Source organism: Pipistrellus hanaki (assembly GCF_964339955.1).
Source record: "Pipistrellus hanaki genome assembly, chromosome: 5".
NCBI lineage: Eukaryota > Metazoa > Chordata > Mammalia > Chiroptera > Vespertilionidae > Pipistrellus > Pipistrellus hanaki.
Window position 1 is genome coordinate 70,115,270 of NC_140507.1, and position 245,622 is coordinate 70,360,891.

Below are 245,622 nucleotides of genomic sequence, written 5' to 3' on the forward strand. Positions count from 1 at the left end.
TTAACCAGGATTGTTCTGTTCTGATTAGAGAAAGCACATTCTAAGGGGGCTGAGGGTTGAATGCCGGGGGACAGGAATGCAGGGCTGTTCTCCTTCTCCAAGAACTGCCTGTCATCATGGAAAGATTTACAACCTTGTGGCTGAGACAATCTGGACGCGGAGGCACCTGCCCTGGGCGACCCCCTGCCCGCAGGGCCGGTAACCAGTAACCATTACACTGTGTCCACTTTCCCATGCCTGTAATTCCTACTTTCCCACGTAATCTTTGTCCTTCTGTCCAATACAAGCAGTTGGTTGATGGGGTGGGGAGGGCTGTGCAGAACAGATATTTGTGGATGACCGGCAGCTCTCCCATACTGCTGGCATTATTGGAATAAACACTCATGTGTGATTCAACCCTCTATCTGCTTAGGCGGTTCAGTCAGTGACAGGCAGCCGGGACCCAGTGGCTGTCTGGTTTCATAACCGGCATCGGAAACTCTGCTGCCTCCCCCGAGTCCAGGCCTGTGTGTCCACCACCCAGCCTGGTCTGCAATGAGCTGAAATCTCTTCCCACCTCCCTCCTCCCAACGGCTAAGTGTGGGGAGGCACGGACGCCCTGGCTGCAGAGTGGACAGTGTTGATGGGAGTGGCCGTGGACGACCAGCCTGTGGTGCCCAGGGCGTGCGGGCCGGCCACGCACATTCAGACGCAGTCACCCGTGTGGCGTCTCTGCGGGAGGGGGTGCAGCATGGAAGGTGCTAGCATGTCCCAGGGCTTGGCCACTGGTGGTTCCTGGATGAACATGCAAAGTCCCTAAATGCTAGGGGCAGCAGAGAACAAAAGGAAAAAGGCCTTCCTGGGCATCTAATTTAAAACAAGCAAACAAACAAGTGGGGACAAAGGCAGGAATGCTGGGAATGTGGCCAGGTCCCCTTCCGGTGTGGGTGCGGGTGCGGGTGTGGCTGAGGCTGACCGTGTGGGACCTCCAGCCACCCAGGCTCCCTCAGCCTCTGCGCTCTGGGAGGGAACTAAGACAATTATTAACACTAAGGAATTTTGCTGTTTTTTACTGGGGTTGAGATTGCTCCCTCCTGGCGTGCGTTTATTGTAAGGGACATTTTGGGGTCTGAGTGGGGACCCCTCAGAGTTTGAATTCTTGGGCGTGAAAGAACCCTGTGGAAGGTTCCAGAGAGCTTCACGGGGAGAAGCAAGCATGAACGTCGCAGGCTGCTGGAGGAACACCGGCATTTTAAGAGCAGTGTTCCTAAGCCTTGGCCTGGTGTGCTGAGGCCTCTCTCCCCGAACCGTATACAATGTCTGGAAATGACACGACATTCCACACTTCGGAGATAAGCACCAGCGTCTGGTATGTGTGTGTGTTTTATGGTTGGATCTGCTTTATCTTCAGCAAAAAGGAAGGAGCTTGTGCTTGCCTAATTCTAGAATTTTCCTCCAAGATCATGTTGGGAGATTTAAACTCTGCTAGCTGGACAGAGAAGCTGGGGCAGGGGAGGGAAATGTGGCTTTCTTCAAAGAATAAAGATGTAGCCCTGGCCAGTGTGGCTCAGTGGTTGGAGCTCGGGCCAAGCACTGAGGGGTCTGGGGTTCAATTGCCAGTTAAGAGCATATACTTGCGTTGCGATTTGCTCGTGCAGGAGGCAATGGGTCATGTGGCTCTCTCTTACAGGCATGTTTCTCTTTCTCTTTCTCCCTGCCCTCCCTTCCTCCTACATTCTGAAAAAGCAATGGAAAGAATATCCTCAGGTGAGGACTAACAAAACAACAAAAGAAGATGTAGATTTTAGGGAAAGAAGAATTGTTATCATCTCAGTCTTTCTGGGTTTTTTTTGTTGTTGTTTGTTGAACTCTGCTGGGCGTGGGCTGTCGGAGGTTCCGGAGAGGCAGGATTCTGAGGTGAGCTGGGCTGGGGAGGGCTCCCGCTCCTCTGGAATGCGGGTGGGGCAGCCAGGAACGCTGTGCCTGACCCCTGTCCTCAGTGACCCGGCACCCAGATTTAGGGCTGGACATGCCTGTGGGCCCCCAGCACATCCTGAGTTTCAAGAAGCCCAGGGGAGGAGCTGCTGCCCACGGGAGAGGGAGCCCCAGAAACGCTGACCAGGAGGAGGACGCGAGACGGTCAGCGCCGACAGCCCTGCAAACGGTGAAGATGTTTCCGGAATTTCAGTTTGGGAAGATGGGAGAGTTGTGGGGACGGATGGTGGTGTCGGCTGCACTACAATGTGAATGTACTTGATGCCACTGACCCCAGGACCGAAAATGCTGAAAGGGGTAAATGTTACGGTTTGCATAGTTTACAGATTGATTTATTTATTTTACTAATTTTAAAAAAACAACAACATTTTACAATTTAAAAAAATGGTGTTTCAGAGGAAATGTTAATATCAACTGGAAAGTTTCAGGATATAAAATAAGGGGAAAGGAATCTGCTGAACAAGGAAGCAAGTCTCACTTTGGTGAACACAATAAAGCTACGAATAAAGTTCAAAGCCCCTGCTCAACACACCAGCACTTGTTCCCTCTGGGCTCCTGGGGACATTTATTTCCTCCTCTATTCTATTCTATTTTTAAGTCTGTTGCTACACTAACATGAGAAACTGAGTTGGTTGTTAAATGCAAAATGCATCATGGAAAAATGAATGGTGCCCTAGCTAATTTGGATCAATGGATAGAGTGTTGGCCTACGGACCAAAGGGTCCCAGGTTCGATTCCAGCCAAAGGCATATGCCCAGGTTTCAGGCTCTGTCCTGTCCCCAGTAGGGGGGATGTGGGAGGCAGCCATTCGATGATTCTCTCTCATCATTGATGTTTCTATCTCTCTCTCCCTCTCCCTTCCTCTCTGAAATCAATAAAGATATATTAAAAAACCAACAACTCAAAGGATGGAAGATGCATAGGGGTTGGGAGCATGATGTCACTTTCCAAAAAAACACACAAAAACAAGTGTATGTCCTCTCAGGTTCTGTGGTGGGAAATAGGGCCTTGGAAATGCCGGGGAGCAAACAGTGTGAACTTGGAACAGCTGGAATATGCAAGGAACAGGGCAGAGGAGCTTTACATGTTTATTTATTTTATTTTTTTAAATACATTTTATTGATTTCTTATAGGGAGGAAGGGAGAGAAATAGAGAGCTAGAAACATCGATGAGAGAGAAATATCGATCAGCTGCCTCTTGTACACCCCCTACGGGGGATGTGCCCGCAACCAAGGTACATGCCCTTGACCGGAATCGAACCCGGGACCTTTCAGTCCACAGGCCGATGCTCTATCCACTGAGCCAAACCGGTTAGAGCTGCATGTTTATTTTATATTATTTTTGGGGTGCGTGAATTTACTATGATACTTAATTTTTAACCAATTTTTAGAAAGTATTAGCATGATTGGGATTATACTGTATATGTGTATATAGACATTATGTATGTGTATATACATATAGTTGTATCTACATTTATATATCCACTTATTTTCCTTACAACATACACAGACATAGCCCTGGCAGGCATGACTCAGCAGTTGGAGCCTTGATCTCCTTATCAAAGTCTCAGATTCAATTTCCGGTCAAGGGCACGTATCTCGGTTGCAGGCTGGATCCCTGCCCCTGGTTGGGGCACATGTGGGAGGCAACCAATGGATGTATCTCTTTCACATTGATGTTTCTCACTCTCTCCCCCTCCCTTCCACTCTTTCTAAAAATCAATGGATTAACAAACAAACATCAATGGGGAAAATATCATCGGGGGAGGATTAAAAAACAAACGAAAAGGCCCTGGCGGGTTTGGCTCAGTTGATAGAGCGTCTGGACTGCGGACTGAAAGGTCCCAGGTTCGATTCCAGTCAAGGGCATGTACCTTGGTTGCAGGCACATCCCCGGTAGGAGGTGTGCAGGAGGCAGCTGATCAATGTTTCTCTCTCATCGATGTTTCTAATTCTCTCCCTCCCCCTTCCTCTCTGTAAAAAAATCAATAAAATTAAATTTAAAAAAAGGTAAATAGATATAGGAAACCTGAAAGGAAGGCTTATGAGGTTAAAGGTGGTTACTGTTGACTTGAGTAGTGGGAGTGTCAGGTAATTTTTAAAAATATATATTTTATTGATATTTCACGGAGGAGGAAGGGAGGGAGATAGAGAGCTAGAAACGTCGATGAGAGAGAAACATCAACCAGCCGCCTCTTGCACACCCCCCACCGGGGATGTGCCCGCAACCAATGTACATGCCCTTGACCGGAATTGAACCTGGGACCTTTCAGTCCACAGACAGACCCTCTACTGCTGAGCCAAACCGGCTTCGGCGTGTCAGGTAATTTTTAATTTTCTTCTATTTGGTTACCCAATTTTTTAGAGTAAGCTTTTAAAAAAACCTTTTCTTTTCATTTTTATAAAATATTTTTATTGATTTCAGAGAGGAAGGGAGAGGGAGAGAAAGATTGAAACATCAGTGATGAGAGAAAATCATTGATTGGCTACCTCCTGCACGTCCCTGTAGGGGATAGAGCCCACAACCCCGGCATTTGCCCTTGACCCTTCATGAAACCCTGGAACCCTTCAGTTTGCAGGCCACTGCTTTATCCACTGAGCCAAACCGGCTAGGGCTACAACGAGCATTTAGCATAACGTACACACATTTTAAACTCAGTAAGAAAAATAATGCAGAAAAGCCTCAGGAACAAAAGAGAAATCCCACCGCCATCAGCAGTCACTCCCCATCCCCCTTCCTAGCCCCTGACAACTACCAACACACTTCCTGTCTCTGGATCTGCCTGTTCTGGACATTCCACAGAAATCACACACTATGTGACTTTCTGTGTCTGGCTTCTCTCACCGAGCATCATGGTTTTAAGGTCCATCCACATATCTGTGCTTCACTCCTTTTCATGGCTGAGTAATATTCCAGCGTACGGATGGAGCACATTTATCTGTTGATGGACACCCGTTGTTCCCTCTTTATGGCTTTTGTGGATCATGCTGCTGTGTACACTCTTCTGTATTTGTGTACCATTTTATGTGGATGTGTTTTTATTTCTCGTGGGGTGAGATTCCCAGGATGAAATTGCTAGGTCAGACAGTAACTCTGGTCACCCTTTAGGAGAACTGCCAGTTTTCTACAGCAGCTGCCGTTTCACAGCCCAGCAGCTGGGACTAGGGCTCCAACCTCTCCACACCCTCGCCCACCCCTGTGATCGCCATTTGAACAGTGGCCACCCTGTGGGTGTGAGGCACCCTCTCACTGAGTTTGCTTGGCAGCATTTCCTCCATGGCTCGTGCTGTTGAGCATCTTCTCATGGCCTTGTTGGCCATTTGTCCATCTTTTCTACGGAAATGTCTGTTCAGAACTGCAAAGGAGCTTGGAGCCAGTGGCCTTGGCCCCTTCTCCTCCCTCCTCCTTGGACTAGCACCTAAGCAGCCCCCCCTTCAGCCCATCCAAATGGAAACGCATTGGTGACAGTGTCTCCACTCCGGGCAGGGGTGGCTTCTGAGGAACCAGGCACAAACACTTGTGTAGTCAGCCCGAGGTGAGGGGCAGGGTCCGTCTTGACCCTCCGTGGTCGTGAGGAGTCTACTCAGGCAGGTGGCCCCGAGGCCATCCAAGCCGACTGCCCGAGCCTCCAGATCAAGTGTCCGCTCCTGCTATAAACTATTGATGCCGGCGCTGTCACCACTGGAAGGCTGGCTGTCTGGGGTGTCGTATGTTACCTGTTATGAAATGCAAGGGCCACTCTTCCTTGTGTCCTCAGGTTCTATCTGCCTGCCTTGGGGGCAGGTTCTTTCCCGAGCGCCTGGATCCTTCCAGAATTAGCTTTTTACCAGGATTCCGGGTCCCCCCACTGTGCAGCCTGACCTCCTCCGGGGGTCATCTGCAGAGGACTCGGGGCTTTATTTAAACACAGCTGACATTGGGCAGTTACTCTCTGTGGGGGCCACCCTGGGCACTTGTGGGATAGAGAGCAGCGTCCCTGGCCCCCAACTAGATGTCAGGGACACCCCCAGTGTGACAGCCACCAATGTCCTCAGACATGGTCCAGTAACCAAGCGGGGGCAAAAAGAATCTCCTGCTTGCCGAAACCGGTTTGGCTCAGTGGTAGAGCGTCGGTCTGCCATCTGAAAGGTCCCAGGTTTGATTCTGGTCAAGGGCATGTACCTTGGTTGCGGGCACATCCCCGGTGGGGAGTGTGCAGGAGGCAGCTAGTCGATGTTTCTCTCTCATCGACATTTCTAGCTCTCTATCTCTCTCCCTTCCTCTCTGTAAAATATCAATAAAAATATATTTTAAAAAAAAAGAATCTCCTGCTTATGTGCACACATATGAGCCTAACCAGTGGTCAAGGACAATAGGAGGGTGGGGACATGAGTGTGTGTGGGAGGATTGGAATGGGGGGTTGAGGACAAATATGTGATACCTTAATCAATAAAAAATTAATAATAAAAAAAGAAGAATCTCCTGGGTGAGAGAGGCTGCTTTACTGTATGTAGGAAAGGCTCTGCTGCAGTGACCAGGATGGGGCTGGTGTCCTCACCCCCAGTGAGCGAGGACTTGGGTCTGGGCCCTACCCTGGTCAGGACATGCTGGGCAGCCCACAGCCCCTGATCTGCTCCATCCCAGCTGGTGCCCATGGCCCCGTGACCCTGTGGGCAGGCGGGCATCGGAGTGAACAGATGGCCACAGGATCACTTACCGCCCAGCTCACATTCCCTCTCCCTATCAAGACATCCTCCTTTTCATCAATTTTGCAAGGGCCACGGAAGCAAGCCAACTTTCCTGTCACCAGGCAAAGCTGCCAGCCCAGACAGGAGGCCACTGCCCACCCCCCTGGCCACGCTTCTCAAAGGCGTAATGAGTTTCCTGTGCTGTCATGACCAAGAGCCACGAGCTGGGTGACTTAAAACAACACACATTCACTCTCTCCCTTTTCTGGAGGCCAAGTGCCAGCCGGCTGGTTCTTTCTGGAGGCTGTGAGGGGAGATGTTGGTGTTGCCAGCAACCTTGGCATGCCAGGCTGGTGACCTCATTACCCCAGTCTCTGCCTCTCTTGGCACTGTGGCCTCTTCCCTGTTTGTATGCAAATTTCCCTCTTCCTATAAGGACACTAGTCATTGCCTTAGGACTCCTTTGTGACCTCGTCTTAAGGTTTACATCTGCACAGACCCCATTTCCAGGCAAGGTCACATTCGTGGGTGCGGGGCGTCAGGACGTGGACACATCTTTTGGGACCCTGACTCAACCTTTGTGGTTCTGTCCTCCACACTCTTGGCCCAGCAGTCCCGTGCCCACCCTCCCCCCTCAAATTAAATGTGGCTGCTCAGGGAGGCTGCCCTGACCTGTCCCAGCCCCTTCCGGCCTTTCTCTCTGCCATTTCCTGCTGGGCTCACAGCAGCCGCCGGCTGGTGTTTGCTGCCCTCGGTTTTGTGTTTACCGTCCATTTCCCGAGGCCCTGGCTTCCTGCGCAGCCCAGTCCCAGCAGGAGCCCCAACATGACTTTGAGCCATTTGGGCTCCTGACCACTTGACAGAAAGACCCCTGGCCCACCCCCCTCCACGGGCTGCACATGGCGACCCCCTCCTGAGAGGATAGTTGAGAGACAGACTTCCCAGTGGAGAAAAATGACCAGGAGATAAGGGTCAGTGTCAGCCCTGAGGAGCCACAGGTGACAGCAGGGACTCTGATGACGTTTTGGCTTGCCAGTGTTTCCTGCCTTTTCGTGGCTGAGTAGTAATATTCCACTGTGTTTGTGGCTGGATCACGTTTTGTTTGTCTGTTCGTCTGTCAGTGAACACTTTTGGCTGCTGTGAGCACTCTTATCCAAGTGATTGTGTGAATGTGAGTTTCATTTCTCTTGAGCACATACCTAAAAGTGTTGCTGGGTCAGGTGGTCACTCTGTGTGGACTCTGTGTGGACAGGCCTGTTTGCCCCAAGGAAGGCGGAGCAGCCTGCGGGGGAGAGCTATCTTACAGGCTAAGAGGCTCAGGCAGCTGACTCAAAGTCTCTGATCTCTGGGCTGGGGAAAGGAATTGATAATACTTCATACTCAGAGGATTAAAAAGTTATAACTGGCCCTAACTGGTTTGGGACATTGGCCTGTGGACTGAGGGTCCCAGGTTTGATTCTGGTCAAGGGCATGTATGTACCTTGGTTGCAGGCACATCCCCAGTGGGGGGCATGCTGGAGGCAGCTGATCGATGTTTCTCACTGATTGATGTTTCTAACTCCCTTCCTCTCTGTAAAAATCAATAAAATATATTGGGGGGGGGGGAAGGAGTTATAACTGAAAGGCACCCAGCACTAGCTGAGCTCCCAGCCTGGGGGTGGTGTAGTGCTGAAGGCGGAAACCAAGTTCTAGCTCTAAGGCAAGGCCTGGGGAGAAGGTGGGTTCCGGAGGGGAGGGGCAAGCCAGCTGGTTTGGGCAAGGAAGGGCTAGGGAGTTAACCACCTGAGGGCCTGAGGGAAGGGAGTCTGAGCCTTCAATGTGGGATCTATGCTAAGACCCTTGAGATGTGGCCAGGAAATTCAAAGGTAGCACCTCAGAGACTCCCTCCCTACCTTACAGAGACAGTGGGCTGGGCAGGGCCTGGCAGGGGTAGTGGAGGAAGAGCCTGGGGCCTAATTGCAGGAGGGGGCCCGCTGAGGTCTGGTAAGCTGGGGAGTCAGCTATTCCCTGATGGGCCCAGGCAGGAGGCAGATTTTGAATATTCTCAGGCCAGAGAGAGTTCCAGAAGGTCCAGGAGAGGGTTCAGGCCACCCAGCTGGGCTGGGGGAGGAGCTCCAGCTTGGAGGAGCTGGGAGTAGTCTCTTTAATCTCCTTATGCTCTACTTCAGTTCAACAGAAATGTGGAAGAAGGGTCAGAAAGTCTGGGAGGTCGTCTGGGGGGAGAGAAGATGTGAGAGACTTGCCCAAGCACAAACCCAGATCCCCTACAACCACGGCTTTGTAATCTAGGCAATGGATAAACAAACACGGGACTAAATCCAAAACCATTAAGCTATTTCTATTGGAAACAGGGAGGGGAAGAGGGACAGGCCTGGCCATGCCCCTCTATTTTGACAAAGAGATAAACTGAGGCTCCATCCTCCACTGCCATCTGACTTGAGAAGAGAATTAAGGCCCTGGGATACCTGCCCCCACCCCCGTCTGGCTCCCACTCGCCAGCCTTGCTCCTGCCACAGAGTATCGTTTTCAAAATTATCAAACAATTGCAAGGTGAGCGAGCGGCTGCACTCACCCTGAATCATTCATGAGGGAAGCAGCTGGCTGGCAAGATTAGGATGGAAGCACTGAGACGGGAAAGGGAAGACAAAGAGAGGAGGCTGGCTCCCCTAAACAAACCAGGGGCCCAGATCTAATTGTCCGTGCCCTGCCCTAAGCCTTTGCTGCAACCATGAAGGCCCCGCCAGCATCCTTTTGTTGCTGGCCCAAGTTTCAGATGGCATTGTGAACTGTTGGGTTAGGGGGCCATATTAGATTATATTAACATCTAATCCCTGAACCTATGAGCATGACCTTATTTGGGAAAGGGGGTCTTGATGTTAACATTAAAAAAAAATTCAAACCTGTAAAGAATTTTTGTGAGTTTATTTGAGCCAAACTGTTGACAATTGCCAGGAAGCAATATCTCAACGAATTGGGATAGTGCTCCGGAGAATGGTGGGTTTTCCTCTATTTTTATATTTTGCGATCTAAGGAGGCACAGAGGTGGGGTAACATGAAATCCATTGGTGATAAATTAGAGAGACGGGAGAAAGCAAAGAAGAGAAACCTCTGGGATTGGATTAAAAAGTAAAATGATAGACACATACTTAGGTGGGTGCAGGAATAATTAACAATGAAGGAATTTGTGGTATCTGTCCTGGTGCCCACCACATTTGGTTCTGCCCCAAGAGGTCCAGAAAAAGTTACAAGTTACCCAGACATTTCAAGGGTATGTTATCATAGATGGAAAAAGACAGACAGGCTTAGTTAAGGTGTAGGTTGACCTTGTCAGTAAAGATACCGGCCTAGAACGTGACTATCCCCCATAACTGCTTTTAAAGTTTAATTTCAGACCATCCTTTGTGGTTCCTTTAGGTCTCAGAGTTTGCAAGACCGCCATGCAGGCCTTCCCTGAGCTTGTCAGGTCAGCATGTGGCCCCTTTTGTCCGGTTTTGAGGTGAGATCTTCCGGGATTACCCTGACAGGCCCTAAATCCAATGAGAAATGTCTATGTTAGAGAAACAGAGAAGGGACAGAGAAAATAAGGGAGAAAAATGGCCATGTGATCCCAGTCAGAGACTAGAGTGATGTGCCTACAAGTCAAGAGTCTGGAGCCCCATAACCTGAGAGGCATTAAGGCCCCTCCCCTGGAGCCTCCGGAGGGAGCGTGGGCCTGTTGGTACCTTGATTTCAGGCTTCTGGCCTTCAGAAATCGAGAGAATAAAGGAGGGAGTTGTGTAGGTTTAGGGAAGAATCTTCCAGAAGGGAACTGCTGCACAAAGGAGGCCCACAGAAGTGAGGTCAGAAACCAGAAAGGTGGCCAATGGTGTGGGGTGGGGCCTCCTGGGCTGCAAGGTTGATTTGGGCTTGAACTCTGAGCAAGACGCGAGTCCTGGGAGGGTCATGCTCAGAAGTGGGTTATGACACAATCCTGATGGCTTAGGCCCCCACCAATGTCAGCTGCCCCTCCTCTCTCCGGGCTGAGACACTCCTGCCATTTAGGGTTGGGGGTGGGGAGGCAGCCCTGGCACTGGTCACCAAACGATGAGCAACTGGCCCTGGTGGTACCCACGTCCGAGCTTGGGTGGGAGTCTGGGAGGGAGCAAACCCAAGAATCCCCTGGAACGTTCCTCATGATTAGTGATTCTGGGGCTTCAGATATTCTGAGACGGGAGAGAAAGCCGCGGCGCAGGAGGCTCCCTGTAAACCGGAGGCCGCCCCTCGCCCGCGGCAGCCCTCCGGTCCTACCACCCCTGGGCTGCGTCCAGGCCGCCGGCCTTGGCAGTGCTGTTGCCAAGACTACGGGCGCTGGCTGGTGACATGACACCAACCGGAGAGGCAGAGAAAAATGTCATGGCCTCTCCCTCTCGAGGCTGGTGCCATTTAAAAGCCCCCCTTTCCGGGGGGCTATGATCACAACAGCTTCAGCTTCCTCTGTTTATTGAGCTTCTACTTCGCACCGAGAACCTCACCATCGGCTCCGCCGCCTGTGCGACCTGCAGCGCCGGGGGAGCCGACCCGCGCGAGCCTCCCGGCTCGGCCTCGCAGGTCGCACGTGGAACTCCCCCTCCCCACCTCTCTGGCCTTGGTTTCCCGTCATCGCTCCAAAGGGGCAACCCTGTCACAGACAACCCTGTTAAGTCCTGGAATCAGCACTCTTGGGAATATGTTTAGGGTGTTTTTTTCCCCTGCTGCTGGGATGGAGCCGCACCCGGTTCTGAATTTCCCGTGATGGCAGGATTCTGCTTTCTGCAGCCCCGGCTCTGATTCCCCGTGTGCAGGGCAGAGGCTGTTCCCTGTGCGCCGCCCCACCCCACCCCATCCCACCCCCGAGCCTCTATTTCCGCGTGTGCACCGCTGCACTGGGCCTTCGCTGCTCTAAAACAGGCCGGTCCGGGCGATCCCTGTCCACAGGCGCCTGTAGGCTCGGTGGCCAGCAGTGAGAATTGGGGCCTGGTGTCTGGGACGCGTTAAGCTGGCAGCCTCTGCCTCTGCCTCCACTAACCTAGGAACAGCGTCTCAATTTGAATCAGACTTTTCTGCCACGTGCCCACAAGCAAGATGGAGCCTACTAGGTGTCCCGCCCGACCCTAAGATGGCGACAAGCCTCCCTTTGCTCTCCCGCGTGAGAGGGACAACAACCTGCCCGTTTGCAAGATGGTGGCAACCTAAGGGGAGCACGCTTCCCGCCGCCGGACTCGCCACGTACCCACTCTCAAGATGGCTACTCCCGCAAAGCCCTAGGCAGGAGGGATGCTGGCTCATTGGTTCAGGCTTTGTCACGTGCTCCCACCTTTTCTCCCCTCCCCCGATTCCATGGGCCGTTTCCGCCTTGAGTCCTGACGGACGCCTTCACTCTCCAATGGTCGCCTGCCATTCCTCTTAGCTCCACCCCTCAGGCGGCCTCCTAGCCACTGGGCGGCGCTGGTGGGGGTCCGCAGCGCTCGCCCCGCCTCCCTAAGCAGCGGGAGCCAATGGGCAGAGCGCGCGAGGGACGTGTTCAGGCGTCTCCGCCATTTTGTGAGTCTATAACTCGGAGCCGTTGGGTCGGTTCCTGCTATTCCAGCGCCTCCACTCCGTCCCTAGCGGGTCTCTTTTGTGTGCAATGGACGGGTGAGTCATGTTTATCCGCGCTTCCCACCCCTCTTCTCGCGCTCCAGCTTTACTCTTGCGGCCGCCTGGGCCTCCTCGGAGCAAGGGCTGGCCTGCTGGGGCCACAGCGCCTCCGGGATCTTTCCTCTCTCCCGGCCGCGGGCGGGGAGGGAAGCTCCCTGGAGCGAGAGATCTCGGGTATTTCCGGAGCCGGCGGTTGGCCGGCCCAGCCCTTCCCACGGTCGTGCTCGTTTCCGGTCTCTCCGCGGTTTGTCCCGAACACACGCGGCGGCCGCGCGACCCTTTCCGCTGGTCTTCCCCACCCCCGCGCTAACTTTTGCGCTTTCCACGTGCCCCTTCCTGCTATCCGGGCGGCCCTTCCCGGTCCCCGTCCGGTTCTTCCCGCTCCCCGTCCGGCCCCCACGCGCGCGTGCGCAGTTACTCGGACTCCTCTCAGGCCCCGGTGCGCGTGCGCAGCCTTTCCCGCCGCACCGACTTTGCTCTCGGCCTCCCCCGCCCGCGGCGGTCCCGGGCGCGCCGGGGAGACGCCGCCCTTCTGTCCGGAAGGGCGCGGGCCCTCCTCCGCCCCCGCCCGGCCCCTCCCCGGCTTCCCACAAAGAACCGCCGCGCTCCCGGTTCAGCGCCTGGACCGGGGGTGTCGGGGAGGGGCCCTCACGTTCCCTTTGTTCCCGCCGTCCCGGAGCTCCTTGTACGGGAGTCCTTTTAAGCACGAGTTGGCTCACTCCGGCCGCGGAGTTACAGGCCCTCGAGTCCGCGGAACGGCCCACGTGGGCCGGCGCGACCCGACCCCGAGCTTCGGGCAGTGGAGCCGGCTGGCCGGCCAACGGCCTTTCGGCCGCCTTGGGAGAGGGAAGGGGCCTCTCCGGGGCTTGCGTGTGTTCCAGGGACGAGAGAAATGGGGAGGGCGGTGGGTAATTAGATTTTATGTTGTAGATTATCATAACCTTAAGCAGATCTGAGGTTGCAAAAAGGCTTATCTACTTGACGGTTGAGATTTAGAGCCAACGCACAAAGCTGTAAAGTCCTTAAACTGGACATGAGTCTGTCCAGTTTAAGGACACTTCTTTTTTTTCTGATCTGAGGGAAAAAATGATAGGACTTGTTAAAAATGAAACTTAACTTGAAACAGGGCATTTTCTTCTTTCGTGTTAGTGTGATTATTTTCATTTCCCCTTGGGAGGGTTAGGTTCTGGTTTTTAAAAGGGGAGCCAGAAGATTCCCAAGGCAGTTCTTATCTTTAGATCTGGAGGTGTGTGTAGTTAGAATGTCTGGACGGTCACTATCTCCGTGCCTCTGGTTTTAAATGATACGTTTCAGGCTTAATTAAATTCAGCCTTTTAGAGAAACTGCTGGTGCATGAGGAATGTGATCTGGGGTCCACCTTCCGTTCTGGGTGGATCTCCCAGGGAATTGCCAGTCCGGCTGGCCTGGGCTGTGGGTGCACATGAGGGAGAGTTTAAGGGGCCCTGCAGAGAAATCTTGATGGAAAGTGGGGACGGTCTGGTCTGGTTCTGTTTTTCTTCCCTCAAGGACTTTTGAGTGTTTTGTCCCCCAGGTGTGGCTTTGTGGCCCAGTTCCATCTGCAGCTACTTTTGAATTGTGAGGTATTACGAGGCAGCCAGGTTCTCTTTGGAAGGTTTGAAACCCTTTTTAAGAAGAGCCATTTTATGTAAAACTGCCTCAGGCTCCCTCCCAGGGGGCAATGTGTTGCCCTGGGTTAGCAGAGGGGAAGCTGCATGTTTTTCATTCTTTCCGTTTTTCTGAGTTTTTCCTTGACACACTATAAGGCAGTGGTTCTCAATCTTTCTAAAGCCGGCAACCCTGATAGCTGTTCTCAACCTGTGAGTTGCAAACCGCTGCTGTAAAGCCTAAGACCATCGGAAAACACAAATATTTGCATTATAATTCATTAATAGCAGCAAAGTTACAGTTATGAAGTAGCAACGAAAATAATCTTATCGTTGGGGGTCCCCACAACATGAGGAAATGTATTAAAGGTTGATGGCATTAGAAAGGTTGAGAACCACTGCTATAAGGTTTTTAAAACTCTTTTGACACTAGCCCATAATGTTTTTTATACGAAGAGGTGAAGGCCCTACAGTAGAGGCAGTGGGTTAGAATGAGCCAGTGAGATGTGCAGCAAATGGCAGGACTAGGGTGTAGCACTTGGGGGCAGGAGTGTCAGATCTTCTCATTCTGAGACTAGCCTTTCCCTGGCTAGTGAGGGGGGCGTCTTTGTGTGACGTCATGGGAGGCTCTGGTCACACACCACTAAGCCAGGTGACCTGGTGGAGGGTGGAAGTTCCTCTCCTTGAGTCATGAAGGACCTTGTGAGTTTACATTTAGAAGCCGTAGGAGGGTTTTATGTTTGTACTGAGAGCTGGTGTGCAGTTGAGGAATGCAGGGACCTCAGCAGCCATGGTTTTTTCTTACCTTCCCTAGCCGGGCCTGGAGCAGGGAGAAAGTCCAGTCACATGGAGCCAGGTTGATGAGTAACTTGTGTTAATTTTATCTGATTATTTCATCTTTGCTGCCTCCTTCCTCTGAAGGGTGCCATTCTCTGAACAGAGTTCCCTTGTTGAGCCCCTTTCTCATCTCCCTGGAGCTATGACCCCAAAGCCTTGTGAGCTACCTTCTCACTAGTCTCCTCTGCTTGAAACATTCTCCAAGCATTTCCAGTTTTTAGAAAGCAAACAACAGCACTTCAGCTTTTAACAATAAGCATCAAGTGTCCCTCCTGGGGCTTTTGGAGGGGGTGTTTTTGTCTGGTGGCCTGCTGGGAGGGAGGGGAGCTAGAGGACAAAGATGGCTCCTTTTTCAAGTTGAGATTAAAGGGACGGCAGCTCACTTCCCTGCCCTAAGCTTACTAGTTATCTGAGGACTTCATTGGGTGGGCTGTGCAGCCAGAGGAGCCCTTCGCTGGCCGGCCTATCCTGAGAGTCCTAGCAGCAGCTGCTGTAGTACACCTGCTAACATTCTTTTTTTTCTCTCTCTACAGCATTGTCCCAGACATAGCAGTTGGTACAAAGGTAGGCATTGCTGACTCTGCTACCCTTCTAGCTGGCATGGCCTCTGATCTGGTGCTGCCCTGTAGGCCCCTTCCCTCCTGCTGCTGAGCACTGGGGCTTCTAACGGCACTCCCACGGTGTATAGTGTGTGTAGGGCTGACCGTTTGCAGGTTGGGCACTCAGGCACCTTTCCTTTGTCCTGCCTGCATCCAGCTAATTCGAGGCACTGTGTTTCCAACTGTGTGGGTTCCGTGGCCTCTCAGTGGTAAATGCACCTTTGGCCTTAATATGGGACCCCTCCTCCCTGTCCTGTGATTGGGACAGGATATTTGTCAAGTGTTCTAAGTACTGTTGGTTTGATACAGAAAAAGTCGAAGCTTGGTTGTACCCCAAGTAGTTTATTGGTTTATGAGGTGGTTGGTAGGATAGGAGGGTATAGAGGTGCTGCTCTTGAAAAGAAAATAAATAAATAAATAAATTATATATATATATATATATATATATATATATATATATATAATTTTAGAGAGGATGGGAGAGAGAGAAACATCAGTGATTGGACTCATTGATCGGCTGCTTCCTGCATACCCCCAACTGGAGATTGAGCTGACAACCTGGGCATGTGCCCTTGACTGAAATCAAACCTGGGACCCTCAGTCTGCAGGGCAACACTATGCACTGAGCCAAACCAGATAGGGCCAGAGGTGCTACTTTTGATGGCATTGTGATTTGGTCTAAACATCTTATAGCTTCTTGTGAGATGAAAGTGCCGTGTCCCCTTTATATGCCATCCTTGGTACTTGGGACATTTAAGCTGTAGAAAGGGCAGAGCTGGCAGCGGCTGTCTCCACAGGAAGTGGGGCCATGATGGTCCTCAGTTCTCCCCTCAGGTGAAGACCAGACCTGTGTGCACTGCAGTAAGTGGCATCCAGGGATGCCTGGTGCTGACTGAATGCTTCCATAGATTTGGTACGGTGCTGGCAGGAATTGGGGGCTGGGGAATCCACTGCAGGTGGGTTGGTCAGTGAGCCATGCGGCTGGGATGGGTTTTTCCAGGTGGAGTCTTGTCTTCACATGCTGCCTATCCTGATCTTTCTGCAGATAAAACCTGTTTGTTCAGTGGTAGGAGGAGGGAAGAGGGACTTCCATCTGAAGCATTTGTAACCGCCACAGAAAATGTCTGGCCTTCCCATAATCCTGGCTTTGCCTGTTTCCAGCTGGAGCAGCTCTGTCTGGGGTTGTCCTTAAGAGTGGTCCTTCCTGGCCAGCCCCAGGGGACCGCTGCTTTCAGAATCAGACCTGTACATGACAGACTGAGGTTCCAGTGGGTGGGTGGGTGGCTACTTGCCATCAGCAGGGCAGCACAGCCTGTTACCAGGAGGCAGCACAGTTGGGTTCTGGGCACCACTGACCATCACCCCAGCTACAGAACAAGCTGTGCGATAATTTAGAAGTGTCTAGAGATTAACAATGCTTAGCTACTGATTAAAAAGCAAAGGTTCCCCTTAACATACTGTTGGGAGCAGGTGTGCCTTGTTCCCAGCAGGAAGCACACAGCTTGGGGGCTTTTCCAATAGGTGCTTAATTTACTTTGGATAAGGTACCATTGGGTCTCCCCAAATGCCCAGGTCATGATCTCAGTGTCCCTGTGCTCTGGGGATGGGGGAGTTGCTGTTTAGCAGACCTGACCTGTGTCCTGGGGAAGGGGGGCCTAGGAGAATGTGGACAGACAAGTGGTCACAATTTGTCCACAAATGTGGGAGCACCGGGTCATATTGCCATGGGAACACGAAGAGTCAGGAGTGTTGCCATTTAAATGATGGCCCACCTGGCATTGGTCAGAGACAGCAGTCAAGTCCCTTTTTAAGGTTGTGCGGCCAGCACGTTGGAGCCTGGCTCTTGTCCAACTTGGGGGAGGCACCTTTGTGAGCATAAAGGGGGCAGGGATATGGGCCAGAACTCCCAGTCCATAGGCAAGAACCTTCTTGAGGCTTGCCCAGGTGGGACTCATCTGCCCTTGGTGTCACCAGGAGGTTCAGAGGGTGCACTCTGCCTGGTGACTTTGTCCCCACTGAGGCCTATCTGTCTGCAATACTGAGCTTTGAAGCTAGTATTCACTCAGGAAAAGCTCAGTCATGACAGACCTTTTTATAGTAGACCCCAGTGCTCAGAAACCAGCAATTTTAACTTTCTGTTCCTTGGCTGTAAGCACCACTGGGAGTGGGCAGCCCTCACAGCCTTGGGCTATGGGGAGGTAGGGTTGTGGGGCTTCTGGGTGCTTGCCTAGTCAGGGGTCTGGGATGGGGGATATGCCCACATAGCAGGGACCAATGGTGGTGTGGCCATTCCTGATCCTCTTCTTGAAGAAGAGTTTGTAAACTTCGTCTCCCTTCAGAAGGTACTGACATCTGCCTGTAGCGGCAGCCGGTGGTGGTGGTGGGGGGTTTCTGTGGAGATTCTGAGGGCTTCTAGAGCACCTCAGCTCTGCCAGTGGTAGATGGCAGCCCTGGGTGATGGTTATGCTTGTTTGATTAACAACTATATTGGCAGTTTGGAGGAAGGGCAAAGATAAGGTGTCCTTGAGAAAAAGGCAGTTTGAGGGAGAAGGGGCCAGGCTCTTAAGCCCTGAGAGCCAAAGGCCCAGTTGAGCTGGTCTTTCCTGTTCCTGCTTCAGGCCTGAGGGGGCACTGAAGTTCAGGAGGGGGTCGGGGGGAGATACCCTCCCCTGATTGCCACCCTTGGTCCTAGTTCATGCTGATGAAGTCCTGTCACAGCTCTGCCCTTAACCCCAGACAGGTCCTAGAGCCTGCCAGTCCCTAGCACTCCTGTTCTTGTTCCTGGCAGAGCCTGTCCTGGGTGGGGGCTGCATCCTGAGTGTACGGCAGTCTCATACAGTTCACCCCCGAGTAAAAGTCCTGTCCTTGGGCCTCAGTCCACAGGAGGGAGGCCTGTCTGCCTGCTTTCTAGTTAGTGCTCAGGGAGTTGATTTAATTAGATTGAGACTTAAGGAGTAAATAGGTTGTTTCTGAAAAGAAAACAGGCAGGTCAGAAGTCACAGGAGTGCGCCTACAGATGAGCAGTCTAGAGCTGCCCTCACACCCTTTTTTCTGTCATTAGATAGTGTTGCTGGCTCACAGAGAGGTAGTGTTTCTAGTCAGTGAGTGAGGAGGCTGCAGCTCAGGTGTCCTCACACAGCTGGAAAATAGGCCAAGCTCCGGAGGCCACGGGAATAGCTGCAGTGTGACAAGGGGGCTTTGTTCTCAAGTTTGCAAGCAGCTTTGGGATAACTAAAGACAGTCTGACAGTCTCAAGGTGGCTGGCTAGGCCTGTCCACAGACCCTGTAAGGGTTCCCCAGAAAAGCCCCTTGTAGGTGACAGTCCCCCCTCCCCCGCCTTGGAAAAGCAGCCATATCTGGGGCTGTGAGGCCATCTTGAGGTGGGACAGACACAGTGCAGGGCAGTGTCTTCACATCTGAGCAGCAGGGTATTCTGGGAGGAGGGTGTCTGCAGCCATGTGCCAGCCCACCCCCAGCCCCACTTTAGCATACCCTCTCTTCCAGCGGGGATCGGACGAGCTCTTCTCTACCTGTGTCACTAACGGACCCTTTATCATGAGCAGCAACTCGGCCTCTGCAGGTAACTGCTGACCATAACCCTTTGTCCCTGCCACGGGGTGGGGGGAGGGGAGAGCGGGTCTCTCTCTGCCCAAGTGGGCTTCAAGGACGCTGAGGTGAACTGATTTGGGCTGTGACCTTGAGCCCTCGTACATACATGGGCACTTACCGGGGAGCTATGTGTGCACCAGATGTGGAGATCACTCTGCTTGGATCCTGTCCCGTAGGAAGCTGATTCTGAGGAGGTGCGGGGAATGGAATGTTGCTGTGTGAGAGCCTGGGAGGTGCTCTGTGTTAGACTTACCACCTTTCTTCTCAGCAAACGGAAATGACAGCAAAAAGTTCAAAGGTGACAACAGAAGTACAGGTGTGCCCTCCAGAGTGATCCATATCCGGAAGCTTCCCAGTGATGTCACCGAGGGCGAGGTCATTTCCTTGGGACTGCCTTTTGGGAAGGTCACCAACCTCTTGATGCTGAAAGGGAAAAACCAGGTATGTGAGCACATGTCAGGAAGGGCCCTAGGCCTGCTTTAGGAGTGTGGTGCCGGGCTTCCTCAGGAATCTGGGTCTGGCTTACGCCCCCACCCCTACCAGGCCTTCATTGAGATGAACACAGAGGAGGCAGCCAACACTATGGTGAACTACTATACCTCGGTGACACCTGTGCTCCGTGGCCAGCCCATCTACATCCAGTTCTCCAACCATAAGGAACTTAAGACTGACAGCTCGCCCAACCAGGCAGTGCGTCATCCCCTCCCAGGTCTGGGGTGGGACTGGGCTCTTCTTGGTGTGGCCTGGGGGCATTGGGACTCACGGCTTTCCCCCAACAGCGGGCCCAGGCCGCCTTGCAGGCAGTGAACTCAGTTCAGTCTGGGAACCTGTCGCTGGCTGCCTCAGCTGCTGCTGTGGATGCTGGGATGGCGATGGCTGGCCAGAGTCCAGTGCTCAGGATCATTGTGGAAAACCTCTTCTACCCAGTCACCTTGGACGTGCTTCACCAGGTGAGGTGGGGTCCATGTGCCCCATTTTCCATCCAGACCCTGGGCAGAGGCTGACTATTCTTTTCTGACAGATTTTCTCCAAGTTTGGCACAGTTCTGAAGATTATCACTTTCACCAAGAACAATCAGTTCCAGGCACTGCTGCAGTATGCCGAACCCGTGAGCGCTCAGCATGCTAAGCTGGTGAGTGGGTCCCCAGGGCCACCTGCTTGCCCTCTTCAGCTCCAGGGCCCCAGCCACTCACAGCTTTCCCCTCCCCCGCAGTCGCTGGATGGGCAGAACATCTACAATGCTTGCTGTACACTCCGCATCGACTTCTCTAAGCTCACCAGCCTCAATGTGAAGTACAACAACGACAAGAGCCGAGACTACACCCGTCCTGACCTGCCCTCTGGTGACAGCCAACCCTCTCTGGACCAGACCATGGCCGCAGCCTTTGGTAAGATTTCTGGGAAGGTTCCCACTACTGCCGTGTGCCATAGGCAAGGACGCGCAGCTCAGTCTAAGTGGCCAGGCCCCAGGATGCCCGCCCTGCGCCCAGGGAGGTTGGCGCCCATCGCTCCTTTCATGGCCATAGCACCCAGCTTGGGTGGACATTGGACCTGCCTGCTGGGTGTGGGGTGCGCCGGCTTGGCTCACTCGGCTCTGGTGGCGGAGGTTGTGGGTGCAATGATTAGTGTCTCATTTGTTTCTAGGTGCACCTGGTATAATGTCAGCCTCTCCGTATGCAGGAGCTGGTTTCCCTCCCACCTTTGCCATTCCTCAAGCTGCAGGTACTCAAACACTTGGTCTTGGTCCCCATAACTGACTGTGCATGCCCACACACCTTTCAGTAGCTCTGCCGACAAGCGAGCTGACGGGCGCAGTCACGGGGGGAGCCCATCTTCCTGGGCGCGGGCATCTGGGTTCCCTGAGGAGCCTGGACAGGGTAGTTGTAGGACAGGGCCACGCAGAGAATACTCTAACCCCACAGTCTCTGCTCTGATTCCTTCAAGCACCTCCCGGGCAAGGACGTGTACACACAATGGTTGGAGGGCTGTGTCCCTAGTAGGTGAATTAAGTGTCCTGGTAAGAAGTCAGCATGAGCTGGGTGGGCACACCTGAGCGTCCCTCCTGGGGGCTGGGCGCCCGACAATGTAACAACTACCATGTGACAGTCATGAGCCTGCTGTGTCCTGCCCAGTGTGCCATCTGCATGGTGATGGGTACCTGCATGCACACAAGGCCGAGGCTCGATTCTGCATTCATGGAGCTGGAGCTTCTGTGCTGTATGGGCGCATGTAGCCTGGTCCAAACCCAGTACAGTCTGCTGTTAGGAGGATGAAGGAGCCAGCAAGCCATATGGCCAGGACAGGCCGAGTGCAGACACCTCCTGTGTGTCTTTTGCATGAGGATGGGCAGGACTTCGCTCCCCTTTTGGTGGAAAGCAGGCTGTGCTGCTCATCTTACTGCCTTTTCCTGCAGGCCTCTCTGTTCCCAATATGCATGGGGCCCTGGCCCCTCTGGCTATCCCATCAGCGGCAGCAGCAGCAGCGGCAGCTGGCCGGATCGCCATCCCAGGCCTGGGAGGGGCTGGAAATTCTGTTCTGCTGGTCAGCAACCTCAACCCTGAGGTATGTGGCTCTTTCTTTCAGGCTGTTTTTCCTGGAGGCTCAGGCAGGGGAGTTGTGTATCTCGGGTCTTAGTGCAAACTGTCAGCAGGCCACGCTCCAGTAACTCCTGGTGCTCATACACAGGCCAGTCCTTATGCAGGTCCACTCTGCTCGCATCCTCCTCGCCCATCCCACTATGCTGGAAGCTCTGTCCCTGAACATCCTAGTTTAATTTCCAATTTCATAGCGTTTATAGAGTTGAAATAGTTTTTGATACTTTGATGAAAGCAATCAAAATTTCGAGCCAAACACACCTCTGTTTGAGGAGGTCTCTGGGCACCTCTGCTCAGGAGGGCCATGGTCTGCGCTGCCCCCACAACGCTGAGTCATAGTCCTACTATAGCCAACCTACACTTATCTCAGGGCCAAGTTTGGCTCAGAGAGCATGGGTAAGATCAAGGCTCAAAATGTTTAACTATTCAGAGATGGGATTAATGTCCAGTTAGCATTTCAGACTGTTTTCTCATCTGTCTGACCACTCCTATAATCTCTTGGCCTGGGGCAGCCGGTGCCTTGTCTGACTGAGTTATTAGATGCTCTAGAAGCCTCACTAACAGACTCCACCCCTCGTGCTTGTGTGAGCGTTTATACTTTCCCCGCAGCAGTCAGCAGGAGACAGGTTCCGGGGGAGCTGAGCCCAGCCAGGGGCTTGGCAGGAACAGGGCGAGGTTGGAGGGGCAGCAGCGTCTCCTGCTCACTGTGCGGACAGGTGCTTTCCTGCCTGCTCCACGAGGTGGACCTGTGACTAGTAATGTGTGTAGATCTGACTGATGGAACACTGCGGATTTTCTTATGTATTTACTGACCTGTGTTTTTTGCTACTTTTTTTCTTTTCTCCCCTTCCCCTTTCCCAATTTTTTTTCTGATCCGGAATTTCTTTGCCAACTGACTGCACGGTACTTCTGCTTCCTGTTGTTGCTTGAAACAAAACAAAACCATAAATAAATAAAAACAAAATTCCCCCTCAAACCCTGCTCTCCGGAAACCAACCTGCCCTTGAATATTAACATCCTGACAACTTCATCATCCATCAACCTGCACGCCTGCGGGGCTGCCTCCTCGTGGTGGACGATGGCAACTCGCCCCCTGACCTCTCCCTTTCCCTGTCCCTCCGCTGCCTTGCTCTGCTGTCCTCTAAAGAGAGTCACACCCCAAAGCCTCTTTATTCTTTTCGGTATGTTATCATTCACACTTTTATTATCTTGTTTTCATTTAATTGAGGTTATTTTTATGCCCTAAGATATACTATGAGTTTGCAGTTCTGCCTCATTACTTGGTTTGCCTTCGGTTTGTGTATTTATTTGGATTTTTGTAGACACGCATGGTTTATTGCCCTGCATGCTCTCGCAGAGTTAAGCGTGTTGGTAGCATGTAAAGTGATGGCTCTGGCAATTGACTTTCCTGGATTTTATGACTTCTTTGCTGAAGGTAGTCCTCCTGGTAACATCCCTGTGACTAGACGCAGGTTCCCAGAGGCAGAATAGCAAACCTTCAGGAAGAGCCAGTCCTGTGAGGGTGTGCGGGTCGTGGGGGCTGGTGTGGGAGGCGAAACCAGATCCTAGGCTCAGAGCCCTGTCCCCACACTTTTGAAGGCGTGTATGGCGATGTGCAACGGGTGAAGATTTTGTTCAATAAGAAGGAGAATGCCTTGGTACAGATGGCAGACGGGAGCCAGGCCCAGCTGGGTAAGTGGTGATGGCCTGAGATGGGGGTGGGGAACCAGGCCTGTGCCTGGAGCCTTGGGTCATAATGGTCTTACTTTTCCAGCCATAAGCCACCTTAACGGCCATAAGCTGCATGGAAAGCCTGTGCGCATTACCCTCTCCAAACACCAAAACGTACAGCTGCCCCGGGAGGGCCAGGAGGACCAGGGCCTCACCAAAGACTACGGGAACTCACCCCTCCACCGTTTCAAGAAGCCTTTCTCCAAGAACTTCCAGAACATCTTCCCACCCTCAGCCACCCTGCACCTTTCCAACATCCCGTAGGTGGCACATGGTGGGGGGAGCAAAGGGAAGGGGTAGGAGGGCCTTCTGACAGGTTGTCCTGCTATAAGCTGCCTCTGTACTGCCTGAAACACTCCCAAAACAAGGAAGGAGGGGCTGGCATTTTTTGCAAACCTGTTTGGTGTCATTTTTTGAAGCCAAGTGGATTATTTTTTTTGTCTCTTAAGATAAGGTCGTTCTGCAGTATCTATGGGTACCTCTCCCTCACCTCTCTGAGAGAATTATTGTCCTCAAGGTAGTAGATGGTCCGCTCAGGTCTTCCCTCTCCCTACAGGCCCTCCATAACTGAGGACGACCTCAAGATGCTCTTCTCCAGCAACGGCGGAATTGTCAAAGGGTTCAAGTTCTTCCAGTGAGCATGAAACCCTCTCCCCACCTGCCCTCCTTCCCCTCTCTCCCCCCACCCCCTCATGCTGTCTCTATACCCCTTGTCCTGCAGGAAGGATCGCAAGATGGCGCTGATCCAGATGGGCTCAGTGGAGGAGGCCATCCAGGCACTCATCGACCTGCACAACCACGACCTGGGAGAGAACCACCACCTGCGGGTGTCCTTCTCCAAGTCCACTATCTAGGCTCCCCACCCAGGACGAGCCTGCCGGGTAGTCCCGGCAACAACTTCCATCATTCCAGAAAGTAGCCACTTTAAAAAGCAGCTGAAGTGACCTTAAAAAGACCAGAGATTTTATTTTTTTAAAGAGAAAATCAGTTTACCTGTTTTTAAAAAAATTAAATCTAATTCACCTTGCTCACCTTTGGGAGATAGGGTGCCAGCCTCAGGCTCTTGGTGACCCGCGGACAATATGCCTACCCCTCTGCAGCCTGCAGGGTGGGTGTTCCCAAGCCTCCATTCAGCTTTCTTGTGCCTTAAAACCCACTGCTTTGGCAGGGCCTTTTTTTTGCAGTAGCAAATACATAGGGGTTTGGGGACAGGGGACTGCTTTCCCACAGGGATCATGTGCCTGGCATGGCAGGAGGCTGCCAGCTGCAGGGTCTGCAGGCATCCTAATCCTCCATTTAATCAAGAATCTTGATTCTCTCCTTTCCCTGCCCCTGGCTTGAGGTGCCCCTCCTGGGCCAAGACCCTCTAGGGTGCATCCCTGGCACTTCTTCAGCTTGGAGCTTTGTTTTATAATAAGTCTTTGTATTGTGCTTTCATGCAGTTGCAGACATCTGTGCCTAGCAATATTCCAGTTGACCAAATATTCTAATCTTCATTTATATGCAAAAGAAATAGTTTTAAGTAACCTTTTATATAGCAAGATGATAAAAATGGTATGTGTAATCTAAATTTCTTCCTTATATGACCTGTATACTGTACTTTTTATTTTATTCCTTGTAATTAAGTTGCAGGGCAGGATCTAGTTTCAGGGCAGACGCAGTGGGGCCGGCCACTGCGGAGCCTGGGCTCTTCCTAGAAAGCCCCAGGCCTGCGACCTTCAGATGCCTTACACACAGCCTGTCCTCTGTCTGGGAGGACAAGGCTCTCTTAAACTTTCAGGGTTTCTTTTTTCCTGCAAATCATGGACCAAAGTTTTTTTTTTTTCTGCCTCTAACTCTGAGACCCATTAAGGTGGGACAATAGCCCTCGAGTCTTAACTGTCTCCTATGCCTTGTATAGTCCTTACTCATGGGTCCAAGGGGCTTTCCTGTGCACAAACCTTGTGCTGGCTGGCTCCTCTTCCTGGGCCTGGACCCCAAGTGTTCATGTTGGGGTGGGGACAAGGGATTAAATATTTATAATTTTTTATACCTGTTGTAAGACATGAGGGGCAGCAAATACAGTTTTTTATGGTGACACAGATGTATATTTTGATACCAGCAATTACAGGCTCAGTATTGTAATGTGGAGCGTGGCACATTCTGTTGCCTGCCTTACAGCTTGTAATGTTGAGAAAACTGAATTAAAGCGATTTTATAACAACTTTTGCCTTTTCTGCAGGCTTTCTATTCACATTGTAGAAGGCAGTTTGGCTAGTCTGTACTGGACTTTGAATAAACTCTTCTGTATCCTGCACTCATTTCCCTCTTTATTGGGCCTGCTTGTCTTCACTGCTGTTCTCTTTGTGAATTCAGACATTTTGTGCGGCCCCCTCTCCCCCCGTGACTTTGGGATTCCAGGAAATTTTCTGGGCCAGTGGCCCCTGCTTGGGAGTCTCGCCTATCCTGTGCCAGTGCGGGTGGCCTTTCCTGGGAAGCAAGCATGAATCTGAAGTGGGGCAACTCTCCAGATGCTGCAAACCACACTAAAACCTTTTCCATGTTCTTTAGAACCTTGCTCTAGTGCCCTGTTCTTTGTGCTCTGCAGGCCCTGGTCACATGGCACAAGAGCCTGCAGCCAGCCCAGGACCATGGGGCCTGTATGCAGGGCCAGGGCTGCCTACGTGGGGGACGCTCAGATCAGGATGACTTTGCAGCCAGGACTCCAATTCAAATTTTTATTGTCTGATTGCAAAATGCTTCCACTCGGCCCTGTTTCCCCAGTACCCCCATGCTGTTGCACCCCCGCCCCACCCTCACCCCAGCCGGCTGAAGCCTTGGGCGCTCAGTCTTTAAATCTGCGGGCTGCCTGCATCTTATGGTAGTAGCTTTCAGCCTCTGACTCACAAGAGGCAGGATCCCGCTCACCCAGTGCCAGGCCAACCGCTTTGCGCCTCAGCGTTGATTCCCTGCTGGCTGGCCCCAGAGTACTGTCTGTGCCCAGTGGGGGCAGCCCCTCCCCTGTGGCCAGGTTGACTGTAGCCACAGCACCAAACCTTGGCTCCTCCTGGTCTACATCACTGACAGATGAGCCAGGAGACACACCCAGTGGCTTGGGCCCACCGCGGAAGCCATGAGCCAGGTCTCCTAGCTCATAAGTGCCCTCGCCCTCCAGCCCCTTGGTCCCACTGCCAGCAGCCTTCCACTCCCAGGGCCCATTGCCAGCAGACAGGTGGACCACAGGGTGGTGAGGCGCGTGTGCGTCGATGGTGACGATGCTTGCCGAGTCGCGGTCTGATGGCGACCTGTACTGTGAGGAGTCGGAGCTGGAGCTGGAGGACAAGGCTGTTTCAGCCGCCTTGGGGCCAGGTCCACCGGGCGCCTTGGACATGGCGATCACCTGCAGCAGTCGGGGCGGGTTGGCCATGCGGGGCTGGGTGGAGGCTGGGGCCACGGGGGCCCCGCTCTTCTCGGCCATCATGAGCCACTTGGCCCGCACAGCCACGCTGCCCTTGGGCGACAGGCCAGCTGCTGCCTGCGCCCCCTCCTCAGGGATGTGTACCAGTGGCTGTGGCCCGGGCCTCGGTGGGAGGATGACCCGAGGCCCGAGGCCTGGCCTTGCCTGGACTGTGGGGTAGAGTGAGGGTGGAGCTGGGCCCTCCTCCTCTCCTCCTTCCTCCTCCTCTTCCTCCTCCTCTTCCTCCTCTGCCATGGGCTCAGCAGGCACCAGCATATGCCCCAGGCCGGCCTCATCAGGCAGCCCCAGGCCACGGCCTTCCAGTGACTTCTGTTTCCACTCACTAATGAGCTGTTTGGAGCGAGAGGCGTCGAGTGGCACGTGGATGGTCATGTGGCGGCGGGCAGGGTCATCAAGCGAGGGCGTGCTGACACGGGGCAGCGTGTGGCTGAAAGTCACCATGTTCTCCTTGCCCATGGGGCTGCGTGGAGCCAGCAGGTCCACGTCCACGCTGGCCCGCTTCAGGCTGCCCAGGGAGGTCTTCTCACGGGCCACGGGCCCAGGCACACTCTCCAGCCGCCCTGGAGGGCCCAGCTCATCCGTGCTCACAGACTTGTTCTGCTGGTACACCGAGTCGTGGCCCCGCTGGGTCAGCACCCGAAGAGCATCTTTGGCAGGTGTTGGGGCCGTGGGCTTCTCTGTGGGTGGGGCCTGGAAGTTGCCGACTGCATGGCAGGCCTGGAGGTGAGATTTCAGGATGGCTGTGAGGCCAGGTCAGGGACCCCACAGGGCAAAGACTTGGGGGTTTTGAGGGGAAGCAAAGGTCTTATCAAAGTCTCCTCAGAACAGGGCTAGGCCTTGGCACCTGCTCCTCCCCTCCTCTGACCTCCCCCGTGGGGGCTAGCCTGCTCCTTCAGACCTGCCCAGTGGCTGCCGGCCTCCCTAGTCAGTCTCTCACCAGGTAGGCGGCGATGCCAGCACCGATGAGGAAGCCCGCATACACGTCCACGGGGTGGCTTCGATACTGTGTGATCTGGGTGAGACCGCAGACACCCGCTGCGATGGCGAAAGCGAACACCAGGCTGGGCTTGAGCAGCTTGGTCGTGTCGGAGATGACAGAGTTGAAGTACATCTGGGGACGGGGCAGCAGTCAGGGCGTGGGGCAGCAGCGGAGGTGGGGCGGGTCCAGGGGAGCTGGGGCGTAGGTGGGCAGAGTGAAGGAGGGTCGGTGGGTGTGGGCGATCCTAGCAGGGGGAGGGGCGGTAGGATGAGCAGACCCTGGGCCTGGGGACTCACGGACACGTAGACCGCAGCGAAGGCCGACAGCGTGGCGTGCTGGGATGGGAAGGTCTTCCTGTAAGAGTCACCCAGGTAAGCCCTGCTGTATCTGAGACCCCTCTGTGCCTCGGTTTCTCCCTACTGAAGGGCACAGGGGCTGGGCCCGCTCACCTTGCGGACAGGATGGCATGGGTGTCCTGGCCAGAGCAGATGTCCTGCGTGATGTAGGGGTTGGCCTCGCAGGAGGTGCCCAGCAGGGTGTAATTGGGCTTGCAGACGGTCAGGAAGAAGGGTGCATGGTAGCCCGTGGCCAGCTGGATGACGTCTGTCACTAAGGCCGTGGCACACAGGCCGAACACATGGACTCCTGCAGGGGAGAGGGTCAGGGCCGCCGTCCAGGGGGCCGGGACCCGCCCACTCCTGGCTATCGATGGGGGAAGGTCGGGGTGCTTTCCGGGGACTTACCCACAAAGCGCACGGTGCGCCGAAGGAAGGAGTTGAAGTTGCAGCCGCCAGCATTGATGCTGCCCTCAGCCCCACCTGGGCCACCTCCGCGGCCCCAGAGCCGAGACTGCAGACAGTACAGCATGCCCTCGCCCACCATGATCTGCCGACAGGGGGGTGGCTCAGCTGGATCCTGGCCGGGGGTGCCCACAGGCTGGCCGCGACCCCTGGACTCGGGGACTCACCGAGGCTGCAGGGGCAGCGAAAGCCAAGCTGAGCAGCATGAGCAGTGGAATGAGCTCCTCGTTGGTCTCCACGTAGGGCATGGAGAGCGTGCGGTCGTAGCACTGGAAACCCACCTTGGCCGGCTTGAAGAGGTCGGTCAGCTCCAGGAAGTACAGGGACACGATGGAGGAGGCCACAATGGGCAGCTAGGGGAGAAGGCTATTCAGTCACACCCCCTCACTGGCACACCCATCCACTGATCCGCCCACCAATTCACGCCAATTATCCATGCTGCAGTTCACCCATCATGCAGTGGCCCGCCCATCCTTCTGTGTAGCAGCCATAGTCCATCCATTCATCATGGCCATTCCTGCACCCATGAATTCATTCATCAATCCATGGATTTACCCATCTATCATTCATTCATGCTTCTTTCCGTCCATCCATCCACCTACTCACCCACCCACCCATCATCCATCCTTTTATCCACCCATGCCTCCTTCCTTCCACCCACCCACCCCATTCTTCCCTCCAGCCATCCTTGCCATCCTGCCTCTCAGCTTTTTCTCTCAAGGATGGATGGATGCCCTTCGATATCCCTCCTCGGTGGAGCCCTCCCTAGCTACCCATCTCTCTATCCCTTGTACTGCTTTATCTCCTCCGGCCTCATATCCTAAGTGCCAACCTGCCACTCAGCCCCGAGAACATGGCAGGCGCTGGATGAATGAACAACTGAATCCACTGAGTCACTAATTCATGCAACTGTCCTCCACACATCCTGTCTTGTGCCCCGCACAAGCGGGGCAAACAGCATACATGACAGTCCTGCATTGCTCATGCCCCCCGGTGAGGTAGAGAAAGTGAGACTGAGTTTGGGAAAGCTGAGCTGTTCACATCACAGGTGTGGTGCCTGAAGGAAGATCACTCACTCATTTATGTGGGCCACAAACAGCTGTTGGGCATAGATTCTAACAAAATCTTTTTTAAAGATACATATTTTTATTGATTTCAGCGAGGAAGCGAGAGGGAGAGAGAGCAACATCAATGACGAGAGAGAATCATTGATTGGCTCCCGCCTCATAATGGGGATTGAGCCTGAAACCCAGGCAAAATGCCCTGACCAAGAATCGAACCATGACCTCCTAGTTCATAGGTAGACACTCAACCACTGAGCCACACAGGCTGGGCTGGCAGACTCTTTTTGAGGAAGCAAACCCTCCTAGTGTTCTATGCATCCCATCCTGGGCCGAGGGTCTCAAAATCAAACACCACAGGAGACAGAGGGGTGGCACTGTGGGGGCCAGAGAATAGGAAAGAATCTAAGGGGGCCTGGCTGCCTCAGGAAACCCCCCTCTATTTTTAAAAATACATATTTTATTGATTTTTTTACAGAGAGAAAGGGAGAGGGATAGAGAGAAACATCGATGAGAGAGAGAGATCGATCCGCTGTCTCTTGCACACCCCCTACTGGGGATGTGCCCGCAACCAAGGTACATGCCCTTGCCTGGAATCGAACCTGGGACCTTTCAGTCTGCAGGCCGACGCTCTATCCACTGAGCCAAACCGGCTTCGGCAACCCCCCCCCCCTCTATTTTACAGACGGGGAAACTGAGACACAGATAAAGCCAGGAGAGGCTCCCATCTTAACTCCTGCCTTGAATGACGCCTTAAGAGGGGCCTCAGCCATCCATCTAGCCCTGGAGAAGGTACAGGGCAGGGCAGACCACCCAGGCCCGTGGTCAGGGCTGGGATCAGGGTCGGGCTCTCAGAGGGAAAATGCCAAAGGTGGATTTGTAGGAGGTCTCCTCCCCAAGGAGCCTTTATGCACTGCCTGTTGGCATGTCAAGGGGGACTCAAGTCAGCACTGAACCTCAAAGGATGGACAGGGTCACCGGTGCCATCCTCAGCATATGTCAAGCGGCGAACCTACTATCCTTTACGTTTCAAGCACTCACTGAGCCTTCATCATGTGCCTGGACTGTTCTATCGTGTACCAGCCCCTGAGATCAGCTCAAGAGGGATTTGAGCTCAGACCCTCAGGCTTTAGAGCTCAAGTCCTGGAGGAAATCACTGCACCCTCATTACCTGCACCGTACTCATGCCTCCCTACCCCTGTTCCAGCCCCTCAGGTGAGCTCCTGGCCTGAACCCCAGACTGAAGGTCCCCCCCACACACACACACACCCTTTTCCCAGCATTTGACCAGACTGGTTGGGAAGCACAGAACCCCCAACTTCTTCTCATCTTGCAGAGCCCAACCCCTCCGATCCTCACCGCCAGGCACAGCCCCACCCCCAGGCCCTCTCTAAGCTGTGCCCCAACTCGAGGGTGATCCGAGCAGGGCCGCCCCTGTGCCTCAGCATGGGGGTCCCGGTGGGACTGAGGCCTCTGCCCCCCGCCCCCCTCACCTCCACGAAGTAGAAGCAGGGCAGAAGCGTCATGCTGTCCTTCGGGCTTTTATTCTTCTCCTTGGCGGAGAGCATGGTGCTGCGGGAGCCACAGGCTGTGGATGGATGCGCTGGGAGGGAGGCGCAGGCTGAGTCCGGGGACCGGGACCCGGCGATGGCGGGGGAGGGGAGGGCCAGGATGCGAGGGAACCGCCCAGGGACACTGAGGCCAGGGGAGGGAGAGGGGGTCCCCGCAGCCCGCCCCGCGCACTGAGTCCCTCCCGAACAATCGGCCGCGGGCACCCCCACGCTCCGGACGGGGGCCGGCGGAGGGGGCGGGGCCGGCCTGGCTTCGAGGGGGGTTGAGTCCGGGGCGGCCCCGCGTCAGGGCGGGGGTCTCCGGGAGGACGGAGGGTCCCCGCTGCGGCCGGGGCCCCTCACCTGGCGCTGCTGCTCGGAGGGCGGAGCCGGCGGCGCGGCGGCCCCTCCAGGCACCGAGCACAAAGCGCGGCGGCTCCCCGCGCAGGGGGCGGAGGAGGGAGGGAGGGGAGGGGAGGGGGAGGCGGAGGGGCCGCCCGGCCCGGAGACCCCGCACCCGCAGGCCCAGATGCGGCGGCGCGAGGGGCGGGGGCTCTTTGTCTGCGCCGGTGTGCGCCCGCCTCCCTCCCGGCGCCGCCTCCGCCTCCGGCCTCAGGGGTCCGGGTCCGGGAGGAGGGAGCTCGGCTGGGAGCTGCGGTCTCCTCCCTCCCGGAGCAGGCCTCGGAGCCCCCTCTTTCCGGGGCGCGGGGCGCGGGTCTGAGCTCCTGGGTCTCTCCTGGTCTCACACCCCAACCCGCATCTCAGCACCCCTCCTCCTCCTCCTCCTCCGCCCGCGCCCACCGCCCGCACGCCCGCGTTTCCATGGCGAGAGCCTGCCGCGGAGCCTCCGCAGACAAAGGAGCTGGGCGGGGGCTCGCCCTACCCCAACCCAGCCTCGCCCCGCGCCCGCTGTCCACCCTCCGACCTGCAGACCAGCCGCCAGAGTCCAGGCCCCAGCCAGGCACCGCGCTCGCGGTGATTTTTAAAAATATATATATTTTATTGATTTTGTACAGAGAGTAAGGGAGAGAGGGATAGAGAGCCAGAAACATCGATGAGAGAGAAACATCGGCCAGCTGCCTCCTGCACCCCCCACCGGGGATGCGCCCGCAACCAAGGTACATGCCCTTGACCGGAATCGAACCTGGGATCTTTCAGTCCGCAGACCGACGCTCTATCCACTGAGCCAAATCGGCTTCGGCTCACGATGAATTTTTAATGTGGTTCCATTGATTAAATTATATATATATATATATATATATATATATATATATATATATATATATATATATATATATATATATATATATATATATATATATATCATCACCCAGTGATTTTTAGAGAGCGGGAAAGACAGAGAGAAACATCGATGTAAGAGAAACACAGCGAATGGTTGCCTCTTGCCCAGGCCAGGGAGGAGCCTGCAGCCGAGGCATGTCCCCTTGACCGGAATCAAACCTGGGACCCTTCGGTCTGCAGGCCAACACTATATCCACTGAGTCAAACGGGCCAGGGCTCCCAGTGAATTTTTTGACTTACAATTAGGCAGCTCTTACCTGTGTGTAGTCCCTTCCCCCTTAGCACACACAGCCCTGTAGGGTGGACACTGAGCCCTGGGCCCTTATTGACGAATGGGGCAGCTGAGACCCACAGAGCTTAAAAATCACTGACAACAGTCACCAGGCCCCCAAACGGCAGGATATTATTCAGTTCATATATTCACCATCTCTTGAGCAACTACTGTATACATGGCCCTAACAGTCCCTGGGGGCCCCTGGGAACTGGGACAGACCTGGACAGTCAACTCCGTCCTTAAGAGTCGGGGGCACGAGGGCTGCATTGTTGAGCTCACCCCTGGTTTCTACCCCTGGGCAGCCGCCCACACTCCGCCCAGGCTGTCCGAGAAGCTGGGCGGGCCAGGCCGGCGGGGACAGGCCCCAGTATTCCCGGCTGGGAGGGGCTGGGCTGCCATCGACTGAGTGGCACTGGTGTTGGAAGGTGACTACAGCCCACCAGCCTTTGGGAGGCAGGAGGAGGAGGGGAAGATGTGGCAGTCGCTCCTGGGTGACTCCTGGGGGCAGGAGCATGAAGGGGGGTCCTGGAGAAACATGTTTTTTGTTTGTTTGTTTTTTAATATATTTTATTTTTTACAGAGAGAAAGAGAGAGGGATAGAGAGTCAGAAACATCGATGAGAGTATCATCGATCAGCTGCCTCCTGCACAAACCCCACGGGGGATGTGCCCGCAACCAAGGCACATGCCCCCAACCGGAATCGAACCTGGGACCCTTCAGTATGCAGGCTGACGTTCCATCCACTGAGCCAAACCGACTTTGGCAAGAAACGTTTTTTTAAAATATACATTTTTTATTGATTTCAGAGAGGAAGGGAGAGAGAGAGGGAGAGTAAGACAGAAACATCAATGATGAGGGAGAATCACTGACTGGCTGCCCCCTGCATGCCCCCAACTGGGGATCAAGCCCGTAATCCAGGCATGTACACTTGACCAGAATTGAACCTGGGACCCACAGTCTGACGCTCTATCCACTGAGCCAAACCAGCTAGGGCTGGAGAAACTTCTTGTCTGCTTGATAGTCTAGGGCCGTGGTCGGCAAACTTCGGCTCATGAGCCACATGCGGCTCTTTGGCCCCTTGAGTGTGGCTCTTCCACAAAATACCACAGTCTGGGCGAATCTATTTTGAAGAAGTGGCGTTAGAAGAAGTTTAAGTTAAAAAAATTTGGCTCTCAAAAGAAATTTCAATCATTGTACTGTTGATATTTGGTTCTGTTGACTAATGAGTTTGCCGACCAGTAGGGGATTATCAGGATCTGGGGAGAGGGAGGAACATGTCCTTCTTCCCATCCATTCCTGGTGGTGGAGATGGGGCAGGACCAGATGGCGGCGGCACATTGTCCAGCTGAGGGCCTGCCCTGGAGTCGGGGGCATCAGAGAGCCGCCGGAGGTTAGAGCAGGCAAGAGGGGTTGAACATGCTGGGTGCTGCTCAGAGACTCATGCTCGCATTAACTCGATACCATAGCTATACCGAAAGGGTGGGGCTGTTCATACCCCATTGTACCCTTAGGGAAACTGAGGCACGGGGCAGGCAGTTTACTGCAGAGCTCAAGGGGCTCACACTTGGGGTGCTCTATTAAAAATGAGACATGGTCGGCACATGGTAGTTTTATTGACTTACAGCAAGGAAAGGAGCCGGGGATCCTGTCCAAAGCCCTGCCTCCCCGAGGGAGGCTCGGCCATTGCTTAGGTACACTGTTTGGTCCGTCACGTGCGGATGCGGGATTTCTTCTGTGCAGTTGGCTACACTTATGGGTTGGGTTCCTGTCAAGTTTATCCTGTTTACAGCTGGTCCACAAAATACTGTGCCATATATTTTAACATTTACCAAGAACGGCGTTCAATAAGAACGGCTCAGACCTTGAGACCCTTGTCCTATCTAGCAGTTCCCCTAGGGGATATTTTACTTCTCGTTTTCGAGGGAATGGGGACAAGGGTCATACTTCTGTAACTCTTCTGCTGAACATGGACCCAGTGTGTCCTCGAGCCAGAGGAGGGAGACCATCTGGCTGCCCAACTTGAGAAAGTCACGGGGTCCCCTCGGTTTTGAGATTCCCGGGAAGAGGAGTGGATGGAGGCAGCGCGGCTCTGACAGGAGACAGGCGCCATCAGAGGTGAGGCAGAAGGGAGAGGGAAAACTCAAGGGCTCCCAGTGAATTTTTTGACCTACAATTAGGCAGCTCTTAACTGTAGTCCCTTCCTCCTCACCACACACAGCCCTGTAGGGCGGGGACGGACTGAGCCCTGGGCCCTTATTGACGAATGGGGCAGCTGAGACCCACAGAGCTTAAAAATCACTGACAAAAGTCACTCACAAACTCACACTCCGGGGGGATCCGCCAGAGGGAGCAGAGGGACAGCTGCCCTCAGGGAGATGTCCGCACGCCAGGTCGTCTACCCAAGACGCTGGGGGAGGGCAGGATCCGGGCGGGATGAAGCACAGGCGTCCCAGGGGGACGGACCCTGGGTGTGACCGCTGTGCACCATGTCCAGTGGGTGTCCCGTGGTTTTTCAAGCACAGAGATGCTTCTACATGGCCGAGGGGAGAGCTGCATCTCATGAGGCACCTGGGCCCGGGGAGGGGAGACGGTTTGGGAGGAAGTCCTGGCACAGCTTCTGAACCAGCTGTGCATCAGGCAGTGGCCAGGGAAAGCCCCGCCCCCACCCCGTGGTGGCAGGAGGCACTCCGGGGACTGCACACTGTGTGTGTGTGTGTGTGTGTGTGTGTGTGTGTGTGTGTGAGGTCAAACACGTGAGGCACGCTGTTCACCCCCACACAGCACAAGGCCCTCCATAACCAGCCGTCCTGTTGGAGACCATCCCCTAGTTAGCCACACAGCTGCAATTCAGAGACTTAAAGCCCGTCTGAAAATGAGGACACAGGGAGAAAGCACCCGTCACTCGCTGCCTCTTTGTTACCCAAACCTGCTGCCCTGCAGGCACTGGGATGAGCCTCGATTTGAGCAGACCACCCGAGGTCTATAGAACCCACAATTTCCAACTCTTACGGACTGTGGCTCCTCCACCCCTTGTCCCCCGTTTGGAAACATTAGGAGCTCAAGACTAGAGTGAAGGCCGGAAACAGCTGTGGAAACAGGTTGTAATGAAACGAGGGGGCGGTGAGTAAGGGGAGTCAGCAGTGCCATGAGGAGCTGCTCCCAGGAGCACCGGCCGCCCTCCCCTCCTCTCTGGCCGCAGACGCCCACATCAGCGGAGTCTCCACCGCAGTTACCGATCCCGGCCCCTCGCAGTCCTCCGGCGTCTGGGCTGTTAGAGAAGATGAACTGAGCGGGCCTCCCCCGTGTTCCCCACAAATGGGACTGTGAGAGGCAGGACAGGCCCCGGACGCCTGGTTTAAGAGCTGGCTTCTTAAGACCATTCTGAAGTCTTCCTGAAAGCAATTCATTTTCTTGTGTCATTTGCACCGTCCTCCCTCACCATGTGGCTAGAGAGCCCACCCTTTTGGTTTCTGTGACTCAAAATACATGTGGTTGATTCTACTCGCTTCATGTTGCAAGTCCATTAATGCTGACTCAAGCAGCTTCTTTCTTTTAATGTCAATTCCTTTTTTTTTTTTTTTTTTTAATATGTTTTTACTGATTGTTTGGGGAGGAAGGGAGAGAGATAGAGAGAAACTTCAATGTGAAAGAGAAACATTGATTGGCTGCCTCCTGTTCACACCCCAACTAGGATCAAACCACAACCTGGATATGTGCTGACCGGGAATTGTACTGTGACCTCCTGGTGCTTGGGACGGTGCCGAATCCACTGAGCCACACGGCCGGGCGAACATGTCTTTATATCAATGAGACTCTTGAAGAGATGTGGCATGTAATTTTTCCCCTATCCTTCAGAGGAAGAAAAGTAGGGGGAGTCTTTTTTTTTCTTCTTTTTCTTAATTGATTTCGCAGATGAAGTGGGGGAGAGAGGCAGACAGATACATAAATTGGGAGTCTTATTCAAACAGCTCATAGGTAAAACCAGTAATTATTCCCATATAACCCCAAGCATATCTCTGTACATCATGAGCCATAGATTGGCCCCTGAGTCCCACAGCCAAACCTTTGCTTGTCCCGGATCAGAGCCAGGAGCTCACTTGCTTGCCCTCCTCGGAGAAGGAGGTGTGGCCTGGTCTGAGGGAACCTGGAGGCTGTTCAGGGAGCTGCGGGGCGCCACCCCCATTTCCCATCAGCTCCCCCGGCTGCAGGGGCTCCAGAAAGTGCACTCCTTACAAAAAGACTGCACTTAGAAAATCACACCTCCTAAGTCCAAAGTAGAACCCCGGCCTTGAGCAAGGCTGCCTTAAACAGGACGGGCAGTTTCCCCCCATTAGTCCTTGTGTTATATTTCTTCATGGATTTTAAGCACTTAATTTATTTAAGTCAAATCAACCAAACTCTTTAAAAAAAAAAAAGTATTTTATTGCCAAAACCGGTTTGACTCAGTGGATAGAGCATCGGCCTGCAGACTGAAGGGTCCTGGGTTTGATTCCGGTCAAGGTCATGTGCCTTGGTTGCGGGCACATTCCCAGTGGGGAGTGTGCAGGAGGCAGCTGATCGATGTTTCTCTCTCATCGATGTTTCTAACTCTCCTTCCCTCTCTCTCTTCCTCTCTGTAAAAAAAAAAAATCAATAAAATATATATATATTTTTAAATGTATTTTATTGGGAGCATTATCTCAATCCGTTGAGGTCCTGCTTCCCGGCATATGTCAACAGTAAGGCTCAAATAAACTCTTTAAAAAATTTTAAAAAAAATGTATTTTATTGATTTTTTACAGAGAGGAAGGGAGAGGAACAGAGAGCCAGAAACACCAACGAGAGAGAAATATCGATGAGCCGCCGCCTGCACCCCTCTCCCTGGGGATGTGCCCACAACCAAGGCACATGCCCCTGACCGGAATCAAACCTGGGACCTCTCCGTCCGCAGCCAATACTCTATCCACTGAGCCAAACCAGTCAGGGCTAAACCAAGCTCTTTTTATCCAATTCTGAAGAATGCACCCCAAGAGGCTGCAAATTGGGGGATCAAATTTGAGTCTCCCACAGCTGAGACATTTACATAGAAGGCGAACAAGACAAACACCAATGTGCACACGAAGAACAAACTCTCACTCCTGCAGGACAAACGGCCAGACCACCAGACCAGAGATTGCCACCCAGGGATGTGCCTCACAGCGTCCCTCAGCCCTCCAGCGTTAGCCCCAGGTCAGGCCTTGAATCTGGGGTCCCAGAGATAAGTTCCTGCCCAACCAACCAGAAACCAAGCACGTACCAACCGAAACTACCTTTCCGACAGCCGATACCCCAAACAGGAATAGAAACACCAATTCTAGAGACCGCAGGAGCTGGTCTCCGCATCCCTTTCGAAGAGCTGAATGACACAGATCCAGGTGTCCGTTCGGCTTTGCCACCAGGCAGACCAGGCGGCCGGTGCGGTGGGCACCAAGTGGGAGTGTCCAATGGAGCAGGTGCTTCGTCCAGGGGAGATGCAGGCAAATGAGTCCTGGGTGCGAATGCTGCTGCTGACCACTCGGCCGAGTGTCCACACAAGGCCAAGGGGAGATCCTTTTAGAAGGGTCCCATCTGGAGTTGCCAATTTGGCACTGAACTCAAGGGGCTTGCCACTCGGGGTGCTCTATTAAAAAAAATGAGACTTGGCCTGGCTGGGTGGCTCAGCAGTTGAGCATCAACCCAGGAACCAAGAGATCGCTGGTTCAGTTCCTGGTCAGGGTACATGCCTGCGTTGCTGGCTTGATCCCCAGTATAGGGCATGCAGAAAGCAGTTAATCAATTATATATATATATATATATATATATATATATATATATCCTACCTAATAAAAGGGTGATATGCAAATTAGCTGTCACTCAGTCACAAATATGGTGGTGCCCATAGCCATAAGATGGCCACACCCAGTCCTATCATCCCCACCAGAATCCCCCAGTCCTTGGGGAGCAACCGCTGAGAGCAGGTAGCATGAACGGCCCGGCAGAATGCTTGCTTTGTCACCCTGGTGACGAGGCAAGTGTTCCACACCTGGCCGCAGATGGGCCTCTGGGCCTCGGAGAGCCTCTGGGCAGCGGGCACTGAGCGGCCAGGTCTTGCAGAGCTACTGGCACATGGATTGCTCAGGGCTACATATATATATATCAAGAGTTGGGCTGAAACCGGTTTGGCTCAGTGGTAGAGCGTCGGTCTGCGGACTGAAAGGTCCCAGGTTCGATTACGGTCAAGGGCATGTACCTTGGTTGCGGGCACATCCCCAGTAGGGGGCGTGCAAGAGGCAGCTGATCGATGATTCTCTCTCATCGATGTTTCTAACTCTCTATTCCTCTCTTCCTCTCTGTAAAAAATCAATAAAATATATACATAAAAAAAAGAGTTGGCTATCACAAAGTAGTTTTATTTACTTGCAGCAAGTAAAGGAGACAGAGATTCACATCTAAAGCTCTGCCTCCCCAAAGGGAGGCTTAGCCGGTGCTTATATACACCACTTGGTCCATTACATGTTTTCTATTTTGCTGTTGGCTATACTCATGGGGTTGGGCTCCTGTCATGTTTCTGTTTACAGTTGATTTGCAAAATACTGTGCTGCATTCTAACACTTAGTAAGAACGATATTTGATAAGAATGGCTCAGACCTTGAGACCCTTGTCCTATCTAAGAACTTGGCAGGGGCTAGGCAGTCTCCAGGAGCAGCTGGCAGCGGAGGCCTTGGGCAACAGCTTGTTTTTCACCCGGAGAGGCTGACCCCGTGCTGGGGGTACTGCCCATGCCGAGGCCTGAGGTCTGAGGTGGTCCATCCCCAGCCACCCCGGCTGCCCTGCCACGCCAGCACCCAGACTCCCATGCCAGGCCGGCGTGCCCATCCATGCCAGGCGTGCCCACCTCTGCCGGGGGTCCGGCTGCAGAGGGAGGGGCCCCGAGGGGAGGGAGCAGCAGCCTGTTCCTTAATTACTTGGCTCAGGTCACACCCAGGGGACTGCTCGGGCCCTGAACTGTCCTGGAAAGGGACAGCGGGCCTGCGGCCACCTGTCTTTTTAGGGAAGGGGGGAGGGGGGGTGTCTCTCCAGGGGCAGGGATGAGACGAGAAGCTGCACAATGCCCCACCCGTGGTTCAGCTCCCCCTTGTGGACATCCTCGGGGTGGGGGGACAGGAAGGCTAAGGCACTGGAGCGCCTGCTCCTGGCCTCCCTTCTGCAGCAGAATTGGCGCCTCTGCAGGGTGCCCTGGACCACACGCTTTGTGTGGACAGCAGCCAGCTGCTTCCAGAGCCAGGGATGAGGGGGCTACGGGGTGCAGATGGTGCTGCAGGGGTGGGTGCTCAGAGTGGGAAGAGTTCTCAGGGAGGGAGGTACCTCAGGATTCACAGGGGGTGCCTGGTAGATGAGAGGGGAGGCTCAGGGACGGTTAGGGGATTGGAGAGGGAAATGGGGGGTCCCAGAGAGGCTCAGGAGACTCTGGGACAGAGGGGAACACAGTTGTGAAGGAAGGAGGCCTGGCCATCCTGGCTGCTGGGTCCAGGGCCGGTAATTCCCCACCTTCTTTGCAAGCTTGCTCTCAGGCCGTGCCCAGGTCCCAGGGTGGAAGTGGAGGTTGAGTTGGGGCTTTCCCACAAACCTCCAGGGCTGCCCCAGCCGGTGTCTTCCCCTCCTGCGTTCCACCCACTCCCGGGAGCCCCTGAATTGCCACGTGGTGCTGGGGCCGGTGACCTGAGGCTGAGAGAGTGCCCGGCAGACATTCTCCATCAGGGGCGTCAGCAAGGATGGCTGGATCCTCAGGAGAACCCGATGGCCTGCTGGGGCTGCGGTGGGGAAAGGGGTGGCACGGGTGGACGGGCAGAGGCTGAGGGCTCAGGCAGAGAGCCTGCGTTTCACGTGGTCGATCACATCATGTAGCAAAGCGCACAGACATCCCACAACCACCTAGTTAGCCTCCGTTGGTGGCCACTTGAGTTGTTTCCAGATAGAATTACACTGAGCTTCTTTGTATCTGTGTCCTGCAAAAGTTTCTCCCAGGTAGACCAATACTTACCCTCTCCACCAGCAGAATTAAATAAAAACTGCCCCTTTCTCCATAGTGTTACCAACACTGGATATCATGATTTTTTATTTTCAGACATGCCCACATTTTAAAAAATATATTTTTATTGATTTCAGAGAGGAAGGGAGGGGAGAGAGAGAGAGTGAGATAAGAGAGAGAGAGAGAGAGAGAGAGAGAGAGAGAGAGAGAGAGAGAGAAACATTAATGATGAGAGAGGATCATTGATCAGCTGCCTCCTGCACACCCCCTACTGGGGATGAGCCTGCAACCCTGGAATGTGCCCTTAACTGAAATCAAACCCAGGACCTTCCAGTCTGAAGGCTGACACTCTATCCACTGAGCCAAACCAGCTAGGGCTGATTATTCTTTTATTATTATTATTATTATTATTATTATTATTATATTTTTATTTAATAATAAATAAAACTGGCTAGGGCTAGGGCTGATTATTCTTTCTCTATGGTGCAGGGACCAGAGGCCCAGAGAGGTAAAGACACCGGGCCAGGATGCCACAGCAGGTTACTGCCCAAGCTGGGACTTGAACCCAAACCACTTTACAGACCAGAATTTATTTCGCTGCCACTCTGGCTCCCAACGGGGCCCCATGAGGGTCCAGTCCCTCCTGACTTGGTTTCCCTCCCCAGCTGGAGGGTGAAGCCAACCTTACAGCAGTGTGGCGCTGGGACCACTGCCCGGGCAGAGCGCCGCGGTGGAAGCCGACACCAACTTCCGGGTGGCAGGGTGGGGGAGCCAACGGCATAGGGCAGTGGTTGGCAAACTCATTATTAAACCTAGCCAAATACCAACAGCGCAACGATTGAACTTTCTTTTGAGAGCCACATTTTTTAAACTTAAACTTCTTCTAACGCCACCACTTCAAAGGAAGGGAGAGGGATAGAGAGCTAGAAACATCGATGAGAGAGAAACATCTATCAGCTGCCTCCTGCACACTCCCCATTGAATATGTGCCTGCAGCTGAGACCGGTTTGGCTCAGTGGATAGAGCGTCGGCTTGGGGCTGAAAGGTCCCGGGTTCGATTCCGGTCAGGGGCATGTACCTTGGTTGTGGGCATATCCCCAGTGGGGGGTGTGCAAGAGGCAGCTGATTGATGACTCTGTCTCATCGATGTTTCTAACTCTCTATCTCTCTCCCTTCTTCTGTACAAAATCAATAAAATATATTTAAAAAAAAAAAAAAAAAAGAATATGTGCCTGCAACCAAGGTGCATGCCCTTGACCGGAATGGAACCTGGGACCCTAAAGTCCGCAGGTCGATGCTCTATCCACTGAGCCAAACCGCCGAGGGCCATATTTTTCTCCTTTAAGGAGAGGAGAGGAGAGAGAAGCCGGGACGGAGAGGCTGCAGGCTGGACCTCCTGCTCCCTCTCCTTCCCTCCGGTCCGGGTGATGCAACAGGCCTGGTGCCTGCAGCAGCGGTTGCCTGTTGTGCCACCCACGGTTGGAATGGACAGGGGCCAGGGCAACAGCTTCCAGCCCCCACTTCCCCTCCGCCTGCCACGGCCCCCCTGCCAGGGGGTCATTCCTATCGCCCTGCCCCCCCCCCCCCCCCGCTCTCCACAGCCCCCCTGGGAGCTTTCCCACACCCCATCCCCTGGGCCTCCAGGCAGCCCCGCCCTGCACCCCCCCTGCCTGGCCCCCCAGCCATGGTGAGCGTGCACCCGGAGCAGAGCGCTGGGAGAGGAGCACCCCGAGACCCTCCAGGGAGGCTCCCCGGGGTGGGTGAGTTACCCAGCGGGGTTTGTGTGTACGTTTCATTTTGTTGTTGTTAAAGCTTTATTGAGCAGAAACCGGTTTGGCTCAGTGGATAGAGTGACGGCCTGTGGACTGAAAGGTCCCAGGTTCGATTCCGGTCAGGGTCATGTGCCTTGGTTGCGGGCACATCCCCAGTGGGGGTGTGCAGGAGGCAGCTGGTCGATGATTCTCTCTCATTGATGTTTCTGGCTCTCTGTCCCTCTCTCTTCCTCTCTGTGAGAAATCAATAAAATATATATTTAAAAAATAAATAAATAAAAATAAAGCTTTATTGAAATATACTTTAATAAACCGTACGGCTCACCCAGTTAACAATTCAGTGATATTTGATGCATCCACAATATTGTGTAACTGTAACCACCTCCTCTACCCAGTCCCAGAACATTCCATGGCCCCGAAAAGAACTCCCCCTCCCCATCAGCGGTCACTCCCCGGCTCCCCCCCCCAGCCCTGGCAACCACCAGCCAGCCCACTTCCTGCCCCTGGATCTGCGTGTTCTGGACATTTCACATAAACGGAATCGCACAGCATCTGTCCTTTTGGGTCTGGCTTCTCTCACGAGCACGTGTTTGCAGGGTTCATCCACGTTGCAGCAACGGCCAGCGCCCTGTTCCTAACTCCTGGGTCGGGGGACCCCGCGGACCCCAGGAGACTCCCGTTTCGTGACCATCTGACCACTGAGTCCTGGGAGGCTGCCCACGTGTAAATAAACAGCCTGAGTGGGAGGGAGGGGGATGTGGCCACAGATGCTGGGGTCACCCTGGTTTATACCGTCTGAACGTCATGATTTATTCTGGCGGCTACTGTGAGCAGGAAGTGGAATCAAAATGTCCCCAAATAGCCCTGACTGGTTTGGCTCAATGGATAAAGCATCGGCCTGTGGTCTGAATGGTCCCGGGTTCGATTCCGGTCGGGGGCATGTGCCTTGGTTGCGGGCACATTCCCAATGGGGGGTGTGCAGGAGGCAGCTGATCGATGTTTCTAGCTCTCTGTCCCTCTCCCTTCCTCTCTGTAAAAAAATCAATAAAATATATATTTTAAAAATGTCCCCAAATAATTAACTAGGGCTTCTCCACTATTTACACTGGTGTGTGTGTGTGTGTGTGTGTGTGTGTGTGTGTATGCACACGTGCAGATCACCCCTGGAGAGCTGGCTGCCCTAGGCGTTGTGGGGGGTTGAGAATGGTCTCTGGCCCCACATCCTCCATACCCGGAGCATCCCCAGTCAGTCCATCCTGACAGTCACAGTCACTGCCCCAGGCTGTGTCCCCTGGGGATCAACCAGCCGGGAAGAACTCTGCCTTTGAGGGAACAGTGAGCCCTCTGGGTCCCAGGAGGGCACAGGGCTCCGTGGCCCCACGCTGTTTCCTGTCCCAGGAGCCGGCTCACAGCAGCCCCCTCAGGCCACAGGGGCCTGCGGGGAGGCGCGGAGAGCGGAGTGCGCCCTCTGAGCCCGTGCCCGCTGGCCCGCGTCCATGCGCCCGGCCTGGGGTGGGCAGGAGTTCCTCTTACTCACAGGGAGTTGGAACCCGGAGCCCAGTGCTCCCTGTCCCCCTGGAGTGTGGTTTGACCCCCAGCTCCCTGCGGCCCAAGTTGAAAGGAGGAAGGACACGCAGTCCAGGTGTGGGGCAACCCCAACGGCCGCCAGGTCTCGGGCTATAAGAGGGGCTGGGGAGGCAAGGGAGCCCCGACCGACCATGGCCCCGAGCCGCCGGCCCTCCCACCCTGCCCTGGCCCTTGTCTTGCTGGCCACGCTGCTGGGCGGTGAGTGGGGCCACACGTCCGTTCGCCCGTCTGCCCAGGGGAACATCCACCCTCACCAGCCGGCCCAGCACCCTCTCCGCACAGAGGGAGGCTGAGCAGGAGCAGGGCAGGACCCCTGTGCTGCGGGGATGAATGCCTCGAGGGCGGGGCTCTGGGGCACTGGACTCCGTGTCTGGGAGGGGGCGGGAGGGGCGCGGCAGGGGCAGTGACCCCGCTGATGCTCCTCGCTCGCTCGCTCGCAGGTGCAGCATGGGCTTCAGAGATTGTGGGCGGGCGGGCAGCTAAGCCCCACTCGCGGCCCTACATAGCGTCCCTGCAGATGTTGACTTCCCACTTCTGTGGGGGCACCTTGATCCACCCCAGCTTCGTGCTGACCGCTGCTCACTGCCTGCAGAACATGTGAGTGCCCGTGGCCCTGCCGGGTCTGAGGGGGAGGGGGCCCTGCCGGGTCTGAGGGGGAGGGGGCCCTCCCGGGTCTGAGGGGGAGGGGGCCCTGGGTCTGAGGGGGGAGGGGGCCCTGCCGGGTCTGAGGGGGAGGGGGCCCTCCCGGGTCTGAGGGGGAGGGGGCCCTGGGTCTGAGGGGGGAGGGGGCCCTGCCGGGTCTGAGGGGGAGGGGGCCCTCCCGGGTCTGGGGGGGGAGGGGGCCCTGGGTCTGAGGGGGAGGTGCCCTCCTTCGGTCTGAGGGGGAGGGGGCCCTGGGTCTGAGGGGGAGGTGCCCTCCTTCGGTCTGAGGGGGAGGGGGCCCTGGGTCTGAGGGGGAGGTGCCCTCCTTCGGTCTGAGGGGGAGGGGGCCCTGGGTCTGAGGGGGAGGTGCCCTCCTTCGGTCTGAGGGGGAGGGGGCCCTGGGTCTGAGGGGGAGGTGCCCTCCTTCGGTCTGAGGGGGAGGGGGCCCTGGGTCTGAGGGGGAGGTGCCCTCCTTCGGTCTGAGGGGGAGGGGGCCCTGGGTCTGAGGGGGAGGTGCCCTCCTTCGGTCTGAGGGGGAGGGGGCCCTGGGTCTGAGGGGGAGGTGCCCTCCTTCGGTCTGGGGGGAGGGGGCCCTGGGTCTGAGGGGGAGGTGCCCTCCTTTGGTCTGGGGGGAGGGGGCCCTGGGTCTGAGGGGGAGGTGCCCTCCTTCGGTCTGAGGGGGAGGGGGCCCTGGGTCTGAGGGGGAGGTGCCCTCCTTCGGTCTGGGGGGAGGGGGCCCTGGGTCTGAGGGGGAGGTGCCCTCCTTCGGTCTGGGGGGAGGGGGCCCTGGGTCTGAGGGGGAGGGGGCCCTGGGTCTGAGGGGGAGGTGCCCTCCTTCGGTCTGAGGGGGAGGTGCCCTCCTTCGGTCTGAGGGGGGAGGTGGCCCTCCCGGGTCCGAGGGGGGAGGGGGCCCTGGGTCTGAGGGGGGAGGGGCGCTCCCTCTGAGGGAGGCTGTAACTGAGGGAGCTGCCTCTGGTGCTCAGCGTGCCCATGGGGTGAGGAATGGGTGGGTGGGGGCGGCAAACATTAAGCACCCTGACCCCGCAGCCCCGAGGCCCTGGTGAGGGTGGTGCTCGGGGCCCACAACCTGGAGAACGAGGAGCCCAGCCAGCAGCGTCTCTCCGTCGTCCGCGTGTTTTCCAACAACTACGACCCCGAGGGATTCCACAACGACATCCTCCTCCTGCAGGTGGGCGGGCGGCACCCCTCGTCACCTTCAGCAAACACGTACTGAGCCCCGACTGTACGCCAGCCCCGGCCGGTGCCGGGACTCAGCCTGGGACGCAGCGGGCCTGCTGAGCAGAGGGCCGTTCACACCCTCTTCACGGGCAGCAGTTCGAAGCCCCATCTGCCTTTGACCTGGCCGCGCCCCGTGCCAGCACCCACCCACCCAACACCTCAGCCCCAACCTCAGCGCCAGCCTGCCCTCCCTGCGAGAGCTGCCCTCGCCTACACCCGTGGTCGGCAAACTGAGGCTCGCGAGCCACATGCGGCTCTTTGGCCCCCTGAGTGTGGCTCTTCCACAAAATACCACGGCCTGGGAGAGTCTGTTTTGAAGAAGTGGCGTTAGAAGTTTAAGTTTAAAAAATATGGCTCTCAAAGGAAATTTCAATCGTTGTGCTGTTGGTATTTGGCTCTGTTGACTGATGAGTTTGCCGAGCACGGCCCTCGTGGAAAGACGGCCACCCTCCCCTGATTTACGGTTCACCCTCTCGCCGTTCCCCTGCCTCCCCGCCTCCCTGAAAGGCCAGCTCCGAGGGAGGCTGGGGGAAGAGGTGGCCTCACTGAGTGCTGTGAGAGGAGGAAGGCCACAGGGACAAACACTACCTAAGAGAGGCCCATGGAGTCAGAGAAGGGAAAGCAGCCCGGGGCTGGGGTGGGGGTTGGAGGATCAATCCCAACAGGCTCCCTGGAGGAGGTGACCCCTGAGGGAGAACCTGAGAGTGAGTGGGAGGGAAGGAGGCACTTTGGGGCGGTCAGGGCGGACGTGTGTGTGTGTGCGTGTGCATGTGTGTGCCTGCGTGCGTGCGTGCGCGTGCGTATATGTGTGTGTTTGTACGTGTGTGCGTGCGTGTGCGTGTGTGTGAGTGTGTGTATGTGTGTGTGCGTGTGTGTGAGTGTGTGCGTGCGTGTGTGTGCGTGTGTGTGCGTGCGTGCATGCGTGTGTGTGCGCACATGTGCGAGTGCATGTGTGCGTGTGTGTGAGTGTGTGTGTGTGTGTGAGTGAAAAGGGCCGCTCTGGGGCCTGGAGACAGGCTCTCACTGCCCCCGACCCTCCCTCTGCCCCAGCTGGACCGCCCCGCCAACCTCACCGCCCAGGTCGCAGTGGCCCAGCTCCCGGAGCAGGGCCAGCAGCTGCCCCACGGCACCCCGTGCCTGGCCATGGGCTGGGGCCGCCTGGGCACCACGGACCCGCTGCCCCCCATCCTCCAGGAGCTGAACGTCACCGTGGTCACCTTCCTGTGCCGGCAGGAGAACCTGTGCACCTTCGTGCCCCGGCGCAAAGCCGGCATCTGCTTCGTACGTACCTGCCAGCGCCTGGCCCCGGGCCGCTGCGGACGGCAGCGAGGGCTCCGGGCACTGCCCGCGGGAGGCACGTGGGGGGGGGCAGCGCTCAGATCCACCTCCTCCCCACTGAGCAGCCGGTCTCCTGCCGGGAAGAGGGGAGCACCCCTGAGAGGGCGCAGCCAGTGATGGGCACAGCCTCGGCGCCCACGGGCACCCAGGGGTGCTCCTGTCATACCCGGAGGCCTCGCCGGGCGCCTCTCGGACCAGCCCGGCTCGCTCCGGGCCCAGGTCTACAGCAGGGCAGGGAGTGCCCGCCGCCCTCCTGAGCGGCCTCCTCTCTCATGTGACCACTCAGTGGTGACCAGATCGTCCCGCTTCTGGCGGGACAGTCCTGATTTTTAACAATTTTTCCTGCATCCCGAGGCGTTTTAAAAAAAGTCCCGATTTTTGGAAAGATAGGAAAGATCGGAAAGATTCTTTCCCGTGTCCCGAGGTGTTTTCAAAAAGCCGTGGGACGTGGGAGAAAATTGTTGAAAATCAGGACTGTTCCGCTGGAAGCGGGACGGTCTGGTCACCATTGAGTGGTCACCAGCACGGAGAAACATGTGACCCCTAAGTGGCCTCAGGCTGCCACCAGCTACCGTAGCCACACCCTGGCGACTGACCAGCGTCCCCTCCTTCCCAGGGCGACTCTGGCGGCCCCTTGATCTGCGACGGCGTCCTCCAGGGCGTGGACTCCTTCCTGATCCGCGAGTGTGCCAACCGCCAGTACCCCGACTTCTTCGCGCGCGTCTCCCTCTATGTGGACTGGATCCAGTCTGTGCTGAGAGGTGGGGGCGGTGAGGGCAGCCGCTAAGCCCCTTCTTCCAGCCCCTCCCCGCCCCCCACACACACAGGCTGAGGCCAGAGAACAAGCCCTCATGGGGGGAAGGGAGCCGGCGCCCAGCCTCACGCTGACGTCAATAAAACACTGAAACCCTCCTTCGGCTCCTGTCTGTCCTTCCCAAGGGCCCCCCGCACCCAAGCCTCCAGACCCCAGACTTCGGAGGGGGTTTTGGAACAGAAGCCTCGAAGCCAGTGTAGGGCCCAGGTCCCAGGAGTCCCACTGCCCCAGAGCCCAGAGTCGTGGGTTCGAATCCGGCTCCACCCGCGTGGCCCCGGGCAGGCCGATGCCCGTGTCTGTGTCTCCGGTTCCTTGTCTGGAAAAGGGAGCCAAGAGCTCCCCCCCCCCCTCACCCTCAGGAAGGGGGCGCCGTGTCCGCTGTGTCTCCAGCCCGGGGGCTGCTGGAGGACCGGCCAGGCTGTCACAGCATGAGAGCCGGCCAGCTGCCGTGGCTCAGTGATTGAGCATCAACCTATGAACCATGAGGACCTGGTTCAATTCCTGGCCAGGACACAAGCCCAGGTGGCAGGCTCCATCCCCAATGCAGGAGGCAGCAGTGAATGATTCTCTCTCATCACTGATGTTTCTGTCTCTCTCCCTCTCCCTTCCTCTCTGAAGTCAATAAAAATGTGTTTAAAAAATATGCCGGGACCGGTTTGGCTCAATGGATAGAGTGTCTGCTTGGGGACTGAAGGGTCCCGGGTTCGATTCCGGTCAAGGGCATGTACCTTGGTTGCGGGCACATCCCCAGTAGGGGGTGTGCAAGAGGCAGCTGATCGATGACTCTCTCTCATCGATGTTTCTAACTATCTCTCTCCCTTCCTCTCTGTACAAAATCAATAAAATATATTCAATAATAATAATAATAATAATAATAATAATAATGTCGTGGAGTGCCAGGCCTGCAGGCTCCTGACTCAGCCAGGGGCCGGCAGGATGGCTATCAGGGAGGCCTCCTGGAAGAGGCAGCTGTGCCTGAGCAGGAGCAGGGAGGGAGGCTGATCAGGGCAGAGGAACAGGAAGAGCTTCCTGTGGCTGGAATGGAGCCGGCCAAGGGGCTGGGGGAGGAGGGTTCAGGCAGGTGGTGGGGCTGGAGCACGCAGGGCCACAGACATGAATGGGGGCGGGTAGGGGGCTAGAGAAGAGCCCTGGGGCAGGAGGAGGGAGAGCTCATTGTAGGCCAGTAGCCACGGGAATGAGGCTCAGAGGGAGGGCCAACCTGCTCACCAGACAGACGGACAGACGGGACTGGACTGGAAGAGAGCTCTTCCGTATCGATTCCTTCTACCACCACCTGGCGTCAGCATACAGATCCAAGCAAGAGTGAGAATGCCGGGCCTGCCCCCTTTTGCCACTCTGCACACCTTACCCCAGGGTCAGGGCTAGGGCTGGGCTATAGCAGCGGCTCCAGCAGCCAACATGTGTAAGACGGGGGACACAGCTGCATCCTGGGGAATGCACCCTGGTGAGCGGCAGGGGGATGCTGGGATTCCCTGCACTTCCCAGGGCTCAAGGCAAGGAAGTGGTTTCTATAAAAACCCACATCGCCCTAGCCCCGCGGTCGGCAAACTGCGGCTCGAGAGCCACATGCGTGTGGCTCTTTGGCCTCTTGAGTGTCAGCCTACAGACTAAAGGGTCCCAGGTTTGATTACGGCCAAGGGCACATGCCCGGGTTGTGGGCTCCATCCACTTGGGGGGGGGGGGGCTTGCAGGAGGCAGCCAATCGATGTTTCTAGCTCTTTCTCTTCCTCTCTGAAATCAATAGAAATGTATTAAAACACACACACACACACACACACACACACACACACACACACCACAGCATTGGGGGTAAAAGAGGTTTGCTAGAGGGAATGTCGGGAACAGGAAGATCCACAAACGCCTCTTGCTGGATTTTTGTGGGCTTGTGTGTGAACGATGGTTCCAGGGCGCTCTCACAGCCAAGGCCAAACCCAGGGCTAGGAGCTGAGGACCAGGGGGCTGGGGGCCCTAGAGTGGATTCAGGAAATGACGAGCCCATGAGAGTAACGAGCAGGATGATCCGCACATGCAAACTGGGAGGCCTCGGGGAGCAAGGGCTCCCCCAGCAGCCCCAGGGGCGTGTGCGTCTGTGCTGCGAGGGGCCCCAGACCCCAGTGCCAGTCCCTACGCTCAGAGGTCCCCAGTCCGCAGCGGCGGGGAGCGGTGCTCGAACCATGTTTTCTCCCTGCCGGTGACCCGGGTCTCCACCGTGCACCTGTCTCCTTTGGAAGCCGCGTTCCTCGTTGCACAGGAGTGGCCCCTGTGACCACGACTCCGATTGCAAACGAGAAGCCTCGCCGCCTGCCTCCCAGCCTTTGCCCGCCTCACCCTCCCGGAGGTGGTTAATGGTTAAAAGGTCCTCACTTTCTTATCTGAGAACCTGCCACGTGCTCATTCACTCCAGCCTCGGGGATAATCCTATACAATGGAATCTATTATTATAACTTCCCTTTTACAGACAAGGAAACGGGGGCACAGGCGAGTGAAGTCCGTGTCCTGAAGTTACTATGTGGAAGGCAAGTGGCCGAGCCAGGAGAGGAACCCAGAGTCCTGAGGCTTGACCAACTATGAGATGTGTGTACAGAGTATACAGGTGATGCTCAATACATGCAGCTTTGATTACACGGGGTCTCCCTGTCCGAGCCACAGCACCCCTCCCCTCCCCAAAGACATGGCTCCCTACACTCTCCCTCGTCCCCGGACTGGAAACGGGGCTGTGTATACAGTAGGTGCACACTGAATGCTCTGTGGTCTATTTAGCACAATGGGGTGGGGACCCTGCCAAGCAGGGAGGAGGGCAGGGGACAGGCATCTGACGGAGGGAGGGATGAGGGGAGCACCGAGCGCCCGCCGTGTGCCAGGCCCTGGGAAAGCAGGGCCATCTCCTCAGTGGTGAGCTATGGGGTCCGTTTGCCTGCGGCCACAGAGGGCGCGGGAGGCCCAGAGACAGACTCCGGGCGTCATCCACGTCCCCACCCGCCGGCTCCTGCGATGGATCCGTTGGTTCCCTTCCGTGAACCCAGCTCCTGGTCAGGAGAACGTTGCTTCTTGCGACAGCCCTGGCCCCGGCCGTTGCAGCTGGAGCATTCTGGGGGAGTGGGAAGAGGAACAGGGCTGGGGGGGGGGGCCGCGATGGGGGCTGGGCCCTGGGGGCCCCTTCGCCACTGTTTGTCCCGAGTCCTTCACACCCCAGACAGGAGCTCTCAAGCCTCAGTGGACATCCATGGCCCAGCCCCCTCCCCAGGCCGGAGGGGGCTCTGTGAACCCTCGGGAGGTGGGGGTCCGGGGGCAGAGGGGGCTCTTCCCCAGAACCTCCGCTGGGGGCCAGGGGCTAACAGCGCCCCCCGTGGGAATGGGAATGGGAATGAGTTCCCCATTGTGAGCAGCAGCCACGGGGAGGCCGGAAGGCCAGGCCGGGAGAGGGAGACCCAAGACGCAGGGAGGTGAGCAACAAGTCACCATCCGGCCGCGGACTGTGGGGCCTGAGTCAAACCCCAGCCTCTCCCATGTCGCTGGGAAGGCTCACAGGGGAGGCCTCAGGGTGCACCAGCTTCCTCATCTCACATGGAACCTCGCAGCCCCCATCCCCTGTGGAAGGTCAGGGCCGCACTGGGGGCACCCGCTATTACAGCGCTCTGAGCAGACAGACAGAGGCATGCGAGCAGACGACACTCTTTGGCCCAGGGCTGCCAGATTTAGCAAAGATACAGGACGCCCAGTTACGTGCGAATGTCAGATAAATGACGGCCAGCTTTCTAGATAAGGGAGACACCGTCCCTCCCCCACTGCGGCAGAGCTGTGATTCCTCTCGGCCACATGTGGAACATGGTTACACGAAACAAACTGCTTTAAAAAACCACTCACGGCCGAAACCGGTTTGGCTCAGTGGATAGAGCGTCGGCTTGGGGACTGAAGGGTCCCGGGTTCAATTCCGGTCAAGGGCATGTACCTTGGTTGCAGGCACATCCCCAGTGGGAGGTGTACAAGAGGCAGCTGATCGATGACTCTCTCTCATCGGTGTTTCTAACTTTCTATCTCTCTCCCTTCCTCTCTGTACAAAATCAATAAAAATATATTTAAAAAACCACTCACGGACAGACATCGGTACGGTGGTCACCAGAGGCAGGGGCTTGGGGGAAGGAAAGGGTAAAGGGGGTCAGATATAAGGTGACAGAGACTTGACTTTGGGTGGTGGGCACAGACTGCATGTATCAGAACTGCATGCTTGAAACATATCATTTATTAAGCAATGTCACCCCAATACACTTAGTTAAAAAGAAAAAAAATTTTTTTTTTAAGTCTGACTTTCAAATGTGTGTCCTGAGTTTTGTCCGGAGCCAACCCAGGCCCCTGGCACCCATCACCCCCATTCTTCCCGTCACCACCCTCACCCATTCCCGGGGGGGGAGAGAGGAAGTGGGGACACCTGGCCCTGCGTGGGGCAATGCAACGGCCCCGGGCTCGGGCTATAAGAGGGCCAGGTGGGTGCAGGGGGCAGAGACACCGGGGCCCCCGCTCAATCATGGCCCACAGCCGCAGCCCCTCCGGCCCCGCCCTGGCCTCCTTCCTGCTGACCGTGCTGCTGGGCGGTGAGTGGAGCCCCGTGTCCGTCCATCCCTCCGTCCCTGGGCATCCATTCCTGCTTCTCCACGTTCGCCCTCACGGGAAGGGGGCTGGATGGGGAGACCCATTTCCAGAGGAGGAGACGGAGGCTCAGCGTGGTGAGGGGCCCGTGAGCCCGGCGGGGCGGGTCAGTGGGCGCGCCCTGGGCACTCCAAAGCCAGAGGAAGCTCAGACCTCGCTGTGCCCGGGCAGGGGGTGGCGGCAGGCCCCTGTCCTCTCTGCACCTCCGTCTCATCTGGTGGCAAGCACGTGGAGAGTCCCAACCCGGAGGTTCTTGTGGGAGTGAGTTCAAGGCCAGCTGGCCCGTGGGGTGGGCTCCTCCGTGGCACTCACTGCCCCATCCTGGCCGTCTGTGCCCAGGCCCCGTGCTGGCCTCCGAGATCGTGGGCGGCCGGCAGGCCCGGCCCCACGCGTGGCCCTTCATGGTGTCCCTGCAGCAGCGCGGAGGCCACTTCTGTGGGGGGACCCTGGTGGCCCCCAACTTCGTCATGTCGGCTGCGCACTGTGTGAACGGCAGGTGAGTGACTCCTGAGCCTGCCTCCCCTCTTCCCTCCATCCCCACGTCTGTCCAAGCGGGGAGTGGGGGTGGAGGGGGGTGAGACCAGGGTCTGGGCTCCTCCCGGGCGCCCCATCGATGCACCTGCTTCGCCAGGCCTGCGAGGGGGCATTCGGCCCAGGAGCCCGAGGACCAGCCCTGGGTGGGGAGGCATCCGTGGGCATGGGCCTGGGCTCTGGGGTCTCTAAGAGCCACCTCGAATCCCCTCCCGCACCCGCTCTGCCGCAGAAACTTCCGGGCAGTGCAGGTGGTGCTGGGGGCACACAACCTGGGGCGGCGAGAGCGCACGCGGCAGCTGCTCGGCGTCCAGCGCATCTTTGAGAACGGGTTCGATTCCCAGAGTCTGGCGAACGACATCGTGCTCCTGCAGGTGGGGGGTGGCCGGCCGGGCGGGCGGGCGGGCGGGGGGCCCAGGTGGGGCAGGGAGGCCCGGGCAGGCATAAAGTCCTGGGCTGAGGAGTGGGGCGGGCAGAGAAGGGCTACAGACTGGGGGGCACACCTGGCTCTCACTGGGGAGGTCACCTCTGCGCCTCGGTCTCCACCCGCGTCGCCTGGGAAATAAGCCCCACCTGAGGGTTGTTGAGCGCGTGAACAGGAGGACGCAGAGTGCTCTGAGCAGCTGTCCGCCAGCAGAGGGTTGTGATTATTCGTGCCCTGCGGCCGAGGGCGGGGACAGTCCCTGAACCCCCCACATTCCGGCCGGTGGGAGGAGCGTCCCTCCCCCGCGGCTGGCAGAGCTGCTGGTTGTCACGGGTGTTGCCCATAGTTTGGTGCCTGCTGTTTCCTGCGCTCAAGACATGTCCGAGTTCTCCCCGAGCCACTGTGGTTGCTTCCACTTCACAAACGGGGACACTGACCCTCGGGGTGGGGAGCATCCCGCAGGGTGGCCCTCCTGCTCCATAAAACCCCAGGTCCATCGTGGGGCCTCCGAGGGGAAACAGACCCGGGAGGGGCTGCGTCGCCCCCCCCCCCCCCCCCCCCCGCCCCATGCGACTCTTCGATGCCCTGTCCTGCCCCCTGCAGCTCAACGGCTCAGCCACCATCAACGCCAACGTGCAGGTGGCCAGGCTGCCCGAGCAGGGCCAACGTGTGGGCAACGGGGTCCGCTGCCTGGCCATGGGATGGGGCCGGCTGGGCACAAACCAGCCAGCGGCCCGCGTCCTGCAGCAGCTCAACGTGACCGTGGTGACCGCCCTCTGCCCCTCCACCAACGTGTGCACGCTGGTGCCCCGCCGGCGCGCAGGGATCTGCTTCGTGAGTACCGCACCCCTCCACCCGCACCCCCTCTCCGCGCCCACCCCCGCCTGTGGGGGCCACGGCCACCAGGACTGCGAGCCAGAACCCGGGAGGACTTCCCAGCCCCGAAGGGAGGCCTCGCCGCGAGCCCCGAAGGGAGGCCTCGCCTGCTCACCGCCCCCGGCCCCGCACAGGGGGACTCCGGCGGGCCCCTGGTCTGCAACGAGCTGATCCACGGGATCGACTCCTTCATCCGCGGAGGCTGCGGCAACGGCTACTACCCGGACGCCTTCGCCCCCGTGGCGCAGTTCGCAGACTGGATCAACTCCGTCATCCGCCAACACGACGGCCGCCCTCGTCTCCACCCCGGGGACCCTGCGAGCAGGAGCCACTAGGAAGGGCTGCCCAGGCCCCCCGCCTCCCCTGCCCCGGGGCAGGCCCATCCAGGCTGCAGGATGCAGCATCTGACAGAATAAAAGCCTTCTCTTTTGTACAATGTGTCTGGGTGTGTGTTGGTTGTGCCGTTGGAGATGGGAAGTAGTTAGGAGTAGGTTTGGCTCAGTGGATAGAGCTTTGGCCTGTGGACCGAAAGGTCCCAGGTTCGATTCCGGTCGCGGGCACATCCTCCGTAGGGGGTTTGCAGGAGGCAGCTGATCGATGTTCCTCTCTCATCCATGTTTTTAACTCTCTATCCCTCTCCCTTCATCTCTGTAAAAAATCAATAAAAACATATTGTTAAAAAATAAAAAAGTAGTTAGGAGAGTGTTTGGGGCATCGCACGAGAATGCTGCCACCAGGGGGCAGCAAAACCAGGGCTTTGGGGTAAGAAGTTCCTTCCCCTCCTCCTGGCACACAGAGATGCCCCCGGCCGTTCCTGGTTTCCCTCCCGGAAAGCTCACGCACACCCGATGAAGCTCGCCTTGAAGTGGTTATGACACCGGCGCCGGGGCCGGGGTCTGCTGAGCGCTGGCGGGTGCGGAAATCATTCTCCGTCTGAGCCGTGCTGGCTCACCTCCAGCCCCTGAGGTGCGGCCGCAACCGGTTTGGCTCAGCGGTAGAGCGTCGGCCTGCGGCCTGAAGGGTCTCAGGTTCGATTCCGGTCGGGGGCATGTATGTTGGTTGCGGGCACATCCCCAGTGGGGGGGGGGGGGGGCGCGTGCAGGAGGCAGCTGGTCGGTATTTCTCTCTCATTGACGTTTCTGGCTCTCTTTCTCCCTTCCTCTCTGTAACAATAAAAATAAAAAAATAAAAAAATAAAAAAAAGTGGAGGCGTGGAGCGGGGGAGCCCTTCTCAGGAGCCTGAGTTCGAGTCCCAGCTCTGCCTTTGGGCAACTTGGTGGCTGCCTCTGAACCTCTGGAGCTGTCTGGGAAGGGAGCAGCCAGTGGTTGGGGTTTCACTGGGTGACAGAGACAAGTCCTCCCTAACCCCAGCCCTTTGCTCTGACGAGCCGGGAGGAGCCGAGCAGAAGATTCCCAAGGCATCCCCCAGCCTCGGGGAAGTTGCTGCCCTGGGGGGAGGGGGGAGGGGAGAGGGGACGAGGAGGGGACATGACTGACTTGTAACGCTCTTCTGTCTTCCTGGGCCCAGGAAGGAGCCCTCTGGGGCACGTGATCCAGGCTCAGCCAATCAGAGGCAGCCTGCAGACACTGGTGCGCACAATGGGGAATTGGAGCAGGAGCCCGCTGAGTCTGGGGTTCCTGCGGCCACAACAGGGGATCCTGGTGAGGAGAGAAGCCATCGAGGAAGAAGGGGGAGACTAACGGCAAAGACCTGACATTGTTCGAGGTGCCTGGATCAAGCCACACCTGAAGGCAGCCCTGAGCTTTCCGTTAAAATGTCCTTGTTGAAGGCACAGTCTTTCCAGCTGCCCCTACACACCACCTTTCCAACACTCTGCTTGTTGGGTGCCAGGACCCAGAGGCACAGCAATGGGGACAAGGTGTAGGGTGACCTTATTCCCTCCCCCACCCAATTTCCTCTCCAAGTTGGAGAAAGAAGACAAAGAAGGGAGGTGCAGGGGGGAAAAGGGGGAGGGGGGAGGGGAAACGAGGAAGTGAGTTGTTTACAAGCTGTGGCGAGGTACACAGAGGCGGGAGGCAGCCCTCACGGTGCAAAGTCCAGCAGAAGGAGAGGGGGGCAAACTGGCAGGCACCCCCATTGGACAGACAGGGCTGCCCCTCCCCCCCCTGGAGCCGCCCCTCCTCCCACTCTCATGAGAGCGTCCCAGGCCCCGCGGGGTCAGTGTCGAGCCACAGCAGCGCCATGGCAGGCCTCCCCGTGCGCCTGGTGGCTCTGGTCCTTCTGGGAGCGGCCCTGTGTGGTGAGCGTGGACCTGGGACTGGGCTGGCAGCAGGGGGGCACCAGCCTGCTGGGTCGTCAGCCATGGGGCCCCTCCATCCAACGGGACTGCCCCCCGAGCCCTCCTAGATAGGCAGAAAGGGGGCAGCGCCCAGGGGAATAGAAGGCTCTGAACGCTGGGCATTCTCAGAACTTGGATCTGACACGCAAGCTTTCCCCACAGTGAGAACACCCAGCTCTGCCACGGAAACTGGCGGCCCGCGTGGCCAGGGGCTGCCCGGAGTGTTGGCTCCGTCTAGCCCGCTTTTCTTATGTTTAAATCAAAGCTGTTAGGCTCCGTATATAGAATGGAGTCAGCCCCAGACCCTGCTGTTCGACCCCCTGCCCCCTCCTGCCCCGCCATCTGAATGTATGACCCTGGGGTGGGGGCTCCGATGGTGAGATTCCAGGCCTGAGGGGGGCTGGGGTGGCCTGCGGGGGCCTCTGAGGGCTGGGCTGCAGCCCCCCGTGGGGTCCTCACACCCACCTGCCTGCCCCCAGCGGCACAGCCCCGGGGCCGGATCCTGGGCGGCCAGGAGGCCCAGTCCCGCCAGTGGCCCTACATGGCGTCGGTGCAGGTGAACGGCACGCACGTGTGCGGCGGCTTCCTGGTGGCCGAGCAGTGGGTGCTGAGCGCCGCGCACTGCCTGGAGGACGTGTGAGTGGAGCTGGCGATGGGGGGGGGGGGGGGGGCGGGGGCCAGGGTAGAGGTCGGGGATGTGGATCTGACTTGCACCCGCCCCAGCCCCAGGCCCAATGAGACGGTGAAGGTGCTCCTGGGCGCGCTCTCCCTGTCGGAACCTGAGCCATCCAAGCGCCTGTTCGATGTGCTCCGAGCAGTGCCCCACCCCGGCAGCGGGCCGGACACCATCGACCACGACCTCCTTCTGCTGCAGGTCTGGCTGCACTCCCTCCTGCTGCATGCCCTCCCTCCCCCCGTGACCCTCAACCCTGCTCCCCACCTCCCCCTACCGGCCCCACGGAGTCCAGCCACAGCCCCTGCTGCTGCATGGCCCCCCCACAACCTCCAACCCTGCTCCCCACCTCCCCCTACCGGCCCCACGGAGTCCAGCCACAGCCCCTGCTGCTGCTTGCTCTCCCTGAGCCCTGACCCCCGCCTCGCCCCGCCCCCAGCTGTCTGAGAACGCCACCCTGGGCCCCGAGGTGAAGCTGCTGCCCTGGCAGCGCGAGGACCGCGATGTGGCCGCCGACACGCTCTGCGACGTGGCCGGCTGGGGCGTAGTGAGCCACACGGGCCGCCGGCCCGACCGCCTGCAACACTTGCTGCTGCGCGTGATGGACCGCGCCACCTGCAACCTGCGCAGGTTCCACGACGGCACCGTCACGAAGCGCATGATGTGCGCCGAGAGCCACCGCCGCCGCGACACCTGCAAGGTGCGGGGCCTGGAAGGCGGGCACTGGGCTGTGGGGTGTGCAGGGCAGGGACCTGGTGGGTGGGGCCTGCGGCGGCGGGTGGGGCCTGAGGGATTGGCACGCGGGGGCGGGGAACCAGGTTGGGGCTGGAGGGAGGAGCGGGAATGGCAGCGGTTGAGCTCCGGTGTGGAGGGTGAGGGCGTGGGGGCTCTTGAGGGGTCAGGGGGGATAAATGCCCCCCTTACTGCCCTTTCTCACATAGGGTGACTCTGGGGGCCCTCTGGTGTGCAACGGCGTGGCCGAGGGCGTGGTCACCTCAGGATCCCGCGTGTGTGGTGACCCCAAGAAGCCAGGCATCTACACTCGCGTGGGGAGCTACACGGCCTGGATCGACAGCGTCATGGACGGAGGCGTGGCCTCCCCGGGAGACCCTGAGGGGCGGGGCCCCGAGGAGCAATAAAGTCATTCCCTCCCGCATCCCATCAGGCTGCATGTTTTTCTTTCTATGTTGTTTATTCATTTAATCAGAAGTGAAACCATATGGCAGTTGTCTTTCTCTCTCTGGCTTAGCATGATACCCATGCTGTTGCAAATAACAAGATTTCATTCTTTTTCGTGGCTGAGTAATATTCCATTGTATATGCACCATATTTTCTTTGTACATTTGCCTATCGATGGGCACTTGGGTTGTTTCATATTTTGGCCATCGTAAATAATGCTGCAACTGTCTTCAGCTAAATTTTATAGTCCCTTGCTGAAACTGGTTTGGCTCAATGGATAGAGCGTCAGCCTGCAGACTGAAAGGTCCCAGGTTCGATTCCAGTCAAGGGCATGTACCTTGGTTGCGGGCACATCCCCAGTAGGGGGTGTGCAAGAGGCAGCTGATCGATATTTCTCTCTCATCAATGTTTCTAACTCTCTATCCCTCTCTTCCTCTCTGTAAAAAATCAATAAAATATATTTATTTAAAATTTTATAATCCGAAAAAACAGTGCGTGAGGATTCCCTTTTCTTCATACCCTCACCAACTCTTGCTATTTGTTGATTTATTATTATTTTTTAAATCCTATGTTACAACCACTTTTTTTAAAAAAAATCAATCTTTATTGTTCATATTATTACAAAGGTTCCTCATTTCTTCCCCCCTCCACCAGGTTCCCACCCCACCCTCCGCCCCCTCCCCACCCCCCATTGTCCTCATCCATAGGTGCACAGTTTATGTTCAGTCTCTTCCCGCATCCACCACTCCTCCTTTCCCGGAGAACTGTCAGTCCACTCCCCTCCTGTACCACCGACTCTACTACAATCAACAGCTAATATTGTTCATCAGGTTTTTCAATCTCCTTTTGTTGTTGTTGTTTTTAATTAATAAACTTTTACACTTCTAAGAATAAATTTTAAAATCTAATCATTTTAAACCTTGTTTTTTTCTGCCCTGGGAATTGAAAAGCAAACTTGTTTATATGTAAACTTGCCCTTAGGCTATCAAAAGGTGTAGTCATTCAAGTGTAAATGAACACACTGTTTAAAGATAGCTGCTGACAACCACTTTCTTAAATTGGTTTTAGAGAGGTGGGAAGGGGAAGAGAGAAACATCAATGTGAGAGAAAAACAGGGACTGATTGCCTCCCACATGCGCCCCTGGGAATCAAACCTGTGACTTCCTGGTGCCTGGGACAACTCTCCTGAGCCACACTGACAGGCATGAGGTAGTATCTCATTGTGTTATTTGTGGTGTTTTTTTAATTTTTCACCCAAGGAGTGAGGATATTTTTCCACTGATTCTTTTATTTTTTATTTTAAAAATATTTTTATTGCCGAAACTGGTTTGGCTCAGTGGATAGAGCGTCGACCTGCTGACTGAAAGGTCCCGGGTTCGATTCTGGTCAAAGGCATGTACCTTGGCTTCGGGCATGTCCCCAGTGGTGGTGGTGGGGGGTGCAAGAGGCAGCTGATCTATGTTTCTAACTCTCTATCCCTCTCTCTTCCTCTCTGTAAAAAATCAATAAAATATATTTTAAAAATATTTTTATTGCCGAGGCCGGTTTGGCTCAGTGGATAGAGTGTCGGCCTGAGGACTGAAGGGTCCCAGGTTCGATTCGTCAGGGCATGTATCTTGGTTGCGGGCACATCCCCAGTAGGGGGTGTGCAAGAGGTAGCTGATCCATGATTCTCTCTCATCGATGTTTCTGACTCTCTACCCCTCTCCCGTTGTAGCTCAGGAGGTTGGTTGGAGCTGGGCAGGCGTTATAACACCTGGGGCTCCGGCTGCGGACCTGAGTGACTCCCTGCAGCGAGGCCAGGTGTGCAGGGTGATACGAGCCCCGTTGTCCCTTTGCTTGGCGGCTAAAGGTTCCAGGCAGTATAGGTGGGAAGCTCCTGTGCTGACCTGCAGGCCAAATCCCCTGAATTGAGCTCCTGCCGTCCTATGGTTCTTTGTTCTTCTCTTTCTTATTTGCTGTCCAGAAACCATTCATTAGCCTCTGATTAGGTGAATTCAGCTGCTCCCTTGCTGCTGCCATTAGAGCACACACTGTAGGATACAGACAAGCCAGACCCAGGGCTGGCAGAATCCGAAAATGACAGTACCTGCACCAGTAATGCGGTGCTAGGAGGTGACAGGAGGGCTGAAAGGTGTGAACCTGGTTGGGGGGACCTTGGGGTGAAGGGTAAAAGTGGGCAGATCTGACACCATTCATGAGGGGCTGAAGTTGTCAGGCGCCTCTCCGTGCCTTGGCCACACGGTGGCGCCCTTACTCCTTCCTACCAGTAGAGAGGACGCCTGTCCCCTTGGGTCTGGCTAACGTCCAGCTCTCCTTTTGCTTCCCAAATGGACTGTGAGGGCCTATGTGTGCAGGCCCCTGCTCTGGGCTGAGATTTAGGTGTACAGAGACGCTCAAGTTGTGCTTTATGACTATGTCGCAAATTGGGAAATAGGCTGGGAGGGCTCATGTAAATCTCTCGAGGTCACACAGAAGCTACTGGCAAAGTCTGAATTCGAACCCAGAGCCATGGCATCTGCATTTAGAGACATTCCCTGGGCTGAGAGGGCCATAGAAAGAGATTGGTGGGTGTCCCTGAGCAGCCACACAGCTCTGCCCTGTCCCCACCCCTCACTGCCCTCCTTCTGGGCAATGACAGGGAGGTGACAGAGGGCACCTGTGTCCTTTCTCCTGCCTGGATGAGGGGCCACTAGGTCCCACTAGTTAAGCCTAGCCCCCAAGGGCATTCATGGCTTCCCTTTTGTTGGGAAAAAAAAAAAAGGGGGGGGGGGGGTCTAAAGGTAAAGTTGTGTGCCCCACCGGAGATTGGGAAGTTGGAATTGGGACTGTGGGAGGATTTTGCTTTTGTACATGGAGCATTACTTTATACACAAGAGTTTATTGAGCTCATCCCGTGTGCCTGGCCCTGGGCTGGGTGCTGTGTCCTGCTCAGAAGAGCCGGCCATGTATTCTGTTGCATGGAATCCAACTCATGTAAGCTTTCCTATGGAAAGATCCTCCTCAGCGCGCTCATAAATTTTGTAAGAGACGTAATTGCTGGTCATTCAGCACCAAAGACTCAGTCACTCTATAGGTATTTTCTGAATGAAGTGATGATGCCAGGGAGTGGTTTTGAAAGGGGTGGAAGGAGGATGACTAGATTTAGCAAATAAAAATACCTGGCTATCTGACTAGTTTGGCTCAGTGGATAGAGCATCAGCCTGCAGAGTGAGGGGTCCCGGGTTTGACTCTGGTCAAGGGCATGTACCTTGGTTGTGGGCATATCCCCAGCGGGGGATGTGCAGGAGGCAGCTAATCGATGTTTCTCTCTCATTGATGTTTCTAACTCTCTATCCCTCTCCCTTCTTCTCTGTAAAAAAATCAATAAAATATATATTTTAAAAATACAGGCTAGCTAGTTAAGTGGGACTTTCAGAAACCAAATACATCTTATATTTTATCTGTCCCTGGTGACATGTGAGACTTAGATTAAGAAGGTATTCACTGTTCCTCTGAAGTACACACTGACTGGGCATCCTGCCTTTGATCTGACCAGACGGGTGGGGGGCTACAGATGGGCTGCGCCCTGTCCATGAGCTGATGCCTGGGAAGCCGGCCAGGCTTCCTCCCCTGGAGGGTGGGATGGGGAGAGGCGAAGGGGGGTGCAGCCTCGGGGGGTCACAGGAGGTTCACCCCCATCCTGCGGTCAGTGGGAGCCATAGAAGATTGCAGAGATGGTCTGGGAGGAGCAGGTGGGTTGTGAGTAGAGGAAGGCTGGAGGCCTGGGAGCAGTGTGGCCACAAAATGCAGAGAAGGGATGACACTCAACCAACTGAGCCACAACAGCCGGGGCTCACACAGGACATGTTAAAGGACCAACATTCAGAATGTCCTGGACCCTCTGAACTATGACCAGGGCGTCTGGGAGTTGGGAAACCCGGGGGTCTGGAGGTTTGGGGAAGTCGGCACCTGAGCCACAAGACATGTGAGCAGGCCTAGGTGTCTGTTAGCACACTGCATGGAGAGAGACCAGCTGTGAAACGGCCCCACTTCCTGGGAGGCACCGTTAGGCTCCAGAGAGGAACAGTGGAGCCCCTGGGCACCAACCTGAGGCTTCAGGCCAGGTCTCCACCTGCCCCGCCCCCCATCAGGCCTTGGCTGATGAGGCTCCAAAAGCCACACTTGAAGAATGACTATTTTAAAAAATTATTTATTTTTAGAGGGAGAGGAACATCCATTGTTATCCCACTTATGTACACATTCCTTGGCTATTTCTTGTATGTGCCCTGACTAGAGATTCAACCTCCAACCTTGGTGTGTGGGGACCACGCTCTAACCAGCTGAGCTGCCTGGCCCGGCCAGGATGGCCGTGTTTTAGGGCACTAATGAAGGTCCTGAGTGTGTGGAATGCTGTCCTGGCGAAGGGACAGAATCGAATTCCTATAAAATCCATCAGGAGTCTATTTACAGGGCTTGGGGCCCCAGTCAAGGGCAGTTGAGGGGCATCCGCCGCCAGAGCCCCCCACACAGGCAGTTCTTGATCCAGCGCTGTTCCCACTGTTTGACGGCTGTTGTCTTGTTGGGCGACTTGAGCATGGTGACACAGCCACACCTGCAGACAGACCGGGTGGCAGTGTGTGCTGGCAGGGCCCTCTCGCACCTGCCACTGGGCCCCTGCACATGCCGTCCCCCACCAGGAATACTATTCCATGCGCTATCCTCACACTGAGCTAACTCTTCCACGTTTAGGCATCGCCCTTCTCCTCCCTCAGTGAACGTGGCAAGGGTAGGGATTCTAGTCCTGGCTTAGACACGCCCTAGTGGTGTGATCTGCAAGTCAGAACCTGCGTCTGGGATCGTGTGGCAGCAATCAGGGCCCAGGCCTCATACTGCTGTGGCTGGACTTCATTCCTGCACCAGGAGCTCTGCCAGGGCTGTGTGGTCACCTGATCGCCATCGTGCCCCAGGAAAGGAAGCCCAGGCCCCCCAAGGCAGTTCGTCCATTACAGAAACTGCCTGTGTGCCCTCTGGGCAGCTCCACAAGTGGGGAAAGTGAAGTTCACAGACAGAAACCTCACACCCGGTGGTCAGCTGGTGGCAGAGTGGGCTCAGTGTTTGCCACGGGACTGACAAAGGGTCCTCAGTGGGCGGCTCACCTCGTACAGGCCTTGCACTCCTCCGTGGGGTGGGCTCCCAGGTGCAGCCTCCGCAGGTGGTCGATCTTGGGCTGGCCCGATGCCCTGGCCGATGAGGGGAGAGCGAAGGAAATCAGGCCTCCAACCCACAACACACAGAGAGATGCGCACCTGTGCACACACGCGAACACAGATGCATGCACACACGACACACCCCCTGTGGCAAAACATAAGGGAGTGTGTGCAGGCAGGTGTGCATCCACACTCTCTCTGCACACAGACACCCTGCAGGGACGGTGCCGGACAACCTGGATGACACCGAGAGCCTGGCAGTAGGAGCTTCTGCAGGAGTGACCTGGTGACTGGGGCAGGACAGTTGGTTATATTTGTTTAAAGCATGCTTGGAAGTTTCCAGAACAAAGGGTTTTAAACCTCTCTGTAACTAGCATACTCATTCATAAAGTCTTTTCTGAACCCCCAAAAGAGGAAGCCTACGATTCATCAGTGTGTGATGAATGCAGGGCGGTCCCAGAGGTGGGACCCCAGGGTGTGAATGGTTATTTCTTTTATTCACCTGTTTTATTTACTTTTTTTTTTACTTTCAAAGTAAAAGGATATGTTTATTAATTATTTTAATAAACCCAAGGATATGTTTATTAATTATTTTTAGAGAGGAAGGGAGAGAGAGAGAGAGAGAGAGAGAAACATCAATTGGTTGCCTCCAACCAGGGATTGAGCACACAACCTAGGTTATGTGCCCTGACGGAGAATTGAACCCGCAACCTTTTGGTGTGCAGGACAGCACTCCAGCCAACCGAGCCTCCGAGCCAGGGCTTACTCGTGTTTTCTGAAACTTCCAAAGGAACAGGATACTTGGGAGGTCATGTGTGTTTCTCCATCCAATGGGCACTGAGTGGGGTGGGAGCGCAGAAGATGGTGGCCCAGGGTTCCAGAGTTCCTGGTTGTAACCCTGGCTCAGTGACTGCACCTTTTATTTTTGGTTTTTGGTTTAATTGATTTTTATAGAGAGAATAGGAAAGGGAGAAGGAGAAACACTGATGTGAGAACGTAAATTGCTTGGCTGCCTCCTGCACACCCCTGCCAGGGATCGAACCAGCAACCTTTTGGTGCATGGGACGATGCCTAACCAACTGAGCCACACCAGCCAGGGCGCGATTGAACCTTTCCGAGCTGTTGGCTCCTCTGTAAATGGGACAAACCTCCTGCCCCCCGCTACAGTACTGTGGGCAGTGAAGGATTAACTTAGCAGGCTTCAGCTATCCAGACCCGTTTCCAAAGACAGGGCCGGCCCCTGACGGCGTGAGTTCCCTGCAGCCCTGTGATGGTCCTGCCTGAGTTAGTGTCTGCCGGGGCCGGCACCAGACCGGATGTGCTTTATAGTCGGGGGCTCAGAGGCTGGAGCCCAAGTAACCACGGCCAGCCATGTGGGCACTGCATGCAAGAGGCGACAGGCCAGAGGGGGAGGACTCGGTGTTACATGGATACCCGAGTGCACACAGGAGTGAAGACTGAGGTGATGGCCGAAGCCAGTTTGACTCAGTGGATAGAGCATCGGCCTGTGGACTGAAGGGTCCTGGGTTCAATTCCGGTCAAGGGCATATGTGGACTCAATCCCCAGTAGGGGGTGTGCAGGAAGCAGCAGATCAATGATTCTCTCTCATCATTGATGTTTCTGTGTTCTTTCGCTCTCCCTTCCTCTCTGAAATCAATACAATTTTCTAAAAATTTAAAGATAAAGAAAAAAAACACTGAGGTGATGTGGAGAGAAGTGACATACTAGGAGGTGGTGGTGGGGGGAATTCACTGCCTAAGCTGGGGACCTCTCCCAGGGACAGCATTTGGGTCAAGGTCAGAAGGAAGCAGCAGGCACAGCACAGCACACAGCCCTGAGGCGGAAGCATGAAGGAGTCGGTAGGTTCAGTGGGGGGAACCCTCCGGAAAGAAGGTGCAAAGGGCCCGAGGCAGAGGGCACGCACCTGATGAGGCCGTCCAGCTGCAAGGTGGTGGCGCTGCCGGGGAGAACGGGGGCCTTGCCGAAGTGCAGGCGCAGGGGCTGCTTGGGCTGCAGGCGGCTGACCAGGCCGTCACTGACGGGCAGCCAGTCCAAGCTGGGAATGAGCAGCTGGCTGGGCAGCAGGCAGCACTCATCAACGAGCGTCTCGTCTGGCTCACTTGTGGGGCCCTCGTCACGGCCTGCAGAGGGGACATGGGGATGTGGTGGTCAGCTCAGTGCTCAGGGGCCAGGTCAGCTCTGACCCGGCTTTCAGAGCTGCCCCGGAAGCCCTCCCTCTCTGGCCTTCGCTATAAAATGGGAACCCACTCACTCATTTGGAAAACATTGTGAGCACCAGATGCCTTGCTAGGAACAGGGCTGCAAGGACAACGGAAATGTAATCTGGTGACTCGAGACCAGCCACTCGGCGCCAAAAACAGCTGATGTTTATGAGCACCCACCCTGTGCTCGGCCCTGCGCTGGGTGCGGGGTAAACAGCAGAGACTGAGAGAGAGCTGGTTCGATTTGTGGAAGTTTATACGCTGGTGGGGGGGACTCAGCTGGGGTTTATGTGCTGGAGGGGCTGGGAACCTCACAGCAGATCCAGAGCTTGGTGAGCAGGCGGAAGAGCAGGGACATGCTGTCCTGCGTGTCGGAGGTGGCGGTGTACACGGGCAGGCAGCTGGGCTTCAGCAGGCCCCAGATGCGGATGACGACCATCAGCTCCCGCAGCATGCCGAGCGAGGTGCCGTCCCGCAGGAAGCTGTGTCCCGGCCGCAGCGGGGCGCCCTGCGGGAGGCACCAGGCCGGTGTTAACTGTGTGCCGCACCGTCACCCCCACGGGGCCGGGGGGCGGGGCCTCGGGGGGACTCGGGCGGGGGCACACCTGGTTGGGCAGGCTGGCCAGCAGGTAGAGCACGAAGTCGCCCACCCACTGCAGGAGCTGCTGCAGCGCCTGAAGCGTGTTCATGTCCAGGACAAACTCCTCTGTTTTGAGGTTGATCATGACCTTGTCGATATCTGGAAGGGGAGGGTGGTCAGGTGGCTGGGCCTCTTGTTACCCACCAGCACCCAATGTGAGCTGGGCCTGACGAGGCCAACCCAACACTGTGAACAAGCACGTGGACAAGATGGCTGAGCTGAGAGCTTGGAGGAAAGGGCTGGACCTAGAGCAACGGTGTCCACTCCAACTCTCAGACAACCACAATGTCCCTCGGGCCAGCCTGCACTGGGCCCCTTGCAGCTCCTCCCCGGCATGACTCATCCGGTTCCCTGCTGGTTAACATCTGCCCCAGCTCCAGGCCAGCCCTGAGGGCCAGTTACCGCCCCCAAGCTTGGCACAGCCGGCTCCCAGGGACAGCGTGCGGGTGGGATGTAGGACATTCTCGCACCCAGCTGTGCCTGTGCAGCAGCCCTGAGGGTGGCCTGCCGGGAGGGGGCAGGACCCACCGACGTCTGTGATCTTGGCGCAGATCTCGGTCAGCCGGTCGCCGGGGCTTTTGTCGGGGGTGTTGAGGATGTGTGGGCGCAGCAGGGACTTGAGCGTGGAGCTGATGGCGATGAGGAAGAGCTTGGCATGGTAGTCACACACCAGGGTCACGGTGCAGGGCGAGAGCTTGCAGAGTGAAGCCTTCATGGCCAGGATCCGGGTGGAGAGGACCTGGGGGGGGCGGGGTGCAGCGTGAGAAAGTCACTTTGCCACAGTGTGGAGCTGGGCGGGGCAAGCTGAGGCAACCTGCTTACCTCCCTGTGGCAGAATCAGAAAAGAGCACCTCTCCCAGAATGGGGAGGAGTCAACCTGGGAGTGGCCCTGCCCCCAGGGGACACTAGGGCTTCCTCTGGGGACATCTGTAGCTGTCACACTGGGGGTGTGCCTGGCATTGAGTGGGTGGGAGCTGCTCAACACCCCACTGTGCCCAGGACGGCTCCCCCTCCGCTGACTTGGCCCGGATGGCAGCAGTCCGAGGGGAGACCTGGTCTCATGGGATGGGTGAATGCACGAAAGAATTAAAATGCTTTAGGTCACTTACTGCCCAGGAGCAGTGATTTAAAAAAAAAAAAAAAAAAAAATCCATGCCGGGACCGGTTTGGCTCAGTGGATAGAGCGTCGGCCTGCAAACTAAAAGGTCCCGGGTTCGATTCCGGTCAAGGGCATGTACCTTGGTTGCGGGCACATCCCCAGTAGGGGGTGTGCAAGAGGCAGCTGATCGATGATTCTCTCTCACCGATGTTTCTAACTCTCTATCCCTCTCTCTTCCTCTCTGTGAAAAATCAATAAAATATATTTTTTTAAAAAATCCAAAATGTGTTTATTGGGATGGTTTCCCACTCATCTTGATTTGAGATGCTTTTAGTGCTGCTTCCCGCTGAAGGAGCATCCTTCTGTAAGCCTTGCTTTTCCTCCTGGTGGCTGACAGAGAACAATGGAGCAACCGGCACACAAAACTACCGTCTGTGCCTGGCGGAAGCAGTGGTGATTTTACAGCATCCTGGGCCTCTCACAGCCATGAGGCAGGAACCGGGCTCTGCACCAGGCGCTTCTTCTCGTGCCTCCTCTTCTCCTCTTCAGGAGAGGGACGGAGGAGATCCTTAGCGAGCGGCACATTGTCATGGGGAGGTCATCACCGCCAGCAGTGATTTTATTTCCACTGCGATCAGCCCTGAGCCTGTGCTGCACCCGCACATCCACCCGAATAATCCACTCAGCCCCACAGGCTGCTCCGATGGGGGGGACCTTTCCCCACTTCACTGTCTTACTGGTCATCGCTGGCACAGAGGACAGCTACCGCTTCTGGAACTGTCCTCTGCAGCCTCCATGCTGCTCACACTGGAGGTCAGGGCCCGCGAGGTGACTTGGTCTCACAGGCACACAATCATGTCTCCGGGCCATTGTTCTCTCTTCCTTTCTGATCCCTAAGCTGCTTGTTGCTCCTGTCTCATGAGGAACCCCCAGCTCCACATGCATGCACACGTGTGCACTCCAAGCCCCTGCTGGCAGCAGAGGCGGTGGCCCCAGGGGCTCACGTGTCACCTACGGGGCTCTGACTTCCTACAGAAATCTCTCCCGGCGGAGGACGAGGGAAGGAGGGAGGGGCATCCTGTCGGGTGATGGCACGTGGCCCCGCACTACCTGCTGGAGGGCAGCCTTCTGGCGCGTGTACTCCTCGTGCAGCCGCTCCACCAGGCTCTGCACCATGGTGGGCTGCACGTGCAGCAGGATGTCCCACCAGTCGTAGCCGGTCACCATGCAGTACTCCAGCAGGAAAAGCAGGTGCCGCAGGGCCAGGTTCACGTCCAGCGTGTGGCCCATGGAGGGCGAGATGCGCAGCATGCTCAGCTGTGGGGGAGGCAATGGCAGGTGAGGCCGCCTAAGGCTCCGGGCACCATGTCCCTCCGAGGGCTTCCGGTCCTGCTGCTGTGCGGGCAGCCCGAGCCTGGGGTGTGGACGTGCTAATGGGTTTGAGGGAGCTGGGTATTGCTTCCCAAAAACAGCCCAAGAGGCCACCCTGTACCCACAGGCACATTTGGAGTTACTGGTGCCTTCATTTAGGACACAAATGAACACGTGATGGACACAAACCCATGAGGGAGGGGGCGTGGGGACCTCCAGACACAGACGCAGTTCCCCAGGGAAGCTGAGCACCTCATGCTAGACAGGCCTGTGGACGGCAGACGGCCCCTCAGCATAGGGTGAGGAAACGAGCCAGGGTTCAGGTAGATACCGAAACGAGTGGCAGGCGCCCGAGAGTGACCAGAAGGAGCCCATTTCCTCCGGGACAGCCAGGGGGACGAGGGGGGGTGCTCCCACCACCACACTGAGTGGGCAGCTTTGGAGCACCTGGCACAGTGCTTACCTTCCCGTGGTTGTCAATGCCCACGAGGGCCAGGGAGGTCCAGGACAGCTGCATGGCCTTGAAGTGGACGGTGGGGCCCGTGGTCCGCGGGCGCTTGATAGCTGGCTCATCCATGGAGCGCGGGGCGGTGGAGCTGTAGAAGATGGCCATGGTCTGCAGCGACAGCCGGTGCACGATGTGGACGCTACCGTCATGGAAGGCCAGGGCCAGCCCTGGGGGCGGGGCACATGCAGGGTCAGGGGCAGGAAGGGCCTAGAACAGGCCCCCGGGCAGCTGGACGATGGGAAGTGACTACTCTGGGGCTGGGTGAGCCCCAAGCCACAAAGGGCTCATCACCCCACGTCTGGTGGCTGCCCCATAGCTGCTGCCCCCTCTGCCTTTGCTACCAGCCTATGAGCCAGTGGAGCAGCCACCGCACGTTCAGGCTCACAGCCCCGGTCCCTTTGGCGCTGGCACTAGGTTTTAGCTGTGTGAGCAAACGCACAACTCCCAGGGGGCAAAGTGGAGGGGACAGGCGCACACGAAGGGCCTCACAGCAGGAACAGAGGTCAGAAGGTCAGGGGCTCCTCAAGCCCAAAGCTTTTAATGAACTTGTAACGGGCTGGGCTGACTGTTAGCCTCCCAGTGCTTCCGCTGATTCACCCATGGTCACAGGCTCCAGGCTCTGAACCCAGGTCAACGTCTCAGCTGCTTAACTGGAAAGTTTGCCCCCAAGTTTCCAACCTCTGCCAGATGGATTTCGAACTGCCCTTTATAAGCTAAAGAAGCAGCTTTTCATCAGCCAGCCTCACAGCCCTTTGAGCTTGTCTGATCCTGAAAGTGAGGAACTGACTGGAGACCAGGGGCAGCTCTGAGACCACCGTACCAAGGCCGGGGTAGAATTGCGTGTCACTGGCCACCTTCAGGTCAGTGTTGGTGAGCGAGATGGGCAGCTTGGGCAGGGCCACGGCAGACACTCGATCCAAGTCGTTGGTGGCTGACAGGATCCGCCATTTGAGAATCATGGGCTGCTTGTCGCCAACTGAAAAGGGGGCAGGGACACAGACGGCAATGAAATGAAGACAAAACAAACACCACAATGGGGAGCCCCCGACAGTGACCAAGTCCCCTCCTCTGATCGCAGTGCCTGTCCCCCACAGGGGCCCTCCCCCAGCCCTGGCCACCAGTACATCATGCCCCAGCCAGGTGGTTGGTGCAGGACGGGTATCTGACCCAAGGTGGCCAGCAGAACTCAATCCTGGGACCTCCTGGGGTCGGGAGGAGGTATCCTTCAGGAAGCTGTCAGCTGGTGGGAGTGGGTGCCCACTCGATGGGCACCCACTGAGAAGGGGGACCCCACCCTCCTTATCCTGCCACCACACAAACCCCCAAATTCCCCTCATGACTCAGCAGCTTAGGTTTGGTTTTATCCCTCATGATCCAAGAGATGCTAGGGAGGACCACCCCTCTCCCATCAGACAAGATGCCCCCCTTCCTGCACCCACACCCTCAGTGTGACACTGAAGCCCCGCCCCAACAAGAAAAGGGCTGATTTCTGTGGATCTGGGCTTGGCCGGTGGGTGCTGGTGAAGGTGACATAAGTAAAGGGTCAGACAGTGCTTGTGCCCAGGACACTGAGTAGCAGACTGGGCTGTGGGGTGTGCGCCTGGGAGGATGGGCCCAGCTGGTCAGCAGCCTGAGCCCAGAGGCTAATGGCACCAAGTAGGTGCAGCCAGGTGACCCAGCCTAGAATAGTATGGGCTGTGGTTTTTTGTTGGTCGTGGGGTATTTTTTTAATCCTCTCCTGAAGCTATATTTTCCATTGATTTTTAGAGAGAGTGGAAGGGAGGGAGAAGGGGGGAGAAAAAGGAAGAAAGAGAGAGAGAGATATTGACATGAGAGAGATACATCGATTGGTTGCCTCCAGCACACACCCCAACTGGGGTGGGGGATCGAACATGCAACCCAGGTAAGTGCCCTTGATGGGAATCAAACTCACGATGCTTCCGCTTATGGACCAACACTATACAAACTGAGCCAAAGCGGCCAGGACTGGGCTGTGGCTTGTTACTATCAGAAGGCTCATCTCTGCCACCATCTATGTCCAGGTTTGTGCCCCAGGTGGCTCCTCACAGTCTATAAACCCATAAGGGACTCTTAGCAAATGCTGTCCCTCAGGAGACACTGCAGCCCGGAGAGGTTAGAGGGATTGCAGTATCTGGCATGGAAGACACTAAAGTGTCAAGGTAATAACCACAGCCGACTTCCAGGGAGGACTTGTGGGCTGGGAACTGTGCCCAGCATTTAAACCCTTCCTGGCCCCCTGCTGCCCGGGAGGCACTAATGCAGCCCCGCCTGCCCCCGTGGGGCCGGTCCACTGTAAAAGTTCCCCGGGAGGCCTGCCCAGGGACACGGCAGAGTGGCCCTCTTCAGTAATTACTCCACAGCCACAGGACAGCAGCCACAGGACAGCTTATGTAACCACCTTGAGCAGCGAACGGAGCCTCAAGGGGCCTCTTGACACAGCCTCATTAGCAGCTTTTGTTCAGCAGCAGCCCGCCCCCAACACCCAACTGCCCCAGAGTCCATTAGCATAATCGGCAAAAAGCAGGGCTTTCTTTTGCCAGGAAAACGTCTACATCTGCGCCTCAGCATCTGTGTCTCAGCGCAGGGTAACCCCCCACAGCGCCGCCATCAGGGGTTGAAAACCAGTGGCTTTTCCAGCTTCCCGCTGACTTCAGGCCGGGCCAGGCCAGTGAGTTCCGGGGTCTGCACTGGGGAGGGGTTGCCAGCCTTGGGGCCATCCTGAGCCATGGTCTCCCCATGGGGGAAAGGATGGGGAGAGGGAGGTGAGAATGTAGGCTTGTTCTTGGTAAACTCGGTTAAGCCTCCAGCCTCAGTTTCCTCACTCTAAACCAGGGTTTCTGCAAGATTCCACGGCTTTTAGGATGAAGTGACTCCCTGCAGCCATCCCCCCTGCTGCGCCGGTTCAGCTCCGGGCTCTGTGCCCGGGACTTTTGCTCTGCTCTTCCTCCACCAACCCGCCCCGCCCTAAGGTTTCAGGTTGTGTGGCTGGGCTGCCTGCTGGGTGACTACCAGTAAGGACTTCACCTCTCTGAGCCCAAGTTTCCCCAATTTAAAAGTCAAGTGCCAGCGCCACCGAGGAGACTCACCCACAGGAGAGATCTGCTGGAAGATGTTGTTCACGGGGAGCCCCTCCTTCCGCAGGGACCAGCACTCCACGATGCTGCTGGTCTGGCTGGACGCGCACAGGAGCACCTGGGAGGAAAGGGGTGACTGAGGCGGCGGCGGCACCTGGGCATTCACACCTACAGGAGGGCTGGCTCTAGCCCAGGCTCAGACGCTGGCCTGCCTTATCTAGCTGCCTTCCCTCCCCAGGCCCGTGTCTCCTCAGTCACTCACACTGGCCCTGGCCTCACAGCCGCTGTGGACCCAAGCTTACCTATCCACCACTCCGCTGGAACAGTACGCATCACCTCATGATGCTCTCCCTGCTTCTTTAGGCCTTACTGCGCATTGTTATGATGGGAACATAGTGACTTAGTGGGGTCAACTGAACAACAGCCTGAAACACATTTCTCTCCTGGTCTCAGGACCTGGGACATGTGGGCTTTGCGGGTGGGATTAAGTCAAGGACTCTGAGATAGGGACAATTCTGGAGTCCTTGAGGAGCCGTGTCATCACAGAGTCCTCACGAGAGAGGTGAAAGGGTCAGAGATGGTGGAGGCTGTGCTGGCTATGAAGATGGAGGAAGGTGCTAAAACCGGTTAGGCTCAGTGGATAGAGCGTCGGCCTGTGGACTGTATGGTCCCGGTTCAATTCCGGTAAGGGCACATACCTTGGTTATTAGCACATCCACAGTGGGGGGTGTGCAAGAGGCAGCTGATCGATGATTCTCTCTCATCGATGTTTCTAACTCTCTATCCCTCTCTCTTCCTCTCTGTAAAAAATCAATAAAATATATTTTTTTAAAAAAAGATGGAGGAAGGTGCCAAGAACCAGGGATACGGCCCCTCTAGAAGCTGGAAAAGGCTGGAAACGGTTTTCCTTGGAGCTTCTGGAAAGACCAGCCCTGCCCACACCTGGGTTAGCCCCGTGAGACCCGTGTTGGACTCCCGATCCAGGACTGGAAATGAGAAATGTGGGCACCGGGGCCGCAGCCCAGGGGGCCTCACCTGCTCAGACATGTCTCGGGCCAGGAACTTGAGGTGGGTGATGGCGGGGAACTTGTCCTTGCGGTTGAGGTCGGTGGTGCAGCGCATGAAGAGCGAGGGCAGGATCTCGGTGTCGATGCGGCACTTCTCGCTCACCACGCTCACGCACACCTTGTAGAACTGCACGGGGGAGGCGCTGCTGCCATCCGCCGTGGCCACCACGATGTTGCCGCCGCCCGTGAAGGCGATGTCGGCCAGGGCCACTCGGCCCCGCAGCCGGCACAGGCTCTCCGTCGACGTCAGCACCTGCCCGCTGGGCTTCAGCAGGGACACGGTGACCAGGCCGCTGACGGTCACTGCGATCCAGCCCTCCATGGGCTTGCCCCCGAACAGGGTGAGCGACGGTGAGAACTTGACCCGGGAGAACTTCTCCCCGAAGCTGGAGGCACCTGACTGCGGGGGGGAGGGCGAGGGTTCTTAGTATTGGCTCCACCCCCACCGAGGGCGTGAGGAACGATGCCCCATGGAGCTGTTAGGGGTCTGCCTCTTGTGACCCGACAACCCCCTTCTGCGAGTCACACCCACAGGAACAGAGAACAATGAGGGGGAAGCTACAAAAGCGTGGACCTGAATTCAAATCCTGCCTCGGCCACTTGAGCACTGTGATATGGGCCCCTCTGACCCTCGGTCTCCTCATCTGTGCTTTGAGGACCCTGCTGAGAGTCAAATGACTGAATACATGAAGGACAGGAGTCAGCAAGCTTCTCCTGTAAGGGGCCGGACACTCGGTATTTTAGGTTTGCAGGCCGGGTGGCCTCTGCTGGGGGACTGCTTGCTCTTTCTCTGAGTTTGTAGAAGTCGCTGCCAATAAGACTGTTCACAGAAACATGTGGGGCTGCATGCGGCCTGCTGGCTGTATGTGCAGACCCTGCATTAAGAATTCAGGAGGCACCATAAAAGTACTGGCTGCTGCTATTTTATTACTGTTTTATGTCAAATTAGGGTTAAGCTACAATTTATGTGCAACAAAATTCACTCTTTTTTAAGCATATGGTCCCATGGGACTTGACAAGCGTATTGCCATGGAAAACCACTAAAATCATGACCAGAACCCACTCCCCTCAAAAGGGCCCTCATGCCACCCTACCATGGGTCCTGGTTGTGTGTTAGTTTTGCCTTTTCTAGAATTTTACCTGAGTGGAACCAGTGTGCAGCCTCTAGGTCTGGTTTCTTTCCCTCAGCATGACACTTGTGAGCTGTGTCTGTGCTGTTTAGTCACTGAAACAGCACTGAGCTGGCGGCTACACAGGGTTTCTCTAAGTGGTACACCCCTCTCCTGTGAGCTGGAACAGAATGCAGGTTCCTGGGCCTCTGACCTGTGCCAGGCCCCAGGCTGACTCCCCTCATGCATTCTCTCAATGAATCCTCACCAGGACCCACCAAGAGCCCCATTTGGTAATAAGTAAAGTGATGCATATAGGCATGAAGTCAGAATTTTAACTCAGGTTTCCCTTGATCCAGGAGGCTTCAGTCTTAGCACACTGAGGATGGATCACAAGAATCCTCGCTTCATATTACACAGTGTTTTACAAAGTATCATACTTTAAAAAATATTAGCTTGTGAGAACATGTAATAAATAACTTCAAAACGCAATGGGTATTTAATTTTAAAGCATGCCTTTAACATTTATGCAAAACGTTTTTTGTATCCATTCAATAGAAACTTATCTGGTCACTGGGTAAAGCTAGCAATAAAACTACTGGCCAGCAATGTGCTAACTATGACACTGCGCTGAACCAGGGCACGGAGAGAGGAATTCTGGAACATTACTGAATCAAAGTGTGGACTGGGTTCTCAGTACAGTGTAATGGAAGATTCACTGAGGACAGCAGCCATCAGTTAAACAGGTGGCCCATTGAAAACACAAGTGCCAACTGACAGCTTGATAAAAGGTATGAGCCAGGCCCCAGGTTAAAAAAACCAGAAGATGCCTTAGCCCAGTGGTCGGCAAACTGCGGCTCGCGAGCCATATGCGGCTCGTGAGCCAAGGTTTGCCACTGTTGACTAATGAGTTTGCCGACCACTGCCCTAGCCAGTTTGGCTCAGTGGACAGAGTGTCAGCCTGCGGGACTGAAGGGTCCTGGGTTCGATTCCAGTCAGAGGTACATGCCCAAGTTGTGGCTCGATCCCCAGTAGGGGGTATGCAGGATTCTCTCTCATCATTTATGTTTCTCTCTCTCCCTCTCCTTTCCTCTCTGAAATAATATATATATATATACTTTTTAAATGTATTTTATTTATTTTTTACAGAGAGGAAGGGAGAGAGATAGAGAGTTAAAAACATTGATGAGAGAGAAATATCGATTAGCTGCCTCTTGCATACCCCCTACTGTGGATGTGCCCACAACCAAGGTACATGCCCCTGACCGAAATCGAACCTGTGACCCTTCAGTCCGCAGGCCGACACTTTATCCACTGAGCCAAACTGGTTTCGGCTATATATTTTTTCTTTAAAAAAAGAAAAGAAAAAAGGAACAACAGAAGATGCTGGTTTTGGGGGAGGAGGAGCCAAGGTGACAGACGGATGGATGAAATAAGTGGGTTCACCTACCACATTTACTCAGGCAGACACCCACCTTTTCTACGTGCAGTGCCAACTTCACACCATTGTGCAGCCAGGACAGGGCCACGATGGGGTCCCCCTCCACCAGGCTTCCCATAGAGCTCTCCCAGCTGTTGGCCAGGTGGTCCGCCATGCTCCAACACTTGATTTGTCCATTGGCATCAGCTGACAGGAGCCGGGAGCCTGTGTGAAGCAAACCTGCATCACAAATCCCCAGCAAGCACTATTACCCGCGGGACTTCAAAGGCCTGGGAGAAGCCAGCCCAGTGAGATGGAGCGGGGGAGTGGCACAAGGCTGATGCAGAAATGGCTCTGAACACGGGAACAGGAAAAGCAGTAGCCGCAAAGCTGTAAATCGAAGGTTCCAGTCCCAGCTCTGCCTCTGGGGACAGGACCAAAGAAATACAGAACACGTCTCCCTGGGGTTCCGGATCAAGTGTGAACATCTCCATGGTCTCCTTCAGCCACTCAGGACCCTACCAACCCTACCAGCCCCGCCCTCACCTGACTGGTCCCACTCGAGGCAGGTGATGGCCTCACTGTGCTCGGAGCTGACGGAGTGCACGTCCCAGGGGTGCTCCGTGTCCAGAATGTGGATCAGGCGGGTCAGGTCTGCAGGAGACGGGACGGGGTATGGTCAGTTCAGTGACAACGATGTGGCTCTGAAGTCACGGAGGAACCCAGCAATTCTCACCCAAAGGGAAGTCATGGAGATGCTGCTGACCATATGCTCAGCCTGGGAACTAATGAGGCACAGGCTTGTGCTCCCTCGAGAAAAAGAGCAGGCCTGCGAGTGTGCCATCAGTGTGCCTACAACCACGTGTTTTATTTTAGAGACCCAGAGAACAGAACGGAAAGAGAACGACCCCAAAATTCTAACAGTGTGCTTCTCCGTGGAAGATAATAGGTGATTCCCTTTATCCTAAATATCTGTGCTTTTCTAATTTTCTCTAACAGGTGCACATTACTCAGATGATGGGGAGAGGACCGCGGTGGGCATGCACCTTAGAGGCTTTCAAAAGTCACAAGTGACTGTGCCCCGGCCAGTGTGGCTCAGTTGTTGGGCATCATCCCATGCACCAAAAGCTTGCTGCTTCAATTCCCAGTCAGGGCACATGCCCAGGTTGTGGGCTTAATCCTCAGTGGAGGGCATGCAGGAGGCAGCGATCAATGCTTTGCTCTCACATCAATATTTCTCCCTTTCCTGCTCCCTTACTCAACATCAATAAAAACATAGATATTTTATAAAGTGATATGCAAGGTATGGAAAGTGAGACTCAAATCTCCAACAAGCCTGAGTAAAATGCTCACCTTCCCCCCCTTCTATCCTGCAGGGGTGACCCCAATGCCCCCAGGCACCAGAGGTAGGAGAGCACCATCACAGGGCCATGGTTAAGTTGGGGGACTCACTGAGGAAAGCAGCCACAGTTCAATGGGAGGCGGTTCACCGAGGAGAGCAAGCATCATTAAATAGAAGGCTCACTTAGGGTTGCACCATCCATTCAATGCATCTGCCCTTGGCACACCTGAGAGGCTGGGGCCCTCACCACCCTCCAATTGTGAATGAGGAAGGACTGAAAGGGCCCGGGCAGGTTGGAGGTGGCTACCAGGCAGGCCAGAGACATGGAGTCACCCACGGCAGGCACCATAGGAGCCAGAGGTATACAATGCGTGGGGAGGGGAGAAGAGGGAATGGGAGCAGGGCTGGAGGTGAAGGGTGTACCCTGGTCGTCATTCCGAAGGTCCGTGGTGAAAGCGATGAGGTTGCGGCAGGACCAGGCGCAGGCCAGGGGCACTGACGGACAGTGGGTGCTCTTGGGCCACTTCTCCCACTCGCAGACATAAGCCAGGTCCATTGTGCCCGCCTGCCACGGGTCGCACACTGAGAGCAGTCACCTGAGGAAGAGAATGACCACCTGAAGGAGGAAGTGGCAGGGAGGGCTGGCTTGCCTTTGCCAAGTGCCTGCAAGGTGCTGACTGCCATGCTGGCTGCTGGGCCACCATGAGGAAGGAAAAGGACCCAATCCCTGCCCTTGGTCTTACACGCGTGTGTCAGGGAAGAAGGCTGCATTTTAAACAGAGGGTAAGGGAGGCCTCACCGGGGAAAAGACATGAGCATAGGTGCAAGGGAACGCACAGAGGCATGCAGCCATCTGGGGAAGAGCACTGCGGGTGGAGGGAACAGCCAGTGCAAAGGCACGGAGGATGGCTGGAGCCCGGGGTGTTTAAGAAGTGGCCTGGTTATTGGGGTAAGGGTGGGAGGCGACAGTGCAGGGTCCTGATTTTCCCCCTGCATGGCATCCAAGTCCCGGGAAGGCACTGATTTATTTCTATTTCAGCAGGACCCTCCGCTGTCTGGAGGATGCAGCTGGGGAATGGGGTAAGGTGACTGCACTGGTCCAGGTGAGCAGTGGAAACTGAGAAGAGGTCAGACCTGGGTCTATCCATAAGGAAGGGCACCGGTGGGGCTACCTTCGGCAGAGTTGGGGAGACAGGTTGGGGGAAGTCAGCATTTATATTTTTGGTGTGTTTTTGTTGTGGCCTTATGGATTGTAAGAATAACAATAACGGTGAACATCCCCTCAGTGCTATGTGCCTGGCATTGATTATGGGTTATTTCCTTTCACCATTAAAAAGCCCCATGAAGTATGATAAACGCTTTTTTCAATCACAAATCCCACGTCCGAATTCCTCAGGCCCCGCCCCCAAAGCCCTCTTTCCCCTTCCCCTTCAATCTCTGCTTTCCAGGCCCCGCACTCAACTTGCCTCTAGAACCTCCAGGCCCAGCCTGAACTCATAGGCTTCACTGCAGGGGCTCCCCAACTGCCATCAGTGTGCCTACAACCACGTGTTTTAAAGACCCAGAAAACAGAAAGGGAAGAGAAGGACTCCAAAATTCTAACAGTGTGCTTCTCCGTGGAAGATAATAGGTGATTCCCTTTATCCTAAATGTCTGTGCTTTTCTAATTTTCTCTAACAGGTGCACATTACTCAGATGATGGAGAGAAGACTGCGGTGGGTATGCACCTTAGAGGCTTTCAAAAGTCACAAGTGACATGTGCCCCGGCCAGTGTGGCTCAGTTGTTGGGCATCATCCCATTCCGATCCCATAGTCCTCCAGCCCCGCCCCTAACACCTTTTGCTTTCCAGACCCCATCCCCACACCGGGGCCTTCCAGGTTCCGCCTCCAAGTCTCCTCTTCAACTCCAGGCCCAGCCAGGGACCACTTACAACCACTAGGTCCCGCCCCCAAACTGCCAACCCCCAACCCCCCCCAAAAAAACACACGTTAAACTCCGCCCCCAATTCGCCTAGGACCCTCCCCAGAGAGAAACAATCCTAAGGCCCCGCTGCGATTTCCCCCACCCCCGGCTGAGGACCCCACTCCGGCAACAAGCCCAGGCCACGCCCAGGCCCCTTACCCAGCACCCTTTGCTTTTCCGGCCCGCCCTCTGACCCCGCAGGCTCCGCCCCAGGCCCCCAAGGCCCCGCCTCCTCCGGCACGCGCTCCAGGGGTAGGGGGACTCCCGGAGGCCGGCCGACCCCTCTGGACCCCGTGCCTCTTGCTCATCGGGCCGGTCAGGGCGCTGCGGCCGCAGCCCGCACTCGCCTTACCTCCCCGGCGCTGGTGCCGCCATCTTCCCCGGGACCAACGAGTCGCCGCGCCGCGCGGCCGCTTCCCGGAGAGGTTTCTGGGACGGCGGGGCTCTGGCTCCGCCCCACTTCCGGGCCTGTGTGTATGCGAGGCTGAATACCCTCCCAGCAGCTACCTGAGTCTGGTGAGAATAACCAGCACTGTTTCAACGCCAGTGAAAGATTCCATTAGGTGCTGCACTGATATCATATCAAGATGGGTTGCCCTTAGTGGAAAGTATTTACAATATATGCCCTGTCAGTAGCCCTGGGTTTGGCCCCTAGCTAAAGCTATACTAAATCGGGACGATACAGAAAAGATTAGCATGGCCCTTGCACGAGAATGGCACACAAACTCGTGAAGCGTTCAGTATTTCGCTTTTCTAATATTCGTGGGTGGGGAAACTGAGCCTGGATAAGAAAGTGCCTTGAGGGCCCTCTCAACCTCAGGCTTCCTCTCTAACTCCTAACAAAGCTAGTAAATTCCATTCTGTATTTGCTTTACTTTTGTATTATTCATAGGTGGGGAAAATGAGGTGACTTATCCAATTGAGGACCCTTGTGGATTCAAACTCCTATCCCCACTTCCTTCTCCAACAAGCTGCTTCTATTCCTGCTAGACTTTCGCCAGTTTGGAATGTCCTGGGATTGCAGGGAAGGGTGCACCAGGCTGAAGGCAAAGCCTGGACGAAGGCATGGAGGCCAGGCAGCTTGGGAACTGAGCTGGGGCAGAGGGGCAAGAACCCCCACAGGTCCACTCCTGGAGACCCAATCCCATTTGCAGATGGGAGCCTCTGAGCTTGTTACTCAAATATCTGTTTGTCCATCCTCCATACTGGCCATTTGGATTTCTGTTATTTAGTGTCTAACTTTAAAACTATTTATATATATGTTAAAATGGAATATAATGCACCCAGTGTCCACTGGTTTCTAACATGGTGCCCTGATAAAAGGAATTGGACTCCTTGGAGAAACACACCAGCCCAGCCTGAGCATCATGTAATGGCAGAAAGTCAGAATCATGCTCAAGAAATAAAAACCCCATAGGAGTGGGTGGAAGGTAATTAACCAAAGAATTTATATACATATATGCATAACCCATGGACACAGACAATACGGTAGTGAAGGCCTGAAGCAGGAGGTGGGGGTAAGGGGGAGGGGAGGCTGTAAGGGGTTAGTGTGGAAAAAAGGGGACATATGTAACTCTCAAAAAAAAAAAAAAAAAAAAAAAAAAGACAGGAGCCCCACTAGTGTGGCTCAGTGGTTGAGTGTCAATCTATGAAACCAGAAGGTCATGGTTCAATTCCCAGTCAGGGCACATGCCTGGGTTTCAGGCTCAATTTCCAGGTTGCAGGTTCGATTCCCAGTGGGGGACAAGCAGGAGGCAGCCAATCAATGATTCTCATCATTGATGTTTTTTTCCCCTCTCTCCCTCTCTGAAATCAGTAACAAAAGAGATACAGGAGCCAAACTTGGAATCATTTCTATAACAAAGTTAAGCAATACCCCATTATAGTCCAAAGTAGAATACTCATGCCTCACATTGCTATAAATTATGATTGAATAAATCCATACATGGGGGAGAAGAGACAAACCTGGGCAGAAATCCCCATAATTAATGTAAATTCTCCATCTCCAGGGAGGTGGGACTAAGGGACACCAGAGCCACTGGGAGTTAAGAAGCAAGGTCTTGGGACACTTTTGAGTTTGGACTGCTGGCCTTCGGAACTGGGAGCCAATAAACCCTTGTTTCCAGCCTCAGTGAGGGATATTTTATTGTGGTGTGTGGTGTTTTGTGCTGGCTACACCAGGAACCTCACTAGTGACTCTTTGGAGATCATCCACCTGGAAAGTGGCAGAGCTGGGGTTTGAGCCTGGACACCCAGGAAGGGCCAGGATGGCAGAGCCGACGCCCAGATGCTCCCAGCAGTCTCCCACCACCTGCCTCACCCTCCAGGAGCAACTCAGCTCTTCCCCCAGAGCCACCGCCCCCAGGGATCAGGACCCATGCACATCCTGAGCACCTATTGTGCCTCCTGCCTGGCCCCAAAAGAAAACCCCACACCTGGAGACCAGAGCACCAGAAATTTATTGAATTATTCACTTTTCCCAAAGCGCAATAGCCACACATACGGCAGTGTATGGAGGGGTGTCCCCCAGCCCTGCTTCTGTGGCCGGGTCAGGGTGACACCCCAAAGCTATAGACCAGACTCAGGCTGGGGGGCGGGGTAGGAGGGGGATGGTGGTGAGGGAACACGGAGAGGGGAAGTTGGCAGTGGGGGGTGGAGACTTCTGGCTGGAAGTCCCAGACTCCCAGTGTGAAGAGAGGAGGAAAGACGGAGGGAGGGGCTGTAGAGCAGGCAGGGCCCCCAGAGCCACCAAAAGGCACCTGGGGAGGAAACACACATCCCAACGAGGGTAAAACCAGCCTTTAAGACACAGCTGCTGTCCTGGGTAGCAGGACACCAGCATGCACACGCGCACACGCGCACACACACACAACACGTAATGCTCCTGGGATGAGGGGCAGCACCCCAGAGACACCCACCCCCTCCCAATTCTAGCCAAAAACTGGGAGGGAAGTCAAGCAGGGACTAGAACAAAGCCCCCAATTTATCAGTTGGCATTTTTGGTTTTTCATCCCAAAAGAAAAAATTTAAAATCTACAACACATCATCCCGAATTCATTAAAAGTGATAAAAAACCTAGCCCCTCCCTCCTCGCGTACGCTTCCGGCTGGGCTGAGAAAGCTGACTGAGGTCTCTCCACCCAAATGCGAGTACCAGAGCAGGGAGTTGTGGGCCCCGTAGAGTCTAAGGCAGCTCCAGCTGCCAGCATTTCCCTGGAAGAGCTGGGATGGGATGGGGCTAGGATGAGAGTGCCATCCCAAGGGGACAGCATGACTAAAATTCTAAAATTAACAAACATTTTAGTGGAGGTATAGGAAATCTTGAAGGGGGGGGGGCAGGTAGATTGGCATCAGCTGCGTTGCTCCAGGTACGCGGACAGGAGCAGCCCAGGGGGCAGGAAGTCCAGATGCCGATTGCTGACCTTCATCTGTCTCTTGCCCTCCAGGTTGGCACCTGCAAGAGGTGACAAATAGGGCAAGAATGAAAAAAATGCAAGAGGCATGGCAAGCTGGCACTTGGGGTCTGGCTGACGGTGACAGGCTCACAAGAGCAGCTCCAAATCCATGAGAACTTCCATCTGCAACCCGTTTCCTCCTTTCTGTTCCTTATCCATGCTCAGACTGAGGCCCCGAGATACCCAGGCCGGAGGCCAAGGGCATGCTCACAGCCTGGAACGAATGTCCTGCCTCCTCCCAGTTCGTCTGCTTCCATCCCTACCCTCGCGGTGACTCTGAAGCTCAGTCCCACCTGGAGACTTCTGCCTTCTCTCCTGCTCCCCCGTTTACCAGGGCCCCTCCTCCGCCGTGTTCACGCACCAGCTGGACTCCAGCAGAAAAGCCCCCCCCCAAACCCCCCATCCATCCTGATATTTGAGAACAAAGACAAGCATGTGGATGAACCATCTTGGGTTGCCATGGGAACTGTCTCCTAAGCAACTCTGGGCAGGAAAACAGCCAGACAGGCAGCAAAGGCTTACAAGCACCTTCCCTAGAGAGTGGTGTCCCAAAACCACCCTTTGTAACTGGGGACACGGGCCCCAGAAGTCATGTGTGGCACAGCAGAGGGGAGCATGGCTCAATGAGGACCCTGCGGACACCGGGGTCCCCTTGAGGCTCAGCTTCATCACCCTCACATGGTCCCTCTCCCCCCTGGCTCTGAAGATGTGGGTGGAGGCGGGGTCTGTGTCCACAGCATCGCCCTGTGTGAGGCCAGGACCACAGGTACTCTGAGGAATTAACGCAGAGTTCCACTACCACTGCTTTGTTCAGGCTCTCTCCCCCCGCTCTCCCCGCAACCTCCAGAAGCCTCCCATTTAGTAAACATCTCGTGTAGCCTCGGTTTCTGGGGGCAGAATGGGCAGAATTGATTCGCTGGGAGGGTCCCAGAGCCGCCAGGCACTTACTGGCTGAGATGAGGTCCATGTACTGGCAGACAGCATGGAGGAGGAGCCTCTCAAAGCTGTGGAGGAATGGGTGGTGAGTGGCCACAGGCCGGGGTCGAGGCACACATGCAGGGAGCTGGCTGCACCCGCCCCACCCGTCACCTGTTGTCCAGCATGGCCGTGTACACGGCTTGGGGAGATACTGAGAAAAACCCCAGCAGCCGCTCCTCCCAGGTCTCCAGCGTTTCCTGCAGGAGATACAGGCCCGGGGTCAGGCTGACACTGAGATCCTGCCCAGGACAGTCTCCAGAGCTCAAAGCCTGGGGTTCAAATGTGGCCTCTGACCAACAACGTGAGGCTACTTAATGAGTTCCAAGAATTCCAGGCACTTAGAAATCTCCATATCTTTGGATGCCTGCACCTTGTGCCTGGTGAACTCCTACACATCCTGCTGTGCCCACCTTCATTGCCCCTGACCCTCCCACCTTGACCAGCCCTAGGCCCTGCATTCTGATCTCAGTGGCGTGTATCCCACCCTGTTTCCACTGCAGCGTGTGCACTATGTACCTGGTGCCCTCGTGCCACCCCCAACTGGAAAGCTGAGACAGGCAGGCGGGGAAAGATGGGCCCAGCCTGCTACTCACCATGGGGATGCGGCTCCTCTTGAGAACGGCTCGCAGGCGCCGGCTGATGCGCTGGAAGCATTCTCGGGGGCTGTAGGCTGGGTCCTCTGCAAGAGGCCAGGGCTTTGGGCGGCAGCTGAAGCAAACTGCCTGCCCGCCCCGTGGGGCGCCTCCCGACCTGTCCCTAGTCCCGCCCCACACACTGGGCCAGGCCCCCGTCCACAAGTCTGGACCCCACCCCCCATGCAGGCCGCACCTTTCCTCCGGTCCACCCCCCGGCTGGGACCCCTTCTCCGGGCCTTGGTCTTGCCCTCATCCTCCAGGTATTGGAGGACCCGCTCCTGCTCCTCCCCGGAGCGGTTCATGAAGTCATTCCAGACCTGGAACAGAGGCAGGCAGGCGCTGGGCTAAGGACGGGGCATCTCCGGGCATCAGTCTCCCCGTCTGGCCAATGCACACGGCGGGCCACAGAGTGTATACAAACACTCCTTGCGGACACCTCTGCCCACTGGACCCGCCAGAAGTCATGGGACCCCTGGAGACCTGCTTGACTGGGGAGGGGTATCTAAATAGATGAGCAGATGAGTCATGGGTGCTAGGGGGTTCCGGGGTGGGGGTGGGGAGGGGCTCCAGCCTGGTCTGAAGAACCCAGAGGGAGACTGAAGACTGAAGGGGCATTTATCAAGGGGCCAGAGGTAGAAGGGACTCCTGGTGGAGGCCCTGGCACAGGCAATGCCTGGTGGTGGGAGCCGGAACAGCAACAGTGTGGCTGGAGCAGAGGGGGTGAGTGAGGGCGCAGGGAGCCCCACCTCCACGTAGGTCTCGTTGCTGCAGGCCTCCGCAAAGATGCCAGGTGCCGCGGGGGGCGCCAGGTCCCCATCCTCCGGGCCACGTGCATCCCCGTCCGTCTCCAGCAGGGTCAGGAGGTATTGAGCTGGATGGAAACAGATGGTCTCTGAGCTGGGGTGTGGCCTTGGGGGCCCTCCAGGCTTCCTCCCCCTCATCTCTATTTATATTTTTTGTTAATTCTCATGGGGATATTTTTCCCATTGATTTTTAGAGAATGGGAGGGAGGGAGGGGGGAGAGAGAGAAACGTCAATGTGAGAGAGACACATCTATTGGTTGCTTTCCACACACACCCTGACTGGGGTCAGGAATTGAACCTGCAACCCAGGTATGTGCCCTTGCCCGGGAATCAAACCCGAGGCCCTTCAGTACTCAGGCTGACACTCTAACATCTCTATATTTATAGCTTCTTTCCGCCCCCCCCCCCATATTTATAGCTTTTATTCTCTGGATTGTACCAGCCTCCCCACCTCCACATTCCAACTGTCTCTCCCAGAAGGTACAGAAAACCATCCAGCCTCCAGAACTCCTCCTACCTCTTCCTGCCTTGTTGAACTCCTACACACCCTCTAAAGCCCCAGCTCCAATGCCTCAAGTTCCCGCTGGCCCAGCCCAGGGTCGCCCAGCTCAGGGCCAGGCTCATGGTAAGGGCAGCCGATGATTCCAACATGCATACCGTTCTCATCGGAGACCTAGGACCCCCCAGGAGGCACCCCTGACCCCTGCTCACTGTTCTCTAGGCGCTGGAGGCTCTTCCGCCCTTTGGCCTTGGGCACCAGGTCTGAGTTCCGCACGGCCTGGTTGATGAAGTGCTGCTTCCGCTTGGAGGCCGAGAACCTCTTCACCTGGGGGCCAGCTAGAGCGGGCAGGCATCCCGCAAGGTGCCTGTGGGCCGGGGGTTAGGGCAGAGAGCAGTCCTCAGGGCCAAGACAGGCCAGGACGCCCAGGCAGAACCCTGCCGCTGCCATTCTACCATGGTCCTCACCTGCTCGGTTTCCCTCAGCAACGGCAGCTCACCCCCTGCCCTATACGTAGCCCTGGACCCTTAACATTTTATTTTGTTTCATTGTCACATCGCCCGAAACGCAGGCATAATTGTGATGACAGACGAGTAAACGGAAGCTCCGAGAAGACGCTTGCCTGAGTCCACACATCAGGTGGGGGCTGAGAAAAGCTGCCCCCCTCCCTCACAGGTTTCCAGATTTTAGCTGTAAGGCGATGAGGCCCAGAGCGTACAGATTTGAACACCACCATCCTCTGGGAGTTTCTCAAAGGCTTGATTTGCCTGAGCCCAGCTTGCCCAATGTGCCCAGGGACCAGGACCAGGGAGGGGGCCGGAGTGCCCCCCTCCAGCTAATGTGCCCTCCTCAGAGCAAATGGCATTAACGATGGAGGTGGATTAGCAGGGCCACCAAGCCTCCTGCTGGGGACCAGAAGGCCAGGTGCACAGGAGCAGCAGGGGGCTCTTGGGTAGAAACCTCAAGGCCAGAAGTTGCTGGGGCTTTCCGGTCAGTCCCTGACAACACCAAACCACAGGAGGGGCCCCACCGGACTCACAGAGTGTGGATGGTCCCTGCTGGGCTCAGAAACCTCCCGGTGCAGGGCAAGAGTGGATTCTGGCTCTCAAATGTTTGGGGTTCCAGGATCCCCCTCCCCATGGACCTTCCCTCATTCACTCCTGTCATTTCATGTTGCTCCTCCAATAAGCCAGGCACAGCCCCACCTCTGGGCCTTTGCGCCGGCTGTGCCCTCTGCCTGGTTCACTTCCTTTTGGCTTCTGTTGAAACTTCCTCCATAAGACCGCAACCTCTTCAGTGCAATACTTTGTTGCTTTGGTTTTTGGATCACTGAACATTCTACTCCACTGAGGACTCCTCACCTCTCCCAGATCATAACCTCTCCTGGGGCACTCACAGCTATGCCTGGCACACAGTAGGTGCACACACACATGCACACACACACACACACACACGAACTGCTGGATCAGATATCCCAGAAAATCCCTGTGGGTGCCTCCGAGTCTGGGAGAGGACACTCAAAGCCAGAAGCTGGGACAGGCACCCTCCCCTGGCATCCCAACCCCCACATGCTTGGTTTCCTCCTGTGATGGGGAGCTCATCCCCTCAGCCACACCAACGATCACAGCAACATCCCTGGGGTGAGCATTCACATATCAAGTCAGCACAGGCTCCGCCCTGAGAATTGACTCCTGAGCCTCAAGCACGCCCAACCCAACCTCTAGATTCACCCCTGGCCTCCCTGGGGCTCCAGAGCCTAGGTCTCCACTCCAGGAGCTGGACAGAGTCCAGGATGGCAGCCTGGTTGGGCAGATAAGAGAAGCCACATCCTGGGGGAGCTATCAGACATCAGAGCAGGGCAGGCCGCAGTGAGAGAGCACCAGCCCTTAGGGCCTGGGCTCTTTGAGAGAAGGGCTTCCCGGCACCTCCAGAGTAGGCGCAGAGCTAAGATTTGAACCTGAGTCTGAACAGACCTCCCCCATACAACAGAAGGAAGCCTCTTGCTTCACATGTGAGTTCACAGATCTGTGGTCGGTACCTCAGACGAAAGCCCACCTAAGACCCAACAGGTCCCTCCCCTGTCTCACCCTGGCTCCCTAGCACTGTCAGACAAAGGCCCAGCTCTCCCCTGACCTGGTGTGGGAGACCCTGTCTGTCTTGTTCCCAGGCATTTAGGGGGCTTACGACCCTCTTATGGGCCTCAGGTGCTGAGCTGAGCACTGTAAAATGAGTCCACCATCAACTCAAGCCTCCTGACTTCACCCAGATTCCAGCAGGAGATAAGAAACACGTGGCTACGGAGGGCCTGGGACCCCCAATCAAGACACAGAGGGGACAAGGCATAAAGGGGGCAGGGCACAGTTTCCCAGAACTCCTACTTGTTATAAAGGCTGGGGGGAGGGGTGTTGACTATCAGTGTAAACTTTATATAAAATGATCTCTACTTGGCAAAGCATCAATACCCAACCCCATCTCCCCTCTGGGGGCTTCCTCTGCTCCCGCCACAGGGATTCCCTCCATGTCTCACACCAGCCAGAAACCACCCACCTCAGGACCTTTGCATGTGCTGAGCCTATGCCGGAAGCACCCTTTCTCAGCTCTTTCTGGCCTCTGCTCAAATGTCACCTCCCCAGAAACTGCCTCAGCCCCCGCTAGCCCCATCAGCCCTGTTTGCATGCGTCACCAATGGGCATCCAAGATCAGCTGGTCCATGTACGTGTTTAGTCCTTAATCCTCACCTTCCTTGCTAGACCTGTGCAAAGAGGACACAGGGCGAGGTCGTTTTGGTCGCCGCTGTGTCCCCAACACCGGCCCCACAGCGGGTGCTCATGGCTGTTCACCCACTCTCTGTGCCACCCAAAAAGACCACTCTGCAGATGGGGAAACTGAGGCTCCAGCAGTCCTCAGGAAATGTGTGCACCGAGGACAGGCCCCATGGTGAACAGCTGCTAAGTCCGGTTGGGTTTGGGAGGGCAGACCCTGTGGCCCCCAATTCTGCTCCCTGAAATGGGGAATTTCGACATGGTTGCCCAGCCCAAAAATCACCTCCTCTGACCTGTCCCCTCCCTCAGGGACGGGCAAGACAGAAACCTACTTCCCTAGCAGGAAACCAAGAGGGCTTGGGGTAGAGATGACTCAGCCTGGGGTGAGGCCAGCAGTGGCCACACACCCCAAAACACAGAGGTGGGGGGCACTCTGTGCAGGTCAGAGTAACACACCTGGCAGGTAAATCCGCACTTTTGTGGTCAAGGCCTCTTCAGAGAGGTGTTATCTCTCATTCCGGTAAATACCGGTATCTGTAGAGACCAGGAGGCCCTCAGGCAAATGCCCAGATGAGATAACATAAGCTAATAATAAATAACAATAAAGTAATAACAAATATAATAAGACAATACGATCCTTTAAAAATGATAATAAAACCACAATTAATAGGATGTTTAAGATAATAAAAAAAATGGACACCCTGTGCTGGGCACCTCAGGGACACAGGGTCACCCACCCCCCCAACCCCCAGCCACTCTGAGAAGAGGCCACTGTTATTCTCTCATTTAACAAGGGGGGAAACTGAGGCACAGGACGAGTTTCTGCCTAAACTCCAGGGTTCAAAGGAAGCCTGAGACCCACAGGACCCACACTCTTATGGAGGAGGGGTGTCTCCACCCATATGGGTTCGCTCCCCTGGCTTCCCGGCTCCCTCCGAGGACAGACGGGCTCCGGCTGACCGGGTTTTTAGCCCCTCCACCCCCCTTCCAGCCCCGTTAATCTGGGTTTGCAGCCGGAGATAAACCCTGTGCACCCAGGAAGGAGGTGGTAATCCAGGTGGGGGTCTAGCCCTGGCTGTGGGGTGATTGCCCGGCGTGGGGGGCATGAACCCCGCGTGTGGACAAAAGCCTGGGGGCACCACCCAGCGGCCGCCGGGCCGAGCGGTGACAGCTGCTCCCGGGACCCCAGCCGGCTCGGCACCTGGGACTCCAGGGCCCCGGGGCCCTCCACCCCCCGCCCTCCGCCCAGCAAACACCCCGCGGGCGGTGGGAACGGGATTTCCCCGGGAAAACGCGCGGACACCATCAGCCCCCCATCCCACCGGCGTCGGGGGTGTCCCCGAGGAAAGGGGCGGGAGGGCTGGGCTGCGGCCAGCGGGAGGTGGAGGAGGGAGCCCGGAGCCCGGGGAGGCGCCCGCCCGCCCCCCGCGCTCACAGCGTCCGCCGCCCGCCCGGGCCGCCCCCGGCCGCCGCCGCCGCCTCCGGGCCGCCCTCCGGCTGCTCCAGGGCGACCATGGCTCGGAGGGCCCAGCCGCCGCCGCCGCCGCCGCCGGCCAGGCCTCCGCGGGCCGGGCAGGAAGTGACGGCGCCGGGGGCGGGCGGGGCGGATCCCGGGGCTGCCGTGCGGGGCGGGGTCGCTGCCAGGAAGGCGGTGCAACCCCGGGCTGCGGTGGGAGGGGGCACCCAGCCCCAGACGGGGGACCCGAAAAAATGAGGGGGTTTAGGGAGTAGAGGTTCGGCGGCCACAAACCCAGGCTGCGGGCATGGAGGGGCGCCAGCCGGGAATGGGAAACTGAGGCCTGGATAACGGGACGGAAGGGAGACCTGGGAGGCAGGGGAAGGATGAATGACATGCTCCCCACCCCTCTCCGAGCACCCACCGGCCTTTCTTCCACCAGCTCCCTCCTTGTCGGTCGTGAAAGTGTAGCCCCTGGAGCACCAGCTGCATGCCTCAGTTTACCCATCTCTGAAAGTAGGACTCCTCAGTGTGCCTCGGCTGGTTCCAGCGTCGTCCAGCACGAGCAAAGGTAGTGGCTGAGTCAGGGCACATACCCAGGTTGCAGGTTAAATCCCAAGGTCAACTACATTCAGCAGGTGGGCTGGGGGCTGGGGGCTGGGGGCTGGGGAGCCAGGGGTCCTCTCTGGTATCACCCCTCTCCTGACCCTTTCATTTGTGGGTCCTGAAGACCATCCCAGGACATGCGCTGTGTGCGCCTGAGTGTTTGGACATTTGTGTGTGTGTGTGTGGGGGGGGGGTTGACCCTCAGTGTGGGCACAGACAATCAATGGATGTTTCTCTCTCCCTTCCTGTTTTTAAAAAAGCAATCAAAATCACACATATATCTTTGGGTGAGGACTAAAACCCAAAAAATTGGGATGCCAGCACTTTGGGCATTTTGGGTTTATTCATTCAACAGAAGCCTCCTGTTTCACGGGGCCACTTCTGGGCTCTGTGGACCCAGCAGTGACCAAGACAGACCCCGCCCTCACCCACAGGGAGAGGAAGAGGAGCCTCTGGGAGAACAAACGGCCAATGCAGAGTGGCCAGAGCAGGGAGGGAGTGGGAGGCAGGGGGAGTAGAGCTGGAGGGGAGGGGCAGACCCCTGAGCCTGGTGATGACAGATCTGGTTTTGGTCCCGAAGGCACTGAGGAGCCATGGGAGGACTTAGAGCACAGAATTAAACCTGCTCCAACATCCAGGCTCCTCCCTTCCGTCTACAAGGAAAGTGGGGAACCTACACCACAGGGATGGAACCTGCCAGACCCAGTCAGGTGCAAATTGTACAGAAGAAATCACCCAGCATATCTTAACAAATAAGGAGCAAGGGGGAGATTGTAGCGGTGGGGGTGGGTGGAGGTGGAAGGGGGCATAGATGGATAAATGGTGATGGGGATAATATTTTTTTTTAAAGAGCAATTGGAGCCCTAACCGGTTTGGCTCAGTGGATAGAGCATTGGCCTGTGGACTGGAGGGTCCCAGGTTCGATTCCGGTCAAGGGCATGTACCTTGGTTGTGGGCACATACCCAGTAGGGGGTGTGCAGGAGGCAGCTCATCGATGATTCTCTCTCATTGATGTTTCTAACTCTCTATCCCTCTCTCTTCCTCTCTGTAAAAAAAAAATCAATTATATATATATATATATAAAGAGCAATGGAGGGCAGAAAAAAAAAGGAGGAACAATTAAAAGACCTCCCTCCCTAAAGAGCTCATGCTGTGACTTCATGTAGATAAATGTGCAAAGATGCAAAAGAAATTAATGGTGATGCACATCAGAAGAGAAGAAAGAAGTGGGGGGGGGCTTCTGGGGGCTAAAAATGTTTGCCTCCTGCTCTGACCCATGATGATATCTGCTCAATAAATGTGCCAATCCTAGAGTATGCAGCCTGAGCCTCGACCTGACAGGGCCTCGTTCCCAGAGTCTGGACTGCAGGTCTTGATGCAGCATCTAGAAGGGTTCAGTAATCTGGAGAAGCGCTGTGTGTAAATTAAATAAGAGTCCAGAGACTAAACATAATTTTGGAAGGCATTTGGGGGGCCAGAGGAGCTTAGCTAAAGGAACTAAATTTTCCTTGTCTCAGGACCGCTGGCTATTTGTTAACACAAATTGTCCTAATGCAAGGTAGATATACGCTTCAAAGGCCAGGTTTTGGTATATCGAAGCCATTGTTAGATTGGTAAATTACCTCCAGCTGTTCAGGTGTTTGGCCAGGATGAGGCAATGACATGTAGATTAAGATGCCCTCAGCTGTCTGGCAGCAAGCAATCATCTATGCAAATCCTTTTCAGGTTTGGGGAAGTGCCCTCAGCCATCCCAGAAGATTCAGCCCTTGCTGACGTGCTGAGATTGGCTTCTGGCACACTTTCTTCCAACCTCCTGGACCCCTGGCCTGGCAGGGAGCTGCTGCTGTTCCCCAAAGCCCCCACCTCGAAGGTTCAGCCACTGCTGAGTGCTCCCTCAGACCCACTCAACTCTGCAGCTTTCCCCAAACAGTTCCTCTCTCTCCATCCAACCTGTTCCTCTTAGCATCCCACATGGACTTCTCTCCCCTGGTTTTTATTCTAAGTTGCCCAGAACAACTTGAAAAGTATAAAAAGAGTGAACAAGGAGACATTCCCCTCCACCTGGCTCTTTGTTCTCCCCCCTGGAGATAGCTGATGTGGTCTGATGCCTGTGCAAAGCTCTTCGTTTCTCCCCATTTTAGTCTTTTTTAACAAATGGTAGCGTCTTATTCTCTGCTGCAAAGTACTCCACAATGGCGGCCATCCTGGTACATAGGCTAGTCCTGTGGTCGGCAAACTGCGGCTCTCGAGCCACATGCGGCTTTTTCGCCCCTTGAGTGTGGCTCTTCCACAAAATATCATGGCCTGGGCGAGTCTATTTTGAAGAAGTGGCGCTAGAAGAAGTTTAAGTTTAAAAAATTTGGCTCTCCAAAGAAATTTCAATCATACTGTTGATATTTGGCTCTGTTGACTAATGAGTTTGCCGACCACTGGGCCAGTCTATGGAGTCCATTTCTAGGGGTGAGTTTTCTGGTAAACAGCATCCACCACCGGGCACCTACCAGCAGCGGTACCGGTGTCTGCCAATAGCTGCCCATGAGCTGGGAGGTGGACACGCCTAAGGGGTCTGATTTGCAGCAACCCAAATCCTACCCCATCCCATCCCGCTCTGCCCCAGCCCTTCCTCCAGTTCCGCTGCTCCAGTGCTCTCTCTCACCGCCGTTCAGGGGGAGGAGAGAATGGGGGAAGGTTGCTGAGCGGGCGAAGGGCTCCTGGCAGGGGAAGGAGCGGAGAGCGCCTGCAGGAGGGGCAGGAAGGCGGGGATCAGGAGGGAACGGGGTATAAATGCGAGGCGGTGCGGCTAGAGCAGAGGCGTAGCTGAGCCCCTAGGAGCCACCTTCCAAACCACGGTGGCTTCCGGCCGAGATCCTTCCCGGGATCCGCAGGTGCATCCCCGGGCGGCGGTCCCGGGGAGCGATCGATAGGGAGAGGGCGGCAGAGTCATGCGCGCCTTGGCCAGCTCGGGGCCCAATGCGTCCCGGTGGGCGCCGGCCGACGCCTCGGGCTGTCCGGGCTGCGGCGCCAACGCCTCGGACGGCCCGGCCCCCGCGGTGTGGTCCGTGGACGCCTGGCTCGTGCCGCTCTTTTTTGGCGCCCTAATGCTGCTCGGCCTGACCGGGAACTCGCTGGTCATCTTCGTCATCTGCCGCCACAAGCAGATGCGCACAGTGACCAACTTTTACATCGGTGAGCCCCTGGGTGTATCTGCCAGCCCCCTGTCCCCACGAGGGCGGAGAGGCGGGAGCGCCCCCTAGCGGTGCCCTGGCCCTGCCAGAGAGGCGTCTCCCCCGGGTCTCCGCTCCTCTCCCTCCTGGCCCCCTGCCTTAGGCTAGAGGTCCCCAGCGGGCGTTGGAGGGTTCCTGCGGTCGCAGCACATCAAAGGTTGGAGAGTGTGGCTTGGAGAGCTCGCCCCTGCCTCTCCAGGAAGATGTCTGATTGAAATGCGGTCGTAGGACACAGTGTTCGATGAATAAAAGCAGTGGAGGGGAGGGGCTGCTTGGTCCTTGGGCTCCCAGTTTGCAATTTCTGCCACAGTTTTTGGCTCAGTTTGCACACCTGTGTGACGGGATGACCCACCACGCAGGTGAGTGCTCAGTTCGTGTTCTCCATCGATGGTGGGTGTTGGGCCAGCACCACTGTCTCCAATTTGCAGAGGAGAAAACTGAGGCTCAGAGGGACAGGGGCCTGCTCTGGCTCTCCCAGCCCAGACAGGGGTGAGCCCATTGAAGCTTGATAGCTGTGAAGTCGGTGTGGGGGATGTTTGAAGTGTAAAAGGGGGAGATTGGGGGATGTAGGGGGCCTTCTGGAGCTGACCTGCTGGTCACTCAGACAAAGGTGGGTGCCAGGGAACTGGGCCAGAAGCGCTGGGAGGCGGAGGCCCCATGTCCAGAGCCGAAACTTCCCCTGCCTGCAGCCAACCTGGCGGCCACTGACGTGACCTTCCTGCTGTGCTGTGTGCCCTTCACCGCCCTACTCTACCCGCTGCCTGCCTGGGTGCTGGGTGACTTCATGTGCAAGTTTGTCAACTACATTCAGCAGGTGGGCCGTGGGCTGGGGGAGAGGGGCTGGGAGCCAGGGGGCAGGTCTGGGTGTGGGCAGGTGGGTGCAGTGGGGAGGATGGGGCCCAGTGGGAAGTGGGTTGGTAGGGGGGTGGGGGTGAGTCAGCCTGGTGGATAGGCTGGGAGAAGGTGTAGCCCAGTGGGAAGTGGGTTGGTGGGGGGCGGAGGACCCCAGCAATGGGTAGGGCAGGGCTACAGGAGGCACTGGGTGTTGGAGATGAGCACCGGAGGGTGATGCGGGTTCTTGCCCCTCCCACCGGCCCCTAGGATGGCTCTGCCTCTCCCTGTCTCAGTCTCTGGGTCTCAGAAGGCCCCAGTGGTGCCCTCAAGCCCTCACTATTCTGGGGTCCTCTCTGGTATCACCCCTCTCCTGACCCTTTCATTTGTGGGTCCTGAAGACCCTCCCAGGACACGCCCTGTGTGTTTGAACATTTGTGTGTGTGGGTGGGAGGGGGGAGCGGAGGGGGACCCGAAGTGTGGACACAGACAAGGCAGACCCCACGCCAAGCTCCCGGCCCTCCAGGTCTCCGTGCAGGCTACATGCGCCACCCTGACCGCCATGAGCGTGGACCGCTGGTACGTGACGGTGTTCCCGCTGCGCGCCCTGCACCGCCGCACGCCCCGCCTGGCGCTGTCCGTCAGCCTGGCCATCTGGGTGGGTGAGTGCAGCGCGGGAGCACACGGGGTGGGGGGACAAGCCCTCCTCGTGCCCTGGGCGCCTTCCTTCTCACCATCTCCCTCTGGGCGTCGGGAAATGCGCACCATGGCGCTGCCCGAGGAGAACCCCTGAGCGCGCAGACTGGGGAGGCGCCCGGGAGACCAGGGCCCCGGCCCCTCCTGGCGCTGGTCCCCGGGCGAGGCCTTCAGCTGCGCCCGTGGTGCAGGCTCCGCGGCCGTGTCGGCGCCGGTGCTCGCCCTGCACCGCCTCTCGCCGGGGCCGCGCACCTACTGCAGCGAGGCCTTCCCCAGCCGCGCCCTGGAGCGCGCCTTTGCGCTCTACAACCTGCTGGCGCTCTACCTGCTGCCGCTGGCCGGAACCTGCGCCTGCTATGGGGCCATGCTCCGCCACCTGGGCCGCGCCGCCCTGAGCCCGGCGCCCGCCGACAGCTCCCGGCAGGTGCGCGGCGGGCTGGGGGGAGGCGGAGCCGGGCTGGGATGGGCACGGCGGGGGGGGGGGGGGGGGGCGGGGAAGGCACATCGGGGGAATCTGAGGGGGTGACAGGAGGGCAGCTCCGGGGGAAGGTTCCACAGCCCCTCCTCCTCCCACCCCCATCAGGGGCAGATGCTGGCGGAGCGGGCGGACGTTGTGCGGGCCAGGGTGTCCAGGCTGGTGGCGGCCGTGGTGCTGCTCTTCGCGGTCTGCTGGGGCCCCATCCAGCTGTTCCTGGTGCTGCAGGCGCTGGGCCCGTCGGGCTCCTGGCACCCCCGCAGCTACGCGGCCTACGCGCTCAAGATCTGGGCGCACTGCATGTCCTACAGCAACTCCGCGCTCAACCCGCTGCTCTACGCCTTCCTGGGCGCGCACTTCCGGCGGGCCCTGCGCCGCGTCTGCGCCTGCGCCTGCGCCGCCCGCGCCCCCAGCGGCCCCCGCGCCCCGGGCGCCCCGGGCCCCCGGACCGCCCCGCCCCGCCTCCCTCCGCCACCCCAGGGCGACGACGAAGCCGGGAGGCAGCGGGCCAGGGCTGTGCGTCCTGAGGGAACACGCTGCCCCTCTCTGAGCCGACTCTGGTGGAACCGAGGTGGGCCTCCCTCTGGAACGGGTGTTGCTTGAACAGCAGTTGCCGTGATTCCGTTATTAATACCTTTGTTTTTGTCCAAGATCATCTTAGTAAAAATGTTGTGTCCTCTGTAAGGTTTGTTACAAACTGGCTGTGATGTTTGCAGTTGTTGGTATTGTGATTATTATTTCTTTATGTCCTGAAATTGAAGATACTTTGATGCCGGCACCCAACGTCTGGAACTTTCCAGGAAGCACCGATAGATGTTTTCACTCGGTATACTGTATGATTGAAAGATTCATCCCATTGTCAGCGGTATTAAAATTCGAACACTCCCTGTCCAGGTAGCTGAGTTGGTTACAGCGAACGCCCTAATACGTGCAGATAGTGATTTCAATCCCTGGTCAGGGCACATACAAGAATCAACCAATGGCCGAAACCGGTTTGGCTCAGTGGTAGAGTGTCGGTCTGCGGACTGAAGGGTCCCAGGTTCGATTCCAGTCAAGGGCATGTACGTTGGTTGCAGGCACATCCCCAATAGGGGGTGTGCAAGAGGCAGCAGGTCGATGTTTCTCTCTCATCGACATTTCTAGCTCTCTATCTCTCTCCCTCTCTGTAAAAAATCAATAAAATATATTTTAAAAAAAGAATCAATCAACGAATGCATAAATAAGTGAAACAGCAAATCAATGTCCGCCCCCTCTCAAATCAGTCAATAAAGCCCACCAATCCCCAGTAGGGGTCCTGCAGGAGGCAGCCCATGGATATTTCTCTCTCATTGATATTCCTATCTATTTCTTTTTTCTTTTTTTTTAATCAATTTTTAAAAAACAATTTAAAAAATAAAATCAGTAAGTAAAAACCCTTAAATGTGAACACATTGTGCATTTTAAAATGGCGGAACAGGCTGTTATCATTGCTATCTGGAGGCTGGGAACACCTCCCTGGGGCACAGAGCATGGAGCTGCTGTGCAAGAGGCAGGATAGATGGCTGGGTAACAAACTGGCCCAGACAGAGCGTCTCAGAACAGCCATTCAGCCTCTGTCGTTATTCTGTGGGGTGGTGGGCCTCCAGCCTGGCAGTGCTGCCACCATGCGGTGTTGGCTGGGCCAGTGAGTTGGGAGAAAGCTACCCCCTAGTGGCCAGTGTGGGGCTTTAGAGGCAGAAGCTCCGCGCTTAGTGGCCAGTGTGGGGCTTTAGAGGCAGAAGCTCCGTGCTTCCTGCGGCCTGGGCTCAGGAGTCCCAAAGCCTCACTTTCCCACACCGAGCTGTCAGAATCCCACCAGGTTCCACAGCGGGGTGGAGTGTGTGTGTGTGTGTGTGGGGGGGGAACCCCACCTCTGGATGGTTTAGTCTTAGTGCAGTCTCCCAAACAGCCCTGCGAGCTGAAGGCTTCGTTGCCCTGAGAGACAGCTGCCCGCATCTTGGAAGGCCCCGCCCTCCCCAGTTATGTGGGGACAGGATGGCTCTCCACACCACCCAGGTTTGTGGTGGTATGGCTGGGCGGGAGGCGGAGCCAGGCTGAGAGGCTTTGTCGAACTCAATCAGAGAAGGGGCCAAAATCTAAAATCCAGCCTAAATCGCGGGCCGAATGGTTTACTGAACAGTCATAAACTGACGATGTCATAAACTGACAGCGGAGTGCAGTGATGACAGCGCGGTGCGGGCCACATTGCAAGGCCTGGCGGGCTGGATTTGGCCTGCGGGCCTTGTGTTTGACACATGTGACCTAGAGAGATGCAGTGTGATGGCAGTGGGAAGGGTCACCAGGGAAAACGTGTGCCCGTTTGTGATGAACTAGAATGCGTCCAGGAAAGCTTCCTACGAGGGGAGGCCAAGGAGTGTGAACGGAACTCAGAGGTGGGGGAAGAGCGCACCGGATGGAGGGCACAGCCAGTGCACAGGCCCTGACGCAGGATCTGTGTGGTGGACTGGAGAAATCCCTAGAGGGGGGTGGGGCTGGAGGGGACCTTATAACAGAGGGAAATACAGGCCTCACAGTACTGTGCAAGGAATGAATTAACACTGACCCATTGCACAGAGGGGGAAATGGAGCACAGGGCGGCTCAGGCACTTGCCTGGGACAGAAGTGCACTCTGATCTGCTGGACTCTTTCTGGGTGTGGAGGGGGTCCCTGTGTTTTGGAGACTGAGCTGCGGCCCGGCCCCTTACAGATGGCTTCCTTCCCCAGCTCACCTGGGTCTTTAGCCTCCTCCTCCCCAGGCAGACGTCTGGGCCCTCCCTCAGGTGTGTGTGTGTGTGTGGCGGGGGTATCAGCTGCTGGGTGTGTAATAGCCCAAAGGTGGAGGCCTCCCTGCCACCTGCTGCCGTTAGACTGCAGGCAGCCCTGGGCTAGAGGCTGGGATCCTGCAAGGGCTGAGCAGAACGTGGCTCCAGGAGAGGGGGCAGTTCCCCTGGACCTGTCTCCTGGGCTTTGGACTCTCATGGACAGTTGGGCCTGAAAAATGGGGGGCAAGCTGGGGGAATGCCCCCGAGAAGATGGCAATGCCATGTGCTTTAGGAGAGGGGCTGCAGAAGACCCCACATTGTCACATTCAAGACCAGAGACCTCAGGCCCTGAGAAAGGGAGACAGAGGAGGGGAGAGGCGGGGGGAGCCTTACAAACAGCAGGGGTGAGTTGGGTTGTTCCCCAGGTTTATGGGAATTATGGGAAACTTCTCAGCAGGGAGGGGATATGATCCAAGGAAAGTGGTGATGGCTTTCAATGTGTCATTTAATTATTGTGGCTATTCTTCTTATCTTTTGGGCTGTCAGACCAGTCATCTGGGAGGGGGAGGATGAGCCCAGGGCCAAGGTAGCCCCAAGCGTCTGGGTGAGTAGGAAGAGGGGTTAATTTCAAGCCCAGATAAACTATGAAAAAAAAAAAATTAGCATAAGTATATCCCGTGCAATATTTGGGATATACCTAAAATTTTTCGTCTTTTATATGATATTCAAATTTAAAACCAGTGCTGTATTTCATTGCAAAATATATTTTATTGATCTCAGAGAGTAAGGGAGGGGGGAAGAAATATCAGTGAAAGAGAATCATTGATCAGCTGCCTCCTGCACATCCTCCTACTGGGTATCAAGCCTGCAACCGCGGCATGTGCCCTTGATGGGGATCGAGCCCGGGACCCTTCAGTCCACAGGCTGACACTCTATCCACTGAGCCAAATAGGTTGGGCCCAGTACTGCATTTTAAAAAATATATATATATTTTATTGATTTTGTACAGAGAGGAAGGGAGAGAGATAGAGAGCTAGAAACATCGATGAGAGAGAATCATCGACCAGCTGCCTCTTGCACACCCCCCACTGGGGATGTGCCTGCAACCAAGGTACATGCCCTTGACCGGAATCGAACCTGGGACCCTTCAGTCCGCAGGCCAACGCTCTACCACTGAGCCAAACCGGTTTCGGCCCAGTACTGCATTTTATCGAGCAACACCACCATGGAGCAGGCATTCAGAAGGCGCTACATACCTGAAAATAAGACATCCTCCGAAAATAAGACCTAGCACATGGAAAGATAAGACATCCCCTGAAAATAAGACCTAGCGCAACTTTGGGAGAAAAAAATTAATATAAGACACTGTCTTATTTTCGGGGAAACAGGGTAGGAGAAAAAAACTCAGCGGGCCTGTTTCCCCATCAGACTCAGCAAACTGGTTTTCAGACGATGTGGCGCCATCTAGCGGCCCCAGACGGGAGCCTTGGCGTGACGGCGCTAGTCCTGCCTCGAGACTGCAGCTCCGCAGGTTCCCGGCAGGTGGCGCGCGCACCCCACGGAAGTTCCTAGCTTCCCTGGGTGGGCTATACAAAGCTCATACATATCCCAAACTGGACCTTTGCTGAAAGTTTTCCCGCTGCAAAATGGGTCAAGCAGAGCCACACAATTCATTTCCAGTGTCTTGGGAACCTTTGTCTCCTGGGCCCCTTCCATGAAAAAATATTGTATCTTAAAAATTACATTTTACAACTGGGTTCTTATAAAAGCAAATATAATTTAGGCGAAATTCATTATGTGCTCCCGATTGCTACTGAGGGGGAAATGGAGGCACAGGGAGGCTCATGCACCTGCCTGGGGTGGGGCAGGAGTGCATTCTGATCTGTTATTCAGTTTCCTTGTTATTGTTGTTGTTTGTTAATCCTGACCTGATGATATTTTTTTCCGTTGCTTTCAGAAAGTGTGGGACGGAGGGGGTAGAGACAGAGAAACATCAATGTGAGAGAGACACATTGATTGGTTGCTTCGCACATACATCCCAACTGTGCTGGGGGTCAAGCCCGCAACTGAGATACAAGTTACATTCCCTTGACTGGAATCAAACCTGCGACCCTCCAGTCCACTGGCCAAGGATCTAACCACTGAGCAAACTGACGAGGGCAGTTTTCCTTCTTATTTTAAAAAGGTTACATGTTCATGTTCGTGGGCACTGGCTCACAAGGACGAGGTGTGAATGATAGCAGGTCAGGGGTGGATGTTTCTAGCTGTGCCCCACACCCCCACTCCAGGCTTTTTAAAAAATATATATTTTATTGATTTTTTTACAGAGAGGAAGAGAGAGAGATAGAGAGCTAGAAATGTAGATGAGAGAGAAACATCGACCAGCTGCCTCTTGCACACCCCCTACCGGGGATGTGCCCGCAAACAATGTACATGCCCTTGACCGGAATCGAACCTGGGACCCCTCAGTCGGCAGACCGACGCTCTATCCACTGAGCCAAACCGGCTTCGGCCCACTCCAGGTTTTTTTTTAAAATTGAGATATATATGGTGAATAGTTCAATTTGCCCTCCACCTCTGTGTAGACAGACACCAAAAATCGTGTATGATGTGAGAGGAAGAAAGGGAACATGAATTCATTTAGTCAACCAACATTTATTGAGTACCTACTATGTGCCAGACTCAGCTTCAGGAGTGGACACACAGTTGTAAACGAGGCTGAATAGGTTCAATAAATACCACTATTCTGTTCTGGCTGGTGTGGCTCAGTTGGTTAAGCCTCCTCCCTTGCACAGAGATTTGCTGGTTCCATTCTGGTCAGGCCACATGCCCAGGTTTCTGGGCTCAATCCCCAGGAGGGGGTGTGCAGGAGACAACCAACTGATATGTCTCTCTCTCTCTCTCCCTCTCTCTCTCTCTCATCAATTAAAAAAAAAAAAAAAATACAGCTGCCGAAACCGGTTTGGCTCAGTGGATAGAGCATCGGCCTGCGGACTGAAAGGTCCCAGGTTCGATTCCGGTCAAGGGCATGTACCTTGGTTGCGGGCACAGTCCCGGGGGGGGGGGGGGGGGGTGCAAGAGGCAGCTGGTCGATGATTCTCTCTCATCGATGTTTCTAACTCTCTATCCCTCTCTCTTCCTCTCTGTAAAAATCAATAAAATATTTATTAAAAAAATACAGCTGTCTTGAAATAGTGCCTGGATGAAGATAAACAGAATGATGTGACGATGGGGTAATGGGGCGCACCTGATGCTGGTGGGTCAGGGAAGAACCCTCCGAGGAGCTGAAGTTCCAGCTGAGGCCGGAGAAGGCAAGGTCATAGGCGATGTGGGAAGGGCACTTCAGGTGGGGGGCATGGCTCGGATGTGGGAATCTATTGGAGCAGGAATCATGTGGGAAGGGAGGCAGTTTGCGATCTGGGTGGGTTTTTTTAAGCCAGTGCCCCTCTCAGGGTGGAGAGCAGGCTGAGTGATGAGCTGAGGGCTGGGCAAGTACCAGGCTGTTCCTTTGTTTTCAGGGACTGTCCAAAACACACAGGGGCCCCACAAGATGGTCTGGCCAAGAAACCTTATGATGAGACGGGAGCTTCTGTACCTCATTTCCTGGTTGAAAAACAGAGACCGGAGGGGGGTCTGAACTCACTTAAAGTCACACAGCCAGGACCCAGCTGAACCCCGGGCTGCTGCCCACCAATAGCAGAGCCAGCAAGTGTGTGTGTCCCTTTCCAGCGTCGTCCCTGGGCTGAAAATAGGACCCCTCATGGGGAGGCCGCTGGGAGCCAGGCAGGGCACCTCTGGGAAGCGGCATCTAGCTTGGTGTGGACTGCAGCTTTCCCCTGGATCCTGCAGCTTTCCTTGGGATCCTGCTGTGCAAGGAATGAATTAATATTGACCCATTGTACAGATGGAGGGAACGAAGGCACGGGAGGGGTGAGGCAGGGGTGCATTCTGATCGGTTTGGCTCTTTCTGGGTATGAAAAGGGCTTGTCTGCACTTTTGAGACAGAGCTGGGTCCTGGCCCTTTAAGGATGGCTTCCCCAGCTAACCTGGGTCTCTAAACTCTCCCTCCCCAGGCAGGCTTCTGGGCCCCTCCCTCAGGTGTGTGTGTGTGGGGGGGGGGGGGGCGGGGAAACAGCTGGGGCTGGGTGTGTAATAGCCTAAAGGTGGAGGCTTCCCTGCCACCTGCTGCCTAGACTGCAGGCAGCCCTGGGGCTAGAGGCTGGGGATCTGTCAGGGGTGGGCAGGACTTGGGCCCTAGATCTGTCTCCTGGGCTTGGGAGGGACTCCCCCAACAACGGGACTACAATTTTTTTTTTTGGGGGGGGGGAGCGGGCAATATGGGACTGGACCCAGGAGAAGATGGCAAAGCTTTGTACTTGACTGGAGGGGGGAGGGGCTGCACAAAATCCTACCCTAACAATCAAGATGAGGAACCCCAGTCCTACTCAGTGGGGACCCCCGAGAAATGGAGCCCTCTGTGTGGCCCCTGCCTGCCCCTATGCTCCCCCTCCAGCAGAGACCAAGCCCCCTCCCGGACCTTGCCCCACCCTCCTCTGTGCCTGAGTTTCCGGTTCTTCCAAATGGGGTCATTTAGAATCTCCACTGCCTAGAGGTGTGAGGGTTGAACCTTGCCTTGGGCAAACGGCCAAGGAACCCAGGCACTTCAGCTTATGGAGATGATGAAATTATTACTAAAACGAGGATCTTGTGTTTTCCTCCTAGGTGAGTTGTCAGGTCCTCCGGAGGCGGCGGCCGTCGGGGGCAGGGAGGAGTTCCCACACGCCGCCCCGGCCCCAGGACGCACGGCCCCACCCACTCGTTTGACCCACCGAGCGAGCGGGAGCCGTCCGCGCGTCCCCAGGCCGGGCCCGGCCCCGCCCCGCTCTCATTTCTGGTCCCTGTGGCGTCTGGCTTCTTCGGGTCTCTAATCCCCATTTTACAGACGGGAAAACCGTGGTGCGGCTCGGGGGCCGGCGGCCAGGTCGCTCGCGCCTGGTCCCCCGGTCTAAGGGACAGAGGTGCAACGTGGAGCCCGGCAGGTCCCTCCGAGGCGCTCGGTAAGATGGGGAGGCGGTCCCCGGTCCCCGACCCAGCCCCGCTCGCCCCCGCCGGCTCCTCCCGCCGCCCCCTCGGACGCTCCGGCCCCGCCCGCGTCCCCAGCGCGCCGTGCGCTCCGGGCCCAGGCGCACACTTTGCCCACCGTCCCTAGCGGGGGGCGGGGCCTCGGCGGCGGTGTTCCCCTCACTTTTATTATGTATTCTCTTTTAAAGGGCCCGCGCCTCGAAAATTTCCATCCGCCCTCCCTTCCCTCCCGAGACCCCTGGGCTGGTCCTGCGGGTTCGCACCCAGCGCGGGGGGTGGGGGTGGGGGTCCGGGAAGGGGGAGGGGGCCTCGCGAGACCCCTCCCCGCGCCCCAGGCCGCGGCGCTGAATCACCCGCGAGGTATTTGCATCTGAGAGCGATTTGTCACCCGGTGATTTGTCTTCCCGGCGGTGAGCGCGCCGGCGGGGGGGAGGGGAGGGGAGGGGCGGGGAGGCGCGCGCAGGGTGACTTTTACCAATCCGGTCGGACGGGGGTGTAGACGCGGACCGGGCCCGCGGCTAGGTGAGTCCGCGCGCGGCACCCACCCGGCGGCGGCGGCCGAGAGCCAGCAGCGCGCAGCTCGCAGCTCGCGGCCCGGGCGGGAGGCCAGGCGCTGCCGGGCTGGGCCGGACGCCAGGCGCGGGGCATGCGCCCCGGGAGCGGGCCTGGCGCGGTGAGGCTGGGGCGCGGGGTGATGGCCTTTTAAACCGCGGGTTCCGGTCCGGGGTGAGAGGGGGCTCCCCAAAGTGGGCAGGGATGTGGATGGGGGTCCGGCGCCGGGAAGGCGACCCTACGGCCGGAGTTGGTGTGGTTTTCTCCGCTCCCGCTGGTTGACCTCATCCCCTACCATGTTGCACAGGGGCGTGCTGGCGCCCGGGGCGGACCGGGGGTCGCCAGGGCGCTCCCCCTTCAGCGGAAGGAAATGGTCTCCGGGCGCGCGCGGGGGGCTGCGCTCCGGGTTCGGCTCATTTCTCTCCCCCCGGGGTCGGGGGTTTTATCCCGGAGCCCCGAGAGCAGAGGGAGCGCCGGCTGGGAGGGCAGCCCCCGGTGACCCTCCCTCCCCTGCCTGGACGGTTTATGTATAAAGTGTCGGTCTCCGGGCCGAAAGCGGCCCCCGGAGGGGACTCCGCGGTGCCGGCGGCGCCGGGGGCGGGTGCGACCCGGGCCCCGGCTCCCCGGTTCCCGGGCTCCGCGGCGGGGATCCCCGGGGAAAGCCCCCTCCCCCGGCCGGCGCCCCCCGACACAAAGCGGGCGCAGGAAGCGCGAGCAGCGCGCGTTTGTCAATCCCAACGTTCCGCGCCCGACCCCGGCGGCGGCGCGTTTGTCAATAATCTTCCGTTTTTCACTCGCCCGGGCCCAGGCGAGGGCTGCCCCCCCCCCCCCCCGACCCATGCAAATCCGCCGCTTTCCAAGAAGCGTTTGAAACCGGACTGGGGTTTTTGTCGTCTTATTTCTTCTTCTTCGGTGTTTCCTTCCCCACTTCCTCCGGGCCGCCCCCTCCCCACGCCGCCAGCCCCCTCCCCAGCCCCCGCCCCCTCCCCCGCCTCCCTCCGCGGAGTGCAGGGGCCCCTTTCGCCACCCGCGGGCCCCGGCCTTGCACAACTCTTTAAATAACCGTGTTTTGCAAGCCCCGGCCGGAGCGGGTGACCTCTCCCAGAGGCATTGGGGGGGGGGAAGGGCGTGGCCCGGTTTCTCCTCGCCCCCCACCCCCAGCCGGTTCCTAGGGACCACTCCGCACCCCCCCATCCCTGCCGGGTCCCTGCCGGGGAATGCCTTTCCCATGGGGCTGTCATAAAGTGGGGGTAGGGGCGGAGGACAAAGGGCTCCTGGGGGAGGGGTCTGCAGGGGCTGGGCGCTGCCAGCTTAGGGTTAATGGCAGCCTTGAGAGGGCCCGGGCCTGGCCCAGAGGGGCTCCCGGGGTTCCCACCTGCCCCCCTCGAGCCCTGGTGTGGAGGCCTGCCCTGCTCCCCTCCCCCACCGGGGGTGACCCGGAAGGGTCATTAAACCCAGCAGGCCAGGCGGGGGCAGCGTGGGGGGAGTGGCTTCCTTTGGCCTCTTCCTTAGGCCCCCCCCAGAGGTGGGGGCACTGCCTGGAGCGTTTCCTTGGGTGGGGGCTTGTCTTGAAGTTGTCAAAAGTGGGGGAGGGGCAGCGGGGCCTAGACCCTGGGTGAGAAATGTCCCCTCAGCACTTAGGGAGCTGGTGGTGGGGGATGGCTGCCAGTGGGGGAGGGGGCTGCTGGGTGCTGCTTTGCTGTGCTGGCCCCTCGCCAGCACTGTGGTCTCTGAGCGGGTTGTGCCCAAGGACCCCTGCCCCTGCTGGATACGGAGGCCTTTTGGGGGGAGGGGGTGTCCCTTCCCACTTTTTACAGGGGCCATTCACCTGCCCCCCCCCCCCCATTGCCCTTTTACCCAGGAGGCCCCAGGGGGTCTGAGTAATGAGTGGCTAGCTGGTCTAGGTCAGTGGTCGGCAAACTCATTAGTCAGCAGAGCCAAATATCAACAGTCAACAGGACAACGCCTGACATTTCTTTGGAGAGCCACATTTTTTAAACTTAAACTTCTTTTAACGCCACTTCTTCAAAACAGACTCGCCCAGGCCGTGGTATTTTGTGGAAGAGCCACACTCAAGGGGCCAAAGAGCCGCATGTGGCTCGCGAGCCGCAGTTTGCCAACCACGGGTGTAGGAGGAGGAGGAGGGGCACTGGGCTGGCTGTGGCTCTGCAGGGCCTCTTCCATGACTGGAGAGTTTGGGAAGGGGCTACACGGCAGGTCTAGGTGGTGTCAGGTTCCTGTTAGCAGGTCACTTAGTGGGAACAGGGCGTCAGCTGAAGCAGAGTCTCTGCCTGTGCCCACTGGCCTCCCCTGTGTGAGACCCTCTGCCCCCTGAGTGGAGGTTCATTTGCTGGGTTAGGGGCCGCCTCCTGGACCCTCCTGCCCTCCGCACTGTCCCTGTGCTGTAGCATCTGGGGTGTGACCACCAGGTCTGAGGAGTTCTGTCCGTTTGTTTTATTGGCCCCTTGGGTAGCTGGGGGTGTAGCCTGAGTGGGTGGGGGGCTGGGGTGAGATCTCGTCCTCCTGTCCTGGTGGAACCTCCTCTCCGGAGTCTGCCACAGGCCCTGGCAGTTAGGGTTGGTGGTGATCTGAAGGGACCCCAGGCCAGGGACAGCACATTGCATTCTGGGATGTTGAAACACACACACACACACACACACACACACACCCGCTTGGGGTCCCAAAGTGCAGGGGAAGACCCCTGCAGAGAGGCATGGGAGTGGTGTGGGAGGCTCTCATGGCACCCAGACACGTGTTAGCAGGGCACCTCCGAGCCTGTTTCCCCGCACCCATAAAACTGGGACCACCTAGCCCCTCCTTCCCTGACACTGACATGATGCGGTGCCTCTTTTGTACCCAAATTCACCATCATAAACTCACTGTATCTCTGCCTGAGCACCGTGAGGTGGATGCAGTGAGGGCACCGTTCTGCATATGGGGAAACTGAGGTCCAGGGAGACTGAGGCTTAGGGCTGAGAGCATGCCTGGGGAAGGTTTAGCTCAGGATCCATATACAGCAAGCACTCAGCCTGGGCCAGGCAGCACCAGCACCTAGAACCTGGAATCAGAACCCAGAACTCACTTGGTCTCTGGTGCCCAGCAGGCAGCTGCAGCCAATCAGAGGCCAGGAATGCCGTGTCCTCTGCTCTGTTTGTGAAGCAATAATCCACACGGGTCCCTGGGAGGTGCAGCTGGCGGCGGCATATCTCTCTGTGGGGCTGAGACCCTCAGGAGCCCAGTGCGGGGAACAGTGCTTTCTGGGTGGACAGAGGAAGGGTAGATGGGGAGTGTGCTTCTCCACTTCCAAGGAGCCCTCCAGGTTTGCTCCCTGGTGGGAGTGGATGGGAGGGATTTTCCCAGAGGCCTTTGCAGTCCAGTCTCCGTGGGGAGGATGAGGCTGAGGACCGCGGTGTGGTGTGACAGTCTCTCTCGCCGCCCTCAGGTTTCTGCAAACACGTGAATGAACTGGATGCCGGCCGCTGCTCCTTCGTGCCCGGAGTGAGAAGGAGGCGCTGCCTGTTGGCATGCCCCACCAGCCCTCAGTCTGAGCCGAGTGGCCCCCACCCTCCGCCACCCTGCACTGCCCCGGCTCCCCCGCGGCCCCCACACTGCAGTGCGGCCGGGCCCCGTCCCCGAAGGGGCCGCCCCTGCCACCCACCCCTGGCGCCCGGGGCGGCCCAGCCCGCAGGGCCATGAAGCTGCAGGCTGTGATGGAGACGCTCCTGCAGCGGCAGCAGCGGGCACGCCAGGAGCTGGAGGCCCGGCAGCCACTGCTGCCCGAGCCCCCCGCCGGCCCCCCGGCCCTCTCCAAGGCTGCCTCGGACGAGGACAGAGACCCCGAGAACACCCGGATGCAGCAGGCGCAGATGGCCGCCCTGGCCGCCATGCGGGCTGCTGCCGCCGGCCTCGGACCCGCACCGAGCCCCAGTGGCTCCGAGGACAGGCCCCCCAGCTCCGAGGACGAGGACGCCGCCCAGGAGGGGCCGCCCGGCTCCCCCGGTCGAGGCAGGGAGGCGCCAGGTCATGCCGGAGGCGACAGGCACTTCGAGGACATGGGCTCTGACGATGACCTGTGAGTGTGGGTTGGAGGGCGTGGGGCACTGAGGGGTGTCTGGGTCTCGGTGGCAGAGTGGTAAGGGCAGGACAAAACTCCCTGAGAAAGTGCCGCCCTTTGGAATTTTCTGGATTTCAATGGACGTGTTCTCCCTGTGCACTGTCTAGTCCTAAGTGGCACTGAGTGTGGGATGTGGCCAGTGTCAAAGATGTGGTTGAGGATTAGTGTTTGTAGCTTTATTTCATCCTGATTTAAGCAGAACCAGCCACACACGCCCAGGGCCTATCACCCAGCGCCGCTCCGGCAGATCCAGCATCAGGGGCAGGTAGACTGGGTAGGACCTGCTCAGGGTGGGCATTAGTTGGCTCATTGGGGTCTGTGATTCACAGGAGTCCAGTGTGGACCCTGAACTGGGTGCTGGTGGGACCCCAGTGGGATCTCTCTGGAAAGACTTAACCTTTTTAAAAATTGATTTAAGAGAAAGAGGAAGGCGGAGAGAGAGAAAACATCGATCCATCGGTTGTCTCCTATATGCACCCCAACTGGGGACTGAATCCAAAACTTGGGTATGTACCCTGACTGGGAATCAAACCCACCACCTTTTGGTGTTTGGGACGATGCTCGAATCAACTGAGCCACATCAGCCTGGGCACTGGGAAAACATTTATTTTTTGGTTGATCTTCACCTGAGGATATTTTCCCATTGATGTTTGGGGAGAGGGAGAGAGAGGGAAAGACCGAGACATTGATGTAAGAGATATTAGTTGGTTGTCTCCTGCACAAGCCCTGATCGGGGCCTGGCCCGGGGAGGAGCCTGCAACCAAAGTATGTGCCCTTGACTGGAATTGAACCCGGGACTGATGCTCTAGCCACTGAGCCAAACCAGCTAGGGCGGGAAGACTTGAAAAAGCAAAGAAGTGGGGCAATTGCAGGTTGTGATTGGGGCTGTCAAGAAAACGAAGCAGCCGAAACTGGTTTGGCTCAGTGGTAGAGCGTCGGTCTGCGGACTGAAAGGTCCCAGGTTCGATTCCGGTCAAGGGCATTACATTGGTTGCAGGCACATCCCCAGTAGGGGGTGTTCAAGAGGCAGCTGGTCGATGTTTCTCTCTCATCGACGTTTCTATCTATCTCTCTCCCTTCCTCTCTGTAAAAAATCAATAAAATATATTTAAAAAAAAAGAAGCAGAGGTGGTAGGGAGCGGGTGCTGGGCCAGCATTAACTCTCCTGAGTGATGGGCACAGTAGTACCAGTCCCCAGGGAGGGCCAGGAAGCCTGGAACAGCATGCCTCGCAGAGGGCACAACCTGAGCAAAGGCCCTAAACTGAACTCCACTCGAGGAAGTGGAAGAGCCGGTGTAACGTTTTCAAGGCTCAGCAGGGCAGCTGGTGCGGCAGGGGGAGGCGAGGCTGGGGTCTATGTCACAGGAATAGTTACAGTTTGGTCCGGGCTAACTGCGACCAAGAGGTGCGACCGAGAGGTGCCTGGCCCATGGGGCCGGTGAGGCCCACCCTCCCCGTGTGGAGAGAGGAAACGCAGTCTGGGATGAGGAGCCGGCTCTGCCCTGGGACAGGGGCCCGCTGGTGCCTTCTCCCCTGACCTCTGCCCTCTGCCTGCCCCAGGAAGCAAAAATGGGAAGAGGAGGAAGAGGAGGAAGAGCTGGAGGAAGACTTGGGGGATGAGGACGAGGAGGACGAGGAGGAAGACTATGAGGATGAGGAGGGGCTCGGGCCCCCGGGCTCGGCTGGCTTGGGCCCCGCAGCCCTGTTTGCCCACAAGACCCAGCTGCCCCAGGCCTTCCGCGGGGGCGACGGCGGGCCCCGGGTGATGGGCAGCCAGGAGCGCCCGGGGGCCGGGCCAGCCCACCCCGGGGGGTCCGCCCACGTGGTACCCCAGCTGCAGCCTCCTGACCACGGGGACTGGACGTACGAGGAGCAGTTCAAGCAGGTAGGTCCTGTGCCGTGTGCCATGATGGGGACAGTGGAGGCGGGGGCCCCCCTGGCTGTTACTTGGGTTCTTCCAGCTGGCCCGATGGCTGGCTTTTACCTCCCGCCCTCAAGTGCCAGCTGGATGCGAGGGGTCCCAGGGGTGGATTGGCTGTTAAATGCATTAACACGGGGGACGCAAGCCAGAAGGGAGAGGCGTGGGGCTTTTGATGTCGGCTCCAGAAGGATAAGCAGGGAAACAGAGGGAGGAGACGGGTTCAGCGTGGAGGGGATGGTCCAGGCAAAGGCTGTGCAGTGACCTCGCTGGGCACGGTTTGTGGGTGTGGCCCGGGGACGTGAGGCTGGAGGCCTTGTCGGTCTGGCCTCTCCAGTGGAGTTCAGTCTATCGAGGCCCAGGCAGCTGGCTGCGCAGGAGGTGGCCACGTTGTGTGGTTGGTGTGGACGGCCAAGCGCCCTGGGGCTCTGGAGGGGCGGGGAGGAAGCAGGCCATTCTGGTGCCTTCCCAAGGGTGGCCAGGGCAGAGGAAGTGGCCGGGCGGGGCATCCTTTGAAGTTGGGCCGAGCTGGGCTGGGCAGATGGAAACCAGATGGCGGCCTCAGCGGCCAGTGGGGCTTGCATTCCATCCTCAGCCAGCTGGGCCCTGCCCCGACCTCCAGGAGTGGCTGGAGGGGACCTGGCCTCCCTGGCCCCGAGCCCAGCCTCGCTGGGGCTCCGCGGGGCTGTGAGCACCACGGCACCGAGAGGGCCTCCCGGTAGCTCCCTTCCAGAGGCCGGCTCCCGGGTTGGCTGGGAGACCCTGCCCGAGGGAGGGAAGCCCAGCTACACTCTGTGCTGGTCTCCGGGGACTCAGAGCCAGTAGTCCTCTCCCTGCTTCCCTTGGAGAAAAGGATGCTGGGACTCGGGAGCCCTCAGAGACTGGCGTCCAGGCCATTGGGAAACTCGCAGATGAAGGAAAGACCTGGAAGTGGGGCCCACGGGGGCAGTGTTGGGGGTGGCAGGGATGGAGGGGGTGGGAAGGCCGGAGGGTTGGAACTGCAGGGGTGCCCCGGGCAGCTGCAGGGATGGGAGGGAGAGTTAAACACCCCCTGGATGTGGACACCAGCCTGAACCTGCACGTAGGCCTGATGGCCCCACCCTGCCCCCTGCCTCCGTTTCCCTCCCTTCGGGAAGAAAACTCCTGCTAGGCGGCCGCTCACCCCATTTTGTAGACAAGAAAACAGACACGGTGCGGGAAGCGAGCTCTGCAGACTCCGGGCCCCTGGCGTCCTCTGGGTCCCACATGACACAGACGGACATGTTGTAGGCGAGTCCTGTTTACTTATCCGCCAAATATTTGCTGTCTGCGCTGAACACAGCCCTCAGGCTGGGAGTTGCAGCTGGACAGAACCCCCGCTGCCTCTCAGCGTCACAGCAGGTGGGAGGGACGAGGCTGTGCGGCCCTCGGGGCCTCAGAGGTCGACAGAACCCCTGCTCCCCCGGCCCCAGCTCTGGGGAGCAGGGGGGTGTTGGTGTCAGGCCAGGTGGGGGACAGGGGTTAGAAGCCCTGACCCCAGAGACCTTTTCGCACGTCAGGAACAAAGAGCCTCCGGAGTCATTGTCCCGCTTGTCGGGGACTGGACGGTGCTGTCTGGGGATACCCAGGGTCAGGTCACAGCCTCTGAGGCCAGACGGCCAGGGAGCTTCAGTGTCACAGAGTCACTCTCGTGGTCTCTTTCTGTTGTGGGAGGAGAAGGTCAGCACACAAGCAGACGGGTAACAACATGGGATGTGGCCGGCATTTTTACAAAGAGAGCAGCGAGCCTCTGAGGATGTAGCCTTTGGGCTGAGCCTTGTGGGAGAAGGAGCCAGGCACACGCACGGAGGAGTGGTGCGCCCCGCGGAGGAAACAGCCGTGCAAAGGCCCTGCGGTGGGGCCCCGCCGGGCTTGTGCAGAAGGGCCAGCATCACTGGTCAGGGTCCCGGAGGCGCTGGGCCTGTACTGGTTTTCTGAGATGAGGTGGGCTGAGGGAGGTTTGGGGCCACCAGTGTCTGCCCTGTGGTGCTGGGAGCTTATTTTTGCCCATTTTCTGGCCGGTCCTGCTGCTGGGGCTGCCTGTCCAGCCAGCTAGCCAAGCACCTGTGCAGCCAGTGTCAATAGTGGCTGGGGCCCAGCCAGCTTGGCAGATGTTGGGGGCCGTGTTGACTCTGCCGCTGCCCCGCCCCCTTCCTGGCACGTGGCAGCCAGCCGGCCGGCCGTCCACTTGGCATCATCTCTGCCTCTTCCTCCTGATCTTGGCAGGGCCTGACTTCTACCCTAAAACCCTCGACAGCCGTGACATTTCACTGTCGGCTGTAGGTCTGGGGGCAGCCAGGCTGGGGAGGGGCCAGGAACAGTGAACAGTGACCACAGAAATCTTTCTTAGAAAACCTGGAACCTCCCGTTTTGCCCCCCCCCGCCGCCCCCACACGTACTGACGAAGTGCACCCAGAGCTGCTGGCGGGGGCGAGGGCGGGTAACAGGCAGTGATTAGGATCTCAGCCTCCTGGCATCACTGTGGCATCTGGTGACATTCTGGTGGCTTCCTGTCCCCAGCACTGCCATGCCCGGGCTTTAGAAAGTGCCACTGTGGGATTTTCAGTCGTCAAACTCTCACACCTCTTCAGCCGCTGAAGGCTTTGAATCCTCTGTCTGAAGAACTCAAATACACGTTGGGCTTTTTGAACAGCTTTATTGATAGAAAAGTTGCATAGGACACAATTCAGCCTTTTAACGTGTGTGGTTCACTGGTGTTTAGTGTATCCACAGGGCTGTGCACCCATCCCCACAATCAATCGTTGGACGTTCCGTCACCCACAAAGGAGCTGCCATCCCCTTTAGGAGTTCCCCGCATCCCCTGCCCTGGCCCTTAACCATTTTCTGTGGCTGTGCCTGTCCTGGGCATTTCACATCGATGGGACCACACGCTGTGTGGCCTTTTGTGTCTGTCTTCTCTCACCGAGCACCCTGTGTGCAAGGCCCACCCAGTCCACACTGTCGTGAGTGTCGTGCTTCCCCCCTTCTCGCGGCCAAGGAATACTCCAGAGCGCAGATGGAGCCCACGTTCTGTCCGTTCCTCCGTGGACGGGGCCTTGGGCGGCTTCCGCCGTTCGGCAGCTGTGAGTCGTGCGGCTGTGAACATGCACGTGCAGGTTGTTGTGGGGACACAGGTTTTCACTTCTCCTGGGTGTGCACCTAGGAGTGGGCTCTCCGGTTCCCATGGTGACTGTGTGTGTGACGTGTTGAGGGGCCGCCGAGCAGGGCCACGGCACTGCCCCGTTTTGCAGCCCACCTGCCGTGCATGCGGCTCCAGTTTCTCCCAGTTCTCACCAACCCCTGCAATGATGGGTCCCGCCGTGTGGGTGGGGGTCTCCACGGTGGTTTTGACTTGGATTAAACGTTGGGCTATTTTTTCCCCTGCTTTCCAAGGTGATGTCTGCTCACCACATAACTTGTAAAGGAGATCAGAGATGTAGAGGTGACCATTTTGCCTAATATATGTCCCTTAACTGTGCCACGGGCGGCGGACTGCACGGCTCACGTATGTCTCGTGTGTATCCTCTTGATGCCACGGGGAATTGCCATTGCCCCTGTTGTGCAAATGGGGAAACCGAGGCCCTTGCCCTGGGGGAGGTGTCAGAGCTGGGACCGGATTCCAGGGTAAACTGGCCCAGCACCTGTCAGAGCATTCCTGGGGAGTGATGGACCAGCAGGGGGCCGGGGGCCACTGGCACTGGGTGTAGGGGTGGGGTGGGGTGGGGTTCGGTGGGGAGCTGGAATTGCTGGGCTCAGGGAGGAGGGGACAGACATTTTCTTTGTCCTGCCTTGCAGCCCCCCAGGCTGGGGAATGTAGGTCAGGACGCAGGTATTCCCAGTCCTAAGGGGTCCGGGCTGGGCCAGAGGAAGTGGATCGGGAGGAAGGCTGCCCGGAGGAAGGGGCATGGGAGTGGGGGCTTTGCGGGACATGTAAAAGTTTGTCCGACGGACAGAGAGGGGTAGGGTTTGCTGCTTGGAATAGTGTGGCTGGAACATAAAGGGGAAGGGAGGATATTAGGGTAAACCAGACGCAGGCTCAAAGGGGGGTCTTGGCAGGATTTGGTGTGGGGGGGAGTGGGACATGCTGGGAGGACTCTTCAGGAGTCCACGGGCCAGGCAGGAGTGCGAGGCCCGTGTCACCGCTGAGCCTTTTGGACCGGGGGGAAGAGGATGAGTTAGGGTTTTCCCAGTGGAGGAGGGCATCCCAGGGAAGGGACAGCCTGGGCAAAGGCCGGCCGGACACTGGGTTCTGAGCCCAGGGTGTCATCCGGTGTGCCTGAGATGGAGTGGACCCGCGGCCAGGCCCCGTGGGTCCTGGGCAGCCAGCACTGGCATCAGGTGTGTTCCTGAGCCGCGGGGAGTCCTGGGCCGTGCTCAAAGGGCGGGGAGGGTATTGGGAAGCCCCTGGGGAGCCCAGCCTCCCTGCCTCCGGCAGTGCCTGCCTCATCAAAGCTGCTGCGGCTGTTGGCCCGGAGCCAGCTGGGTCACGGCGGGTGCGGGGAGGGTGCCTGCCCGCCAGCCCCTGGCACCATGCCCCTGCCCGTGCCAGCCCTGGGAACCGCACTGACTCAGCCGGAAGAGCCTTATCTGGCCCCTGTGCCGTCACCCAGCCACAGGGTCACTGCCATGGGGTCACCGCTGTGGCCTGGCCCCGCGCCCACTGCCAGCTCCCCACCCTGGTGGCGCTGCCAAGGGCCCAGCCACGCCTCACGCTCTCTAATAACACACGCGGCCGCGGAGGGAGCGGTGCCTGCCGGGCAGCGAGGACCGGGCGCCCCATCGGGGAATGAGCCCGCCTGCTGGCATGGGTGTGTGAGTGTGCACGTGGGTGTGGGGCCGTGGTGGTGGGGATGGTTTCTTGGGCTGCGGTGGCCCGTCTTCCCAGGGCCCTGAGAGTGTCAGAGTCTGTGTTTGCCAGAGCGAGGGCCCCGGGGGCATTTGAACCCTCTTGTAGTGCGTAACACATGCCTGTGCTTGTGCGTGGCTGTTACGTGTGTGTGTGTGTGTGTGTGTGTGTGTGTGTACGTGTTCTGAGGCCATGTAGACCCATCTGCAGCATCTTCTTTTTTTTTTCTTAATTAACTATAGAGAGGAAGTGGGCGGGGGGAGGGAGAGAAATATGGAGGTAAGAGAGAAACACCAGTCGGTTGCCTCCCGCACTGCACCCCGACTGGGGACTGGACCCGATCCCTGGGTATGTGCCCTGACCTGGAATCCACCTGCCACTTTTTGAGGAACAGGATGACACTCCAACGAACTCAGTCACAATAGCCAGGGCGCATCTTTTATGTCCCTGTCATCTCGGGCACATGCTCGGGTCCTGATGTCTGGCCTGTGTGTGTATGTCTGCACGTGCTTACCATGTGATGCATCTCCAGCTTACGTGGACATATTGCTGAGTCGGTCCTGGGGTCCGGACACACTTGGGGGTGACTGGGCTTGTGTGTCGCAGAGTGAGCTGACTCCAGTGCCTCGAGTGCTCCTGGTGTCTGTGTGATGGGGTGACAGGCTCTTGTGCCTCTGTTGGCACGTGGCCGTGTGTGGGGGGTCTGCAAGCACACATGTGTGAGAGCACGTACACACGGCCAGCTCCCGCAGGTGCCTGTGTGTGAGCCTTGTGTGCCTGCTGCCACCGGGCTCCCCTGCCCTGTGCAGCACGAGGGCTCGGTGGCGCCGTTAACTATTAACCAGAAAGTCAGGTCCCCGGTCAGTGGTTCCCATCGGCAGCCCAGGAGCGGGTCAGCCGCCCTCGCCTGCCTGCAGTGGCTCCGGACTCAGTGCTGACAGGGCCCCGGCGCCATGGAGACTCCCACCACCCACCCTGCTCGATTCCTTCCCCTCCTGTGCTGTGTGACGTCAGGCAGGGCTGCGGCCTCTCTGATCCAGGGCTTGGCCCACGCTGCCTCAGTGTTTACACTTGACACAAAGGCCCTTCAACCCCCTAAATGTTCTAATTCCCAGAGCCAGCGCCACCTATGGTGATACGGTGGGGTGTCCCCCTCAGCCGTGTGAGAGCCCCGCACCCCCTCACATGCTGTCACCGTGTCCAGTTGCGCTCCAGGGCTGCCTGGATGGGGAAGCCGCTGGGGGTCCCGGCCGGTGGGTGGCCATGCGCGGGGGCGGGGTGCAGACCGCCCCTTTTCTGACTGCCTGGCTGCGTCCGGCCAGAGGACAATTAGGGGTCACAGGGTTAAACGGTAACCAGTCTGCCTATTGAAGGCCTCAGCTCGGGACTTGGCCTTGCCCCGCGGTCGGGGCTGGCGGGGGTCTCAGGGGGCTGAGGGGCGGGGGCCAGGGAAGGTGTAGTCAGGGCCGCTCACCCTCGAGGGCCCCTCGGCCCCAGGGGCCCCCTCGCAGAAGTGAATCTGGGACACACTCTGTCCGCCCAGACGAAGGAGAAAGGTCTTTGCAGATATAATTAGTTACGATGAGGTCAGACCAGAGTAGGGTGGGCCCCAAGTCTAAGCACAGGAGAGCAGGCACAGGTGGGCAGACAGACAGACAGACAGCCGCGGGAGGAGAAGGCAGAGGTCAGGGTGATGTTGCCACAAGCCCGGGACACTGAGCCCCAGGAGACTGGGAGGGTGGGAGAGGCCTTCCCTGGAGCCTCGGGAGGGAGTGGGACACCTTGATTTGGGACGTCTGGCCCGGAACCGTGAGGGAATGAACCACTGCTTAAGGCCCCGCCTGATGCTTGCTTCCGGCCGCCCCGGGAAATAATTCAGAACCTGAGGAAGGTGTGGCCCCTGACGTGGTGCTCGGGTGGGCACCTCAGGGAGCCAGGGCCTCTCAGCACATGATGTGGACGGCCAGCCCCCACCAGCTGCCGACTCTGCTTTGGGAATCGGTCCGAGTGGGGTGACCCCTCCTGTCCCGCCCATGAGGTCCTGGACGGGGTCAGGCAGAGAGTCAGCTGTGCACCTGTGTGCCTGTGGCTAGCCCGGTCTTCCCACAAGTATGCAGGGAGCACCTGCTGTATGCCAGCCCATTCTGGGCACTGGGGACGAATCTGTAAAGAAAACAGACAGGAGTGCCTGGTGGAGGGGGAGTGTGGGGGCCAGGTAGGCACGGCGGCCAAGGGCAGGCTGTCTGAGCCATTATCTTCGAGCCAGAAAACAAGGGTGTGTCTGTGTGTGTGTCTGTGTCTGGGTGGACGGGCGTGTCCATGTGGGCACTGGGAGACCACACTAGGGTGGGCAGAGCCTGGGCCCGTCAGCAGGGTCTGTGAGTCCCTGGCCACAGAGAGGTCCAGGTTGGGGGGCTGTGAGGCTGCGCTGGGCGGGCTCAGGCTTGGTGGTTTCTGTCTGGGTGGGATTGTTGACGAGGTGTGCCTGCGTTCTGCTGGTGTCCTGGGGGTTGCCTGGCACCTCTGTCCAGGCTGGCGGGGCCAGGATGACCTGTGCCTCAGGGCTGTGCCCCATTCTCTTCCTGCCCCCGGAAGGGTCTGCCCCCCGGTCACCCTGGCCTCTGCCCTGTCAGGCTGCGCCCCCACCCCCACCCCGAACAGTGGTGTGAGCTCATCGCTGCCAGTGTGGGTCTTCCGGGCTTGGAAGGCCCCCACCCAAGAGGGCACCTGCCCAGGCTCCGAGCCCCCAATACTAACGGGCCCCCCACTGCTGGCCGCCCCTTCCCTCTGCTCTTATTTAATCCCCGTCTGTGACCAGCTCCGTGATTCTCTCTGGGGTGCAGGCTGGGTCAGCTTCTCTGATGGGGCTGGGCGGCCGGGGGACAACCAGGGGGCTGGAACCCTGACTGAGTCTGTCTGTCAGTGGAGCCTCCTGGTTTCCCTCTCTCTCCCCCTCCCCCGTGTCTGTGTCTCTTTCCCTCTCTGTATCCCGCCCACCCATCCCCCCTCCTTCCCCGCCTCCCGTTGCTCCATAATTCCTACCCAACTGCTGCTTTCCCAGGGCCAGCCGGCTGGCAAGTGTCCTGTGGAGTGCATGGTGCCACCCTCTCCCCGCCCTGCCCAGCCATGGGCCTGCCTCCCCCTCCCCGTCCCCTCAGCGACTGCTAATGACGGCCCGGTTCTTGGAAGGGAAGTGGGGCCGGCAATCACTTCGGGTTTGTTCATTTCTTGGTCGTCACCGTGCGGGCAGAGCCTCACCAAATGGAGGCGCGGGCAGCTGGCATTCCATGGTGTCCTGGAGGAAGGGGCGGGCGGAATGTGGTGGGTGCCAGTCTAGGGCTGGCCAGGGCTGCCCGGCTGGCATCTCCTCTCTCCTCCATGCTTCCCCTCAGGAGACTGTTCTGAAGGAAGTGGGGGTCCCTGAGGCTGCTGGCCACCAACATGGCCCTCGAAGTCCCTGTTTCCTGCCCTCAGCCTGGGGTCTGGCAGAGGCTTCCTGGGTGGCCCCTGTGGGAACTCCAGGGCCTGAGCCCAGGGGCCCCCTCCGCTGGGCTCCGGGGTGGGAGGTGGAAGCAGCCTGTTCCTTCCTGCTGTGCCTGCTGCCGCCCGTCACCGCGGGGACCCGGTCAGCGGCGGGCCCGCGGGCCTGTCCCCTGGCCTCCCGCTCCTGAAGTCGCAGGCCCCGCTGGGTCTGTATCCAGAGAACCTGGGCCGGGAGTGGCGGGGGCCTCTCCCTGGGCAGGTAGAGTTTTCTGAGCAGCTCCAGCCCCCAGGAAAGTCCCTCTGAGGTGTTCTGGGACTGCCTGGGGGCCCAAGGACAGGGAAACAGGGCCGGTTCCTCTCTGAGGAAACCCAGGATGAGATTTTTAATTCCCGGGTGCCGGGCCCGGGCGCAGGGCTGGGACCCGAGGCGTCTCCAAGCCGGCGGTCAGGCAGGTCACACACTGTCATGTTTGGGTTGTGCAGGCCCGGGCCCCCTGTGAAATGCCCCAGGTCAGCGTGGAACGTCCGATTAGTAATCGCTGAAGGCGGGAGGCAGTCTCTGGGTTTGCTGACCCTGAGCGTCTGGGGCAGGGGTTCCTCCCCGCTTGGTGAGGCTGGTGAGGCGGGCGCGCCCTGCAGTCACCCCAGAGGCACTGAGGGGCAGCCTGGGCTCCATGTGGGTTTGAGTCCACCTTCATGGTTTTCTCTCAGCACCTCCGTTTCCCTGCCTGTAAAGTGGGGTCCACACTGGATAGTGGTCAGCGAGGGCCGGAGCCGTGGGGAGGGGGCTCCCGGGATTTGTATGCCGTTTGCATGGCAGCCTGGGACAACCACCCTCTGCTCCACTTCCTAGAAGTGTCTGGTGACCCCTGTCCTGAGCGAATCCTCGATGCCAGGCCTGCTGGTATGTGACATGGGGCCGGTGGGCCCCCAGCCCTGTCCTGCCACTGAGGTGCTTCCTCCTGCTGCCCCTCCCCCCAGCCATCTTCCTGAAGCCGGACCCTCCTCCCTGTATCCCCTGCTCCCCACGAGTCCCTCATCTCCACCTGGGCTCCAGGTGCACCCTGCCCGCTCCACAGATGGCCCTGGCGACAGGCAAGGCTGACGAGAAACGACGAGGGTCCGGAGGTCAGGGCCCTCCTCCAGAGCCTGCGCTCCGGAAACCCAGAAAGATGCGCCTTCGTGGGTTCGGTTCTGTGACTTGTTTCTAGAGCTTTTTATTAATATCTGTGGTGGGGACGGGTGCTATTTCTTTTCAGAGAAAGGACATGCGGCCAGTTGGGGAGGGGTGCCCGAGCAGACAGATGTTTCTGCCCTGCCTAGAATCACTTCCCCAATCTCCTTCCAGCCGGGCGGGGCCCCCCCTGCAGCATCTGCGCAGAGGAGGCCCTGCCTGGAGCGCTGACAGGAAGCGAAAGGGCCCAGTGGCCGGTGGGGGTGCCCTCAGGGTCAGGTGCACAGGGGGTGACTCCTGGGAAGGGCCCCAAGTCCCACAGACACTGAACAAGCCCCTCCCGCAATCAACTCTGCCCCTCCCCCTCCAGAAGACCCCGCTCCAGAAGACCCCGCTCCCAGGGGATCCGCGCCTGCTGGCCCGGGCCCCACGGGGCATCAGGATCTCCCACACGCGATGGGTCCTCAGCATCCGCGTTGGCCTGACCTACAGGTGCTCAGTCATGGCTGCTGGTCTGTCCCGGTCAAGACCCCGTGGGCTGGCTGCTCTCACGCAGTCTCCACCTCCTCTACGCCGTGACCTGGGAGTTTTAAATTCAAAGCGTCCAGGGCCCGCCTGGGCGGCCGTCTGAGGGCCAGCGTCCTGCTCCCCCTGGGAGCTGAGGGGCTGCTTTGGTGGCTTCCTGACCACGTAGCTCAGCACCTCGGTCCTGATCGGTCAGCTGAGGGCTGAGGTGCAGGGAAGGTTTCAGACTCGGGTTCTTCTGCCCCAAACGACCTCTCCCCGAGCCTCCTGGAGCCCCTTCCTGATTCTGTTCATTTATCCATTTGTCTGTCTGTCCCTGCTCGGGGGGTCTCTGTGTGTGTGTGTGTGTGGGGGGGCGAGACCTGGCCTCAGGCTCAGTTTTGCCGTCCCTGGGCCTCCCGCTGTTGGGTGAGGAGTGTGGGCACTGGGCCCGGACTCCCTGCCCTGATGCACGTTGAAAAGGGCGGATCGGGCACTCAGCAGGTGGTTGGCGGAGACCTGTCACCCAGGTTGCAGGTAGCCCCTGCCCACGTCAGTGTTCCTGATGCCAGCGTAGGCACCGGAGGCTGTGGGGTTCTGCCCTACCCCCCTCCCCTCAGCAGCTGTGGGCGTTTCTGTGAATGGGGGAGGCTGAGGCCCCCAGGGACCTGCTCCAGCACCTGGGGCCTGGCAACGGCTGGCCGTGCTGAGTCATCTCGGTCGGGGCTGTGAGGGCCTCACCGGCCCCACAGTGTGAGGAGGGGCTTTATCAGCGGGCGGGCAGGGCGCTGCGGGAGGGGGGCCTCAGACGAGGACAGACGGACCCGGGCGGTGCGAGAGCCCGAGCATGCTCTCCTCTCCCTCCATTAGTGGGCTCCTGCTGTATACCAGGGTCTCTGCCCAGTACCCAGAGACCCCACTTGTGCCCTTGGGGCTCTCCTCTGGGTGGGAAGAAAGAGGAGGAAGACCGGAAGAAGCCACCCCAAAATAAAGGCACGGTCACAGGACCGTGACAGCTGGGTCGGCCCGGTTTGGGGGGTCAGGGCTGCAGGCCTGAGAGAGGGGCCTCCGGGTGGGAGGACGGGGTGTGGGGGGACTGCGGAGGCCGGTGTGGGCGGAGGTCGGTGAGCGTGGGGACAAAGGAGACGGAGATGGTGAGCCAGCTGGCTCTGGGCCTGCCAGGCAACAAGTTTGGATGCTTCTCCCGAGACCAATAAGGGGAGCCGGGTTGGCGTCTGAGCAGGGAGGCGCGGCCTGCTCTCGCTGTAAAAACACGAACGCCCCTCAGCCCTCCTGCCCGCGGAGGCGCGGGAGGTGTCCTCTCGCACCCTGGCTGCTCTCGGTGTTTTATGGGAGCCGGGGGATAAAAACCCGCCCGCCCCCTTCTCCGCCTGGTCTCACTGTCCGTTCGTTTTGCTTATGGAAATTATTACAATGGATCAATTTTTTTTTTATTAAATATATTTTATTGATTTTTTTACAGAGAGGAAGGGAGAGAGATAGAGAGCTAGAAACGTTGATGAGAGAGAAATATCGACCAGCGGCCTCTTGCACACCCCCTACCGGGGATGTGCCCGCAACCAATGTACATGCCCTAGTCCGGAATCGAACCTGGGACCTTTCAGTCCACTGAGCCAAACCGGTTTCGGCCAATGGATCAATTCTTGTCCAAAACTTGAAGGATGTTAAAATAGGTGAAATTCACAGCAGCACTGCTCACAGGAGCCGAAAGTTAGAAACAAACCGGGTGTCTGTCAGCTAAGGCACAAGGCGAACACGCATGCCCCCGCCCGCAGGGGAATATTACTCGGCCAGAAAAAGGAGGGAGGTGCTGACATTTGCGACGGCAAGGACGGACCTTGGACACACAGTGCTCAATGAGAGAAGCCAGACACAAAGGCCACACAATGTGTGGTTCCATGGAAACTGTCACGAACAGGCACATCCACAGACACAAAAAGTGGATTAGTGGCTTGCCAGAGGCTGCTGCAGGGGGGGAGGGGGGAAGATGGAATGTTCTGGGATCAGACAGAGGTGGCGGTTGCACAGTATAGTGACTGTCCGAAACGGCACTGAATTGTTTACTTTCAATTGGCGAATTCTGTGTTACGTGTGAATTTCACCTCCGTGAACATTTTGTTCAAAAATTCAAGTATGAGAGTTTAAGCACTCAAGCCCCTGGCCGAATCCAGCCCAGATTGCAGGCTTCCTCGCTCCCGGCCTGGCCGGCTCCTCCCGGCAGAGCCGCCTGCGCCAGCCCGGCTTCCGGCACGCTCCCCGCTTCCTGCCCGATGGTATCAGTCCTTCCTCTCTGACCCTGGCCGCAGGAATGCCCGAGGCGGTCCCGCGGGCACAGGCGGTGCCGGCCAGGCCTGTCCCGCCCGGGCTGGGTGTTGGCAAGCCTGCTCTGGACGCGGAGAAAGACACTTCCCGGGTTTCCTAGAAGCTGTGTTGGATGGTACAAAACACGCCTTTTTCTGAAAACCACCCGTGCTCGGCGTTTCTCTAGCGAATTCCCGTCTGCCACAGAGGCCCCGTGCTTCTTGGTGGCTCAGGGTTCCTGCAGGGCCCGTGTCCCGCCTTCCGCGGAGCGCAGCCTGGGCCCGGGCCCCACCAGCCCCGCGGCCTCCCCTAGAGGTGGGGCCCCGTGGACTTTGGAGCCACCTGGGTGGCAGGAGGGGGCCTGAGCAGACACCGTTAAGGAGCAAAGGTCCTCCCGGGCCCCGCGGGCTCTCCCTTGATGTTTATAGCCCGGGCCCCTGAGGACTAAGGCTGCCCTGGGCCCCTCGGCAGGCTGGGAGCCGGGGAGGAGACTGTGTGCTGGGCCCTGAGAGTCACCCCCACCCCCACCCCGACGGGTCACTGTGGATGTGCTCGTGGACACACTGGCCTTTCTCTCCTCTCCGGGCCAGCAGGCTGGGAGGGGTTCCCACACAAGGGTGGGCTCTCTGGCTCCAGAGGACCCCCCCAGCTCCAGGACGGGGCGGGGTTATCTGCGCCTGGTCAGCAGGATAACCTGCCTGGCTGTGGTGAAAATGCTGTTTGGCCACAAACAAGAATTTCCTGTTTGCCCACCATACCCTTGGGGTTGGGGTGGTTACCTCATTTTTCCTCCTGCTTACCCCCTCCCCGTCCTGTCCCCACCCCCATCTGAGCCCTGAGACCTCCTGGCTTTGTTCGCTCCTCACCTGGCTGCCCCGCACCCCTGCGGGATCTCCCCAGCGGGTCCTGGCACCTTGGCCCCTTCCCCCACGCCCTCAGGCTGGGCCTAGAGGGAGGGCAGTGTCAGGACCTGTGGATTGAGCTCTTTGTGCAAAGCACTCGGAAGGAAACTGGAGCAGATGAAGGGGTCAGAGGGTAAGGAAGGGGTGGGGGAGGGCGCAGGGGCGGCTCCCTGAGCGGGTGATGTTGGGCTGGAAGGAGGGACTGGCTGTGCGGAGATCGAGAGGGAACAGTCCTTGCAAGACCTTGAGGCGGGAGATGGTGCTTATTTTGTTCAGAAAGCAGGCAGTCCCAAGGGGCTGTAGGGCAGGGGAGAGGCGGGCTGGAAAGCCCCTCTGGTTGCTGGGGATATGGGCAGGCTGGTGAGCCTCAGTTTCTCCTTCGTGCGGTGCTTGGTGCTAGGGAGGGGGAGAGGGACACATAGTCAGCCCCGCTTGGTGATCTGTGGGTGGACACTGACACGGGGTTGAGCTGTGGGTGCCCCAGTGGCCCCACCTGCAGGTGGGAGAGGAGAAGGGAGCCTCTGTGGGTGCCTCCAACCCAGGCTTTCACATCCACATCTCACATGCTTGAACTTCTGCACCCATTTCACAGCTGAACAAACCGAGGCCTGAGAAGGGTCTCGGGGCAGGAAGTGAACCCAGCGGAGGTCACAGCGTGGCCGGCTTGAAGGGTGTAGCTGATTTGGGGAAGGACGAGCGTCCCTGTGTTTATGCGGCACTGAGGAACCCGGGTCCATTTAATGGGTGTCTGCGGGGTGGCCAATTCCAGGCACTGGGGACAAGAGATAGAAAATCCGTAACGTTCTGGGGGCTGAAGGACAGGGGACCAGACCAGGGTGTGAATCCACGTGGGTCGGGTGACAGGAGGGTTAGGTTGGGGGAGATGGGGGTGAGCAAGGAAAAAAGGTGCTCCAGGTGGGAGCAGGGGGCTGGGAGAGACGGGCTGAGGCTGAGGCACCTGAGGGCGGGGGCTTCTTTCAGGGAGGGTGGGCCCTCGGTGGTGGTGTCATTCGAGCGGTAGGACATCGGGATGAAGGGGGAGCCAGCGGGGCAGAGCTGGGAAGGCATTCCAGGCGGGTGGAACTGCCAGGCCGGAGGCCGGGAGGTGGAACCTCCGATGGGTTAGAGAAGTAGCCAGTGGCCAGGGGAGAGGGGAGACGGCCTCGGGGTCGCCCTGGTGGGCTGCAGGGGTGGGCATCTTCAGAACCAGACAAAGCCAGAGCGAGACTCACCCTCGGGGCCTGGCACCTGGTCCCAGGGAAATGGGGTCTCAGGGAGGAGTGTGGGGCCCTGGGTATGGCAGGTGGCTGGTTTCAGCACCTCTTGGTCCACCTTGAGAGGGCAGGGCTGCAGCCAGGGAGCCAGGCTGGGCCGTGGTGCAGGATGTGTGACGGCCCGGCTGTGTGACTCAGGGCCTCGTGGGGACAGGCAGCCGGGCTGTCCCCAGCGGACCCTGTCGTTGGGTTAGGGCCACCTCCTCCCGTGTGGCCTCAGCTTCGCGGGCCTGGACACCGTCCCCAGCTCCCCATTCCTGTGGCCGGGCGGGCAGCCCCGTGCAGCTGGCCGGGGCGGGACCCACACCGCGGGGGTGCGGAACTTGGGGCCGGAGCCCCATAAAGCCCGGGCAGCCTTTATTGCCCGGCTTTGTTGTCAGCTGCCCGTGACACGGCTATTAAAGCCGCCGTATTCACCACACATCCCCTTTATGGCCTCATCCTGTGCCCGGGCCCCACGAGGGTCTGCCCACCATTTGGCCCGGGGGTTAACAGCCCCTGCACCCCACTGAGCCAGCCGCCTCTGCCAGGGGTCATGGAGCAGCTGGCCTCCACCCCGGGCCTCAGTTTCCCACCGGGACTGTGAGGGCCGTTACGGCGCCGGTGCTGAGGGCCACACTGCTGTGTTTACTGCGCGGTGTCCTCTGAGGACGGAGGCTGAGGCAGGAGGTGCGCTGAGGGCTGAGGAGGGCTGGGCCTGGGGAAGGGGTCTAGCCATGCTCCCCCGCGTCAGGATCTCAGAGGAGAACAGGCTGCCCTGAACGGGTTTCCAGCCGTGACCAAAGGCCTCACACTGAGCAGCTCAGCACAGTCGTTTGTCCTCCTGGAGCCTGAAGTCTGAAACCCAGGTGTCCCCGGCCGAGCTTCCTGCGGGTGCTGGGGAGGACCCTTCCCGCTGCTTCCGGCTTCTGGGGGCTCCCAGGTCCCTGGACTTGTGGCCACACAGCTTAGTGTCCGCCTCTGTCCCCACGTGGCTTCTCCTCCTGTCTGTGTCCCACCTCTTCTCAGGAAGGATCCTGTCATTGGGTTAGGGCCACCGACTCCCGTGTGGCCTCAACTTCGCTAATGACGTCTGCAAAGGTCCTGTTTCAAAATAAGGTCCCTCCCACGGATCTGGGGGGCACCTGGCCCCCTCTCTGCCTCACTAGGCCCGCCTTGCAGCTGGGAAAGCAGAGTTCACTTTACTGGCACTTCTTACACCACTGCTGTGCACTCGGCTACCTTCTAGGTTCTGGCAACAAAACAGACCCTGTCCCTGATCTCCCACAGGGCAGGCAGGCCGGGAACCATGTGTGAGTTCACCCCCCGGCCGGGGCGGAGGAGGGTGGGGGCGGGGACACAGCCGTGTCACGTGGGCTGGGAGTGGACAGACAAGGCCTGGCGTGAGCACGCCAATGGAAGGTCCACCTGCTGGGCCCACGCCCTTCAGGCAGGGGGGAGTGTGGGCCTCCCTGGACGCCATAAATCAGCACAGGAATGTGGCCGGCCCGCATGGCCGGGCAGGATGGAGACAAAGGCCTCGACCACCCAGGGCTGGGCTCCTGCCTCCCCCAGTCCTTGCCTTGGAGGCCCCATTTTGTCTCCCTTACAGAGATGGGGAAACTGAGGCCCAGAGAGGGGCAGCGTGGCTGAGGAATGGCTGGCCCTGACAAGCCCACCTCCCTGGGCCCCCAGATCTCCCTGTCGGAGGGACTGGGTACTGGGGCATTCTGGGCCCTAATGATGGATGATTCCAGCCGAGCTGGGTTACCAGGCGGTTTCAGGGTCCCGATCCCTCAGTGTCCAGCAGCCACAGTGCTGTATCCCCCAGAGCTGAATCTTCCCTGTTCCTCCTCACTCTGGAGTGATCTCTACTGGCTTTCTCCCCAGCACCTGGGAGGTGATGGTCAATGGGGTGGAGGACCCCCTGCCTCCCAAACCCAAAAGGGGGCCCTGTCCCCTCCCGCGGTGACTGGCAAGCCCAGGCAGCCGGTGCCCGGGACCGAGTCTGGACCCAGAGGCCTCACAGCCCAGGGCTGCAGCGTCCCCTGCCTCTGTGCAGGGTTGGAACTCCTCACCATGGCAACCAGCTGGGCTATTTGTCAGGTGTGAACTGTGTCCCCCAAAATGATGTGTTTAAGCCCTGGCCGGGTCGCTTGGTTGGTTGGAGCACCGTTCTGATACGCCTAGGTTGCAGGTTCAGTCTCTGGTTGGGCTACAAATGAGAATTGACCCAATAAATGCATAAATCAGTGGAACAATAAATTGATGGTTCCCCCCCCCCCATTTCCCCCTCTTTCTCTAAAATGATTTTTTTTTTTAATGATGTGAACGGGACCTTATTTGGAAGTAGGGTTTTTGCAAATGTCATTTGTCAAACATTGGGGTGAGATGAGGTGGCCCTGCCCTAAGTCCAGTGCCGGGTGTCCTGTAGGAAGAGCGGAATTTGGACGCGGAGGAGAGCCAGGTGACAGCGAAGGCAGAGCCTGGGGCGATGCAGCCACAAGCCCAGGGACCTCTGGAGCTGCCAGGAGCTCGGAGGGGCAGGAGGGACCCTCCCGGGAGCCTCAGGAGGGAGCGTGGCCTGGCACACCTGGATCGCAGGCTTCCAGCCCAGAACTGCAGGAGGATAAACCTGTTGTTTTAAACCGCCCTGGGAGGCTCGTCAATGGCTCTGTCCTCATCTGGACGTGGGGGGCAGGCCACTGCTTGTGGGGCCTCGGAGACGCTTGAAGCCCAGGCGGTGCTGGGGCCCCCAGGGCCCATCCCGGTCGGCAGCCCCTCCGAGGGCTCCTGGTGACGGAGACAGGGTGCCTGTGCCGAGCTCTGCACCAGGTGACTGTTCCCCTCCTCGCCCTCACAGCTCTACGAACTGGACGGGGACCCCAAGCGGAAGGAGTTCCTGGACGACTTGTTCAGCTTCATGCAGAAGCGAGGTGAGGCCTGCCCGCTGGGAAGTGGTGGGAACTGGGCACCACGGGGAAGGGGGGCCCTGCCAGCCGCCGCCTCGGGGGGCTGGTGAGTCAGAGCGGCCCTGAGTTTCCTGGCTGGAGGCATGCAGGCGGTGTCTGAGGGGGGACGTGGCTGTGCCATGTGTGGCCTGAGGGGGAGGCACAGCTCTGAGGGTCAGAGGGGTCCGTCCTTGCTGGGGAAGGGTGGCTCAGCTTTTTCCCTTGCTGCTGAGACAGAGGATACGACGGGGTCCTGGCTCCCAGGATCCCCCACACTGGCAGGGGGGCGGGGGGCGGGGCTGGCCTCTGTTCGGAGGGCGGGGTTGGATCCACAGGTGGGCAAGTGGGCACTGGAGCAACAGAACGGAAGCTCCCCACGCAGCTCCAAGCTCCCGTGGCTTAGAGTGCCCTCTGGTGCCACAGCCCCTCCCCTGCTCCTAGGGGCCTTGGTTCCCGTCTGTAAGATGGGCCACCAATAGTCCCTGCTGTTTGCAATGCCCCACGCTGCATTTACTGAGTGCCAGCAGTTTCCCTGGCCACTGCAGTCTGGGGTGAGATGGACACCAACCAGGCCCCACCAGGAAATGCCTGGGCCGTGAGAACGGTGACATGAGGAGCTGGGGCTGGTCTGGGTGAGTGAGTGAGTGGGGAAACTGAGGCTCAGGCAGTGGAGGATATCAGAGGCATGTGGGGTGACTAGGTTCAGATTGGACAAGGGGCAGCTAGGGGGTCCCCAGAGGCTCCCTGCCCACGGGCCTCGCCCTCAGCGTGGAGCTGCCAACGGGAGGGGCACCCGGCCTGTTTTAGGAATGGCCGCTGCAGGGCGGGGCTCATTCCTCCGGCCTGGACAGCCCCCAGGGTTCAGAGAAGGAAACTGAGGCCCAGAGAGGGCACATGGCCTTGGGGCCACAGGGGCAGGAAGGGGTGGGGCCGGCGGGGCTGTGGGGTCCACTCAGGCCATTGTAGGGGCCTGGCCCCTGCTGCTTTGTCCTGGGCCTCTGCCCACCCCCCTCACCAGTAGCTTCTATAAACACAGGCCTGGTCAGGCCCCGAAGGGAAGGAGAGGAAAGGGGAGGGGGCTGCAGCCTCTGGTTAACCCCTCCTGTGCTGGATGGAAGAATGTAGACCAGCCCCGGGGTCGGGGCCCCTCTCATGTTATCCTGTTATCGTCCAGCCCAGCCCCCGCCTGGGCTGCTGTCCCCTGTGTGGCCAGAGAGATCCCCCTCTCTATCGGCCTGTCCACACTTGCCCACGCCCTCCCTCCTGCCCCCTGCCATGGGGCTCAGTGTCCAGGCCTGGAGCCTACCATTTACCCAGGACCAGTTACCTGTGTCTCTGAGGTGCTTAGAGAGCACTGAGCTGCCCTGGGTGTGAGTGAGGCGGGGAGGGGGGCCCAGAGACATCAGTCCAGCCCCTTGCCAACCAGGCTGTGAGGGGTGTCTAGTCCTGCCTTCTTCACCTGGACAGGTGCTCCCGGAGGGTGGGTGGCGGCAAACTCCTACGCCGTTCTCAAAACCCAGCTCCGAGGCCCGCCCTTCCCTGCCACCTTCTCGGACCCTCCTCCTCTGCCTTTGGGGGCCTTTGGGGGAGAGGATCCGTCAGACCCCCTCCACCCAGGACGCCGGTCTCCAGACAGAGGGTCACACAGTAAAAGCCTCACCCCGCCCTCCTGCTGTTTCCCTGACGACCTCCCCACCCTTTCTTATCTCCCCAGCCCTCCCGCCCACCATCAATGCCGCTCTGTGCTCTCCCAGCCCCCTCCTTCTATAAACATCCGTCCAGGCCCCACTGCCTGCGCCGCAGAGCCCGGAGGATCTGATTCCTTAATTCCCGCCCCCTCCCCCACCGGGCAGAGCCTGAGTCTGAGTCCGGGCAGGATGGCGCTGGGACCACACCCCCGGCCGGCCCCCTGTGCTGACACTGGTGTTGCTTTTTCTCTCTCCCCCATGGGCTGAAAATGACATTGGGGGATGGGATGGGGGAAGGCCCGAGGTCCATTTTCCTGTCCCCGCTCCAGGTGGTTCTCAGTTCATTGGGGATTTGGCAACGTGGGAAGGGCCAGAAAGCAGCCACGCGGTGGCGGGGGTGGTTCTGGAATGTCCAGAGGTGGAGGGCGTCGCCCAGGCCCCTGGGCCAGGCACGCTGGCCCCTCACGCGGACCTTCCTCCGTCCGGTCACGTTCCGCAGCCCCCTTTGCTCATCTCCAAGGGGGTGGGGGGCAGCCATGACCCTGTCGCTGAGATGTAGCTTGTCAGCCTTCACTGTTTATGGAACGCGTGCTACCTGCCAGGCTGGGCACTGAGGGTCCGTGTGAGCTGGCAGGGTGAGGGGCTGCATAGACGGTGTACCAGGGCCCACTGCCAGGGAGAGGTTTGCAGGGGCCTTCTCTACCCTTGGTCAAACAGAGATCTGAGGGCTCTGAGGCTGGGAGCTTCTGGGGAAGAGGATATAGAAGGTCAGGTGGGCAGGAGAGGGAGCAGGCCTATCTGCAGGGGGCAGTCTGCCCCTCATGGAGCCAGCTCATTGCCCTTCCTCCCTAGACAAGCCTTCCCCTCCCTGGGCTGCCCACTGCCCCCCTCTCTGTCAGTGGTTCCCAACCTTTTTGTGGCCATGCCCCCACCTAAGCATCTCTAACATCCTGATCTCCCCCCCCCAACATATAATTGTTATTATATAAAAAGTGAGCTCCTGTTCACGTGGAGGAAGCCTCAAAAGCTTGGTCTAAACAAGCTTCCAAAGAACAGGCATCCATGAAAGAGAAAAATAAAACAACAGTTGAAGTACCTAGGAAGAAATCACTAAATTGTTTTAAAAAATAATAATATCAATATGAAAATACAGCACATAAAGTTTCAAAACATATGATAGAGAACCAAAATGCATAAATATGTCACAATATATGTTTATATACTGTATAGAGGCCCCTAACACCATGAGAAATGCAAAATTCACTGTTAATAACTCGTTCTCGAATTGCCCCCCCGTGGGAACCACAGCTCTGCGTGGGTTAACCAGGCTCCCGCTCCGACACAGCCCTCACACCACACTGCAGCCGCCGAGCAGCAGGCCTGGGCGCTCGGGCAGTTGTTTGGGCAGCTGTTCGGCTGGTGATGGGAGCAGGAACAACAAAGGCTGCATTTCTCATGCTCCTCCCCAGATGGTCCCCCAGCATCTCCCTCTCCACACTCCTCTCCTCCCCGCCACCGTTGAGTTGAGCAATGAGCCAGATCACTGATAGAGCCGGAGGCAGGCCCTGGTCAATGAGGATCATCCCATGTACTGAAAGGTTGCTGGTTCGATTCCCAGTCAGGGCACATGCCCCAGGTTACAGGCTCGATTCCTGGTAGGGGGCGGGCAGGAGGCAGCCAATCAACGTCTTGCTCTCATCGAAGCTTCTGTCTCCCTCTCCCTAAATCAGTGGTGGGCAAACTGCGGCTCTCGAGCCACATGCAGCTCGCAAGCCGCGATTTGCCGCTCTGTTGACGAATGCGCTTGCTGACCACTGCCTTAGGGAAAAACACTTAAAAAACAACAACAACATTTTAATAATGTATTCATGTCTTTAACCTGAAGTCAAAACTTCTGGGTAAGGGTAATTAATACCTTACACAGTGGTCGGCAAACTCATTAGTCAACAGAGCGGTAAACCGTGGCTCGCGTGCCCTAAATCAATAAAAACAAATCTTTAAAAAGAAAAGGAAACTGAGGCAGAGCTGTTACCTTAGTATGGCCTGGAGCGGGGTATGGGTCTCACCCGGGGCCATGTCAGGGAGCCCTGTGGTTGTCATTACTGCGGGTGCTGCTGGCATCGAGTGGGTGGGCACAAGGACGCTGCTCAGCATCCCACAGTGACCCCCCTGATGTCCACACAGCAGGGAGACCCTGCTCTGCAACTGTGTGTTGGCCACAGACTGCATGGGGGGCCCTGGCCCTGCTACAGCGACCCCTCCCTCACACTCCTCCTCCCCCGCAGGGACGCCTGTGAATCGGATCCCCATCATGGCCAAGCAGGTGCTCGACCTGTTCATGCTGTACGTGCTGGTGACGGAGAAGGGCGGCCTGGTGGAGGTCATCAACAAGAAGCTGTGGCGCGAGATCACCAAGGGCCTCAACCTGCCTACGTCCATCACCAGCGCCGCCTTCACGCTGCGGACCCAGTGAGTGTGCGAGCGAGCGCGAAGGGCCTGGGGCCGGAGGGGCCCCGGGGGCACCGGGCCGGTGAGGAGTCTGCATCCTGGGAGCCGTGGGTGGGGCTCTCAGGAAGTTTCTGGCTCCGAGGTTAAAGGATGAGTGGGAGGCAGTCATGGGGACAAGCATTGAGACCGGGAACAGCATGAGCAACACGCCTGCCGGGCTCAGCCTCGTCGAGGGACTCCCTGGCAGCGATGCGTGACGGAGGGCGGGGACGGGGTGCCACCGCGGGGAGGTGTGCCAGGCGCCCCCTTGTCCACTCTCCCCGCCCCCCAGGTACATGAAGTACCTGTACCCCTACGAGTGTGAGAAACGGGGCCTCAGCAACCCCAACGAGCTCCAGGCGGCCATCGACAGCAACCGGCGGGAGGGCCGGCGCCAGAGCTTCGGGGGCTCCCTCTTCGCCTACTCACCAGGGGGTGCCCACAGCATGCTCTCCTCGCCCAAGCTGCCCGTGTCCTCCCTGGGCCTGGCCACCAGCACCAACGGCAGCTCCATCGCCCCGGCCCCCAAGATCAAGAAAGGTAAGGGCCCGCACGGGCCTGGGGACTTCCCAGTCCAGGTCGATGGCCTCGTGGCGCTGGCACCTTTCCCCTCTCTGGGCAAACAGGTTGATAAACTCCAACCTTGTCGCGGGAGAGGGTGGCAAATCTGGCAATGCTGTGCTCCTGGCAGACATGACTAAACAACGAACACTTCCCAAATCCCATGCCCACAGCAAGCAGACATTACTAATCCTGAGCCCATGGCAGGCACCACTAATCAGGTTTTTGTTTTTTCTTCTTCAATTTTATGCCAAGGCAGACAATACAAGTCAAGCACCAGTTTCCCACCCTGACATTCCTAATGAATCTCCGTTTTCCCCGTCCACACGAGGCAGTGGTTAATGGAGCATGCGTTTCCGATCATTTCTTGTGGCCTTGGCCCAGCCTTCTGCCTGTGGCCGACACTGTCCATCACCATCGTGTTTTTCCGTACCTTCCCCATGACAGACATTACTAGTTCATCGCTGTATTCTTCTCCCTTTGTGCTTTAGAATCTTCCTCAACACTCTGCCCCGGCAAACATCATTGAGAGTATAGTATGGGTCTATCAGATTGACCCTTTAGCGTCCCTGAAGCTATTGGTAGGTGCCCCTGCGTGGCTCGGTGTTCCTTTCTGAGCCTGATTTCCTTATGAGTAACGTGGAGACAATTCCCACGTAGGTCTGCAGCAGGCCCAGGTTTGCAGGTGCCTGACAAACAGCCCCCATTCCTAGTCCACACCCATGGCAGACATCACCAGACGATCACAGTCTTCTCTTCCCCTGAGCCTCGAATCCTTCCTAATGCAGAGCACAGATAGCACATGTGGCGGTGTGGACTCGTGCTGGCCAGTTTGCATGTCTGGGTTCCTGTTTTTCCTCCTCCACACGGGCTGTGACTCCCTACTTCCTGGCGTGGCCCAGGATCTGAGGCAATCCCCACAGGCCCTGAGGTGTTAGGTCCTGCGAACATGAGTCCGCCAGTCTTCCGTGGTCTTGGTTTACCCTCCTGGCTCGGGGTTTCAGCTCTCTGCTAAAGGTTATTAAGCATCCATGTGGGCCAGGTCTCATGCCGGAGCTGGGGGAGATGATAGCAGATAAGATAAAAGGGGAGTCATGCCCTGACCAGTTTGGCTCAGTGGATAGAGCCAAACTGAAAGGTCCCAGGTTCGATTCCCATTGAGGGCATGTACCTTGTTGCAGGCTTGATCCCCAGTAGGGGGCATGCAGAAGGCAGCTGATCAGTATTTATCTCTCATCGATGTTTCTAACTCTCTATCTCTTTCCCTTCCTCTCTGTATAAAATCAATAAAATATATTTTTAAAAATATATTTTTTATTGATTTTTAAATAAAATGTATTATATATATATATATATATATATATATGTATCTTTTTATTGATTTTTTTTACAGAGACGAAGCGAGAGAGATAGAGAGTTAGAAACATTGATGATGAGAGAAACATTGATCAGCTGCCTCTTGCACATCCCCTACTGGGGATGCGCCCGCAACCAAGGTACATGCCCTTGACTGGAATTGAACCCAGGACCTTTCAGTCCGCAGACCGATGCTCTATCCACTGAGGCAAACCGGTTTATATTTTTTAAAAATAAAAAGCCTTTAAAAAATAAAAGGGGAGTCATGAGAGAACCTGGAAACAACAGGCAGCAGAGTGAGTTGGGGGAAAAGAGACAGCAGGTCCTAGTGATCCTGGTGGATGGGAAAGACGGGAACATTTGTTTTAACCACAGAAGAGGAGAGTGGGTAGGAGTAGAATTTGAATCTAAGCTCAGCCTTTTTCCAGCTCTGTGGCCTTGGGAAAGTTATGAATCTTTAGCCTTAGTTTCTCATCTGGAGATAAGAGTAGATTTGAAGTTGTAGAAATGGCCCTTTGAGTTGGTTCCTGTTTGAGATGGAAGTGCTTTAGACATGTTTGGAGCCTTTTTGTTATGACTAGTATTATATAATACTAGAGGCCCGGTGCATGAAATTTGTGCACAGTGTGAGGTACCCTCATCCCAGTTTGCACCCTCTTTAATCTGGAACCCCTTGTGGGACATCACTCTCACAATCCCAGACCGCTGGCTCCTAACTGCTCACCTGCCTGCCTGCCTGATCACCCCTAACTGCCCCCCTCTGCCAACCTGGTCGCCCCTAACTGCTCCCCTGCCAGCCTGGTCACCCCCAACTGCTCCCCCCTTGCCGGCCTGGTCGCCCCCAAATGCCTCCCCTGCTAGCCTGGTCACCCCATACAGCCTGTGTTGGGTCGTCCATCTGGTTTGTTTTGGTTGTGATGGCCCCTGGCTTTTTATATATTGGGATGTTATATGCTATTATAGAATCTATGTAGTACTGATACTAAATACTATTATAACACTAGTACATAAGTAGTAGTGTTATCACCAGTATTACCAGTATGATCATCTGCTTTACAAAGGGTTTATACCACTTGTGTCTATTCAGAAACCTAGTTACTGCCCAGGCCACCGGTGGCTCAGTTGGTTAGAGCAAGGTCCTGTACGCCAAAAGGTGGCAGTTCGATTCCAAGATGGCGGTGGATTAAGTGGAAAGGTGGGGGGTGGAGGGATTAACCAAATAATTTATATGCATATATATGCATAACCCATGGACACAGACAATAGTGTGGTGAAGGCCTGGAAGGGGTGGGGGCAGAGTGAAAGGGATCAATGAGGGGAAAAAGGATGGCAGTTCAATCCTGTTCAGGGTACATACATGGGTTGCCGGTTTATCCTCACATCGATGTTTCTCCTTTTCTCTCTCTAAGCATGTCCTTGGGTGAGGATTAAATAAATAAATTTTAAAAATTACTTCCCTCAGAGAGGGAGTGGGCGCCCTATCTGTGGAGGTCTTCAAGAGAACGCTCATTCTGGTGTGGGGGGAAGGCTGGGCCAAGCACCTCACTTCCCCTTAGGCCACCAACTCCCCTTCTCTCCTTCTAGAGGAGGACTCAGCCATCCCCATCACCGTCCCCGGCCGCCTGCCAGTCTCCCTGGCAGGCCACCCCGTGGTGGCAGCCCAGGCAGTGGCAGTGCAAGCAGCCGCCGCCCAGGCGGCCGTGGCCGCGCAGGCGGCCGCCCTGGAGCAGCTCCGGGAGAAGCTGGAGTCGGGGGAGCCTCCGGAGAAGAAGATGGCCCTGGTGGCAGACGAGCAGCAGCGGCTCATGCAGCGAGCGCTCCAGCAGAACTTCCTGGCCATGACAGCCCAGCTGCCCATGAGCATTCGCATCAACAGCCAAGGTACCAGCCCAACCCAGACCCACTCGCTCTCTGCATGAGTAACAAAAGAAGGGTCTCGGAGCCAACCTATGTAAAAAGTGCCTGTAAATCAATAAGAAAAAAGGCAAATAAATCAATAGGGGGAAAATGGGCACTTGTGACTAGTAGATTCCTATGAAAAAGATGTTCAGCCCTGGCCGGTGTGGCTCAGTAGGTTAGAATGTCGTCCTGTGTAACAAAAGGGTACAGGTCCGATTTCTGGTCCAATTGATTGATGTTTCTCTCTCACATCCATGTTTCTCTCTCCCCCTCTCCCTTCGCTTTCTCTAAAATCAGTAAACACATTTCCCCTTGTAAGGATGGAGAAGAGAAGCCTTTCAGCTCCATCTAGACGGGGATCTGTAACAAGGAGACACCGCTTTTCACCCATCAGAGTTTGATAATATCAAGTGTTGCTCAGGATGTGAGGAATGTGTCCTGCTGGTGGGAGTGCCAATAGGGGACAGTTTGGCAATCGCTTAAAAACAGAAAACATGATCAGTGATCTGCTTAGTATCTATAGCAGAGCCAGTGCAGGTGCTCAAGGAAATGTGGGTGTCTCCGCCGTCTGAGAGCAGGGCATTCCTGTGAAGCCTCTCCAAGCGGTCTAATGGTGAATTTTCAAAAAGCAGGGGGTACCTGTATAGACAGGTTTGTTCACTGCAGTCATTTACATGATGTTGTAACAGTGAGGCCTGGAAGCGATGTGTGTGTCCATCGGTGAGGAATGAGTGAGTCACGCCTGCGAGACTTCGTGGCTGTTAAGAAGAATGACATGGTTTGGGTGTGCAACATCGCTTAAGAATTACAGTCATGATAAGAGCAAATGTCATATACATACATTCTTATTCCGTATTTATCATGTTCTGTGTGTGCTGGTGGCAGACACAGTCCGCCACTTTGTGAATTTTGAAGTCAAGTGGGGATGATAGCTGTGAAACGGCTCATCGCACCGATGAGTTTGTGATTCCAAACGGTGGCTTTTCTTCTTCCCACAGCCGCGGAGAGCCGCCCGGACTCGGCTGCAAACTTGACCAGTACCAATGGCAGCAATAGTATTAGCATGTCAGTGGAGATTAACGGAATTATGTATACAGGTAACACCTTGACAACTTCATCCCCCAGGTTAATGTAGGCGTCCTGGGTAATCGCTGGGTTTGGCCTGCAGGAGCCCAGCCATTAGAGTGAGCAAAGCTCTTCCTTCCCTTGCAGGCTTGAGTATATAATCAATGTGGTATACTTAGCGCAGTGCTCAGCACATAGTAAGCACTTGGCACAGTTCTAAGCACATAATAAGCACTTAGCATGAGGCTTAGCACATAAGGGCTCAAAAATACAGTTACCCTTGAACAACAAGGGTTTGGGCTGCGTGGGTCCACTTAAAAATGCTTCCCCCCCCACAAATACTGGAAATGTATTTTCTTTCTTTTTTTAAAATATATTTTTATTGGGTTCGGAGAGGAAGGGAGAGGGAGAGAGAGAGAAATATCAATGATGAGAGAGTATCATTGATTGGCTGCCTCCTGTATGCCCCCTATTGGGGATTGAGCCCACAACCCGAGCTTGTGCCCTTGATCAGAACTGAACCTGGGACCTTCCAGTCTGTAGTCCAATGCTCTATCTACCGAGCCAAATCAGCTAGGGCTAGGAAATGTATTTTCTTGATGACTTTCTTTTTAATGTTTTGTTTTTTATTTTTTTATTTTTAGAGAGAGAGGAAGGGAGAGGGATAGAGAGATAGAAACATCCATGAGAGAGGATCATCGATTGGCTGCCTTCTGGGGATCAAGCCCGCAACCCCAGGCATGTGCCCTGACAGGGAATCGAACCAGCAGCCTGTTGGTTCCTGGGTCAACACTAAACCACAACATGTTTCAAAGTTCCTTGTACACTGCCAAGGCCCTGATGATTTTCATATATATATGAAAATCATATATATATATATATATATATATTTTTTTTTTTTAAATTGATTTCAAAGAGGAGGGGAGAGAGAGAGCAAAACATCAATGATGAGAAAGAATCATTGATCTGCTGCCTCCTGCATGCTCCCTACTAGGATTGAGCTCACAACCTGAGCATATGTCCTTGACTGGAATTGAACCTGGGACCCAGGCTGATGCTCTATCCACTGAGCAAAATGGTCCAGGGCTCTGATGATTTTCTTAATAACATTTTCTTTTCTCTAGCTCACTTTATTATAAGAATTCAGTATATAAGACATATAATACAAAATATGTGTTCAGCCCTAGCTGGTTTGGCTCAGTGGATAGAGCATTGGCCTGCAGACAGACGGGTCTCGGGTTAGATTCTAGTCAAGAGCACATGTCCCAGTTGCAGGCTCGGTCCCCTGTAGGGGGAGTGCAGGAGTCAGATGATCTATGATTCTCTTATTATTGAAGTTTCTATCTCTCTCCCTCTCCCTTCCTGTCTAAAATCAATTTATAAAGAAAAAAATATATATGTGTTCATCACTGTTTATGTTCTTAGTAAGGCTTCTAGTCAACAGTAGGCTATTAGTGGTTAAGTTCTGGGGAGTTAAAAGTTGTATTTGGATTTTAAACTGTGCCAGGGGACTGCCTCTCTAACACCTGTGTTCATGGGTGAACTGTACAAGTGATGTTTCCAAGTTCTTGTAAAAAGAAATGTAGTCAGGCCAGTTGCTCCTTAGGCCACCAGGTGGTGCTAGGGACACAAAACAGCTGGGTTGCTGGGCAAAGACCCCCACCGGAAGCAGAGACTAAGATGAGGTGGCGGGTGTCCTAGTGGGTCCAAGGGTGGACTTTGCAGGGGGTCATTGCTTGGGGGTCACCTAATGTGTTAACTTCCATGACGCGTCTCTCCTCCTGTCCTTGCATTAGGAGTGCTGTTTGCTCAGCCGCCAGCCCCCACACCCGCCTCCGCTCCCAGCAAAGGCGGTGGTGGCAGCAGCCGGGGAGGAAACGGCGGGACCAGCAGCAGCAGTGTGGGCAGCCAGGCCGGGCCAGCGGGGTTATCCGCACCCCCGACGTCTTCTACCTCAAATAACTCATTGCCTTAACTGCACCACCCCCCACCCACCGCCCCCCCACCCCAGGAGCTGGTCAGACTGGGCAGGGTGCGGGAAAGGTGGGCCGCGCAGGGCCGGGGTGGTGGAAGATACGGGTGGGGAGGGGAAATAATCCACAAAGGAGCCACAGCTAACACCAAAAATAGAAGAAAAAAATATATACATATATATAAAGAAAATTTAATAAAACAGGGGAAAACCAAGGAACACTTGAATTACTCAGGTTTCAGACATTCAGAGAGAGAAACTGTAAGAACAGCTAAGGAGATCAGGAAAGAGAGCGGCAGATACTCCCCAGGGCTTCCTGCAGCTCTGGCCGGCCGATTTGGACTGGTGTCTGGTGTCTGCTTTGGACCAGTTGCAATGTAAGGCCAGATCCTGTTTACCTCATACATCCCTGCACTGTGTATTTTCATTTTTGTCTGTTTTTTTTTTTTGTTGTTTTAACTTTTGTTCCTGTTCATCACACACTCATCCACTCATCATACCCAGCTCCTTGTTTTGAATGAAACCCCTGAGCCAAGATCAGTTGAATTTTTTTTCTTGTTGCTTTTGGGAACTTATTATTATTATTATTATTTTTTAAAGAAATAGCGATATTCAAGCTCTATAGGGTTTTAAGAGGTTTGGGGGGTTTTTGTTCTGTAAATGTTCTATTTTATTCTTGGGGGAGGAATCAAACCTTAGGAAAAGGATATATATCTCTATATATTTGTGTTCATTCAGGGAAACGGGACTTAAAAAAAAAGCAAAAAAGGTAATTAATACCCTTTCCATTTTCCCCGTGACTGAACTGGGTTCTGTGTGCATTCCCTGTGCCGCGGCAGGCAGCTCGCACGCACAGGACACTGTATCCCTGGGCTGGAGCCAGAAACGGTGATGAACTCAGGTGCTGAGGGCCGGGCTGGGGTGGGGTCTGTGCAGGGCAAGCCGAGGGGGGACTGGGGATGTGAATGCTGAATGGCAGACCAAGCCGCTCGATGCTTTTTCTCGCTGTGCCGTGCCTGCTGCCTGTCGGGGATCTGGAAGTCTTAACTGGAGAGAAAGTGCTGGATCAGGGCCAGGGCCTAGGCCTAGGCAGGGATGTGCTGTCATAGCCTCAGGCTCCTGTCTCAGGGATGAATATGGCCTGGGGACTCTCTTACTTGGAAGGGCTGCTTTTCTATTTGTTTATTTAATATGTTTTTATTGATTTCAGAGAAAGGAGAGGGGGGGGGAGAGAGAAACATCCATGAGAGAGAAGCATCGGTCGGCTGCCTCCTGCACACTCACTGCTAGAGATTGAGCCCACCGCCAGACATTTGCCCTGACCGGGAATCCAACCTCCTGGGTCGTGGGTCGACGCTCAACCACGAAGTCACGCCGGCGGGGCTGAAGGGGCCGCTTTGGAAGGCACCTGTGCTCAGCACTGTGCCACCACCGCTTTGGAAGGGCTGCTTTCAGAGACACGTGGATACTTGGGGACTGGGGCGAGCCAGGCTTAGCTCGGATTGAGGTTTTTGAGGCCGTCATCCTGAACGCCCCACCCCTTCCCATCTCCTCCACGTTGTCCCTTCCTTCTCTCTTGGCCCCTAACAAGGCCACATCTGCTATCGCTAAAGGAACCAGAGGCCCATGGGGAGGCTGCACCCACCCCCAGCGTGACCACCTACCCAGGTTAGAAGGTGGCCATCCGTGGGGGGCTGGGCGGGGTAACGGTCTTCACCATGAGGTAGCACCCTCTGTCCAAAACACCAGGTGGGGTTCGGGGACCTCCGCTCCCCCCCCCCCCCCCCCCCCCCGGCCTTGCTAGGTCCCTGGGGACCAGGCGGTGCTGTGCCTCCCACACCCGGCGCTCTCCTGTCACTGGGTTTGCCTGGAAACGCTAATTGGCCCCGGGAGCCTGGCCCGGCCTAACGATGCCACCTGGCAGCCTCCGGGTTCCGAGCGGGAGACCCGGGCCAGGGCCCTCGGTGGCCTTGGAGACCCGGGAGGGGAGAGCGTCCCGCTCCCCCCACCCAGCCTGGGTGCTCGGGGGTCAGGCTGGGGTGTCTGGGGGGAGCCCCTTCCTCTGGTATATCTCAGGGTCGAGGACACCCTCCACCTCCCAGGCAGTGGTGGCTGCAGGCACGTGGGGTTTCCTCTCTCTCCCCTTACGCACGGTTCTCCTCCCCGATCCTTATGCAGCAGTACAATCACTGTGGGAGGAGGGTCTTTTTGCCCAAGAGCCGTGATACGGGATGCTCCTCCTCTCTTTCCCCTGACCTGACCCCCTGGAGCTACGTGGGGCCCACATGGGGGTGTCTGCTGCCTGGTTATTTCTACCTCGGGTCTGACTCTTGATGCCAAAACCCCTCTCGGCCTGCCCTCCTTGGCTGGCTCAGGGTTTCAGCATGTACCAGTACCTGTTCCCCCACCACCACCTACGTAGTGGGCGTGTCCACCTGAGAGCCTGCCTGGGTGCTGTCTCTGGTCACATGAGTGTGTGTGTGTGTGTCTGTCTGTCTGCGTGTGTTGGGCGTCGTGTCTTGTGGGTGATACAGCCCCCAGATCTAACTCAGGGCATGCCTACTGTTCATGGTGATTGTAGGGGGCCAGGGTGGAGGGCCGTGGGGGAGCCGTGGGCAGCTGGGGGGGGAGAGGTGGAAAGATGAGGGGGAGCTCCAGGCTGGGGCAGTGCTGTGCCTCTGTCTTGAGTCCCCTCTGCCAATCCCAGCTCAGGGCAACCTCCTGTTGGTGAGGGTTCTGGGGTGCAGCTCAGCACCTCTTTATGCAAACCGGGTGTGGACGGGACAGCCATCTCTGTCAGCGGCTGGCTTGTGCACTGTTCATTCCGGAACAGGTGGGGCTTAGCTGCACAGAGCAGGTAGGGAGTCCCAAACTCAGGGTCAAGAGGGGCTCGGGGCTAACCTAACTGCTCTAGAGGTGTTCGTTACGGGCTGCTTCTGGAACCTTCCTGGTGACCCCTAAACTGTAGCTGTCAGGCAAGGGGCGGGCAGAGGCATCGGGCAGCAGAGTTAGTTTTTAATAGTTGTGCATTTGTACAGTCACTTTTTTTGCTTTTATGACTTTTGCCCACTTCTATCGTGTTTCTCTTGCTTGCTTGTGCATTTTTTTCTTGGCAAACACGAATGAATTCAGCTTTTCATTCCTGACATGTGAAATTTCAGCTTCTCTGGGGGTTGTCCGATGGCGTGGGGGCCACGCCTGAACTCAGGTTTAAAGGAAAAAACTTTTTTAAAAGTTAAAAACTACTCTACCTCTGGCCGGGCCTCGCCTGTCAGCCACCTGGCCGGTGGGGCAGCTGGTAAGGATTTCAGTTCTACAGAACATTCAGGTATTAGGGGGGAGGGGGGCAAAAGACCAAAAAAAAGGGGGGGAGGTGTGATTTTGAAATTTAAAAGAACACTGAAAGTTTACATTTTATAACTATTATGCAGATTGTATTTAAATTCCAGAAATATTTAAGACAATTGTAACCCTGTAAAGCTGATGAGATATTAAAACAAGACAAAACACTTCTGACTTTTAACAGAAAACGTCTCGGTGGTCGGTTCCTGGGCGTCGCTGCACCGTCTGGGTCCAGTTAGCGGAAGGCACAGGGGCTGGTGCGGGTCCTCCAGTGGGGACTGTGCCCCCAGGGAACACGGGGCCGTGTCTGGGGACGGCTGTGGTGGTCACGACTGGGGGTGCTCCTGTCATCAGGTGGGTGGGGCCAGGGGTGCTGCTCACCTCCCCCAGAGCCCAGCACAGCTCCCTCCGAGAGTGACCAGGCTCCCGTACCAGCAGGTCAGAGACGGAGGCACTAGCTGAGCCAGGTCTGAGGGTGGCTCCCTTCCCCTGTGTCAGCCTGCTGGTCCCTCCAGCCTCCTAGCATAGGCCTCCTGCTATCCTGGGTTCTTTTTTTTTTTTTTTTAATATATTTTATTGATTTTTTACAGAGAGGAAGGGAGAGAGATAGAGAGCCAGAAACATCGACCAGCCGCCTCCTGCACATCCCGCACCGGGGATGTACCCGCAACCAACGTACATGCCCTTGACCGGAATCGAACCCAGGACCTTTCAGTCCGCAGACCGACGCTCTACCACCGAGCCAAACCGGTTTCGGCTTTTTTTTTTTTTTTAATTGACTTTTTACAGAGAGGAAGAGAGAGGGATAGAGTTAGAAACATCAATGAGAGAAAATCATCGATCAGCTGCCTCTTGCACACTCCCTACCGGGGATGTGCCCGCAACCAAGGTACATGTCCTTGACCGGAATCAAACCTGGGACCTTTCAGTCTGCAGGCCGACGCTCTATCCACAGCCAAACCGGTTTCAGCTGTCCTGGGTTCTGATGCCCAGTGTTAACTCCAGATTTCTCGGACTCGAGCCCCTAGCCTAGGGCACGTGGCCTGCCCCCTGCCCCCTCCTCGCTGGCTTCATTTTGGTTCTCTGAGGAAGCCACCCTGGGCCTACCTCTTCCCAGCCTGCCCTGCTGCGGTTTGGTTCACATTTTAGCGTTTGTCTCTCAGGACAGTCTGGCTCCAAAGAAGCCAGACCAAGGGGCGGTCAGGCTGTTGAGGGGCAGTTGCAAACCGTGGGCTCAGCCCAGATGGAGGGCAACCCTGGTTCTCAGCCTCCAAACCCAAACCCGACAGCAGCTCACAGGTGGCTGCCCCTCACATCACCCACACCCCGGCGACAGGATGGGTTCAAGGTCAGCGTGGTCGGGCCGTGGACGGGCCCGGCCTCCTGCCACCTGGCTCCCCCGCCACTAGTTCTCGGCTGTGGCTGGCCTGGGCCCGTCCCTTCCTCCTGGGCCAGCCCCCACCTGGTGAGGAGTCTGGGAAAACAACCGCTCCTGTGGCAGCTGGTTGCCTCCTATGGCCCGTTTCGTCCAGCAGTTCCCATCCATGCCAGAAATGGACTGGCTGCATCTCTCTCTCCGCGGGCCTGGGAGCCTGGAGAAGACAGGTTAACCCTCCCGCCCCTCTGAGCCCCCACTCCCCAGGGACATAAAGGAAAAGTGTTGTGTTTGTTTTCTTTAAAGCCCTTTCCACAAACTGGATGGGCTAGTCTAGCATCTATTCCTCCGCTGAAGAGGCCTAGAGAGGGACTGGGGCCCTGAGGTCACACAGCTCCTGCGGCACGAAGGGAGGGGTCAGACTCCACCACCTCTCCCCACCTCCCGCCCCGAGGCGCCTCCTGCCTCCTGCTCTGCTTGTTAGGCAGAGAGGCTCCCAGGAGATGAAACTCTAAACGAGGCCTGATTAGCGGAGGGAGAGGCAGACCTGGGTGGAGGGGGTGGGGGCGGCGGTGGAAGGGATGATTGCTTCTGGACTCATCCACGATTCCTTACACCATTAGTGCACCGGTGCTCAAGGCCCCCACGCCCTGGGTGGGCAGGGTGAGAGGGGGCTGGGCCCCGGAAAGGCAGGGTCTGGTTCGGTTCAGCAGTGTGTGCCAGTGGCTGCAAACGGGGGCTTGGAGCCAGAGGGATTGTGCAGTTTCTGTGCCTCAGTTTCCCCAAGCCTACTTGCTGCTGCCGCCGCCCAACTACCACCGAGGGCCTCTCAGCTTGGATTTGGGAGGTGGCGCCTGGCTGGCACCAAGGAGGTCTAGAGACTGGGTGGTCTGCAGGCCCCCAAAGTGTGGCTTTTGTCTTGCTGCTCTGACACAACTGGTCTGTCCTCATTCCAGGAACCGGGCTGGGGGTGGGGTGACCTCTGACCTGACAGCAGCCTGGCCTACTGGGTCCCCAGGGAAGGGAGGAGGGGAGGAAGGGAGGAGGGAGAGGCCTGTGAGGGGGCCGGACTGCAATCCAGCAGTCCTGCCCTGGGGCAGCGCCTGGACGTGTTCCAGCCTGAGCATCCACCCTCAGCCCCTTATCCCCATTGGCACAGTTGGTCCTCTGCAAACCATACCAGCTGGGCCCACCCATGTCCAGGAATCTGGAAATTTCCAGGCCAGCCTTCCCTGGATGAGGACACAGGCCCTTTAGCTCTGAGGAACCCCCACTTTGCATGTGGGGAATAGGCCCCGGGGTGTGCAGTGACTGCCCCAGGGCTCAGAAGTGCCCATTTCAAGCCCTGAGCTGCTGTTTAGAAGGGTCACCTTGGCCCACCTCCTGATTCTGCAGAGTGCTGGATTTCAGCATTCTAAGATTTGGTTTGGGGGGGGGGGGGGGGGAACGAAAAGGTATTTTATTTTGGTGTTTGAGAAGGGTAATTTATCATTAGAGGTATCTTTTAAAAAAAAAAAAACTTAAAAAATATATATATTTTATTGATTTTTTACAGAGAGGAAGAGAGTTAGAAACATCGATGAGAGAGAATCATCGACCAGCTGCCTCTTGCACACCCCTACTGGGGATGTGCCCACAACCAAGGTACATGCCCTTGACCATAATCAAACCCAGGACCTTTCAGTCCGCAGGCCGACACTCTATCCATTGAGCCAAACTGGTTTCGGCTCTTAGTCACACTTTAAAAACATTCGTGAAACCTAGGGTCACCCCTGGTTATGGTAGTGGAAATCAGGAACAGCTGGTTCTAGTTCCAGTCCGTCTTTGGACTAGGTGGTCCCAGCCTCAGTTTCCCCGTTTAGCTAGTGCTGGGGTTTGAGACATGGAGTTCTCAACCTACAAAAGTCCTTCAGTTTCCCATGCCTCGGGGGGGAAAATTAAATGCAGGCTCCCCATTGCCCACAAGGCCCTAGATGGCCCAGCGCCCCCTCTAGGGTATGGCCCTCGGGCCTTGGCACTGTCTCTGCCCACCTTTCTCTTCAAGTTGTTATTTCCTCTGGGAAGTCCTCCTGGCCCAGTAACTGCTACGCACTGTGGCCCCAGGGCTGGGAGCGGCCCGCACTCCGCCTCCCGGCCCGCGGTCCCCGCCTGCCCCCTGGTGGCCGGAACTGGGCCTGCGGAGCCTGGGCGCCCTTTCCATTGGCGTGAGGGCCGAGCTCAGCATCGTTGTAGGCACCCCGCATTGGGCCTCGCCCCGGGTGTTGCTTGTGGACACACTGCCTTAGACAGCCAAGTCCCCCGGGCTGGAGATTTCCATTTTTAAGTGATTTCTCCCTTTCCAAAGATTAGCAACTAATTCCACATTTTAAAGTCATTTTTTTAGACGTGGCCGGGACAGCAGCTGTGACCTGAAGTTAGGCGCTCCGGCTTGTTTGGCCTGCACCAAGTTCATGAACTAAAAATGTGCCTGTTGTGGACCTCTGCCCAAGAAGAAGGGTCCGGGGGTAGGCTGATGGTGGACCCCTGAGTTCACACTTAATTACAATGTGTTAAGTGACGTCAAATATATTATGTCGGGACGGAGTCTGCCCTTGACGCCTGTGAGGTCGGTACTTTATTATTTGGTTATTAAAAATAAAAATAAAGAGAATCCGAGAGCGCCAAGCGTGGAAGACAAGCCAGACTTCCAAGCTCGGAACCTACTAACTTCTCGCAGAAGACCCTGGGCCTTGATTTCTCTTCCATCTAGTTTCACAAGAGTCTCCTACCAAGATCTTCCATCAGATGCTGCGCTCTCGATTCTCAGCGGATCCGGTGTGACGGTGTGACGGTGTGACGGTGTGATGGTGGAGGGGGTGCGGGGGGAGGGGTGCGGGGGGAGGGGTGGGCCCGTTCCCAGGGGAGCCCGCCCTCCAGCCGCTGGAGGCGGGGCTACGCCGGCGCCGCTCGAAGTCGCCCACTCCTTGCTGGTGTGACGCACTTCCGGGGCGGAGGGAGGGAAAGATGGCGGCGCCCATTGAGGTAGCCGTGTGTACAGACTCGTCCGCCCAGCTGTGGAGCTGCGTCGTGTGGGAGCTCCACTCGGGCGCTAACCTGCTCACGTACCGCGGCGGCCAGGCGGGGCCCCGGGGTCTGACGCTGCTCAATGGCGAGTACCTGCTGGCGGCGCAGCTGGGCAAGAACTACATCAGCGCCTGGGAGGTGCAACGGAAGGTGCGCCGCGCGCGCCAGGGCTCGGGCTCCGCTGGGGGCGCGCGGGCCGCCTCAGCCCGGGGTCCCCGGGGCTGCCCACGCCCCGCGCCGGGAGGAAGGCTCGGTCAGGCGCTCTGCGCGTGCGCGGGCCGGGGGCTTCTGGTCGGAGGAGGTGGCGTGCCCCGGGCGGGCCTGAGGCTGCTGGCCTGGCACCTGCGGGCAGGAAGGAATGGGGAGGTCGTGGGCCCCTAAAGAGAGCTGTGCGGAAAGGGGAGGGAAATTTTGTGGTTGGCTTTTAAGCTAGGATCTATCTACTGACTCTGCAGTATTTTTAAAAGTTGATTAAAGAGAGAGAGAAACATAGGTTTGCTCCACGCAATTTTGTTGTTAATCCTCACCGGAGGATATTTTTTTCATTGACTTTTAGGGAGAGAAAGAGAAACATCAATGTGCGAGAAACATCGATTGGTTGCCTCCTGCATTAGCTCGACCAAGGCCTGGGCCTGGGAGGAGCCTGCAACCAGAATGTAACCCAGGACCTTTGATCTGCAGGCTGATACTCTATCCACTGAGCCAAACCGGCTAGGGCCACCCATTTTAATATATATACATATATTTATTTATTTATTTTTAAATATATTTTATTGATTTTTCACAGAGAGGAAGGGGGAGAGAGAGAGAGCTACAATAGAAACGTCAATGAGAGAGAAACATCGACCAGCTGCCTCTTGCACACCCTTTACCGGGGATGTGCCCGCAACCAACGTACATGCCCTTGACCGGAATCGAACCTGGGACCTTTCAGTCCGTGGACCGACGCTCAACCGCTGAGCCAAACGGGTTTCGGCTATTTATTTATTTTTTATATTAGAGAGGAAGGGAGAGGAGAGACATAAGTAATGAGAGAGAATCATTGATTGGCTGCCTCCTTTAGGCCCCACACTAGGGATTGAGATCACAACCCAGGCATGTGCCGTGATGGGGAATCGAACCGTGACCTCCTGGTTCATAGGTCTACGCTCATCCACAGAGCTACGCTGGCCGGACGGACATGAGCATCACCTTGCTCTTATCCAAGGATTTGCCATTCTCCACCTCCAGCATGCAAAGCCTGGGCTGGAGTGGACGCTTCGTTACTGAACTTGCTCAAACCATCTCTATCCCCATTCTTCCGGTTTTCTTGGATTTACCAGCCGCCTGGGCACCTCCCACTCACTCTCCTCACTGCCCCATGGCTGCCAAGTTCTCCATGAAGCTCACAGGCTGCTTCTGTTCCTCTAGGACCAGCTCCAGCAGAAGATTATGTGCCCCGGGCCTGTTAACTGTCTGACCACATCGCCCAATGGTCTCTACATGTTGGCAGGGATTGCAGAAAGCATATACCTATGGGAGGTGAGTGTCAGAGCCAGGGTCATGGGGCTTAGCCTATGGACTGTGGCGTTAGACCACCACCAGCGTTGTCACCAACACTTGGTTGTTTGAGATAGGAGATCTGCCTCACCTCCTGTGCAGACAGTGTAGGATTTGCGGTCAGAAGGTGGGTATAACCACCTCTGACTTGCCTGACCTTGACCTTGACCTGCAAAATAGAGCCTGCCCTGCAGAAGGCCATGCCACAGTCCCGGGGCAGGAAGGAACTGGGTCTGGGGCCTGCAGGTCAGGTGGGCTGTTGTGAGGACGGTGTGATTGGTTCGTCCAGGGGCCGTTTGGAGACATCTGAGTTCACTGGCAGATGGGAGAAGCTTCGTTATCTCATCCTGGGACTTTTAAACCTTAGTCCTGCTCTGAAACAGGAAGCAGTTACTCATGCACAGGGAGAGGACTGGAGGCAGGGAGAGGCTCCTCACAGATTGCCTGTCCATCATGGTAGATATCTTTGCCTGGTGCCGGGGATGTGATAGAAACCAGTGGCTTGTGGCCTGATGGGGACATCTTAGGAGGTCCAGGCCACTGGGGTTGCTGTCTGGCCCTAACTCCGATTTCCTAACCAGTGTGAGCTACGACCACGTGGGGGCGCCCTACACGGCCAACAGGCAGGAGCCCAGGCTGAGGGCTTTCACAGCTGCTCCCACAGCTGCCACTGCTGACCTCTCCCTCTTGCTCTTTGAGTGTGTGTGTTAGGGCTGGAGGGGGGCAGGGTGAACAAGTGTGTGTCTGACAAAGTTTCCTTCTTGTAAGGAGACCTGTTTTAGATTTGGGGCCATCCTACTCTGCTGTGATCTCACCTGAACTGATTACGCCTGCAAAGCCCCTACGCTTAAGTAAGGACACAGATTCCAGGAGTTAGGACGTGAACATATTTATTTGGGGGACACAGTTTAACCCATGACATCATCTGTGTTCCCTCCCCCACGCCGTAGCCCTTCCCAGGTGTGTGATGGGCTCACCTGTCCCTGCTGCCAGGTGCCTCCCTCTCCCGTAGGCTGATCTGCTCAGCTTATTGCTGGTTTGGGTTTCCCCTCCCCCAGGTTTCACAGCAGGAGGTGCTCCCCACCCCTCCTGAAGCCCCTCACGGCTGGCCTGGAAGGCTGTGACGTCTGCTGTGACAGTCACCGTGAGGAGCCACACACGTGGTCCTGGGTCACCAGTGTGGTCACTCCCACCCGTTCCTTTTCTGGAGGCTGTAGTCACTCCTCCCTTCTCCCTGCCCCTGGCAGACTCGCCCTGCAGTGCACCTCAGGAGCCTGCCAGCTGTGGGACCAGGCACTCACCCTGTGTCCTGCCCTGACCTGCGTGTGCCCGCCTTCCCCAGGTCTCCACAGGGAACCTCCTGGTCATCCTGAGCCGCCACTACCAGGACATCTCCTGCCTGCGGTTCACAGGGGACAGCAGCCACTTCCTCTCGGGCGGCAAGGACTGCCTGGTGCTGGTGTGGAGCCTGTGCAGGTAGCGCCCTGACCCACTCGGGCCCGCGCCCAGTCCATGGCTTCCATCCCAGAGGGCAGGAGCCTGCCCTGCGGAAGGCCATGCCACGGTCCGGGGCAAGAAGGAATTGGGTCTGGGCCTGCAGTTGTGAGGACAGTGTGGTTGGTTTGTCCAGGACTGTTTGGAGAATTTTCTGCCAGCGGGATGGGCTCAGTGGCGTGTGGAGGTGGGTGGAGGCATCAGGGTGCAGCCCTCCCCCGAATCCTCTTCTCCGGCAGCGTGCTGCAGGTGGACTCCTCCAGGACCCCAGCCCCCCGGCATGTTTGGTCCCACCACGCCCTCCCCATCACAGACATGCACTGCGGCTTTGGGGGGCCCTTGGCCCGGGTGGCCACAGCCTCGCTGGACCAGACGGTGAAGGTACGATTTCTCCCCCCCCCCCCCCCGCAGTGGATCTGTGAGCTGGGATGGGGTGGCTGATGTGAGTCAGTGAATCTCCTGCTCCCCCCAAGCAGGTAGCTCGATTCAGCTGTTAATCCCCCAGTGCTTCCCACCTCACGGACATCCATGGGACGGCAGTCTAGGCCTGTATTGGTTCTGAAATTCTCGTTTGGCCACCTGCCCCTGCTGGCTCCCTGAGAACTTGGGGATTTGAGAATGTCCAACCTTCAGGTCTTTGTCCTTGGTGGTGGTGGTGGTGGTAGAAGGCAGAATCCAGGCCTGACAGCAGCTAAAAGGGAGTGACAGGGGGTCCTGGGCATGAGAACTCAGCTGTGTCTTAGGAAGTGCCCCAGTGCTGGGATCCCGGAGGGACAGCTCCCGCCTGAGGTTCTGTGGCAGCAGGGTCTCCCAGGCAGGCTGCTCGGCTCCCTGCGCTATTGGGACCCCAGTGTCTGTGGAGCCCCCATCCCCTATCCCGCCTGCCCAGCTGTGGGAGATCTCCTCAGGCGAGCTGCTGCTCTCTGTGCTCTTTGACGTGGGCATTATGGCTGTGACCATGGACCTCGCTGAGCATCACATGTTCTGCGGTGGCAGTGAGGGCTCCATCTTCCAGGTGGACCTCTGCACCTGGGTGAGTGGTGGGCGCCTGGGCTGTGGGTGGAGGCTTGTGGGACAGTGGGACACCCGGGGTCCATCCTCCCCTGCATCTAGGTCTTTGAGCCCATTGGGCTCTTCCCCTGCCCATCACCCCAGTGCCCGGGGCCCCCAGGGCTGAGGTACAGCTCTGCCCTCTGCTCACTGGCCCCTCGGCCTCCACAGCCTGGACAGAGAGAGAAGAGCTTCCAGTCAGAGCAGGACAGCGGGAAGGTGTTCAAAGGCCACAGGTGTGGGGACCAGACTGATAGCTGGGGAGGGGCCTGTTCTCTTGCTCCTGGGGTTGGGGGTCTTTTGGGCCACCCCTCCTCAGACCTGTGTCCCTAGGAACCAGGTGACCTGCCTGTCAGTGTCCACTGATGGCAGCGTGCTGCTCTCCGGCTCCCATGACGAGACCGTGCGTGTCTGGGACATCCAGAGCAAGCAGTGCATCCGGACAGTGACCCTCAAAGGTGGGGCTGGGGCAGAAGACAGCAGGCTGCACGTTGTGTGGCTTTGCCCGTTTGTCAGGTGGGCAGGTTTGAGGAATGGAGGGTGTGGAGCCATGGCCCAGGCCTGGCCGAGGTAGCTCCTAATGGGCCACCTGCCCTTCCACAGGCCCCGTGACCAACGCCTTCGTCATGCTGGCGCCGGTCAGCATGCTGAGCTCCGACTTCAGGCCCAGCCTGCCCCTGCCACACTTCAACCGGCACCTGCTGGGCGCCGAGCACGGGGATGAGCAGCGCCGTGGGGGCCTGACTCTGCGCCTGGGCCTCCACCAGCAGGTACTGTTCTCTCTGCAGCAGGTCCCTGCCCTGGCTCAGCCCCTGCAGCATGGCTCTGTGCTCCCTGCGGGTAGGGTTTCCTGGCCGGGATCCCTGTGAGGGCCCTCCACATATGCCCTCAGGGGGAGACCCCTCTGAATGCATCGCTGAGCCTAGGCTGGTGGCCAGCACCTGCCCTCAGAAAGCACCTTCCACACAACAAGCAGACCGCATACCAGGGCACATTCTCGAATAAGCAAACAAGCCTGACCAAAGACGCTGTATTCAGTGCCTTCTCCAGCCAGGAGCCAGCACTGACTGGAGGCACGCTCACTCCCCTGGTGCCACCAGGAACTCCCGCCAGAGATCACCTCTGTCCGCTGTTCCCGTGCCCTGGCATCGTGAGCCCCACAGGGGTGTCCAGGCCCCTCGCTCAGACGTGATGGATGGCAGGACCGAGTGCCCGTGTGCCAGCCGGGGCAGCATGTCCAGGCTGCATGGAGCTGGAAGGGTCGGGCTCTCCGCTGCGGCCATGTCCATGCGTGTCGGTGGGTGGCAGGTTCTGCCCACATGCTAGCTGGCCCTTTTCTGGAGCCTTGGCCCTGGTTTCTGCGTATCCCCCAAAGCCTGGCTCTAACCCCACACCCCTGGTGTGGCCTTGAGGGTCCCCGTCCCCTGGGCAGTCCTGCAACAGGCAGCAGATCTCAGGAGGCTGATCACGTTGCTTCCTGCTGGCTGTGGGTCAGAGGTGGAGCTCCCGCAGACATCACACTCAGCGAGCGGCACTTGGAACCTGTCCATCTGTGAGAGGCATCAGGATGGCACCTCCCTCACCTTTTGGGTGGTGTGAGTGTGGTGAGCCCGGAGGCCACTAAGGCAGCCCCTCTTTTGCAGGGATCGGAGCCCAGCTACCTGGAGCGAGCAGAGCAGCTGCACATGGTAATGTGCAGCACGATGGAAAAGGTGGGTAGGGCCAGGGAGGAGGGTGAGGCTGGAGCGGGGGGTGGTGGAGCGGGACTGTTCATTGTGGAGGGGATTCTCCCCTACCCCACCCCAAAACGGCAGAGGGCCCTCCGCCCTGAGCGCCCCCACCCCTCAACGCTGCTCCTCCCCAGAACGTGCTGGGCGGTCAGGACCAGCTGCGGATCCGGATCACGGAGTTGGAAGACGAGGTGCAGAACCTGCGCAAGATCAACCGAGACCTGTTTGACTTCTCCACCCGCATCATCACCCGGCCCACGAAATGAGCGCCAGGACCCGACTCCTTCCCATGGGCAGGCCGACGGCCACCGTCCTGGGGCCACCGGGCCAAGCCCCGGACCAGCAGCACTGTCACAAGCTCTCCCCTCCCCGGTTCCGTGTTCCGATTGTTGTTTGCATGAGGGGTCATTTGTCTGTGTTGATCCACTCGTGTCTGTTGTGTCCAGTTGGTGCTATTTTGTTTTTAACAAAAGATCTAAAAGTCCGCCCTCTTGAGTCCTCTGTGTGTGCTGAGGGTCGTCCCAGGTCCCAGGCTGGGCTCCAGGACCCTCGAGGCAGGCTGCCAGGCCTGACTTAAAAATCATGTTGGGAGGCTGTGGTTCTCAGACTTCACCCTGCTGCCACCTTCTATGGAGGGGATGGAGGGGATGGGGAGGCTACAGGCCGAGGTCACCAAAGTGGCGGTGATGCAGGGAAAGCGGTGTGGGTTCACACTGGTCACATCCTGATGGCCACCAAGTCTCCTCAACCTTGGTCAAGGCAAGGACTCTGGGGTAGCAGCCAGTTCTGGGCCACTTGACCAGAACATTCTTGTCAAGGGCCTGAGGGAGGCCAGGGGCCTCCACTGCCCTGGGGACACCACCAGTCCAGTCAGCACCTGGAGGCCAGCCCAGAAGTGTGAGCCCCGAGGCTGCCCTTAGAACCTTCCAGAAAGCTGCCCCTCAGTGACAGAACTGCTTAATGATCCAGAAAACTCACGTAATTGATCAGGTGCCATCATAACTGCAACTGAAAGCCAGGAGCCAGCACTGAACTCATGCTTTTAGGCTAATTGGAGTTCCCTGTCCCCGGGGCTCTGTGTCCTCATCAGCGGGTGGCTCAGCCGTACACTGCAGCGGGATCCACCTCTACGGCCTTGCCTCACCCCTCCCCTATCCAGGACAGGATACTGAGAGCTGTCTTCATGTCAGGCAAGGGGTCCAACTGCTTGATAAGGACTACATCATGGTCCTCCACACGTGTGGAATGGAGTCTAGCAGGTGGTTAGCAAAGCTGAGGGCATGGAACTTGGTCTTTAGAGATTCCAGGAGATGGAGGGGGAATTTCAAGATGGGTTCAGGCTCCCCTAGGGTATCTCATCTGCCAGAGCCCAAGACCCTCTGGGCCCTGATCCTGGTGTGGGCCCCTCTGCCTGGCCACAGGAAACCCCAACCCTCCACTGTGTTGTTGGCTTGGTGGGTGACTTGGGGCTAGGTCAGCCTGGTACTGTTGCCCAAGTCTGCATCAGAGTTGAGTTGGCAGGTTGCTGTGAGATGGCTGACAATACCAGCCTCTCTCTGGCAGTCTCCCCTGGATCTGGATTTTTCCCTGGAGAAGGGGGTGGGGGGATGGGGGAGGGAGCACTGTTTCCACTGTCCCTCACCCTGCACATATTTCCAGGGCCAGAGCATCCCCAAACCAGCCTGAACCTTCAACTGCTGGGGTGCCTTGGCGGGTAAGGTGTAGGGTCCTGGTGCCCTGGGGCTGTGGTACCTGCCCACCCTGCAGCTTCTGACACCCTGAGTAGGGGAACATCAACATGCAAATGGCCTCCATAACTCTGTCCAGCATAGTCCTGGAAGGTCACCCATCCTCAGCAGGCCACCATAAAAGGGCTTAGAGCGGGTTGGCCAGCCCACCATGCACCTTGCAAATAACATACATGGGTGGTGGCACAAAGCTGACCTCTTCCCCATCCAGCTTATATATATTTTATTGTTTGTTTTTTACAGAAAGGAAGGGAGAGGGATAGAGTTAGAAACATCTATGAGAGAGAAATATCAATTAGCTGCCTCCTGCACATCCTCTACTGGGGATGTGCCCACAACTAAGGTCCATGCCCTTGACTGGAATTGAATCTGAGACCCCTCTGTCTGCAGGCCAATGCTCTATCCACTGAGCCAAACCGGTTAGGTCTGAATGGCACACATTTCTTAGCACAATCAGACCAAAAATCCTAGACCATCATTGTCAGAGGGGACATGTGGACATCATCAGAACTCACTGGTGACTACTCTGTGCTGGCAGAATTTTTGTAAAACACAGTGAGCTGCCATCTCACACCTTCCAGAACCACTTGTTTTTAAGAAAAAGTGTTCACAAGTAGGTGGAGAAGTCACCCTTTTGCACAGCCAGTGGGGCAGTCACTGTGGCAAACAGTCTGGTGGTTCCTCAAAAAATGACACAATCCCCACAGGACCCTGCACTCCGGCTTCCAGGTGGATGGGCACCCGAGTGAACTGAGGACAGACTCAGCTCCCGCACAGCACGGCCACCGCAGCATGTTCACAACGGCCCAAAGGAGCAGCCTGTCTCAGCGGGTAAACACCATGAGGTCCGTCCAGAAGGTGGACTGTTTATTATTCAGACTTAAAAAAGGACATTCTGACACCTGCTACTACATGGATGAACCTTGAGGACATGCTTAGTGACAAGTCACAAAAGGCTGTTTGTTGGCTGCCTGAATCTCGGATGAAGGTAAGAAAGTGTGCCCTACCCAGGATGGGCCCTTATTTCTGGGCCTCATGCAGTCAGAGGGACCGTTACCCAGGGTGGGATGAGGCCCAGTGGGACCTGAGGCCCAGTGGGACTAAGGACCATGGCAGATGGGGTGTTCGCTGGCATGACAGTGGCCTCAGGGAGGGAACCAGAATCCAGGGCCCTTGGGGATGCTCCCTATCCTGGGGTGCCTGGCCAGGTGACGGGATGAGATACCTTGTCACCTGGAATTCAGTTTTCATTACAGTCATCTCAAATTTCAGTCCTTATTGCTGGCGGGCACTTGCATTTTTGCTTATCTAAGGGAGTCTTCTTCCTTGCCCTCTAACACTGGCTCCCCAAGAAAGTGTGTTAGTGTGTGAGACAATCAGCCACTAGAGCTGGAATGTTCTGTGCTGGGAGGCTGTTCTGCATCCAGGAGGGTCTGGGAGACACCCCCATTTTCTCAGTCCTCCACCCACACCCATCCCGGATGAGAGCCACACGCAGTGCTGCTGGCCCTGATTCATCCAGCATTTTCTGAACGCCTGCTGTGTGCCAGGAGCACAAGGACCCTGGGTCATTTGAGGTGGGGAGGCCCGGAGAACCCAAGCTTGGGGATTGGTAGGTGGCAGGGAGTTATAGAAAGTTCTGGAGCAGTGGACAGTGATATAACCTAGTATCTCTATGAACAGTTAGTCAAGCACCGTGTTGGCAGTTGTGATGGAGTCAAGGTGGGCAGAGTGAACTTGAATGGGGGGGGGGGTCGGCCCTGCATCTTTCTGGGTGACCAGAGGGAAGCTCTTTCAGAGCCGTGGCACCTGGCACTGGGTCTTGGAGAGAGGAGGAGTTCTCTGGTTTCAGTTGCCTGCCCACAGCCAGGGAACATGAGGTCTGTCCTCCAGATCCCCATCAGACACACCTGTCTGACTTCCCCAGGGCGCACACCACGGGAAAGCACGCTCCGGGGCTGGTATGGACAGACGCCACTTTTTGGAGGCGGGAGGTGCTGCTGTGTTTCCCTGAGTGAACAAAGGGCCACCACTCTCCCGGGCTGGAGGGGAATCTTGGAGTGGAACAGGGGTAAGTATGGGGATAATTTTTGACCAAAATCTCTCCCTGGTGTCAGCCTCCATCTCCTCCCCTGGCACAGAAAGGGGAAGTACAGTGGTTATTTCCAGCACCCATGCCTTGTGGCCATTTGAGCTTTTGTGTCCCAGCCTGGGAAGTGGGTTCAATCCTCCCTAGTGGTTCGCTGGCGTTGCGGGGAGCAGGGAGCGGCCAGGGCGGGGGCAGGACGATGGAGCCGGGCCGGGATGGGTGTGGCCTGGGCCGGCTGGGATCCTGCCTCCTGCGCGTGGCACCAGCCGTTCAGTGCCCGCAGCACCGGTTCCCCACAGCACCGGCCGGTAACTTCGGGATGGGGTTTGTGCGGGCCCTGTGGCTGGGCCTGGCGTTGGCGCTGGGACCCGTGCCCGCCGGGGGCCACCCGCAGCCGTGTGGCGCCCTGGCGCGCCTGGGGGGCTCCGTGCGCCTGGGCGCCCTCCTGCCCCGCGCACCCGCCGCCCGAGCCCGCGCCCGCACCGCCCTGGCCCGCGCCGTCCTGGAGCACCGGCTACCGCACAACCTGAGCTTGGACCTGGTGGCCGCCGAGACCCCCGCCCGCAACCCCGCCTCGCTGGCCCTGGGCTTGTGCCAGACGCTGGCGGCGCCGGGCGTGGTGGCCGTGCTCGCCTTCCCCGAGGCGCGGCCGGAGCTGCTGCAGCTGCACTTCCTGGCGGCCGCCACCGAGACCCCCGTGCTCAGCCTGCTGCGGCGGGAGGCGCGCGCGCCCCTCGGCGCCCCGGTACGCACGGCGCCGGCATGTGGACCAGGGAGGCTCCGGGACGGGAGATCCTGAGGTGCGGGGACCCGGGTCCCTGGGACCCGCGGAACGGATGGACTTCTGGACCGCAAATGCAGGCGTCCCGGGGATGCCTAGCAGTCCGATGACGGCGCCGCTGGGTCCCAGCGGATCCCAGAACATGGGAACCAGAGGCAGGAGTCCAGGGGCTCAGAAGCCTAGAGCCCTGGTCCCTCGGTTCCGGGACCCTTGGGGACTTTTCTGGACCAGGGAATACAGAAGCCTGAGGATGCCCCCTTTGGGGCATGGAACTCGGGGGCAGACCCTTTCCCTGAGCCGTGGTGGTGGGCTCCCGCCACTGCAGCCACCCTTTGGCCCCAGGCCCCAGCCCAGTCCTTGAGAGTGGCCCCTTCCAGGGCCAAGGGCAGCTCTCGGTTTCCACCAGGCGGGACCATGGCTCTGAGAAGGGTCTCCCGCTTTGCTCTCTGGGGGTGGGTCGCCCTTCTTGGGTCCTCAGGCCACTCTCCAAAGTCCCCACCCCCACCCCCATCCTCCTTTGCACACTCTCCACCTTTTTTGGAGTTTATTTTCTAGATACACCCCCATCCCCACCACCGGCCCAGATCTGGGGTGAAGATTTTAAAAAATGAGATGAGGCGAGAAGGGTGACAGGCAGGGCTCAGGGGACCATGTTGTGCCCCAGGAAAAGAGCCCCCCATACACACCTCCTAGGCCCAGCAGAGAGGAACATGGATCTGGTGGGAGCCGCCCTCCCTCCCAAACCACCTTAAAGCTGCTCCAGGACTTCTTTCTCCCCTGGGAGGGGAGACCCCGACCCTGGAAGAGGCCACCAACCCCGCTGTCACTGCTGGGGGCTCATTTTCCTACCTCTGCCTCCTCCCCATAGAAGATGCAGGACTCAAATCTAGGCCTGTGGCGCCCTCTGCTGCCGCCTTCTAAGAACTGCGCCCCTACAGTAGGAACTGTCGGGGGTTTTTGTGGGGACGAACTGAACAGCTGTGCCCAGCCTGTCCCCCAGCACTGGGTGCCCCGTCCTCAGGCAGGCAACATCCCACCCTTAGGTGTCTGTCAAAGCTCTCCCCTCTTTCTTTTTCTTTCTTTTCTTTTTTTTTTTTTTTTAAAGCTCTCCCCTCTTTCACAGGCTGATCAAATCTAGAACTTTCTGGGTGCCATGGGGCACAAGGAACCCCTTAGCCCCTGGTTTGCCTGGCTCAGGGGCGGTGATGTGTAGGAGTCGTAAGAGGAAGCACTCTAGCCTGGCTCCCAGCATGAAGTCATCAGCCAGTGTGTGATCATGAAGCCTTAGTCCTGACTCTTGAGGGGTTCCCAGACAGGAGGGGTGGGTGAGGTCAGGACTGTGGTGAATGAGGGATTGGTGGTTGCCTGAGTTGTGAGGGTGGATGGGAATGTCTAAATAGAGGAGGGGGCAGAGGGGCTGAGTTTTGAAGAATGTGTAGGAGTTGACTGACAGAGAGAAAGAGAAGTATTCCAGATTGGGAATGGCACATGCAGAAATCCTCCAAGTGGGATGGATGCTCTCAGGGTGGCCAGAGACACAGCAGAAGGCCCTAACTGTCAGGCCAGGGAGGCTGGGCTTAGTGCTGATGGCCGTGGGGAACCACAGGAGGGTTTGGAGCAGAGGTGGGCTGGGAGGAGACAGGCATGAGGTCTCATTATCGCGACGGCCTCAGTTTATCGAACACCTAGTGGTGGGGGTGGGAAGGACATGGTGGTCACCAGCCCTAACTGTGACCACCCCCCCCCAGAACCCGTTTCACCTCCAGCTGCACTGGGCCAGCCCCCTGGAGACGCTGCTGGAGGTGCTGGTGTCGGTGCTGCGGGCCCATGCCTGGGAGGACACCGGCCTGGTGCTCTGCCGCATGCGGGCCCCTGGGGGCCTGGTGGCACTCTGGACAAGCCGGGCTGGCAGGGCCCCGAAGCTGGTGCTGGACGTGAGCCGAGCGGACGCCGGCGACGCGGGGTTGCAGGCCGGCCTTTCCCTCCTGGGGGCGCCGGAGGGAGGCTCAGCCCCGGTACCCGCGGCCGTGCTCCTCGGCTGTGACCTGGCCCGTGCCCGTCGGGTGCTGGAGGCCGTCCCGCCCGGGCCCCGCTGGTTGCTAGGGACGCCGCTGCCTGCGGAGGCCCTGCCCACGGAGGGCCTGCCGCCGGGGCTGCTGGCACTGGGCGAGGTGGCTCGACCCTCCCTGGAGGCCACCATCCACGACGCGGTGGAGCTGATGGCGCGGGCGCTGGGCAGCGCGGCCCGCGTGCAGCCCGAGCACATCCTTCGCTCCGCCGCCGCCAACTGCGACGGCCCGAAGCCAGCCACACTCCGGTCCTCCGGCCACTTCTTGGCACAGTGAGTGGGGGCCCTGCTGTGGGAAGGGGTGCAGCTTCCGCGTGGCGCTGCCTCTGTCTGGGGCAACATTACTGGGCACCTGTTGTGCCAGGCACTGTGGCCTCACGAGAGGGTGGCTTTGTCCCCGTCTTGGTGGGAACAGGCCTGAGAAAGGAATTCTGGTGGAGGGCGTGCTTGGCTCTGGGAGAAGCGGGAGAGGTCAGCGGGCATGTGTCTCTGCCTGATGCCAGGGGAGGGCTAGAGGGTGGACAGCACCTCAGAGCCAGGGGGCGCTGTCTGGGCGTTCAAACTGGGTGGTCAGCATTGACTTCATGTCCCTGCTGGTAGAGATCTGGTGTGTGCATTCACAGTGGTCCCTGGTACATGCTGAGAGCTTTGCTGGGGGGACTACCACTACTCGATGCCTGTTTGCCCCCCACCTTCTGCCAGGTTCCTGAGCAACACATCCTTCCAGGGCCGCACAGGGCCAGTGTGGGTGACCAGCTCCTCCCAGGTGCACATGTCCCGGCACTTCCAGGTGTGGAGCCTGCGCCAGGACCCGCTGGGCACCCCAGCCTGGGCCACGCTGGGCAGCTGGCGGGATGGGAGGCTGGAGTTGGAGCCAGGGGGTGCTGCCATGCGGCCCCCATCCCCGCTGGGGGCCCGGGTCCGGCCGAAGCTGCGTGTGGTGACCCTGGTGGAGCATCCGTTTGTGTTTGCCCGAGAGCCAGACGAGGATGGGCAGTGCCCAGCAGGACAGTTGTGCCTGGCCCCTGGCACCAACGACTCCGCCACCCTGGACGCACTGTTTGCTGCCCTGGCCAACGGCTCTGTGTCCCGTGCTCTGCGCAAGTGTTGCTATGGCTACTGCATTGACCTGCTGGAGCGCCTGGCAGAGGACACGCCCTTTGACTTTGAGCTGTACATCGTGGGCGATGGCAAGTACGGTGCCCTGCGGGATGGCCGCTGGACTGGCCTGGTGGGTGACCTGCTAGCTGGCAGGGCCCACATGGCAGTCACCAGCTTTAGCATCAACTCGGCCCGCCTGAAGGTGGTGGACTTCAGCAGCCCCTTCTTCTCCACCAGCCTGGGCATCATGGTGCGGGCGAGAGACACGGCCTCCCCGCTCGGGGCCTTTATGTGGCCGCTGCACTGGTCCATGTGGCTGGGCGTCTTTGCCGCCCTGCACCTCACCGCGCTCTTCCTCACGCTGTATGAGTGGTGCAGCCCCTATGGCCTCACACCCCGCGGCCGGAACCGCGGCACCGTTTTCTCCTACTCCTCGGCCCTCAACCTCTGCTACGCCATCCTGTTTGGACGCACAGTGTCCAGCAAGACACCCAAGTGCCCCACCGGGCGTCTGCTCATGAACCTGTGGGCCATCTTCTGCCTGCTCGTGCTGTCCAGCTACACGGCCAACCTGGCTGCCGTCATGGTCGGGGACAAGACTTTCGAGGAGCTGTCTGGGATTCACGACCCCAAGGTGGCTGGCTGTGGGGGCTGTGGCCAGAGCTGGGGGGGTTGCCCACTCACATGCTACCCATCCCGAGACCCAACCACATGTGGCCATTTACTCGAGCAAACATTTATTGAGCACCTGTGGTGTGCCAGGCACTGGGGACACAGCGGGGACAAAATAGGTGACAATCCCCCTCCCTGGTGGAGACATGGCAAGAATCAAGCTAGAGAGAGAAGCAAAACAGATAGTGAGTGCCAGGGACAAAAATAAGGCAGAGGAGGGACACAGGAGTGTTTTCTCAAATGGAGGTCAGAAATTCCTCTGGGAGGGGGTGACATGAGGGACTTTTATATAGACATGAGAGAGGAGAGGGCACAGCCCCCGTGCAAAGGCCCTGTGGCAGGACCTTGCCTGGTATTGTTGGGGTGTTGGAGGAACATCCAGGAGAAAGAGGAAGCAGAAGGAGGGAGGGAGGTGAGGTCAGGGAGGTAACAGAGTGGGCAGGTCGTGCAGGGCCTATGGATGCAGGAGGCCCTGGGCTTCTAAAGTAGTTCCCTCTGAGATGAAACTTCTGGGGCCCTGGGGGGCTGTGGCAGAGCAGGGGTGTGCCCCAGTCTACACATTTTTACTTTTAAAAACTTTTATTTATGTATTTAAAATATTTTTATTGATTTCAGACAGGGAGAGGGAGATATAGAATCATCAATGATTTATATAATTTCATCTTAAATACTTGGAATTTTTACAAATATTAGACCCATTTTCCCAGTTTGATTCATTTGCAGATTGTAGAAATCTCTGAGCTCTTGAGTTCCTTCTCATTTATTTCCTTGTGTCTATTGAAGAAATAGTTGGGTTTTTATTGTTCATAGCATCTCCTACTGTTTGAATCTGGCTGATTGCATCCTCTAAGGCAGTGGTTCTCAACCTTTTTAATGTTGCGACCCTTTAATATACAGTTCCTCATGTTGTGGTGACTCCCAACCATAAAATTTTTGTTGCTACTTCATAACTGTAATTTTGCTACTGTTAATGAATCATAATGTAAATATCTGTGTTTTCGGATTGTCTTAGGCAATCCTGCTAGCGGTTCTCAACCTGTATGTCTCAAACCGCTGCTGTAGAGCCTAAAACCATCGGAAAACACAGATATTTGCATTACGATTCATTAACAGTAGCAAAATTAGTTATTTGCCCTTGACCAGAAAATTAAGTCCTGTGACCCTTTGATGTGAAGGCTAACCACCCCAGACCAGGGCATGGTTGTGGGTGTTCTTAGGCAGGGCTGACCCCACAGGATTTGCAGGACAGGCCATGGGATGAAAGGAGGGAGAACAAGGAGCCCTGGAGGCAGTGGAGGAAGTCTGGAGTTCAGGGCCACGTCTGTGTGATGGATTTCGGGTAGCGTCTGCCCACAGGGGACACTAGGTCATGTCTGGGGTATTTGTGGTTTCACAGGGGGGGCACTCCTGGCATTGTGAGGATGCGGCCAGAGATGCTGCTCTACACTTGCAGTGCCTGGGACAACCCTCCACAGAAAATGACCTGGCCTCATGTCAGCAGGGAGGGGAGACGCTGGTAGAGAGCTTTGGGCCAGGGTGGGAGGCCAGAGCAGTCGGGTGGGAATGCAGGTGAGTGCAGAGAAGGGCCTGGCACTGACCACTCACCTGCCCACAGCTGCACCACCCGCCCCAGGGCTTCCGCTTTGGCACTGTGTGGGAGAGCAGTGCAGAGGCCTACATCAAGAAGAGCTTCCCTGAGATGCACGCGCACATGCGGCAGCACAGCGTACCCACAACACCCCACGGCGTTGCCATGCTCACGTGAGGCCAGGGCGGACAGCAGGATTGGGGGGCGGGGAGGAGGCAGGGAGGCCTTGCAGGGCAGGTGTTCACCCCCTCCACATCCCCACAGGAGCGACCCCCCCAAGCTCAATGCTTTCATCATGGACAAGTCGCTCCTGGACTATGAGGTCTCCATCGACGCCGACTGCAAACTGCTGACTGTGGGCAAGCCCTTTGCCATTGAGGGTGAGAGGCCGCTGAGACCAGTGACCCCGCAGCAGCAGGGAGCCACTGAGGGCTCAACGTGGGCACAGCTCCCCTGGGCTGTGTCCAGTCTGGCCCCAACCCAATTCCTGGCCTTCATCAGGTTATGGCATTGGACTCCCTCAGAATTCACCGCTCACCTCCAACCTGTCCGAGTTCATCAGCCGCTACAAGTCCTCTGGCTTCATCGATCTGTTGCATGACAAGTGGTACAAGATGGTACCTTGCGGGAAGCGGGTGTTCGCTGTCACAGAGGTGGGACAGGGCCTGGGATACAGCGTGGGGGTAGGTGTGGGGGCCCTGAGCCTGTGGGTTGAGGTGGCCAACCCCCTGATCGTAAGATGTGTATTTGTCTGCTTTTGTGCAGTCCTATTCATTCTACAAAATTCCAGCTCCTTAGAACCTTGCTCCAAAATATGGAGGCCTGGCCTCCCAATCCAACTGTACAGCCCCAGGTCTGTCTCTGGCCCAAACTGTCCTCCAGGCCAGGGCTCCCCAAGGGTCTACCATGACCATGAAGGGCTTGTGCCTGTGTCCCACCTCTGCAGACCCTGCAGATGGGCATCTACCACTTCTCCGGTCTCTTTGTGCTGCTTTGCCTGGGCCTGGGTAGTGCCCTGCTCAGCTCTCTGGGGGAGCACATCTTCTACCACCTGGTGCTGCCCTGTATCCGGAGGGGTAACAGGTTGCAGTACTGGCTACACACGAGTCAGGTGAGGAGATATCACAGGATGGGCAAGCATGGGCAACCTCCCAACCTGACCCAACACAGCCTCTGTCTGGCTCACAGAGAATCCACCTCGCCCTCAACACGGAGCCTGTGGACAAGCAGAAAGAACCTGAGCCAAGGTAAGGGGCTCCCACTCCACCAGCTCCTACACTCGCCTCAGGCCTGCCATTTTACACCTGCAGAGCCGAACCACTAAGTCCATGCCCCCTACCCCTCACAGCCTCTTAGGAACCCTGACCCCAGAAAGCAGAGGGACCACCCGTTCCTTGGGGGATACTGATCCAGCCCCATCCATCCTCTGTTCCCAGGGATCTGGAGAAGCAACCAGACAGACCAACTGCCCGCTCAGGCCAGGGCAACTGGACACGGGTGTGCCAGGCCATGGTAAGGGAGCGTCATCTGCACCTCCTTCGGGAGCCAGCCTTGGCCACTGCTCCATCAGGAGTGGGCACAGATGTGGAGGGCAACCGGCCACCCGAGGGTCCCATCCAGCTCTGCTCCAACGGCCAGCCACCCACCATGCTGCCCACTGGTGCCCCACGCCCAGGGGAGCTGGAGGAACTGGAGCAGCACATTGCGGATGCACGTTCAAGGCTCCGCCAGGCGCTGGTGCGGCGTGGGGAGCTCCTGGCCCAGCTCCCAGGTGGCAGCTGCGATGGGCCCCTGTGCCTGCTCTAGGCCTCCAGTGGCCTCCACCTGCTTCATCGCTGGGAGTTGGCCATGCCATACCACACCCCGCCCACTTGGCTTTGCATGAGGGCGAATCCTGCAGGAGCTAATCCCAGAACCTGGTGCATGAAGACACTGGCTAGGTGCTGTCAACAGACAGTTTATTCTATATACAAACACAATTTTGTACACTGCAATTAAATAGAATGGAATGAGCACTCTGCAGTCCTCACCGAGTGACATAGTTGGGCTGCTGGCTCTCTCCAGCAGGAGCAAGGCTGGACCCTAGCGCCTGGTTGCTGTTTTTGACAGTTGACGCCCACACACTGTGTCCCTGTGCCAATACCCCAGCCCTGGCACGCATATGTGGGGGCAGGGGCTGTGGAAAAGGCACTGCGCACAACAGAGCACCAGCTGAGTGCCCAGGACAGCGAGGGAGCCCCACCAGTGTTCACCTGGCTCAGAGACGTGCTAGGCTCTCCCCCTAGATACAGTTTGCTCCAGACCTTACTCCAACCCCTTCCAGAGCCTTCTATGGAGACCCCCACCCCTTTTCCTGCCCTAGCTCATCAGCCTGCCTTGATTTGCTGGCTGAGGGGACCCACCACAAATGTGGCAGGGACAGGCTGTGGGCAAGCCCCACACCCGGGGGAGAGAAGCCCACCCCTGGGCAAACCAGATGGACCCCAACCCAAGGCCAACTGGGCAATCCCAGACACCAGGGACAGCCTCCCTGATCCCCAAGGGCCCGGCCAGGTCACACCCAGCTGGCCTGGCAGCCAGGGACAGAGGCACTCAGCTGCCCAGGACTTAGGAGCCAATTTCCGAAGGTTCATCTGTTGGGGCTGGGGACTCAGGGATGGGCCCACTCACTCCAGCAGCCAGAGGGCCTGTGTCAGGTGTTGGGGAGTCGCTTGGGGGCACACTGTCCGGGGGGGCTTGGAGGCCCCGAGGGAATCCCCCACCCGGGCTCAGAGGGCTAGCTGCCCTCCGCTCCAGAAGGGAGGCGCTCAGGCCAGACAGGAAAGAGGCGTCTGTGATGATGGCAGCTGTCTCTGCCATCCAGCCCAGATCACTACTGGCCGCGGCAGCCACCGAGGCTGCCGCAGCTACCAGGGAGCTGGGCGCTTCAGCTACAGGCCTGGGGACACCACCAGCCCCCAGTGAGCCGGGGTCCAGGGCGGGAGGCTGGCTGGCAGGGTCAGGTGCAGCGGCCGGGGCGCCCCCGTTGTTGTTGAGGTCATCCGGCAGCGCCGTGGGGGTACCAGGGCCCAGCGGTGGTGTCTGTAGCAACATCTCCTGGATGCGGATCTGCTGCAGGATGGCGGGCAGCTCATAGTGGTGGAAGAAGTAGATCATGGAATGCTGGAGGGAGAGTGGGCGTGGGTCAGGCCCAGCAGAGCCAGACCTCCCAGGGGCTGGACCTTGAGTAGGCGGGCCCCTCACCTGGATGAAGAGCCAGGAGGTGACGAGGGCCAGACTGCTGTACTGCCCGTTGAAGCGGTAGTGGTAGGCATAGAAGGCGAAGTGGTACAGGTAGAAGAACCTGCAGGGGGCACAGTGAGGTGCCGCCAGCCCATATCCCACCCTGGCCCCGCCTGCACCCCCGTGGCACTCACCGCAGCCAGTGCCTCTTGCTGGTGTTGGTGTGGCAGCAAATGGCATCATACTGGTCAGCCAGCCACACGATGAGGATGATGTAGAAGGCGGTGGTGGTGTCATTGAAGAACTCCGACATGATAGCCTCCATCCCTGCAGGAGACGGTGGGCTGCGGTGGGCATGGTGGGAAGGCCAGGAACAGGGGAGGTGGGTAGGGACTGGGTGAGAAGGCAGAATGGTGGGCAGAGAGGTCCTCACCCACGAGGGCCAGGATGACAGTCAGCAGGGGCGCTGCAGGGAAGGCGATGGCCATGTTCATCTCCAGCATCTGCAGCAGGTCCACTGCGGGCAGAGGGTGGCGGGCGGGCAGACCGGGTGAGGCGCCCCTTGGGGGGTGGGGTGGGCAGGGGGCCATGGGGGCCTGAGGCTGACCCCACCTTTCCTCCCGCCACCAGGCTGGGAGACTCACCAATGAAGACAAAGATCTGGTGATGGGAGTAGCGGAGCAGCATGGACACGCTCAGGGTCTGTAAGGGAAGGCGTGTAGGCTAGGGAAGGCCACCTGCCCCACACCCTCTGCCCAGCCTGTATCAGGGCACTCACGAAGATGACCATGATGATGAAGGCAGCCAGATAGGATGCTCGGGCCATCCACATGCTCACAAATCGGTAGTGCTCGCCTGACACCACGTTCCGCAGGAAGCCTACACAGGAAGGCTGTGAGCACCACGGTCTGCCCTCCAGCCCCCAGCACTGTGCCCCACACCCTCCCAGCCCTGGTCCCAATCACACCCTTGTTCTCCTCGTTCTCGGCCAGACCCTTCACACTGGACATGAGGATGTCATCATAGCCCAGGAACTCGGCCAGCAGCAGGCGGCTGAAGCGGTCCCCGAAGCACTGGTCCCGTGTGGGATCTGTGGTGGCACACCAAAAGGGGCGCACCTGGTAAGGCCCCACTGGCCTATATCCATCCCCCTGGGCAATGCTGTGATGGTCAGGCCCTGGGGGATGGTCCCAGACCTCAGTCTTTTAAAAAATATATTCTTACTAGAGGCCCAGTGCACAAAATTCATGTACTTGGGTGGGGGGGGGGGTCCCCTCAGCCCAGCCTGCACCCTCTCGCAGTCCTGGAGCCCTTGGGGGGATGTCTAACTGCCAGCTTAGGGAAGAAGGCTGAGCCCGGCAGTAGGACATCCTTAGTGCTGCCGCAGAGGCGGAAGAGGCTCCGGTCACTGCTGCTGCACTCATTAGCCGAGAGCCTGCCTCTTGGCTGAGCAGCGCTCCCCCTGTTGGAGTGCACTGACCACCAGGGGGCAGCTCCTGCTTTGAACATCTCCCCCTGGTGGTCAGTGTGCGTCATAGCGACCGGTGGTTCCACAGTTCGGTCTATTTGCATATTAGCCTTTTATTATATAGGACTGATTTCAGAGAGGGAGAGTGATGGAAATATCGATGATGAGAATCACTAATCTGCTGCCTCTGCACGCCCCCCATTGGGGATCAAGTCTGAAACCCAGGCATGTATCCTGATCAAGAATCAAACTGTGACCTCCTGGTTCATGCGTTGATGCTCTATTACTGACCACACTGGCTGGGCCAGGCCAGACCTCCATCTTTAAGTGCTTCTGGATCACTCCCTACTATGGCCCTCCCCAGGGTGACTCACCCAGGGTGACTACCATGACCGGGATGCTGAGCCGCTGTCGCGTGGCCTGGGACAGGCGCAGGAAGCCGTACTCCAGCGAGTACTCCACAATGTACTCATCCTGTGGCCATACTGTGGGTGAGAATGGCGTTAGCCTCAGAGCCTCAGCCAACCCCACCTCCCTCCTTCAGAGGCGGGGCCAGAGAGGGAGTGTGACCAGCGCCCAGGAGCACCTCTATTGCCTCACATGCTGCTGACAGACAGGGAGAGGGACGCTCGGAGTGGCCATTCTCCATGTCCAAGGGTGTGACTCCCCCTGACATCTTGGCAACACATACCTTTTGAGGGTGTCTCAGGGAAGGGGAACTCCTGGCTATCATTCAGGGCCTCAGGGCCACCGGGCGGCTTGAACACCTTGGGCTCAATGTCCAACTCAAACTGTGGGTCACCAGGAGACAGGGTGTCAGTGGGCCCTCGTCTGGCACAGAGGCCCCTCTCCTGCCACCTGGAAGGAGATGCACTCCGCCCTGTCCACTGTAACCCCAGCCTCAGCCAGAATGCCCTCCACCTCTGGGGCGGAAGGGCCTCTGACCGGCGTCTCATGAGAAGACCCTCACTCAGCACCAAAATCCTGGCCATCTCCAGGTGCGTGTCTGTGCCCCGAAGTTGGGGATGGGGCCCCACACACCCACCCTGCGGGCAGCCGTGTCATCTGGGCTCTCAGCCCAAACCCTCCGGGAGCCTCCTCAGCACCCCCAGAATGAGGCCAGCCCTTTCAGATAACAGTCTGCTGTGCAGCACCCACATCCCATCCCGAGGCGAGTGCCAGGCCTCGGGTCCAGAGTTTCCCCAACAGTGACGTCCTTCTGCACACTCACCTGGATGGAGTGGTTCCCAAACATCTCCATGGTCAGCTCCTCCTCCTCCTCCTCCAGCTCCAGGCCACCAGGCTCTGGGAAGCTGCTGCGACCACTGTCACAAAACTGCAGGAAGACTGGCGCACGGCTCGAGTTCTGCTGTACTTCCACGCGCAGGACGCCCTCTCGTGGCCACTTGTCACGCACATGCTCCAGGCAGTTGATAGGAGATCGGGAGAACACGATGTGGATATAGGCCAGGACGAAGAGCACGAACAGGGCCTGGGGGCAGGGGCCCCACCGGAAAGTGAGGCCTGAGCTTTGTTGGGGAAGGAAGGGAACCCCAGGGCTCTGAGGTTCCCTAAGCTCCAAACCCACCGTCCTCTCCTGGCAATAAGGGTCTTGCGGGTGTCACTGGTCCAGGATCCTGACCACCTGCTCTATGAGCCAGGAGGAGGCACTCTCATGTGCGTGTGGAACTAATTGCTCCTTGGGAGGCCCAGCCCAGGTGCCACCACCCCTGGGCCACCTGCTGGGCTCCCACTGTCCCCAAGAGGCCTGCCCAGCTGCCTCACACTCTGCCCTGTCCTCACAGTGCCCCTGACATCACCAGCTAAAAACAGCCAGCCTTGCCCGCTGAGCACTCTGCACCCCTCCCATGATGACAGGGCCAGCTTGCTCTGCCTCTCTGAGACAGTTTCTCCATTAGTGAAACGGGGATGGCAGGGGTCTCATCTGGTGGTCCTATCCTCAGGGGGTGGCGCCAGGGGATGCTGCGGCTCAGCACTCCAGTGATCAGGACAGCCCCCACAAAGAGCAAGTGGCCTGATATCAGAAGTGCTGAGGAGGGTCCCTGCCCTAAGTCACCAACAGCAACTTCTGCCCGACTCAAAGTGCATCCAAGGGACCTCCATTTGGATCTACTTAGGAACACCCTCCTCCCCAAGAACTCACCTCTGACAATCTTGTTTCTCAGGGGGCCCAGTTGGATAAGTGTTACTTTCCCAGCCTGGAGGCCATGTCTACGGCATCACCCCATGCATCCCAACCACTGCCCTACCCTGGGGGAAAGGGCCCAGCTGGTCCCATGTGGTGCCAGCCTTCCCAGGAAAAATGAATGTCAGGGAACTGGCGACGCCAGGGGCTACTCAGTCAGAGACTGGGGTGACCCCTCGGCGGGGCCAGCACACAAGCTCCTACCGAATGACTCCTCTCCAGGACCAGCTCACTGTGTGGGCCAGAACCACAGATTGGAAAAGCCTGGGCCACAGAGACCAGAGCTCAAAGTCTTTCTCTGCCCTCTGACAGGGACACTGATACTCAGGCAGCTGGTGAGTTGCCCATGGCTACACAACCACCAAAACCCCATCCCTATGGGGCCATGAGCCCCAAAGGGTAGTACCAATGCCAGCTGTAGACACCTGGCCTCCCCTCTGGAGTCTGCTCTGCAAAGTGGGCAAAGGCCAGGTCATGAAGGCACCGACTCCTGGCTGGCAGCAGTGGCTGCGACCTGAGGATGGGAGAGGCCCACCTCTGAGCACACTGCTGCGCGCCTGGATCCAGCCAGCCTAGTCTCCCCAGTTGCGTAAGCTCCAAGATCTCTCTTGGGCCAATGTAAGCTGTTCCTTCACTTGCAGACAACAGTGCCACCGAAGGATGGAGATTAGAGCATCACCAAGAGCTCAGCAGACAGACATTGCAGCACCTGGTCGTTCAGGTCTCAGCAGAACAGCTGAGGCCTCCGAGAGGTGAGGATGGGGCTGGGTGAGGCAGTGTGGGAGGCCTCCTACAAGCCAGCTTGCACCCCAGCCTTTCTTTCCAACATGGTGTCTGGGGACCACTAAGCTGGTGATGGGAGTTAAGTGCAGGGGGCGGGGCCTGGGACCCATAGCTGTGGCAGGAAGCACTCAGTTAACCTGGAAGCCTCCATGTTCAGCTCCCAGCCCCGCTCTCCAGGCCCTGGGGCCGGCAGCAACCCAAGTGCCTCCACATCTAGCATTAGAACCCAAAGCTGGCTTGGCGATGCCTGCGCCCCAGCCCCTCCCTGGCAGTGCTCTGATGGCAAACCAAATGCCTGTTTCTCCCTTTTCTCAGCCTGGCCAAGCAACAACTGGAACCATCCCTCCACTAAGGAACCCAGAACCCTGGTGCCCAGTGAGCTCTGGGCCCACACTGAGCGAGCCAGCCCACTTCTTGGAGGAACCCAGATCAATGGCGGTCCTTCCTGAGCTGCACACATGGTTGAACCCTCTATGCCACCTGAGGGAGGGTGGGAGGGAGGTTTGTGTACAGCCCCTTGCTATGACATGAGTAATAGCAATGGCTGTGACTTTGTCACTAACCCTGGCGAGGTGACCTCAGCTAGATCACATTCCTCTGTAAGGCTAAGAGGAGGAAGAGTTGGGGTATGGGACTGGTGGAAGGTCCCAAAGAGGGGAAGAGCCCAAAAAAGGGGATGCAGAAGGAAGAGACGGAAGGGGGAGCACATTTCTAGTGCGGGTGGGTGGTCCTAGGGTGTGGCGTAAGGGGAACAGTGTGTGTCTGGAATCTTTCCCAGTTTGAGGACTGGGGACGTGGGCCAGGTCAGGTAAGAGAGGGCAGGATTGGGGGGAGGGGCGGAAGGGGTGTCCTCCCAAGGCTGAGGATCCCACGTGCATAGTAGCGCTGGCAGGGGGTCCTAGGCAGGTCAGAACAAGGCTCCAGGCCTCCGGGAATTGGGCCATCAGAGGAAGAGTGAGGCCGAGCATGGTGCTGCTTGGAGAGGACCGGGAGTTCCTGGAGTCGGGATCAGGTACCACCCACAGGGCGAGACTTGGGTCTTCCGAGGGTGAAGTGTCAGAAAAGGGGGTCAGGAGCTAGGGCGGCAGATAAAAGGGGAGGGTACCCAACGGATCGGACCCGGTCTAGACCTCCAAGTGAAGGGGGCTGGCTGTCCTGGGCGGGACCGGGGTCAGAGGTTGCCAGTCTGGGGGGAGGATCCGGCCGTTGGTCAAGAGTCGGGGGTCGGGGCCACGGTCACCTTGAGCAACACGAAGAACTCGAAGAGACGGCGGAAGGCGGGTGGGAAGAGCCGCGAGTAGGTGACTGCCATCTTGAAGAAGAGCGCGTGGAAGAGCCGGTCGCGCACGTTGATGAGCGGGTTGGGGTTTAGGTTGGGGGTGCGGGGCCCGCGCGCCGGGGCAGGGCCGCCGCCGTTGGGCCCGGGCCCCGGGGCTCCGGGCGCCGCGTGCTCCGACATGCCGCCCAGCGTCGCACCCTAACGGCCCGCGGGTCCCCGAGGGCGCCTCCCGGCCGCCATCGGCCGTCCTCTCCGCCGCCGCGCTCCTCAGGGCCCCAGGGCCGCCGCCGCCGCCATCTTCCGCCTCCACGGCCCTGCTGACGCCAGCGAGTCGCAACACCGGAAAGAGCGGCCCTTCCACGCCCGCGGGGAACGTAGGGATGCCGGCGGAGGGCCCGCGGCGGCCCCGCCCTCTCACCCGGGCGCGCCGGGGGGCGGGGCTGCGGCGGCCCGGTCTTTTACATGCTGCCCCACAATACCCCGCGGCTTCTGGGACTTGCTTGGACGGTAAAACTAGTTAGTATCTGAGGGTTTTACGTGATCAAAGATACCTTAAATAAGTAGAACGGTAGGAAATGTTCGTTGATGAGGCGCTGTAGGGAGGCAGGTCAAATGGAAGTGTAAACTATATCTCTCTAACTGTAAAGTAATTTCACTGGTCGCCTTTAAATAACCCTGAGTTCTACCAGGGACTACGGTCATTGTGTAAATTGCTGCGGTTCTCGATTCCATGTTTGCTTCTTACCACAATATGGTGGTGAGGTTGTGCAGTTTGGTAAAAACCAGCCACGGGCCTTTAGAGTGAGGGAAGGGTGGCTTGTTAAGCTAGGCTTTTGCCACCAGCCTTTATTTTTCCCCAGTGGATTTGAAGACTGCGCAGCAACCAGGTGGAGATCCCTGAGGGTTCAGGCCGAAACCAGCCCTTTGACATCTCCCGAGGGGTCCTGGATTATGAGAGGGTGCAGGCCAGGCCTAGGGACCCCACCAGTGCATGATTGGGGCTAGGGAGGAACATGGGAGGTTGGCCAGTTGGGGAGGGATTGAGGGAGGGTTCCAGGGCATGTCCTGCCTATCTGGCTCAGTCCTGATCAGGCCAGACCCCAGCAGCAAGTTAATCTACTGGTCAGAGCACCTGCCCCCTGGTGGTCAGTGCACATCATAGTGAGTGATTGAGTGGACTAAGCATATCATTAGCATATTACACTTTGATTGGTTGAATGGATAACAGGACAACTGGATAATTAGCATATTAGGCTTTTATTCTATAGGATCAGTCTGAGTTCCTTGAGCAGAGGTCCTGTAATTACAAGCACACCCCATTTTATTGCCTTTCACTTCCTTGTGCTTCACAGGTGTTATGGGTTTTTTTTTGTGTGTGTGTTTTTTAATGTATTTTATTGATTTTTCACAGAGAGGAAGGGAGAGGGATAGAGAGCTAGAAACATTGATGAGAGAGAAACATCGATCAGCTGCCTTCTGCACACCTCCAGAAGTGTGTAGCAACCAAGGTATATGCCCTTGACAGGAATTGAACCGGGGACCCTTCAGTCTGCAGGCCAATGCTCTATTCACAGCCAGACCAGCTAGGGCTATAATAGTATTTTTATTTTATTTTATTATTTCACCTTGTGGTTAGGTGGTTGAGCATTGACCTGTGAACTGGGAAGTCACAGTTTGATTTCAGTCAGAGCATATGCCCAGGTTGCAGACTCAATTCCCAGTGGTGAGTGTCCAGGAGGCAGCCGATTAATGATTCTCTCTCATCATTGATGTTTCTATCTCTCCCTCTCTTAAATTAATAAAAATGTACTTACAAAAATTATTTTCAACCACTTAAAAATGTAATATCCATTCTTAGCTCATGGGCCACCAAAAAAAAAGAAAAAAAGGCAGTATCTGGATTTGGCCTATGGGTCCAAACAGCCCCAGCCAGTAGAAATAAAAGACAAACCACACACATAATTTTCAACTTTCTAGATGAATTAAGAACAGTTTTGTAAAATGTTTCACATCACTCTATATCTCAAAAATATCATTTTAGCATGTGATCAATATGAAAAATGACCAATGACGTTTGTGACACCTTTTTTTGGACCATGTCTTTGAAATCTAGCTTGTTTCCCACTCACAACACAACTAGAAATATCTATGAAAGAAACATCCATCAGCTGCCTCTTGCATGCCCCATACTGGGGAGTGAACCTGCAACCAGCCATGTGCCTTGACCGGGAATCAAACCGGTGACCTCGGTGTATGGGACAATGCTCAATCAACTAAGCCACATTGGCCAGGGCTAAGGTGCCAGCTCTTATGTGGCACAACGTCCCAGGCACATTTGGGGACGTGTGGTGAATATCAATGCCTGGGAAGCAGGCCATTTCACAGGTGGAGACTGAGGCTGGGTGGTTTTGCTGGGCTTGCCCAGGTCTCCAGCAGGGGTACAGGCTGGCAGGTGCTTGTTTGGAGCCATCAAGGCTCAGTCTTCTTGTTTCTGTTTCAGCTCCTGGCCGCCCTAATAGAAATGCTGTAGGGGGACCCAGCACCCAGGATGTGGGCAGGCTGCTGTCCTGTGAGTATGCCTGCCTGGACTGGCATTGATGGTGGTCTTAATCTAACATCTAATAGGGGTTCAGGAATCTGGAAAGGTGCTGTGTGTAAATTAATCGAGAGTCCAGAGACAAAACATAATTTTGGCAGACTTTTTGGGGGGCCAAAGGTGCTTGGCTGTAGGAACCAAGCCCTCTTTGGACCCCTTGCTTTTTATTAACACAAGTTGTCCTAAAGCAAGGTAGATATGCATATCAAAGGGTAAAGTTTGGTATATTGAATCCATTGTCAGATTGGAGGAACTGCCTAAAGCTGTTCAGGTGTTTGGCTAGTAGGAGGCAATAACCTGTAGATTAAGATGCCCTCAGCTGTCTGGCAGCAAGCAATCATTTATGCATCCTTTTCAGGTTTGAGGAAATGCCCTCAGCCATCCCAGATGATTCAGCCCTGCTAACATGCTGGAATTGGCTTCCGACTTGGCGTGAGTTGAACACAGGGCTATGGGCATAGGTGGGGGTCATGCAACTTCTCAGAGACACCCAACTCAGATGCTATCCCTAGGGAGTAAAATGTTGCCCCCTGGACAAGCACCAGGGGCCAGGGCATGGCAAAGAGACCCATGGCCATGTTGCCAGCAGCCACTGACCTCTGCAGGCTGTCTTAAGACCTCTTCATAGTGCCTCCAGAGCGCCCTGGGGCCCACCTCTTGCCCAATAGGACCTGCATGGAATCTACCTGAACACCCTATGCCCCTACCACCCTCACAGCTCTCACCTAGACACCAAGAAACCACACTGTTCCCATACTCAGATTTGCATTGCCTCATTGTTGACCCTGCCACTTTCACTGGTCCCCATTTCACAGGTGATGAAACTGAGACCCAGAAGTGAAGGGGCTCCCCCAAGACCATCCAGCTGGAACTTGAACCCTGAAGAAAGGAGTCTTCAGATAGATGGAATGGGAGAATGACAGGCAGAGAAAGAGGAAGCAAACATTGAAAGAGTGGGGAGCCTGCGATGAGTGCTCCCCAGGGAAGGGGCATCGGTAAGTCATCTCTGAGCCCTCACAGAGTCCAACTAGCCACTTGTCAAATGTGTGAAACTCCTATACATGCTTCAGAACCCCATCTCGTGTCTCCTTTTATGTGCAACTTTCCTTGATCCAGCCAGCCAGTGGAGCCTCGACTTCCCTTCCAGGTTCCCCCACCACAGACCCCTTTTTCTGTGCTGTACTTGTTCACATGGGGCAGGGGACTTCGTGCCTGGCTCTGTCTCTCCAAGGATGGGCAGGAGCTAAGGTCTCATGGAAGCCAGGAACTGCCTAGCAAGGAACTGGCCCAGAGGCTGTGTCAGGGAATTTTTTTTTTTTTAATATATTTTATTGATTTTTTTACAAAGAGGGATAGAGAGTTAGAAACATCGATGAGAGAGAAACATCGATCAGCTGCCTCTTGCACACCCCCTGCTGGAGATGTGCCCACAACCAAGGTACATGCCATTGACCAGAATGGCTGACGCTCCATCCACAGAGCCAAACCGGTTAGGGCTGTCAGGGAACTTTTGATGAATGAACAAATTACTGAATAAGTGAATTAATTTATTCTGTTATTTATTAATTGATTGGTTTATCTGTACAAGCAAACATCACCTATTGAGCACCAACTGTGTGTCTGGTCTGGTAGCTTGGTAGCTTTAGCCTTAACCCCAAGACATCTCCCAACTTCAACTCTGCTATTTCATACACCCCTCCATCCCCCATCATTCCTCAGCCCAGAATTCAAGGTCCCTTCTCATCCCCCATCCCCCAGTCTATCTGATTGATCTCTAGGCTTTGGATCACTGATGGTTGGTCCCTCTAGGTCTTTGCACCTTTTTTTCTGCCAGGAATCCCTTTTGGACTAGCAAACTCCTACTCATCCATCAGAGCCCCAGCTCCAATGACCCTTTCCTCTGAGGACTCCTCTAGTTCTCTTTGTCCACCACCCACCTATGGAGTTCCTGGAGGGAGGCTAAACTGGGGGGTGCTTCTAAGTGGCAGGGAGGAGCCCTCACTCGTGCACCAAGGGAATTAGGGTTCCGTCCAACAATTCCCTGTCTGCCATCACTGCAGAAAGGGAAACTGAAACTGAGAAAGGGTGAGAGAGCCGCTTACTGGCCCCCCGGCAGGGAGAGGGCCGTCGAAAGCCCCCGCCCCTCCCTTCCTCAGTTTCCCTCCGGGACTCCCGGGAAGGAGGCGCCGGCCGGGGGTGCAGGGCGGCGGGAGCTCAGGAAGTCCGCGGCCGCAGGAATCCAGCGCATCCCGGCCTTATAAGGGCAAGAGCGCGGGGGCCAATCAGCGGCGGGGGCGGGGGCGGGCCCGGTCCGGCCGGCGCACCCGCCAAGTCGGGGTCCCGCCGTCCCGCCGTCCTGTCCCGCCGTCCTGTCCCGCCGTCCTGTCCCGCCGTCCTGTCCCGCCGTCCTGTCGCGCCGCCGCCGCCGCCGCCGCCGGCATGAGCTCCACGCAGTTCAACAAGGGCCCCTCGTACGGGCTCTCGGCCGAGGTCAAGAACCGGGTGAGTGAGGGGCTCCCGCACATCTGGGAGAGTGGCTCCGGGAGGAAAGTGGCCCTCCTCGTCCCGGCATCTGCCGTTCTGTTCTGGGGCGCCCACCGAGACCCCCGGGATTCGGGGGAGCAGAGAGATCTGCGACCTGGCACTGCCCCAGCGTCCAGGAGTCATTAGGGCCGACTCCCTCCCAGGCCCCCCTCCCGCCCCAAACCCCACAGCCCTGGGCCCGAGAGAAAACCGAGGGGCTGGAGGCCCGGCAGCCAGCCCCTCCTCCCCCCGCCACACGTCTGTTTGGGGGACACTTAAGCCAGGAGGGGAAGCCGGTGGACCAGATGTTGTTTGTAAATTAGGGTGTGGGCACCCCCACAGGAATTTCCCAACCTCTTACACCTGGGAGGGAGGCAGCAAGGGGAAGTTGATGAGAGGAGGAGGAGGCCTGCTCGGGCTGTTCCCTGTACATGCTCTTTGTCTCCCTCTGACAAAGGAGCAGCACAGGGGTCCGCAGGACGCCCGGTCCCCTAAAATGTGTGTTTCATAACCTGGACACACGGGGTGGGGCCCACGGGAGGCACTTTTTAAGAAAACTTTTGTGGTTCTGGCTCAGCGAGGGGCAGACACTTTTGGAGGGTCACACAGCCTGGCCCATCTAGGGAAGGGGGAGCACAGGGGGTGATTCCAGATCCATGGGGAGGCCTCAGGCCTGATAAGCAAGGGCCTTTCCAGCTGAGGGGCGTTTGCCATTCCTGCACACACACCCCCTACACACACACACACACACATCCTCCCCCGAGACACCTGGGAAGGAAGCACTAGGGCACAGTCCGGCAGCCCCGGACGGGCACCTTAGGCAGTTGGCACCCCAGGACCTGCCACAGGAGGGAGAACTCTCCAGGGAGAACTCTCTTAGGAGCCTCCCTCTATCCCATTGACAAAAGGGGAAGCTGAAGCTTAGGAAGCCATGAGCTAGAGAAGAGTCACTCAGCAGGCTCTCCCCCCCATGAGTCCCCCTCCGACACAGGGCTCAGAGCTGCCCAGGACCACACAGCTTGCAAACGGCGCCTGATGACCCCTGGTCCTCCTGGCCCTGGCGTTTACCCCTGGCCATCAGGAAGCATGTGAGAGCCGGGTAGCTTCAGAGTCGGAGTGAGAGAGGGGCAGGTTGATACCTGCACGGGTGAGTAAGGCCAGAGGCAGCCTGAAGTCAGGCCTCAGTTTGCAAGTTTGGAGTGTGAGTTGGCCACCTACCAGCTGGCCACGGCCACTTGTCCCTCTTCCTGTGGCTTGGAGCCCAGGGCCTGCCCACTTATCCAGCTACTTAAGGCAGGAGAGACCCAGAGACCTCTGTCTGGCCCCCGTGCCTCAGTTTACCCCCAGCTGGGTGGCCTGAGGCAGGCGGCTGTCGATTGTGTCCCTCTGAGCAGCGATGGCCACTTGATTCTGGGCTGGGTGACGGACTTTTGGACCATGGGGAACAGCTGGTCCCAATTTAGCAGATTTCGCAGAAGGCGGTGGCTGCATTCCTGGCAGTTTGCGGTGGAGAAGAATGCTCAGGCCACTGTGGGGAGGGGCAGGCGCCTTTGCCCAGGACCCTGGCCCCCTCCAGCCGTCATGGACGGGCCCCAGCTGGGCAGGCGTTCCAGGCATCCAGACCAGCCCCTCTGCCTCCGGCTCAGCCCTCAGGACGTGACCCTGCTCATTCCTCTAGCAGCTGAACAAAGCCTCCTCGGGGCTGGGCTGCTCCCCAGCCCTGGGAACCTGGAGCCCGCGGCCCGAGGGGGTGGGCCCAGCGGATCGGGTTAGCCGGTCAGCCTCCTGCCTTTGTCTCCCCTGGGCTCTGGGCGAGGGATTCCGTATCCTATCACGAGGGTGTATATGCAGTCACCAGGGGGCAGGCCAGGGTTCAGGAGACCCCTGTGCAAACCACTCCAAACTTTGATGGGAAACTGAGGCACGGGGAAGAGAAATCATGGGGGAGTTGGGGCGGAGCTGAATAGGAATTAGGTTTGCAAAAAGTTTCAGTCCCCTGGGGGATGGGAGGAGAGGAAAAGTGGGGATCTGTGAGTAGAGGTGGGCAGGGGGACTGGAGCAGAAAACGCACCCAGTTTTATCCAGTCTGGTACTGAACGGGGGCTGGGCTCAGCTTTCTCCCACTCCTAAGGACTGCCCTGGAGCTGACCAACTCTGCCCATTTTGGCCTGGGTCTCCCTGACTTCTTGGGGCTCCCCTGGGCTTCAGCCATTCAGACTCTCTCAGCCGTTGCGATGATGGGGGACCAAGAGTACTTTTTTTAAAAAAATATATATTTTATTGTTTTTTTACAGAGAGGAAGGGAGAGGGATAGAGAGCTAGAAACATCGATGAGAGAAACATTGACCAGCTGCCTCCTGCACACCCCCTACTGGGGATGTGCCCGCAACCAAGGTACATGCCCTTGACCGGAATGGAACCTGGGACCTTTCAGTCCGCAGGCTGACACTCTATCCACTGAGCCAAACCGGTTTTGGCAACCAGGAGTACTTTTATCCAGAGACAACACTGAGCTGACAGCAAAGCTCAAGGGGGGTTGGGGCAGGATGCATCATAAGCAAGAAGCTATATTTTGGTAAAAGAAGGAAAAGAAGGAGGCAGGGCCAGGGAGAGAGGGTACCCGAGGAGGGCCGTCATAGCTCGCGTGGTCAGGGAAGTCCTCTCCAAAGGGGTGACCTTCAAGCTGTGACCGGATGGAAGGTAGGGACCCAGCGTGCAAACATCTGAGTCAAAAGGGACAGCACGTGCGAAGGCCCTGAGCCAGTAGCTGGTACGGCCAGTTCTAGGCACAGAGAATGGTTAGTTGGTCCCTCTGTAAGTTAAACAGAATCACCACGTGACCCTCCATCCCACTCCTAGGTATGTCCCCAAACTAATTAAAATAGGCGTTTAAGCCGAAGCTGGTTTGGCTCAGTGGATAGAGCGTCGGCCTGCGGACTGAAGGGTCCCGGGTTCGATTCCGGTCAAGGGCATGTACCTTGGTTGCGGGCACATCCCCGGTGGGGGGCGTGTAGGAGGCAGCTGATGGATGACTCTCATTGATGTTTCTAGCTCTCTGTCTCTCTCCCTTCCTCTCTGTAGAAAATCAATAAAATATATTTAAAAAAATAAATAAATAAAATAAAATAGGCGTTTAAGAAAACCTGTACGTGGATATTCACAGCTGCAGGATTCACAGTGGCTGAGAGATGGAAACGGCCTAATTGGTCCATGGATACACACAATGGGGTCCATCCACACACACAACGGAATATTACTCAGTCAAGGAAAGGGATGAGGCACTGACATGCTGCAACATGGATGGATGGACCTTGGACACATGCTACTAGTGAGAGAAGCCAGACGCAAAAGGCCACATAGTGTGTGGTTCCACTTATGTGAAATGTCCAGAACAGGCACATCCACAGACAGGAAGTGGGAACAGAAGGGTTTGGCACCACTGGAAGTGGATCAGAGCCGGAGTTTGTCGGGGAGAGATAGGAGCGTGTCTGTGGAGGGTGGTTTATCTGTGCCTGTGAGTGTCCCTGCCGATGGGGCAGCGCTGTAGTGTGGGGTCATCCAGACCCCTCTGTCCCCTCCCTATGGAGCCACCAGCCTCACCCCATCAGGAGCTTCAGAGCACCTCTGCCGGGTGTGTCCTCATCCCCATCCTATGCCTCTGCTCCTGCAGCTTCTGTCCAAGTATGACCCTCAGAAGGAGGCGGAGCTCCGAACCTGGATTGAGGGACTCACAGGCCTGTCGATTGGTCCCGACTTCCAGAAGGGTCTGAAGGACGGGATTATCCTGTGCACGTGAGTGTGGGTGTGGGCACAGGCTTGTCGTCCGGACCGTCCCACACAGAGTGGTCCTGCTCCAGTTGCCGTTTGAAGCCCGCTTGCTTTTCCCTCAATGAGTCTTGTGTCTGTGTGTGTGCGTGTGCGCGTGTGTGCGTGTGTGCGTGCGCGTGTGTGTGTGCGTGTGTGTGTGTGTGTGCGCGCGTATGTGTGAGAGATGGCTTTGTTGAGGATCTCTAGCAGGAAACATCCTGTCTCATGTCCTTCCTTTCGTGGGAGAGCTTCTCAAGTTTCCGGAGGCCTTTCTCTGCTGCATCCTACTCGACTGTAGTTCAAACATTCCATAGTTGGCACATTTGAATGGAAATTCTCAGATTCGCTCCCAGAAATCAGGGGTTCTGGATTATACTCCCAACACCCATTATTGTCACTCTTTAGCATCTTGGGCTTTGTGGGTGAAGATGGCATTTAAAGAGGGGAAACTGAGGCCCAGAAAGAAGCAGTGCTGTTGACAAGGAAAGTGGCTGAGAATTAGCCTCTGGGGTCTGTGAGATTCAGGCTCACCTATGCTCATGGAGGTTCCTGCTTCCTCCCCACCTGTGTCTTCCCTCCCCCCAGACTCATGAATAAGCTGCAGCCGGGCTCAGTCCCCAAGATCAACCGCTCCATGCAGAACTGGCACCAGGTGAGGGACTGTCGGGCGCAGAAAGGATGGGGCTGGGGGGACCCCATCTGACCTGCGGGCAGTCTGAGGTCCTCTCACAGCCCTTTCTGTGTCTCCTCCCAGCTAGAAAACCTCTCCAACTTCATCAAGGCCATGGTCAGCTACGGCATGAACTCTGTGGACCTGTTCGAGGCCAATGACCTGTTTGAGAGCGGGAACATGACACAGGTGCAGGTGTCTCTTCTGGCTCTGGCCGGGAAGGTGAGGCCCAGAGAGGGGCAGCGACCTGCCCAAAGCCACACAGCAGACGATACAGATTCACAGAGGCTGACAGTCTACCTTTCTTGGGCTCACAGTCTGATGGAGGAAGCAGACAAGAAACCAAAAAAAAAAATTTATTTTTGTTTAAAAAGTCTTTATATTTAAAATTGTTAATTTTTTTGTTTATCATCAACAAGGATATTTTTTCATTGATTTTTAGAGAGAGTGGGAGGGAGGGAGGAGGGGAGAGAGAAAGAGAGAAAGAGAAATATTGATGTGAGAGAGAGACATCGATTGGTTGACCGGGGCCAGGGGTTGAACCTGCAACCTAGGCTTGCACTCTTGACTGGGAATTGAACCTGAGGCCCCTGGTGAACAGGTGATGCCCCAACCACTGAGAAACACTGGCCAGGGCAAAACTTTCTGTTTTAGAGCAGTTTTGGGTTCACACTGAAATTGAGAGGAAGCTACAGCGATTTGCCATATGCCCCCTGGTCAGGTACAGCCCACCCCCGCTCAGACACAGCCTCCCCCACCATCCACATCCCCGCTGGCGTTTGAACCATTTGTTACCACTGACGAACGGCCAGCACACCTCCTCTTAGCCCAGAGTTTACAAGAGGGTTCCCTCTTCAAGCCATTTTTTTTTACAAGCTCTCAGTCATGGACTGGGAGACATGCTGGAGGAAGCAGGAAAGATCAGACCAGCGTGCGGGGTCCAGTGACCCTGGAACAAAGACCAGGGGAGGTTGGAGCAGTGTTTCCAGAGGAAGGAATGGCAAGGCCCTGATGTCGGAATAGGGAGGAGGTTCTCATGTCAGGAATGGTGTTCTGAGCGGTGTTTTCAAGGGCTGCCCCATGAGGACCGGGGAGGGGAGATCAGCGAGGAGCCAGGGCTAAGTGTCGGAGTGAGAGATGGTCATGGCCCGGCCAGGCAGCAGTGAGAGTTGGGTAGAGGTGATGAAAGATGAGACACCCCCCCCCCCCCACCACCACCAGAATGCTTGGCTTGAGCAACAGGAAGGTTGGGGCCAACAGGACTCTGAGTCTGAAGCCTGTCATTGGGCAGCAGGCGAAGGGGACAGGCTCACGCACTCTGGGCCTGGCTCAGGAGTGCAGGCTGCCTGCCCCTCCATGATACTCCCAGCCCCCCTCTCTCCAGGCCAAGACTAAGGGGCTGCAGAGTGGCGTGGACATTGGCATCAAGTACTCAGAGAAGCAGGAGCGGAACTTTGATGACGCCACCATGAAGGCGGGCCAGTGTGTCATCGGGCTCCAGGTGGGCACCGGGGCCCATCGGGGGGGGGGGGGGGAGATTCTTCTGTGACCCCAGCCCTGTCCCACTCAGTGGCCTCTTGAGTTTCGGGCAGCCTGACATCTCCTGCCCGTCTTCCTGCAGATGGGTACCAACAAGTGTGCCAGCCAGTCAGGCATGACAGCCTATGGTACAAGAAGGCATCTGTACGACCCCAAGAACCATATCCTGCCACCCATGGACCACTCAACCATCAGCCTGCAAATGGGCACCAACAAGTGTGCCAGCCAGGTGGGCCTCACCCAGTCCCCCTTGGGCACACCCTCACCTGGCCCAGACCCTTGTTCTCCATTGGCACCCGCACTCTGGGCTTCCCTCCTGTCTTCTCTGTCTCTGCCTCAGCTTTCTATGTGTCCCCAAGGAAGTTTCTACCTAGCTCTATGCCTCAGTTTCCCTCAAGGGATTGACCTGAGGTCCATTCAGCTGACATTTTTATCTATTTATTATTTTAAAATATATTTTATTGATTTTTTTAAAAATATATTTTATTGATTTTGTACAGAGAGGAAGGGAGAGAGATAGAGTGTTAGAAACATCAGTGAGAGAGAGTCATCGATCAGCTGCCTCTTGCACACCCCCTACTGGGGATGTGCCCGCAACCAAGGTACATGCCCTTGACCGGAATCGAACCCGGGACCCTTCAGTCTCCAAGCCAACGCTCTATCCATTGAGCCAAACCGGTCCCGGCTATTTTATTGATTTTTTTTATAGAGAGGAAGGGAGAGGGAGAGAGAGTTAGAAACATTGATGAGAACAAAACATCCATCAGCTGCCTCCCGCACACCCCCTACCAGGGATGTGCCCACAACCAAGGTACATGCCCCTGACCAGAATGGAACCTGGGACCCTTGAGTCTACAGGCCAACGCTCTATCCACTGAGCCAAACCAGCTAGGGGCAGCTCTGACGTTTTTAGACCCTGTGGTTCTCCCTTTCCCTGCTGTGTCGCCTGTCGCAGTGTGGGGGGGGTTCGGAGCTCTCAGGTTTTCCGGAGGCCTTGGCTCCAGACTAGGAAGCTTCCTGCTGGGCAGAGAGAGCTGGACCCAAACACCCTGGTTCCAAAGGAGAGGGTCACTGGTAACGAGTCCTCTCGGCAGAGTCAGGAAAGAGGGTGTCTGAGCAGGGCTTGGAGGGACGCAGAGGAGTGGGTACTGTGACTGTAAAGGGAGATGGGAGATGGTATGGGCATTTGGGGGCGTTCCATTTCCCTCATCCCTCCCATCCTGATGCTCTCTCTTCCCTCTTCAGGTGGGCATGACGGCGCCTGGGACCCGGCGGCACATCTATGACACCAAGCTGGGGACCGACAAGTGTGACAATTCCTCCATGTCTCTGCAGATGGGCTATACCCAGGGTGCCAACCAGAGCGGCCAGGTCTTTGGCCTGGGCCGGCAGATATATGACCCCAAGTACTGTCCACAAGGCCCAATGGCTGACGGGGCTCCAGGGTCGGTGGGCGACTGCCCGAGCCCAGGGAAGGCCCCGGAGTACCCTCCATACTACCAAGAGGAGGCAGGCTACTGAGGCCCCATCCCTGCAGAGTGTCTCTTCACGCCATTGTCCCATCGGGAATTTGGGGGTTTTCTACATTTTCATCTTGTTTTTCTATGTGTTTAAGTTGAGGGACTGTGAAAGCCAGATCCAGATGCTTATAGGGTTGGGGTCCCTGCTAGGGCACACCCAGGTAGCAAATTTCCCAGCAGGCTTAGGGCCACGCAGGGGCAGGGGTCGGGGGCAGGGAGAAACCTGTGCAGGGAGGGAAACTGGCCCCAAATGCTTCCGGTTGCTTCTGCCCCTCTTCTCTTTTCTCTGCTGAACAGTTTGTGGTTTCTGCACCAACAGAAGTTTCAGGAAGTTTTACCAAAAGTAATTTTTTTTTTGGGGGGGGGGGATGGGGTGGGAAGGAAGGAAGGTCCTTGGGAGAGGGCTGGACCATGGTCCCCAGATATTTTAGGCATGGTGAGGGACTGCATTCCCCAGACCCTCACAGGGCACCAGAGAGGAAACAGGCAGACAGGACTAGAGAGTTCTGAGTGGTTGAGGCAAACCCTGACCCCCACCTCTTCCACGCTTGTCCCCTCTCCCCCGCCAAGTACTGCACAGGGACCCCCACTAGGAGGCCCTCCCTGGGACCAGCCCCACCCAGGAGCCCTGGGACCAAGAGATAATGTGAAATACCAACTGTGGACCAAAGGCAATAAAAAACCTCTTTTTAAAAGGAAAAGAAGGTGGATTTTCTCTTTATTACTCTCTTCTCATCCTCTCAATTTTCTCTTACCGCTCATCTTTCTCATTCTCTCACTTCTCTCAGACCCCTCTCTTCTCTCCTTACTCTCTCAATTTGGTTTTCATGGACCTAGCCCAGGATAGCCCCGTCAAGGCCAAAGACTGAATCTTCGCCCCAAACGGCTGACACTAGTTCCAAAGAGCCAGCCTAGACCCTAAGAGTTGGCCTCGCCAAAGCCAGTCCTGGAGGGCACAGCCAGGCCCCAAGAGCCCCACCAAGACACAAATAGCTGAAGCCAGTCCCAAAGGCCGAGCCTGAGTCTACAGAGCCTTGTGCTCCGTTAAGGAATGTTTTACTTCATTTGATTACGTACAGGAGTAGAGAGATAGGCTGCAGTCTCCTGGGCTAGGCCCAGCTCCAGAGAAGAGCTGAGCTGAGCCCTGAAGGGCCAAGACTAGCCCTAAGAGCTGAAGATAGTCCTGAAGGGATGTCCCAACCCTAGTTCCTAAGAGCCCAGCTTAGTCCGAAAAGGCGGAGCCAAGTCCAGAAAGGCGGAGCCTAGCCCCTGAGAGCCTACTATATCCCCAAGGAGTTGAGTTGAGGCCTGAAGAGATAAATTTAGTCCCCAAAGGGTGACCCTAGCCCCAAAGAGCCCAACTTAGCCAGAAGGAGTTGAGGCCTGAGCTGAAGGATGGAGTAAAAAAGAATAATAAAAGGAAAAGAAGATGCTGGGATAGTTGGCAGTCAGGAGGTGTTAGCTTGGATACCTTCTGGGGACCTGAGGGTCCTGGGGGTGGGACAATGGGACAAATATCTGGTCTTCACAGCTTCATGGAAGGAGGAGAAGCTGAGGCCAAGGGCACAGATCAGTCTGGGTTGAAAAAATGATTTGAGGGCTAGGACCTGGAATAGGGGAAGAGGCTGGACCTGCCTGGTTTTGAAAGGAGTTGGGAGCACAATGCCAAACCGCCACCTCCATCACACACACATACATACACACACACACACACACACACACACACACACACAGTGAGAGTTGGGGCTCCACCCAGTGCTCCACCACCCAACCTCCAGGCCTTTGCTTGTGCATTGACTCTATCAGGAGTTTTCTCCTTGACGACAAACTCCTATTCATCTACAAAGCCCCAACAGCAAAGCCACCTTCCTCCATAGAGCGTTTCCCCCCACACTGCTCACTCTTCCCAGCACCTTGTGAAACACACCCACTTTAACGGAGCGAGAAAACGTCAGGGCGACCGTTAGGACCCAGGACTCCACTCTTAGAATGTTGGGGGGCCCCTTCCCTTCCTGCCATCACTCGTATCATTCCAGGGACCAACGACTGTGGGGTGAATGGTGAATAAATAGAAGCCCATTTTTTCCTGACGGACAAACAGAGTCTCCGGGTAATAGGGCGAGTCTGGCGAGGGCCCGGATCCTCCAGGGGAGAGGGGGAGAAAGGGGTCTCCGGCGCCCGGGAGCTATGTATCGCAGGCCGCGATGCAGCCCAGCCGGCGGGCGCGGAGGGCGGCCCGGGTGAGGTGAGCCTGCAACCGCCGCACCTCCCGGTGACGCAGCGAGAGGCGAGGGGTCCTTTTTTAGAAAAACCGGTCCTTGTAAGAAAACCGGCTCGGCGAGGCCCCGCGCTGACCCCACCCACTTCCTCGGAGCGCGGCGCTCCCGTTGGCCCGGCCTGTGAGTGGCGGTTCCGGCAGCCAATGGCAGTGGGCGGAGACCGGGCCGGGCACGGCGGGGCGCGAGGTGGGGCGGGGAGGGCGCACCAGGTGCCGGCACCAGAGTTCAGGGCCCCGGGCCGTTAGGGGGCCTTTTCTTCAAAGGGCCGCGCTTTCACGTCTGCTGTTGGGCAGAGCAAAGGGGGCGAACGCTGGGGGCTGGGGCCGTGACAGGGTCCCCGAGAGAGGAAAGCCCCAAGAGGTGCGGGTGTGGGGCTGGGTGTACGAAGGCAGGTTCCCTGGGAACTAGGGGGTGCGGGCCGAGTCCAGACTCTCACTCACCTTTGCTTCCTGCGGGTGAGTATTGTGGGGGACGGCAGAATTGGCCATTTTTAAAAAATATATTTTGTTGAATTTTTATAGAGAGGAGGGGAGAGGGATAGAGAGAAAAATCCATCAGATGCCTCCTGCACACCCCCCACCGGGGACTGCCCTTGACCGGACCCTTCAGTCCGCAGGCCGACGCTCTATCCACTGAGCCAAACGGTCAGGGCTGGCCACTAATTTTTTTTTTAAATTTTTTTTTAAGGTTTAAACAATTTATTGTGCCCCCAAATGCTGACGGGATGGGATGGAGGGAAGCGCCACGCAATACCGCGCGATAGCTTGTCGCGCACCGAAAGGCAGGAAGAGTGGGGAGACGGAGGGCGGCACCGTGGCTCCAGCCAAGGGGTAACCATAGCGACAGCCGTGGCCAAGGGCGAGGAGCCAATGGGTGGCCACTAATTTTTACACCTGCAGCCCCTTTCCTCGTTAGAACCCCTCCAAGCCGGCCTCCTAGTTTTACCAAGGGAGAAACAGGCCGCTCTCCCAGATCCCACTTTATGTAAAGGAGAGTTCTAGAGTGGGGTCGGAGGTACACCTGCAGCCCTTTGTATGTGAGCTGTGGCAACTCCCTGTTCCCCTGGTGACCTCAGTTTCCCAATCTGTACAGGAATGAAGTAGGCCAATGCTGGACAATTCCAAGCAAGAGATGGGGTCAGGATCACTGGTTCCAGAAGCCTCCATCACTGTCCCTTCTCCTAACCCATTTTCTAGATCTTGGGGAGAGGGGGTCTTCTGAGCGATAAATAATACATGAGGGGTAGGGGGAGCTGAGGTCCGGCCTCCAGCTGGATAATGCCTATCTCTGGGCTCCTGAATTGCCCCCTCTTCCAGCCAGGCGTGTAAAATGTTCACAGTAAATACTTTGCTATCATCATCCGGGAAGAGCGTGGGGGGTCCCTCCTATGGTCCAGGATAAGGTTGTAGGCCAGGATCTGGAGGCCCTCAAGTGGACTCCAGGTAAACCCTGGAGATGAAAGAGTTACCTAGGCTGAGGCCCCGCTCCCAATAATTAGTTGATAGCTTTTCCTCACCAGCTGCTAAGGGAGTGACAGCCCTGGCAACCAATCAGATGTAAGGATGACCTCAGGCAGGGCTCCCATTGGTCCCCTTCAGGGAGTAAACACTTTAAGAAGCGCGTACTGTTTGCCTAGCTCTGGGCAGATGTCCAGAAATCCTGCACAATGGAATAGAGAAATGAAGTTCTGAGAGGGACAGGGAGTTGCCTGCAGCTGCACAGCATATCTTCAGTCTGACCCCTCGGTCCTGCCTCCTGTCTATCTCCACCATGGCCTTCTGTACACAGTTGAGGCTGCTGCTTTGGAAGAATTTCCTGTATCGCCAGAGACAGCCGGTAATGCCCGGGTGTTTAGGAGAGGCTGGGCACGGCCCAGGCGCTCCCCACTGTTCCCCACTGTCCTTGTTCTGTCTACCCCAGATCCAGTTCCTGGTGGAGTTGTTGTGGCCTCTCTTTTTCTTCTTAATCCTGGCGGCCATTCGCTCTTTCCAACCCCCATTGGAGCAGCATGAATGTAAGCCCCCTCAAAGGGTCCAGGTGCTTTGATGGGGGGTGGGGGCAAGGGAGTCCCTCTATGCACAGGGGCCCCAGAGAGCACAGACCCGGCACCCAATAAATGGCTGAGTGGGATCAGGGTGAGGACTCTGACAAGGCCCTTAACACCTGGCAACACCTGGCATTCCCGCAGGCCACTTCCCCGGCAAGCCGCTGCCCTCTGCAGGCACCTTGCCCTGGCTCCAGGGTCTCATCTGCAACCTGAACAACACCTGCTTCCCGCGGCACCTGCCCAGTGAGGAGCCAGGCATCTTCGACAACTTTAAAGATTCCCTGTGAGCAAGCGCTGCGGGTGTGGAGGCCGCTGGTGGGTGCCGAGATGCCCACTGAGCCCCTGCTTCCCGCCCTCTCTGTGTCTCCAGGGTCTCCCGGTCCCTGGCAGATATCCGTTCTTTCCTGGGGAGCCCCACGGCCTACAGGAGGCTGGCCAGCCTGGGGAAGCAGATGCCCAAGTTAAGGACTGCACTGAGAGCGAATGGGCGGCCAGGGTCTTCTGGTAGGTGGTGCTGAGCTCGGAGACTCGCCCTGCCTGGCTCTGAAATGGGCGCAGGTGGAGGCGTGATGTTTCAGGCTAACCATTGCCTAAGCCTGTGCTTCCTGTGTGCCTCCTACAGTCCGGTCTCTGTCAAGTGATCAGCTGCAGGAGAGACCATCCCTGGCTACGGAGCTGCTGGGAACACTGCTGCGAGGGGTGAGGTGGGGCTGGGTGAAATGTGGCCGACTCTGAGACCCTGCTCTTAGGAAGTCCTGGCCCTGCCCCATTCTGGGCCAGATGACTCCCTCCCAGGACAGTTGATTCCAGCCTCCTGACTTTTGTCTGGGCTGTCCCTGGAGCCTGGACAGGCCGTGTCTGGCATGGTGGTGGACCCTAGGCTTTGAGACCTTGAGCAAGTCCAAGTGCTTCTTGGAGTCTCAGTTTCCCCTTTAATAAAATGGGGTCTGTACCCATAGTGTAAACTGCCTGGCAAAGTGCCCTCTAGTGAGACCTCACACAAGGTCGTTGTCACCCTGTTATCTTTCTTCCCAGAGGTCTCTGCCGGGCCAAACCCAAGAGTCAGTGGGCAGCTTTGTGAAAGGAGCAGAGGACCTGGTCCGGCAAGTAAGAGGCCCCTCATGCCCCACCCCATAGAGGAAACTGGAGGGGCAGGCTGCCAGAAGGGGAGGTGACAGGGTAGTCCTGGGTACTCACCTCGGGTAAGATTTTTGGCCAGAAAGAGGGGGAGAAGGTGCTCCTGGTGGGGTGCCCTGCCCTAGTTAAGGGTTGGCAGTGGGACTGTGCAGGAGGGAGGACTGACAGCACCCTCTGGCGACCTCTCTCCAGATCCTGGCGCTGCCCAGCCTGGCAGAGCTTCGGGGAATATTGCGGAGACCTCGGCAGACAGGTGGCTCCCTGGAAGTAGTGCTGGAATCCCTCTGTGGTGACAAGGGACCTAGACTCTCTAGGGAGCCCTCCCTCAACAGGTATGAGGCCAGTGACCTGAAGGAGTCGGTGATGCAGGAGCCAGCCCTACCCAACCCTGGCCTGAGTGAGTGATTGACCTTGGTTTCCCAGTTTGGGAAGTGGTGTGGGAGCATGGCCTCACGGCACCTCTGACCAGGCCCTGCCTGTGCTGAGCTGATGGGGACCCTGAACATGCACCCGCTGTCCCACCGGCTCTGGAGGCACCTGAAGCCACTGGTCCTGGGGAAACTGCTGTTTGCACCGGACACGCCCTTCACTCGGCAGCTCATGGCACAGGTTAGGGTGGGAGGGGCCCCCGGTCCCTCCCTCAGCTCGGGGGATGAGGGCCAGGCCTGAGAGAAGGCCCTGGGAGGCATGTGCCAGTCCTCAAAGGCACAGGATGGAGCAAAGTGGAGGAGAAAGTAGGCGAGGATCCTCTGTTAGAAGCTGGGTCGTGAATGGTGAGCATGGCATTGATCTGGGCTCCTGCCTCCCCCAGGTGAACCGGACCTTCGAGGAGCTGACTATGTTGAAGGATCTCCAGGAGGTGTGGAAGGTGCTAGGACCCCAGCTCTTCGGGTTTATGAATGACAGTGCAAATATAGCCATGCTGCAGGTGGGCCCACAGTGGAGGGTGGCGGATTGATCTACAGCCTCCCCAGTCTTATCAGCCTCTGCTGAGGATTAGGGCAAAGGGCAGGTCAGGGCCTCCTGGGCAAGGGCGAGGAGGTGCAAAATGTGACCTCCATGCTGAGGACAGGCTCCACGATGGGAAGAAGGGTAACAAGACAGGGAGTGCCCCAGGCAGACCCCACGTCCCCCTGCCGTTCCCCAGAGGCTCCTGCAAATTCAGAACAAAGGAAAGAGGCAGCCAGGACCCCGAGGCCTGCACCAGGTGGATGCTCTTCAAGCCTTTCTGGATCCCTCTAGCGGTGGCTATAGCTGGCAGGAAACTTATGCAGATGTGGAGCTTCTGATGGGCACAGTGGGCCGTGTTATGGAGGTGAGGGGCTATCCACTTGGAAAACTCTTTTGAGGGGAGAACTAGCCTGTCCTATAGGGGAGCTGCTGGAGGGGTGGGCCCTGCCGTGGGGAAAAGCTCAGCTCAGCCCCGAGGCCCAGGACGGGACCAGGGCCCTCTGACCCAGGCCGTGTACCCTCTCAGTGTGTGACCCTGGACAAGCTGGAGGCAGCACCCTCGGAGGAGGCCCTGGTGGAGCGGGCTCTGGAGCTGCTTGCCGAGCACCGCTTCTGGGCAGGCGTGGTCTTCCTGGGCCCCCAGGATTCCCCGGACGGAGAGCAGCTCCCTGGCCCGGGCCACATGCACATCAAGATCCGCATGGACATTAACAGTGTCGTCACAACCAATAAGATCAGGGACAGGTGGGAGTGTGGCCACGCGTGGGGGTGGGACCAAGATCGCGATGGATGAGGCCAGGGCATTCCTCCCATTGTCTGTCCCCCACCCCCCATCCCCACCCCCGTCCCCACCCCCCATCCCCACCCCCCATCCCCATCCCCCATCCCCACCCCCATCCCCACCCCCCATCCCCACCCCCCATCCCCACCCCCCATCCCCACCCCCCATCCCCACCCCGTCCCCACCCCCCATCCCCACCCCCGTCCCCACCCCCCATCCCCCCCCCGTCCCCACCCCCCATCCCCCCCCCGTCCCCACCCCCCGTCCCCACCCCCCGTCCCCACCCCCCATTAGAGACCAGGCAGGCAGAGTCTGATTGATTCCTTAGACCCATGGTCGGCAAACTCATTAGTCAACAGAGCCAAATATCAACAGTGCAATGATTGAAATTTCTTTTTCTTTCTTTTTTAAAATATATTTTATTGATTTTTTACAGAGAGGAAGGAAGAGGGATAGAGAATTAGAAACATCGATGAGAGAAACATGGATCAGCTGCCTCCTGCACACCCCCGCCCCCCCCCCCCCCCCCCCCCCCGGGGATGTGTCCACAACCAAGGTACATGTCCTTGACCGGAATCGAACCTGGGATCTTTCAGTCCACAAGCCGACACTCTATCCACTGAACCAAACTGGTTTCGGCTGAAATTTCTTTTGAGAGCCAAATTTTTTAAACTTAAACTTCTTCTAACACCACTTCTTCAAAATAGACTCGCCCAGGCCGAGGTATTTTGTGGAAGAGCCACACTCAAGGGGCCAAAGAGCTAGTTTGCCAACCACGGCCTTAGACCAATTGGGGTCCATGGTGGGCGGGACCTAGGTTGTGTAATGGGCCTGCTGAAGGGGTTGGTGGGTGGGCTCAATGCGTTGGCTTCTGTGGTAAATGGAGTGGGTGTGGGGCAGTTGGGTAGCAGGCCTGGCCAGGCTGTAGTTGAGCCTGTGGGTGTGGACAGAACGAAATTGGTAAAATGGGCACGGGGTGGAGGGTGGTGTTTCCAGCCAGTCCCTACAGCCAATTGCTGTGCTCCTTGCTGCAGGTTCTGGGACTCGGGCCCGGCCGCTGACCCCCTGACAGATATGCGCTATGTGTTGGGTGGCTTCGTGTACCTGCAGGACCTGCTGGAGCATGCAGCAATGCGTGTGCTCAGTGGCAGTGCACCCCGTGCCAACCTCTACCTGCAGCAGATGCCCTATCCGTGCTATGTGGATGATGGGTGGGTGCTCCCTCCCCACTCCTTCCCCAGCTGCAGTTACCAGGTCTCAGGGGGGGGGGGGGGGGAAGCTGGTCTCCATTTGGAACATTCATGAAGTCAAGGCTGTGAATAGCTGGCTTAGGTGGGCCACCCCCAGACACCTGTAGAGGAAGAACAGGGACCTCTAAGGGTCTGGGGTCCCCTGGCACAGAGAGAATGTGGCCTGTGCTGACAGCTCGGACCCTTAGGCTGAATGAAGGGTCCAAGGATAAGAGGACAAATGTCCATAGCTGCCTGTGCCTTAGGATGGTGGGATGGGAACCATAGTGTCAGATGGGGGCTGCACAGGGTCTCCAGCCTCCACCCCTGCCGCCCCAGGTTCCTGCGTGTGCTGAGCTGGTGGCTGCCATTCTTCCTGACCCTGGCCTGGATCTACTCCGTGTCCCTGACAGTGAAGGCCCTGGTGCGGGAGAAGGAGACGCGGCTGCGCTACACCATGCGCGCCATGGGACTCAGCGGTGCTGCGCTGTGGCTGGGCTGGTTCCTCAGCTGCCTTTGTTCCTTCCTTTTAAACACTGCCCTGCTCGTGGTGGTGCTCAAGGTGGGGGCGCCATGTCTTCCTGGCTGCAGCGTGGGGGTGTGCTCGCAGAGGAGGGTAACAGGCAGGAGGAGCCTCGTGCGGGTGCGTGCCCCTGGGCAAATCCGGGTCTCATCGGAGCCCCCTGTGTCCTGCAGCTTGGGGACATCCTCCCCTATAGCCACCCAGTCGTGCTCTTCTTGTTCTTGGCGGCCTTCGCTGTGGCCACGGTGGTCCAGAGCTACTTGCTGAGCGTCTTCTTCTCCCAGGCCAACCTGGCAGCCGCCTGGGGGGGCCTCGTGTACTTCATGCTCTACCTGCCCTACGTGCTGTGCGTGGCCTGGAGGGACCAGCTGCCCGAGGGCGGCCGCGTGGCCGTGGTGAGAGCCGGGCCCGGGGGGAGGCGCAGGATGGCGGCTGCATTCACCCTCTGACCCACCTGCCTCCTCTCCCCCCCCCCCCCCCCTGCAGAGCATCCTGTCGCCCGTGGCCTTTGGCTTTGGCTGTGAGAGCCTGGTGCTGATGGAGAAGCAGGGCGAGGGCGCACAGTGGCACAACATAGACACCGGGCCCGCGCCCGATGTCTTCAGCCTGGCCCAGGTCTCCAGCCTTCTGCTGCTGGATGCCCTGCTCTATGGTCTCACCGCTTGGTACCTGGAGGCTGTGTGCCCAGGTGGACTCTATGAGTAGGAACTCCTGACCGCACACTTGTTCCAGGGAGGCTGGGCTGAGGGCCGGGTCTGCTCGGGATGGGACCTCCAAGGTGTGAGGGTGGGGCTTCCTGACACATGCACACAGGTGGCTGCATCTGGAGGACAGCCTGGGGAAGGAGGGTGGGGTCTCCTAGTCACCTCCCTCCCCGAATGCCAGGAATACTCCCGGGGAAGGAGGCTCAAAGGATAACTGAGCACCGCTCCCCCCAGGCCAGTATGGGATCCCGGAACCATGGTACTTTCCCTTTCGGAGGAGCTACTGGTTTGGGCCTAGACCCCTCAAGAGTTCTGACCTGCCCCCAACCTGGCAGGACCCAAAGGGTTAGGAAACAAGCCTTCACAGCTGCTTCCCCAGTAGGACCCCAAAGCCCCTCCAAAACCCAATCAGATCCCAGTCTCTGGGCATCTCAGCTCCCCACATCCCCGGGGGCTTCCCTAACTCCATAAGCTGGAGCCTGAGCGGTCCCTGACTACACAGACGGGCCCTAATGGCTGGCTGCCCAGGCTCCCGCCCCCGCTGACTGCCCTCTCTCCCCAGAGCTGGTAGAAGAGGCTCCGTCCGGCCTGATTCCAGGGGTCTCCATTCGGGGCCTAGAAAAGCGCTTTCCTGGCAACCCAAGGCCGGCCCTCAGCGGGCTCAGCCTGGACTTCTACCAGAACCAAATCACCGCCTTCCTGGGCCGCAACGGTGCTGGCAAGACCACCACGCTGTGAGTGCCACACCACGCCCGGGCCTGTTTGCATATCTGATTAACGGGAAAGGCATCTGGGGCCAGAAGGCTCCCCTTTCTGCATCGGGAGGGTGACCCCAGGTCACCTTGGGTGCATGACGGGCAGGTGACAAGCATTTCCTTTGATCCTCAGTTCAGTGCTCTAGATATAGAACTCCACCTTGGTCTGGGCATGCCATAGGTGCTCCATAGATGCTGGTGCCCCTTCTTTGGGGGCCTCAGTTTCCACTTTTGAAGGAACAGATTCTCTGAGACCCCCGCACCCCCAGGTCCATCCTGAGTGGCCTCTTCCCACCCACTGGTGGCTCCGCCTATGTCCTGGGCCATAACGTTCAGACCAGAATGGCAGCCATCCGGCCCCACCTGGGCGTCTGCCTTCAGTACAATGTGCTGTTTGACCTGTGAGTCCTGAGAGGCCTGGGGTGTAACGGAGGGAGGGGCTGGGTGTTCTCGAAGGCCCTGCCTGCTATGGTGGCCACTGTTTTTGCCCGTGGCCACAGGCTGACTGTGGAAGAGCACATCTGGTTCTACGGTCGGTTGAAGGGTCTGAGCTCGGCTGCCATGGGCCCAGAGCAGAACCATCTGCTGCAGGACGTAGGGCTTGTCCCCAAGCGGCACGCACAGACCCGCCACCTCTCCGGTGAGCCCGGCCTGGGGAGGAACCTGGTCAGGTGGGTGGCGATGAGGCTGGAGAGGGGGCTGGGACTTTACCCAAGGTACTGGGAAGCCAGAGGAGACCTGGGGCACCCGGAATAAGCAGGTGCTGAGGTCAAGGTGAGTGGGGAAAGGGACATGGAAAGGGGAGGCAGTCCTGTTCAAGATGGGGGTGTTTCATGCTGAAATCCAGGCCCTTATCCCTGCCCAGGAGACATGCAACGAAAGCTCTCAGTGGCCATTGCTTTTGTGGGTGGCTCCCAAGTCGTCATCCTGGATAAGCCCACAGCTGGTCTGGACCCTGCTTCCCGTCGCAACATTTGGGAGCTGCTGCTCAAATACCGGGGAGGTAAACGTTGGGGGCAGCACAGGTTCTCCTGGGTTCTGTTTGAGGGGCCAAAGGTTTCTGGTTTTTCTCTGTGGGTTGCTGCCTGAAGTGGTCTGTTTTGTTTTGTTTTATGGTGTGTGTGTGTGTATGTTTGTGTTTGTTTTTTTTGGTGGCATTTTTCTTTATTGTCTGCCCTAGCGACAAGTAAAGGTGCAAAGTGTTCTTGTTTGTTAATATATTTTTATTGACCCCAGAGAGGAAAGGAGAGGGAGAGAGATAGAAGCATCAGTGATTAGAGAGTCACTGATCAGCTGCCTCCTGCATACCCCCCCACCCCCTTACTGGGGATTGAGCCCGCAACCTGGGCATGTGCCCTTGACCAGAATTGAACGCAGAACCTTTCAGTCTGCAGGTCAACACTCTATCCACTGAGCCAAACCAGCCAGGGCAAGGGTGTGAAGTTTTAACCAGATATCTTGAAAGGCTTTGCCGACTGGCAAACCAGCTCTCCTAAAAAACAGGAGAGGCCGAAACCGGTTTGGCTTAATGGATAGAGCGTCGGCCTGCGGACTGAAAGGTCCCAGGTTCAATTCTGGTCAAGGGCTTGTACCTTGGTTGTGGGCACATCCCCAGTAGGGGGTGTGCAAGAGGCAGCTCATCGATGATTCTCTCTCATTGATGTTTCTAACTCTCTATCCCTCTCTCTTCCTCTCTGTAAAAAAAAAAAAAAAAAAAAAAAAAAAAAATCAATAAAATATATTAAAAACAACAACAACGAAAAAAAAAAAAACAAAAACAAAAAAAACAGGAGAGGAACATTTGAGTTCTTGTTCCCTGGCAAGCTCCCTGGCATATCTCCTCAGTGTGGCTCAAATAAAGGCTTTTTAAAATTCCCACAAAAGTCCTGGCTGCTAGGTTCAATTCTAGTTAAGGGCAAATGTCTGGGTTGTGGGCTTGATCCCCAGTAGGAGTGTACAGGCAACTGATCAATGATTCTCTTCATTGATGTTTCAATCTCTCTCTCCCTCTCCCTTCTTCTCTGAAATCAATAATATATATATTATCGATTCCCTACATATATATATGGTTTCCGACAAGGAGAAAAGGCTTCTCAGGAGGAAGTGTTAGGGATGAATTTTTTTTTGTTTATTTGTTTAGTTTTTAAATGTTTTTATTAATGCTTTTAGAGAGAGAAAGGAAGAGGGAGAGAGAGAGAGAGAGGGAGAGAGAGAGAGAGAGAGAAACATCAGTGATGAGAGAGAATCGTTGATCGGCTGCCTTCTACATGCCCCACATTGGGGATCGAGCCCACAACCGGGCATGTACCCTGACGGGGAATTGAACTGTGATCTCCTGGTTCACAGGTCGACGCTCAACCACTGAGCCATGCTGGTGGGCAGGGATGGGGTTTTGAGAGAGGAGGAGTTTGCCATACGGGGCAGGCAATTCTTATCAGAGGCTACAACACAGACAAAGACCGGATGACCTGATGATACATGTGTGTTGGATTCCTATGCCCAGGTCGCACGCTGATCTTTTCTACCCACCACCTGGATGAGGCAGAGCTTTTGGGAGACCGGATAGTCGTGGTGGCAGGTGGCCGCCTGTGCTGCTGTGGCTCCCCACTCTTCCTGCGCCGACACTTGGGATCTGGCTACTACCTGAGGCTGGCAAAGTGTCCCCAGCCCCTGGCCACCAGCACAAAGGTAAGGGCTGGGGCTGACCTTAGACCCCCAACCCCTGATGGCTCTATCCGGACCCAAAGGCCATGACAATTGGTGCCCCTCTGCCTGCAGGGTGACACTGGCTTGAAGGACAGCATGGACGCCAGTCAGGAGAGTGAACTGGGCAGCCGTGGCAGCAGGGCTGGTGAGGGCTGGGGTAGGGGAACCAGAGGGCGGGGCCAGTGGGTGGCAGTGGCTTGGTTCAGGGCAACAGGGCTTTATGACCCCAGACTGGACCCCTGACCCTGGGCTGAGCCCGGAAACCTACCTCTGACCTCTGTCCTTGGGTGAACCCCAGCTCTGATCCCAGATGGAATCCTGCCCTCAGGTGCCTAACCCTGACCTCCTCTGTCCACAGGCTCAGGCCCTTGTGAGTCACCCAAGTCCCTTCCCCAGGGAGGCTGGGTTGAGAGGGGTGAGGCAGGAGCCAGGGCTGCCCACCTTGCCAGGGCCCCTGATACGCCCCCCTGCCCCCAGGTACACCCCACCTGCTGGCAGTGGTGCAGCACCAGGTGCCCGGGGCACAGGTGGTCGAGGACCTATCGCATGAGCTGGTGCTGGTGCTGCCCTATGAGGGTGCCCTGGATGGCAGCTTCGCCAAACTCTTCCATGAGCTGGACCAGCGGCTGGGGGAGCTGGGGCTGGCTGACTACAGGATCTCGGACACCAGCCTCCAGGAGGTGTGGTTGCTGGGGGAGGTCTGCCGGGAGTGAGGACGAGTCTGCTTATCTACAGCAAGCACTCCGTGGAGGAGGCGGGGGCTGGTGGGAGCCTGGAGACTTGGAGTCTCTTGGAGAAACTGAGGATGGGAGGGTCTTGAGTCCCTGGCTCCCTCCTGTGGGTCTTCAGGCTTTGAGCCCCCTATTCTGTCTCCCCAGGTCTTCCTGAAGGCGGTAGAAGACTGTGCTGTGGACACAGACCCAGAGGGTGCGGCTGCAGGTCTGTCCTGGACCCCTAACACTGGTCCAGAGATGGACCTCACTTTATCCCCAGTCCTGATTCCTGGCTGAGGCATAACCCTGACCTCTGTCTCTGACTCCTGAACCCCTTCATCTGAGCCCCCTTGACCTTGTCCCTTGGTGGTCCCACAAATGGCTGCCACAGACAACACCCCTAAGTAGGCATTACTCGGCCAAAGGTGACCCAGGGGCGCAGGGTTCTGCCAGAGGAGTCAGCCCTGGGGGATGGGGACCTGGGTGAGTTGCCCCACCCTGACCCTGTGGCACCATGGTCTCTCCCAGTCCCCATAGCATGAACACTGACCCTCCCATCCCCCACAGCTGGCTCTGCCCCACAGACACCGGCCCTGCAGGTCTCTGGGCCAGACATCGTGGACCGGGTATGGGGCTGTAGACTGATCTGCCAGAAGCTCCGAGCCCTGCTTCTCAAGCGTTTTTGGCTTACCTACCGTAGCCGCTGTGGTCTGTTCTCACAGGTGAAGGGGGATGGACACTAGGGAGGACACTCTGCCTAATCCAACTGCCTAACCCCAGGTATATCCCCTACTCGGCACACTTTTATTGAGAGCACTGGGGAGCCACAGATGGTTGTAGAGAGGGAGCAGGGAAAGGTGTGGCGAGACTGGAGGGTAGGTGGGGAGAGCAGCTAATGGCTGGTCCTTCAGATCCTGCTGCCTGCCCTGTTTGTGGCCCTGGCTTTGATGGTCAGCCTCATCGTGCCGCCTTCCCAGATCTACCCAGCTCTGCAGCTCAGTCCCAGCATGTACGGTGCCCACGTATCCTTCTTCAGGTTGGTGCAGAGAAGAGGGAGCTGGTGGTGGAGGACCCGGGACCCATGGACACAGCCCTGACCCCACACCCCCAACAGTGAGGATGCTCCCGTGGATGCCGCGGGGGCCCGCCTGCTGGAGGCGCTGCTGGCGGAGGCAGGATTGGAGAACCCCTTCCTGCGTAACAGCTCCGAAAGGTGAGTTCCTCAGCCTGGACCTCGCTCTTTTCTAGCCTTGGCTTCCCTATCTGGGCTCTAGCCAGTGGGACTTGGGAGCCTGCACATGCCGGCCCCCTGGAAGCTGCATGCCCACAGCTCTGCCCTGTCCCGCAGCCCCCCCAAGTGTATGCAGCCCACTGTCTGCTGGTTCTCAGAGCCTGAGGTTCCCCCAGAAGTGGAGAAGGTCTTAACCCTGACCTCCTCTGTCCACAGGGAGTTCCCGTCCCCTGCCTGCCAGTGCAGCCAGCCTGGCGCCCGCCGCCTGCTTCCTGACTGCCCAGCTGCAGCTGGTGGCCTCCCACCACCCCAGGCACTGAGTGACTCGGGCGAAATTGTGCAGAATCTGACAGGCCGGAACCTGTCTGACTTTCTGGTCAAGACCTACCCTCGCCTAGTGCGCCAGGGGTGAGCAGCAGCAGGACTTGGGGTCCCTGGCTGTTGTGTGGGTCCTCAGACCAAGGAGGTGATCTGGTCCACAGGGAGGTCAGGGTGGATGCCTGGGCTTGAGTGCCCTCCATGCCCAACCCCCTTTTCGCTGTCTCACCAGACCCTCCAGCACCTCGCACTGTCTCACTCACATCTCTCTTTTTCTGTCTGTCTCTCAGCCTGAAGACTAAGAAAGGGATGAATGAGGTCAGGTGAGGAGGGGCCTCTGCCTCGGGTTTCCTTCCTACATCCCTCTGTCGTTCCACGCGTGGGCTCTCCTATCCCGTTCTTCCCGGCCCTCAGCTGCCCCTCCCTGCCTCTCCCTGCCCCCCACTGTCCCATAGGTATGGGGGCTTCTCTTTGGGGGCCCTAGATGTGGGCCTACCCTCAGGGCATGAGATGAGGCGCTCACTGGAGGAGCTGCGTGTGCTGCTGAACCCCCAACCTGGTGGGGTCCTCGACCACACCCTGAACCACATCCTAACATGGACTCATGACCTGGATGCTCAGGAGAGCCTCAAGGTGGGAACTGGGGATAGTGGACAGGTAGCGAGTGGGGTAAGGGCTCACTTTGTCACCCTTACCCCTTGGCCCTGACCCCATCTTAGATCTGGTTCAACAACAAGGGCTGGCATGCCATGGTGGCCTTTGTCAACCGAGCCTACAATGCACTCCTACATGCCCGCCTGCCACCAGGCCACAGCCGCCATGCTCACAGTATCACCACACTCAACCACCCCCTGAACCTCACGAAGGAGCAGCTATTGAAGGCCACCCTGTGAGTCTTTCTGCCCTGCATATTCTGTCCCACCTCAGTTTCCCTGTTATTTTGGGTGATGGAAGGGGTTGGGGGAGGCTCACGTCTCCCCCAGTGGCCCATGTGTACTCATCCCATAAACCTTTATCTTATTGGAGATTTGTAAAACCTCTCCCTGCCAAATGACCCAGGCGCCCTCATCCCAAAATGGCTTGAACCAGCCCTGTGGATCTTGATTCCATCAGTGGAATGCAGCTCTGCCCTGAGCAGCTCATGTGCCCCTGCCCCCAGGATGGCCTCCTCGGTGGACGTGTTCATCTCCATCTGCGTGGTCTTCGCCATGTCCTTCATCCCGGCCAGCTTCATTCTTGTCCTCATTGAGGAGCGTGTCACCGGAGCCAAACACCTGCAGTTCATGGGGGGCCTGTCCTCCATTCTTTACTGGCTTGGCAACTTTTTCTGGGACATGGTGCGGGGACTCCCCAGAGGGGTGGGGGCCCAGCTTTTTGCTCCATTGCCCCTCTGGCCCTTTCTGGGCAGGGACTTGTCCAGGATGGCTGGGGTGAAGTTTCGGGGATTGTGGGACTTCATGTCCTAATACCTAGAATGCAGAGAGGTTAGGGAGGGTTACAGGGCTAAGGATGGCAGCTCCCAACCTTGCACAATGATGGGGTAACTGCCATCTCCTATGCAGTGTAACTACTTGGTGCCAGCATGCATGGTGGCGCTCATATTTCTGGCCTTTCAGCGGAAAGCATATGTGGCCCCTGCCAACCTGCCTTCCTTCCTGCTGTTGCTACTACTATATGGGTGAGGTTCCCATACCCTCAGGGCCTGTTCTTACCACACCCCCGTCCCCAATACCGTTGAGGGAAATGGGACTCTGCAGTAGCTCCCAAGGAGAAGAAAGAATATGGGGTTTGAGGTAATTCCAAGTGAGATCCAATTCAGTGGGGCGTAGAGTGGCCTTAAAAGCTCATCTTGTCCCAACTCATATTAATATGGTTCTACAGTGCAGACTATGGGAGGGAAGATATGTATTCCTCTCAGGGCTACTCAGCCCCCATCTGTGTGGTTACCAGGCAACTCCTGTTGCTCCCCTGCAGCTGGTCAATCATACCACTCATGTACGCAGCCTCCTTCTTCTTCTCCGTGCCCAGCACTGCCTACGTGGTGCTCACCTGCATCAACCTATTTATTGGCATCAATGGCAGCATGGCCACCGTTGTGCTTGAGCTCTTCTCTGATCAGGTGGGACTCTGCAAGGCTGGGCCTCAGGCTGGGATGGGGCTGGGGCCTTGGCCCCTGACCTACCTCCTCCTTCCTGCTCCTGAGCAGGAACTGCAGAAAGTGAGCCGGATCCTGAAACAGGTTTTCCTTATCTTCCCCCACTTCTGCTTGGGTAGGGGGCTCATCGATATGGTGAGGAATCAGGCCATGGCTGATGCCTTAAAGCGCTTAGGTGAGAACTTTCCTCCAGGTGGGGTGTGCCAGCCAAGAATCAGTTATACAGGGTAGGGACAAACAGCAGACCCCAGAAAGAGAACCGGAGGGCTGAGGTGGCCCCAAGTTTGGCTCAACTTAGAGATTCAGGAAAAAAGCCATAAAAACTAATTCCATCTTGGGTTATATCTCAGAAGTCAAAAGCCCTAAATAATGGAGGTGAAAAATAAATAAGTAAATAAGGGAGGTGGTGATATCATTGTTTTCTATAACACTTAGACCCCAGTTGAGTGGCCTAACCAGTTTTTGATCCCTTAAGAACTTAAGGTGACTTAGATGACAGGGGGCTCAGAAACCAAGCCCCTCCAAGGACCCAGGCTCTTCTTCCTCTTCCCACAGGAGACAGGTGGTTCCTGTTACCCCTGCCCTGGGAGGTGGTTGGCGATTACCTCGAGGCCATGGCGATACAGGGATCCCTCTTCCTCCTCTTTACACTTTTGCTGCAGCACCGCAACTGCTTCTTGCCACAGTCAGTGGGGACCAGGGAAGGGTGGCAGGGGCTGGGGTCCAGCTTTGGGCCCATTGATATCTCTGTTCCTAGACCCCCGCTGAGACCCCTGTTTCCACTGGGAAAGGAGGATGAGGATGTGGCTCATGAGCGCCAGCGGGTGGTTGGAGGGGCCACCCGGGGGGACGTGTTGGTGCTGCAGGACCTAACCAAGGTAGGTGCAGAGTGCTGGGTGGGGGGCAGGGGGCTTCCATTGGCCCACTCACATTTCTCAGAGTCCTGCACTTCTCCCAGGTGTATCCCAGGCAGAAGGTACCGGCTGTCGACCATCTATGCTTGGGGATCCCCCCTGGAGAAGTGAGTCCAGAAGAGAGGTCCTGGTTCAGGCGCAGTGAGAGATTGCCCTACTGTGCACCCTCTGCCCTTGATTGATTGATTGATTGATTTCAGAGAGGAAGAGAGAGAAAAAAGACATCAGTGATGAGAGAGAATCATTGATTGGCTGCCTCCTGCATACTGAGGATTGAGCCCGAAACCTGGACATGTGCCCCGACCGGGAATCAAACTGTGACCTCCTGTTTGATAGTCGCTGCTCAACCACTGAGCCACATTGGCTGGGTCCCGCTGCCCTTTATTGAATAAAGCTCAACACTTGATCTCCTATTTTGAGCCAACAAACTCTCATTAGGCACCTACTTGCTGCTTACATTTATTGAACCCTCCTGTGTGCAGTAAGGTATTAGTACGCCCCTACTGAGGACAAGCATATTCATTACTGAGCACCCAGTGGGTGTCCACACATGTGCCAGTAACCTTTATGAAGTGATTACTGTGTGCTAGCCGACCTCTCCGCCTTGGGCTGACTGTGCACCCAGCCCGAGCACTCCCCATGTGGCAGGAAATATTTGGAAATCTCGTGCCCCTCTGTGTGTGGAGCCATTGCTGAAGGATGCCTGCACACGCCGGGACTGATTAAACACAGCCCATGTGCCAACGACCATCGTTTGCTAAGCGAAGGCCTCTGCCTCCCCACACCCAGGAGCTCCCCTTGCTCACAGCCCAACACACAGAAACGTAGAAATCCCCCGGAATCAGAAGTGCTGGGACGCCGGGAAACGCGGCCTGTCGAGCGCCCTCTGTGGTGTCATTGCAGTGCTTTGGGCTGCTGGGCGTGAACGGAGCAGGGAAGACCTCCACATTCCGCTTGGTGACCGGGGACATACTGCCCAGCTGGGGCGAGGTCACGCTGGTGGGCCACAGGTAAGGGGCGGGACAGGCAGGGAGCCTGCACCCCCAAACATGGACGGGGGCCCGGAGACACGGTCGTCCCTAACAGAGTGAATGAGAGCCCTGTGTTTGCCCAGCGTGCCCGGGGCTACCAGTTCCCGGAGCCCCTGTCCTCTGTCCTCAGCGTGACTCGGAAGCCGGCCGCCGCGTTCTCTCGCACGGGCTACTGCCCTCAGTCGGATGCCGTGTTTGAGCTGCTGACAGGCCGGGAGCACCTGGAGCTGTTTGCACGCCTGCGTGGTGTCCCCAAGGCCAACATTGTCCAGGTGACCGCTGCCCCTTATCCTACCCGGACCTCGGGATCCCCGCCCACCCCTGGCTCCCACTGACCCACCACTCCGGCTCCCTCACCCACATTAACTCTGCCCGCCCCCCGCCCCCCCCTCACTCTGGTCCCTCCTTATATTGGTCCCCACTCACTCTGGTTACCTTGCTCACGCTGATCCTCCTGTTAACTTTGACCCCACCCTCATTCTGGCCCCCTGTTCATTCTACCACCCCCCCCTCCGCCCAGTTCACTTTAGCCCTCCTGGCTCACTCTGTCCCCCCTGCTCACCTGGGTCTCCACACTTACTCTGGTCCTTCCACATTCACTCTGACCCCTTCTGACTCTGGTCCGCCACAATTACCCTCTGACTCTGGTCCCCACAATTACTCTGCCGCCCCCCCCCCCCCATGCTAACTCTGGCCCTCTGTGCTAACTGGTCTTCCCTGCTTACTCTGGCCCTCCCACATTCACACTTTCCCCTCCCCCGCCTGCCCACAGACAGTGAGCTGGAGCCTGGCAAACCTGGGCCTCCAGCCCTATGCCGACCAGCCCGTGGGCACCTACAGCGCCGGCAACAAGAGGAAACTGGCGACAGCGGTGGCACTGGTGGGAGATCCGACAGTGATCCTTCTGGTGTGTGTGTGTGTGTGTGTGTGTGTGCACGCGCGCGCTGGGCCTGGGTGAGGGTGGGGCCGGGCAGGGCAGGGCCAGTCTCACTGAGTCTTCCCCCTGCCCCTCCCAGGACGAGCCGACCACCATCATGGACCCGGGTGCGAGGCGCGTCCTCTGGAACAGCCTCCTGGCTGTGGTGCGGAGGGGCCGCTCCATGATGCTCACCTCGCACAGGTGGGCCCTGCTGAGTCCGGCTGAGGGTCAAGGTGTCCAGTCACCCTCCCCCAGCCCCACCGCTCCCCGCCTTCACACCCACCCCCATCCAGGCTCCGGAGAGAGGGGCTGTCATCAGAGCTCAGGGATATGGGGATGGGTGGTCCTGACCCCGGGGGAGGATGCGAGGCGCGGGGTGAGCACACGGGGCAAACCCGGGAGCCGAGTGGCCTGGGCCGGCCGCACCCGTTCAGAGCAGGGCCGTGGCCCGGGCCTGGAGGTAGGGGGTCTGGGCCCGCCGCACCCGTTCAGAGCAGGGCCGTGGCCCGGGCCTGGAGGTAGGGGGTCTGGGCCGGCCGCACCCGTTCAGAGCAGGGCCGTGGCCCGGGCCTGGAGGTAGGGGGTCTGGGCCCGCCGCACCCGTTCAGAGCAGGGCCGTGGTCCGGGCCTGGAGGTAGGGGGTCTGGGCCCGCCGCACCCGTTCAGAGCAGGGCCGTGGTCCGGGCCTGGAGGGTAGGGGGTCTGGGCCGGCCGCACCCGTTCAGAGCAGGGCCGTGGTCCGGGCCTGGAGGTAGGGGGTCTGGGCCGGCCGCACCCGTTCAGAGCAGGGCCGTGGCCCGGGCCTGGAGGTAGGGGGTCTGGGCCCGCCGCACCCGTTCAGAGCAGGGCCGTGGTCCGGGCCTGGAGGTAGGGGGTCTGGGCCCGCCGCACCCGTTCAGAGCAGGGCCGTGGTCCGGGCCTGGAGGTAGGGGGTCTGGGCCGGCCGCACCCGTTCAGAGCAGGGCCGTGGTCCGGGCCTGGAGGTAGGGGGTCTGGGCCGGCCGCACCCGTTCAGAGCAGGGCCGTGGCCCGGGCCTGGAGGTAGGGGGTCTGGGCCGGCCGCACCCGTTCAGAGCAGGGCCGTGGCCCGGGCCTGGAGGTAGGGGGTCTGGGCCCGCCGCACCCGTTCAGAGCAGGGCCGTGGCCCGGGCCTGGAGGGTAGGGGGTCTGGGCCGGCCGCACCCGTTCAGAGCAGGGCCGTGGCCCGGGCCTGGAGGTAGGGGGTCTGGGCCCGCCGCACCCGTTCAGAGCAGGGCCGTGGTCCGGGCCTGGAGGTAGGGGGTCTGGGCCGGCCGCACCCGTTCAGAGCAGGGCCGTGGCCCGGGCCTGGAGGGTAGGGGGTCTGGGCCGGCCGCACCCGTTCAGAGCAGGGCCGTGGTCCGGGCCTGGAGGTAGGGGGTCTGGGCCGGCCGCACCCGTTCAGAGCAGGGCCGTGGCCCGGGCCTGGAGGTAGGGGGTCTGGGCCGGCCGCACCCGTTCAGAGCAGGGCCGTGGCCCGGGCCTGGAGGTAGGGGGTCTGGGCCCGCCGCACCCGTTCAGAGCAGGGCCGTGGCCCGGGCCTGGAGGGTAGGGGGTCTGGGCCGGCCGCACCCGTTCAGAGCAGGGCCGTGGCCCGGGCCTGGAGGTAGGGGGTCTGGGCCCGCCGCACCCGTTCAGAGCAGGGCCGTGGTCCGGGCCTGGAGGTAGGGGGTCTGGGCCGGCCGCACCCGTTCAGAGCAGGGCCGTGGCCCGGGCCTGGAGGGTAGGGGGTCTGGGCCGGCCGCACCCGTTCAGAGCAGGGCCGTGGCCCGGGCCTGGAGGGTAGGGGGTCTGGGCCCCGCCGCTCACGGCACTTGGTCCTGACAGCATGGAGGACTGTGAGGCGGCCTGTTCGCGCCTGGCCATCATGGTGAACGGGCGGTTCCACTGCCTGGGGAGCCCGCAGCACCTCAAGGACAGGTGAGCCGGTCAGCCTCAAGGGCTGGTGTTGGGGCTGGAAGAGGCTCAGCTCAGGGCTGGCTGGGCTCCAGTGGTGAGGAGGTGAGGAGGTGAGGACCATGGACCGGCCAGGGGAGATGGAGGGCATAGCCTGGAGGGCCGGAGTCTGTGGGTAAGGGGGGCCATGGGTGGAGGTTGAGCAGGGTGAGGTGAGCAGGGGAGTCAGGTGGAGGCGGGGCCCTGGGAGAGGAAGGGATAGGCAGGGATGAGCATTTTAACCCTTTGTACGCCACAGTGTTTATGGGGGGGGGGGGGTTCCGTTTTGGACGTGTGTCAGTTAACTGGTGAAAGGACACAGAGGAGCAGGGGTGGGGTCATGTGTGCTGGGTGGGGGTCAAGAGGAGCCTAGCATTGAGGGTGGGGCCAGAAGAGAGGAGGGGGGATGGGGGGGTTGTGCGTGCATAGGTGTGTTTGTCATCACCCTCCCCCAATCCCCACAACTCCTCTTCACAACCCCCATCCCCCATGACCTCCCACCACCCCCCTCACCGCCACCCCCTTCATCACCCCCTCACCACCACCCCCTTCACCACCACCCCCTTCACCACCACCCCCTCACCACCCCTTCACCACCCCCCCTCCACCACCCCTCACCACCCCCCTCACCACCCCCCTCACCACCCCCCTCACCACCACCCCCTCCACCACCCCCTTCACCACCACCCCCTTCACCACCCCCTTCACCACCTCCCTCACCACCACCCCCTCACCACCACCCCCTTCACCACCACCCCTTCACCATACCACCCCAACTTCACTTTCTCCACCACCCCCTTCGCCACCAGGTTCGGGACTGGCCACATGCTGACGCTGCGCGTGCCCCTGCGGAGGACCGATCGGGTGGCGGCCTTCGTGGCGGCCGCGCTCCCAGGGGCCGTGCAGTGGGAGGCTTACGGCGGTCGCCTGCGCTTCCTGCTGCCGCCGGGCGGGCCCTGCACCCTGGCGCGTGTCTTTGGAGAGCTGGCCGCACACGGGGCGAGGCAGGGCGTGCAGGACTTCTCCGTGAACCCCACCACCTTGGAGGAGGTGCCCAGAGCGCCCGAGCGGGGCGGGAGGGGGCGCTGAGGCAATGGGGCTGGGACCGGCTCTCAAGCTGACTTCCCCTCTGGTTCCCTGGGCTGCCCGCCTGCTAGGTGTTCCTGTACTTCTCCGAGAGCTAGAAGCAGGAGGCCGAGGAGGATCACCAGGAAGCAGGACGGGGCGTGGACCCTGGGTTAGGCCCCCAGGCCCCCAGACCCATCGCCCGGTTCGTGGATAGATCCGGCATGAAGGAGATGGTGCTGTGAGCCGCCCTCCGCCGTGGGGCTGGGGGAGGCCCGGGGGACAGAGGCAGGACAGAGGCCGGAGCTGGCTCCCGGAGGGCCTGTCCGGAGGAAATAAAGAGAAGCTCTCCCGCGAGACTGTGCGCGCAGTCTGTGCGTTGGGCGGCATGGGTGTCTACAGGTGGCACTCACCGGGATCCAGCTTGAGTGTGTGCGTGCATAGGTCCGTGGACACATGCAGCTCAGGCACAGATGAGAACCAGCTCCAGCGCCTGGACCCCAGAGGGGAAGGCCTCTGGTGGGCCTGGGAAGTGGGTGTTTTTTTTGTGTGTGTGATTTTTAAAAAAAATAAATTTATTGATTTTTTACAGAGAGGAAGAGAGAGGGATAGAGGGTTAGAAACATCGACAAGAGCCAGGACCGGTTTGGGTCAATGGATAGAGCGTCGGCTTGGGGACTGAAGGGTCCCGGGTTCGATTCCGGTCAGGTGCATGTACCTTGGTTGCGGGCACATCCCCAGTAGGGGGTGTGCAAGAGGCAGCTGATCGATGACTCTCTCTCACCGATGTTTCTAACTCTCTCCCTTCCTCTCTGTACAAAATCAATAAAATATATTAAAAAAAAAAAAAAAGAAAAAGAAAGAAACATCGACAAGAGAATCATTGACCAGCTGCCTCCTGTATACCCTCTGCTGGGGATGTGCCTGCAACCAAGGTACATGCCCTTGACCGGAATCGAACCCGGTACCTTTCAGTTTGCAGGCCGATGCTCTATCCACTGAGCCAAACCGGTAACCTGGACACTAGTCTCAGGGTCCCTAGTGCCCACATGGGTCTGGCCACCGGTAACCTGGACACTAGTCTCAGGGTCCCTAGTGCCCACATGGGTCTGGCCACCGGTAACCTGGACACTAGTCTCAGGGTCCCTAGTGCCCACATGGGTCTGGCCATGAAGTGGGCATGAGGTCAGGGCATGGGAATGTCCAGAGCAGCTTAGAGAAAAGTCCCTGGGGGGGGGGTCCCCGGGGGGGGGGCGCTGGGACATCGGGACCTCAGGCTTTCTGCCCAGGCCAGAAGCTCGCCAGCTGGCCAGTCTGCCCTTGCCACCTGGTCTTGGCCCCAGAGCAATGAGTTGGGCAGAAGGGACTTGTAGGCTGGTGTGCAGGTGGGCCTGGGCCTGCAGAGCTGGGTTTGGCATAAGGAGCTGCAGCCCACGTGCCTGTGCCCGGGAGCCCCGCCCCCACCTGAGGCCAGTGAGGTCCCTGAGGGTTGGTGTTGGGTAAAGGAGTCGGGGGTGGGGTGGGGGTGGGACTCTGGAAGTGTGGGGGAGAGGACCAGGCTGGGGAGGCTCCAAGAGAACAGGTGGTCTGGGGGAGGGGAAGGAGGTCCAGGGAGGGTAGAGAGAGGGGGCGGGGTCCTGGACACTTGGCTGACACCAGGATGTGCGGAGGTGCTATCGCCCTGCTCCCAGCATGTCCTTGGTCAGCCTGTGTCCCTGGAAGGACGTGGGACAAGGGGGTAGGGAGCTGAGCTGAGGCCAGTGCAGAGCCAGGCTGAGGGCGTGACCTCCATGCCCTGTGGAGCCCAGGCCCTGGGGTCTACAAAGGTGAGGGTTTGCCAGGGACATAGTGTGGGGACTCCCCAGGAGAGGACAGGGGGACTGGAGGGAGGGTGTCTGTGTCCCAGGTCTGAGTGCAAAGCTCCAGGTCATCCATGTCACCTGCGGTGGAGTCTGAGCATGCGTGTGCATCCGAGTCCTGCATGCCATTGTGCCCGAGAGCGAGCCTGTAGCCCGTGTCATGTGCCCCGTGTCAGTGTCCCTGTGCGTTCGTGTCCCTGTGTCAGTTGCCTCCGGGTGTGTCTGAATGAGGGTCATCCTGTGCTTCCTGGTGCCCGCCAACAGGGGGCGCCCAGCCCAATGCACACGCGGAGCTCCCCAAAGCGGGGCGGGGCGGGGCGGGGCGGGGGCCCTCCTTCGAGCCCACTCTGCGGAGGGACAGGCTGAGGCCGGGAGGTGGGGGTGGGTCTGCGTCACCACCTCCGGAGGCCTTTCCTGTGGGGGAGGGCCGGGCCGTCACGTGGGCCTGACAGCTGGGCAGGGGGTGCTGGTGGCTGTGCGTCCCGGGGCTCCGCTCCGAGCGGCGCTGAGACCCCGGCTGCTCCGCCCGCGCCCCGGGCTGCTCCGCGGCCGCACCATGTTCTCCAGGAAGAAGCGCGAACTCATGAAAACCCCTTCCATCTCGAAGAAGAACCGGGCGGGAAGCCCCAGCCCGCAGCCCTCAGCGGTGAGTGCGCCTTTCTGGGAGGAGGAGCGGGTGGGCACCTGGGAGCAGCAGGGGGACAGGGTGCTCCGGTGCGGGGCGGGCACGTGCTGGGCCTGCGATGGGGGCTCACGCCAGCCACAGCCCCCACCCCCGGCGGGACCAGCCGGCACCCTGGCATGGGGCTCATGGCAGGCGTCCTTTGGGTGGCCATTGCCTCCCTCATCTGGCCCGGGCTGGCTGCGGGGCGCAGGGAGTGGGTGGCGGTGCCAGGGTGGGGGCAGCACCTGCTTGTGGGGTCCGTAGGGTGGGGCTCGGGATTTGGGGTCCGGTGCTGTGGGATGTGAGAGCTGTGGCACAGCGGAGTGTCTAACAGGACCCCTGGGTGTAGGCCCTCCGGGGCCCCGGGGGTGTACGCAGTTTCGTAGTGTTTATGGGACTCGGGGGTCTCCAGGAATTGACGGAGGAGTCTTTACTAGGGGTGAGGTGCGTCTGCCACAGCCTGAGGGGGGCTACAGGGTCTGGGACCCTCTTCTGGCCCGCCCTCCCCCACCAGGAAGTGGGGTACCCGCACCCCGCAGGCCCCGCCCCTGGCTGTGGTTTGGGTAGACGTTGTTTGTGAAAGCTCTGGGGAAGAGGATGTTGGGTAACAGGTGTGGGTGGGGCATGGCCCCAAATCTCAGCCCTCTGACCTCTGGCCTATGACCCTCATGGGGTCAGGCTGAAGACCCCACCCCCAGACCCCACTCCACTTTTGAAGGAACTAAGGTAGTACCTGGGCCAGAGCACCTGCCTTACCCCCACACACCCACCCACCCACCCACCTCCAGGAGCTGCCCAGGAAAGACGGGGCCGACGCTGTGCACCAGGGACCCGGCCTGGAGCCGCCGAGTGTGCCCCCCAACGCCAAGGCCACGGGCACGCTCAAGAGGCCCACGAGCCTGAGCCGCCACGCCAGCGCCGCCGGCTTCCCTCTGCCCGGCGCCGGCTCCTGGACGCTGGGCCGGAGCCACCGGAGCCCGCTGACGGCGGCCAGCCCCGCCGAGCCGCCCGCCGAGGGGCCCTGGCCCGATGGCGTGGAGGACATCTCCCAGCTCCTGGTGGACGTGGCCCGCTTCGCCGAGGGCCTGGAGAAGCTCAAGGAGTACGTCCTGCATGACGGTGAGCGGCAGGGACCGGAGCCGGGGGAGGCTGAGGAGACACAGCTATCCCGCCCGTGGGCTGCGGCGAGGTGGAGAGGGGGCGCGGGAGGCTCCGAGGGCCACAGGGAGGCTGTATGGAGGAGACCGCTGCCGCTGGGGCTTCCGGGGACGGGTAGGAGTTCGGCGGGGACAGGAGGGAGAGGTGTTGAAGCAGAGGAGGCGCGTGCGCACTGGCTCAGAAACGTGCAGTGGAGCTGTGTTTGGAGGCACGCGATGGGCTGGTATGTGAAGTTGTGAAGTGAAGGTGTTGAGGACGTCAGGGGGAAGGATCTTGGACGTTATCCTGCGCGCAGTGGGATCCACAGAAGGCGTTAGCGCAGAGGTCAGGTTTGTGTGTTGGGCCGAGGTGGGCTAGAGGCCGGCCGAGGGCCGCTGGAGACCAGTCAGAGGGACGGACAGGGGCAGGACAGCATGTGAGCTGCAGGAGTGAGCGGCTTGTGGGATGGCAGTTCCGTTTTCTCCTCCACAAGACTGACAGCCTGGCTTCCTGCTGAGTTATTTTCATCTGTTTCCTGTTTGTCCCTGGCAGCCCTGCCAGGCACCTCAGCCCAGGCAGGCACAGCACCTTGTGTGCTGCCTGCTCCTCCCGGAAACCACAGTGCCAAGACTGCACCAAGTGCTCTGACCAGCTCGCGTTGCCCCGGGCACCCATTTTACAGATGGGAAAACTAAGGCCAGGAGTGGGCACTGAGCTCCGGCTCACCCAGCCAAGGAGGGGTCAGGGCCAGATCCAGCCTCAGCCGCAGTGGCCTCTGTGTCCTCAGGGCGCTCATGAGGGGCTCTGTGTGGAGGCCCAGCCCCTTCTGGGTGGGAGTGGGAACCCCTAAGGTTATCTGGTCACAGAGGCAGGGCCTGAGCTCTTTCCTGGGGAAACTCGCTAATCTCGGTTCCTTTCCTATTCTGGCACTTCCTTGGAGGCCTGGCCTGGGTGGGGCTGAGTCCTGGAGGCGGTTGGGATAGGGTTGGGGACACACTTCATTATGCCTCGGCACGTCCTGGGCCTGGGGAGGAGACTGGGGCCGAGGGGATGTGGGTTTGGATCCTGTGCTGCCCCTGCTTGTCCAGCTGTGAGACCTGCACCAGCTGCCTCAGGTGTCTTATCTGTGAATCAGGACAAGGACATGCTCAGGGCTTGTGGTCGCCCTGATTCACAGATAAGACACCGGAGGCTCAGAGTGACTGTCTCCGGGTGTTCGCCGCTACTGTGTGTTGTCTTGGGGACCAGTATGCTGCTGTGAGGGACCCCGAGGTGAAGGGACGGGGCAGGGTGCGGGGCCCAGCCCTCGGGGAGCACGTGGCGCTTGGGGACGCGGCGGCCGCCGCACCGGGCTTGGCCGGGCCCGCTCAGCGTGTCCGGGCTCCGCTGGAGTCGGCTTCCCCGGCGTCAGCTTCCCGGAGCGGGTGCTGCAGGGGCCGGTGGCTGCGGCCAGGCAGCGCGAGGGGCGAGGGGCCAGGTGTGCAGACGGGATGTCCCAGGAAGGGGCTGGCCTGGCCTCCCCCAGCGTCTTCCCTGGGCTCCTGAGCCCCTGGATGCCTCTGAGTTGGCGTCAGTGTCAGGACCCCTTAGGTTTCAAGGCACGGGGCCATCCAAAGGGGTCCCCACTGCTGACTTATGTTCCGCGCAGGCCCACCAGGCACAGGGACAGAGGTCACCCCAGCCAGTTCCCAGGCCTCCTGGGTCTCAGCACCTAGTTGTCCCTTCCCCTCACATGCACTGCTACGGTTTTGTTTTTATTGTGTGTTTGCACACACTGCTCTGCCTGCACGTGCTGCTTTTCAGAAGAGAGCATTTAAAACCACACTTCTGCCCTAACTGGTTTGGCTCAGTGGATAGAACATCAGCCTGAGGACTGAAAGGTCTCAGGTTTGATTCCAGTCAAGGGCATGGACCTTGGTTCCCGGCACATCCCCAGTGTGGGGTGTGCAGGAGGCAGCTGATTGATGTTCCTCTTTCATCGATGTTTCTAATTCTCTATTCCTCTCCCTTCCTCTCTGTAAAAAATCAATAATATAAATAAAATAAAGCCACAGTTCTCAGACACAGAGCTAACCTTGACCCCTTTTGCTCCCTCACTGACTAGGGTTCCCCTTTGCCCTTGAGATAAAGCCAGGCAGGGTCCTTCTGTGTGGCGTTCTTGCCCCACATACAGTGTGGGTGGAAAAGCTGTGTGATCCCTGAGAACTGACTTTCCCTCTCAGTGCTTCAGTTTCCTCATCTGCAAAATGGGGGTGCTGACAGTGCCTGTGTCATGGGGCGGCTGCTGGGAGGGTGTGAGGTGTGAGCTAACAGGGGGCTTGAGGCCTGGTCTCCAGGCAGGCTGGGAGGGGAGGGAGCTGGAGAGAGCCTTGAGCAGCCCTGAAGGGTTGGGGCCGGGGAGGGACCAGGTGGGCTGCCTGGAGGAGGAGGTACAGGACAAGCAGTTTCCTTTCTGGAGGGATGAGGAAAGTGTTCCGAGCAGCAGGGACTGCCGAGGCCAAGGTCTGGCCTCTGTTGGCCCGGCCAGCAGCCCAGAGAGGGTCAGTGCCCCCTGACGTCCCAGAGTAAGCCTCGGGCAGCTGCCCCTCCCACCTCTGCCTCGGTTTCCCCGCCTGGGGACCGGATCTTTGCGGAGCGCGTGGGCAGGTCTTCTCCGGGGCCACCCCGCCCTCCCTGCTCACCCCCGCTCTGCCCAGCAGACCTCCTGGAGGCCCGCCGGCCCCTGGCCCACGAGTGCCTGGGCGAGGCCCTGCGAGTGATGCGCCAGGTCATCTCCAAGTACCCGCTGCTGAACACCGTGGAGACGCTCACCGCCGCCGGCACCCTCATCGCCAAGGTCAAAGGTCAGCCGGCCGGCCAGAGCAGCCAGGGCGCTCCCCTGACGGGCTTCCTGGAGGGGGGATGGCTGAGGCGGGTGCTGGAGGACGGATAGGCGTTGGGTGGGCACACGTGCTCCGATGACTCCCCTGGGCTCAGGGCCCCCTCAGTGAGTTGTGGGGGCGCACATCCCAGTGAGCCCAGCCTCCCCGTCCTCGTCTCCGCCCGCCAGCCTTCCATTACGAGTGCAACAACGAGGCCGACAAGCAGGAGTTTGAGAAGGCCCTGGAGACCATCGCCGTCTCCTTCAGCAGCACGTGAGCGCGGCCGGGGGCGGGAGCAGGGTGTGCGGGGCCCTGGAACCTCGGATACTGACACCCCGACCCTGCAGCGTGTCCGAGTTCCTCATGGGCGAAGTGGACAGCAGCACCCTCCTGTCGGTGCCCCCCGGGGACCCGAGCCAGGTGAGCCGGGGTGGCCGCCTCTGCCTGGGGCGGGGATGGTCTCCTGATGGGTGGGCCGCACCTGGGACCCAGCGCAGGGTGGGACTCACCGGACTCCCCCACAGTCCATGGAGAACCTGTACGGACAGGGCAGTGAGGGCGCCCCCCCCAGCGCCGAGGACTGCGAGGCCGGTGAGTCTGAGCCAGCACGCCGGGCGGGCGGGCATCTGCCGGGATGGCGGGTGAGGGCAGGGGCTGGGACGGAGGGGTGCTGGGGCTGGAGCCGGGGCTGAGGGCCGCTCTGCAGGCTGCCTGCTGCCCGAGGAGGTGGACATGCTGCTGCAGCGCTGCGAGGGGGGCGTGGACGTGGCCTTGAACTACGCCAAGAACATGGCCAAGTACATGAAGGACATCATTGGCTACCTGGAGAAGCGGAGCGCCCTGGGTGAGTGCTGGCCAGGGGGAGATCTGCCGGGGACCCCTCCCCTCACGTACCCCTTGCTCACTCCCCACTCCCCTCCCCGCCGCCCTGCAGAGATGGACTTTGCCAAAGGCCTGCAGAAGATTGTCCAAAACTGCAGACAGAGCGTCATGCAGGAGGTGGGGCCCCGTGCCCGGGTGTGAGTCCCTGCCACTGAGGAGGCCAGAGGAAGGGCTCCCTGTCTGTGCTGTGGTGGTGGCTGCGGGAACCCGAGGGAAGCAGGGAGGGCCTCCCGAGGGCCTGCGTGCCGACCCAGCCCTCTAACTGCCGCCTCTCCAACAGCCCCACATGCCCCTCCTGTCCATCTACTCGCTGGCCCTGGAGCAGGACCTGGAGTTTGGCCACTGCATGGTGCAGGCGGTGAGCACGCTGCAGACCCAGACCTTCATGCAGGTGAGCTGCCCCCCGGGGCTGGGCTGGGGGCGGTCACCGGGGCCTCCTGCTCACGGCCCATCTCGCCCCAGCCCCTGAACCTGCGGCGGCTTGAGCACGAGAAGCGCAGGAAGGAAATCAAGGAGTCCTGGCACCGCGCCCAGAGGAAGCTGGTACCTCGGGAGGCGGGCGGGCAGGGTGGGCGGGCTGGCCTCTGAGCTGGTGCAGTCCCAGGCATGGACCTACACCGTACTGTGGTGCCTCCTGTACATTCGGTGACCTCTCACTGAGCACCTGTTCTGGTCTCTCAGACTCACCCCACAGCCAGAGGTGTGCTCCACCTCCACCCACCCTCCTCCCTTTTCCAGGCCCCTTACAGGTGCTTAGCTGCGGAGATCATGTGACTTATTTCACTAAATCTCTGTTGATGGGTACTTTAGTTGTTGCTGTTTCAAACCCACTGCTGTGATAGGCCTGTGCCCTCTTTCGGATTTGTGATCCAAGCATTTATTTCATATTTTTGCCTGTAAGGGCTGGGTTGGGATGTGAGTGTATGAGAGCCCCCTCGAACCAGAGCTGCACTCCCCCCGCCCCATGTGAAGCTCGGTCCGTATCTTTTGCTCCCTTTGGATTGGATTGTGGTCTGTTTCTTTTCTTTAAAAAAAAAAAAAAAAAAAAAAAATATATATATATATATATATATATATATATATATATATATATATCATTGATTTTTCAGAGAGAGGAAGGGAGAGGGACAGAGAGTTAGAAACATCGATGAGAGAAACATTGATCAGCTGCCTCCTGCACAACCCCCACTGGGGATGTGTCCGCAACCAAGATACATGCCCTTGACCGGAATCAAACCTGGGACCTTTTAGTCCACAGGCTGACGCTCTATCCACTGAGCCAAACCGGTTTCTGCTGTGGTCTGTTTCTTATTGATTTGGCAGAGCTCTTTACATATTAAAGAACTCAGCCTCTGATAGTTAAGATCAGCCCCCCCCTTGGCCTATTTTACCAGGTAGAAACCTGTGATTGCCAGCAGTAGTCTTTTCTTTTGTTAATCCTCGCCGAAGATATTTTTCCATTGATTTTTACAGAGAGTAGTAAGGGAGGGATGGAGAGAGAGGGGCAGGGAGAGAAACATCCATGTGAGAGAGATACATCAATTGGTTGCCTCTTGCACAGGTCCCAACTGGGGTCAGGTATTGAATCTGCAATTAAGATATGTGCCCTTGCCTGGGAATCAAACCCATGATCCTTTGGTGCATGGGCCGACGCTCTAAGCATTAAACAACATGGACAGAGCAATAGCCTTTTCTTTTATGGTTTCTGGATTTTGTGTCTTGCATCGAAATTTTTTATTTAAAAAATTCCCCCACGGTTTCTCCTAGCACCTATACCAGTTCTTTACGCTTAAGCCTCTGAAGGTGCAGGCTGCAAGGTGTGGCCCCAGAAGGCCCCTGGGTTTTGACTAACTGCCTTCCTGCCCACTCAGAGGGTGCTTGACTTCCTGCCTGGGCGGCTGCACTGTTCTCTGCGCGAGGGGAAGTGAGAGAGCGTGTGCGTCACCGGCCGCTGACGGGGGTGGGGATAGGTGTCGGCTGATGCGGCTGTGCCTCGTTCAGAGCTTAGCTCTGCCTCCGCTCCCCGGTCTGCAATGGGCACACCACATGCCAGTTCCTCCTGGGGCCCCATCATAGGTGTCGCCTCCCTTCCTCCTGTCAGTTCTTGGGCAGGTGCCTGTTTGCCCACTGGGCCGTGGGCTGTCACCAGGGGACACGGGTGGTGGTGGTGCCTGACTCGGTCCGGCTGCAGGAGTGGAAGTGGGGAAAGCCAGGACACAGCTCAGCTGAAGCACAGTTTGGAAATGGTCTCTCTGCTCCCACGCCCACAGCAAGAGGCAGAGTCCAACCTCCGCAAGGCCAAGCAGGGCTACGTGCAGCGCTGCGAGGACCACGACAAGGCCCGCCTGCTGGTGGCCAAGACGGAGGAGGAGCAGGCGGGCACGGGGCCCGGGGCCGGGGGCACCGTCTCCAAGGCCCTGGACAAGCGGCGGCGCCTGGAGGAGGAGGCCAAGAACAAGGTGGGTGTGAGCGGGAGGCGGCGTGGAGGGAGGCCAGCGGGGCCGTTCCTGACGCACCGCGTCGAGTCTCCCGCCCCCGGGCCTTCGCCTGGGCGGTGCGCCTGCCGGCGGTTCCTGTGTGGGTCTTGAATCCCAGGCTGAGGGTCTCTGTGCCCCGTGCCCACCCCAGGCGGAGGAAGCCATGGCCACATACCGCACGTGTGTGGCGGACGCCAAGACACAGAAGCAGGAGCTGGAGGACACCAAGGTGACGGCGCTTCGACAGATCCAGGAGGTCATCCGGCAGAGCGACCAGACCATCAAGTCGGTGGGTGCCAGGCGCCCGCTCCCGTGCTCTGGCCGCTGGCAGGCCGCACAGCTGCCTGTGCGAACCGCTGACCTCGCTGCCTGCGCCCTCTCTGCCAGGCTACCATCTCCTACTACCAGATGATGCACATGCAGACGGCCCCGCTGCCCGTGCACTTCCAGATGCTGTGCGAGAGCAGCAAGCTCTACGACCCGGGCCAGCAGTACGCCTCCCACGTGCGCCAGCTGCAGCGGGACGAGGAGCCTGACGTGCACTATGACTTTGAGCCTCACGTCCCCACCAGCAACTGGTACGGCCGCGTGCATGTGCCCTGGGAGCCGGCTCCGCAGGAGATGGGGCGAGCACCATGCCTCTCTGACCCCATCATGGCTCCTCCTCCCGGCTCCCATCCCCACCAGGTCCCCTGTCATGCGTGCCCGGAAAGGCAGCTTCAACGTTGGTGACGCTGCGGAAGCTGCTAGTGGCCCCCCTGATGAAGGCGGACCCGGCGAGGGGCTGCTTGCCAAGGAGCGCAGGGGTGAGTGCCCAGTGGGGGTGGGTGCCTGGCAGGATTGTGGGGTGGGTGAGGCCTCCCTCCAGCCCTTCGCAGCCCCACCCAGCCCTTCACTAGATGCCCCATTCTGCAGGTGGGCGTGGACACCAGGTGCACAAGTCATGGCCAATGTCCATGCCAGACTCTGATGGCAGTCTGGACCCCAGCCCTGGCTCAGGTGAAGGACCTGCCCTGCTGGCTGGGGACAGAGCTCACCATGTGGCCAGGGTGATGGAGAGGGCCCTTGGGGGAGCAGCGGGCCCACCAGATGCCGCTCCCTCTGGGTTTGGGGGATCTGACACCCCCGTCTCCTGCTCAGGGGACTTTAAGAAGTTTGAACGGATGTCGTCCAGCGGCACCATGTCATCCAACGAGGAGCTGGAGGACCAGGAGGGCAGTGCAGGGGCGTCAGCCTTTGAGCAGGGTAAGGGGCCTCTGACCCCGGCAGTAAGGGGCGAGGGGGCTTAGACTCTGCCTGTGGGCCTGGTCCTAACCTGCCTTGGCGACAACGACCACCTGTCCCACCCCCAGGTGACCTCAACGGCATGACCCCTGAGCTTCCAGTGGCTGTGCCCAGCGGGCCCTTCCGCCACATGGGCCTTTCCAAGGCAGCCCGAACTCACCGGCTCCGGAAGCTCCGCTCGCCAGCCAAGTGCCGGGAGTGCAACAGCTACGTCTACTTCCACGGCGCCGAGTGCGAGGAGGTGAGCGGGCCGGGGATGGCTGGGCGGCCCCGGGGACACGGGACTCGGAGTGGCCATCGGGACCGTGCTTCCAGAAGCTGCCCTGTGGGGAGTGGGTCATGAGGGCTTCCGAGAGGGGCGGGGACCCAGGCTCTCTGCCTCTGTGCACGGCCCCCAGTGCTGCCTGGCCTGCCACAAGAAGTGTCTGGAGACCCTGGCCATCCAGTGTGGACACAAGAAGCTTCAGGGCCGCCTGCAGCTCTTTGGACAGGACTTCGGCCAGGCAGCCCGTGGCACCCCCGACGGCGTGCCCTTCATTGTCAAGAAGTGTGTGTGTGAGATCGAGCGGCGGGCTCTGCGCACCAAGGTGAGTGCTGTGGGGCGGCAGCAGGGCTCCCTCCTAGCAGCACAGGGAGGGGAGGCGGGTGAGGCCGAGGCTGACGTGGACCCCTCAGGGCATATACCGGGTGAACGGGGTGAAGACGCGGGTGGAGAAGCTGTGCCAGGCCTTCGAAAACGGCAAGGAGCTGGTGGAGCTGTCGCAGGCCTCACCCCACGACATCAGCAACGTCCTTAAACTCTACCTGCGCCAGGTGAGCCCCACGGGGGACGAGCAGATTCCGGGCAGGACCTGTGCCTGGCAGGGGCAGGGCTGCTTGGGTAGTGGGCTGCCAGGCCAGGGATGTGGCCAGGATCTGCAGGAGCAGATCTGGTTATGGGTTGGGGTGGGACCAGCCAGGGAAGGACAGGAGGGGACCAGGCCAGGATCACTGATGACACCCGCCCCTCCCCATCCCCATCCCCACCTGTCACTCGGCAGCTGCCTGAGCCACTCATCTCCTTCCGCCTGTACCACGAACTCGTGGGGCTGGCCAAGGACAGCCTGAAGGCAGAGGCCGAGGCGAAGGCGGCGTCCCGGGGTTGCCCGGATACGGCCGAGAGCGAGGCCGTGGCCATGGCCATGGTGGGCCGGCTGCGGGAGCTCCTGCGGGACCTGCCACCCGAGAACAGGGCCTCGCTGCAGTACCTGCTGCAGCACCTGCGCAGGTGAGGTCCGCCAGGCAGGGGCCAGGGCGGCTGGGCCAGGGCGCCACTCTCACCTGTTTCTGCACCCCGACTCCTCAGGATCGTGGAGGTAGAACAGGACAACAAGATGACCCCCGGGAATCTCGGCATCGTGTTCGGGCCCACGCTGCTCCGGCCACGGCCCACGGAGGCCACCGTGTCCCTCTCCTCCCTGGTGGATTACCCCCACCAGGCCCGCGTCGTGGAGACCCTCATCACCCACTACGAGCTGGTCTTTGAGGAGAAGCCTGAAGAGAATAGTGGTCAGGTGAGGTGGCAGGTGGATCAGGGGAAGGTGCAAGGGTCTGCTCATGGGGGGATGCAGACTGGGGAGGACCGGAGGTGTCTGGTCTCCAGGGGCAGCCTCCGAGGGATCTTTTAAGCAAAGTGTGGGCTCAAATCTGGGGGACACCACTCAGTGCAGAGGCTTCGGCTTGTCCTGTGCCCTCCAGCCAGCCCCTTGGGTGGGTCCAACTTGCTACTTCACCTGGCTGCTGGGTTTAATTTTAAGCCAACAGTTTTTGTTTCTGCAGGCTTTGGTGTCCAAGCAGCCTCCTGCTCTAGTGTGTGTGTGTGTGTGTGTGTGTGTGTGTGTGTGTGTGTGTATATATATATATATATATACACACACACATTTTAAGTCTTGCCTGAGGATATGTTTATTTCAGAGAGGAAGGGAAAGGGAGAAAGATCAATGAGAATCATTCATTGGCTGCCTCCTGCATGCCCCCTACAGGGAGATGGAGCCTGCGACTCTTTTCTTAGAGAAACATCGATGTGAGAAACATCAATCAGTTGTGTCTCATACACACCCTGACTGGGAATTAAATCCACAATTTTTTCGTGTACAAGACAGTGCTCCAACCAACTGAGCCACCTGGCCAGGGCCCTGCTCTAGCATTCAGCCCCTTTGCCTGGAGTCTTTATCTTAATGCATCTCTTGGGGTTTGGGCAACAGGTCCCTAGTCTCTGAAGGCATGATTGGGTGTGGCCTCAGGACCAGTGTCCTTGCTGGCTGAGGGTGTGGGGAAGGAGGCCACTGCCAGAGCTGCTGCCCCGGCTGGAAGAGCTCAATCATGACATGGGAGCGGGGCCCTCAGCCTCGGATGCAGCGGGTGGTGACAACTGTTAGAGGCTTAAAAAATGTAGCTCATTGATATTCAATTGGAAAAAAAAAAATGTAGCTCATTTACACGACAGAAATGGAGCTTGGGTGGGCTGGACTCCAGGCCCCTCCCTGACTCCCCTGCCACCCCTGCAGTATGGGACGCCCACCCAGCGGGCTGAGGTGCTGCTCCAGGTCCCCTACTCGGAAGCCAGTGAGGGGACTGCCTTCCCCCTGCAGGAAGAGGCTGAGGACAGAGACCCAGGTGAGTGGATCAGCCTAGGGAGCTCAATGGGCAACACCTCTCCCTGTCCCTGTCCCTCCCCCCCCTCTCTCATGTCTCTACCTCTGCCTCTCCCTCTCACAGGCTTATCAGAATCCCATGTTCCCTCCAACGACTCTGACTCAGAATTGGAGGAGGCCCCAGAGCTGCTGTCCCCGGCAGAGGGGGAAGCCTTGCACCGCCTCAGCTTCTTGGAGAAGCAGAGCAGTGAGGCCAGCGTGGAGGAGGCTGGGGACAGCGGCAGTGAGGAGCAGCTGGGGCGCTCGGCTGGGGAGGACGGTGACTGGGAGGGGCTGTCCCAGTACAACACCAACCAGTGCAACAATGTTGCTGCGATGAAGCCCTGTGACAGGCATGTCATAGGAGGCACTGGCCCAGGGAGCAGGCCAGAGTTCGTCTAGCTGGGACCTTGGGTGGCCTGTGCTGTGGCTGGGGGCCGAGCACCACCCCATTCCTGGCTCCTGTCACTGTGGATGTGCCCAGGCCTGGCCATTCTGTGCCGAGGCTGCAATGGCCACAGTGGTGAGGGCATCCACAGCCACCTTTTCCACAAGCTCCAGGACAAGTCCATGGTCCAGCCCAGTGCCCTTGGCATGACCCGCTTGGCTGAGCTGGGGCCTTGGCACTCAGGAGTCACCGTGGGGCTTTGTGGAGAGGAACTGCCTGAGTGACCCCAACGTTCTGCTCTGGGCTGGCCATCCCTTGGACCTGTCCTGACCTATAACTTTTGGTTGCTGGGCTGTGTAAGGCCACTCTGATAGCCGGACAAATGTCAGGGACCAGATGGCAGAATCGGGTTTGGATACCTGGGACTCAGGTACATGGCGGGGTCTCCCTTTACACGTGTGTGTATTTTGCTTAAAATAAAGTTGTTGCCCAGCCAGTGTGGCTCAGTGGTTGAGTGTTGACCCATGAACCAGGAGGCCACATTCCAATTCCAGCTCAGGGCACATGCCCAGATTGTGGGCTCAGTTCCCAGTAGGGAGCATGCAGGAGGCAGCCGATAGATGTTTACCTCTCACTGATGTTTCTATCTCGCTCCCTCTCCCTTCCTCTCTGAAATCAATAAAAATGCAAATTTTAAAAGGCGAAAGATTTATGTGATCTGAAGAGAAACCAGAGCATATTTTAAAAAAACATTTAAAATACAGTTGTTAATCTGAGTGGCAACTTGGGGCTGGGGACACGGGGGTTCCTTTGCTTCCGCACTGGGGAGGGTGTGAGGAAGGAAAGTCCACCCCAAATGGCCCGGTGAGTGTGTGAGCCCAGGGGCCTTTGAGGCCAGCTGTGCAAACATGCAGATGTTAGATAACCACTACCTCACATGGACGCTGCTCGGCTCTATCCCGCAGCTCTTCCAGAAGATGAAAACTCTTCATCTGTGCTGTACCAGCTGCATTTCCTTTTTTAAAAACGTATTGAGAAAACTAAAAATGGGCCGAAACCGGTTTGGCTCAGTGGATAGAGCGTCGGCCTGGGGACTGAAAGGTCCCAGGTTCGATTCCGGAAAAGGGCATGTACCTTGATTGTGAGATCATCCCCAGTAGGGGGAGTGCAAGAGGCAGCTGATCGATGATTCTCATCGATGTTTCTGACTCTCTATCCCTCTCTCTTCCTCTCTGTAAAAAATCAATAAAATATATATTAAAAAAACAAAAAAAACTAAAAATGGAACTCCCATTTGACTCAGTGACCCCACTTCTAGGAATATATCCCAAGAAACTAGAAACACCAATCAGAAAGGATATATGCACCCCTATGTTCATAGCAGCACCATTTACCATAGCTAAGATTGAGTAACACCCTACTAGTAAGTGCCCATCAGCAGATGAGTGGATTAAAAATCTGTGATACATCTACACCAGCGTTTTTCAACCGCTGTTCCGCGGGAGATGTTGCCTGGTGTGCCGTAGGTGCAAACAAGACAAGAATTTTATAATTTTTCACTATTTTGTTTACTTAATATTTCATAATAAAGTAATTATAAAATACTTTCTTTGTGTTTGATTCCTATTCAAGAGAATTACTTTATATATAGTCAATATAGGCACAGAGTTAAATTTTTTAACATTTTCTAATGGTGGTGTGCCTCGTGATTTTTTTCATGAAACAAGTGTGCCTTTGCCCAAAAAAGGTTGAAAAACACTGATCTACACAATGGAATACTACGCTGTGATAAAAAAGAAGGCATTCTGCCGAAACCAGTTTGGTCAGTGGGTTGAGCGTCGGTCTGTGGACTGGAAGGTCCCGGGTTCGATTCCAGTCAGGGGCATGTACATTCGTTGCAGGCACATCCCCAATGGAGGGGTGTGCAGGAGGCAGCTGGTCAATGTTTCTCTCTCATCAATGTTTCTAGCTCTCTCCCTTCCTCTCTGTAAAAAATCCAATGAAATATATTTTTTTAAAAGAAGGCATTCACTCCATTTGCAACAGCATGGATGGAACCGGAGAACATTATGCTAAGCGAAATAAGCCAGTCAGAGAAAAATAAATATCACATGATCATTTGTGGAATGAACAACATAAACTTATGAACAAAAACATCCAGAATCAGAGAAGCATCTATCAGACGGTCAAACCTCAGAGGGAAGGTAGGGAGGGGTAAGGAGGAGAGACCGACCAAACGACTTGTATGCATGCATAATAAGCCTAACCAATGGACGCAGACACCAGGGGGTGAGGGCATGAGTGTGGGGAAAAGGACATATATGTAATACCTTAATTAATAAAGAAAAAGTACTGATTTGAGCCCTGGTCAGTGGTGCTCAGTGATTAGAATGGCTCCCCATGGACTGAAGGGTCATGGGTTCCATTCTTAAAGAGGAGCACTTACCTGGGTTAGGGGTTTGCTCCCTGCCCCTGGGCACATGCAGGAGGCAACCAATTGATCTCTCTCCCCCTCCTGCTCTCTCTGAAAAATCAATGGAAAAAATATCCTCAGGTGAGGGTTAACAACAAAATTTAAGAGATGGAGAGAAACATCGATTTGTTGTTCCCCTTACTTATGCACTCACTGGTTGATTCTTCTATGCGCCCTGATCAGGCATCAAACTTGCAACCTTGGCATATTGGGATGCTTTAACAACTGAGCTCCCAGCCGGGCTAGCTGATTTCCCATGGGTTCTCAGCACTGAAATTAGGCCAGACTAACCGGAGGAACTCAGTTACATCTCATTTAGTCTGTCTGGTTTGAAGAGCCTCAGGAGGGCGGGGGCCACCATCTGGGAAGCACAGGGGGGACAGGTAAGGACTCCCCCCAATGCACACTACCTCCCCACAGCCAGGTTTGTACTGGAGGGCAGCCCAGCAGAGAAGCCCAACTTTCTTCTTTTTTTAAAAAAAAATATATATATTTTATTGATTTTTTTACAGAGAGGAAGAGAGAGGGATAGAGAACTAGAAACGTCAATGAGAGAGAAACATCGACCAGCTGCCTCTTGCACAGCCCCTACCGGGGATGTGCCCGCAACCAACGTACATGCCCTTGACCGGAATCGAACCTGGGACCTTTCAGTCCGCAGACCGACGCTTTACCACTGAGCCAAACCGGTTTCAGCCCAACTTTCTTTTTTTATATTGACAGATATAAGCTTTGAGTGCCTGCATAAATATGACTTGAGGTCAAACAGGAAGATTTTCCAAAGGGTTAAAATGTATTAAACAATAGAACTTGTCCTTCCCTTTAGCCTGTCTCTGATCAGTTGACTGCTCTGCCCTCTCTAACCATTTCCACCAGACACAAAATGTCAAACTCCGGGTGGCATTTCCTTTTGTCTGGAAATCTCTTCCCGTGCTGCTCCTACTCCCCTGGAGGCAAACTCACCCCTGGGCTGTCCTGCTCAAATTTCAGTGGTTTGCCATGTACACATGAAGAACTTAATGTTCATACACAAAATGTACGCGTATGCTGTTAACAGTAATTTTGCTTTAAGCTTTTTTCATTAATTATTTTTATTTTTATGATCTCTCCACAAAGAAGTTATGAAAATACCTGTCAATATATTAAAAAGTTACTTTAAAATCCTGGGATGAAAAATTCTAAATATGTTACATCTTCTGTGATTTACAAATAACAAAGTTCTATAACTTAGAGCTTCTGAATGATTTTGACAGACATTTACTAAGAAGAGTCAGAACATTCGATAATCAATTTTCACCCCAAATGAGTTTTTGAGAAGCTACATTTGTTGACTGTCACCACACACTGACTCCATAGCCCAATGGCCTGACATTGGTACACTGGGCTATGGAGGCAGAGCGTGTAGAAAAGCCCCAATTTTAATTCAGTGCAGGAGAATGAGGCAGAATCCGCACCACTGTGACAAAAGCAGCCAGGGAGCACGGCTTCCGCTCCTGGTACAGAACAGTCCCCCAAACCACATCACTCCCCACGCACAGCTAAGAAGTGGCCAAGTGGCCGTGACAAGTCAGCCAGCACATTGCAACAGACTTGTCAGAAACTTCCTAAGAAAGCCAGAAAAGGAGACCATGCGCCAGCAAACTGCGGCCCGGTACCGTTTTTTGGGCAAAGATTAGTTTTGTAAAGATTAGTCATGTAAAACCACACACTCTTGTTGACATGCCATCCTGTATGCCACTTGAGCCCTAGACCTGGGCCATTGAACTCTGAAAACACTTATTGTCTAGCCCTTTACACAGAAGATGTGTACATTTTGATCTACATTCTTTAGCCTCCTCTTAGCCAGCTGTCTGGCGCTTCAGGGCGGTTTCCCGTTTTCCAGTTGTAAATTCAAAATTGTTGTGGTAGGCTGCATTCAGGTGTCTACCCTATGCCGCCATCTTGGTTTCTCCTGATCTACATTTTTTAAAGGACAGAAGAATTAACAGCTAAAACTAAATGTCCAGAGTTCAGCTGGACAGTAGCTTTTCACTATTGGCATTAGTCAGAGAGCAAATGTCATGTGAAACACCCATTCTTGGATGCAAAAGCACCTCTGGACCCTGACAGGTCTGCAAACACTGGCCTCCAGCTTGTTAGAGCACCTTCACAGGGAAGGGCAATTTCATGTCCTGGTGGCGGCAAACTATGTGAGTGCCAGGTCTGACCTCATCCCACCTGTCCCCCAGGAGTCCCACGGTGGGCGTCCGAGCGGGAGCCACCTTGAGCCAATCTCAGAACTTGGGTCAGGCTGTGCTTGGTGGCACAGGCAGAATCAGGTCTCTAAGAAATAAAGGGGAGGCAGGTGCTGCTGGGAGGTGGGCAGAGACCACAGTGTCCCCACAGTGTCCCGTGCCCTCTGCAGCCGGAAACCTAACAAAGGGCCTCTGGGACCTGCCACAAAGGGACAGCAGCAGGTGTTCACCAGCTTCAGGGACAGAGCAAACCAACCACAGCAAAGGGCTTTCCACAGACACTCGTGAGCTGATTCTATTCATTTAAAGAGTAAATATTAAGGAATAATCAAGACGTTTTGTGTGTGGTAAAATACACATAAAATTTACCATATTAACCATTTTTAAGTGCAGCTCAATGGCATTAGCACATTCACATGGTGTAGCCATCACCACCATCCATCTTAGAACTTTTTCATCTTCCCAAACTGGAACTCTGTTCCCATTAAACACTAACTCTCCTTTCCTCTCCCCCAGCCCCTGGCTCCTCCCATCTATTGATACTTCCTGTCTCTAAGTCAGACTTCTCTAGGGACTTCCTGTGAGTGGTATCACAGTGCTCTGTGCCTGGCTCATTTTGGAATGTGCATATGTGGAGGAAAAGGAGACTTGTTCTACCATTAGACATACTACAAAGCACTAACTACTTTTTAAAACCTAAATTGAGCATTGGAAGAATTTTGAAACAAACCGTCTGTGAGTCTACATGGAAGAGGCAATCCAGGGCGGCCATCAAAGGATCTGCCAGATGCTCCCCAGTGCCGAGCTCCCTGTCTGGGGGTGGCAGGGGTCGGAAGTGACATCCTGGATCACAGAGTGCCCAAAAGCAAACCCCAGGCTTTAAGACCTATGCAAATACACCTAGAACTGGGAAGTTAAGAAATAAACAAATTGAGGTGATTTTTGCAAATTCTGTATCTATTAAGGGACTTGTATCTAGAATAAAGAACTCTTACATCTCAATAATAAAAACATAAACAACCCCACTAAACAAAAGGCAGTCGAAACCAGTTTGGCTCAGTGGAGAGAGCATTGGCCTGCGGACTGAAGGGTCCCAGGTTTGATTCCGGTCAAGGGTATGTACCTTGGTTGCCGGCGCATCCCCCAGTGGGGTGTGTGTAGGGGCAGCTGATTGATGTTTCTGTCTATCCCTCTCTCTTCCTCTCTGTAAAAAATCAATAAAATATATATTTAAAAAAAAAAAAAAAAAAAAAAAAAAAAAAAAAGGAAAGACCTGGAACACATTTAGCCAAAGATAATATGCAAAACGGCCATGAGCATGTGAAAGATACATCAGTCATTGGGGAAAATGACTCCTAACCACAGAAAGCCTCTGCCTCACCCCCACTGGGATGGACACACAGATGTGAAGATGGAATCTTTGTATGGGGCTCATGGAAATGCAAACAGGGCAGCCAATTTGGAAAGCAATTTGGCAGTTTCTGGAAAGATTATCCAGAGTTTCCATATAACCCTGCAATTCCCCTTGTAGTTGCACATCCAAGGCACTGAACACATGTCTGCACAAAACCTGTTCACAGCAGCATGGTCTAAAGGTGGACACTACCCAAGTGTCCAACAGTTAATGAACAGACACAACGTGGTCAATCCACACTGGAAAATTATTCACCCATGAAAAGGAGAGAACTGACACACTGACACTCCCTACGTGAATGAACCTTGAAAACATGACGCTCAGTGAGAAGCCAGACACAAAAGGCTACACAGTGTGATTCCATTTATGTGAAATGTCCAGAGCAGGCAGATCCAGACAAAAAGTGGGTCCAAGGTTGTCAGGGTCTGGGGATGGGAGTGACTGCTGATGAGGATGATTTATTTTGTTCCAAATCTTCTGCAATTTATCAATCAAGAATACATAGGGGCAAGTATCTTTGGCAAGTAAAGTGAGTAGTGTAACTCAGCACTTACAGCAAGGTGGCAATATTAGCTCAATATTATTGAGCTATCCTTCAAATTAAGAACTGACAAGTCAGCCCTGACTGGTTTGGCTCAGTGGATAGAGCCTCTGTCTGTGGACTAAAGGGTCCTGGGTTAAATTCCAGTCAAGGGCATGTACCTTGGTTGCTGGCACATTCCCAGCAGGGGGTGTGCAGGAGGCAGCTAATCAATGTTTCTAACTCTCTATCCCTTTCTCTTCCTCTCTGTAAAAGTCAATTATTATATATATATATATCTGACAAATCAAGGACATAATGAAATAGAAGGCTGCTATAAACCAACTAACTTTATGTTTTATTTTCAAATTGATTTTAGAGGACAGGGGAGAGAGAGAGGAAAAAAAACCATTAATTGCCGAAACCGGTTTGGCTCGGTGGATAGAGCGTCGGCCTGCGGACTGAAGGGTCCCGGGTTCGATTCCGGTCAAGAGCATGTACCTTGGTTGTGGGCACATCCCCAGTGGGAGGTGCAAGAAGCAGCTGATCGATGATTATTCTTCTCATCGATGTTTCTAACTCTCTATCCCTCTCTCTCTCTGTAATAAATCAATAAAATATATCTTTAAAAAAAACAAACAAAAAACCATTAATTGTTTGCCTCCTGCAAGTGCCCCTACTGGGGACTGAACCCAAAATGTGAATATATACCCTGACTGGGATTCGAATGGGCAACCTCCTGGTGCATGGGGCGACGCCCAACCAACTGAGCCACACTGGCCAGGCCCAAATCACTGATTTTAGACATAAAGATTGAAAAATTTAAGAGCAAAATAAATGAATAGTGCTAAGAAAAAAAACTATTAACCCCCCCCCCCCAAGGAAAAAACCTGACAATGAAATCAAGAAAACACTAAGATTCAGTTAATAGATCTCAACTTGGATCCTTAAATTTAGACAAGCAAAATGCCACTTGATTAAATACTCTGATATGCATTGAAACCATTTTTTAAATTGTATGATCGGTGTACAGAACAATGCTCTACTCAACTGAGCCACACCGGCCAGGGCAACACTGTACTTTCTCGTCCAAAAAATCCAAACACGAAATAAGATGATTTGTAACATCATAGCCAATGGCTTATTGCATAGTTTCTGGCTTACTGTTACACTTCAAGTCCTAGTTTTCCAGCCACTAGGAAATAGAAATTCCCAATTTGCTTCCTAGTTTTCAAAAATTATGAAGGCCTTGGCCGGGTAGCTCAGTTGGTTATCATCCCAATACCAAAGCTGTGAGTTCGATCTCTGGTCAGGGCACACACCAGCAGCAACCAATGAATGCACCACTAAGTGGAACAACAAATTAATGTTCCTCTTTCTCCCCTCCTTTCTCTAAAACCAATAAAATAATTACCAATTAATTTATTGGTATTCTCAGTGCTACCATAAAGTAAACTAGAAGATGAATTAAAGTGTACACACTAAGCTTGACTTCAGCTTCAATAAGCCTTTTCTTCAGAAGGAAACTGCACAAATGTATCTCAGAGCATATTTTACTTTAAGCATATGAGCGGTCACCAATGCAGCCATACATGGTCCTATGTAAAGCCTCAAGAACACACATGTATTTTGCAAAAAGAGAGCAGACTAGGCAAACAACAAATTGATTCAGGGAGAGCAGAGTTAAATGGCCCAATCCTATATAATAAAAGCCTAATATGAAAATTGCTCAACCTGGGTTCGTCAGCTCACTATGATGTGCACCAGCGGGTGGTGTGGAACACGGCGGGTGTCGGCGATGTGGCGCTGGCAGCGGGCAGCAGTAGAGGCGCTGCTGGCCCCAATGGACCCTGAGTGGGACCGCAGTGGGACAGTGGAGCAGCTGAGAGGGCAGTGCAAGGCCAAGGCGGATACCATTGTCACCCCAATAAATTAAAAAAAAAAAAAAAAAAGGCAACCTATATAGCCAACCAAAGTGACAGCAGAAGTGAAATGGGGAACAGGGGGGTGGTGGTTGGAGTTGGAGTTGCTTTTGGGAGTGATGTAATATTCCAGAACTGGTGGTGATGCGTGCACAGCTGGGAACACACTAAAATGTGTACTGTAAATGGGTAAATTGTATGGTGACTATGTCTCAACAAAGCTATTAAAGTATATACATGATTTAACTTGGGGGGATTGTGTCTTCTGAAACCAGACACTCTAGTGAGGGAGAGGATCACTGGACCCCAAACTTCTGGGCAAGAAAAGCACAAGGGAGCATGGCTGGAAGTGAGCACTGGACAGTAGTCCTGCCTTTTGGGTGAAGGGAGAGGACAGGTCGCCCTTGCATTGTGAACACTGGACAGACGGCCAGTGGCTGTGGCAGTTTGCAGGTGGGGAGCAGTGAGGGGTCAGAGACCCTGTCTTGAAGCTACAACAAACCTGTCCTCCCATTTTTTAGACAAGTGAAACTGTTTACTCAAAATACCTTTAATTTAAAAACACCCAGCTTCAATACCAACTCAAATCCAGAGGTGTTTTAATCTCCCTGCCTGCTGACCTCAAGAGTCCTCAACAGGTCAGGGACAGGGCCACTGTGATAGGAGCACAGAGAAGGGAAGCTGAAGAGGGGGCTTACCCGGAGACTCGGACCCAGGTCCCACTTGTGGGGAGCCAGCGTGGAGTGCCCGGGGGGGACAAGCAAGAACCTAGGATATCTTGGCTGCTGGCTAGCTCACTGGCCTCCCCTCAGCAACCTGTCCTCTTGAGGAGCCATTTACGCAGGATCCCAGGGGGGCTCAGTGTCATGTGAGGCCACAGGGCCCTCAGCCAGGAAGGAAAGCACACAGCCTGCCTTGGGTTCCAGAGGAGCAGCAGGTAGGTTTCCAGGGTGAACAGATCACAGCAGGACAGACCAGCAGGCCAACTGCCTGGGTAAGGTGGTTACAGTCCATTTGTCTGTTTCCTGGGGGCTGGGGAGAGAAGAAAGGACTATCACATGATTTGTCTATCACATGGGTTGGGCACACCCAGGGGGCAGGTGCCACTCCCTCTGGGCCCCACAGGAGGTGGATAGTGACAGGCTGTGGTGGAACCTGGAAGGAGAAGGTTAGGGCAACGAAGAGGAAAGCAGGTCTGGAAAGAAGGAGCTGAGCTCAGAGCTCTGGGTTGAACATCAGTGGGGTAGGTAGGTAACAGGTGGGGCCCACTCAGGCAAAGACTTGGGTCCTTCCTGCACCACCAGTGTACACAGACACCCCTACTCCTGCACAGACCCCCCAGCTGGGGTGGCACGTGTCTTACCTGCTAGGTGTAGGATGGCTACTGAACCAGCCGGTAGGTGATGTATCTGCCTGCGGTTTCGCTGGGCCGGATGATCTTCACTACCTGCATCAGAATGAGAGCAGGGCTGGGCAGGGCCTCCTCAGGGACCCAGGGGTGTGTGTGGTTTGGTGGGGGCAGCAGCAGGGCAGGTGGCACCGGGAGCCGGAACAGAAGAGTCTTGGGGGTAGCCATGATTCTTTAAAAAGCTGGGGGAGGGAGGAGGTCCTGAGGCTCCTGCCCAGGAGGAAAAAGGCTGGGGGGAGGGCTCTCCTGCCAGGGTGGTCTCTCACCTGCCCTCTCTTGATCCCAAAGTAGCGTGCCACGGGGTCTCCAGCCTGGATCCTGGGCAGCTGGTTTTCTCGGAGTTTACTGGAAAGCCCGGTCAGGAAAAAAGCCACGCAGGGCTGCGGGGAGGATGGAGAAGCCCAGAGGATTGGGGAGGGGAGAGGACAGAAAGGATACTATCTGGCCAGCAGCTCCGTCACCTCCTCCTTGGTCATGACGACATGCTCTGGGACCAGCTGCCAAGAGAACAGAACCTGTGTCTCCAGGGGGCCAGGACCCCGCTGTGCCCCACACTCCCACACGGGGAGGGGTACAGTATCCTTCTCAGCTAGTCTACAACCGACCATGATTGTCATGCAGAGGGGTCTTGGGACACAACTTGGGATCCCCATCCCCAGGTCAGCAGCGTGGGCTGGGAACCCAAATTCTCAGCAAGGCTCAGTAACGCTGTTGCTGCTGCTGCTCTGGACCCGGGGGCCACACTTTGAGAGCCTGGCTCTACTTCCTTTACCATCTCACCCCTCCCCACCACCCAATTCCCCCCACCTTCCCTAGGCCCCACCTCGTGCTCCGTGATGTTGATGAGCAGCTCCTGCTGCAGAAACTGTTCCAGGATGTACTTGGGGGCCATGTCAACCAGGGACTGGAAAAAGAGATCCTCAGACACGGCCATGTCCCCCCCACAACCACCACGACCCCCCCACAACCACCACCACCACCACACACACACACACACACACACACACACACACACACACACGGGACTGGAGACCCAGCTCTTGTTTCTTCCTCAGAGGACATGGCAAGTGGGAAAGCTGAATGGGTTTGATCTTGTTCCTCAATAAGAAGCCAGGCGTTCCCATTGCATGCATGGGGTTCTCCCCACTGGCCCTTGGCACAACTCCAGACCTCAGCCTGGTGTCAGGAATTGAGTTTCTATCAATTTAATGAGTCCAGGAGGTTGGTCCCTGAGCTGGCATGGAGGCCCCTTCCCCAAGAGAAGACCAAGATGGCAGAGACTCTGAGCAAGGACCACAGGCACAGGGAAGAGGGTGCTCACTGCTCCTCCCATCCCACTTAGGCCTCTCCAACCACAGACGGGGGATGCTGGGCCTGCTCTGGGGATGCCCCATGCTGCCCACAGAGGACAGCAGCTCCTCAGACCCTGACCTCCATTAGAACGTAGGGCCAGTGGGTGCCCTGGGTGAAGACAGCAGCGGGCCTCTCAGGTGCCACAGGAAAGTGAGGCTCGGGCAGGACAGGAAGGAAGAGGTCAGGCTCTGTGCTGTGGGGCACCCACCTGCTTGGCAGAGGGCGTCATGCCCTGCTGCACAACGATGAGGGCTCGGGTGATGTTTTCCTCCTGCATGCGCTGGCAGTACACCTTGATGGTCTTGATCCCCACCTTGGGCTCCTCTGCGGACAGAGTGCATTCTGGTCCACAATGCCAGGCGCTTACCCACCCCTTCCCAGGCATGTGTGGCACCCCTCTGAGGCTGTTTTCCTGTCTGTAGAACAGGGAGCAGCTGAAAGGTGCCTATGCCCTGGATTTCAGAGGCCCCTGTCTGGAAGTGGGGTCTAGAATCTGGGTTTAGGTGGGTGCCTCGCTGGTTCCAAGGTTTGAGAATCCCCAAGCTAAGTGGCTTGTTTTGTCTGGGAGCCCACAAAGTGCATGGCTGGGTGTCCAGAGATAAGATGAGGTTGGTGGATCTGCCATGGAGACAGATCACTCATCCCCAGGGGCAGAAGTCCTTATGTTTTCAGTAGCATTAGGGGCCTGGGGCTTTGTCACTGGAGAAACACTGGACCCTATGAGCTTAGCAGGTCCGCCACTGGGCTCTGGCCACCAGGATTCATGTGAGACTCCCAGCTGGGCCTCCGTCTCCTGTAGTGCAAATCACTCCATTGATGAGCAGTATCCTGGGCTGAGTTATGTCCTCCCAAATCCCCGTGTTTGAGTCCTAATTCCCAGTACCTCAGAAGGTAACTAAACTACTGTGTTTGGTACAGGAGCCTTCAAAGAGGTAATTAAGGTAACATGAGGTCACATGAACCCTGATCCAATCTGACTGGTGTGCTTCTGAGAGACTGAGACAGACATTAGGGACCCTGTGAGGACACAGGGAGGAGGCAGCCACCGTCTAACATGCTAAGGAAAGAAGCAATCAGGGGGAACTGACCCAGCAGACACCTTGATCTTGGACTTCCAGCCCCAAGCACTGGAGACAATAAGTCAGTTGTTTTAGGATTCATCTGCAGTGTTTTGTTATAGCGGCCTCAGCAAACCAATACAGACAGAAACTTCGGCCCTGTCCTAAAGCATGTCCCAGAGGAGCAGTGACACCTCCAGTGTCATCAAACACCAGGAAATGCAGGGAGAACTCCTGCTCCAGGGAGAAGCTCATCCCTGACAGGACTGGCGCTGGCTCTGTGGGAGGCTTGTAATTAGGCATTAAATATCTCAAATAACCGTATCTCATACACAGGGACATTTTCTTAAAAAGTGTCACCAGGTTCAGCTCTGCAAATGTTTCCTGCCCTCCCACTTCATTCTAGGCATGTAGTTGTCACCAAGGTGCTGAACACAGCCTGGTCCCCCAGCTTTTGCAGGCCTGAGCGTGAGGCTGCCTCAATGTGTTAGGTGCTAAGACAGAGGAACACAGGGATCCCAGGACACCCCGCAGTGGGCTCTTTGCTCAGTGGGGATCCTGGAAGAGGAGACACCTGAGTGTAGTCTCCGGGACAATGACTGGACACTGAGGAGGCAGAGTGAGGAGGAAAGGGTGTGGTGAGGTGGGGGATAGGCAATATGAGGCAATAACTCTGCAGCCGTGCAGGAAGGAGCTGCAGGGAACACAGGCGCTGAGAATGGAAGCTGGGCTGGTGGTGGACTGAGGAGGAAATAGTGCGTCTGAGGAGCTGGGGGCTCGCCTGGAAGGTCTATGATAATCGTGGTCAGAGAAAACAGTCAAGGAATAGAGAACGGGGTGGGGGGTCGAGAAGGAAACTGGAAAAGGTTCTCAGAAGGGTCAGAATCATCGGCATCGCCCACAGCACATAAGGTGAGGGGAACGCTCTCCCCTGGGCCGATGTTACAAGCTGGAATGGTCTAAGCAGGGGAATGCTACAAGCTGGATCCCAAGCAGGCCCTCAGATGGCTCTACCAGAACAGTGCCCCCCTCAGGCACCAGCAGGACACCCACCTGGGAAGAAGACGAACATCTGGTCAGTGGGGTCATCATTGTGGGCCACCAGCACTGTGAGGTCCGTGCGCCGTGGCCGCCCTTCACTTGGCTTGTCCCCAAACTGGGCCTTGAACTCCTCTAGTGTCTGGTCCAGCTCATCCTGAGTCACCAGGTAGCCTCGGTCATGGCACAGCTGTGGACAGAAAGAGCCAGGTGACCGCAAGTGAGAGGAGGAATGGCAGCAAGAGCTTGGACCGAACGAGGCCACTGTGAGGACAATACTGGGAGTTTGGGGCTCAGTGTGACAGGTGTGTGTAGAACCCAGAAAAGAGGGATGAAGCCGGTAAAGGCAAATACAGTGCACACGCCAAGACAGCCATTGTGCCAATTCAGTTAATCAGCTGCCATGGGTGCTGTCATTTTATCCTGAAAACTGAGGCCATGGGAGTGAGAGGCTGTGATTAGAAGCAGCTGCAGAGCTGGGACCTGGGTTGGGGCCTTGGGAACTGGAGCGGAAAAAGACAGTTAGGTAGGAGGGGCGTTGCTAGGCTGCCTGGACAGTTGAAAACCAGGCAAAAGCTTGAGGGCCAGGAGTTCTAGGACTCATCTCGGAAACTGGGACTCTTTACTGGGCTGACAGGAAGCAGATCCACGTCTGGTAGGGCTCAGTGGATAGAGCGACGGCCTGCGGACTAAAGGGTCCCAGGTTCCATTCCCGCCAAGGGCACATGCCCGGGTTGCTGGCTCGCCCCTCCCTGCCCCTCCTCCCACCCCAGGATACGGGAGTTGTTCAGGAGGCAGGCAATCAATGATTTCCTCTCATCATTGTTCCTCTCCCTCTCTCCCTCCCTCCCTCTCTCTCTCTCTCTCTCCCCCTTCCTCTCTATAAAAAACAAAACAAAACAAAAAAAACGTAAAGAAAGGGAGGTCAGAGCTGCTATCAGCCTAGCCTGCCTGAGGCCTCCTACATTCCCTTTCCTCTGTGAAGTCCCCACACCTGATTTTCTCTCAGGACCCACAACACTGTAGGCCTGTACTGGTTTCAGTCACTATCTTTGGGGGAGTTCGGCAAACGAGTGGAGAGGGAGAGAGGAAAAGAGCAAGAGCGAGCGCCGGACCGAGATCAAACCACAACCTAGCTAAGTACCACAACCTGGCTAAGTATCACCACAACCTGGCTAAGTGCCCTGACCAGAACTAGAACCCGCAGCCTTTCGGTGTACAGGACGACACCGCTCCACCCGGCCAGGGCTCTCATAAACTCTTTTAAAGTCCTTTACAGGGCTCGGCATTCTTTACGTGGACAGCACCGTGACACAGAGGTAGCAAACATGCGGGTAGAGACCCCAGACTCCCGTTTCCGCCTCCCTGCCCGGCTCGGACTCACGACTGGGCCCCGAGACCCGCGCTCACTGCGCTCGCCAGGCCCCGCGCGCTCTCACCTGCATAATAGTCTTGCGAATCTTCCACAGCCGGTAGGTCTCCTCCTCGTCGTCCATGCCTGCCTACCGCCGCTCGCACTCACTGCGCCTGCGCCCGCCGGGACGTGCGCGTGCCGACTGCGCCTGCTGCGAAGCCCCGTTCAGGCCCCCTCAGCCTCTCTGATTAGGGCTGTCCCAAGCGAACGCCTGAATGCAACGACGTTTGGGAGAGGCAGTGCTAAGGGCAGCCCGAGTGGCTGTTGGCTGTGCCAGAGGAATGCGAATGGCACCGCCCACTCGCGCTTTGGAAGCTCTCGCGTGGGTTTGGGAGCTCTCGCGTGGCTTTGGCTGCTTCTCTGGAGTTCCTGTTTCTTCTCAACATCCGTCTCGGGGCGGCAGTTTAGAATCCCAAACTAGCTGAGGCGAGGAAGCTGAGGCTGGGACAACTGAGGCCCAGACCGAGCCAGAGGCCTTCTCTCCTCTCAGGAACCGTGGGGCTGCGTAGTAGTCGCTCCATAAATGTTTGTGCGTTCAACTGTAAGGGGTCCTTTTTATTGGTTCTGGGCCATGTGCAACCTAATGGGCCCAGCCTCAGTTTTCCCATCTGTACAATGGATATAATAAACTGTCCCCCATTTAAGAGCATTAGCTGACCCTGGATGAGTAGATCAGTTGGTTAGAGTGTCTTTCAGATAAGCCAAGATTGTGGGTTTGATTCCCTGGTCAGGGCACATACAAGAATCAATCAATGAATAAGTGGAACAGTAAATCAATGTTTCTCTCTCTCCCTCCTTCCTCTCTAAAAAAAAAAAAAAAAAAAAATCATAAACTTAGGGTTAGTTGAGAATCTAAAGGAACGACCATGTTTGGGAGGAGGTTATCATAGGTCCTAGTGCTTATGACATTCTCCCACCTCTGTCCTCTCCCCTTCCTGTCCCCTGAGATCAAACCACAGCCCTGTCTCTTCCTGATTTAATACAGGAGATTCACCCAGCCCAGCCCCTGCCACTTTGGAGGCCATCGGTAACTTCTCATTCAGTAATACATTTATTCAATCAGGTATTAACTGAACAACCACAGGGTAAGCACCCCCTTAGTTTCCAAGAAGAGACAGGATAGACATGGTAAACATATAAACATGCAGCCCCCAGGGGAGTCTGATCCTGCCCGCCAGGTTTTTTGGGCAGTGAGCGCAGCCAAGGTGTTACAGTAGGAATTAGTAGTTCATATAGTCTGGCCCTCCAGCTCTCTGAGGGACCGTGATCTGGCCCCCACTTTAAAAAGTTTGAGGACCCCTGTATTAGACAATAATGTGAGAAGGTGACAATGCTTTGTTTTTGTTTTTTTTTAATTATTAATTTTTTACAGAGAGGAAGGGAGAGGGATAGAGAGTTAGAAACATTGATGAGAAACATTGATCAGCTGCCTCCTGCACGCCCCCTACTGGGGATGAGCCCACAACCAAGGTACATGCCCCTGACGGGAATGGAACCTGGGACTCTTCAGCCTGCAGGCTGACACTCTATCCACTGAGCTAAACCGGTTTCGGCAAGCTGACAATGCTTTGTAAGAAGAGCAGGCCAGCTATGGGAATGGGGGTTTGCAGTATCAGGAGGTTAGGAAAGGGGAGGAGAAGTTCGAGCAAAGTCCCACAGGAGGAGAGGGAGGGAGGTGTGGCTGTCTGGAGGAAGGCGTTACCAGGCAGAGGGTACAGTCTGTACCGAGACTCTGCAGTTGCATCTTGCCTGGTTGGCAGCAGGAGGCCTGTGGAGGCAGGATAGGAGAGGAAGTCAGAGGGTGGAGTGGGTCACATCTGGGAGGCCTTGTTGATTGAATTGAAACATTTGGGTTTTATATTCAGGGAGACCAGGGAAGGTGGGGGGGTGTCCTAACCGGAGAGTGGGGAGCAGTGGTCCGGGTCCAGGTGTCCTGAAGGAAGCACCCACAGGATTTGTAGGACAGGACGTGGAGCTGAGGACAAACAGAGCTGCCCTGACTGGGATAGAAAGACTCAGTGGACAGACAGGAAAGGACTCTGTGATGTGCAGAGCTGAGGGGGCTCTGGTGAGACCCCAAGGGGAGACACTGATGAAATGGGGAGGATAGGATCTGGAATCCAAGGTGAGGTTTGAGTGGAGACAGACATGTGGGCACGATGGGCACAGGGCGGAGATTGGAGCTGGGAGCCTGCAGGAGTTCACGAGCAGATCCAGACCGGAGGCCAGGAGGAGGAAAGGGAGCTTAGAAGGCAGAAGTGTGCACAGACCCCGGCCCGGCTGCATGGGCTCCAATCTTGGCTCTGTGACCCAAGGCACACATTATTTAACCTCTGTGCCCCATTGCCTCCCTCCCCCGTGCCACAAGCAGCGCCGTTTCCTAGGGTGACCTGGCTGATGACTGAGCACCTGACACTAATGTCAGTGCTGTTCCATAGAATAAGGGCGCCAGGTGTCCTGGGACCAGGTGAAAAGTCGTCTGGAGGAGGCATAGGGAGCAGCCATCAAAGCCGCCCGGCAATGAGTCTGAGCAGGCCTGAGGACTGGGCAGAGGTTTGGCTAAGTGGGTGTTGTTCGTGACCATGAGGAGAACAGATCCAAGGAATGGGTGAACTCAACTCCTGGGTGGGGCAGGTTTGCAGGAGGGAAGGAATTGGAGATGTGGCTAGCTGCAGAGAGGAACAGGGGAGACAAAGTTGGAGAGCGAGAAGGACAGGGTGGGGTTTGTTTTGTTTTGTTTTTTTAATTGATTTTTTACAGAGAGGAGGAGAGAGAGAGAGAGAGCCAGAAACGTCGATGAGAGAGAAACATCGACCAGCCGCCTCCTGCACACGCCCTACCGGGGATGTGCCCGCAACCAACATACATGCCCTTGACCGGAATCGAACCTGGGACCTTCCAATCCGCAGACCGACGCTCTCTCCACTGAGCCAAACCGGTTTCGGCCAGGGTGGGTTTTAATAGGAAAAAGGGCTCACAAGAGCAGGTGGGCCTCAGGACACCAGAGAGGCTGGCAGAGCCAGACCCCAGTGCTGCTGGCTCAGAGTCCTGCCGCGGATGAAGCGGCCTCAGCACCAGGACACAGAGTAGCAACCTGCTCCTTCACACCCCTCACCATGCTGTGCCACCTGGCAGATCCTGAGGCCCAGAGATCAGCCCCCCCCTCACGCCCCCCCCCCCCCTTCATGGGTGGGCATGTAAGATGGGGCAGCCCCTGTGGAAAACAGTCTGGTAGCTCCTCAAGCAGAGTTACCACGTGACCCAGCATGTTTACTACCAGGTGCATAAGTGAAACCGGACATCCAGTGGGTCTGAGCTGCCTGTCTCTATCTGAGCCAGTTCAACAGAGAAGGGTTGAACCATGCAGGAGCATTTATTCCAATCATGCCAGCAGTCTGTGAGAGCAGCGGGTCATCCACAAAAATCTGCTCCAATCCTTCCCATAAGCCAGCCACTTCTATCCGGTAGGAGGACAAAGATTACCCGGGAAAGTATAGGTATTACAGGCATGGGGAAGTAGGCAAGGTATAATGGTTACTAGGTTACAGGCAATGTGGGCTGGGGCCGAAAGGGCGGGCAAAGGGCAGGTGCCTCCTGGGCCAGATTGTTTCAGCAACAAGGGAGGCAGTTATTGGGAAAGAAGAATGGACTGACTGCATTCCTAGGTTAATTTTTATTTCCTGGGGCATATAGCTCTCAGCCAGCTGAGAATGTGCTTCTCTAATCAGAACAGAACAATCACGGTTAACAGAGCATGACTAATATATCTTATCATTTATAATTATAGCTAGTCCCTGTTAGGTCTGATCAATTAACTGAATCGATACTCTCCCCGCTGGGAACCAACCTTTAGGCCATTTCACTATGGACATTCCCTTTTGCTGAGACCACACTTTACTTGCTGAGACCACATTCCATTATCTCTCCCCTCTGGACCTGCACAGAGAATTCTCCGCCTAGAAAAAGCCCGCCCAAAGTTCTTTAAAAACCGTTGATTCCTGTCACAGGGTGCTGGAGCCACCTGGGGCTCAGCCACCTGGTGTGCGGATGATCGAATAAATTTGTAATCCCTCACCATTCTGGCCTCGTGCATTCCTCCTTCGACGACCTAACAGTCCCCATTATTCTATTTCTGCCCTTAACGTTAGGAGAAATGAAAATGTGCCCACACAAAAACTTTATAGCATTACAAAGCCAATAGAAGAATGTATATCAAGGGATGAATGAATAAAGAAAGTGGTCCATCAATAAAATATATATTTTTTAAAAGTAGGGGGAGGGCCCTAGCCAGCTTGGCTCAGTGGATAGAGTGTCAGCCTTCTGACTGAAGAGTCCCAGGTTCGATTCCAGTCAAGGACACGGGGGCTTGATCCCCAGTGGGGGTTGTGCAGGAGGAAGCCCATCAATCATTCTCTCTCATTGATGTTTCTATCTCTCTCTCCTCCCTTCCTCTCTGAAATCAATAAATATATATATTTAAAATAAACAAAAATAAAAAATAAAAAGTAGGGGTAGGTGGAGAAGCCCTGAAGGGTGATTGGGACCAGCATTGGCAGCAGGTGCGAGCACAGGTGGGACCATGGAGCAGGGGAGCAAAGAATTCTCAGTAGCCACCAGAGGCTCGCCCCGATGACAGTGACCAGGCCCCGCCTTGGCCTGGTGCCCCCGCTCACCTGCTCCACCATCCCGCCTCGGCTGACGCTCCTCATGTTCCACACACACCCCTTGGTGGTCACTGCACACCATAGTGACCGGTTTTCAATTGTTCAGTTGTTCTGCTGTTCCATCTGTTTGCATATTAGGGTGTTATATATATAGATGTCCAGAACAGGTTGTTATGTAAAGTGTAATGTCCCAGAAAACCTCAGCATATTGTTCTTGGATTGCAAAGAAATAACCCAGAAGACTGGCTGGGAAAGGCATAGGTTTATTAGGACTTCCGTGTACACCGGTGGCTGCTACGGGTGAAGCTGAACCGAAGCCCCATCCGGCCTGAAGACTGGCTGAACCTGGGAGGCCCCAGTGCTATTGTTCTGCGTGACACCCAGACTTTCCAAATGCAAGGTTTTAGAGAGGACAGAAAACAGAGCAAAACAGGACGGGCAGGAGGAGGGGAATGTGTAAAGGCGGTGTGAGAACAAAGCAATGTTTTCTTGGCTGAGGAGCTGGCCAGACTCACAAGAGTTACAGGGCAGCGCAAAGCTAGGAACATTCCATGGCAAGAGGAACAGGGAAACTGAGACAAGAACATTAAAACAAGGCCAAACAGTGTGGGCGATTTACAGCCAGCTGTAAATAATGAGCCATTATCTTCCCTAGCCAAGGACGCTAGAGAGCAAATGGTTAAAAGCCTGGAGGAGAGAAAGCAGGAAAGGGGGAGAGAAGGGAAGTCTTTCTCACCCACTAAACAAAGGAATCAGCTGCTCTGAGGGAGGGAAAAGGAAAAGGGGCAGTGTTTTGTTTTTGTTTTTTTACTCCCTACGCAAAGAACACAGCAGTCTCAAGGCTCAACAAGATCAAATGGCCAGGTGCCTCTCATGATTTCTGGGAAGGCCACAACAAAGTAAAAGGGGACCTTGAGAATTAATCTGTCCAAATATTCAGCAGGGGACTTTTTAAAAATGTTTTTTTTTTTTATTTTATTTTAGAGAGCGTGGAAGGGAGAGGGAGAGAGAGAAGAACATCAATGTGAGAAACATGGACCGGCTGCCTCCTGCACACCCCCTACTAGGGATCAAGCCCACAGCCTGGGTGACCTCCTACTGGGATTCAAACCACCTTTTGGTGCATGGGACAGTGCTCAACCAACGGAGCCACCTCAGCCAGGGCTCAGCAGAGGAGTTTTTAAACCTATAGGCAAGAGGGTATATAATGCCTCAAACTCTCTCCTTTCCCCCAACTGATGGACAGAGTATGTCGTAACCTGCACCTGCGGCCCAGACATTCCTGAGCACCTAACCAGGCGCCTTATATGGACTGTACATTGAACCACCAATCAGCACTTGCCAAATATCCTAAGCCCTAAGTGTCGAATCATGTGCCATATATTGATCCCCGACCTATCCCTCCCTCACTAAAGGACATTCTCTCTTGCCCTACGAACCCTGGATCTATTCCTTTGCCCACCCTCATCGACACAACTTTCCACCTACTCTCTAACATCAATCCCTCTTCTACATCCTGCTCGATTTGTCTGTCACTGGCTCTAACCCTTATCATAGCCACTCCAACCCCAACCTATTGGACCATTAACTTAACTCTTACCTATAGCAGATCTCACACACCCTATACAACATTTCTCTCTTTAATTCAGAAAATACCACCCATTTAACAAATACTTCTCAAACTACTGCCTCAACTACCCCTGCACCTTACTACTGCACACAAGCTATAAATTTACCCCCTCCCTTAGCCTGCCCCCCACTGGGTATTTTTCTCCTCTGCGGGACTACAGCCTACACCTGTGCCCCTCAAAACCTGCCACACGCCCTCTGTCTTTATGTCTTCCTCACCCCCAATCTCTCCATCAGAGCAGAGGGAGAACTCGAATCCTCTCTTGGTCTTCTCAGACCTCGTCACAAAGGGCGGCCCCCGTTCCCCTCTAAGTGGGCACGGGAGTCCTCACTGCGGTGGGGACAGGAGTGGGAATTTCCTCCTCTGTTCATTTCTACCGACATGGTCTGCTGAGTTTTCAGAATTTTTCTCCATCAGTAGCAGTTCCCTTGAATCCCTGCAAAGGCAGGTAGACTCCTTAGCTGCAGTCTACGGAACAGGCGTGCTTTAGATCTCTTGACAGCAGGAAAAGGGGGTACCTGTGTCTTTCTTGAGGAAAAATGCTGCTACTTTGCAAATGAATCAGGAATTGTCAAAGATCACATTAAATCCCCCCGGAACAGGATTGACCAAAGATGACGTAACCAGCTAGAAGGGTTACACCTAGAGGGGTACACCATTTTTGGATCACTTACTCCGTGGCTCCTCCCACTATTGGGCCCACTGGTATTTATACTCTTAATTTTGTTCTTTGGCCCCTGTCTCGTGCGCTGTTTCACTAGTTTCTTGCAGAACAGAATGCAGGCGTTCGCCAACCAGAAGTTGGGAGAGATCTATCTGGCACTGAATTCAGAACCAAACACCAGAATCCTTGAGACCCTGGGTAGACACCCCTAACAATGCCCCCTCTCAGCTGGAAGACGGACCTTCACCCCTTGACCTTGCCTGGACTCTCAATTTTTTTTTTTTTAATATTACCAAAAGCCTGGAATGATAGATTCTCTCTTCCCCCAACTGATGCACAGAGTATGAAATAAACTGCACCTGCAGCCCAAACATTCCTGAGCAACTAACCACGCGCCTTATATGGACTGTACATTGAACCACCAATCAGCACCTGCCAAATACCCCATGATAGATGCCCCCTTCCTTCAATTGATGGACAGATGCAAACCCCACCTGCGGCCAGACATATCTGAGCACTGGACCACCAATCAGCACCTGCCAAATACCTTAAGCCCCCGCTTCCTAAGTCCCTAGGTCCCTAACCACCAATCAGCGTGTGCTGAGTACCCTAAGCCCCGTCCTCCCCTTAAAAGTAGACCCCCGGGTGCCATCGCTTTTTCTCTCTGGAAGCAGCCGGCGGAGGTACCCCTCTCTCCAATAAAAGCCTGTCTCCTGGCATCCCGGTCTCAGTTACTTCTTTAATTAATCTATCACCCTAAGCCCCCCCCCCCCATTCCTAAGTACCTAAGTGCCTAATCATGTGCCTTATATGAAATCACCAATCAGCGCATGCCGAGTACCCCAAGCCCCACCCCGTCCCGTTCCTCCCCTCAAAAGGCACCTTCACCCCTGCACGTGTGCTCTCTTCCTTTGCAAGGCAGCCCGCCGGGTCCTTCTCCTCCAATGAAGCCTGTAGTCCTGGTCTTCGCCCCTCTGTCTCATCTTTCACCAACCAACTTGCTCTTCAGATTAGTTGAGAGCCCATTTGTGCGTGCTATGCCAGATGATAGATTTGCTTGCCTTCTTTAATAAGTTTGATTACCTTAATAAATTGGTTTTATCACAATATAATCAGGGCCTCTCATTTAAATTCATTTATATGAGAAGACAAGAACCAGGGTGGGACAGCCCTCTCCTGTCTCAAGATACTGTTTGATAAGATCACTCTGGTCTTCTGTGAGCGGTGCCTACAACACAAGGTCTCACAGTCCCCTTACTGATAGCCTTCACTTTATTTCCTACGGGGGTGGGGGTGCGGTGGGGGAGGAGTTGGAGCTTGGGAAGGGACCATGTTCTTATTTACCATACACAGGCAAATCCACAGACAGGAAGTGGGTTAACGATTGCTAACGATGATGAGGAGTGACTGCTAATGGGGACAGGGTTTCATATATATATTATTGATTTCAGAGAGAAAGGGAAAGGGGAGAGAGATAGAAACATCAACGATGAGAGAGAATCTCTGACCGGCTGCCTCCTGCATGCCCCACACTGGGGATCGAGTCCTTCCTGGAAATGGTTGCCACTCGGGAAAGGCCTCTGGCCAGTGGGCAACTCACTTTCCTTACTGAGGGACTTCAGCCACCACAGGAGCCTCTCTGAAGCCTTGAGACTGGCCCAAGACCCCAGGAATTCCATCTGTAAGAAGGGGTCCCTTTGGCAAAAGCTGTGAAACCTCAAAGAGCCTGGGGTGCACTTTCCCCGCAGGGAGCTGGAGCTGGGGCCCCACAGACTTAGTGTCTCCTCC

General features: G+C 57.0%; 16 protein-coding genes and 1 long non-coding RNA gene across 34 annotated transcripts; 12 read left to right on the forward strand and 5 right to left on the reverse strand.

The window, feature by feature from the left end:
* The first annotated feature begins 12,161 nt into the window (after positions 1–12,161).
* On the forward strand, positions 12,162–25,588 carry PTBP1 (polypyrimidine tract binding protein 1). Of its 2 annotated transcripts, XM_084883926.1 has the most exons (15): positions 12,180–12,294; positions 15,293–15,323; positions 18,863–18,938; positions 19,236–19,408; positions 19,511–19,657; positions 19,747–19,917; positions 19,989–20,099; positions 20,181–20,355; positions 20,612–20,689; positions 21,381–21,529; positions 22,709–22,742; positions 23,161–23,253; positions 23,336–23,552; positions 23,849–23,926; positions 24,014–25,588. In XM_084883926.1, the coding sequence occupies exons 1-15, from the start codon at positions 12,287–12,289 to the stop codon at positions 24,144–24,146; spliced, it is 1,674 nt and encodes a 557-aa protein (XP_084740052.1). In that variant the 5' UTR covers positions 12,180–12,286; the 3' UTR covers positions 24,147–25,588. The 2 variants fall into 2 exon arrangements, with proteins under 2 accessions (XP_084740053.1, XP_084740052.1); XM_084883927.1 differs by lacking the exon at positions 20,612–20,689 and having other exon boundaries at positions 12,162–12,294.
* Positions 25,589–25,996: 408 nt separating this feature from the next.
* On the reverse strand, positions 25,997–31,625 carry PLPPR3 (phospholipid phosphatase related 3). Of its 2 annotated transcripts, none has more exons than XM_084883924.1 (8): positions 31,503–31,625; positions 31,083–31,192; positions 28,696–28,881; positions 28,472–28,613; positions 28,178–28,373; positions 28,025–28,082; positions 27,687–27,860; positions 25,997–27,466 (listed from the first exon to the last, which is right to left on the reverse strand). In XM_084883924.1, the coding sequence occupies exons 2-8, from the start codon at positions 31,155–31,157 to the stop codon at positions 26,117–26,119; spliced, it is 2,181 nt and encodes a 726-aa protein (XP_084740050.1). In that variant the 5' UTR covers positions 31,158–31,192; positions 31,503–31,625; the 3' UTR covers positions 25,997–26,116. The 2 variants fall into 2 exon arrangements, with proteins under 2 accessions (XP_084740050.1, XP_084740051.1); XM_084883925.1 differs by having other exon boundaries at positions 31,083–31,177; positions 31,503–31,604.
* Positions 31,626–44,147: 12,522 nt separating this feature from the next.
* LOC311623896 (myeloblastin-like) lies at positions 44,148–48,231 on the forward strand. Its single transcript, XM_084886489.1, has 5 exons — positions 44,148–44,298; positions 44,541–44,697; positions 45,790–45,931; positions 47,032–47,262; positions 47,936–48,231. The coding sequence occupies exons 1-5, from the start codon at positions 44,232–44,234 to the stop codon at positions 48,104–48,106; spliced, it is 768 nt and encodes a 255-aa protein (XP_084742615.1). The 5' UTR covers positions 44,148–44,231; the 3' UTR covers positions 48,107–48,231.
* A 4,397-nt stretch (positions 48,232–52,628) lies between these two features.
* On the forward strand, positions 52,629–55,065 carry ELANE (elastase, neutrophil expressed). The gene is made up of 5 exons (XM_084886467.1): positions 52,629–52,743; positions 53,138–53,294; positions 53,562–53,703; positions 54,357–54,587; positions 54,764–55,065. The coding sequence occupies exons 1-5, from the start codon at positions 52,677–52,679 to the stop codon at positions 54,962–54,964; spliced, it is 798 nt and encodes a 265-aa protein (XP_084742593.1). The 5' UTR covers positions 52,629–52,676; the 3' UTR covers positions 54,965–55,065.
* Positions 55,066–55,473: 408 nt separating this feature from the next.
* CFD (complement factor D) lies at positions 55,474–58,758 on the forward strand. Of its 3 annotated transcripts, XM_084886483.1 has the most exons (6): positions 55,475–55,657; positions 56,158–56,291; positions 57,409–57,565; positions 57,653–57,803; positions 58,042–58,302; positions 58,544–58,758. In XM_084886483.1, exons 3-6 carry the CDS (start codon positions 57,471–57,473, stop codon positions 58,739–58,741), a joined length of 705 nt encoding a protein of 234 aa, XP_084742609.1. In that variant the 5' UTR covers positions 55,475–55,657; positions 56,158–56,291; positions 57,409–57,470; the 3' UTR covers positions 58,742–58,758. The 3 variants fall into 3 exon arrangements, with proteins under 3 accessions (XP_084742608.1, XP_084742609.1, XP_084742607.1); XM_084886482.1 differs by lacking the exon at positions 56,158–56,291 and having other exon boundaries at positions 55,474–55,657; XM_084886481.1 differs by lacking the exons at positions 55,475–55,657; positions 56,158–56,291 and adding an exon at positions 56,657–56,890.
* A 4,195-nt stretch (positions 58,759–62,953) lies between these two features.
* On the reverse strand, positions 62,954–80,260 carry MED16 (mediator complex subunit 16). 6 transcript variants are annotated; one of them, XM_084886384.1, is made up of 15 exons: positions 80,160–80,260; positions 78,268–78,440; positions 77,049–77,156; positions 76,558–76,727; positions 73,942–74,373; positions 72,919–73,024; positions 70,632–70,787; positions 69,767–69,978; positions 69,043–69,249; positions 67,362–67,572; positions 66,799–66,932; positions 66,509–66,701; positions 65,896–66,112; positions 63,920–64,003; positions 62,954–63,375 (listed from the first exon to the last, which is right to left on the reverse strand). In XM_084886384.1, exons 2-15 carry the CDS (start codon positions 78,398–78,400, stop codon positions 63,249–63,251), a joined length of 2,490 nt encoding a protein of 829 aa, XP_084742510.1. In that variant the 5' UTR covers positions 78,401–78,440; positions 80,160–80,260; the 3' UTR covers positions 62,954–63,248. The 6 variants fall into 6 exon arrangements, with proteins under 6 accessions (XP_084742510.1, XP_084742511.1, XP_084742513.1 ...); XM_084886385.1 differs by lacking the exon at positions 80,160–80,260 and adding an exon at positions 79,967–80,081; XM_084886387.1 differs by lacking the exon at positions 80,160–80,260 and adding an exon at positions 79,967–80,062 and having other exon boundaries at positions 78,268–78,460.
* A 1,987-nt stretch (positions 80,261–82,247) lies between these two features.
* Positions 82,248–90,512, reverse strand: R3HDM4 (R3H domain containing 4). The gene is made up of 8 exons (XM_084884773.1): positions 90,374–90,512; positions 86,389–86,543; positions 85,621–85,745; positions 85,068–85,191; positions 84,833–84,918; positions 84,351–84,436; positions 84,210–84,265; positions 82,248–83,260 (listed from the first exon to the last, which is right to left on the reverse strand). Exons 1-8 carry the CDS (start codon positions 90,451–90,453, stop codon positions 83,157–83,159), a joined length of 816 nt encoding a protein of 271 aa, XP_084740899.1. The 5' UTR covers positions 90,454–90,512; the 3' UTR covers positions 82,248–83,156.
* Positions 90,513–92,538: 2,026 nt separating this feature from the next.
* Positions 92,539–97,169, forward strand: KISS1R (KISS1 receptor). Its single transcript, XM_084883258.1, is given in 6 exon segments — positions 92,539–94,187; positions 94,915–95,039; positions 95,583–95,718; positions 95,944–96,176; positions 96,336–96,618; positions 96,621–97,169. Coding segments are annotated over 6 exon segments (1,155 nt in total). The 5' UTR covers positions 92,539–93,943; the 3' UTR covers positions 96,755–97,169.
* Positions 97,170–103,913: 6,744 nt separating this feature from the next.
* On the forward strand, positions 103,914–142,746 carry ARID3A (AT-rich interaction domain 3A). 5 transcript variants are annotated; one of them, XM_084886402.1, is made up of 9 exons: positions 103,914–104,064; positions 108,084–108,713; positions 110,316–110,640; positions 128,039–128,111; positions 132,100–132,283; positions 132,594–132,841; positions 135,803–136,099; positions 137,116–137,214; positions 138,979–142,746. In XM_084886402.1, exons 2-9 carry the CDS (start codon positions 108,334–108,336, stop codon positions 139,155–139,157), a joined length of 1,785 nt encoding a protein of 594 aa, XP_084742528.1. In that variant the 5' UTR covers positions 103,914–104,064; positions 108,084–108,333; the 3' UTR covers positions 139,158–142,746. The 5 variants fall into 5 exon arrangements, with proteins under 5 accessions (XP_084742528.1, XP_084742527.1, XP_084742526.1 ...); XM_084886401.1 differs by lacking the exon at positions 103,914–104,064 and adding an exon at positions 104,390–104,499; XM_084886400.1 differs by lacking the exon at positions 103,914–104,064 and adding an exon at positions 104,535–104,611.
* Positions 142,747–146,850: 4,104 nt separating this feature from the next.
* Positions 146,851–153,231, forward strand: WDR18 (WD repeat domain 18). The gene is made up of 10 exons (XM_084883763.1): positions 146,851–147,084; positions 148,345–148,455; positions 149,816–149,949; positions 150,207–150,348; positions 150,857–151,000; positions 151,189–151,253; positions 151,351–151,475; positions 151,621–151,787; positions 152,661–152,729; positions 152,882–153,231. Exons 1-10 carry the CDS (start codon positions 146,875–146,877, stop codon positions 153,011–153,013), a joined length of 1,299 nt encoding a protein of 432 aa, XP_084739889.1. The 5' UTR covers positions 146,851–146,874; the 3' UTR covers positions 153,014–153,231.
* A 131-nt stretch (positions 153,232–153,362) lies between these two features.
* GRIN3B (glutamate ionotropic receptor NMDA type subunit 3B) lies at positions 153,363–164,605 on the forward strand. 3 transcript variants are annotated; one of them, XM_084883759.1, is made up of 10 exons: positions 153,363–155,483; positions 156,423–157,329; positions 159,114–159,706; positions 160,136–161,168; positions 162,822–162,967; positions 163,059–163,174; positions 163,296–163,447; positions 163,741–163,905; positions 163,983–164,041; positions 164,231–164,605. In XM_084883759.1, the coding sequence occupies exons 2-10, from the start codon at positions 156,670–156,672 to the stop codon at positions 164,598–164,600; spliced, it is 3,294 nt and encodes a 1,097-aa protein (XP_084739885.1). In that variant the 5' UTR covers positions 153,363–155,483; positions 156,423–156,669; the 3' UTR covers positions 164,601–164,605. The 3 variants fall into 3 exon arrangements, with proteins under 3 accessions (XP_084739885.1, XP_084739884.1, XP_084739886.1); XM_084883758.1 differs by having other exon boundaries at positions 153,363–154,461; positions 155,203–155,483; positions 163,296–163,905; XM_084883760.1 differs by lacking the exon at positions 156,423–157,329 and having other exon boundaries at positions 163,296–163,905.
* Positions 164,606–164,735: 130 nt separating this feature from the next.
* On the reverse strand, positions 164,736–172,087 carry TMEM259 (transmembrane protein 259). 2 transcript variants are annotated; one of them, XM_084883762.1, is made up of 11 exons: positions 171,714–172,087; positions 168,716–168,976; positions 168,176–168,275; positions 167,859–167,969; positions 166,984–167,106; positions 166,795–166,895; positions 166,661–166,718; positions 166,450–166,530; positions 166,211–166,343; positions 166,038–166,137; positions 164,736–165,956 (listed from the first exon to the last, which is right to left on the reverse strand). In XM_084883762.1, exons 1-11 carry the CDS (start codon positions 171,930–171,932, stop codon positions 165,402–165,404), a joined length of 1,842 nt encoding a protein of 613 aa, XP_084739888.1. In that variant the 5' UTR covers positions 171,933–172,087; the 3' UTR covers positions 164,736–165,401. The 2 variants fall into 2 exon arrangements, with proteins under 2 accessions (XP_084739888.1, XP_084739887.1); XM_084883761.1 differs by having other exon boundaries at positions 166,450–166,533; positions 171,714–172,086.
* A 618-nt stretch (positions 172,088–172,705) lies between these two features.
* Positions 172,706–175,695, forward strand: LOC311622521. Its single transcript, XR_014795003.1, has 4 exons — positions 172,706–173,260; positions 174,253–174,321; positions 174,707–174,780; positions 175,164–175,695. It is a non-coding gene; the product is annotated as an uncharacterized lncRNA (long non-coding RNA).
* A 996-nt stretch (positions 175,696–176,691) lies between these two features.
* CNN2 (calponin 2) lies at positions 176,692–185,111 on the forward strand. The gene is made up of 7 exons (XM_084883764.1): positions 176,692–176,850; positions 180,542–180,663; positions 181,264–181,330; positions 181,433–181,570; positions 182,733–182,849; positions 182,970–183,116; positions 184,133–185,111. The coding sequence occupies exons 1-7, from the start codon at positions 176,788–176,790 to the stop codon at positions 184,406–184,408; spliced, it is 930 nt and encodes a 309-aa protein (XP_084739890.1). The 5' UTR covers positions 176,692–176,787; the 3' UTR covers positions 184,409–185,111.
* A 3,267-nt stretch (positions 185,112–188,378) lies between these two features.
* On the forward strand, positions 188,379–208,291 carry ABCA7 (ATP binding cassette subfamily A member 7). The gene is given in 45 exon segments (XM_084884170.1): positions 188,379–188,522; positions 188,607–188,700; positions 188,875–189,016; positions 189,104–189,237; positions 189,356–189,432; positions 189,769–189,840; positions 190,063–190,267; positions 190,340–190,479; positions 190,682–190,798; positions 191,018–191,185; positions 191,348–191,565; positions 192,637–192,813; positions 193,171–193,393; positions 193,528–193,749; positions 193,841–194,042; positions 194,293–194,403; positions 194,621–194,792; positions 195,083–195,214; positions 195,314–195,453; positions 195,679–195,816; positions 197,317–197,501; positions 197,592–197,664; positions 197,997–198,199; positions 198,398–198,458; positions 198,800–198,954; positions 199,144–199,268; positions 199,347–199,445; positions 199,680–199,871; positions 200,072–200,104; positions 200,237–200,414; positions 200,501–200,670; positions 200,941–201,211; positions 201,344–201,459; positions 201,756–201,900; positions 201,988–202,111; positions 202,492–202,814; positions 202,895–202,957; positions 203,754–203,860; positions 204,012–204,153; positions 204,654–204,788; positions 204,898–205,001; positions 206,646–206,738; positions 207,563–207,803; positions 207,911–207,934; positions 207,938–208,291. Coding segments are annotated over 45 exon segments (6,438 nt in total). The 5' UTR covers positions 188,379–188,456; the 3' UTR covers positions 208,064–208,291.
* A 1,744-nt stretch (positions 208,292–210,035) lies between these two features.
* Positions 210,036–222,539, forward strand: ARHGAP45 (Rho GTPase activating protein 45). Of its 2 annotated transcripts, XM_084886373.1 has the most exons (23): positions 210,036–210,323; positions 211,130–211,460; positions 214,178–214,321; positions 214,528–214,612; positions 214,687–214,759; positions 214,864–214,930; positions 215,046–215,183; positions 215,274–215,338; positions 215,502–215,612; positions 215,684–215,764; positions 217,492–217,680; positions 217,850–217,987; positions 218,086–218,276; positions 218,386–218,504; positions 218,614–218,697; positions 218,839–218,943; positions 219,051–219,223; positions 219,381–219,569; positions 219,658–219,795; positions 220,023–220,249; positions 220,328–220,535; positions 221,529–221,637; positions 221,740–222,539. In XM_084886373.1, exons 1-23 carry the CDS (start codon positions 210,234–210,236, stop codon positions 222,054–222,056), a joined length of 3,372 nt encoding a protein of 1,123 aa, XP_084742499.1. In that variant the 5' UTR covers positions 210,036–210,233; the 3' UTR covers positions 222,057–222,539. The 2 variants fall into 2 exon arrangements, with proteins under 2 accessions (XP_084742499.1, XP_084742500.1); XM_084886374.1 differs by lacking the exon at positions 218,614–218,697.
* Positions 222,540–231,139: 8,600 nt separating this feature from the next.
* On the reverse strand, positions 231,140–237,053 carry POLR2E (RNA polymerase II, I and III subunit E). The gene is made up of 8 exons (XM_084886499.1): positions 236,902–237,053; positions 235,478–235,652; positions 233,575–233,690; positions 232,837–232,917; positions 232,452–232,510; positions 232,280–232,358; positions 231,969–232,052; positions 231,140–231,637 (listed from the first exon to the last, which is right to left on the reverse strand). The coding sequence occupies exons 1-7, from the start codon at positions 236,956–236,958 to the stop codon at positions 231,987–231,989; spliced, it is 633 nt and encodes a 210-aa protein (XP_084742625.1). The 5' UTR covers positions 236,959–237,053; the 3' UTR covers positions 231,140–231,637; positions 231,969–231,986.
* Positions 237,054–245,622: the final 8,569 nt, after the last annotated feature.

Excerpts from the sequence above, each read along its gene's own strand:
- MED16 (XM_084886384.1), bottom strand. The coding sequence starts at position 78,400 with ATGGACCTGGCTTATGTCTGCGAGTGGGAGAAGTGGCCCAAGAGCACC. Across the intron at positions 69,979-70,631 it reads GCAATTCTACCCCGGCCTTG|GGCTGGCCCTGGCCTTCCAT; the intron begins GTACGGTGGTCT and ends CCCCGCCCCCAG. Across the intron at positions 64,004-65,895 it reads CAGCTGGACGGCCTCATCAG|GGCATCGGGCCAGCCCAAGA; the intron begins GTGCGTGCCCTC and ends CTCATCGGCCAG.
- POLR2E (XM_084886499.1), bottom strand. The coding sequence starts at position 236,958 with ATGGACGACGAGGAGGAGACCTACCGGCTGTGGAAGATTCGCAAGACT. Across the intron at positions 233,691-235,477 it reads GATGTTCGTCTTCTTCCCAG|AGGAGCCCAAGGTGGGGATC; the intron begins GTGGGTGTCCTG and ends CTCTGTCCGCAG. Across the intron at positions 232,918-233,574 it reads TGACGCCCTCTGCCAAGCAG|TCCCTGGTTGACATGGCCCC; the intron begins GTGGGTGCCCCA and ends CTCTTTTTCCAG.
- R3HDM4 (XM_084884773.1), bottom strand. The coding sequence starts at position 90,453 with ATGGTCGCCCTGGAGCAGCCGGAGGGCGGCCCGGAGGCGGCGGCGGCG. Across the intron at positions 85,746-86,388 it reads CCTCCAGCGCCTAGAGAACA|CTCAATACCTCCTGACCCTG; the intron begins GTGAGCAGGGGT and ends GTTTCCATCCAG. Across the intron at positions 84,919-85,067 it reads GGGGGTGGACCGGAGGAAAG|AGGACCCAGCCTACAGCCCC; the intron begins GTGCGGCCTGCA and ends GGCCTCTTGCAG.
- ELANE (XM_084886467.1), top strand. The coding sequence starts at position 52,677 with ATGGCCCACAGCCGCAGCCCCTCCGGCCCCGCCCTGGCCTCCTTCCTG. Across the intron at positions 52,744-53,137 it reads GCTGACCGTGCTGCTGGGCG|GCCCCGTGCTGGCCTCCGAG; the intron begins GTGAGTGGAGCC and ends GTCTGTGCCCAG. Across the intron at positions 53,295-53,561 it reads GCGCACTGTGTGAACGGCAG|AAACTTCCGGGCAGTGCAGG; the intron begins GTGAGTGACTCC and ends GCTCTGCCGCAG.
- LOC311623896 (XM_084886489.1), top strand. The coding sequence starts at position 44,232 with ATGGCCCCGAGCCGCCGGCCCTCCCACCCTGCCCTGGCCCTTGTCTTG. Across the intron at positions 44,698-45,789 it reads GCTCACTGCCTGCAGAACAT|CCCCGAGGCCCTGGTGAGGG; the intron begins GTGAGTGCCCGT and ends CTGACCCCGCAG. Across the intron at positions 45,932-47,031 it reads ACGACATCCTCCTCCTGCAG|CTGGACCGCCCCGCCAACCT; the intron begins GTGGGCGGGCGG and ends CCTCTGCCCCAG.
- PLPPR3 (XM_084883924.1), bottom strand. The coding sequence starts at position 31,157 with ATGCTCTCCGCCAAGGAGAAGAATAAAAGCCCGAAGGACAGCATGACG. Across the intron at positions 28,882-31,082 it reads CCTGCTTCTACTTCGTGGAG|CTGCCCATTGTGGCCTCCTC; the intron begins GTGAGGGGGGCG and ends CTTCTCCCCTAG. Across the intron at positions 27,467-27,686 it reads CTGGCATCGCCGCCTACCTG|GCCTGCCATGCAGTCGGCAA; the intron begins GTGAGAGACTGA and ends TCTCACCTCCAG.
- TMEM259 (XM_084883761.1), bottom strand. The coding sequence starts at position 171,932 with ATGTCGGAGCACGCGGCGCCCGGAGCCCCGGGGCCCGGGCCCAACGGC. Across the intron at positions 168,977-171,713 it reads AGTTCTTCGTGTTGCTCAAG|GCCCTGTTCGTGCTCTTCGT; the intron begins GTGACCGTGGCC and ends CCCTGCCCCCAG. Across the intron at positions 168,276-168,715 it reads TTGGGAACCACTCCATCCAG|TTTGAGTTGGACATTGAGCC; the intron begins GTGAGTGTGCAG and ends GGTGACCCACAG.
- CNN2 (XM_084883764.1), top strand. The coding sequence starts at position 176,788 with ATGAGCTCCACGCAGTTCAACAAGGGCCCCTCGTACGGGCTCTCGGCC. Across the intron at positions 181,331-181,432 it reads CCATGCAGAACTGGCACCAG|CTAGAAAACCTCTCCAACTT; the intron begins GTGAGGGACTGT and ends GTCTCCTCCCAG. Across the intron at positions 181,571-182,732 it reads TTCTGGCTCTGGCCGGGAAG|GCCAAGACTAAGGGGCTGCA; the intron begins GTGAGGCCCAGA and ends CCCTCTCTCCAG.
- ARID3A (XM_084886402.1), top strand. The coding sequence starts at position 108,334 with ATGAAGCTGCAGGCTGTGATGGAGACGCTCCTGCAGCGGCAGCAGCGG. Across the intron at positions 108,714-110,315 it reads ATGGGCTCTGACGATGACCT|GAAGCAAAAATGGGAAGAGG; the intron begins GTGAGTGTGGGT and ends TGCCTGCCCCAG. Across the intron at positions 132,842-135,802 it reads GGCCCCCAAGATCAAGAAAG|AGGAGGACTCAGCCATCCCC; the intron begins GTAAGGGCCCGC and ends CTCTCCTTCTAG.
- ARHGAP45 (XM_084886373.1), top strand. The coding sequence starts at position 210,234 with ATGTTCTCCAGGAAGAAGCGCGAACTCATGAAAACCCCTTCCATCTCG. Across the intron at positions 218,698-218,838 it reads GGACCCCAGCCCTGGCTCAG|GGGACTTTAAGAAGTTTGAA; the intron begins GTGAAGGACCTG and ends TCTCCTGCTCAG. Across the intron at positions 220,536-221,528 it reads CTGAAGAGAATAGTGGTCAG|TATGGGACGCCCACCCAGCG; the intron begins GTGAGGTGGCAG and ends CCACCCCTGCAG.
- GRIN3B (XM_084883758.1), top strand. The coding sequence starts at position 156,670 with ATGCCTTGTGGCCATTTGAGCTTTTGTGTCCCAGCCTGGGAAGTGGGT. Across the intron at positions 157,330-159,113 it reads GCGCGCCCCTCGGCGCCCCG|AACCCGTTTCACCTCCAGCT; the intron begins GTACGCACGGCG and ends ACCCCCCCCCAG. Across the intron at positions 164,042-164,230 it reads CAGAAAGAACCTGAGCCAAG|GGATCTGGAGAAGCAACCAG; the intron begins GTAAGGGGCTCC and ends CTCTGTTCCCAG.
- WDR18 (XM_084883763.1), top strand. The coding sequence starts at position 146,875 with ATGGCGGCGCCCATTGAGGTAGCCGTGTGTACAGACTCGTCCGCCCAG. Across the intron at positions 149,950-150,206 it reads CTGGTGTGGAGCCTGTGCAG|CGTGCTGCAGGTGGACTCCT; the intron begins GTAGCGCCCTGA and ends CTTCTCCGGCAG. Across the intron at positions 152,730-152,881 it reads TGTGCAGCACGATGGAAAAG|AACGTGCTGGGCGGTCAGGA; the intron begins GTGGGTAGGGCC and ends GCTCCTCCCCAG.
- CFD (XM_084886481.1), top strand. The coding sequence starts at position 56,833 with ATGGCAGGCCTCCCCGTGCGCCTGGTGGCTCTGGTCCTTCTGGGAGCG. Across the intron at positions 57,566-57,652 it reads GCGCACTGCCTGGAGGACGT|CCCCAGGCCCAATGAGACGG; the intron begins GTGAGTGGAGCT and ends CACCCGCCCCAG. Across the intron at positions 57,804-58,041 it reads ACGACCTCCTTCTGCTGCAG|CTGTCTGAGAACGCCACCCT; the intron begins GTCTGGCTGCAC and ends CCCCGCCCCCAG.
- PTBP1 (XM_084883926.1), top strand. Across the intron at positions 19,658-19,746 it reads ACAGCTCGCCCAACCAGGCA|CGGGCCCAGGCCGCCTTGCA; the intron begins GTGCGTCATCCC and ends TTCCCCCAACAG. Across the intron at positions 20,100-20,180 it reads GCGCTCAGCATGCTAAGCTG|TCGCTGGATGGGCAGAACAT; the intron begins GTGAGTGGGTCC and ends CCTCCCCCGCAG.